Source organism: Zalophus californianus, chromosome 10 (genome assembly GCF_009762305.2).
Source record: "Zalophus californianus isolate mZalCal1 chromosome 10, mZalCal1.pri.v2, whole genome shotgun sequence".
Taxonomy (NCBI): Eukaryota; Metazoa; Chordata; class Mammalia; order Carnivora; family Otariidae; genus Zalophus; species Zalophus californianus.
Window position 1 is genome coordinate 37558788 of NC_045604.1, and position 288358 is coordinate 37847145.

At 41.1% G+C, this 288358-nt stretch overlaps 2 protein-coding genes and 1 pseudogene across 4 annotated transcripts; 2 read left to right on the forward strand and 1 right to left on the reverse strand.

Moving 5' to 3' along the window:
* Positions 1 to 29078: 29078 nt before the first annotated feature.
* Positions 29079 to 132097, reverse strand: INTS7 (integrator complex subunit 7). Of its 2 annotated transcripts, XM_027613387.1 has the most exons (20): positions 131894 to 132097; positions 124276 to 124405; positions 121632 to 121778; positions 114469 to 114606; positions 107973 to 108019; positions 104285 to 104484; positions 103685 to 103807; positions 80080 to 80197; positions 74753 to 74887; positions 71813 to 71910; positions 68767 to 69006; positions 66710 to 66847; positions 65414 to 65620; positions 55259 to 55453; positions 54641 to 54744; positions 53528 to 53596; positions 48521 to 48653; positions 38645 to 38743; positions 36943 to 37128; positions 29079 to 33777 (listed from the first exon to the last, which is right to left on the reverse strand). In XM_027613387.1, the coding sequence occupies exons 1-20, from the start codon at positions 131985 to 131987 to the stop codon at positions 33490 to 33492; spliced, it is 2889 nt and encodes a 962-aa protein (XP_027469188.1). In that variant the 5' UTR covers positions 131988 to 132097; the 3' UTR covers positions 29079 to 33489. The 2 variants fall into 2 exon arrangements, with proteins under 2 accessions (XP_027469188.1, XP_027469189.1); XM_027613388.1 differs by lacking the exon at positions 121632 to 121778.
* A 191-nt stretch (positions 132098 to 132288) lies between these two features.
* On the forward strand, positions 132289 to 173684 carry DTL (denticleless E3 ubiquitin protein ligase homolog). 2 transcript variants are annotated; one of them, XR_003523430.1, is made up of 17 exons: positions 132289 to 132494; positions 137333 to 137458; positions 138237 to 138335; positions 139352 to 139413; positions 139499 to 139619; positions 142298 to 142363; positions 143599 to 143711; positions 144953 to 145026; positions 146608 to 146711; positions 147000 to 147104; positions 149851 to 149963; positions 156030 to 156119; positions 159224 to 159359; positions 168560 to 169392; positions 171529 to 171639; positions 171743 to 171840; positions 173372 to 173666. XR_003523430.1 is itself a non-coding variant. In XM_027614202.2 (16 exons), exons 1-15 carry the CDS (start codon positions 132443 to 132445, stop codon positions 171625 to 171627), a joined length of 2193 nt encoding a protein of 730 aa, XP_027470003.1. In that variant the 5' UTR covers positions 132289 to 132442; the 3' UTR covers positions 171628 to 171639; positions 171743 to 173684. The 2 variants fall into 2 exon arrangements, 1 of the variants encoding a protein (XP_027470003.1); XM_027614202.2 differs by having other exon boundaries at positions 171743 to 173684.
* A 43448-nt stretch (positions 173685 to 217132) lies between these two features.
* On the forward strand, positions 217133 to 223786 carry LOC113932616 (annotated as a pseudogene).
* The last annotated feature ends 64572 nt before the right edge of the window (positions 223787 to 288358 follow it).

Sequence of the window (288358 nt, forward strand, 5' to 3'; positions counted from 1 at the left end):
GCGAGGGGGAGGGAAGAATCTTTGCTTTTAAAAGTGAACCTCCGTAAAAGCTTTTCTCTCTTTGGGGAGCTCTGATGTCTAGAAGAGCTGTGCCACAATGCGGAAAGCCACCCTGAAGATGAAGTCAGGACATAGAGAGTAGGTAACCCAGGAGCCACTGAATTAATCTAACCCTGAAGACTGCCCTACCTCTGAACTTCTGTATACATGAGTCAAAAAAAGTTTGCTTATTACATTCGAGTCCAGTTCTCTGGAACTTGCAGCCTAACCAGGCCTATCTAGTACAGGAACTTTATTTTCTTATCAGCATATCTTTGTATCCACCACAGTACCTCTCATCTGGCAGACAATAAATGCTTGTTGGGTTGGCTAAACCCATGATTCTAGTATGGTTCCCTTCTAGCTCTCTAGATCTTGTCTGCAGAGCAGTATTCCTCATACGAGTCCCCGTCAGCTCCCCTCCTCATCTGAGCTTCTGGTTTGAATAGTTGATGTTTTATTTTTATTTTTTAGAGGGCTAAGGGAAGGGGAAGGGAGAGGAAGAGAAAGAATCTCAAGCAGATTCCACGCTGAGCATGGAGCCACAGGCGGGGCTATCTCAGGACCCACCCTGAGATCATGACCTGAGCCAAAACCAAGAGTTCCATGTTTATTTGACAGAACTACCCAGGTGTCCCAAATAGCTTATTTCCTAAAGCTGAAACAGCTTCCTGAAGTGACAAGAATGTTCTTGTGTATCCAGTCCTGCTCTCTCTTGGAAATTCCTTGATGAACACTGGCAAATCTGAACTCATTGACTCTCCTTTTCTAGCCTTGGGTCTGGCACATTTTAGATTGCAATTTTAGTTATTTCAACATACTTTCATGAAGTTTTAAGCTTATTACTTCCTGGTGCTAACTTTGGAATCACCATAATCTAATTAATAAGCCATCTTCAAATCACATTTTAGGGTAGGTTGTTGTTAAGTATTCAATCACCAAATATTTGTTGCAAAATCCACATACGGAATGACATAATTTCTAAGAAGTTTTCTGTTTATTTTCTTCAACTCTGGATATGGATTATTAAAAGCTGTATTGTCAGTAAGTAATATTTCTTGACTTAAATATCTTAACCTTTGTCTAATTTCTACCTGCCCCCATCATTTATTGTTTTATTTTTTTAAGTTTATTTAAGTAATGTCTACACCCAACCAACGTGGGGCTCGAACTCACAACCCGAGGTCAAGAGTCACATGCTCTTCCAACTGATCCAGCCAGGCACCCCCCCATTCATTGTTTTATATGGTACTCCCCTACCTTAGGGATAGTGAATAGGGCCAGAGATTAGCACTGATCTAACACAGACATCTATAGGCTGCCTAGAACCGGAAATGGAAATGTTTTAGAGTATCATCCAGTCACATTATGGTATACTGTGCTTGGGCAACTAATTATATCATCTTTCAGAGCTTCTGAATATGAACCATAGTTGGGGAGATACAGACTGAGGAATAAAAAAAAGTTAAGCTCTCATTAAAATTCAGTACTTCTGATTATCAAGAGACCAGATAGTGGGTGAAAGATGAGCCCCATAGTGGGAGAAAATATTTGCAACATTATGTAATGATTAATTGTTACCTAAAAGAATTCCTAAAAATTAATATGAAAGAGATAGACAACCCAATAGCTCTATCCAAAAGTTTTGAAGAGGCACAAAAGGGAAAATCCAAATGGCCAGTAAATAATATGAAAAGATATTCAGCCTCATTAGTAATCAGGAAATGTGAATTAAACCCCAACGACAACATTATACCTCCACCAGTTAGGCAAAATTAGAATATCCAAAAAATAACACAAAAATAACATGTAGGGCACCTGGGTGGCTCAGATGGTTAAGTGTCTGCCTTCGGCTCAGGTCATGATCCCGGGGTCCTGGGATGGAGTCCCGCATCGGGCTCCTTGCTCAGCAGGGAGTCTGTGTCTCCTTCTCCCTCTGCCTCTCCCCCTGCGTGTTCTCTCTCTGTCTCTCTCGCAAAGGAATAAATAGAATCTTTAAAAAAAAAACAAAACATGTAGACAAGGGTATGAAACAAAGGGAACACAAATACACTGCAGAAGGGACTATAATTGGCATAATTACTATGAAGGAGTTTGACCTTATTGAGTACCTAATGACCCATTAATTGCACGCCTAAGAATATTCCCTAGAGAAATCTGTCCACATCGTGTACCAAGAAATATGTAAAAGAAGGTTCATAACATGATAGCAACCTAAATATCTAGAAATGATAGAATGGCTAAATTATGGTGTCTTCTTACAATGGAATACTATTTGGCAATGAAAATGATGGTTAATCCTAAACTGGCAGGAAGTGGTAAAGAGTATAGAAGAGCGACGTCCGTTGTCCTTCATGGCTGATGGCTTTGCCTTCTTACAACATTGGAAGTGAGCTCTGGATTAAGCCCTCTTTGGAGCCATGCAAATTTCACAGCTGGCTTCCTGCTGGTGCAGATGTTAGGGCCCAAAGCCAAGGGTTCCTTATGCCTTAAAGACTTAGAGAATTTTTTTTTTTTTGGATGAGACTTGTCATTTCTTCAGCAATGTAAATGCCTAAGAATTGAAAAAGCTTCAGTCAGTTCCACGAATTAGTCACCACTCCCAAAGTTCTTTTCTGAACATAGTTCTTAAAGCTGCTTTATTTCTTTGTTTCCTTGATCAATCAATAACTCTCTCTCTCTCTCTCTCTCTCATTTTAATGGTGTCTATCTTAAGTCCATCTGAAATGATAGGCTTCAGGGCAAATCCTTAGACCCTCATCCTTCTACAGGCCTGCCTCTTCGTTCGGCTGAGTTTTACCTGACCTTTGGAAAAATGCTCTGGACAACTGTAGTTTTTAATCTCTTCTTATTTTGGGTAGAGAAGCAATTGACCTTTCTAACTCTGTAAAGATCCACATTTCTAGGTACTTGGCAATCTGACCAATACTTCCCAGCACTTTGTTGTAATGTTTTACTAAAAAGCAGGAAGGAGCCGCAAGCATACACTAACAATATGATTTTATGCAGCTACTTCCCCTCGGGTTAGGGGCTTCGGCAATTGGTCTGTCTTCAAATAATCTCAGGTGACAATCTTGCCAAGTGTTTTTGCCTCAGCACAAGGACACTGGCTTTCTTGTAAACAATACCAATTTTCTTACCTCCCACCTGCTAAGCCAATGCCACATAGTTTTACAACAGTGATACCATACTTTTGGTACCAATTTCTGTTTTAGTTAGGGTCAGGTTAGGTTGCTCTGACAAAGTGACCCATCGATAATCCCACACCTTAAAGAAGACAGAAGTTGAATTCTTTCTCAGTTAATAGTCCAGGGTGAGTTTCCAGGCAGTGGGGGGCTCTGCTACGCCTGACATTTAGGGATCCACGTTTCTTCCATCTTCTTGCGCCTCCATCTCCTAGGCCTTGATGTTGTCTACATGGTCAAGGTGAAGTCATGACCTTATTTGGATCCCAGTGTGTGGGAAGAGGGGAAAGAATGAGGAAGCAAACGCTGGTCTTAAGGTATAGACCTGGAAATGGCACACAGCACTTCTGCTCACATTTCTTCGGAAGACATTTAGCCACTTGGCCATAACATCCAGGAAGGCCAGGAGAAGTGACAAGGATAAAGGAAAGAGCAGATTTCAGTGGTCAGTTGGAGCTATATTATCCCACAAATTTCCATCTCGAGTCCTCAAGTTACTTTTCCGCTCTGAGAATAGAATGAGACCACAGATATTGATCATAAAATCAGAGCCACATAGATGATCAGAAATACAAAAGGGAATTCTCCTCTCATGTAAATTATTAGCTGAAAAGCTGAACAATGTCACAAGCATCTTTTTTTAAGATTTTATTTATTTATTCATGAGAGACAGAGAGAGAGAGGCAGAGGGAGAAGCAGGCTCCCAAGGAGCAAGGAGCCCGATGCGGGACCCAATCCCAGGACCCTGAGATCATGACCTGAGCCGAAGGCAGACGCTTAACGACTGAGCCACCCAGGCACCCAATGTCACAAGCATCTTGCTGAAACAGCGGGGCATTGAGATTTTAAGTAATTTCCAGCCAGCCAGACGTAGTAAAAGGAAATTAACTGTGCAGGGCTCAATATTACTTGTTGAAGATATCTAAAATTTCATAGGTAGGCTCTTAGATGTGTTCTAAAAAAGAAAGACGGGGGAAAGGAAGGGAGAAAGGAAGATAGAAAGAAAGAGCCTACAGTAGTACCTGGCATAAAGGAGGCACTTTCCCTACTTAAATATCAGTTGCGCTCACTTCTATTGTATTTATTCCTCTCCAGGGGCTGTCCTGGCTCACTTGAAAGAAAGTGATGTGATCCCGAATGGCAGAGGGGGCTGTTGCCTCCCAGAGAGCCCAAAGACTCAGAGGGCAAGGCAGTGGCCCCAAAGTAGTGTTCAGGGTTGCCCACTGGGGAGCACGACCCTGAACACCACGGTAGCCAGTATAACCCCAAAGAGCTTCTTCCTACTCACTAAGGCCTACTCACTGGGGATAGTCACCCACTTCCCTGGTCCTGTTCCTTCTTCCTGCCCCACTCTCCTGTCTAGCCTCATAAACTGTCTGCTCCAGTTCCAGCTTCTGAAGTCACTGTCTCTGCTTTGTCCTGGAAGGGGACCCAGCCTGTCAGAGCAGCGGCAGCTGGGGGTGAAGGCAGGTGCGCACAGCCCTCCGGGCGAGGTCACCCACCGCACTGTGTGCGGCCGTGCCTCGCTGTGGGGGGACAGACGTGATCTCCCAGTGGCCACTCGGGTTCGTGTTTGTTCTGCTCAGGCCCGTTGGGAGGTTCAGGAATGTGATGTGATGGATTTTTCCACATTCAATCAGGACAATTAAATAGATGTCTCTATTTCTGGATGTTTGAGTAAATTCCTGTCTGGGTTGCCTAAGCCAAAGGTCATTCGTGTTGAATCCAAAGCCACGTATTGAACTTTGTCCACTGTCAGGAGAGGGCCAGCCACAAGCAGAGGAAACAGACAGGACAGTAAAGAAATCACCATTTGAGAAACGGCCCGCGGATCATTATTTTGAGCTCAGTAAAACAAACACAAAACATACACCCCAACCTCCCATGAACCGACACCCATTGTTTGTAAGGCCTTGTGCAGGGGATGAGAAGGAGAGCAGGAGGAAGGCCGTTGCTTCACAGCCCTTCTGGTGGACAAGGACCAAACAGGGAAGAAAAAATTGTCCTAAAAGAAACAATACTCATGAAGTAAAACATAGCGCAGTCAGTAGGTCAGCATGAAGAGACCATGAATGAAGTGAGTCTAGGAAAGAAATGAGTTTGTTTCATTTTTGGTTTATTCATTCAGTTGTTTGCCCTGCAAACACTTACGGAGCACCCACCATGTGCCATCCATGGGGACAGGGACTGGAGACACAGAGACAGAGGACGCAGACCCTGCCCCCTGCAGCTAGACACAGGAGAGCGGCCACCTGGCGAATGGAGCAGGAAGGTGTCATCAGAGCTAATCACCGACATCAGTCCAAGGTTCAGGTGTTTCCAAAGAGGTGGGGAGCCTGTGGGCAGAACCAAGAAGAGTCTTTGCAGAAGGGGTAGCAAGGGTGAAAGCAGCAGCGTGCAGGGAGCAAGCACGGGGTCCGAGGGGCTGGGGTAGCCCCTGGGGCCTCAGAAACCCAAGTTCCCAAAGCATCTGTTTCCCCAAGCATGCCTTTAAAACCCGGAAAGCAACAGCTTTATAAAAGGTGCATGTTCTGGGGACAACGTGATGATGGGAACTCCTAACCTGCATGAGCCAGTCGGACTGCTGCTGGGCAGCCCCCTGCCCTCATCAGGGCAGCTGGTTATCAGACAGGCGACACCTAATCGGCACAGAAACCACTTTGAAGCAGAGAGCAATCTGTCCCACCCAACCTCCTTTGAGGAGGTGTGACCCTAACACTGCCACTCTGGGGCAGACAGAAAGGAGCTGGGAGATCCCTGTGGATGAACCTAACTAAGTTGGAAGCCTGGCTCCTTAGTTAACAGATGGACAAAACTCTTGTATCAGTTAATGACTTACTGGTGGCAAGTAATAGACATTCAAGCTAGCATAAGTGAAAAGGGCCAATCTGACATAAAGATACAGGGCTGTTTCTTAATCTTGGAGGGCAGGAAGGCATCCAGGTCCCAGGAAGGAACAGGACCAGGGACGTGGGTGACTATCCCCAGGAACCATGTGGCACACTCTCCCTGTCTCTTTCTCTCTGGGCATCTGATTTCTCTGTCTGTCTGTCTCTCTGTCTCTCCTGTTCTCTGTCTCAGCATCACAAAATATGACCACCCATGGTGTCCTTGTTTCTGTTTTACAGCTCCCAGTTCATGGAAAGCCCGCATCTCTCTTTGAACACAGTTCCAGATGCCTGGGGGAGGGCTCAGACTCAGCAGAGGACAGGAGAGCAGGGTTCATGCTGAACACACGGGTGCCGAGGCAAGGAATACTTACAAGTTTCATGGGAGTTAGGCAGGTACCACAAGGAGGCCAGTCACTGCTCCTCATACCCTTGGGCCCCGATCCATGAAAATTATAGTCATTGCTTTACCTGGTTACGGAATAGATCTGACGAGTTAATATAATGTGAAGCAACTACCATATAGTAGGTCCTTAGTGAATGGAGGTGGTTAAAATTATATTAGTCAATAAAGATAGAATGTGATCTATTTTTAGGGAAACCTGATCCAGGAGCCGGCCATGCAGCCTTCTTTCCTCCACCAGAGCGGATCACATTAACGTAAAGATGCGGGGCGAGGCCTTGCTTCCTTGGCCTCCCCACTACCCATCCTCTCATTTCTCACCTCTTAGTGACAACCTAAAGCTCCCTCTGCCCCAAGCTCTCTTTGCTGTTACAAATCAGTCATTTACATTTGGGGCGCTTGCCACCCCCACAGGTACTCATCTGTAATGACTCTATTTAGGAATGTTAAGTCCATACGTGTTTATGTCTTTCCTCTTTATTAAACTTCAAACCTGTGGTCTGAGAGACCATGTCTTCATACCCTGGACATGGCCATGCATTCAGTGCTCACTTGATGATTGTTGACTTACCGTGTTTGTTTGTTTTTTTTAAGATTTTATTTATTTCTTTGACAGAAAGAGACACAGCGAGAGAGGGAACACAAGCAGGGGGAGTGGGAGAGGGAGAAGCAGGCTTCCCGCTGAGCAGGGAGCCCGATGCCAGACTCATCCCAGAACCCTGGGATCATGACCTGAGCTGAAGGCAGATGCTTAACGACTGAGCCACCCAGGCACCCCGGCTTACCGTGTTTTCACAGCAAGGGCAATGTCCGTTTATAGACTCATTAGAGGAATCTCAAGAACTCCTTTATTTTTGGCCACTGCCTTTAGCCAGTTATAAGGCTAAAGCTTCCTAGATAAATGGTCATGTGTTTTATTTCCACTCCCATGTAAGCCTACATGTCATCTGGGATTTGGAAGGGATTTGGTAGGGATCCTAGGTCAGACAGCTCCCCAAGGCAGGAGGAGCCCTGAGACAGGGCATCTGGTCTCTACTTGAACAGGGAGCTTGTTGCCTTCCTAGGACGCTCACTCCGGCTTTATTCTTTTACAACCTAGAAAGTTCTTCTTTGCATGAAGAATCTCACATCTGCCTTTGTGTCACTTCCACTAAATGTTCCTACTTCTGCAGGACCAGAACTAATGCTTCTTCGCCGTGGCAGCTCTTCTTGCATTTGCAATGAGGGCCCAGTTCACTGTATCATGACCCCGTTAAGCCTCTTCTTTTCAACCCAAGTATCCTCAAATCCTTCTCCACAAGAAACAGTTTATAGACCCTTTGTCTTCCCTTTCACAACTTGATGTGTTGTGTTTCCCCTTGTGAATCTTTCTTAGAGTTCAGAATCCAGCACTGCATGTAACATTCCGGTGTGGTCTGATTGCTGAGGGGAGTGGGATTAGGACCTTTGTTCTAGGGTCCAGCTGCTGTGATTTTACTAATGCTGTGTATCTTTAATCTAGTGTCTTCCTTTTCTTTTCTTTTCTTTTCTTTCTTTCTCTCTTTTTCTTCCTTCTTTTCTTTTCTTTTCTCTTTCTTCCTCCTCCTCCTTCTTCTTCTCTTGATTGAACTACCACAATTTTGGCTCATATTAGTTTTTAAATCTCCATATATTTTTTCAAAATATGGAAATTACTCTTTTTAACAAATGTAACATACATTATTATGGAAATCCAGGGAGAAAAAAGCAAAACATGAAAGGGTAAATTAGAAAATAACAATCATATTGTAACCCTTCCTCTTAAAGATAACTATTGCTTACATATTGGTATGTACTCTTCCAGCCATCATTTTCTGTGCATAAACACACAAGCATGTGCACACAGGCACACACACGCACGCGCACGCATGCACACACACACATACACACACACACTTTGACAAACATGGGGTTAAACCTCTATGGTAGATTAAAGATGGCTGTCAATTCCTTGTGGCTCCTCTCATTGATAGGTGGTATCTATTTCCTCTCTGGGTCTGGGTCTGGGCTGGGCCTGAGTCTGGTTTCAACCAATAGAATGTAGATGGGGTAATGCTGGGTGACTGCCAAGGTGGGCCTTAGGAGATCTCAGCTTCTGCCTTCATCTCTTGGAAGACTCTTCTTGGAGCCCAACCACCGTGTGCGGAAGCCTAACCAGCCACATGGAGAGGCCCCACTGTGGCCTGTGACTGAAAACACCACAGAGCTCCCAGATGGCAACCAGTATCAGCTATCAACTCTATGAGCGCAGTCCTTTTGGACCTTCTAATTATCCCAGAGCCTCAGTCAGTACCAAGTGATGCAGAACAATCCACCAAGTAAGGAGTAATAAATTGTCATTTGAAACCACTAAGTTTTGGGGTAGTTTTTTCCAACAGTAATAGATAAACAATTACACATAATGACAACAGATGTTTCTACAGTATTTTCTATGTGCTGGGCAGGGTTATTAATCCTTTATACATGTTTACCCACATAATCCTTACAATAACCCTATGAGGCAAGTACTGTAATTATATGCTCCCATTTTACAGATGAGGAAACTGACACAGGGAAATAAAAAGTTTGCTCAGGGCCACAGGGTGAGTAAGCGATAAGGCTGGGATTGGAGCCCATGCAGTCCATTAGGTTCCAGAGTCTGTGTTCTAATCCACCATACCCAACTGCCTCTCTGCTGCTTTCTCTCATTTTTAGATATTATGAGCGACTTTCAGTGTCAATAAATATCAATCTACAAAATCATACTTAAGTGCCACATGTTGGAATCTGTTGAAATCTCAATTCTATCATCCAAAGTATTAATAAACTCTCGCAGTTGTGGGATTCTCTTCATTGGATATATATACTGCTAAAGTCTTTAAGTTGATAGAACTTGTTGAATAGATCAGAGTTCAGGAGTGAGCCCACTTGAACCCAGATGAGATCTCCTTCCAGAATAACATCATTTAACAATATTCTTTAAGTACGGATTATTCACCAATGTTTCATTTTCTCAGCCACTGTTTTGCAAGTGCAGGCTGGGAGATGTGCCACATAAAATGGTGTGGGCACTTGTTAAAATACAGAATCTCAGGCTTTGCCCCAGACCCTCCAATAACAGACTCTCTGAAAATGGGGCCCAGGAATCTGCATTCTAATAGCCCTTCACACATGATTTTTATGGCAGCTAGATTTGGGAGCCATTGATCCTAACCTCCCTTCCTCCTTCTTATCCATATCAAATCTCATCCCAAATCCCATGTACACTGTGGGAATACTCTGATTATCACTGTGAGAGATATCCTGGCTCTGCTCTTAGCCAGCTATACGATTTCATCTCTAGACTTTTTTCACCTGTAAAACGAGGAGGTTGGATTAATTATTTACGCGGTGCCCACACATCCCTTCTTCAAGACTGAGTCACTCATTCCCTCTGCACTTGGGAGTGTTGGCTGCTGACAGTTCACAGGTGATCCAAGGTCACATCTCCAGGAGTGTAGCCTGGATCTGATGACTGGTTGATGAGGAAATATGAAGACCCAGCCCCCTAGCCTCTAGCCTCCAGGGTGAGCCAGCCTCTGGGATGGACCTGAGATTTGTGTTGTGTCTGCATCGTAGTTCAATTCACCCCTCTGCCTGTTTCTACTCCCTTTACTTGCCCAATCTCCACCTCAGTCTGTTTCCTCGGCTTCTTAGGAAATCTCACCTTTTGCTTCTGATTTGGATTGAACTGATAGCAGAGACTCTTTCCTCACTACCTTCTCAAACATCCTGGGCTCTCTGTTCAAGAGCTTTCTCCTCTTCATCCTCCTCCCATTCATTCTCCATTCATTGAACAAACTTTTATTGTACTCCTACTGTGTGCCAGACCCTGAGCTCAGCCTGGGTACTCAGAGACTTGGCCATGTCTCCAATGCTGGCAAGAGAGCAAGCACTTAGGACCTGAATGGCTCTTTGGTCTCTTTGTCATCTGTGAACACTGTGCTGTTTCCCAGACTGTGGGTCTAGCCCATCTTCTTGCTCTGAACATGACCCAGTGGGCCTTTTTATTGCCCTGGTCATGGTTGGCAACCGCCCTCCCGCCCACCCCACTATGCAGGGGCTTTAACCTTCCTGACACCATTCTTAGGGGTTTGTGTCTCTCTTTGTATTCCCTTCTTAGCTTTTGGGGTCCTCCTTCCAGTTCTGGCAAGGGCCAACATAAATGTTTCATTCATTTAAGACACTAGTGTATTTCATGGTTCCTGGGCTTGCAGTAGTGGAAAATCTGAGGGGGAAGGATCTTGAGATCTTCCAGAAGGGCGGGGGCAAAAGTAAGGGACCAGAGTTTAAACTGTCATCATAATCCATTTAGGACCTACCTATGTCAGGCAAAACTGGAATAAATCAGCCACATTTGTTGCTGCCAACCCTCTCTTTTATCACCTCCAGCCCTATCTTCCCGCGCCTCTTCATGGATTTACAGCTTCCCTGCTTTCTGTTCTGCGCACTTCCCCCTCCCTATGCTGTCAATCATTTTCATTTTTCACTTGAATGAGACTGAGTCATAGTGCCTCTTTTCCAGCGTTCATCACATTTTAAGCTTGTTTTTATACCGTATTGCAACATAAAAGGCTTTGTCCAATGGACAAGGACAAGATATCAACAGACATTAAGAAAATAGAGAGCTCTTTTCAGCCCTTTGCAATCACAGCATGTCCACGGGCTCTTCATTGAAAAGATGTAACAATCTAGGATGCCTCGGTTAAGCGTCTGTCTTCGGCTCAGGTCATGATCTCAGGGTCCTGGGATCAAGTCCCGCATTGGGCTCCCTGCTTAGTGGGGAACCTGCTTCTCCCTCTCTCTCTACGCCTCCACCCTGCTCATCCTCTCTCTCCTGCTCTCTCTCTCTAATAAATAAAATCTAAAAAGAAAAAAGATATAACAGTCTAGTATAAGAGCAGAAGGAACTCAAATCCAACACTCTCATTGTCGTATAGATGAGAAAACCAAGAAACAGTGAGGTCAAGCAGGTTTCCAAAGGTGACGCAGCAATAATTGCCAGAGCAGGAAAAGAAAAGAGTCCAGGGATGGTACAGTTTCGGAAGGCTTTGCCTGTGGGAGATACTCATTTCTGGATACTACCTAGGAGTATTACTTTGATTGATTGCATACAGAAATGGACCTATGTTTATTAGTCTCTTTATATGCTGCTCCTCCATAGTTAGTGGGTCAAGACCAACCCTAGGTACCCTTTTTGACTGGGCTTAGAAACAAAAGAATCTAGGTTCCAGCCCACCTGGTTCCAGCCCTTACAAGCTGTCTGACCTTAAAAATGCCATTTAACTACCATATCCTCTCCCAGCCTGGCCTTGCCCGGGTTATCAGGCAAGGCAAAGCATGCAAAATCTCTCTGAAAGATGGAGAGCATTTTGTAGCAGTGGGAGCCGTTTTTCATCCTGCCCGTGCCCTGGAATCCTCGATGGAACTTGAAAAGGGGAGCGGGGGGCCCTGGCGCTGGGACCCGGTGTCTGGGAACTTTTTTAAAAGCTCTGCAATGGGGCGCCTGGGTGGCTCAGTCGTTAAGCGTCTGCCTTCGGCTCAGGTCATGATCCCAGGGTCCTGGGATGAGTCTGGCATCGGGCTCCCTGCTCCGCGGGATGCTTGCTTCTCCCTCTCCCACTCCCCCTGCTTGTGCTCACTCTCTTGCTGTCTCTCTCTCTGTCAAATAAATAAATAAAATCTTTAAAAATAAATAAATAAAAGCTCCATGATTTTGATGCACAGCCAAGTGTGGAAACCACTGACAAAGTATTAAAGACAAATAGGACAGTAGAAATAAATGACATTAGTAGCCAAAAAGAAGTCTTAGATTATCTGATTAAGATGGATAACTAAAGGACAACCTAAAGAACAATGAAATTGCCTACCTTTGGGCGCCTGGGTGGCTCAGTCGGTTAAGCATCTGCCTCCCGCTCAGGGCATGATCCCAGGGTCCTGGGATGTAGTTCTACATCTGGCTCTCTGCTCAGCAGGGGTCCGCTTTTCCCCCTGCCTCTCCCCCACCTCTCGTGCTCGAGATCTCGCTCTCTCTCACAAAAATAAATAAAACCTTAAAAAAAAAAAAAAAAGAAATTGCCTATCTTTTTCAGAGCACCCAAAACCCTGATCTCAGATCCCTTTCCTCCTCCTAGAAAAGATGTCTATTGCTACAATGATGTTTCTTTTACTTCGAAGTACACATACCCCACCTCCTCTATGCTCCACACACACACCATGAATCATCTCAACCCAGCTCCATGCTGAAGTCAGATTCCAAGTAATGTCTGGTTCTGGTCTGTTCTTTCAGTCCAGGAACACCATCTTATTAGGCCCTGGGAAATGGATTCATGGTAGCCCAAGTCTCCACAGGGCCATCTATAAACCAGACTGCTGATGTGTTCCCTGGGGATGTTCTGTCAGCGTCCTAGTTCTGCTTTGTAAGTAATCGAATGACTCTGAGCAAACTGTTCAATCCCTAGGTCTCTGAGATGGTTGTTATCACCTGATCATCACCCTCACAAAGTACGTCCTTCCTTGTAGCAGGTTCTCCTTGGAATACCAGTGGAGTGTGGTCAGAAATTTGCTGCAGTGGCTATCATGTTAAAGAACATGACTCTGAGAAGAATGAATCTGGGGCAACATTTCATTCGGTCCCTGAGACACCAAGGTAGACAGGTATTACTTTTGTCCGCCCGGCACCTCTTTCTCCTTTTCTGCAGAGGGAGCTTCCTTCCTTGGCAGAACTCCTTTCTTCCTCCGTGTGGTTCTGGGCTGCTGATCAAAGTAGCCTGGCTTGTTTCTCTGGGGCCACAGGTGTAAACCTGTGACCTGGCTTAACCATAATAACATCCCACTCACCTGCCCAGAGCAATTGGATAATTGGGGATTATCCAAGGACCAATCAAAAAATAATAATAACCAGGGATTTAAAAAAAAAATGAAGCTGGTAGGGAAACTATCTTTTCTTTCTGGGCAAATTGCTATATAACTGTGACACCAGAGCTGCCACGGAAGAAGATGGGAAGGACAAGGCCGCCATCCCGCGACGAGGCCGCCATCCCGCGACGAGGTCGTCATCCCGCTACGAGGCTGCCATCCCGCGACGAGGCTGGCAGAGAGAGAGAAAACAAAACAAGGCAAGAGAGGATATTTCTATGGGGTCAGGTTTTGTCTGACTGTCCTGGCATTATCTGGCAGCTGTTCTTTTGATTCTTGGAGCTGCCCCAAGATTTTTTCCCCAAAGCCTCTTTTTTTCCTTACCTAAGCCAGTTTGTTTTAGAATTTCTGTCACTTGCAACCCAGAGTCCTGATGGACAGAAACACTTGGAGAGCATTCCTCTCTACCATACACTTTTCGAAACTTCAAAATGTGAGGGTCTGAGAGTCTCAGAACTGAGCGTGTTCTGGTCTCTTTGATTAGAGTGTGGGATTGCCGGGTGGTCACCTTGGTTATGCCAGGAATTATGTTTCCCAGCACCCCCTGCCCTGAATGACTCTGGTCCTCCTGAGATGTGGAAGACAGTAGTGAGGCATCCGCCTTCATGCCCGGATGGCTGCTGTTGGCTGGAGCTGGTGAGGCACGCAGAGAGGCAGCTGGGCTCCCGTGTGTCCCCACTCTTCCCTGCTCTCGGGGACTGCCAGCCCACTCTCAGATGCTTTGCAGCAAACTCACAGAGGCAGTGGCTGCAAAGAACCAGCCAACATCCTCCCAAAGATTCTGTTCTAGGAGCCCTGTGTGGCCCCATTTCACAGCTAGACCGGCCTTGCTTTCTGTAAGCTCCAACTTTGCTCAGCCCCACCGGTGCCGGTTAGTGACTTCTGTGATCTTTCAACAACTCCTTCCAGATATTCACTTCCCCAGCTCCTGCCCCAGTTGTGAAAGAGCTAATCTTATAATAAATTCTGTATTCTGTAATACTCATAGTAGTTCTGCTTCCAGAGTTTAATTCTGACTCATACAAGTGGTATTGGGTGGATGCAGACACAGAAGCTTCCTGCTTCCTTTCTTTGCTTCATGCCCACACTCAGTCCTTCTATCTCTGTAATTCTCCTCCTCTCTCGTCACTATACCCCCTTCATCTTTTCATGTCTTCTCCATGGGTGGGTGGGAAGATCCGACCCTGTTCCTGCTCACCTTACCATTGGGCTAGCTGCTGTCTCAAGCCACTTTTCCCTCTGACCTCTGACTCACCTTCACACTATTTCCTGCTCTCCTGGCCAGTCACAAGACAGCAGGCTGCCTGGAGGTTTGACACACACTGGCATCCAGCTAAGGCAAATGCCAGATGTTCCTGCCCATTGTCTCCCACTCCCGATTTCCATGTAGGAGATGTCATTAGAGGAGGAAATAGAGGCCTTAATGGACACTGGGTGGCATGTACAGTAGATGCCAAATACATATTTATAAACTGAATTAACATAGTAAAAACTGTTTGAGTTGAAAATCACCAAGGAATATTTTGGTAACATGGCATGTTGTTGGCCCATTGAACACTGCATGCATGGGTCTGTAATTTCCACTGGAATGGGCTCAAGGTCTCTTCCAGCTTTGTGATAATGGCTCAAAGGCCAGGACTTCTAATCCCTGCCCAGCCACTGCTCAATATACAGTCTCTGTTGAGTCAGCTGGCCTCTCTAGGCCTTGGCGAGTCTACCTGGATCGATGAAGTCAACAGAGGAAAATTTTAAGATCATGGTATCTTAGGCCTGGAAGCAACCTTAGGGGTTATCCCTAAGTTGGGCAGCTCCCTCTGGCTTTGTCAACCCTTCCAGCTGGGGCCCTGTGGCCGTGTACCACTGTGCCTTTGGGATGGTGGTTCATGCCTCTCTTGAGACTCTGTCCAAGAGCTGGAACAAGTGTCCAACAGCAAAAATTTCTTCATATAGAGTTAGGCATCCTAAATTTTAAAAAGGATATTGTTGCCCAGTTGACATGAGGCATGAACAGCAAGTGAGTACTGGGAGAACTTAGAAAATGGGAGAGCAAGAATAATTTATTATAAGCAAGAATAAAGTGAGCAGCTACCAGCACTGGGCATCCAGTATGTGCTGTGCTAACATGTAATCTTCACAACAACTCTGTGAGCTAGGCTGTGCTACCTCTAATTTACAGAGGAGGGAATTAAGATCCTGTAATTTCAGGTCATGTGTCTCAAGTGGCACAGCTGGTTAGTGGCAGATTTGGGATGCCAGGCACTTTGGAGTGACCTCAACCTCTGTTCTCTTGCCACGTATAACCCTAGACCTCTATACCTGTCTCTCCACAGTCATACTTGATTAAGGGTGTTTTCTAGTTTTCTGGTAAGAAGGGAATTGGAAGCCAGTGCATTATATCATTCTAGCACATATATCATATCATATCATATATCATCTATCAGTGGTTGGCTAGGTAAATTTATGATTAAACAATGCAATGCTCTTCCAGTCATGGAGATATGGTTATTTTCCCCTCTTCCTTTTGTTGTCTACATACATTCCCCATTGTATAACTCCTCTGGGTATTTGGGCTACTAGGCGGATTGTGCCAGGCCATTGAAATCAAGGTTGGATTTCTTAACCAGGTGAGTAGTGGCCTTTAACTGAGGTTTAACAAGGGTTGTTTGGCTCTGGGCACCTGGGTGGCTCAGTTGGTTAAGCGTCTGCCTTCAGCTCAGGTCATGATCCCAGGATCCCAGGATTGAGTCTGCTTCTCCCTCTCCCTCTGCACCTCCCCTCTGCTCATGTACATGCGCGCTGTCTCTCAAATACATAAATAAATAAATCTTTAAAAAAAAGAGTTGTTTGGTTCTGCTACATATCACACCTGTCCTCACCTGTCCTCACCTGTCCATGGAGTACCATGGACAAGCCCACAGAGCCCCAACTGCAGCCCAGAGAGGAAATGACTTGCCCTAGTCAGTAGGTGGTAAAGCTGGTACCAGAGGCCTAGATCCCTGACTCTTGTTTGCATATTTCAATGCTCCTTTCATATAGGTAGGATGCATTTTTACCTATACCTAGTGCTGATTTCAAGAGCAGGGTTGGGAGGCTTTAGCCACCCCCTCTTCCTCCCTATCAGTACCCCAGCCCACCCCCATACTCACCTCTTATTTTGTCAGGAACAGCTGATGTTTCTGGTAAATTCTGTGCAAACACAGCAAGCTGGGTCCCCAAGCCCACCCCTTTCCAACCAACAAGGGGCCTAAGTCCTTCCTGTATAGAAATTCTGGAGCCATTAGTCCATGCACCTGCCTCTTCTAGGAGACTTTCAGCTTTTCCCCAAGGGCAAGAAATAGACCCCCCTTTTCTCTGATGCCCCCCAAAAGTATAATGCAGGCTCTGCATAGTATAGACTTGCAATGAATATTTGTTCCTGGGCCTGCTGCTGGAGTGGCCAACTATGCTCAGTCCCAATTAAGGAAGTTTGTTTATTTGGAAATCAGTATTCCTTGCATCACCTCCCTAGGACAGGCAAGGAGTTAAAAGATAAGATGAATTTTAATTTTTTTTTTATGGCTCCTATCACTTCGATGCTATGTATCATGGGTTCCTACCCTAGACTGTGGATTCCTCAAGCAAAGCCCCCATGTAATAGCATGTGGTTGCTACTCGGTGTTTCCTAAGTGAATGACTTAGAATCTGGATATGTGATCCTTATAGTACCTAATATAGTACCTAAGGGCAGCACACCTTATGTGGAAAAGTGCCTAGACATTTGAATGAATGTACAATCACATAGCAGTGAGCTTACATGATGCTTTTTACCATCGGAAAGGGAAACATGGGATTTACAACCCAATGTAAAATATGAAGGCAATCATCGGTCACCTCCATGCCTTTTGCTTTTCACATTTTAGTGACTTGAAGACACTCTTCTAAGACAGGTTAGTACACATTTCAGAATTGCTGTAGACATACGCTGAGTTGGTTATCTGCTTAGTTGCTCTTCTATGGGTACAGCTCAACCTCCCCCGACCCCCTTCAAACATACACGCTCACCAGACCCCTTAGAGGGTCCAGGTCGCCATGTTTATGCTGTGACCTGCTCAGGTTCTCTCTTCCAGGAATTTGGAATTTGAAATATAGAGACACAAAGGAAAGAGCTTGTCTGGGGAGGCAGGCCCATTAATGGCGGCCCCCCGGGAGGGGAAGTCCACACACACACACACACACACACACACACACACACACACACACACACACACCCCGAGTGAGAGAGAGAACCAGGAAACTTGGTAGTTCTCAGGAATAAACATATAGAATCTGGAAGCAAATTAATGTTTTCTCCCTGTTGCTTTCTGCACCTCCATGGTATTACAATAAAATACAATAATAGCTTGTATTTTAGGTCATATTTTGAGCAATTCTAGAAGCCCATGGAAGGCAACAATGGACTTACCTTTGTATTTCCCACAGGCCTAACCAATCCCTGGCCCTCCTCAGGCACTCAATGAACATTGCTGTAGTTGAATTAATTTGATTGGCTGTATTGACAAAAACAACAAATTTGCACATTTTGGGGCAAACAATATTAAAACTCTACTCAAGTTTAATCACCTATCTGTCTTTGTGTTGAGACATTATGTTATGATTTAGGAAGCGTGTAGCCCTTAGAGGAGTACGTGTGCTTTAACAACAATGACAACAAGATGTAGTGCCCTTCTCTGCCCTCAGGCCTCCCCCACGGCCCGTGTCCCCAGCTCCAGAACCCCACAGCGGATACACAGTTAGGAAAGGGTGCAGAGAGCAACAGGGTCTTGCCATTCGCAGATACACCCCAAGCAGACCCTCTCCAGAGTCCAGGCTGACATTTGGAGCTTTCGAACCAGCTCTTTGGACACAGAGCGTGGAAATGCTCTGGAAAGAGCTAAGAATGAGCTGGCGGTTAGAAACCGGAACAGAATGAACCGAAGGTGGTAGGTGTGGAGGGTGATGGCTTGTCCCTGAGGAAAGGATTGCTGGAGTCCTTCGGTGAGTGCTTCCAGGTGAGTAGCCTCCTGTCTGAAGAGTCTGTTGGTTCAGCGCACTGGCCACCTAAAGTCATTCCTGAAGGACTGGGGGATGGTATTGGTGAGGTGGGGAAGGGCGCGGAGTCAAGGCCGGAGTCCCAGAGACTCAGAGCATTCAGGGTGTGGAAACCCACTCCCCTGCACCCCACATCAGGTGACCCTCAGCCAGTGCCCTCGTTCCTGCCCTCTGGGTGGCCTTGCTCTGGTAAACAGCTGTGGAATGTTGACACACATGTGAATGTGGTTGTAGCTGAAGATCGAACATTCAAAGTCCTTCCCTGCTGGAAAATCTCAGAAAGACGTTGGACAGAGGAGAGCTTTCAAGAAAGCTTGAAAACTGTTTTTGTAAACCCGTATGTGCTACACTAAATATGTCCGTGATGTAAGTAGGCCTTGCACTTTGGGTGGGGGGGTTCCATTCATGTTTTAGGATTCAGTGATAATTAAATATATTAAGTTTTTTTCCATGCCTCTTATGTATCTTGGAAAGTTAGCAGCTGAGGTGAATTTGTTTTCGTACTGCAGCCTATTTAAAAAAAAACACACACCTTTTTTTTTTAAGTAATTACATGTACCATTTAGAAAAAGCCACCTTACTAATATTTTTTAAAGATTTATTTATTTATTTGAGGGAGGGAGGGGCAGAAGGAGAGAGAGAATCCTCAGCAGACTCCACACTGAACATGGAGACTGATGCAGAGCCAGATCCCAGGACACAGAGATCATGACCTGAGCCGAAATCAAGAGTCGGCTGCCTAACCAACTGAGCCACCCAGGCACCCCCACCTTATTAATATTTTGATAGACTTCCCAGACTCTTACTTATGCACCTATACATGAAAATATGTAGTTTTAAGAATATGAGATCAGAGACGCCTGGGTGGTTCAGTCGGTGAAGCAGCCAGCTCGAGGTTTCAGCTCAGGTCATGATCTTAGGGTGGTGGGATCGAACCCCAAGTTGGGCTCTGCATTCAGCGTGGAATCTGCTTGGGACTCTCTCTCCCTCTCTGCCCCTCCCACTGCTCACTCTCTCTCTCTCTTCAAAATAAATAAAATGAATCTTAAAAAAAAAAAAAAAAGAGGGACACCTGGGTGGCTCAGTCAGTTAAGTGTCCGCCTTCAGCTCAGGTCATGATCTCAGCGTCCTGGGATGGAGCCCCATGTCAGGTTCCCTGCTCAGTGGGGAGTCTGCCCCTCCCCCTGCTCATGCTCACACACATTCTCTCTCTCAAATGAATAAATAAAATATTTTTTTAAAAAAGAATATGCGATCGTAACATACTGTTTCATAACCTCACTTTTTTTTACTCAAGAATTTATAGTGAACATATGTCCATGGCCATCAAAAGATGTACATCATCCTCATCAATCTTAATAGCTACATAGTATTCTATTTTATGGAGTTAGTGTAATTTGATCAATTCCTATTGAGAAAATATTATATTGTTTCCAATTTTTGTCATACTAAACCACATTTGATAAATATTCTTTTATAATTTCTCTGCTCTCTATCACTGTCTTAGGACAAATTCTTAAAAGTGTAATTTTTACATGGTGTTTGACACAGAGACAGTCATCTATCTAGAAGAGTTGTACCAATGTATGCCCTGCCTCCCAACAGCAGTGGTGTCAAAGTCTTTTAAAAACAATTTTAAAATTGTTTCTATTAAATATTAAATACATGAAAATGATATTTCTAACACGTGAAGGACATAAAGACTAATAAAACATCTGCATTTACCAGCCAGCTTAAGAGGTAAAACATCACAACCACCTAAAGCCCCCACCCTGCTCCTCAGAAGAATCTTCCTGAATGAAATCTGTATCAGTCCCTTGCTTTTCTCTAGTTCTACCACACATGCTTGCATCCCTTAACTAGATATGAATTAGTTTTGCATGCTTTTTCTTTATATAAATGAACTTGTACTTTGTGTATGTATTCTTTTATGACTTGCTTTAAAAAAACATTTGTAAGGGAAGCATAGCATGCATACAAAAAAGTACATGTATCATGAATGTTTAACCTGATGAATTTTCTCAGAATGAACACACAACATTGTTAGCACCACAGAAAGGCACCTCAGCCCCCATCCAGTTACTACGTCCTTCCAAAAGGAACCCATATTCTGCTTGGAACACCGCAAAATTTATATAAATGAAATCAAAGTGACTAACTTTATTTATTATTATTATTATTTTTGGGGGGGCGGGAGAGAGAGAGAGGGTGGAAGATAGGCAGAGGGAGAGGGAGAGAGAGAATCTTAAGCAGGCTCCATGCCGGGCGCAGAGCCTGATGCGGGGCTCCATCTCACAACGCTGAGATCATGACCTGAGCCCAAATTAAGGGTGGGATGCTTAACTGACTGAGTCATCCAGGTGCCCCTATTTTTTTTTTAAGATTTTATTTTTAAGTAATCTCTATACCCAACGTGGGGCTCGAACTTACAATCCCGAGATCAAGAGTCACATGCCGTACTGACTGACCCACCCAGGCACCCCCAGAGTGACTAACTTTATACACTCAACTTCATGCGTGTTGCTGCATGCAGCTGTAATCATTTGTTGTTAGCATTGTATAGTGTTCTATTGTGAATATATCATAACTTACATATCCATCTATTGATGGATATTTGGGTTCCCTTCCAGTGTTTGATATTACAAATAAGGATGTTATAAACATTCTCATGTGTGTCTTCTTATGCCCAGATGCAAAAGCTGTGGAGGAGAGATTAGGAATGGAATTTCAGGATCATAGAATATAATTATAGTTAGCTTTACCAGGTAATGTTAAATGTGAATTCACAATTGCAATTTTTGCCAATCTAATAGGTAAAAAATTAAATATTATTGTTTAAAATTGCATTTCTTGGGTCACCTGGGTGGCTCAGTCGGCTAAGCATCCAGCTCTTGCTTTTGGCTTAGGTCGCAAGCTCATGGGTTGTGAGATCAAGCCTCAAGCAGGGAGTCTGCTTGAAGATTCTTTCCCTCTGCCCCTTCCCCCACTCGTGCTCGCACATGCGTGCTCTCTCTCTCTCTCTAAAATAAATAAATAAATCTTTAGAAAGAAAATAAAAGTTCATTTCTTTCATTACATTTATTTCATTATTACATTTTTACAAGCTGTTCATTAGCCATATGTAATTTTTATTTTGTCAAGTCTCTGTATCCTCAACCCATTTTTCTATTGGGTTGCTGTTATTTTTCTTAATGATTTTCAAAAGTCTTTATATATTCAGGATAGTACTCATTGGTGTATTATGAATGCTGCAAATATATTCCCTACAGTTTGTTCTTTTTATCTTATAGTTTGAGTTTTGGTGCTTTTTGTCATTCAGAAGTTTAACATTTTTCTGCCGTCAGAGCCGTCATTCTTTGTAGATTCTGCCCATTCTGCTGTCAAAGCTATGCTTGAATACACTTTTGCACGTCGGATGACTTGTTTCTTAAGGGAGCTTTATTTTTCACGGATACACTGCATCTGGGTGCTCGTCCAAAGTTGCCAACCAGAGGTAGCAATGGCTGGGTCAAGGTGTGACCAGATGATATTGCTGCTATGCAGATTTTGGAAGCAGAAGTGGTGATGAGGTTTCCATTATCTGGAGCCCCATGTTCATCATACATAGAAGGAAAAGTCAGCTGAACTGTGCTAAGGCCAGTTCTTTGCATCCTTATGCAAGAGTTGTGGAAGTAATGGTTGTTTCTCTCCAGAACCCAGCAAACAGGCTGGGCTCACTACAGCAGGGAAATGTCACCGAAGTGAGAACACCTGAGGGACAAAACTGGCCTGCCTACAACAGCCAAATGAACTCTCCAGCAACTGCCTGGCATGGGCTTCGCTCCCACAGGGGTTGTTGATTGCTCAGGCTTTTACAATTCTCAAGCCGTGTTCCAAGGAGCTTTTGTGGTTTAAATCAATGTGCTTCTGGGAATAAGTGCCCTTATTATTCCTGGTTTCCATTATTTGCCATGCTCTTGTACCTCTGTGACATAATATCCTTTGTGTAGCTGTACAGTAACAGTCCTTTCAGGAATCTCTAAGAGCTTTCTAATCAAGACCCACAGCCACATTGACAGATGGGGACACGGAAGCCCAGCGACAGGGATGACAGAGCCTCACCTCGGTCATAAAGGCACCGAGCCCAGGTCCGGCTCCCACCGGAGACTGCAGGTCACTGCTTAGGGTCCCCTGGGCCGCTGATCTATTGAGTTGAGGACTGACAACAGGAAGTGCCCACTGGCTGGGCACTAGCTCTTGAGTTCACAATCTGTTCTCCGTGGCTAAGCTCCCAGGGCCAGAAACTGTACCATGGCTAGCTCATTTGAATTCTTGAAGTCAGTAACCTGATTGACTGCCTTCTATGTGCCAGGCACCAGAAATGCAAAGATGAACTTCCAATCCCCCCTTCGGATGTTCACAGCCTAGACAGAATAGGAGACAGATATGTAAGTGGGGAGTTACAAGAAGCCTAGTGCTTTAATAGAGAGGAGACCAGAAGGCTAGGGTGGTACCCGGCTCTGTGGAGGCTTTCAGAGAAAGCTTTTTGGAAAGGAGGACTTTCCACCTGGGTAAATCTTTTTTTTTTTTTTCCACCTGGGTAAATCTTTACAGACAGACTGAGCTTGCTAGTCAGAGGTATAGGGAGGAGAACATTGCATGCTGGAGGCCAAGTGTGTACAGAGCCTGGGTGTGTGAAATGCACTGGGGTTCAGGGGAGGATGAGAATATCAACATGTCTAAAGTGGTCAAGGTTCTCCTATTATTCTTTCTCTCTTCTATTTTTATAGCCCAAACTCCATCTCTTTTTAGTCTTGATAGCTTCCTTCAGATGTTAAAAAGACTGAATGTGGGGGGGGGGGGGTTCTTGTCTTTGCATTATTGCTGTAACACCTCCACTCCTCAGGGCGTTGTGGACTAGGGAAAGATCATGTGTTGGGGAGTGCCCAAAAGAAAAGCACAGCGATAAACATTTTGCTGCATTATAAGGACACAAGGGCAGCTCAGGGCACCTTGGACAGGAGCTCAGCTGGGCCGTCTTCTTTTATATAGCAAAAAACATGGCCTTGGATGGCTCCAGATATTACGTGTTCAGGTCCAGCCACCCAGAGCAAGGTCCTGTTGTCTACAGTGGGTGAAATAGATGCTGAGAAAGCACATGGAGATGTGAGGGGGAAACATGAGCTGCCCAGCAATCTAATAGATGACCCATAGAGGAAGGAGTGAAAGCATCTGATTTGAACTGTGTGAGTCTGATGTGCAGGGGTCCTAGAGTCAGGCTGGGTTGGAGTGGTAGGAAACCAAAGGCCACCTCTGGCTTCCTCTCCTGGCCTTTTCTTCCTGGGTACCTTCCATTGCCCCCTTCACCTCCCACAGGGTCTTCCCGACAGCACTTTAGATACTTCCACAGTCAATGAGAAAAATAACGCAGTATGCGGCTCGGTCTTCCCTCCGTGCCGTGTCGGCCCCTCAGCTAGCCGTCGGCACTATGGACAAACACTTATCACCCTGACACATACGATGACCAGTCACCGAAGCTTCCTGGGAGCACGGACCCTACCTGCTGCAGGGCCCTGACTGTAACAAGCACTCAATCAGTCCATGGAAAAGGCAGGGAGAGAGAAAGGGAAGGAGGAAGGAGGGATGGACAGGGAAGTACCTGGCCGGAAACAGGGGAACCCAAAACTTTCTAAACAATGCATTCTAAATTCTGACCAATTCCAGCTGGTGCTGGAGGACAGTGAACAGGACTCCAAGGAAAGAGTCGGATAAATGATCTGAACATTTTTTTTCAGGGCACCTGGGTGGCTCAGTTGGTTAAATGTCTGACTCTTGATTTTGGCTCAGGTCCTGATCTCAGGGTTGGGGGATGAAGCCCCGTGTCGGGATCCATGCTGGGGGCAAGGCGACTGCTTGGGATTCTCTCCCTCTGCCCCTCCCGGCTGCTTCCCCCATCCCCCCGTCCAGTCCAGCCACTGGCTTGAACTCGCTCTCTCAAAAAAAAATTTTTTTTTTTTCCTTGCGAGCTCTAGGTACTGGTCCACTCCCTCCTGCCTCAGGCCTCAGATGAGAGCCTGAGCTGTACTCCGGGCCTCCACTGGCCAGTAGGCTGTGCTCCCGCCATTACACTGCTCAAGGCTCAGAAATAGTAGAAAGCTTGCTCTACACCTCTTGTCTCCAAGGTGAACATGGGGTTAGCAGGCAGGTCAGACAGGCCTGCTCCATGCAGGGACGTGAGCCAGCACCGGAGGCCTGAGAAGAGCCAGAGGCCGATGGGGGGTGGGGCGGTGGAGGGAGTCATTGGATCTCATCAGCAGGACAGGGCCCCATTAGCCACCATGTGTCCACCTTTATGCTGACCCCAGGGGCCAGGCAGCCTGATCGCTTCACACCAGACTGAATACGATACAGGCCAGGCAGGAACCCTGACTCCTGCTTCTGGCTGGAGAATCTGAGCGTGGAGGGATGGACAGACGTTTCAGTGATGGAGAGAGGATTCAAGCAGGGGGAAAATATGAACAAAGCCGTGACGGTGAGACTGTGCAGACTGAGCTCCGGGGATGTCCAGGATGCTAGCTTTTTCCACAGACTGAGATATACGTGTTAGTGTGGCGAGAGGTGAGGCCCGCGGGGCTGCTAGGCTGGCGTCTCACTGTGGAGGGTCTTCGGTGATACCCTGAAGAATTCGCGCTGTTTCGGGAACCCAGCGGGAATAAAAGTTTTGGACCAGACGAGAGTGAATTGGGAAGCAATGGGAAGTAAGGATTACTCAAGAGGACACAGAAACGGGCAACAAGGAAAACAGAAAGTGAAGGTGTTACCCAGGAAGACATAATAAGGCTGTGAACGAGAATGAGGGTAGTGGGAAGAGAAGGAGGGAGCTGTGAAGGACAGTCCCCCTCCCTCAAAAGTAGGACAGCTCCTCTCCCTGCCTAGACACATATCTCAGACACACTTAGGAGGTGAGAGGAAACATAACCTCTTCACCGGCCCTCTCTTCTCAGCCGTCAAGCCCGACCCCTGCACCCCTGCCCCCCTGCCCCCACTTCTTTGTTCCCCTGATGTCATTCTGGGATATGGCCAGAGGCATTTGCCCTAAGGCCAGAAAGAGGCAGGCAGGGGTGACTTCTACCTGCAGCCGCACTGCCTGAGCGCTGTCTGGAGGGCATGTGTTTGGTGGGGGAGAAGGGCCGCACCCCCTCTCCCAGGCAGAGCCCTCCGCTGGGGAGCCTGCCGCCCTCAGGAGTGCCTGCTGATGGAATGGGGCCAAGAGGTCAAACAGTCCACCCCTCTGCCTCCAGAGAGGCTGTTGGCAAATGCATCCCTGTGGTTGGACAGCAGAGCTCACACAGTCCTAATGCCTCTTCCTTAATTATTTTCACAGGTCACTAAGTTCTTCCTTCTCCCCAACTTAAACTTCTCAATTTCAAGTCCCCTTGCCTCATGTTCTGCATTTGGGGAAAATGGCGAAGTCTCAATAGGAAAATAGTTATGTTCAGTCAGGTAGCAAGTGTCCATTGAGTCATGGGGCTTATACAATAGATCTGATGGCAAGAAAGGAGTTTGGCTATAAGCCCACTTATTGTGCAGCTGCTAAATAACTCAGAAAGAATGACAGAGAAGCCTGGGTTGGCTCACTGCGCTCATGACACTTCTTGTTTTGTCTCCTCCCCCCACCCCGGGGGGGGGCTCAAAGTCTGTGCTGACAGGGATGCTGGTAAACGTAAATGCCCTCCTCCCGAGAGAGAATAATACATTTCTTGTGAGTCTAAGACATTTTAGTACCTTTAGGGTCTTCAAACGCCCTGAGACATCATCTTCCTTTAAGGTAGAGATGATCTGAAACATCACTTTTTCATGAGGCTGGGGTTTCTTTCCCCACCATCCCCTGGGCCACCAGCCCGCACCACCCGCGCCACCCACTCCCCCACAGAAGCACTTGGTGGGTCCTTGCATTGGATGCACACAGCTCTTCAACAGGGCAGTCATTAGCCCCATTTCACAGAAGCATCAGCCAAGGCTCAGAGATGTTAGGAAACATTGACTCAGAATGGGCAGGGGGTTGGTGTGGGGCATGGGACATGGAGGGAGTGGTCTCTTCCCAGGAACAGCACATGGCAACTTTCACCACCATTTGTCCACATCTGTGCCAACACAGCAGGTAGCGGACCACTGCACACAAGACTAAACTTGCTACTGGTCACAGAGGGATACCAACTGTCACGTCTGCTTGGAGGAGACAGGGAGGATGCTTCTGCCCGGTCTGGAGGGACAGAAGGGCTGTTCAGTGTGGCACAGCTGGGGTCAGGGGAGACTGTGTTGTGATTAGAGCTAATTCCCTATGACCATGGTTTTGGGGAGTTTTCCATTTCCCTCAAACATGGGGAATTGAAGCAGGAGGTCGACTGCTGAGAGGGGTTGGATATAAGGAAGAACTCAGCCTGAGTGCTTTCCTGAAGGGCCACACTGGAAACAGCAGTGACTCTAGCCCAGACAGTCCTGTCCAAACCCATTCTTCTCCCCTTTCACTGGAGCAAATGATCAACTACCCAGGAAGCTCAGGCCCACCAGCATAATCAAGAGCATGGTGGGTTTCCCATGGCCTTCCCTCCCATGGTCTGTGCACAAACAAATGGCATGGCTATAAACCCAGGGAGCTTGTCTATCACTGCAATCCCAGCTCCTGGTACCCTATACGTGTTCAATAAACATTTGGTGAATGAATAAAAAGGGTCACCTGTTTTAAAATTGTGTCCTTGTTGGTTGTGCCTTTGGCATAAGTCTGGGGAATCTGTCCAAATTCACAAACTTCAGCTTAGACGAATGTTGCTGAGCCACAGAGCCCTGTGATGTCAGCTGAGGTACCTCTAGTGCTCAGGATGAAGGAAAAGTGCTTTCCATCAGCTACTTCTGGTCAGCCACTTGGGTGAGGAAGGAGGGAGAGGTAGCGCTTAGGACCGACTCATGGGCCCTCTCCTGTGTCAAGGGCCCTCAAGGAGAGATTCCTAATGAGCTCACTCCCTGAGAGACAATTCTAGCCAGGGCCAATAAGCTTTTGAGCATCCCAGGGGACACTGTAACCACTAAGTAGGATAGATCTGATGTTGCTTAAGTGATTCTGTGATTACAGTCATTTCTCCCCAAGGCCCTGATACCTTGAAATGTGACATTGGAGGTTTGTGTCGTCCAACGGCCTGGCTAGAATCAGCAGTAGTTTCTTTCTGCAACATGAGACAATATTTAGTTCTTTTGGAGTGTAAGCTCCTGTCTCCTCAAGGCCAAATGTTGACGTCACACTTTAGGGGTGTATCTTTTTTCCAAATGCTCTTATGTTCTTCTCTGGCTTCCAAGGAATAGGTGCCCAATTGTCCCTGATTATGTCAAGAGGCTCTCTGAGAAGGAAGGAACACTTGCACTTCCAAGAGCTGCGAAAGGAAAAAATGCCAAATGATGGCAATTTTCTAATTACCTAAGAGCCTGGCCTGTTACATACAAGGGGAGACGCTATTAGAATTTCAGAAATGGCAACTTTTGGGCTCTGTCAATGGCTTTTATAAAAATACAAGTTTTTTTTTTCCTTTTTCTTTTTCTGTCTATAGACTATAAGTTGCCTGAGGCTCTCCCTGTCAGATTCCTTTTGCATTTCCCACCCCCAGGTCAGAGCCTGGCGCAGTGCGGGGCTCAGCGCTGGGAAGCCCTTCTCCCCCACTTGCATTTCCACAATAGGCTTTTCATCTACTCTTGTCGTGTGTGTGTGTGTGTGTGTGTGTGTGTGTGTGTGTGTGTGTGTGTGTGTGTGTGTGTGTGTGTGTGTGTGTGTGTGTGTGTGTGTGTGTGTGTGTGTGTGTGTGTGTGTGTGTGTGTGTGTGTGTGTGTGTGTGTGTGTGTGTGTGTGTGTGTGTGGTGGGCTTCAGAACTGACCCTCCTGGTATCTGCCTTTGCCCGGTGCGTGGGGGTGGGGAAGGGAAAGCAAGATGGGGGCCACAGGTGTTAACAATTTGTCATCACTTTGCTCATCTCAGAGATGACACATAGGCAAAAAGCATCATTATCTTCACTGCCTCCATTGGGGGGGGGAGAGGGATGGGGTGCAACTCGGGGCAGCACGGCCTATTCTCACCTTCTACGGCCTTGGAAACACAACTCGACATTGATATCGTCTCATAATTCTTCAGTCTAATTTAGCTCTATGTTGTCTTTTCTATCTGAAATATTTTTGCTTCATAGCCACAAATAAGTTTCATCAAAATCCACAAATGAAATCTCCCAAGAAAACCAAAAGGTAAAGTAGAGAACACTTTTTCTCTGTAAAACAATCTGATTTTCTTTAACTCATCCTGTCTTGTGAGGGTAGAGATGTTCACTTTGCTGATTGATTCATTTCCTAATACCAAATGAATGCGTATTATTTCACCTTTATAATTTGCTAAAAATAATTCTCTGTAAACAATAAAAATTTTTTATTTTTTATTTTTATTTATTTGAGAGAGAGAGAATGAGGGATAGAGAGCACGAGAGGGAAGAGGGTCAGAGGGAGAAGCAGACTCCCTGCTGAGCAGGGAGCCCGATGTGGGACTCGATCCCGGGACTCCAGGATCATGACCTGAGCCGAAGGCAGTCGCTTAACCAACTGAGCCACCCAGGCGCCCACAATAAAAGTATTTTTAATGTCAGTTTGTCAGCTAAGTATCACAAGACAAAAGCTAGACCTTGTAGACATGATCTGAGAGGAAGATAATCCCCAAACTCATTTCACAAGGTTTCCAATCTTTAACCAGATCTAAACAGAGGACAATTATTGCACAACAAACTTGACTGCGCAGGACAGAATTGCTTCAGGAGAGATTAGCAAGTAAGAAGGAAGATAAGGGAAAAGATAAAGACTGAAAAATGCTTTGTACCTGTGGGAGATTTGAAAAAAGCAAATTTACAACACTTAGCATTCTTCATTAGAAAGTGGGTATCAATGGCTCCGGGTCTTGGTTTACTAGTTAAGGAGAAAACTATGACTCACTCTGTTTAAATCCCAATTGCAATTACAAATTAAACTACTCATAGAATGAATACTTTAGACTGGGAGATAATACAGAATAATAATGGCCTCGCTCCAGTCAAGCCAATAAAATACTCAGCCCGTGGTGTTACAGGTCTTTGTGTTCTTGGGCAAGCAATGGAAAGAAAGACTGTAACCTCCGGCTATTGGGAGATCTAAGCCCATTCACCAGACTTGTGGACCTTGTCCTTTTAATGTTGGTGACTGACGAAGGCTAAATCCAAGAGCAAATTATAGAAAGAACAGGGCCAGCTGTTTGGTTGAGCAACACAGTACTACTAGAAGCAAAGCAAACCCACAAACCCCAAATGCCTTCCCTTGTCATCTACAATCTTCCATGTGAACGCTTTGGTTAGCCAAAGAATTCCAATATAGACCTCTTATCTAAAATCTATTTAAGAATTACCTAGGTCCTAAGGGAATAGTGAATCTCATTTCTTTTCACTCTTGCACTGTCCCAATTCTGCAAGCGGTAGGCACGCGAGGCTATTTAAATTTAACCGAACTACAAGTAAATAAAAGATTCAGTCACATTAGCCATATTTTAGACACTCAAGAGCTACATAGGGCTAGTGGCTATTTTGGACAGCCAGACTTAGGACATTTCCATCACCACAGAAAATTCTATTGGATGAATGCTGCATATATGCTACATAACAAGTGGCAGGATCCTCTTATTCTCAATGCTGGCAGGTATTGGCACAGAAGGACCAAGGGACCGATCTAAGGATCCATGGCAAGTGAGTCTTATAAATAGAACTTAAACTGACATCTCTGGGACCCTAGTCTGAGGATCTTTGTTTGGTTGGTTTGTTCTTCTGGGAACCATACCTTAATGTGAAAAGTGACGCACATTATCTGCCACCTTGGTTAGTTTGAGCTACAAAGGTTGTATCACAAGATCTCATAGGCTAAGCTGGAATATAACAGTACTTTAATTTCTAAATAGTCAATATACTATTACTGTCACTATTGAAGACAATCAGCAGCTTTAGAAAGTACTTTCATAATTTTCTTTGTACATATGTCTTTAAATATTTTAATAGGATTTATAATACTGGTTGTAGACAGAAATTCCATTTTGTTTGGGTCAACATTATTTTGTTATTATTCGATATACCCAAATTGAAAATGAGGGGAAGATAGCTTAAATGTGTGTTTAGTAGCAAAATAGCAGTAACTTTTATTGTGAATAAATAAAATGCTAAGATTAAGAATTGATCTAACACCGTGAAAAATAGTATTAGGGAGGATATAATAGTAACAATGCTAGCAAACTCATATATCTGCTTACTCTGTGCAAGGAGCATGCTAAATGCTTTACATATATTAATTCTGTATTAACTCACTTAATCCTCACACCTCTCCCATGAAGCACGATTATATTTCCTGATTTTAGGAGTAAGAAAACTGAGGCATAGAGATATCAAATCGCTTGCCCAAGGTCATAAAATTAGAGTTAGGACTGGGACCCAGACAGTGTGGCTCCAGACACTGTGCTCTGAGCCACCAGGTTATATTGCAAAGTGGCTAAACAGAGAAAAATTAGCTGTCTTCCTAGAATCAATCAGCCAGCACCCTTTATTAACCATATTTCTAAGTTCAGGGGACATGCTCACTTCACAATCAGCCTGTGTATCTTTCCTGCCTTCATCTTTCCCTGAGTATTTCTTTTTCTTTTCATTTATTACCGTGGTGTTCAAATTATAAATGCAATTTCCCCTTACCTCAAATAATTGCTTAGCAGTTGATGCCAAGAACATTAGACATTATACCAAACATAAAATCAGAGTTCCAATCCTGGATCTAATGGACACACTCAATTAAAATAGCCTTTTTTGCTTCATAGAGTTGTTTTCCTAGTCTGAACTATTTGGATTTGTTTTTATTAATAATTCCTTTCCAAGTTTGTGCCAGGAGCCATCCAGTCAAAGAGTTTATAACTGTAGCTATCAAAAAAGCCTTTTAAGAACATACAATCTGGGAAGGTCTCAAAGGGAACTGGGGGGAATTTGTGGCTTACAAGATTTGCTTCTTTTCTTGAGAATTCTGCCTTGAAATAGTAGCAGAAACCTGAAATTGACATTATAAAATTTCATTCTGAAAATAGACAATGAATTTAAAAAAATTTTTTTGTTTCCCCCATAAAAGAGCTCTTTTTTTGGTCTTTTAGTCTTTTAGTCACCTGATAAAACTCTAGATTGGAGTTAAGAGATCTAATCTAATTCAGTCATTTTACAAAGAAACCACTCTAGAGAGATAAAGTAACTTGCCCCGGGTCACAGAGCTAATTCATCAGAAACAAAAGTGCAACCTGTGCTTTCTGGTCCAGTTTTTTCCACGCCTGATGAGAAAGAAAGGGGTCCTGCATACCTCCTCTGCACCGCTCTGGCAATTCTTTCTCGGGCCTGTGTTCCCAGGTGCTGTCACAGCTGTCCACATCGTGCACAGTCCACAACCAGGCCGCATTTAAAGGGATGGCATCCTCAGTGGACACTGGGGACTTACATGTTTTATGACAACGTTCTGGCCAATGGCAGGAGAGGGTGCTTTGCTGGGACAATAGCTCACGGAGCTAGGCAATCTCAGAGGAATCTGAGTTGCCAATCACTTCTCACCACTGGAGGTGACATGACAAGGAAAAAAGAAAAACCAACTCATTTTTTTTTCCCCTTTGAGCTAATGTTGTCTTTAAAGAAAAAAAAAAGCAAAACACAAGCAAAGAAAATGAGAGATTTATTTAAAAAGGAAGCCTCCAGGGAATGTGCCCTGCTTCATCATAGGAGCTGCTTACAGCCCAACTGTCCAATCATCAACAACATCTGCAACCCTAGGATCCCTGATGTTTAGAAAACCATGATCCCGAGCACTGAATGATCCCAAATGAAGAATGAACAGGTAAATTACAACTAGTATACCGTGTTAAGACAAGAAAGTTTATTATTATAAGTTTTCAATCAGTATTGAAATAGAAAAAAAGGGGTTTTCTGGCTAACCAGAAAACTTCTATTCCCTGAGCATCCCAAATAATTGAGGTTGTGTTATAAAGAGGCTGTTCTTTCTAGACAATCAAGTCTGGTATTACATAACCTGCCAAGAAGAAACCAAACCAATCAAAAGATCTGCCTTCCTAATTTAAAAAATTAAGATGGTACATGTGAGTGAGTTTTTTCACTCTTAGAAATAATGTAAAAAGTCTATACTATAAACAAAACAATACACATACTAGAAAACACAAATGATTAATCTCCAATTTTTGTATGTAATTGTTAGCTGTTTTTTTAGGTCAATTAAATACTAAAACAATAAATTAAGACTGTGTTAGCATAGAAAAGATAGGTGAAGTAGTTGAAATAATATAGCAGGATGTTTCAATTCGGCTAGACTGCATGTTCTCAAAATCCAGAAAACTGGATTTCAGGGGACACACTGAAGTCAATCCAGGGAAGGACTTGGTTTCTGCTACCACAGGTCAACTTTGTACTAACCAGTCAGAATTTCCCAATGCCTGGCTCAGAATGAGAGGTCTGTGCCAGGTAGCGAGTGATGTATTTTGGTGGACAGGGAGTCAAATCTATAAATGCAGTGATCCCAATACATGACTTTTCTTGAAAGCGAAAGGAAAGGCTCAGCAACATAAAAACAATAATAGAACAATGAAAATGTCAGGCAGATGATAAAGGACTTGGTTTAAGAAGGAACAAGGACAAAAAATCTTGTTGGCTAGGAACCTAGTTATTTCTCAAATTAAATTTCTAAAGAAAAACAAACCCTTTTTCCCCCCCGAGTATTACATTATAGAAACCAATGAATAAATGGACTCCACATTCTAACTTTCGTATCTGAATCCATATGAAAAATCAAATTATTTTTGCCCATTTGATCAATTCCTATAAAGCCAGGAGTGCATTCCTCATGTGGCTAAAACCGTGAGTAGGCATTTCGTTGTTGCTGCTGTTGTAATGGTTGCTGGGCTTGCTGTTGTTGTAGGCGAATTTGCTGGGAATAAGGGTCTTCCAGGGATTTTACAAATATGGTAGTTCTGGGACCTGTCTTCCATACAATACCATTGGCATCTTTCACTGAAGATTCTACTGTAATGTTGTGTGTTCCAAGGATAGCAAAGTTCAACAGAAATTGAGTACTGAAGTAATCATTATGAGGTTCAACCCTCTGCTCCATCTCATTGGTCATATTGTCAATGGGTATCTGGAATGAAAAAATTGTTAAATAACAATAATAGCTAACATTTACTGAGTGCTTACTGGGAGCCAGGCCCCATATGAAGTGCTTACTTAATCCCCACAAACAACCCAGAGGTTTAGGTACCATTTTTACCTTTGACTTCTAGATAAGGAAACTGAGGCAGAGAGGTTAAGTAATTTCTCCAAGGTCACATAGCTAAGGAGTGGCAGGCTAGGCAACCTAGGCAGGCTAACTCCAGAGCCTACACTCTCCACCATTAAGCGATCCTGCCTCCTCACTATCCTTGAGTAGAACGAGTTCCCGGAGACCTTCTCAACCCCTTCCTTTGTTGGCCTTTCTTCCTTGTGAAGGAGCTCAGGACGTGCCACCTCAAAATATGCTGCTTTGGCACATTATTTTGAGCTTAAAGGCACCTGAGAAACAGCAGATGGAGGAAGGGCTCTCTGACCTCCTCATTTTTACCTAAAACAGGCCATAAAACCTCCCATGAGAAAAGTGCCCTTTCTCTATACCAAGAAGAGGAGAACATCCTTATCACTAGAGACTGGAAGTCAATGCTGAAATGTACCTCCACAAATAAACTAGAATAACCCCTATCTCCCACAGGTGCCCCCCCACTCCCTCTCTCCCAATCACTTCCCTAGTTTACTGCCCCTCGCCCTTGTCTTCTGTCTTCACAAATTTACCGTTTGTCTAAAAGTTATGTAAGCTTTCTGCTCTGGTCACTTCTTTGGGTTTCCATTGTCTTGTGAAGACTCCCATGTATAGGTACAATTCTAACAAACATGTATGCCTTTCTCATGTTAATCTGCCTCAATATCAGTTTAATCTTAGGCCCAGCAGGAGACCCTAAGACAATGGAAGAGAAAATTTTCTTCTACTACACTTGCTTACCCAACCCCAACTCCAATTCCCATCTTTCTTTACTTTTCTTTACTCTGTGAGGAGATATTCTGAAGAAACAGGGAGCAATCAACTGTTGCAGGAAGTTTAAAATCTAAGAGACTGAAAAAGAACCTAACACTAAGTAAATACAAGTTAGGGTTCTTCCTCCTAACTAGTCTGGTTTTATATTGCTTCAGTAATGCAACTGTTCCTCCCTCCTTTAACAAATTAACTTTAGAACTTGTACAGTGTTTACCTAATACTCAGTATCTTGTTCAGACTGGCAGCACAATATATTATAAAACACAGGTTTATGGGCTTGTTCACTTATTTAGCTAGACACCCATGTCTTTGTCCTTTGAAAAACAGAATAACACCTCTGGTACACCCTTACCTGTACCCAAGATGAAGTATGCCAAGAGAGACACTTACTCTGGAACACACATAAAGGTAAACTTAACGACTATTTGGCCAGATTGCTCTAGGTTTATGTGTGTGTTTCTGTTGCCTAATCAAAATGACATAAATATGCCCTGAAACTCTGTGACTAAATGAGCATATCTTGACGTCAGTTTTCCAGAGACATTTACCTGTAATGTCGATGAAACGAAGTCACTGACCAATTCGAGATCTTAGGATTATTTATAGGCCCTGTTCTGTTTGTTTGCACAACTTCTGTAGGGTTTTTATGTCCCTAAAGAATATGCCTACCAAACATGAACTTCCTTAAAAGGACTAGAGCTAGGCCTAAGCAACCTGATCACTCTGAACGGATGATGCATTTCAAGTTGAAAACTCACCGCAAGTAACATTACAAATCTTATACTACATGACTTATTATATCAGCTTCCTGACTTTAAGCAATGCCTCAAGAGGTAAGTTAATAAGCAGAAGCCTGGTTTGAATATTTTTTTCTTAACAGTAGAAATCATTATATACAAGGAACAAAGAGAATTACTATTCTTTCAAACTCTAAGCGGGGACACAGCTGCAGACAGAGGTAGGTTAACTATGTAAATTCTCACTACGACCTAAGGATTGTCCAAACATAACAGTTGTACTCTAAATACAGTAAATGGTTTTGTCATCATTCATCAAATATTTGCTACATAGGGCTACATAAGGCACCACAGTCTGTGTTGTAGGAATCAAAGAGAGCAAGAGAATGAAGCCTGAGCCTTATCAGGGTGGGAAAAGAAGGGATAGAAGGTTACCAAAGAAAAGAAATAAAAATGGCTTAAACCACACCTTCTCCCTAAAAACCACCAAAGAGAATAAAATGTTCTCTTTTTATATCTTTACAGAATATTAATTCCTTTCCTTACTATGGAGCTCAGTTCAAGTATGCCCACAATAAACCTGGACATAACCAATCTTGCGCATTTGAACAACTCTGTTCACACAACTGTGTACTTGCTCCCTTGTTCTATTTTCTGTGAATAAGCCACCAAGGAACTGGAAAGAGATGTCTCAAGAAAGGAACGTTCTGCATTTGGAATATTGGTATTCCATGGTATTTAGCACCTTGGCCCCGGCTAACAAAGCAAGCATGATTTTTGGTTACCTACCTCATAATTTCTCAAAGCAGGAAATTCCTAGGGTTACACCCGTAAGGGAAGATTTTACTTTATCTGACCATTGTCTGTCAATGTTGTCTACCTTTTTCTTTAGAAAATGCTAATATCTACTTAAAATAGAGAAAAATAATTAGATGTGTGCTTTTGGGGGGTAAGAGGGATAGGGAGGCTGATGTTTCCCTCCAGGTAGAGGGACTTTTCATGAGATGAACAACACTGGTCTCCAGGGGAGGAGGTGAATTCTACTGACTGCTAAGTTTTTGGGTAAGAACTGAGCACAGGGAGCTAAGACCTTCTCTTTCCCTTCTCTGGACATCAGGATGCTCCTTCCTGCCATCGATTTTATAGGGGCAGGCTCTTGTGTGCACAGGCTGAGGCTGGGTGGGAAAATTCAATTCAGAAGTACAAGGCTAGGAAGTCCTTGTTGGCAGGCACCTGAGCTAGGTTTCCCCATCGCTAAACAGTGAGGCTCATATTTTGATCTCTGTCTGCCTGGATGCTTTCTCTATCAACTGGTTCAGGCAGAGAAAAGAGAGGTTATTATTTATCAGCCCCCTCAAACTCCAATAGGTGCTTTTAACTTATGTCCGTATCTCTTCCCCTGGGAGGTGTAACTGCAATCTGCTTAACCATGAAAATCACTGGAAAACTTCCATGAATGAGCTAACAAAACGCGTATCACAACTCTGCCTCTTTTTTAAATTACCTTGTAGTCTTGTCCAGATTTACTCTGTAGCGTGGAAGAAACATTCAGACAGACGGACTGAATTTTGCGAAAGAGTCCTGGCTTAGATCCGTGTTGAACCACTCCCTCTACTTTGAGCGCCAGCTGCTGGTTATTCTGAACAGCGATGGGCTCGGCAGGGTTCCGGGGCGACGGTGACAGAGCAAGCTGGAATAGCAACATTAAGACAAATGCTCACAAGCAAGAACAAGCTTTCATCCAACAAACATGTTTGTGCTAATTGTTGTCTATAGGTTACAACGTTACACAGCTAATGACCTGACTGCTGGGAAACCCAGACAAATGCACCTTTAAAGTCAAGGGGTCCTTCTCCCTAACGCCTCTTTTCAATACCAAATCCCAGTTCTGTGTGAGGGTAACTGAGGATCAGAAAACAGTGAAGGCCCTAGTCTTCCTTATTTGTATTTGCATTTCTTTGACAATGAACCAATTCCAGCAGGGAAATGCACTATGTAAACTTTCATGTCCAGCTGCTGTCTCTTTGGTCTTATGTAATTTTAAATAGACTAAATTCAAGGACAAGTGAACTTAAAATTCTAGAATTACATATATGATCAAGTCACAGTGGTATAAAAGTCAATTTCCACAAATGAACCAAATAACATTTTTTTTTTAAAGATTTTATTTATTTATTTGAGAGAGAGAATGAGAGATAGCACGAGAGGGAAGAGGGTCAGAAGGAGAAGCAGACTCCCCATTGAGCAGGGAGCCCGATGCGGGACTCGATCCCCGGGCTCCAGGATCATGACCTGAGCCGAAGGCAGTCGCCCAACCAACCGAGCCACCCAGGAACGCAACCAAATAACATTTTTAACCTCTCATTAGAGTTTTTATTTAAGAACATATTAAAAATCCCAAATACCCTTAAATTACAGAAAGCCCAAATTCTGCTAAATGAAAAGATGGAAGACATGGGTCTTTTTGATGATGCTAAGCATTGCATCAGTCAACCCTGCACACATCCTACCTCAAGATATCTTATCTGAGATAATCAATTTTTCTCGTGATTCAGGTCATTTTGAAATGGAATGCCCTGTTATTTACAATCAAAAGCATTCAAATGGATATGCAAAAGTGCACTGAAGACATTTATTGACAGAGGGATCATCTAGGAAATCTCTTGGAGTTGAGTTTTCCACCTTTTCCAACAATTTTATTCTTTGAATCAAAAATAGCTTTTGAATTTGGAGAGCTCAAATATTTTAAAAATATTAGCTCTTCTCACTGGCCAACTCCTCAAAACTTGATATTCACAGACAAAAGCGCTCTGGAGGTAGGACTGGTAATGTCTTACCAGACCTGATTTACTCTAAATGGGGTCTGAAAAGCCCAATCAGATGCGAACTCAGCTCAAGATCCTCGTAGAGGACTTACGATGAAAACCTCTCAAATTATTCTTGGAGACAAGAGACAGAGCTCCAGGTACCCAAGTGCCTGTCGCACTGCACCTGGTACTGACAGGTAAGAAGGGAATGGGCTTAACTCCCAAATCCCATTACCTTTACCAAACCACTTAATAAAGGGAGAAAAAACTTACAACTAAAGGGTCTAAGTTTTATCAAAACCAAAGGTAAGACGCCGAAGCAGAGCTATAGCCCATGTATTCCAGAAGATAACTGGGTTTTTAACCTGTATTAACCTCCATATTTTGGTAGAGTATTACCTTGATGCTGGTAGATTGCAGTTTCTGGAAAAAATATCTCTGAAACGAAAGAGGAACTTTCAGCAAGGAAATGATGGCATTGCAGAGGCATGCTGTATGCTGGGAGGGGAAAAAAAAACTCAGTCAAATAAAAATAAATTTCCAAATTTCATCAACAAATGGTACTTTCAGGAAGAAGTTTAAAAAGTACAAATGGTCATAAGATTACTGCAAAGGTATATACCAATCAGTAAACAGGCATAACACCCAAATGTTTGCCAAATCATTCATGTCAAGGATTACAACTGCAGATTTTTATTTTAAAGTACATTTACTAAAATAAGGAGTAAATGTAGAAGAAAATCCTCCAGGCCAAATAATGCACAAATTTTGCATTTCTGTAGCATTAGAGCTCTTAGATATGTTATTATATAATTAGTTTAGATACTACAATATAGAGTCACTCTCATATGGTAAAGTAGGATCAAGACTATATGATAAAGAGGGGGAGGAGCAAGAGGGCGGAGGAGTAGGAGACCTAAATTTCCTCTGGTCCCGGGAATTCAGCTGAATAGGGATCAAACCATTCTGAACACGAACTCAACAGGAGATCAAAGAAAAGAATAGCAACAACTCTCTGAACAGAAAAGCGACCACTTTCTGGAAGGTAGGGTGTGCGGAGAAGTGAATCCGAGGCGATATTCGGGAGGATAGACGGCGGGGGAGGGGGCCTCCACTGGTCACTTCTGGCAAGTGCTAGAGCCACGGAGCACAAAATCGGAACTTTTGTAAGTCGGCTCCGCTGAGGGACGTCGCTCCAGTGGCTAAGTGGGGGGTGAAACCCTCACGGGACAGTGTGGTCTCAGGACCCTCGGGGTCACAGAGAGACCGGGGATGCCTGAGTGCAGCAGAGCTCCCAGGTATCGGAGCAGGGAAGCCGGCTGCAGAGACAGAGCCCAGGCGCGGGCTCTCAGCTCGGGGTTGCCATAAACTGTGATCCGCGGCACAGCTGGGCCACTGCTCCTCCAGCAGGGACCCAACGAGTGGCAGATCCGGGGAGATGCCCCTTCCTTCCCCGGGAGGAGCAGCGGGGGAGCACACCGCAGGGATCTGCTGGGTTTGGAGATTCCACATGGGATCGGGTGCCAGAGACAGAAAGGAACGCTCGGTCACAGGCCGGGTGAGCACGAAGTGCAGCCGGAGACCAGGGAGATGGGAGTGATTGACTGCTTTTCTCCGGGGGCGCACTGAGGAGCGGGGGGCCTGAGTTCTCAGCTCCTCCAGGGCAGAGACTGGGAGACCGTCCTTTTCACTCTCGTCCTCCAAAGTTGCAGGGAACAAAAGCTCCAGAGAGGAAACCTGAGCCGATTACTTAGCCAGGACCCAGCAAGGGTGGGGCAATTCCGCCTCCGGCAAAGACATTTGGGAACCACGCAAAAGGCCCCTCCCCCAGAAGATCAGCAAGAACAGCCAGCCAAGACCAAGTTTACCGATCAATGAGAATGGCGGAACTCCAGCACTAGGGGAATACTGCACATAGAATTCATGGCTTTTCCCCCATGATTCTTTAGTCTTTCAACGTTAATTTTTTAACTTTATTTTTTATTTTTCTCTGTTTTTTAGTTGAATTTTTCTTCTTCCCTTTTTCAACCAATGTCTTATCAATTCCTTTTTAAAAATCTTTTTTGATTTTCATGTTTACACTCATATTTTATCCCTTCATTGTATTTAGCCTTATTTTTTGTATATGTATATATATAAGTTGTTCATTCTTTAAAGTTCTGGGAGGCAATTTCTTCTAACAGACCAAAATACATCCAAAATCTAGAGTTTGGCTCTGTTCTATTCACCAGCCTGATCATATTATTATTATTTTTATTTCCCTTTCTTTTCCCCCAGTTTCGGGTTTCTTCTGATTTGTTTGGTGTTTTTCTGGGGTCGTTGTCACCCAGTTAGCATTTTGTTCTCTCATTCATCTATTCTCCTCTGGACAAAATGACAAGATGGAAAAAATCACCTCAACAAAAAGAACAAGAGGCAGTACCAACTGCCCGGGACCTAATCAATACAGACATTAGTAAGATGTCAGAACTAGAGTTCAGAATGATGATTATAAAGGTACTAGCTGGGCTTGAAAAAAGCACGGAAGTTATTGGAGAAACCCTTTCTAAAATCTAACCACGTCGAAATCAAAAAGGCTATTAATGAGGTGCAATCAAAAATGGAGGCTCTAACTGCTAGGATAAATGAGGCAGAAGAGAGAATAGGAGATATAGAAGACCAAATGATGGAAAATAAAGAAGCTGAGAAAAAGAGATAAACAATACTGGATCACAAGGGCAGAATTCGAGAGATAAGTGATACCATAAAGTGAAACAACATTAGAATAAGTGGGATCCCAGAGGAAGGAGAGAGAGGGGCAGAAGGTATACTGGAGCAAATTAGAGCAGACAACTAACCTAATTTGGGGAAGGAAACAGGCATCAAAATCCAGGAGGCACAGAGAAGCCCCTCAAAATCAATAAAAATAGGTCAACACCCCAACATCTACCAGTAAAAGTGACAAATCGCAGAGACAAAGGGAAAATCCTGAAAGCAGCTCGGGACAAGAGGTCCGTAACCTACAATGGTAGAAACATTAGATTGGCAACGGACCTGTCCACAGAGACCTGGCAGGCCAGAAAGGACTGGCATGATATATTTAGAGCGGTAAACGAGAGAGATACCATATCCAGCTAGGCTGTCACTGAAAATAGAAGGAGAGAGAAAAAGCTTCCAGGACAAACAAAAACTAAAAGAATTTGCAAACACCAAACCAGCCCTACAAGAAATATTGAAAGGGGTCCTCTAAGCAAAGAAAGAGCCTAAAAGTAACACAGACCAGAAAGGAACACAGACAATATACAATAACAGTCGCCTTACAGGCAATCCCATGGCACTAAATTCATATCTTTCGATAGTTACCCTGAATGTAAATGGACTAAATGCCCCAATCAAAAGACACAGGGCATCAGACTGGATAAAAAGAACAAGACCCATCGATACGCTGTCTGCAAGAGACTCATTTCAGACGCAAAGACACCTCCAGATTTAAATGAGGGGGTGGAAAACCATTTACCATGCTAATGGACATCAAAAGAAAGCTGGGGTGGCAATCCTTGTATCAGACAAATTAGATTTTAAACCAAAGACTATAATAAGAGATGAGGAAGGGCACTCCATCATACTTAAAGGGTCTATCCAACAGGAATATCTAACAATTGTAAATATCTATGCCCCTAACGTGGGAGCAGCCAACTGTACAAGCATTAATAACAAAATCAAAGAAACACAGCGACAATACAATAATAGTGGGAGACTTTAACACCCCCCTCATTGAAATGGAGAGATCATCTAAGCAAAAGATCAATAAGGAAACAAAGGCTTTAAAGGACACACTGGATGAGATGGACTTCACAGATATATTCAGAACATCCCATCCCAAAGCAACAGAACACACATTCTTCTCTAGTGCCCATGGAACATTCTCCAGAATTGATCACATCCTGGGTCACAAATCAGAACCCAACAGGTACCAAAAGATTGGGATCATTCCCTGCATATTTTTGGACCACAATGCTTGGAAACTAGAACTCAATCACAAGAGGAAAGTCGGAAAGAACTCAAATACATGGAGGCTAAAGAGCATCCTGCTAAAGAACGAATGGGTCAACCAGGAAATTAAAGAAGAATTTAAGAAATTCATGGAAACATATGAAAATGAAAAGACAATTGCTCAAAATCTTTGGGATACAGCAAAGGCAGTCCTAAGAGGAAAGTATGTAGCATTACAAGCCTTTCTCAAGAAACAACAAAGGTCTCACATACACAACCTAACCCTACACCTAAAGGAGCTGGAGAAAGAACAGCAAATAAAGCCTAAACCCAGCAGGAGAAGAGAAATAATAAAGATCAGAGCAGAAACCAATGAAATAGAAACCAAAAGAACAGTAGAACAGATCGACGAAACCAGGAGCTGGTTCTTTGAAAGAATTAACAAGATTGATAAACCCCTGGCCAGACTTATCAAAAAGAAAAGAGAAAGGACCCAAGTCAACAAAATCATGAATGAAAGAGGAGAGATCACAACCAACACCAAAGACGTACAAACAATTGTAAGAACATATTATGAGCAACTCTATGCCAGCAAATTAGATAATCTGGAAGAAATGGATGCATTCCTAGAGAGGTATAAACTACCAAAACTGAACCAGGAAGAAAGAGAAAACCTGAACAGACCCATAACCACTAAGGAAATTGAAGCAGGAATCAAAAATCTCCCAACAAACAAGAGCCCAGAGCCAGATGGCTTCCCAGGGGAATTCTACCAAACATTTATTTTTTTAAAGAAGAATTAATACCTATTCTTCTGCAACTGTTCCAAAAAATAGAAATGGAAGGGAAACTTCCAAACTCATTTGATGAGGCCAGCATTACCTTGATCCCAAAACCAAAGACCTCATCAAAAAGGAGAACTACAGACCAATATCCTTGATGAACATGGATGCAAAAATTCTCATCAAAATACTAGCCAACAGGATCCAACGGTACATTAAAAGGATTATTCACCACGACCAAGTGGGGTTTATTCCTGGGCTGCAAGGCTGGTTCAACATCCACAAATCAATGTGATACAGTACATTAATAAAAGAAAGAACAAGAACCATATGATCCTCTCAAGAGATGCAGAAAAAGCATTTGACAAAGTACAGCATCCTTTCTTGATTAAAACTCTTCAGAGTGTAGGGACACAGGGTATATACCTCAATATCGTAAAAGCCATCTATGAAAAACCCACAGTGAATATCATACTCAATGGGGAAAAACTGAGAGCTTTGCCCCTAAGGTCAGGAACACGGCAGGGATGTCCACTATCACCACTGCTATTCAACATAGTACTAGAAGTCCTAGCCACAGCAATCAGACAACAAAAAGAAATCAAAGGCATCCAAATCGGCAAAGAAGAAGTCAAACTCTCACTCTCTGCAGATGATATGATACTTTATGTGGAAAACCCAAAAGACTCCACCCCAAAACTGCTAGAACTCGTACAGGGATTCAGTATAGTGGCAGGATATAAAATCAATGCACAGAAATCACTTGCATTTCTATACACCAACAACAAGACAGAAGAAAGAGAAATTAAGGAGTCGATCCCATTTACAATTGCACCCATAACCGTAAGATACCTAGGAATAAATCTAACCAAAGAGGCAAAGAATCTGCACTCAGAAAACTCGAGAATACTCATGAAAGAAATTGAGGAAGACACAAAGAAATGGAAAAACGTTCCATGCTCATGGATTGGAAGAACAAATATTGTGAAAATGTCTGTGCTGCCTAGAGCAATCTACACATTTAATGCATTCCTATCAAAATACCATCCACTTTTTTCAAAGAAATGGAATAAATAATCCTCAAATTTGTATGGAACCAGAAAAGACCCCGAACAGTCAGAGGAATGTGAAAAAGAAAAGCAAAGCTGGTGGCATCATAATTCCGGACTTCAAGCTCTATTACAAAGCTGTAACCATCAAGACGGTACAGGACTGGCACAAAAATAGACACAAAGATCAACGGAACAGAACAGAGAGCCCAGAAACGGACCCTTAACTCTATGGTCAACTAATCTTCGACAAAGCAGGAAAGAATGTCCAATGGAAAAAAGACAGTCTCTTCAACAAATGGTGTTGGGAAAATTGGACAGCCACATGCAGAAGAATGAAACTGGACCATTTCCTTACACCACACAGAAAAATACACGCCAAATGGATGAAAGACCTAAGTGTGAGACAGGAATCCATCAAAATCCTTGAGGAGAACACAGGCAGCAATCTCTTCGACCTCAGCCACAGCAACTTCTTCCTAGAAACATCGCCAAAGGCAAGGGAAGCAAGGGCAAAAATGAACTATTCAGACTTCATCAAGATAAAGTTTTTGCACAGCAAAGGAAACAGTCAAAAAAACCAAAAGACAACCGACAGAATGGGAGGAGATATATGCAAATGACATATCAGATAAAGGGCTAGTATCCAAAATCTATAAAGTACTTCTTAAACTCAACACCCAAAGAACGAATGATCCAATCAGGAAATGGGCAGAAGACATGAACAGACATTTTTCCAAAGAAGACATCCAAATGGCCAACAGACACATGAAAAAGTGCTCAACATCCCTCGGCATCAGGGAAATACAAATCAAAACCTCAATGAGATATCACCTCACACCAGTCAGAATGGCTAAAATTAACAAGTCAGGAAATGACAAATGTTGGCGAGGATGCAGAGAAAGGGGAACCCTCCTACACTGTTAGTTGGGAATGCAAGCTGGTGCAGCCACTCTGGAAAACAGTATAGAGGTTCCTCAAAAAGTTGAAAATAGAGCTACCCTACGACCCAGCAATTGCACTACTGGGTATTTTCCCCAAAGATACAAATGTAGTGATCCGAAGGGCACATGCACCCCAGTGCTTTATAGCAGCAATGTCCACAATAGCTAAACTGTATTGAAAGAGCCTAGACGTCCATCAACAGATGAATGGATAAAGAAGATGTGGTATATATATATACAATGGGATATTATGCAGCCATCAAGAAAATGAAATCTTGCCATTTGCAACGACATTGATGAAATTAGATGGTATTATGCTAAGTGAAATAAATCAATCAGAGAAAGATAAGTATCATATGACCTCACTGATATGAGGATTTTGTGAAACAAGACAGAGGATCATAGGGGAAGGGAGGGAAAAATGAAACAAGACAAACCAGAGAGGGAGACAAACCATAAGAGACTCTTAATCTCAGGAAACAAACTGAGGATTGCTGGAGGGGAGGCTGGTAGAAGGGATGGGGTGGCTGGATGATGGACACTGGGGAGGGTATGTGCTATGGGGAGCGCTATGAATTGTGTAAGACTGATGAATCACAGACCTGTACCCCTGAAACAAATGTTAATAAAAAAATAAACAAGAAACATACAAGCATATTTGACTTAAAAAAAAAAAAGAATATATGATAAAGAAGTCAGCACAGTATACTGATGTCCAAGGCTTAACACCAAATCCCATGGGGAGCCTCACTGCCTTGTTCTTCCATCCCATGTCCATAGGGTGGCTTCCCTGTTCTTGTGGCCGTGGGTCCCTAGAGAGTGAGCAATGGTGGAAACTTACTGGAATTAAGATTAAGAATGACTATATAGTTCAACTCTACAGAATTCTGAAATTTTAGTAAGAGTACCTTACGTCAAAAATCCGTTTCACAAATTAAACTGAGTTTTGAAACTCCCAGCATAGCTGCAGATGAGAGTCACTTCAGTGAATCTTTGAGGGTTAGTAAAAGGAGTCATATGACTAGAATTTAGGAGTTCTAAGAATTATACGTATTTATTTATTTGAAACCACTTTATTGAGGTATGACTGACATACAAAAAACTGTATATATTTAATGTATCCAACTTGATGAGTTTGGAGATGAGTATACAACCTGTGACACCGTCAAAGATATTATAAAGGTCACCCAGGCTAATCCTCAATTTTGCTGATGATGCTCGTCACCCAGAGAGGTAACAAAACAAGCTAGAACTAGAACCTAGGTTTCCTGACTCTTAGTTCAATGATTTGTTCTATTTCACAACGATTCACCAACTTAATTGAAAAAAAGCTACAGCACCATCAGAACACTTCTAACTTTGGGTGACCGAGAAATATTCCTGTTAGTCTACCCTCCCCTCCTCAGTCTACTTTCCCATCAGTGGCCCCAAAGCACCTCAGGGTGAAAACTACTCTACTCTGCTGGCTGCCCTTCTAAGCTCCTGATTCCAAGCAGGGTGCCACCTAGTTGCCTATGCTGTAAACAGTTTTAAACAGTTGCGCATGAAGGCTACACACCAGAAGAATCCACTCCTCACTGGTTTCAGGGTGTTGAACATTTTGTGCCCATAGACCCATAATACAAATGGCAGGTCTATTACTTGAGAAGACCACAATGTAGATTCCAACACGTTGGGTCTCTTTCTTCAGGTTTAACTGCAAACTCAACATTATTCATCTTCCTGCAACAAGGAACCTGGGAAGCATTTGCAGGGACGTCCTACTGGTAATGGAAGTCTGATGCCAAGAGTATTTGGGAGAGACATCTCTTTAAAGGATGGACTAAAGCGGACCCCAAGTGACCTCAAGCTGTTCCCCAGCAAAAAGGCACCAATCTCTGTTTTAAAATTGCAGATTTTACAATTCCCTCCAGGGACAGTGTGGACCGCCTCTGAGGCCACCGGCACCTGGGGCACACCTCCACAGGTACGTTAGTAGCAGATTACCATCAGAGGAAGAGTCTAGAGACATGAAGTCACATATGGTTAATGAAACAGCAGGAGGACTAGCAGAGCACCAGCACTCTTCTTTGTTGAATCTGGTACTAACATTTGTATTTAATTTAATCAATGTCTTGCAGAGATGTGTATATTTCCTTCAAAGATAATCTTTACACTGTCCCTTAGCAACCAAATCTCAATGTCAAACCACTACCCTCATTAATTCAGTTCAGCAAATAAATATTGACAATCATATGTGGAAAGCAGTATGTCCAGGAAAGTTCCTGTCCTGAAATCTAATCTAACTCTTCCACAACACATCTTGCCAATTTCTTCTTAAACACTTGATAAAAGGTGAGAGTACAGAGTGAGAAGAGCGGGAGCCACAAGAGAGCTGCAGGGGATATCAGCATCTAATGGGCAGGCAGGGCAAGGGCAAATCTCCAAGGTGTAAGTTCACAGACAGGGTCTTATGGACTGAATGTCTTTATTCTCCAAACTCCTATTTTGAAGCCTTAGCCCCATTGTGTTGGTAACTGGAGGCGGGGCCTTTGGGACGTTATTAGGTTTGGATGAAAAAATGAGGATGGGGCCCTATGACGGGATTAGTGTCCTTATTAGAAAAAAAGTGACCAGAGCTCCCTTTCTCTCCCCGGTGTGAGGACACTGTGAGAAGGGGGCCGTCTGGAAGCCAGCCAGAGGGTCCTCACCAGGGACCAACTGGCTGCCACCTTGATTCTGGCCTTTCCAGCCCCCACAACTAGGAGAAAGAAGTGTCTGTTGTTTAAGCCACCCAATCTAGAGGTATTTTGGTATAGGAGCCCGAGCTAAGACACTGGGGAATGGCCAGACAGGGAGGAGAAACTCTGGGTGAGTGTGTGTCAGTCTGTCCTGGGGGGGGAAAGACTGAAGAGCGAGCGAGAGCTCAACACTCCCAAAGGTCGCAGAGATTCAGCAGGCTAAGGGGAAACAGTGCACTAAGGACGTCAGTGGCAACCCCTGGCAGAAGTGATTCATTGCCAGGTAGACGATGAGCCCAGTTCTTTCTGTTTCCACTGGCCAGTGGTTCTCAAGCCCAGTGGGAGGACAGAATCACCTAGGAGCCTGGAAAAATACTAATGCTTGGCCCTCAACTCCAGAGATTCCAAGTTAACTGGTCTAGAGTGTGGCCTGGGTATTGATGCATTTTTTAAAAAGCTCCCAAAGTGATTCTAATGTGTAGTCAGGGTTGAGAACTATTGCCAACTTCAGTTGAATTGTTAAAAAGGAAAAAAAAAAAAAGAAGTATTATTTGCGTTCTGGGGGAGCAGATTCGAAATATTAACTATGCAGCAGCCACAGAGGTGCCAAGCGCTGCCATGGATTAGCTCATTTCATCCTCACGGCAAACGCTGCGAGGCAGGTACGACAGTAACCCTGTTATAAAACAGGTGTGGAGAAAACTGGCAGAGAGGTGAATTTACTGAAGTCATAGGGTTAGGAAGTGCCTGAGTTGGATAAAAACCCACTTCCGTGTAATAAAAACTCAACGAACCAAACAACACTTGCCATGTAAGAAACAGGGGTATATTTCCGATTGAGTGAGTCCACTTCCTCCAAGACGCGATTGTATACAGACATCATTCTCCGCTCATATTCACTGTCTGCGTGGGCAGCTCCAGTAGATCCAGATTCCTGGAAACTGAGGTCAAATCAGTATCAATTAATCACCCAAAATAGTCACCATCTTAATGTCTAAATGTGTCAGGCACTTTCTACATGTTCTCATTTATTTTGTAAAATAACAAAGTAAGCACTGCTGTTTCCATTTTACAGATGAGCCAACTGAGGCTTGGAGAGGTTAAGTGACTTGCCTTCAGTCACATAACTAATAAGTAACAAGCCCTAAATTTAAACCCAGACCTGACTTCAAATTATGTAAGGCTAATCACTTTGGTTGTTAGGTAGTAGAAAAATGTTTAACTGTTGCCTCTGCCATGAGGTGAAGGAGACCCAAGACATTTGAAAAGGTAACCAGCAGTATAAAGCCAGCAGGTTAAGTGCCACATAACCAGTGAAGATATATAAATAAAAGATCAGAATGTGGAGGGAGTGGGGAATGCCACAGGAGATAGGTCCTGAACAAACCACTGGGCAAGCAGGATGGACAAGATGTGGAGAGATGGAAGTGTGGTGGGCATTCAGGGCTGCAGAAATGGCATGAATCTAAAGCATGGACAGGGAAGGTGTGGGAATGTTCAGGGGAGAGCTAGCACACAGAGCATGCTGGGAAAGTTTTACTTAGATTTCCTCTTTCTTCCTCTACTGCCTCACACCCAAAAAGTATTTCTTCAAAGTATCTCTAAGTGAGAAAAGAAAGCAAATCTTTTGTATTCTAACTAACCTTCAACGGGATTACCTGAAAATGCAATATAGGTAATTTAGCCACACTGGGCATAAGACTGTTCTTCTTCTTCCCTTATTACCCTTTTAATACCTACTGTGTGTGTTAAAAGGCACCACTAAGGCACTTCACTTAGGTACTTTATATGGGTTATTCCCTTTAACCATTACAGCCACTCTAGGAGACAGGCATCATTATTTACCTGTAGTTCATGCATATGTGGCTCAGGGAGATGAAATTCCATGCACATATTTCTACAGCTAGGAGTGAATGATAAAGGATTCATCATGTTCATATCTGCCTGGCTCCAAAGCTTTGTTCCCTGCTCTGTACTATATTCCCTGCTCTGTACTGTACCTTAAGTTCCAATAAGACACGAACTGAACCTCATTTGTATGACTCTTAAGAAAAACTCTACACGCAAATAAAGCATAAAGAAATTAATTTTACATTTTGGTCTATGATATATTCGGAATTAATTTTTCTGTATGGTGTGAAGCAAGGTCAAAATTCTTTTTTTTTCCCCTCCCTATATAGATAACTAGCTATCCTAGCACCACTCATTGAAAAAACTATCCTTTCCCTATTGAATTATCTTGGCACCTTTGTCAAAAATCAAATGATCACATATGTGAGTGGTCTCTCCATATTCTGGGCTCTCCATTCTACCATCAAGCCAATGCTGCATTGTCTTAATCACTATAGCTTTATAGTAAGACTTGAAATGTTTGTTAAGTCCTCTACTTTAGCTTTTCTCCTTTATTCTGCAATATGGCAAATTACACCATTTGATCTTCTATTGTTAACCTGGTATTTCTGGGATAAAACCTACTTGGTCTTGATGTATTATCTTTTGTATATTGCTGGATTCCATTTCTACATGTTTTGTTAAAATGATTCTTATACCTGTGTTCATGAAGATCTGTTGTTATTCCCTTATTATGGCTTTTAATAGCTATAGGATTTGGATTGGTACTCTTACTTGATTTCTGATATTGGTAATCTGTGTTCCTTTACTGCTCAGACTAGCTAATATTAACAGTTTTATTGATCTTTTCAAAGAACCAGCTTTGGGTTTCACTGATTTTCTCAACTATTTATTTCTAATTCACTGATTAGTGCTTATATTTTTGTTATTTCTTTCCTTTAAATTATTTTGAGTTTAATTTGCTTTCTTTTTCTAGCTTCAGATAAGGCAGAAATTTAGATTACTGATTTTAAACTTTCTTTTTTATATTATATAAAAACATCTAAAGCTATCAATTTCCCTCTAAGCTCTGTTTTAGCTGCATCCCACAAGTTTTGATAGGTGGTTTTCTCATTTTCATTGTTTAACATATTTTCTAATTTCCCTTCTGATTTCTTGACCAACTGGGTTATTCAGAAGTCTTATTTAATTTCTAAATATGTGGGGATTTTCTAGAGATCATTTTTGTTAGTGCATTCTAATTTGTCAGATAACATATTCTATATGATTTCAATGCTTTAAAATTTGAGATTTGCTTTCTAGCCTAGCATATGGTTTATCTCATTAAATGTTCCAAATGCACTTGAAAAGAACATGTATGCTGCTGTTGGTATATACAGGTCAATTAGATCAAAATGATTGGTGGTGTTGTTAAAGTCTTCTATATCCTAAGAAATTTTCCAACAAGTTGTTCCATCAATTACTCAGAGGGAAGTGTTGAGAACTTTGTAACTGTGGATTTATTTCTCTTTCAGTTCTGCTTTTTTTTCCTTCGGTTTTTGCTTGATATATTTGGAAGATCTGTTACTTTGTACATAAATATTTAGAATTATGTCTTCTTGACCCTTCTGGTGTTTCTTCTGAATGCTCTCAGTGTTCAATAAGGTCTCTCCATTTGGCTAGTTGGTACTCAAACATTTCTCAGACATGTGTGAGCTCTGGGAATTGTTCAGCTTATAGCTTCCTGGTAATTACTCTTTCCCTTGTAGTTTTTTGCCTGGCCGTGTGGAGTTTCCCTTTAGGTATGTGTAGCTCAGCATTCAGCCAAAGATTCACAGCCGGTGAAATTTCTGGAGCTCTTTCCCTGGAAAGCTTCTTCCTCTCTCTTGTATTCTGTCCTGCAAATTCTAGCTTCTTCTGGTTCCCTGAACTCTGATCCCTATCTCTTCACCATGTTCTGCTTTGGTTACTCCTCCCTGAGAGGCAGTCTAAAAAGTCCCTTCAGGGAGAGGAAAGTAAAGACTATTGTAGTGTTTACCTTATTTATGTCCCTCCTCTGAGGGATTACATTCCTGAGTTTCCTACTGCCCAGCATGTGAAAACAGTTAACTTACATGTTTTAGCTGTTTGTAATAAAAGGAAAAGTCCAGTCTTAGTTACTCTGTCACCATCGGAAACTATTCCCTTATCATTTAGGCAGTAAAATAAAGATTAAGTGCAAAGGAATCATGACAGAGCAAATAAAAAGCTAGAGTAGAAAAATGCAATGGACAACCATCTCAAAATATTTCTTCTTGATAATTCTAAAAAGTCGGGATGAGGCAGACAATCACATTCATAATTAGAGACGTTTACCCTGTCCTAATCCATATTTATTGTTACTGGCTCAGGCACTATGTTAGGTGCCAGAGATAATAAGACAAGGTCTCTTCTCCCCAAAAAGCTCCTAGGCTACGAAAAAGATAGACACATTAGTGAAATACTAACATTACACCTCACTCGTGAGGTTTTTTAGCTGGTCTTTCTTTATTTGGAAGATGCAGAATATAAAATCAAGAACAGAAGTTTTAGAAGGAATCCACTCCTTGCAGCTGTATATTATTGAGAATGAAACCCAAAGAACCCTCCTTCAAGGTGCAAACTTTCTTTTCCAATTTTTCCCTGCTATGAAGGGCAGAGGCTAGAGGAATAGGTTTGGAGGATAAGAGGGGAAGGAGAGGAGTGAAAAAAAGTGGTAGGAAGGACAGAGAGTAGAGAGTAGCATGTGTGAGCTGGCTGGATAACTCCCTTCACCCCCTCCCTGCTGACAATGCACCCAATCTGTTAAAAAGTCAATCAAGAAAAACACTTATACTTATTGTGCCAATCAACAGTACAGTGATATCTGGGTGCTAAGAAGTAAAATGAGTATGGCACAATAAGAAATGGTGTGATCCTCGAAGCATCAATTAATTGGCAAAGACTCTATAAAGTACATGGAGGTTTAAGAACATTTTGAAACTTAAAATGAAGGATTTTTTTTTTTTAAATAAGCCCTGCAAGTCGGAAGAGAAAATGAACACTGATGAAAACAGGATAAAAGGAAAAATAAGTGAATATTATATTAAAATGGATCGGATGAGTGGGGACAAAGATAGCCAAGTGGCCTAGTCTGAAAGCAGGCAGAACTTTAAAACATTAGCAAGGATCTTGCTATTGTCCTGAAAAGCAATGGTGAGTCACTATTTTAGGGTAGAGAAATTTCACTCTGTCTGTTAATACTCTCTTTGAGAAAGCTGACCCTGGAATCACAGGCCTTATTAATTGGAAATTATAGACAGTTGAAAATGCACATTCCAAAACAGAATACCGTAATGGGAAAAAAAACAGTGGATCATTCTTTAATAGAATATTTTGAATAGTTAATGGGAGAGGAGAAAAGAATATTAATAAAGCAAAAATAGGAATATCTTTTTGTTTAAGAAATCAAAGAATAAAAAATTCAAGCTTAATTATTAACCCAATTTTTCATACCAAATTTTAGGTATAGTATACAAGAAGAAAATATTCAAATTCAAAGAATTTCTTCCCAGTTATTTTTCCAAGTCAATGTTTTAAAAATAGGAGGCAGTGGGGCACCTGGGAGGCTCAGTCAGTTAAGCGTCCTACTCTTGATTTCAGCTCAGGTCATGATCTCAGGGTCCTGAGAGCAAGCCCCGCCTCGGCTCTGCACTTGGGGCGGGGAGTCTGCTGGAGATTCTCTCTCTCCCTCTCCCCTCTAAAACAAATAAATAAGGCTTTTTAAAAAAAATAGGCAGAAGTAAATAAACAATGGGAGTCAGAAAAAGCAAGTTTTGTCACTAGGAGTGTGACCTCGGGCAAATACTAACAAAGTCCTTCTTCTCTGTTTGTTCTTCCATAATACCTCTTCCAAAACACATGTTGTGATGACTAGGTAAGATAACACTGGAAAATGTACCTTAATGTAAACTATTATTAGAAATACCTTGCTGATTCTGGATCCAAAATCAGGGCTTCTATTGCATGAGATATCAGTAAACAGCTCTGCTGCTGTCTGGATTAATGTTAAGGTTTTACATGAAAATAGAGAAATCCATGTAGACTTTATATTACCTGAATATCAAGTCAAGATGAGGATTATATTTTTAGTTAAGGTAACCATATGTTATCAAATTAAGTGGTTTGAGACTTCATTTTTTTTTTTTTTTCCCTTTTAAGGGATATATGTTGTTTATAATAGTGATTCTTAAATTCTCCTCCGGGAAGAGTACTTCTGAGGCTGCCTAATGTGGGAAGGGGGAACCAAGCAGCAGGCTCTGTGATTCAATCACAGAAACTGTTCTCTTCCGCTTAGAAGTAGGAGTTTCGGTGATAAAAGTTAAAAGCAACAACACCAAAAATGGTCTGTAGTTGCTCCAGAGGTTCTGAAGCTGGGGCTCAAGGGATCTGGTAACCCTCCTGGGACTACAAAAATCTGCCAGGATGTGTGCATAAATGCATTTTGTAGAGGAAAGGGTTCATAGCATTCATAGGTTTTTACTTAGAAAACCAAAATGCCAAGCACTACTGATTTATAGGTCCCACAACTTAAAAACAATATATCTCTTCCTTTCAAAAAGCATTTGAGGCTGCTAATTAAATATGGAGAACTCAAAGAGGACTTAGGGAACCAAAGTGATGACTAAAACTACAGATCACTAATAAAGGTGATGGGAATCCGGGTTTTCACCATGAAGAAGACAGAGGTAACAAAAGAGAAAATGGTTTTCTGATGGGAAAATGTGTTGCCTTCTCCACTGTAGCTCAGGTGCGCACAAAGTATGCAGCACTGGTGGGACATGCGTTTTGGAGGCTCTTCCTAGTGGTGGAGAAAGACCACCACTGAGTCACTACTTTTTTTTTTTTTAAAGCCTCGTTGAAGTTAAAAAGTAAAATTATACTGCTCACACTAGATTTCAAAAGAGAAGTTATTAATTATAATAAATTTGTAGGCCAATCTAAATATACGTATTTTTAGTTAAGCATATCTAAAGCATTTGCTCTACGTTTAAAAGAATACTTCCAAAAAACAAGAAATATTGAAGCAGCTTTAGGATACAGTTCCACATTCCTCAACGTTGCGGAGTCAGCATCAAAAGATGCCTGATAAAGATCCCCGTATCGGGAAGCAAGGCTTCGGAATTCTTCCATGGACTGTTTCATCTAAAAAGAAGGAGAAGTATCAATTACAAGGAACATGCTATCATTATTGTATAATGATATACCACAAAAACCAAAACATAAAAAAAAAAATCTATCCTCAAACAATCAAATCCAAAAAGTAGTTCAACCCTTTTCATTTCCATTCCATTCATGCTTATAAACCTTGTTAAATAAAATGAACAAAGATGGTAAACGAAATTCTAAATGTTTACACAATTACAATAATAATGCATATGACGCACAGAAACAAAAACATTGCTTTGTTAGCTTCAAGTTCCACTAAAACAATACAGTTATGAATATGTAGAATCTAGTGAGACATCATCAGTCACTTTGTCATTCTAATAAAACATCAGCCTATTTTTGGCAAGACAGATGAGTTAAGCATTTGATGGTTAATGTCCATTAGTCAAAGAGCTGATTTTTAAATTCCAGAAAATTTCATCTCACAACTAACCTCAAAAACCTCTAAAGTGTAAATAAAAACTGCACTGAAAACCAAGTGAAGACACACCTGATTGGAGATGCGACCACACCTCTGAAGGTCATTCCCTAAGGTCATGGCAATTGTCGTGGCAATTGCAGGTGGGGGGCTTGTCTTGAGGCTATTACAAGTACAGATAAGTTGAGAGAAGGCTTGTAGAAGGTCAATCCTGAGTTTTACAAATTCACACTGAAAACTTAAAGGATTCAGTGGTGTACTGGCAGCCTGGGGGGAAAAAAAAGATGCATGTAAGATAAAAGTAAATGTAGTAGCCAGATGGTGCCACACAAAGTATTTGTCACCGTCTGTGCAAAAGAGCAGTAGTTCTAACATTGATGGATAAACACCTACGTTACAAGAGGAACGATGTGGTATTAGAAAGAAAAACTGACTAGCGTCAGCTGTGAAAAACTGTATGTTCCATCAACATTCAGGTTCCTCACTCCCTACAATCATGAAGACCCCGGCGCATGGGGGTTGGCTAGATTATCACCAGTAAGATATCATTTGAGGGACACTTCAAGGACATGATCATTCTTCCAAAACCCCCCTCATCATCACCTTCCCGCCTTTCTAACATGAAATTGTCATCACTGGAACCACTGGCAGGATTTTCCAAAGTTGGGAGGGGGGAGGAAAGAAAGATAAGGGCAGGAGAACCACGGTGCTCGACGGTCACTGTTAAAAAAGCATATTGCCTCATGGCTGTATTTTTCCACTGTGAGCCCAGATTAATTTACTTCTGAGCAGACACGTTAGAACGCACGGAGAGGCTACCAAGGAAGAACAGGTCAGAACGCACAAATAAGTTTCAATGGGGAAGAGAGGCATCAGGGCTGAGTCTTGGATGGCGACGAGTAGCAGTAGCTAGGTAGATGGGGCAAGGAACGTAAGTCAAGCCAGTGTGGGCAGAAACTAGGACCCCCGTTAACCATTCAGTAACTACTCTGGCAGAGGGCCTAGCATGGTGCTTTCAACAAAAGGCATACCAAAAATTTGCTAAACTAACAATAAATGGAAGCACAGTGAAAGTAATTTCCTCTGACGTGACTAGCTTAAACCATGCTGATGCCCTTTGCTCCTTAGATACTACTTCCATTCTAACCAGAGAGCAAGGCATTTGACTTTGCGTTTCTAGAAGTCAGTTACCATAGTACCATTTGGCCAAGTATCACATATTGACCTTAGCGTACTTCTCTCTACTTTTAAGTGTCAAATGGTTAAGTTCTGTTATTTGGTAGCATTCATATTTTACTCTATGAAACAATTAGCCACTCCCTATATCCTTTATAAAGAACATACATCTGCTCTTGTATCCTTCTCAAATGGCAAGACCCTTGATATATATAAGCTACGTATAAAGAGCTATATAAGTTAGAGGTAGTAACTGCACTCAATATATTGAATTCTGTGGTTTTCACACTTTTAGGATGCCTGTTCTAATCATGAAACAGCACAGACTAGGAGATTAGAGAGAACATTTTAATTGCTTTTAATTCCTTAGAGATTTAATTTGCTCTTGTAAGAAGGGAGATTCCCCCCTCCTCTGCCCTGTAAGCTGCTACCTGCTATTCTTAATTTACTGCTTGTCAGTAACTCTTGTCAGGGATACAAGTAGCTGTATATGATACTGTTCTGTAAATACAGTACAGATCATCTGACCAGACAAAAACCCTGGCCATCTTGTCCTAACATGCATTACAAAACTGAAAGAGAAGTAAGATGTAGTTATAATGAGGAAGATGTACTGCAACTCTGGATTTATTTTTGAGTATTTTATTGATGATAGAAGATGGAAACTCTGAAAGTGACTATGCATCTTGGACTGTGTTAATGCTGAAGGAAAGCAATGCTAGATATAGTACACATGTTCAAAAGAACATGGAAAAGATAGATTTGTTATAGAGGCCAAAGACTTTAAAAGGTAGTATCATCTGTAAAAAAAATGTAAAAGAAATAAAATTTAGATTATAACAGTATGAATAATGCCAATGAGAAATAAAAAGGATATTATTTTCTTTTCTTTGTATTGAAGCTAAGGCTTAAACACAGGTTGGGATTCTAAGGTTAGTATGTAAAGTAAAAATTGTATGCAATCAATATTACCCTTGAAACTTCCTCAGGAAGGAATTATTTTCAATGAATTCAACACAGGCAGGTGAAGGAACAACAAACTCGGAGCTTTCCCTAATGCTCACTCTGGGGTATCAGCTAATTGAGAAGAACTATTCCCACTAGTTGGACTGCTATTTTGCTTCCCCATTATTTAAATGACTATTTTTCTCCTTCCTTCCATTTTTTCTCGTTCCTTCTATCTTTTCCCCTAAACATATAAAGTTAAATCTTTTTTTCTAAAGATTTATTTATTTATTATTTGAGAGAGAGAGAGAGAGAGCACACATGTGTGTGCAAGCGGCGGGGGGGGGGGGCGCGGATAGACAGAGGGAGGGAGAGAATCTCAAGTAGACTCTCACCAAGTACAGAGCCTGATGCAGGGCTTGATATGGGGCTCGATCTCATGACCTTGAGATCACGACCTGAGCTGAAATCAAGAGTTGGATGCTTAACCAACTGAGCTACCCAGGTGCCCCAAGGTTAAATCTTTATTAGACATGCATATAATGCTACTTCACTGAACTTCTGACTTGTAGTACATATCCAATTTTCTAAATGGAGCTACCTAAAGAAACCAATATGGCTAAAAAAAAAATTTACCTGATGAGCTCAGTTAAAAAAAAAAAAAATTTACCTGATGAGCTCACACAATGGTAAAGAACATACAACCAAGAGTAAACCTAAACCATGGACCAGAAGTCCCTGGTAACCATCATTCTACTTTTGTCTCCATAAATTTGACTTCTTTAGATATCTCATATAAGTGGAATCATATAGTACTTGTCTTCTTGCAACTGGCTTATTTTACTTAGTATAATCTCAGATTTTGAAAGAATAAGCCAAGCATAAAGCAATCGTGGACTAGACTGTTTTAAACCAGCCCTCCTACTAACAACAGCTGTGAAAACTGAATACAATATTACGAACATAATATATTTGAAAGCACTGAAGAGCTTACTAAGGCAAAAAGGATTTCAAAGCCAAAAATCATGGAGAAATGGGAAATGCAAGGACGTAGGACTGACATTTGGTGACATTTTCTCCCTTGAGATGTTTGCTAACTTGAAAGCTGCTCCTGAGAGTCTGAGCAGAATTTTCAGCAGTCTCATAAGACCAGGAGGGGACTGAGGAAAACACTTTAGGCTTTTGGCTGTAACCTCAAAGGGCTATGCCCTACGAGTTAGGAGAGCCCAAAACTATACTAGCCCTCCTAAGGACTGAAGCCTAGCTTTTAATCAGTTCAGTCCTTGGTTGGATTAAGGCACTCTTAGCCTAACTGCCTGCCAAAGGCAAAAAAAGATATATAAGGCTCTGGATGATGTAATCACTGTAACTTTTCATCTACATTGTCCAAAACCAAATAAAAAATAAAGCATACAAAAAAGACAAAATCCTCCAAAGCAAGAGGGGGAAAAAAGTCAAAGATACAAACCACAATAGATCCAGAAAACAGAAAATCAGATACAAATTTTTTAAAGTAACTATGATTAATATGTTAAAAGAAATTAAAAGACAAGACAGAGAATCCTGGCAGAGAACTGGAAAATATAAAATAACCAAATGGAAATTCTAGAACTGAAAAAAAAAAAAAACAAACCCACAATAAATGAAATTAAGAACTTAATGAATGGGTTTGACAGCAGATTAGACACAATGTAAGTTACTGAAGTGGGGGGTGGGTGCCTGGGTGGCTAGTCGGTTAAGTGTTTGACTCTTGGTTTTGGCTCAGGTCATGACCTCAGGGTCGTGAGATCGAGCCCCACATCGGGCTCTGCGTTCAGTGTAGAGTTTGCTTGAGATTCTCTCTCTCCCTCTGCCCCAACCCCCTTTCTCTCTAAAATAAATAAACAAATCTTAAAAAAAAATTACTGAAGTGGAAGATAGGTCAGAAGAAAACATTTAGAGCTAAGAACAGATAAAAAGATGGAAGAGGAAGAAGAGAATGTAAGAGATAAAGGGACATGATAAAGAGTTATCATCGTTCTCTCTGGAGTCCCAAATGAGCCAGAAAGGGACAGGAAGCAAGAGCTAAAGAGACAATAACCCAGTGTTCCAAAACTGATCAAAGTCATCAAGACATAGATTCAAGAAGCACTATGAACCCCAAAAGGCATTCATAATGGTAAGAGTATAAGCTGGAAACCATCACAGGCAACTTTTGGCAGTATTTATTAAAGCTGAACCTAAGTTATCTCGTGACACAGCACTACCATCCAGAAGAAATGCACACCTCTACCAAAAGATGTGCATTAGAGTGTTCAGAAATTACTCTTAATAGTCCCAACCTGGAAATAACCCAAATGTTCCCCAATGATAAAAATGGATAAACAGATTGCTTTAACAGTCATCAAAAGAATATCACAGAGCAATGAAAATGAATGAACTACGGCAATATGCCAACAACGACAAAATGAATGACTCACACAAACATAAAGCTGAGCAAAACAAGCTAGAATCACAAGAATACTGCATAGGTCCCCAACTAATGCTAAAAAACAAGCCAAGACTAACCTATAGTTTTAGAAATCGAAATAGTGCTTACTTCTGGGGAAAAGGGTGAAGGGAGCATGAACTGGGGAAAATTTTTTTAAAAAACAGAAACCATAAAGGAAGAAAGACCAATAATTTAGACCACTAAGTCTTAGACTACTAAGAATGGCTGTTCATCGAAAGATAGAAAATGGGGGGAAAAAAGCTACAAAATTAGATGATATTTGCAACTCATATAACCTACAAAAAATTAGTATCCAGAACACATAAGGAACTCTTATAAATCAATAAGACAAACAACCTGCTAGGAAAATGAAAAAACTTCAACTGGAAGTCAACAGAAAAAAAAAAACAAAACACAAATGGCCAAAAATGAAACAAATAATTAATTGTTTCAAGAAAATGAAAAAGCAACTACTGAATGGGAGAAAATATTTGCAAGTCCTATATCTGATAAGGAGTTAATATCCAAAAAATATAAAGAACTCTTATTAACAGCAAAACAAAACAAACAACAATCTGATTATAAAATTAGCAGATTTGACTAGATTATTTTTCCAAAGAAGATATAAAGACGGCCAACAGGTATATGAAAAGATGCTCAACATCACTAATCAGGGAAATGCAAATCAAAACCACAAGATATCACTTCACACATGTTAGAAAGGCCATCAGCGGGGAGCCTGCTTCTCCCTCTCCCCCCTGCCCTATTTGTGCTCTCTCTCTGCCAAAGAAATAAATAAATAAATGACCAAAAAAAAGACAAAAACAAGTAAGTGTTGTCAAGGATGTGAAGAAAAGGGAACTCTGGTGCACTGTTGGCGGAAATGTAAACTGGAGCAGCCACTGTGGAGTATGGAGGTTCCTCAAAAAACTAAAAATAGAACTACCATATGATCCAGCAATTCCAATTCTGGGTATTTATATGAAGAAAACACAAACACTGTCTCAAAAAGACATATGCATCCCCATGTTCACTGCAGCATTATTCACAATAGATATGGAAACAACCTAAGTGTCCATCAACATATGAATGGATAAAGAAAATGTGGTATGTATATATAATGAAGTATTATTCAGCCATAAAAAAGTGAAAATTTGCCTTCTGCAACAACACAGATGGACTTGAGGATATTATGCTAAGTGAAGTAAGTCAGAAAAAGACAAATTACGTATGATCTCACTTATATGTGGAATAAAAAAACCAAAACCCCCCCCAAAAAAAACCACAAAAAACTTCAAGCTCACAGATAGAGAATAGATTTGTGGTTGCCAGAGGTGGTGGGTGGGTGAAATGGGTAAAGGGGGTCAAAAGTATAAACTTCCAGTTATAAAATAAATAAATCACAGGGATGTAATGTATAGTATCTGAGTATAGTTAATATTGTATTGAATGTCTGAAAGGTGCTAAGAGAGTGGATCTTAAAAGTCCTCAGGATAAAAAAGAAAACCTCAGCACAAAAAAGAAAACCTTTTCTAACTATGTATGGTGATGGATATTAACTAGACTTATTGTAGTGATCATCTCACAATATATACAAATATTGAATCATTGTGCTGTATACCTGAAACCAATATGTTGTATGTCAATTACATCTAATAAATAAAATGTTTAATTGAATTAATAATTTGAGAAATGTCAATCAGAACGTCTAGAACATACCAAGTGAGGGGGAAAATGTAGAGCGACAGGAACTCTTATACACTGCTGGGAGGATTATAAATTTGTAAACCACAACAGAAAGCCTCCTGGTATTAGCTAGTCAACTGAAGGTGTACACAACCTTGTGATTCTACTCCCAGGTAGTATATTAGAGCAGTATCTCTTAACAGAGGCAGGAGCGTCCTGGGCATTTCAGGAGATTAAGCATCTTTAGCCACTGACCATTAAAGCCAGTAGTAGTCCCCCTGATCCTGTGACAAAAAGAGACATCCCCCCACACTTCCAAACTGGAACAAGGGACAGATATGTAGCTTTGATTGAGGTCTACTGCCCTGGAGAAGGGTTTTCATTCTCAGTATACTAGTTACAGTTTGAACTGAGTAATTCTTTGTTGAGGGGGGTGGTCCTGTGCATTGCTGGATGTTTAGCAGCATCTCTGGCCTGTACCCACTAAACACCATGACAAATCATGATCACGAAAAATGTCTCTAGACATTGCCAAATGTCCTCTGGAAGGGCAAAATCATCCCTGATTGAGGACTGCTGTCCTAGAAAAAGCTTTACATATGTGTATCAAAAGATATGTACAAGAATGTTCATAGCAGTACTGTTTTTAACAGCAAAAAACTGGGAAGGTTAAAATTTCCATCAACACTAAAATGGGCAAATAAATTGACATATATTCATATGATGGAAGAATATACAGCAGTAAAACTGACCTACAGCTTCATGCAAGATGAATGAATCTGAAGAACATAATTTAAATAATCAGAGCAAGTTGAAGAAAAATATGATTCCTTTTTATATAAAATTCAAAAACAATATAAAATAGTACCTTGTTTAGAGTTCAAAAATGCATGTTAAAATTATAAAGAAAGGCAAGGGAATGGTATACAGAAGATTCAGGATAGTGATTACCTTTGTGGGGTAGGAAATGGTATACAAACATGGAGGAATATGCATGAATTTTAGAGGCAATGGTAATGCCCCATTTCCTAAATATACTAGGTATATTTGGATATTTGTTGTATTTTTTAAATATACCCTCTATACTATATATGAAGATATTCTACATATTTACTATTTTAAAATAAATAAAATGGGGCACCTGGGTGGCTCAGTCAGTTAATCTCAGGGTCCTGAGACTGAGCTCTGTGACGGATGCTGCGCTCAGTGGGGTCTGCTTGCCCCTCTCCGTCTGCGCCTGCCCCCGCCCCCAGCTCAGGCATGCTTTCTTCTTTCTCTCAAATAAATAAAATCCTTAAATAAATAAATACATACTTACATACATACATACATACAATTAACAACCCACCACTGGAGGCAGAATGCTAAGATTGTTCCTCTGCTTCACACTCCGCGGTGTCCACATCTTCCAGATTACAACAGTAATCTGAGTGTGGAAGAGATCTGTAACTTATTTCTAACCAATGGAATACAGCAAAGGTGAGGAATGCTGGGGGATATAATTTAGATCCTTAATGAAGTGACTGTTTATCAGTCAAAAGGGAGATTCTTCTGGGTGGATCTCTCCTAATCAGTCTCCTAATCAGTCTTAAAAGACAGTCTTGAAGGTGAGAGATTTTCCTGCAGGCCTTGAAGCTTCCACAAATTCGAAGGCTGTGAGGAAATGAGTTCTGTCAACATGAGTTCAGAAGAGGACGCTGTGCCTCCTTGGGCCTCAGACCAGACTGGCCCTGGCTGACACTGTGACCGTGACTATGACAGCACGATCAGAGGAGCCAGCTGAGCCTTGCCTGGACCTCTGGCTCATGGGCACATGGGTATTGTCCGGGCTGCCCGAGTGGCTCGGTCAGTTAAGCAGCGGATTCCTGATCTCAGGGTTATGGGGTGGAGCCTCATGACAGGCTCCGTGCTCAGCACAGAGTCTGCTTGTCCGTCTCCCTCTGCTCCTCCAGCTGCTCCTGCACTCGCTCACTCGCATTCTCTCTTTTAAATAAAATCTTAAAAAGGGGGGGGGGGTTGTCTCAAGTCACTAAATTTGTGGTAATTTGTTACACAGCACAGAAAACTAAAATACTTTTTATAATTTTTATTCTTAAGTAGCAAGATAACTCAATCATTAATTAGTGTTGGGAAATTTAGATACTCAACGTTGCCATTCAGTCCCCGTAAGCACAGAATTTGAACTTCTGTTTAGTTTGGCTGAAGCAGGTAAAAAGCAGAATTCTCACAACTGTACAATCTCATGTTGGGTCATTCATGTGGCTGGAGTAGGTCAGTCCATGCTCATATCTTCTCAAAGACACAAAGCTACTGTCAAATCTACACTTGCCAAATGAATGATTAAAATAAATCTTTAAAAGACCCTTTATGGTATAGTACAATCAGAAATGTGGTAAGTTCCAAATGACTGTAAGAATCATACTGCCTTCCTCTCTACCCTACTCTCAAGTAGAGGATCATTTCCTGATTTTTTTTTCAATCCTCAAAGTAGTATCTGGCACTAGTAAGTGCTTATAGTCTGCTAAATAAAAGAATTCCATTTCCAACAGAGGTGATGTAAGGCCCAATAACCTGCCTTAGGTCATAATATGTTAACGGCAGAAAGAGATCAAGACAAGAGGTTTCTGTCTGTCAACTGAATACTTTCCTTCTATGTTAGAATCAGTCCTTAATTACTGCCAAGCCTCATTAAATACACATACCACACAAATCATTAAAAGACTATTAAATATTCAACAGGATTTTCACAATATTAATTTTACCTGCTTTGCTGCTCTGTGAGTTTGTTTCACAGTTCCAACCATTTACTGTACTGAATGATAAACAATTTTCTGCTCCACGTGAACTAGAAAATGAAATAATTCTACTGACTGCAACCAATAATTGTACCTTTTGATTTTCTGAGGCATTTATTAGTCTGATACAGGCAACAACACTCTTCTCAGAATAATCAAGAGGAAAGAATCACAGCAGTCAATGCTACCCTTTAAGATGGAGAGAAGCCATTCCTATATTCCTGTTTTAAAACAGCAATCAATCCTAGCCAAAAAAAATTATACTTCAAAAGATATGTACCCACAGTATTCTGAATATTGTCTCTTTTGTGACATCTGTTTATTCTTTATTCTACTTTAGAGCACTTCTTTGGGGATGGCCTACCATTAAAAATATTTTAGATTATGGGATAAATGTATATAAGCAGGTACCAAAAGTTTTATGGTTCCATCTAAATATATACAATTTTAAAAGCTGTGTGATAATACTTACAAAATGTTTAATGTTAACTATATAAACTCTTTAGCCTTAAGGGGAAAATAAATCTTTGCATTAATACAGAAAATGCTCATCTTGGGTACAGGTTCTTACTTCGGAATATAACCAATTTCAAGGAAACATAAGAAATGTTAACGGTCTACCCTTCTTGCAACCCCTTTATAAGCTCTCCTGGCAGAGAAAACAAGAATAGGAGCTGGCTGACTCTTAATTTAGAATAGGAGGGGTAAAAAGTGGGACACTAGCATCCTTGACAATTTCTTCTTTATCTACAAAGCAAGAAACTTTGGCTTCTTAGGGAGTAGCTGCCAGGCATGAAATGGGTTGTGGCAGGGTTTACATTTGATGGTTGGTTCTGACCCAATACCTCTTATGAACAGGAGTCTGGAAAGGGAATATCCTATCTCCTGCTTATCCTTTCTGCATGGATTCAGTAATCCACCTCGTATGTGGTACCTGGTACTTGATAAAAACAACATGATAAACTTCCATCAATTTATGAATATGAAAAAGTGGGGGAAGGGTTAAGGATTTACTACCATGTCCTATTATTTAATATTGTTAAATGTATTTATCACCAGATTTTTCAGGGTAGTTCAAACAGAATAACCCACAAAGAAAATTGAGACAATTCTCACACAAGTCATCATCACCAAAGGAGAGTCAAGAGGACTTACTGTTAAGGAAGCAATCCCTTTGTGGTAGAATTTTAAAGACTCAGCAATGCAAGAAAGTGCTGAACTATAGTTCTCCTCCTGCAACCCGGTGAGGCACTGTTCTGCATGTGAGAACTCCTTCAGACTATTTAGCCAGAAGTAGAAATGTTCTGAAGCAACCTGAGTCAGCAAACTCTGATAAAGCTCTCTGGCCATGTCATGGTTACCCTGAAAAAAGGGGGGAGGGTGGGCACATTATGAGGTTCTCACACTTGAATTAGCTGAAAGGCAGCTGAAAGACAAACTCAAAACCCTTGGATAAGTTTTTAACAACCATTCCTCACATTATATAATTCTCTAAGACTCGGTCTAAGTATTTCTTCAGAGAAAATATGCTGAGCTGCTTTTATGTAACAGAACACCTTTAGTTCTTTTCTAAAACAGTTCCAAAGAGAAAATAAATGGAATTAACTATAACTTAAGTCTAGAACTTTAGTTCAAATTAGAGAAAGTGTAAACACTGAGTGTATGTCATTCTGTATGAGCTATTTAGTGAGGCGGGTACGGGCTGGGGACTCCAGCAAGTTCCCTGAAGTGATTATCAGAAGCATTGCACCTGCCTCTGGAAATGACTGGGGGAGGGGAGCTGTTGGGGGGAATGTGAGTGCCACTGAAGGCCTGGGGGCCAGGGATGCTCAATATCCTGCAGCACCTGGATGCTTGGGGGTGTTAGGTATAACAAAGAATTGTCCTGCCAATAGAGCTCTCCCCTATTTGAGAAACGCGGTAAAATGAGAACATGCATTACAATACCTAGAATAATGCTTCTCAAACTTTGCTCTCTGGACTTGTATCCAAAGGATTTCTATACTACCCAAGCTCTATATTTCCTCTCAAACAAAATAAAAATTGGTAGGCTTTCCATATGACTGAGAAGGGAACAGCATACCAAAACTTGCCCCCCACTCCATGTAAGAATGACAAGGTTGGGGGGAGGGAGGGAAGAAAGATGTGGGGTACTGATAATGGAGGACAGAAGTGGTGGGTGGGAGGCGACTGTGGATATGAGAGTATAGGGAAAAATGAAGTGCCACTAATAACCTTCAGCCAGAAAGAGCTCATATTTTTTGAATTCCTGTAGAATTTACCCTGTAACAACATACATACCATTCTGAAATGAGAAAAGTTAAAAACTTTCAAGCCCATGATTAAAACGTACTTCCATATTTATTTTCAGTTTTGACTAGGAGTCAGAATCACACAATCTAAGCTTTGCTATTTTTGCCAACCTGGGTCCTAGAGAAGGATAATACATACCATTCTGGATGCCTGTCTGGCAATTCGGTACACAGTCCATCCATTGGAGACACTTTCAAGCTGCTGTTTAATTACTGCCTTTACTTCAGCAGAGAGTGCTTTCTGACTGGCCACAAAAATCACAGTGGCCAAACTCACCTAACATTGAGCGAGAAGTAAGAGAAATAAGGAAAACATGTAATTTTATCCAATGTCACAGATGACTTTACCCAAAAGGGACAAAAACTAGAGCCCATCAAATTTGTTTTCCTTTGACATTTATTAATTTTCCACTTTGAAGTCATTAAGCAATTTATTCCATTGCTCAGAGCATTGTTTACAATAGCAAATAATTAGAAACAATGCCCATAAATATGGGTAGGTAAATTATGATATAATCACACAATAAAATATTATATAGTAGAGAAATGGGTAAACTAGAGATACACTTATCTCTATAGATGATTCACACAAAATAGGCAAAGATGGACAACATGCAAATGATTTCATGGAACAAGATAACATTTATATAAAGTTAAAGATATGCAAAATAATACTGCTTATTAATTAGGATATATTCTAAGGTAGTAAATGTATGACATGCATGGGGATGATGAACATGAAATTCCGGACAGTGGTAACCTCTGGGAGAAGGAAGAAGATATTGTAAGGGAGGTACAATTCAACTAGACTGGGAATAATTTTCCCTAAGCTAGGTGATGGATGCAAATGTTTTCATATTATTCCTTATATTTTTTGAATACTATGTTTCATAATTTAAAACTGCCTCATAACAGTACTAACAAAAATGGGATAAAGAACATTAGTTGGAAATGCCGTTTCAATAAAAAATAAACTTCACTAAAATGCCATTTCAATAAAAATAAACAAAAAAATTTGCTTATTAGTATTCTGAGGCTGATACATACAAAGGTCCGTATATATTGTGAAAACTGTATGATGTTATTCCCATGACCACTGCCACTTGGTCACCAGGGTAATCTTTCCTGATAGGAATGAGACGGGGGCAATCTTTTACCCAACGCCCCCTGGAGGATAAAATATAAAATGGGCTTGAGTAAGAAATCTCATTTCCTTTTTCCACAACCCCTAACTTCGGATGACCACAATAAGGATTACATCTCATTTATGCTTATTTAGAATGAAGCCTACTCTCAGCCCTGGAGAACTTTCAACTAAACATTACTATATAGGTTCTGTGCCTTCTGTTTCTAATCACACACCTTTCTCAACCCCAGGACTATACTGAAATCTAAACTGGATTCTAAACAGGTAAAGAGGTCCTGAATTGGAAAAAAGCAACTTGGGTTAATTTATGGTCACTGTTAATCATTAGGTCTTTAACTTACACTTTTGAAAGTATATAACAGGGTTTAGTTCATTATTTGCTTTGTATAAGAAGGAAAAAATTTTATTTTCACTTTGTAATAAAATAAAAATATCAGACTGAAGGCTTTGCTACACTAAACTGATCTGACAGGGCTAAGGAAGAAGGCAGTTTTAGATCCGAACTAAACAGAGCTTTGTAAATCAAAAGTTGGAAATAGTCAAAAGCTCATCGTTCCACTTCTATTCTGACTTCAGCATACTCTTGATCTTACATAATTACTTTAATCTTTTTTTAAAAAAAAAGGTTTATTTTTTTTTTCTTAAGGAAGAAAATTTTATTTTACTAAGAACATGTCATTTTAGACAAAATCAACATTTTTTTCATGGTTGTTAATACTTCAATGAATACTCAATTTGAGCTCTATTCTTCATTAAGATTTGTTTATTTGAGAGAGAGAGTGAGCAGGGGGAGGGGCAGAGGGAGAAGCAGAGAATCTCAAGCAGACTGGGCAATGAGCATGGCACCTGACACAGGGCGTGATCTCATGACCCTGAATCATCACCTGAGCCAAAATCAAGAGTCAGATGCTTAACCGACTGCGCCACCCAGGTGCCCCAATTACTTTAACCTTTTTAAGTAAAGTCAAACAGTAACATTGATTTCCTAAAGTAATTCCCACTAGACCAGATCTATTCATCCCCAGTAGGTTCAAAAGGCAGCTCTTTACCAGAAGTTCTTGTTGTTTGTCTGTGGCTGATCGTCCAATCACCTTGTAGAGCTCCATGAGGTCCCCAAGCATGCCATCACCCAGCACCGGCAGCTGCATGGCAATGGCCGCCAGGCAATGGCACATCAGGATCCGCGCAGCATCCTGAGCACTGTGCAGCTGGGTCAACAAGGTCTCAACCACTGACTGGCTAAGGTGAGGCCTGCCCTTGGCCAACTTCACCATACAGTTTAGAGCAATCTGCATATTGAATAGAAAATGGACCAGTTATACTTTGAAGGTATTAACAGACGCTTTAAAGAAAGAACTCTGTATAGTTATTAAGAAAAATCAAGGAACAGGAAAAATCAAGGAAAAGGTCTTTTTGTAGGCATAACATTTTCCTTCATTAAGAAACACACAGCGTACTAAATCTTATGAAAATCTACAAATGTGCCATGTTTTAAAATGAAAATAAGTCAGGACTGTATATTAACCACTCATTTCAATCTAAGATTATTAAAAAAAAAAAGACTTGAAGAGAAAATCACAATGCTGAAGAGGCAAAATACACGCCAAATGGGATCTCACCATACTGCACTTTCACTGCTTTTCAAAAATTGCTTCCAAAGTATGGTTTGTAAACTTAGCTATGCCAGCATCACCCAGCATGCTAATAAAAATATAGATTCCCAGACCCTACCTATTCCAAACTTAATGGATTAACTTTTTTTTTTAGTATTTGGGTTACTGATAGTTTGAAGTTCAAAAAAGGTGTCCTAGGTGACTCTTAAGCACACAGAAGTGGGGAAGAAACTCCTAATTTTCTCTCTCACTTCTCACCTGAATTCCAAAAAACCAATTGGCTTTAGAACTTCTATTCAGGCCAGTTAATGGCATCAACTAATATCCCAGCCACTAGAACCAGAAAGCAGAAGTCCTCTCATTTCTAAATAGCCAACTGATTGCTACATCTCGTCATTTCCACTTTTGTCCAGTTTTCAATATCTACCTGCTTTCCATTCTCTCTACCGCAACATAAATCTCTCTCCCTAATTCCAGTCTCTTAAAAAGATGGGCCCATTAACCCATCCTTCACACTACAGCCATGTAGCTTTCAGTATGAGTTAGGAAGACACAATGATGTCTTCAGAATCTGACGATCCAGATTTGAAGATCAGCTTGCCCTTGATTAGCTAGGTATCTTTCAACAAGTTATTTTATCTTTCTGAATCTTAATTTCCTCATGAGTATTAAAGGGGGAAAATTTCACTCAATGGGTTTTTGTAAAGAAGGAAAGAAATGTATATACAAGTTGTCAACAAAGTTGGGCACATAATAGATCCATTTAAATAACAATAATTACAAAGAAGGTCACAGCATGTCCATTACTTTAAAATTTTAGTATCTCGGGTCACCTGGGTGGCTCAGTCATTAAGCATCTGCCTTCAGCTCAGGTCATGATCCCAGGGTCCTGGGATTGAGCCCCGCATTGGGCTCCCTGCTCGGCAGAAGCCTGCTTCTCCCTCTCCCACTCCCCCTGCTTGTGCTCCCTCTCTCGCTGTGTCTTTCTCTGTCAAATAAATAAAATCTTAAAAAAAAAAATTTAATATCTCACTACCTATAGAAACAAGAAAAAGTTCCTTGGCATGATATTTGATTATACTCCATGACAGAGCTGCAAACAATTTTTCCAATCTTATATATTATATCATCTAGCCATAGTGGGTTATTCACCATTCTTCCAACATAACAAGTACATTTCTGTTTTCATGCCTTTAGTAGCAGCGGTCCCTTGGGTTCAAATGATCTTTCCTCAATGTTGAAATTCTACGCCATCTTTCAAGGCTTAACTCACATGACATCTCCTTGTGCAAGTCTTTGCTAACATCCTTAGTTGAAAGGCATCACTCCCAACTCTGTCCTCTCATTAGAATTGCACTTCTGTTTGTACTACACCAAGGAACTTAGTGCATTCTGCTTGCTATTCTAGTCCCTTAGATAAATGTCAGTATCCTCTAGCTGGGGAACTCCTCTAACACAGGGACCTTTGTGATCATCTATATATGTCCCACTGTGTTGAGTCCAGTGTTTTATTGACACCTACAATTGGTGGGAAAAGGATCTGGTTTGTTTCTTTCTCTCTTTCTCTTTTTTAAACTTTTAAATAAATTTATTGTGGTTCCAAAGGGATTCCGGGGATGAATCACTTGCCAAACACATGTTGCCTACTTCCCTTTCCACCTCTTACCAGCTTTTATTTAATGGTATTAATATCTTTACTGTTCATCACTATGACATCAAACCTTTCCTTAACATGCTAAACTAAGTTATGACTTCCTTCAAATCACACCTTAGACAAGCTATCGTTCTTATAATCTCCAATGTCTACCTAGTAGCTTTTTACTTCTATTAATCCCACTTCTCTTAATTTTGTACCATCACAAATTATATTTCATATTTCACTCCAGTAAGAGTAGTCTCATTTCACATTTTGAAAGTCTTAAATATCTCTAGTATCTTAAATATAGTAAAAATATAATAAGAAATCTTAAATATCTCTTACCAGTGTCACCTCAGATTATAAACTTCCTAAAGTGCAGGAGCTCTGCCTATTTCCCTTTGCTTTATATCATCTAGGACCTTCATATGTATTTACTACAACTTAATAAACACTGTCAACTGATGGCAAAATAAGCCAAAGCTCAGATTTTTACTTTGTCTATCCTTTGGAATAACAATGGTCAACGTGATAGTTTTGAAAGTGAAGATCAAGGGCAAATGTTTGTTTGAACCAGAGTTGACAAACCACTGCCCTTTGGCCAACTCCAGCCAGGCTTTATAAATAAAGCTTTACTACCACACCACCACGCTGCCTATCCGTTCCCTTTCACACACGGCCGATGGCTGCTTCATCCCACCACTGCAGAACTGAGTAGTTGTGACAAAGAGTAGATAGCCTACAAAACTTAAAATATTTTACTATCTGGTCCTTTATAGAGAGATTGCCAATCCCTAGTTTAGGCAATAAAAACAGGCATTATATTAAGATAAGTGATATTTTCACCTTTAAAGTGGCTTGAGCACCTGGACTATCATCTTGACTACAAAGTACCAGAAGGGATTCCAGGCCAAAGACAGCATCCTGTTCCAGTGCCAAAAGGTCTAGAGGAAAAACACTAAGTTTTACAGTGGTCAAGTAGAGAAGATTAAATACACACATACACACACACACACACACATGCACGCGCGCACTTAGAAGAAAAAACCGTTAAGAAGTCGAAGATATAAGAAACACTGTTATGTGTAAAGCTAACCTTCCTGAAAAAGTACACGTGCCATTACTTCTGAAATGTAAAGCCTATCTTCGGACTTCTATTTTTCCATTATACTGACAATTCTAAAAATATATACATTACAACAAACTAAAAGGCTTCTGCACAGCAAAGGAAACCATCAACAAAATGAAAATAGGAGAAAATATTTGCAAATCATGTTTCTGGTAAGGGGATAATACCCAAAATATATAAAGAACTCATATGACTTAATAGCAAAAAACAAACCATCCAATTAAAAACTGAGCAGAGGACCTGAAGAGAAATTTTTCTGAGTAAGATATCCAGATGGCTAACAGGTACATGAAAAGATGCTCACATCACCAATCATCTGGGAAATGCAAATCAAAAACAACCATGAGATATCATCTCATACCTGTTAGAATGGCTATTATCAAAAAGACAAGAAGTAACAAGCTGGCAAGGATGTGGAGAAAAGGGAACCCTGTGCATTGTTGGTGGGGATGCAAATTGATGCAGCTGCTATGGAAGACAGTGTGGAGGTTCCTCAGAAACCTAAAAATAGAACTACCATATGATCCAGCAATTCCACTTCTGGGTATTTACCCAAAGAAAATGAAAATACTAACTCAAAAAGACATATGCACCCCCATGTTCATCACAGCATTATTTACAATAGCCAAGATATGGAAACAACCTGAGTCCACTAGTGGGTGGATGGATAAAGAATGGTACTGATACACAATGGATTATTATTCAGCCATAAAAAGAAGGAAAACCTGACATTTGAGACAACATGGATCGATCTTGAAGGCATTATGTTGATCTTGAAGGCATTATGTTGATCTTGAAGTCAGATAGAAAAGGACAAATACCATATGATTTCACACTTACATGTGAAATCTAAAACAAACAAGCAAAGAAAAACTGAGCTCACAGGTACAGAGAACAGATTGGTGATTGCCAGAGGCAGATGGTGGACAAAATGGGAGAAGGGGGTTGAAAGGTGCAAACTTCTAGTTATAAAATGAGTATAGTATGGCGAGTATAGTTAATAATACTGTATATTTCATATTTGAAAGTTAAGAGAGTAGATCTTAAAAATTTTCATCACAAGAAAAAAAATTTATAACTATGTATGGTGACTGATGTTAACTAGACTGTGGTGACCATTTCACAATATACACAAATATCAAATCATTATGTTGTACACCTGAAACTAATATTTAAAAAAAAGGTATGTATACCCATGTTAAATCAAGAGCTAAAGCCACAAAAGTATAAATAAAGCGTAACTGAAAACAATCTCACCAGCTCAGCTGAGGAAAATACTAGGAACAGCAAACCATGTATTACCTTCCTAACCAGACATGAATCATTCCTAACTAGATATAAATTTTTAATCTTCCTAACTAGGCACAAATTATGCTTGTCCATTTTCACCTACAATGTAACTTTCTAATGAAAATTGAAACCCTTTTAGGAAGTAATGAAAACCCCACATAACCTTATTAATATTTTAAGTCAGACCACAAAGAACAAACCCCTTAAGGTGTCTCATGTAATAGCAGTACTATAGCATCTTTCTACTACCTTAGGGCTCGAATTTCTCTAGCAGTTCTAGAAAATTCTGAATATATTAATTAACCATATTAAGGTTAATATATATGAACTTTGAGAACACAGTTTTCTGTTACATGGTAGAAAATACTCATTACTATACCAAAAATAAAACAGGTTTAATTATTCAAATAAGAATCAGCATTTAAAGAACAATTTTAAAGAAATGTCACCTGAGTTAGTGTAGGGCTTGACAGTGTTAAGTCTAGTGAAGGTCAGGGTGCTAGAAAAAAACAGGTACTAGGAATGAGCAGTGCTGACGTCTAGTGTGGGTAAGATCCCCGCTTACGATCCTTAATGAAGATCAAAATAAACACCGAAACAGAAGAAACATTCAAAGTACAATCTGTTTTTGAACACCAGCTTTAACTTATTCAAGCATTTAGGTCAAAAATATCAGGAATACAAGAAAATATAAGCATTGTTTTCTATTCACATCCTATAAAACAAAAAAACAAAATACACTGCTGTTTTTGAACGCCAGCTTGAACTTATTCAGGTCTTTAGGTCAAAAATATTAGAAATAAAATAAAATATAAACATTTTCTATTCACATCATAAATTATGCAAATGAGCTTAATGCTTTAAATACCTAGAGACAAATTCTAGGCAAATTTAATTCATATTACTCTCTTAATTCATTTGCTCCTAGGTGAAACTATTTGTTACTTAAGCCCCTTGATAACTTAAGGTATTTTTTCCTCAATTTTCCAGGTTTTTGCACATGTGAACAAATTGTCATACCACAGCACAGGCAGTCAAAAGTGATCCCTATCCACAGCACCATGCATGCAAAGTGAAGCACTGGGAGGAAATGGGCAATGCTCTATGAAACCTTTCAATTTCATAATCCCAATCCCAAGGTCCTCATATATATATATTTTTATTTTTCATAGGATTAAGTAGTTTTGAGAAAACCTGCTCTAAGTAGACTTTAGGAGGCAACCAGTAGATAAAAGCATATATGCTAAAAAGAAGAGATTAAAAACACACACACACACACACACACACACACACACACACACACACAGAATTCCACCCAAACTTCAACCTAAAAGTTGATACATAGTATCAGTGTTGATCAAACTCACCTTTTTCTTGACAAGAGACCGTTATATTAGTTAGGACTCGTACTCCATGAGCTGCAATGCCCCTGTTATTATGGTAACAGCACTCTTGGGCTAATCTGACCAAGTCAGAGGATCTGGGAGAAGAACCCACATTTCCTAAACAAGAAGAGAAAAGTAGCACAGACTTAATCCACTTATAAAGTTCAAAAGCAGTTCAACATATAGGTTCATTGTTCCATCTACTTGTACTCCATCATCAACATAAACCATCATTCCTGTTTCTCCTGTCAAGGAACTTAGAATAGGTATGTCCTAGTAGTTTATAATGACTGGGATCTAAAATAATACAGAACTTTCCCACAAAAATATTAACAAAAATGGACTAAGGAACACAGCAAAGCCAAAACAACTAAAGACTGTATCTTGGGAGTGCAAATGGATTCTCATTAAAACGGATGTCAATTTTAGGCCTCTTATCAGATAAACCTTACCTTCATGAGAGGAAAGAAAAAGAGAAACAAAAATTTTAAGTTTGCTTTTCCCACCTCAATGGATGGCAGATAGTTATACTGCAAAAGGTTTACACAGAATTCATGGTTTTATTTATTTTTACTTTTTTAAAAGATTTTATTATTTGAGAGAGAGAGCGAGAGCGAGAGCGAAAGAGAGAGCATGAACAGGTAAGGGGCAGAGGGAGAAGCAGGGTCTCCACTGAGCAGGGAGCCTGATGCAGGGCTTGATCCCAGGATTCCGGGATCATGACCTGAGTTGAAGGCAGATGCTTAACTGCCTAAGCCACTCAGGCGCCCCCAGAATTCATGATTTTAGAACTGGAAAGGATTCTGAAATCACATGATTCAATGCCCTATTTTTACAAAAGAAACTGAAGCCCAGAGGCAGGGGTAGGGCATAACTAAGATTTTAAATGAGGGACTTGATCTCAGGATCCTGGGATCATGACCTGAGCAGAAGGCAGCCGCTTAACCGACTGAGCCCCCCAGATGTCCCTGCAGCAACTTTTAAAATTCACACTTGAAATTCTGTAATGTAAGGTTTATGTTGTGAATATATTTATTTATAGTAGAGAAACTCTCAGGTATAAGTGAATGAACTTTAAGAAGAATCAGGAGATTAAAGCTTTTCAGCTTTTTAGCAGAGTCTCTTGTTCCTGCCTTCCTTTTTCCATTCTTGCTTATTTTTCCATGATTTCCATCAACTTCAACCTTGCTTCTCACACCAAAGGTGATCATATTTTTTGATCATATTCCTAATTACAACAGGCATAAACCAAGACCCCATCCCAGGCAGTGGGGGACATGTGTTTTCCAGTTTAACATAAAAGTACTAGTTCAGGTAAACCCTCAGTGTTTTTAAAATTTAAGGCAAAATAGGGGCGCCTGGGTGGCTGAGTCGTTAAGCGTCTGCCTTCTGCTCAGGTCATGATCCCAGGGTCCTGGGATCGAGCCCCGCATCGGGCTCCCTGCTCAGCCAGGAGCCTGCCTCTCCCTCTCCGCTCCTCCTGCTTGTTCCCTCTCTAGCTGTCTCTCTCTCTGTGTCAAGTAAATAAATAAAAAATCTTAAAAAAAAAAAAGGCAAAATATTAGAAAAGTTTTTTCAAGACTATGGAACTTGCATTTCCTCCATTCTTTGTCTTGCCCGTATGATTTGGACAATACAGACTCATTAATAGATTTACAAACATGTTTTGCAACTTGCATTTTTCCTTTTTTCTATGAAGACTCATCATAGAAAACTTGGAAAAAAATCAGAAAAATTCAAAATTTAAAAATTCACACATAATCACAGTAAGTAGGTAATAGCCAATATTCTGCCTTTAAAATATATTTTGCAGCATTTTTCTTTTTTTTTAAAGATTTTATTTATTTGACAGAGAGACACAGCGAGAGCAGGAACACAAGCAGGGGGAGTGGGAGAGGGAGAAGCAGGCTTCCCGCTGAGCAGGGAGCCCGATGCGGGGCTCGATCCCAGGACCCTGGGATCATGACCTGAGCCGAAGGCAGACGCTTAACAACTGAGCCACCCAGGCGCCCAGCATTTTTCTATGTTTACAGTTTTAAGGACAAAACTATTTTTAATTTAATTTTTTATTTATTAAAAAATTATTTACTCAGATAAATTCACCTGGTTCAAAAGGTTCAACAAATAGTAGAAAAAGCTAGAAAGTCAGTGAATGAAGAGTCTTCCTCATGCACCCAATATTATCAGTTCCTTATGTATCATTCCAGAGGCTATACATTTGCAGGCACATACATTTCTCGATTTTTTTCCTTTTTCCAGTTTTACATCCTTCTTTATTGCCCTTTAAACATATCATGTAGATTATTCCATGCCATATATTCTCTTTAATAAATTATATTGACTTCTATTGCAGTTGTGTATCATAATTTCTTTAATGAGATCGTTATTGATGGATTTTTTTTATACTACATCCCTGCTGATGGACAATGTTTTGCTATTACATACTCTGATGCTATGAATAATCTTATACATCGTCATTTCTCAAATGTGTCAATATATTAGTAGGTTCAATTCCCAGAAGTGGAATTTCTGGGTCATTTGTAATTTTGATGAATATTTCCAAATCACCTATGCAGACATTTAATAATTCACAACCCCACCAGCAATGAATGAGTGGCTGTTCACCCATATCATTGTCAACACAGCATGTTATCAAACTTCTGAATCTTTGCCAATCTGATGGATTGGTAAAGTATTTCAGTATTGTTTTATTTGGCATTTTCTTAGGTATGTGTGATACTGAACATCTTATATGCTTACGAGCCATTTGTTAGTGATCATTTAGACACTAAATTTAAGTTTGTTTTACAAACGATCCTGCTTATATTGAAAAAATCTAATCAATGAAAACATACTTAAACATTTACTATTGCCTATGGAAATAACCTAATTTTGGAAAATCCTTGACTTTTATTTCTTGTGAACATTACCTAGTCTGGTTATTTAAGCCTTTTGCTTAATTCCATATACAAACTGCAATTTAATAAAATTTAAAATTCAATAAAAGGGCAAAGCTTGAGAATTGCTTGAATATTATAACTTGACAGAGGCTTACAAATGACTTTGGAATTATAAAATAAAGAAAAACAAAGTCATTCTGCTTCTAGGCCCGTTTAGTATAAAAATGAACACTGGATCAGAACTTTTGGGTTCAGGCCTAGACTAAGGCATGTCATCAAGTATGTGATTTTGGACATATTGTTGAAACTTTGTAAGCCTCAATTTTAATACTTATAAACTCCTTTCTATGCGCCTTGCTTGAAAGGCTACTTGTACAGAAGCAATGAGACCTTCTATGGGAAGACACTTATAAATTATAAGATACAATTAATACTCTTGCAGCTCTTTTAAAGTAGGATGTCAGTCAAAGATATTAACTATAAGCTGAGAAACTGAGACTGGCTGATTTATGCAGGAAAAGAATTTCTCAAAAGTACAATGGGTATATGATAGATTATTGATAAAAAGGGCTGTGATAATATATCCCGTCCCTTGTTGGCATGCCCCTTTGTGATGCAATTTTCTAATTCCTTGCCTCAAGAGGTGTTTATTTCCCCACTTATCTCGGCTTGGCTGTGTCGCTTGCTCTGGCTATTCAGACATTAAAAAATACGCAAGGAAAAGACTAAGAAGTGCTCATGTGCTGGTGGCTTCCTTCTTTGGTTCCCGCTAGAACCCTGAGATCATAATGTAAACAAGGCTAAGCTAGCCTGCTGAGGCACATGGAGGAGAACCAAGCTGCTCTGCTGAAAGCCTTTCAACCTCCAGTTGGGTGAATGAGGCCTCTTTAGACCATCCAGAATGGTCAAGGTTCGAGATGACTGCAATCTTAAGAGTAAAAGCCCACGTGAGACTGGGAGAAGCACCCAGCTGAAGTCAGTCAAAATTGCTGATATGCAGAATCAGAGCAAATACGATGGTGATGGTTTTAAGCCACTAAGTTTTTTTTTTTTTTTTTAAGTATTTTATTTATTTATTTGTCAGAGAGAGAGAGCACAAGCAGGGGGAGTGGCAGGCAGAGGGAGAAGTAGGCTCCCTGCTGAGCAAGGAGCCCGAGGCAGGACTTGATCCCAGGACCCTGGGACCACGACCTGAGCTGAAGGCAGATGCTTAACCGACTGAGCCACCTACAGGTAGGTCCCTTACGCCACTAAGTTTTGAGGTGACTTACTGCAAAGCAGTAGAAAACTGACATAGAAATACCTCACAGAATTACTGGAAAGCCTAGAAAACTAAGTTAGAAAATGCACAGGAAAAAGGCCAGGCTAGCGACCAAGCAAGATCACAGCCCAAACCGTGCACAGAATTAGTTCAGTGAAGAATTAGTTAAGCTCGATGTCACGGCTTACACTGCTGCCAGAGGTACCATGACAGAGCAAATGCCCACTGTTACGGGAGACCCCACAAACGGTGTGGCCGCGGTCACTGCTGTAGCGCTAGACCGGATTCTCCCACTTCCCTACTTCTTATCGTGACTGGCTCCCAATTCAGCCCATGGTATGACATGAGCCCTGAGTCCAGGCCACATGTGTGCACCCTAGCTGGCAAGGAGGCCTGGCAAACAGGGTCCCAGGTATTTTTATCTTCCTATCAAGCCTTATATATATGGTAGGGAATTCCCTTTACCCAGTTAAGTTCAAAGGCTGTGAAACCATAAAAAGGACAAAGGGTCATTGTAATTCTTAGCTACCTCAATTCAAATTAATGGACTAAAACAGGAAGCAATACAGATCCACCACAAAACCTGCATTAAACAAAACAAAACACTTTAGCCATGTCTGTTAGGTAAGCAAGCTCCTCGCTGGGCATTAATTAAGGCATTTTTGAAGTTAAACCATCTGCAATAGGCAACTAGGAAAGTGTTATTGAACTGGGGTAAAGTTTTCTTTTAATCATTTTCCAGAGGGATAATATATACCTAAAAGAAGGCATATGACATTTGCTTTTAAAATTCACCACCATCTGGCCTTTGAAATGTACTTAAATCCAAAGGGCACTTTAACTCAGAGACATAACAAAAGCAAACTAGCTATGTTAAGTATCCTCAAAAATATTCTTTCACATACATATAATTCAAAACAGGGCAAATCTAGACAAAACAATACCCTTGAATTATGATCAAGGATGCAAAATATTATGACCACAGGCATTAGTAGAAGAAATCATTCTCAGATAAGTCACTGGCATACAACAGAGTACAAGACTGAAACTGTTCTGGATTCTAAGGCTTTACAGAAGAAACAACCTGAACCATCAACATGAGAAAAGGGACTAGCACATTCTCCATATGTCCTCTCCCTTCTCCTTACCTGAAGCTATGCTGAAGTAATGTTTGATGGCAATGGTCCCTGACAGTGTGGAAAGGACAGACAGCATCCCGAGTTTCAGGCTGTCATAAGGAGTCTGGAGGGCACATTCACAGAGTGCCTGGAATACAGAAGAAAAGGGAACACAGAAGGTGAAATACCTTAAAACTGTCCACTTGTTTTAAATGTTCTAGCTTTTAGAAAAATTCTATCTACAATAAAAAACTTCAAACTGCCAGAGCCATGAGGAATATCAGGAGACACATGGGCGAAATCTAATGCAGTTTCCTAGATGGGACTCTGGAACCGAAAAAGGACCCTAAGCAAAAACTAAAGCAACCAGAACAAAGAATGAACTTTGGTTAATAATAATGATGTACCAACACTGGTTTATTAATTTTAACAAATGTGCTGCACTAATGGCAAACAATGACAGGGGAAACTGGGTGTGGGGTGTGTGGCAACCCTCTGTACCATCTTTTCCATTTTTCTGTAAATCTACACCTGTTCTGAAGAATAAAGTCCATTTAAAAAAAAAAAAAGGTCATCATGACTGATTTTTTATTAAGCTCACTGGAAATTAAGTATTATTCAGTCCACAAAAGCAGAACCTCCACTGTACTTTACTTCATGGAGAGATACGAATATTAGTTCATATATCTATATTTTTAAAAAATAACGGAGCATGACAGTCTATCTTGTATGCAAGTGAATGCACTGTCTGTCCTCCTCCATTTTGGATCATCCACTCTACTCCGGACTACCGTGGTCTGAAGAATTACCAGAAACAAGATGCTCGTGTTTCTTTAAGTAACGTCAACTATGGGTAAGTGCTCGTACTACAGTGACTCTTGCCTTATCCTGCACCTCTACTCTTAGGACATGTCATATAAGTGGTCAAATAACGCCCTGCTAAATTAAACTAATTCCCATTCTCCCACAAAGACAAAAGTTCAGAAAATAGCAAAACTTAAAGACTAGGGAAAAAATCAAAAATAAAATTTCAAAAGAGTTAAACAATAGATTTATTATGTCCCAGATAAAAATGTCAACACAATCTTGGGAGTGGAAAGATTTACATAATCTGTTTCTAAAGATCATATGGAAAAATCAAAATCAAAATATATCCAGAAAAATTCTGATGAAGTATGAGGGACAAAACAAACCCCACCAAATATAAAATGTATAATAAACCTGTAGAAGTCAAAGAAGTTTTTCCTACTCATGGACAGAGAAATCAATGAGAGCAAACTTGTTCCAGAAATGGATTCAAATACACAGAATTTAATATACACTAATGGCATTTCAAATGAGAGGGACTTTTCGATAAACAGCTCAAGGACAACTGGCCAGCCATCTGGGTAAAATAAATCTAGACCTTTGTTTCTTTTTAATGGCAAATAAAAACCAAAACTGTAAGAAATACTAAGGGCTAACATAGGAAAAGAAAAAGTAAAAAGATATTTGACAAATCTGGGAAAAATGTTCATATCATGTAAGGTCAATAAAGGCCCAATCACCTTCGTATATAAAACGTTCTTACTAGCAGATAGGCAAACACCACAATAGAAAAATGAGTTCACAGATAAAATTTATACAAATGCCTTTTAAAAAGAAGATGCTAAATCTCACTCCTAATTTGAAACATTTAAAATAAGAGATTTTTTTCACCAGACTGTACAGGAGTAAAGTTTAATAAGACATAGTTCTGAAAGCTGTGTGGGGCAACAGTCGCTGTCACACTACCGACAGAAAGGTAAAATAGAAACCTCATTAGTGGGTAACTGGCATTACATATAAAAACTTTAATTGTATGTATCATTGGACCCAAGAAATCCTCTTTTAGAAATGTATCATCATTGTGAGCAATGATGATTTTCTTTTTTTAACAAACTAGTCAATGTAGCAGTGTAAACAGTAAGAGTAAAAGTACTGGAAACAACTCTTAATGTTCATCGGTGGAACTGGAAATATAAAGGCAGTACCACACAACTGCTGAAAGAATGTAGCAGATCTAAGTACTAATACCACATGTTCCCCAAGATGTACTGTGAAGAGATAAAAGGTTCAGAACGTGCATAAACTATTTTCATTTTCATACAGAAAATAGAAAGGACATACACATGCTTTTTTATGGACGACAAAATTCAGAAGGATACATAAGAAACTAGTTAACACTGACCACCTCTGCAGGGGAGAGCTGAGAGAAGAGATGACTTACAAGACAGACGTGTTTTCGCTCACTATTCACCTTAAACTCTGAATTTTTTATCATGTGCATGTGTACTTTTTCAACTGAAAGAAAACCCTAGCTAATAACAAAAACAGCAGCAGGAACAAATAATCATGGCAGGAATGGAAATGGACTTGAAAGACAAAGTAGGTTTCTGGTAATGAAAGGGAAGACAGTGATGGAGATGAAGCAAACAAGCAGTGTGGCAGTTAGGCCAGATTATGGAATATTTATTTGTGGCCTAACAGGAGATATGTCCAAAACGGATGAAGGCCAAGACAGAGAAACACTGAACAGGGAATATTAGGCCAGATTAAAGTTGGCCTTGAAGTTAGAGTAATTTAAGTTTAATGGTTAAAGGAAAAAGGAAACCACTGGAGAGAATTATGTTATTGAAAGCATTAAGGAAGATTATTATGGCAATGATAAACAGGTTAGGGCCACAGAGCCAACCTATAGCCTAGGGCATTAATCCAGGCAGGTGGTGATGGACTATGGCCTTAACTACAGCTTGAGGGCTCAAATGGAGAGTAGAGAGTGAATATGAGAGGCGTTTTGAAACTGATGATGTAAAAGGGAATCAACAAGAAGGATTCAATAATTAATACAAAATTTCAAACCTCATGACTAGAGAATGTTGATTCCATTTATGAAGACTGAGAATTTATGGAGATAAGCTAATCCCAGAGAAAGGACAGAAATAGGAAGAGATATGAAATCCAAGAAGAAATATCTACCAGGCATTTGGAATCTGACATGTAACAGATTTTTAGCTGGAAGACTTGCATGAGAATTCTGGCTCTACCACTTACCATCTCTGTGATCTGAGCCAATTACTGAAATCTCTGAGTCTCAACTTCTTTGTCTCTAAAATGGGGGTAAAGATTTATACAGAATTTTTTTTTTAAGATTTATTTATTTATTTGAGAGAGAGAGAATGTATGTGAGTAGGGGGAGGGGCAGAGGGAAGAGAACCTTAAGCAGACTCCCTGCTGAGTGCAAAACCTGACCTGGTTCAAGCACATGACCCAGGAGATCATGACCTCAGCCGAAATCACAAGCTGTACGCTTAACTGACTAAGCCACCCAGGCGCCCTGCAGAATTGTTGCTTTAATATAAAACACCTCTGGAAAAACATATAAGAAATTAGACACGGGCTGCCACTGGGCAAAGGAGTGAGTGGATGGCAGGAGAGTAAGTGGGAAATACTTTATGATATATATCCTTTTGCAGCTTTTGAATTCTGCACATGAACATACTGGCATAAAAAATTTTAAAATAAAATATAAGTGGGGGTGATGACATTTATTGTCTGCAATAATAAAAAGCTCCTGAGAGTCAAAGAGCTTTGCAAGCCCTACAAGCTACTACGCTGAAGAGCAGTTCAGGGGAGGAGCAAGATGGTGGAGGAGTAGGAGACCTGGATTTCCTCTGGTCTCAGGAATTCAGCTGGATAGGGATCAAACCATTCTGAACACCTACAAACTCAAAAGGAGATCGAAGAAAAGAATAGCAACAACTCTCTGAACAGAAAAGCGACCACTTACTGGAAGATAGGACGCGCGGAGAAGTGAATCCGAGGCGATATTCGGGAGGACAGACAGCGAGGGAGGGGGCCACCGTAGGCCGCTACCAGCAAGTGATAGATCAGCGGAGCACAAAATCGGAACTTTCAGAAGTTGGCTCCACTGAGGGATGTTGCTCCAGTGGCTAAGTGAGGGGTGAGGAGGGGTGAACCCTCGCGGGACAGTGTGGTCTCAGGACCTTCAGGGTCACAGAGAGACCGGGGGTGCCTGAGTGCAGCAGAGCTCCCAGGTATGGAGCGGGGAAGCCGGCTGCAGAGACGAGCAGAGGCACGGGCTCTCAGCTTGGGGTTGCCATAAACCGTGATCCGCGGCACAGTTGGGCCACTGCTCCTCCAGCAGGGACCCAACAAGCGGCAGATCCGTGGAGACTCCCCTTCCTCCCACGGGAGGAGTGGCGCAGGAGCGCACCGCAGGGATCTGGAAGGTTTGGAACTCCACACGGAGTCAGGTGCCAGAGACAGAAACAAACGCTCGGTCACAGGCTGGGTGAGCAAGGAGTGCGGCCGGAGACCAGGAAGAGGGGAGTGACTGACTGCTTTTCTCTGGGGGCGCACTGAGGAGCAGGGCCCGAGTTCTCAGCTCCTCCAGGGCAGAGACAGGGAGGCCGCCATTTTCACTCTTGTCCTCCAAAGCTGTATGGAAAGCTGCAGGGAACAAAAGCTCTGGAGAGCGAACCCAAGCCGATTACTTAGCAGGACCCAGCAAGGGCAGGGCAATTCTGACTCGGGCAAAGACATTTGGAAACCATGGCAAAAGGACCCTCCCCCAGAAGATCAGCAAGAACAGCCAGCCAAGACCAAGTTTACCGATCAATGAGAATGGCAGAACTCCAGCGCTAGGGGAATACTGCACATAGAATTCATGGCTTTTTCCCCATGATTCTTTAGTCTTTCAACGTTAATTTTTTAAATTTTATTTTTTATTTTTCTCTGTTTTTTAGTTGAATTTTTCTTCTTCCCTTTTTCAACCAACGTCTTATCAATTCCTTTTTAAAAATCTTTTTTGATTTTCATGTTTACACTCATATTTTATCCCTTCATTGTATTTAGCCTTATTTTTTGTATATGTATATATATAAGTTGTTCATTCTTTAAAGTTCTGGGAGGCAATTTCTTCTAACAGACCAAAATACATCCAAAATCTAGAGTTTGGCTCTGTTCTATTCACCAGCCTGATCATATTATTATTATTTTTATTTCCCTTTCTTTTCCCCCAGTTTCGGGTTTCTTCTGATTTGTTTGGTGTTTTTCTGGGGTCGTTGTCACCCAGTTAGCATTTTGTTCTCTCATTCATCTATTCTCCTCTGGACAAAATGACAAGATGGAAAAAATCACCTCAACAAAAAGAACAAGAGGCAGTACCAACTGCCCGGGACCTAATCAATACAGACATTAGTAAGATGTCAGAACTAGAGTTCAGAATGATGATTATAAAGGTACTAGCTGGGCTTGAAAAAAGCACGGAAGTTATTGGAGAAACCCTTTCTAAAATCTAACCACGTCGAAATCAAAAAGGCTATTAATGAGGTGCAATCAAAAATGGAGGCTCTAACTGCTAGGATAAATGAGGCAGAAGAGAGAATAGGAGATATAGAAGACCAAATGATGGAAAATAAAGAAGCTGAGAAAAAGAGATAAACAATACTGGATCACAAGGGCAGAATTCGAGAAATAAGTGATACCATAAAGTGAAACAACATTAGAATAAGTGGGATCCCAGAGGAAGGAGAGAGAGGGGCAGAAGGTATACTGGAGCAAATTAGAGCAGACAACTAACCTAATTTGGGGAAGGAAACAGGCATCAAAATCCAGGAGGCACAGAGAAGCCCCTCAAAATCAATAAAAATAGGTCAATACCCCAACATCTACCAGTAAAAGTGACAAGTCACAGAGACAAAGGGAAAATCCTGAAAGCAGCTCGGGACAAGAGGTCCGTAACCTACAACGGTAGAAACATTAGATTGGCAACGGACCTGTCCACAGAGACCTCTCAGGCCAGAAAGGACTGGCATGATATATTTAGAGCGGTAAACGAGAGAGATACCATATCCAGCTAGGCTGTCACTGAAAATAGAAGGAGAGAGAAAAAGCTTCCAGGACAAACAAAAACTAAAAGAATTTGCAAACACCAAACCAGCCCTACAAGAAATATTGAAAGGGGTCCTCTAAGCAAAGAAAGAGCCTAAAAGTAACACAGACCAGAAAGGAACACAGACAATATACAATAACAGTCGCCTTATAGGCAATCCCATGGCACTAAATTCATATCTTTCGATAGTTACCCTGAATGTAAATGGACTAAATGCCCCAATCAAAAGACACAGGGCATCAGACTGGATAAAAAGAACAAGACCCATCGATACGCTGTCTGCAAGAGACTCATTTCAGACGCAAAGACACCTCCAGATTTAAATGAGGGGGTGGAAAACCATTTACCATGCTAATGGACATCAAAAGAAAGCTGGGGTGGCAATCCTTGTATCAGACAAATTAGATTTTAAACCAAAGACTATAATAAGAGATGAGGAAGGGCACTCCATCATACTTAAAGGGTCTATCCAACAGGAATATCTAACAATTGTAAATATCTATGCCCCTAACGTGGGAGCAGCCAACTGTACAAGCATTAATAACAAAATCAAAGAAACACAGCGACAATACAATAATAGTGGGAGACTTTAACACCCCCCTCATTGAAATGGAGAGATCATCTAAGCAAAAGATCAATAAGGAAACAAAGGCTTTAAAGGACACACTGGACGAGATGGACTTCACAGATATATTCAGAACATCCCATCCCAAAGCAACAGAACACACATTCTTCTCTAGTGCCCATGGAACATTCTCCAGAATTGATCACATCCTGGGTCACAAATCAGAACCCAACAGGTACCAAAAGATTGGGATCATTCCCTGCATATTTTTGGACCACAATGCTTGGAAACTAGAACTCAATCACAAGAGGAAAGTCGGAAAGAACTCAAATACATGGAGGCTAAAGAGCATCCTGCTAAAGAACGAATGGGTCAACCAGGAAATTAAAGAAGAATTTAAGAAATTCATGGAAACATATGAAAATGAAAAGACAATTGCTCAAAATCTTTGGGATACAGCAAAGGCAGTCCTAAGAGGAAAGTATGTAGCATTACAAGCCTTTCTCAAGAAACAACAAAGGTCTCACATACACAACCTAACCCTACACCTAAAGGAGCTGGAGAAAGAACAGCAAATAAAGCCTAAACCCAGCAGGAGAAGAGAAATAATAAAGATCAGAGCAGAAACCAATGAAATAGAAACCAAAAGAACAGTAGAACAGATCGACGAAACCAGGAGCTGGTTCTTTGAAAGAATTAACAAGATTGATAAACCCCTGGCCAGACTTATCAAAAAGAAAAGAGAAAGGACCCAAGTCAACAAAATCATGAATGAAAGAGGAGAGATCACAACCAACACCAAAGACGTACAAACAATTGTAAGAACATATTATGAGCAACTCTATGCCAGCAAATTAGATAATCTGGAAGAAATGGATGCATTCCTAGAGAGGTATAAACTACCAAAACTGAACCAGGAAGAGAGAGAAAACCTGAACAGACCCATAACCACTAAGGAAATTGAAGCAGGAATCAAAAATCTCCCAACAAACAAGAGCCCAGAGCCAGATGGCTTCCCAGGGGAATTCTACCAAACATTTATTTTTTAAAGAAGCATTAATACCTATTCTTCTGCAAGTGTTCCAAAAAATAGAAATGGAAGGGAAACTTCCAAACTCATTTGATGAGGCCAGCATTACCTTGATCCCAAAACCAGACAAAGACCTCATCAAAAAGGAGAACTACAGACCAATATCCTTGATGAACATGGATGCAAAAATTCTCATCAAAATACTAGCCAACAGGATCCAACGGTACATTAAAAGGATTATTCACCACGACCAAGTGGGGTTTATTCCTGGGCTGCAAGGCTGGTTCAACATCCACAAATCAATGTGATACAGTACATTAGTAAAAGAAAGAACAAGAACCATATGATCCTCTCAAGAGATGCAGAAAAAGCATTTGACAAAGTACAGCATCCTTTCTTGATTAAAACTCTTCAGAGTGTAGGGACACAGGGTATATACCTCAATATCGTAAAAGCCATCTATGAAAAACCCACAGTGAATATCATACTCAATGGGGAAAAACTGAGAGCTTTGCCCCTAAGGTCAGGAACACGGCAGGGATGTCCACTATCACCACTGCTATTCAACATAGTACTAGAAGTCCTAGCCACAGCAATCAGACAACAAAAAGAAATCAAAGGCATCCAAATCGGCAAAGAAGAAGTCAAACTCTCACTCTCTGCAGATGATATGATACTTTATGTGGAAAACCCAAAAGACTCCACCCCAAAACTGCTAGAACTCGTACAGGGATTCAGTATAGTGGCAGGATATAAAATCAATGCACAGAAATCACTTGCATTTCTATACACCAACAACAAGACAGAAGAAAGAGAAATTAAGGAGTCGATCCCATTTACAATTGCACCCATAACCGTAAGATACCTAGGAATAAATCTAACCAAAGAGGCAAAGAATCTGCACTCAGAAAACTCGAGAATACTCATGAAAGAAATTGAGGAAGACACAAAGAAATGGAAAAACGTTCCATGCTCATGGATTGGAAGAACAAATATTGTGAAAATGTCTGTGCTGCCTAGAGCAATCTACACATTTAATGCATTCCTATCAAAATACCATCCACTTTTTTCAAAGAAATGGAATAAATAATCCTCAAATTTGTATGGAACCAGAAAAGACCCCGAACAGTCAGAGGAATGTGAAAAAGAAAAGCAAAGCTGGTGGCATCATAATTCCGGACTTCAAGCTCTATTACAAAGCTGTAACCATCAAGACGGTACAGGACTGGCACAAAAATAGACACAAAGATCAACGGAACAGAACAGAGAGCCCAGAAACGGACCCTTAACTCTATGGTCAACTAATCTTCGACAAAGCAGGAAAGAATGTCCAATGGAAAAAAGACAGTCTCTTCAACAAATGGTGTTGGGAAAATTGGACAGCCACATGCAGAAGAATGAAACTGGACCATTTCCTTACACCACACAGAAAAATACACTCCAAATGGATGAAAGACCTAAGTGTGAGACAGGAATCCATCAAAATCCTTGAGGAGAACACAGGCAGCAATCTCTTCGACCTCAGCCGCAGCAACTTCTTCCTAGAAACATCGCCAAAGGCAAGGGAAGCAAGGGCAAAAATGAACTATTCAGACTTCATCAAGATAAAAAGTTTTTGCACAGCAAAGGAAACAGTCAAAAAAACCAAAAGACAACGCAGAATGGGATAAGATATTTGCAAATGACATATCAGATAAAGGGCTAGTATCCAAAATCTATAAAGTACTTCTTAAACTCAACACCCAAAGAACGAATGATCCAATCAGGAAATGGGCAGAAGACATGAACAGACATTTTTCCAAAGACATCCAAATGGCCAACAGACACATGAAAAAGTGCTCAACATCCCTCGGCATCAGGGAAATACAAATCAAAACCTCAATGAGATATCACCTCACACCAGTCAGAATGACTAAAATTAACAAGTCAGGAAATGACAAATGTTGGCAAGGATGCAGAGAAAGGGGAACCCTCCTACACTGTTAGTTGGGAATGCAAGCTGGTGCAGCCACTCTGGAAAACAGTATGGAGGTTCCTCAAAAAGTTGAAAATAGAGCTACCATATAACCCAGCAACTGCACTACTGGGTCTTTACCCCAAAGATACAAATATAGGGATCCGAAGGGGTACGTGCATCGCGATGTTTATAGCAGCAATGTCCACAATAGCCAAACTGTGGAAAGAGCCAAGATGTCCATTGACAGATGAATGGATAATGAAGAGGTGGTATATATACACAATGGAATATGATGCAGCCATCAAAAGGAATGAGATCTTGCCATTTGCAACGACGTGGATGGAACTGGAGGGTGTTATGCTGAGCGAAATAAGTCAATCAGAGAAAGACATGTATCATATGACCTCACTGATATGAGGAATTCTTAATCTCAGGAAAGAAACTGAGGGTTGCTGGAGTGGTGGGGTGTGGGAGGAGTGGGGTGGCTGGATGATAGACCCTGGGGAGGGTATTTGCTATGGTGAGTGCTGTGAATTGTGTAAGACTGTTGAATCACAGATCTGTACCTCTGAAACAAATAATACATTATATGTTAAAAAAAAAAAAAGGAAGAAGATAGCAGGAGGGGAAGAATGAAGGGGGGGAATCGGAGGGAGAGATGAACCATGAGAGACGATGGACTCTGAAAAACAAACTGAGGGTTCTAGAGGGGAGGGGCATGGGGGGATGGGTTAGCCTGGTGATGGGTATTAAAGAGGGCACGTTCTGCATGGAGCACTGGGTGTTATACGCAAACAATGAATCATGGAACACTACATCAAAAACCAATGATGTAATTAATCATAATTAATGTGATTAACATAACATAATAATTAAGAGATAAAATAAAATAAAATACTAAAAAAAAAAAAAGAGTAGTTCAGAAGCTCAGGGAGAAGGACTAGATTGCTGGAGAATGCCCACCCTGATATGAGGGGATGCCATCAGAATGGCAGAGAATAAACGGGAGGAAGCACCTAGACTCAACTCAAAGACGCAATTCTGAAGAAAAGGGGCAGTGAAGAATCCAGAGAGGATACAGTTTCGACAGTGAGAAAAATGAGTGAGGACAGTTCAGTGCAAAGAAGCCAAGGGAACGGGAAAGGCTGACAGGGCCAAATACACTAAAAGGAAAGAAGACAAATGCAGACAAGCCTCCAATCTAGCATTAAGAACCCTGGTGACATTTGACGTGCCTAAGCAAAAGTGATAGGGAAACAGATCTAAATGCAAGTGTATTAAAGAGTGAAGGACAAAGAAATAGAAGCAGACACAGATGCTGTTTTTGAAGTGCAAAAGAAAGCAGTTTTTAAAAAAGTGATTGTGTTTAAGTAATACCAAAGTCTTTTCTATTTATTCAAATTCTTAAACCATTGCCATTTACCCGTCTTCTTACTGCCTAAGTTATCCTGCCTTACGCTGTTAATTAGCTTATGTTTGGGAATAAATTCCGCAGCCAAATAGCCCCAGAAGTTAAGGACTATGTCTTGTGTTTATACATATTCAAAATTATGTCTTACAGAGTGCTCTGTGTATTAAGACACATTTAACCTTTTGGGATAATCGAGAAGGCATGTGCAAGACATTTATGATAACAGTATTAGTATTTTTTAAAAAGCAAAAAGAATTTTACCATTTAAAAAACTGAGAAAAAGTGTTCAAAAAATTTTTGATAAAATTATTGACCATGTTATCTTCTAATTTCTGTCACTCAGCACAGTATTGGGTACCTACAATGCTCTCAGTAAATAAACACTGATTTCAAGGTTCGTTAATTCAAATCAGTTAGCTTAACAGAGCACATCACAAAGTTCCCCAGAGATGGCAGGTCAATCCTGTTTCAATGAGGAAATGTGGCTCCCTTCTGTTCCAAGGACATGACCTATTACAAAACTGTCTTACCAGGTCCATTTTTCTTATTGACAGAAAGGAAATCTTCAAACACAAGCCCCTTTCTCAGTCACTACCACGGTCTTCTTCACTGACTATTTGGTCTGAATTTCTCTCTCTCTAGGCTGGCTTACCTCACTGCTCAACTGAAGCTCTGTCCTGAATTACTGTTTTCTGGGTCAGTTCCTAAATAGGGGCTTCTCCTCTACCCTAGAATGGGACTGGCCACCAGGGATGTGTTCCAGAAAAGCACAGCAAAAAGCTTATAGTCTTTAAGGTACAGAAAAATGTTATGTTTAAAAGTACTCTGTCAGAGACATAACCCCTCTAATTTTTCTATGTTTCCATTGTACCAACCTACAAAGAAAAAGATGATTAAAAGAACTAATTCTCAGGCTTAACTTATCATTCCTCCTAGTATTAGGTAAGGAACAAAACAGAACTCTCAGGAGATATAAAGCCAAAAATAAAATTGTATCTTTGAAAATATCCAGAACAGATAATCTTTCACTTTGTAACAGGTTGTATAAATCAACTTCTTCAGATAAAACTATAACATCAGAATATTGTAAACTATTAATACAAATTAACACCAACTAAAATGGATATTTATGTTAGTAAGGCATAAAAAAAATCCAAACAAAACTATAAACATGAGAAAATATTTTTGTTCCTATGAAGTTACTATTTTCGACTTCTTTAATAATAATATACTATATTGGGCCTTCATTTTGGGCTTTTAACATTCAGAATGGAAGTATTTCCTTTAAACCTGGAATATATGATTCCATGTGGAAATTATAACACCTACCAACACACCAGTAAAAGTAGCAATGAAAAAGACACAATTGGCTCTTAAAATTCCAAAACTCAAAAATCAATCAGTGGTGGATAAGACTGGTTGAGAGGAAGGAAGGAAGGAAAGATAAAAGGAGGAAACCTTAGAAGAAAAAGAATTACTCTTGGTAACTGGGAGTTAAATTCAAATTTGAAATCAAAACTATTATCTTGTAAAGGTTTTATCATTAGCACTGTTTTCTTCTGCTCTATTTCAATATTTTCAAAAATACATCTAGGCTCTAGTAATGATTATTTGACCACATCTATTTAAATAAAATCAATACGCTCAGGTTTCAGGCACATGAAAAAATTCTTTGTGAGATAGACAAATATTAAAAAATATTTTTTTTCAATTAGAATTAACCAAAGAAAAAAGTTACAGGAAAGATAAATCAGAATAAAAAACTCAAGAGAAGATGGGGTTTAATGAAGAAATTAGTAAGCTGTGAAATCAACAAAACATTTAACATTTAAGTCACCGTTAATGTGGTTGTGAAGTTCAGTACATATATTATGAAAAAATTTATTACAAAAAAAGAAACCACTGCATAGCATAAAAAAAAAGACAACTGATCATCAAACTGCAGATTATTTTAGTAAGACATAGGGGGAAAGTGGAGTGACAGGCAGAAGAGGAGAATTCAGACCTACTAACACTTGTGACATTTCAAAGACCACACTTTTCATTTTTAATAGAGATACACAAGCTCTTAGATTAATATATATTGAGTATAGAGAAGTAAAAAAAAAAGTAAAAAAAAGTTTAATTAGCATATAAAAATCTTTTTAATTTACTAGAGAATAAAAGAAGAAAACAAGGTAACAAAGGGAAGTAATGAAAGAAAGGAAACAAAAAGAATGTATAAAAACAGCATAAAGATGGAAGAAGTTAAGTAAAAACCCTCAGGTATATCAGTAAATGCAAATAAGCTATGTACACTATTTAAAAAGACTCAGATTAAGTCTAAGGACGTAAATCTAACTGGATGCTATTTTATAAGGATGAAACCTAAATGACAGATAAAGGTTAAGGATAATAAAACTGGCAGACCTAGTAAATAATGCAAACAAAAATAAACAAGTAGCAATGTCAATGATACATAAAGAATCTGAGGCAAAGAGCTTAAAATAGAAGACAGGATTCCTTCATATTAGTTAGAGTTCTATTGTGCAACCAGAGAGCATTAGGATTTGACACAAACTGGTGCGAGATGCTAATAAATAACAAAACTTCATAGATCAAAAAGAGAAAAAAACTAATTTAAGATGGTATACTTGAGTACTATCATCAGTACAGTAGATTCAATATAGCTTTCAATACATACACATACTATGTAACATATTATATACTATATATTTATCTACATATTACATTACATAAAACATACTTGATATAATCATATAGAAAATATACCTTCTTTTCAAATCCTTCAAACTATAGCTGACCTTTGAACTATAGTTGACCTGTGAACTACACAGGGGTTGGGGTGCCAACTCCCTGCACAGTCAAAAGTCTGTATATAAACTTCCCCCAAAACTTAATTACTAATAGCTTACTGCTGACTGGACGCCTTACCGGTTAAAAATAAACAGTTGGTTAACACATATTTTGTAGGTTATATGTATAACATACTTAAAATAGATGAAGCCAGAGAAAGGAAAGTGTTACTAAGAAAATCATAAGGAAAATACATTTGCAGCATTGTACTGTATTTATTAGAAAAAAAAACTCCATGTAGAAGTGGATCCATGCAGTTCAAACACATGTTGTTCAAAGGTCAACTGTATTTATAAGAAGTGATCCTATACTGGGCCACAAAGAAACTTTAAAATTAGAAATTAGTAACAAAAGGCTGGCAACAACAAAAATTCCATGAATTAAAAAAACTAATCACTTCAAAAATAGAAATTTCCAGTTACAAGATAAATAAGTACTAGGGATGTAATGTACAACATGGTGACTACAGTTAACGCTATGTGATGTATAGGAAAGTTAAGAGAGTGAATCATAGGAGTTCCCACCGTACGAAAAATTTTTCTCTTTTTATTGTACCTATATGATGACAGATGCTAACTAAGCTTACTGCAGCAGTCATTTCACAATAAATATAAATCAAACCATTATGCTGTATTCCTTAAACTTATACACTGATGTATATCAATTACATCTCAATAAAACTGGAAAAGTATATGAATAAAGAAGAAAAAATTAATTTCAGGGTCAAAGAAGAAATCAAAATTGCTCTTCTGGAAATTAAAAAAACAATCATTTGTAATACTGCTAACAACCTTGAAATACTTAGGAATAAATCTAACAGAATGTGTACAAGAGTTGTATGCTGAACAGTAAAAACTGCTGATGAGAAACTGAGGAAGACCTAAATACATGGAGATATATACAATGTTCATGGATCAGAAAACTCAATACTATTAGGATGTCAGTTTTTTCCAAATTGATCTATAGATACAAATACCAAACAAAATTCTAGAAAGCTTTTTTGCAGAAGCTAACAAACTAATTCTAAACTTTGTAGAAAAGGCAAAAAACCTAGAACATGCAAAATAATTTTGATAAATACAAAGGTAGAGGACTCACACTATCTGATTCCAACACTTACTATAAACCTACAGTCATCAAGACAGTGTGCTACTGGGGCACACCTGGCTGGCTCAGTCAGAGGAGCGTGCTGACTCTTGTTCTCGGCGTTGTGAGTTAGAGCCCTACGTTGGGTGTAGAGATTACTTAAAAAAAAAAAAAGTGTGCTATTCATTTGAGGATAGACACACAGACGAAAGAAACAACAGAAATCAGAAACAGACTTACATAGATATGGTCAAATGATTGTCAACAAGGATGCTAAGGTATTTCAATGAAGGAAGGACAGTCTTTTCAACAAACGGTGCTGGAACAACTGGCTATCTAAATACACCTCAATCCCTACCTTGTACTATATACAAGAGTCAACTCAAAATGGATCACAAAGAGTTGAATATAAAACCACAACTATAAAACTTCTAGAAGAAAACACATGGCAAAATCTTGTGACCTGGGGTTCAGTAAAGATTTCCTAGATAAAACACAAAAAATACACCCTAAAAGAGGAAAAAATAAATAAACTAAATTTCATCAAAGTATAAAAATAGGAAATGCTTGCAAAATACACAGCTGATAAAGTATTTGTATCCAGAATATATAAAGAACACAGTAACAAGAAGACAACCCCCCCAAAAAAATGCATAAAATATTAGAATAAGCACTTCACCGATGAGACACAGATGATCACATATAGATGAGATATAAATGACAATTAGGGAAATGCAAATTAAAACCATGATGAGATATCACAATACACCTATTAAACTGGCTAAAATTACAAAGTCATATAACAGAAAGTGCTAGTAAACCAGAGAACTAGAACTCTTATACACGGCTGGTAAGTGTGTAAAATGGTACAGTCATTATGGAAAACAGTTTGGCAGTTTCTTACAAAGTTAATAATACATTTACCATACAACACAGCAATTCAACTCCTACATATTGACCTAAGAAATGTCTCCAAGAGACCTGTACAATAGTAGCTTGATTTATAATATCAAAAACTGGAAACAATCCAAGTGTCCACCAACTTATGAATGAATAAATAAAACTGTGGCATGTCCATACACTGGGATACTACTTCTCAATAAAAAGGAATGAATTACTGCTTAATGCACCACGGATGAATATCAAAGAATTATGCAAAGTAAAAGAAGTCAGACTCAAAAGGCGACATACTGTATGATTTCATTTATATTCTAGAAAGGCAAAATTATAGGGACAGAAATCAGACTGGTGATTGTGAGACTGACTACAGAGGAGCCTGAAGGAATACAGACATTTTCCTCACTCCAAAAGTGAGGAAAGTGTCCCACATCTCATTTGTGGTGGTGGTTACACAAGTATAGACATTTATTAGAACTCACTGACCAGTATACCTAGAAAGGTTTCTGTAAACAAATTATACTACAATAAATCTGACTTTTAAAAATGCATTTCAGGGGCGCCTGGGTGGCTCAGTTGGTTAAGCGTCTGCCTTCGGCTCAGGTCATGATCCCAGGGTCCTGGGATTGAGCCCTGCATCGGGCTCCCTGCTCAGTGGGCAGTCTGCTTCTCCCCCTCCTTTCTGCTTGTGCTCTCTCTACCTCTGTCTCTCTCAAATAAATATTTTTTTAAAATGCATTTCAAATTAAGGGCAATGAGAGCACTAGAAGACATAATTTATGGAAAGTGGGCATCTGCACTGAGGGGAAAATTAATAGCCTTAAGTGTTTTCATTATTAAACAAGAATAAAAATAAATGTTCCAAGTACTTAAAAAAGACAAGAAAGCCATGCTTCTGCAAAGTCTAATTGAGAAAAGGGGGATATAAACACTAACAGTAAGAAAAAAATAAAAATAAAGATAAAATTTCAAACACAAAAATACCAAAAATTATAAAGTTTCTCGATACTGATACTAATGAATCTGAGAAGTGAATTAAATGGAAAATATTATCAAAACTGGTTCAAGAAGAGGTAGAAAACTTTAATAGGGCAACATCCATGTAAGTAATTGGAAATATTCTCAAAATACTATCCCTGGAGAAAGTTCCAGGTTCAGATGGACTTATAACACCTTTTAAGCAATATCTTTAGGAGACAGAAAATTTCGATGTCATAGCTATTCACCATTCCAGAGCATAGAAAGAGAAAGCTCCCAATTCATTTTATTAAGACGGCACAACCCCAACCCTACAATCTGCCAATGTATACAAGAAGGAAAACTGTAGAATAATGTTACCTTTAATTAGAGCTACTCTTAAAAAAGCATTTTTATGTATATGCCAGACACCATATGTATATACACGGCTTCACCCAAAAATCTTAACTATCTGGCAGTCCTCTATTTCCCTAGTCTAATGGTATTTCTATGTTTCTTTAAATTCTTCCCATGAAAAAACAAAAAGCAAACAGACAACATATACTTTAGCAGTATAATTTCAATTCTTTGCTCTTTTAAAGTAGAATTCCTTTATTTTTTATTTATTAGTTTTTATTTAAATTCCAGTTAGTTAACATACAGTGTAATATTAGTTTCAGGTGTACAATTTAGTGATTCAAGACTTCCATACATGACCCAGTGCTCATCACAGCAAGTACACTCCTTAATCCCTATCACCTATTCAACCCAACCCTACCCACCCCCACCTACTCCCTGGTAACCATCAGTTTTGTTTTGGTTTTTTTTTTTTTCAAAGATTTTATTTATTTATTTCTGAGAGACAGAGACGAGAGAGCGAACACAAGTCACGGGGTATGGGGGGGGGGGAGAGGCAGAGGAAGAGAGAGAAGCAGAATCCCTGCTTATTAACAGGAAGCCTGACACAGGCCCCATCCCAGGACCCTGAGATCATGACCTGAGCTGAAGGCAGATGCTTAACTGGCTGAGCCACCCAGGCGCCCCCATCAGTTTGTTCTTTATAGTTAAGAGTGTTTCTTGGTTTGCCTCTCCCCTTTTCCCCCCCGCATGATCATTTGTTTTGTTTCTTAAATTCCACATGAGTGAAATCATATATTTGTCTTTCTCTGACTGACTTATGTTGTAAAGCAGAACTCCTTTGAAAACACTTTCTATATTTACTGTCTCTGATATTTCTCCTGTTTTTCCAATCACTCTTGTACTCACAATATTCCAATAAAATTGTTTTCATGCAGGTCATCAACGACTTCACTTTGCTAAATGCAAAGGCGAATTATCAGTCCTCATCTCTTGGAGAATACAAATACAGGTCAGTATCTCACACAGTGGACTACAGCCAACTTCCTATAAACTATCTGGGCTTATCTCCTACTTCACTGGCTGCTTCTTATCACGCTGTTTTGCTGGTTATTTCTCATTTCATCATTGCCTGAATCTTCTCATTTATTCTCTCTCCTTAGGTAACTCATCCAGTCTCATGATTTTAAATACCATCTATAAACTGATGACTCTCATATTTACAACTTCATCTAGATCTGTTCATTAAACTCCAACTCCTTGACACCTCCACTTGGATGTCTGACACCGTAAACTTTATTTGGTCAGAACTGTACTCCTGATCCTCAAAAAATAAGCCTCCCAGAGTCTTACCCATTCCAAGTAAATTTGTTGAAGCCAAAACCCTTGAATCATCCTTTCTTTCTCTTATACTCTATAAATAATTTGCCAGTAAATCTGTCAGCTTTGCCTTTAAAATATATCCAGAATATTACCACTTCTCCCTGCTGTCTTCACTGCTCCCCCAGGTTCAGAGAGCCATAGTATTTTCTAATTGGAATGTTTATATAGTCACCTCCTAAATGTTTTTCCCTGCTTCTGCCCTTATGTCCCTAAAATCTAGTCTCAGTACACCTAAGTCAGAGAGAATCTTTTAGAATAAGTATGCTAATGTCCCCTGCCCCTCAGACCCCCAATCCCTAGTAAGCACTATTTTACTCTGTTTTTATAAGTTCGGCCTTTTCAGATTCCACAAGTAAGTGATATCATACAGTATTTGTCTTTCTCTGTCTGACTTGGGATGGGGGGGTAGGACAGATGTTTAAGGGTACAAACTTACAAGTAGTAAGTCCTGGAGATCTAATGTATAGTATAGTGAATATGGACAACAATATTGTATGATAACCATCAAACTTGCTAAGACTCTAGAACTTAATTATTCCAACCATTAAAATTAAGAAATGATAATTACACAATGTGATGGGGTACTAATTATCACTACAATGGCAATCATATTATAATATATGTCTCATATCAACATGCTGTACACAGTATTATATGTCAAATATATTTCAATTAAGAAAGAATAATGGCCTGTGCTAATGTCCTTACAAAGGACTCACAGGCCCTAAATGATCTGCAACACGCTCTATCCATCCTACAGCATCTCTGACTCAGCCCCCCATACTTATAGTCACAGTGACCTCACACTCATGAATGCTCTCACCTCAGGACATTTCTTGCTGTTCTCTCTGCTGGTAATGCTCTTCTTTCAGAGGCTCATGAAGTTGGTGGTCCCTCCTTTAGGTCCTTGATCAAGTGCCAACTTCTTTTTTTTTTTTTTAAAGATTTATTTATTTATTTATTTGAGAGGGAGAATGAGATAGAGAGAGAGAGCATGAGAGGGGGCAGGGTCAGAGGGAGAAGCAGACTCCCTGCTGAGCAGGGAGCCCGATGCGGGACTCGATCCCGGGACTCCAGGATCATGACCTGAGCCGAAAGCAGTCGCTTAGCCAACTGAGCCACCCAGGCGCCCTCAAGTGCCAACTTCTTAGTGAGAGCTTCCCTGGCCACCCTACGCAACACTGCAACCTATACTGCACACTCACTAATCCTCTTCCTTGACTTTTGCTCCACAGCATGTATCACTACCCGGCCTCTCCACCCGGCAGAAGCAAATCCAAACCTTCTATAGAGAAATTCTTCAGAGAATTCCCACATACACTTTTCCAAGGAAAATGAGGAGCTCAAGGTAAAAAACAGCCAAGTATATAAGGAAAAAGAGTACTACAAAAGAGGGCCAATAGAAATCGAGAGCAGAGACATATCTGGAGAGACTTTAGATAAGCTGGAGAAATAATTATTGAACTGAAACAGGAGAAATTATTCACAACACAGCACAAAGAGATAAAGAGATGGAAAAAAGAATATAAGGTACATGGGGGACTGATAGAAGGGCTAATATATATTTAAGTGGAGATCCAGAAGGAAAGGCAGTATCTGAAAAAATTATGGCTGACAATTCCCAGAACTGCTGAAAAGCACCAATCTTACGATTCAAGAAAATCAATAGTCTACACAGTTTAAATAGAAATCTATAATCAGATGGTTCATAGGACAGAACGTCAAATTAAAGAGACATTTTAAAGCAGGAAAAAAAATTCTTTCAAAAGAGTACTGCTATTCTCAGCAGTAATAATGGAAATCAGTAGACAGTAGAATGGTAGCCTCGATGTCCTGGGCATTCCACTCCCAGAGAAAGTGTCTTTCAAGGTTGAGGGCAAAATGAAGACATTTTAAGACAAGTAAATACTGGGAGAGCCTACCACCATAGACCCTCACTAAAGGACTTTCCAAAGACAGAAGAAAAAGTATCCCAGAGAGAAAGCCTGAGATGCAAGAAGAGCAAAAAGAGTGGAAGGTCCCAACGATCATGAATTTATAAAACAACAAAATTGTTTGATAAGATAGAATTAAGACACATGATAACAATGCATTAAGTTTAGAGGAATATAAATGAGTAGTGTATTGTAAGGTCTTTGCAGCAGAACTGACATAGGACAAAACTGAAACATAGATGCATTAAAGAGGGGCACCTGGGTGGCTCAGTCACTAAGTGTCTGCCTTCAGCTCAGGTCATGATCCCAGGGTCCTGGGATCGAGCCCCACATCGGGCTCCCTGCTCGGCAGGAAGCCTGCTTCTCCCTCTCCACTTCCCCTACTTGTGTTCCCTCTCTTGCTGTCTCTAAAAAAAATCTTTAAGATTTAAAAAAAAAAAAAATTTAAGAAAATAAAAGATGCATTAAAGAAAGACAAAGTAAAACGATGATAATCTTTTTCTCTTTTTCAAGATTTTATTTATTTGAGAGAAAGAGAGAGAGCATGAGCGGGGGGAGACGCAGAGGGAGCAGACTCCCTGCCGAGCAGGAAGTCTGATGTGGGGCTTGATCCCAGGACACCAAGACCATGACCTGAGCCGAAGGCAGATGTTTAACCGACTGAGCCACCCAGGTGCCCCTAAAACGATAATAATCTATCACATAGACACATCCAGGAGAAAACTGAAGTAGCTACATTAACATCAGACAAAAGAGAGATGCAGTACAGAGATCTAAAGAAATGAAAAGATATAGCATGTTCATGCATTAGAAGACTTAACAGTGTTGGGGCGCCTGGGTGGCTCAGTTGTTAAGCGTCTGCCTTCAGCTCAGGTCATGATCCCAGTGTCCTGGGATCGAGCCCCTGCTCCACGGGAAGACTGCTTCTCTCTCTCCCTCTCCCACTCCCCCTGCTTGTGTTCCCTCTCTCACTGTGTCTCTGTCAAAAAAATAAATAAAATCTTAAAAAAAAAAAAAGACTTAACAGTGTAAAAATATCAACTTGTTACAAACTGATTCTTCCATTCAATGGAATCCCAATGAAATTATCAACTTTTTTTAAAAGTGAAACTTGATCAGCTCCTTCTGAAATTTATATAGAATGTCAATGGTCAATAAAGTACAAGTATCCAGAATATACAAAGAATGACTACAAATCAATAGAAAAATAAGACTTGAATAGCCATGTCACAAAAAAAGAAATCCAAACGGTCAATAAACACATTAAAAGGATGTTCAAAAAAAAGGATGTTCAACTTCTTTAGTAATCAAGGAAATAGAAATTAAAACTACAACTTCTAAACCGGTAAAAATGTAATCTAAGGATGTAGAGATCAACAGGCATTCTCTATTTAGAATGTAAACTGGTTCAATCACTTTGGAACACAGTTTGACATTACCTGGTAAAGCTGAAAATATACATATTCTGTACGTCAGCAATTTCACTCTTAAGTATATAAAGAAACTCCTGCACATAGCACCTAACTGCCAGGAGATAAACTGAAGAATGCTCATAGCAGCGTTGTTTGCAAGAGATGCAAGTTGGAAAAAACCTATCGGTAGCAAGTAAACTGTGGTCCATTCCATATAATAATGGAATACTACACAGCAATTAAAGGAAAAAACATGCAACCACATGTATGAGTCTCATCATTATAACGTTAAGCACAAGAATAAAAACAAAAAGTAAACATTAATTTTTAGGGAAACATATATAGGTAGTAAAACAGTAAAGAGTGAAAAAGCGATCATCACAGAAGTCAAAATAGTAGTTTCCTTTGGGTTGGCTTTACGATTCTGATCAGGGAGGACCGTGCCAAGGAAGGTGGCAGGCTTCTGTGAACCTGCGGTGTTGTTCTGCTTCTAGCTGGATGGTGGCTACTTTGTTTTCATTTACAATTATTTAAACTATTAAATATTTATTTTACATACTTTCATGTGTATGTGATCTCTCATACAGAAAGGAGAAAATGAGAAGGGAGTGCCTTCACCAGGTCTGGTTCCCTTTGGTGGCTAACTGACTACATTCTCTTCTCGGAAAGACAGTATTATTTAGTAGAAAAAGCATTAGAGGACAGAGCTCTCTTAATTAAAATCTTAATTAAGTCCTCTTAGGAAGCTCTCTTAAGCACAGTAAGTCTCTCTGAACCCTAATTTGTTCATCTACTATAAATGCAAATACTAACAACTGCCCTTATCTCTTGGGATATTTGTGACTATCAATCACAATATACTGAAGAGTGTTGTTTAGAAAATTGCAAACAAAAAACCAATTAACACAGCAGCTTAATTTCATAATCTGAAATTCAAAGGTTTTTGTTGCACGGTAGCTACGATGACACTAAGAGGTAATAAAATCCATGAAAATAAAGGTCAAATTCTAACAATCTTCCATTTCACTTTAAACAGCATTTTTTAGAAAACGGTACATCTGTTAACAGTAATGAATAAACAAATAGGTTCCGTTTTGAGAAAGAACAAATATAAAACATTAACTTAACCTAAAAAAATGCTGTAAAAGATGCCACATTAAAAGTCTAGAGATTGAGGGGCGCCTGGGTGGCTCAGCCGTTAAGCGTCTGCCTTCGGCTCAGGTCATGTTCCCAGGGTCCTGGGACCGAGCCCCGCATCGGGCTCCCTGCTCCGCAGGAAGCCTGCTTCTCCCTCTCCCACTCCCTCTGCTTGTGTTCCCTCTCTTGCTGTGTCTCTCTCTGTCAAATAAATAAATAAAACCTTTAAAAAAAAAAAAGTCTAGAGATTGAGACCTGCTCTTGTATTTACAAAAGAAAACTTAAGAATGTCTTTCCTCTCCATGAAAAGGAAAAATATACTTTGCTGAGTTACGCTTGTAGCACTTTCTCCCTAATAAATCACAGTCAACACCAACTGTTCTCCCTGAAGTGAGTAAAGGAGACTGAAATTAAATAAATGATTTCATTGGGCTTCTCAATCAGCCTTAGTGCTGCTACGGGAAAATTCACAAGAAATTGAGAGGCAAGTCTAACTCACTAAAAGAACCTGAAACATGAAAGGATAAAGGTTTTATGTATTTACTTTGCCACTTGAAAAAACAACATCTGCCACAAATATCAACAATACCCTTAAATTTTTTTCATATTCAAACATTTAAAAGATGACAAAGATGATACAAAAATGTGAAGTAAAATGATTTTTTACAATGTTGCATTATTTTTCTCTATAAAATATTAATGTTCAAAGTTTACATACCTGAATGTTTTCCCTACTCCAAGTGTGTGGTGTTTTATTGGCAAGTAATTTCAGATCTTGAATAGTAAGTCTCTTTACTGCTTTCCTAGGGTCATTCTTCAAATACTGCAATAGAAGCTGAATCTATGAAAGAAATAAGTCATTCGTGAACAATACTGTCACTGAAATTACCACGTATAGTATAATTTAGTCAAATTTTTAGAGTTGAGACAGAACTCACTTCCAATTGCAGCCCAGTCACTTATTAGCTATGTGTTCATGTTTGGGCCACTTTCTTGTCATTCACAAAAATATACTTATCCCTCAACTTGTAAGGTTCTAGCGTGGGACCCGGCTCTGAATATTCAACTCTTTCTTCTCTCTCCTGCCAACCCCATACTGCCATGTACCCCCACCTCCACGCCATGTTCCTAAAAGGCTCCCAAGAATTAGGACTGTGAATACAGAAAAGAAAAAAGCAGGCAAAAGGAAATGAAAGTGATCTTTATCCGAGAAGGGACCTTAATATCATCAAAACTTATGATTATTATTTTTTTTTTAGTTTATACTTAATATGCAAGTTTACTGAAAAAAAGGCAGTTTAAAGAAAATTGAAATTACCTGCTTAGGTGTATCAACCAAAGATGAAGCTGCAAGCAAAGTAAAGGTGTGCAAAGAAACAATCACCATTTTGGTGGAGGGGTAGGATGTGACCAGCTGCTGTAAAAGCTGCCGTGCGCTGGACGCCAGGATCGCATCATGGTGCATGTGCTGGAGGATGGGGATCAACTTCAGTTTCAAGTCCACTGGTGTGGCTAAACCTGAACACAAAAGGAATCGTTAGGGACAGATTTCTGATGGTCATCCTTGATAATATTTCACATTTAAAAGTGATTCAATTAGGGCGCCTGGGTGGCTCAGTTGGTTAAGCATCTGCCTTCAGCTTAGGTCGTGATCCTAGGGGCCTGGGATCCAGCCCCGCATCAGGCTCCCTCCTCGGCAGGAAGTCTACCTCTCCCCCCTGCTCATGATCTCTCTCTCTCACTTTCTTTCAAATAAATAAACAAAATATTTTTTAAAAAAGTGATTCAATTAGCAAAATGACCATTTAAAAACAAATACTATGCTAATGTTATATTTATGACATTAAAGATAATTATACTGGAGCTAACCCAATTAAATTCTTTTTTTTTTCCAAAAGCATTTATTGTAACAGTTTTTCGGTGAGTATAAAGCTACATGCTGACAATAGAAAATGCCTTTAAAAGGCACAGTAGAAAGCAAAGTCGTATTTGCTGTCTATTCTTTCTCACAACATGCTAAAAAGATATATAAATTACAGGTACACATACACCTATGTACGCACATACTCAATGGCTACAATTTAATTATATTTACAATTTTAATTCCTTCAACATTAAGTCAAGATCTGGATGTGAATAGACTGTATGTGGAGGGGTTCTGAAGTTTTCTGAACTTTGGGTAGCAGTGCCTTTTTTTTTTTACTGCCTACACAGCCGGAACTCCATGAGGATTAACTCCAATGCATCTTCTGCTGTCAACACTGGAGCTACACAAACAAAATCTTTTCTTCTACAGCATGGCTTTGTGATGATAGAGAACAAAAAAACTGTCAATCATAATTTACTGCATATATGCCAAAAGCTAATTTATACTCTACAGAGCACTGTTTCGCCATTGTGAAGTAACTGTTAGTGTTAAAATATGAGAAGATTTCAGCATCCTGGGGTGGCTTACATCAACAAACTGCCTTGCTATTGGGCCTCTATTTAAGTCTGGCCAAAGCAGAGAGCCCCAGGAGATGAGAGGGAGAAAAATGACGTCAGAGTATTGACTCTCTCGTTTTCTCTCTGCAGTCATACATACCATGCTTATGTTATTAACATTTTGATCCTTAAGGTCCCAAATGCATCTGACACTGCTAACCATTCTGTCTTTGAAACTCTCTCCCAAAGGCATACTCCTCCTGGTTTTTGTCCTTCCTCTGGTTGGTCCTTCTCAATCTCTTCATATTCATCTGTTTTATCCACGCTTTAATTTCTGGTATTCCTTGGAGTTGGTAATAAATGGTAATAAATTTTCTTCTCACCCTCAATACCTTCCCTGAGTGAGGTGACATAATCCCATGGCTTCCATTATCAGCTATATGCTCAAGACCACCTCCTACCCCTCCACCCTGCCCCTGAACTTCGGATAACATAAATCCCATTACCTCCTGGTCACCTCCACTGGGATGTACAGTTAGAAGAGTCTGTACTTAGGGCCAAAGAGAGCTTCTGATCTTCACCACAAACCTGCCCCTCTAAAAATTTTTCCCATTTCAGTACATCACAGCCTCATCATTATAACTCCTCAGACCTTGGAGTCTTTCTTGACTCCCTTACTTCTCTCATACCCCACATCCAAATGTATTAGCAAATCCTTCAGGTTCTATCTTTAAAATATAACCCAAATCTGACTATGCCATTCTGCTTCCATTGCTATCACACTGGTCCACTTCCACCACCATCTCTAGACTGGATTATTACAAAAGTCTCCTAAGTATTCTCCCTAATAGGCTTTTCCCCATGGGAGACTCCTGTCTCCTATCCCTCCCCTCTTCCTCTGTAAATCTGGGCTCCACCCAGCAGTCCATGGAACTCCTTGTGTTTACAGACATTTTTACTGGTCTAGAGACACTCAAGAGGTTTTACTTTGCAGAAACACAAGCATCCTACTTTATTCCTCAAACTCCCCTGCCATTTCCGTATCTTGGGCTCCAGCCTTCCTCCACTTGCCCTCACTGCCACTCTTGTGCTTTATTCCCCCTCTTTCTCTTTCAACCCCCTAGTTCCTGTTCTTTTGCTTTAAATCTTTTTATAGATAAAACTTAAGAAACAATAATGAATCTTAGGTGTATAAATTAATAGGTTTCTACATATCGGTATACTCAAATAACCATCACCCAATATACACAATACTCCAGCACCTTAGGAGACTTACCTATATAGCTTCCATCAATTCCCTTGCTATCTGCCCACCGTTTGGGGTTAGCCAGTGAAGAGCCCCAGCAGGGGATGGGAGGGAGAAGAAAGAGGTCAGAGTATTTATTCCCTGATCCCTCTCTACAGGGTCACATCAGGTCATATCACACTGAAGGTCAGTTTTTCAAACTGGCCCTCTTGACATGACTCCAGGTTTCTGGTAACCACTGCCTCTCCGCACCTTTGGGTATAGGACTACGTTATCCCCTACTGTTCACCCTGCCTACACCTTTGTAACTGTTCCTTCCTTCAACCCTCCTTGGATTATTTTAATTCGAGCATGACATCTATTTCCTGATGCAGTCTTGTCTGACAGAGCCAGGGTTCAATAAAAACTGCTCAGTGAATGAGGGCTGATGCTTCCTTTTAAGGACAGCTTTCTGCAGGAGAGCCCTTTGCTGGCAGTGGGGAAAAAAAAGGACAAAGGAAAGGAGGACAGGAGAAAGCTCAACCGCTGTATCGTGGTCTTCAAGTCATTTTAATGTGGCTCCATTTCCTCTTCTGTAAAACAGACATAATAGTGTTGCCTAGCCGAGTCTGCCAAGTTGCACAATTCACAGCAATGCCACGTGGAAAAATACAAAGAAGGTGGTGCTCTCCGAGCCGCGTAGTGCTGGAGCCGCAGGCCCCCTTCAGTGACTGGGACGGGAGTAGGTGAGGCCAGCACACATGAAGCAGGGCATGGAAGATGAGTTTCGAAAAGCTGGGCCTTGAAGGCTATGGTAAGGAATTTGGATCTGAGTTTAGCTGCAACTGGAAGACACTGGAGGAAAATTAAAAGAACATGGAGAGCGCCTCAGAGTTTCTGACAGCCCTCTGCTCTCCCAGATCAGAGTGCTCTTCCCCTAAATAACTGCAGTTCTCACACAAATATCACTTCGTTAGAGGCCGTCCTTCAACATATACAAAATATAAAGCGCCCCCTTCCCCCGTGGGGAGCAAACTACTCCGGGAATTCTTATCCTTCTTACCTTTTTCTCCATAGCAACTGTTATATCATATTTGTATTTGTCTATGGCCACCTCTCCCCCATTTCTGTCACTAGGATGTCGGCCGCACGAGGGCAAGGACCCCGTTTTGTTCACTACTGAATCCTAAGCACCCAGAACAGTGTGGGACATTTAGAAGATGCTTAACAAACATTATTTGAATGAATTAGTGAATGAATGGTGACAAGCACATAGTAAGTACTTAATGTTAAGAGCTATTAATATTAATATAAATCCCAGTAAGTCACTTCATAATACTGAATGAAGCATACATACCTTGAATCATTTCACTGATTTTGTTACAGATTCCTACAGCAAAATCCCTTTGGAAAGAGAGAACAGCAAAAACTTTAAAACCAAAAAAATTACATCTGCTTAAGTTTCCTAAGGACATAAACAGAGCACAATCAACACAGGAGAAACATTATACTTCAAATCGTAACTAATACTCCAAACGTCAGGTAGTGGGGGTGGGGTAAGAAATGCAACTGAAACCGAAATTCCCACCAGCAAATGGGCTTATGCCAAGACTGTTTCCAAGCGGTATTCAAGGCAAGATGTTCTGATTTATGGGTGCTGTTGCAGTTTGCGTCACTGAGTGCCACTGTCTAAAAGATTCAAGGTCATTATCTCAGTCTACAATATTTTAGGATGTGCTTTTAAGAAAAGCTTTTAACACCTTAAGCTGATTATATAAGCAATAAAATACATTTCGAATATTCTAAATTTAAGAAAAATAGACTAAGTATGAAGTAGAAAAGCCAAGTAGGAGATATGGGCAGAATATTACCAAAAGCCAAACTATTTAAAGTTGGCCATTGTTTTTTTATATTATATACATTTAAAGTGTTTTCCCAAGGTGCTGCTTTTGATTCGGTCCCAATAAATATATCACTGAGTGCTGCAAAAGTTATTAATAACATGAACATTTGGGATAAGACATTACATCATATGTAAGGAAATATAATACAGATAATATGATCAAGCTTGGCTCACTTAGCCACAATGAATGATATGTAAGATAGGAGATACTTCCCCTCTGTAGTTCAATGGATGTCTACATAAAATATTTCCTGCCATTAAGGTATTATTTGCCATTTTCAATTCCATTCTCATAAGCGAATAGCATAGTTTTCCAGAGGCTATATGATGTATAATAACATCACCTCTTGACAGCTGTGCATTCTTGTGTTTCCTAGAATTTTCTAAGGTAGTAGGTTCAGGTTTAGTGTACAAATATGTTTTCTGAGATTAACTCAGTTCTCAATTCTTCTCCTGTGCTTTTACTATATTTGACTATATCTATTACTAACCCTGTAACATCATTATCATCCAACACATTGTTTTGGAATCCTGAAGTTTTCCTTATGCTTATAGAGAAACATATCAGGAAGTACACACTGCCATACTTTGCAATAAGATTTTGAAAGATTTTTCTAAAATTTTATCTAAAATTGCTTTTTTAGAATTGAACAATATTTTATTCCAAAATACAATAAAGTTTATTTGCAAAACATTTTTTTATACTTAAAAATGAATCACTGGCTTGACAAAGAGATTAGAAGACTCATTTTCTCAACCCACAGCTGTACTGTCTAGGTCTAAAGATGCTGAGAAAGGTAAAACTGACATATCAGAGAGTTTTCTAATTCATGGAAGAATCTATTCTAAAGAAAAGCAAAACCATAAATAAAAAAAATATGACTAAAGCTATCCTTCAATTTTTCAGATGTTAATAATTTAACTTATTGTGCCTTATGAAATAAGACATTTCAGAAAGTATTATGGTACCAGTTAACTTGAGGTTTCGTTTCAAGACTAATTATTGAGAATTAAAAAAAAAAGACTGAGTATTTTAAATGTGCTCTTTAAAAGCAAACTATTGATTTTTAAACTAGAAATCATAACAGGGTAAGTTATCGTAACGCACTGGCTGGAGAAAGGCACATAAGCTAAGAAACGGCTGCAGCTGACAATGCTGAATACCTGGATGAAAAGTCAGTGCAAGACATCAAGCACTGCCACTTTTCAACACTGGAGTAACTTACCACATAAAAGATTTAGCTGCAAACATGAAGACTGAGTTAATAGTTCAACTGCAGAATTTTACCTCTACCTCACAAATGGAAAATCTACAGACATGGCTAGATGTGCTCTTTTGCTTGTATCAGCAACACCTAATCAGAAAACATCATCTTTTATGTGAATTCTCGGCAATAAACCGTATTTGTGCTGAAAATTTCAAAGCAAGTACCTTTTTTTTTTTTTTAAATCTCATGATTTTCCTGGAACACCAATGTTGCTATCTTTACCACTGGTACCAAAGCAATGAGCAAAACTGCTGGTACCTTAGCAAGAACCAAGGCAGTGTCATCAACTGTCCCAGCAGCGACTGTATTCTCCACCCCTGTGCGCTCACATTAAACGGAAAGAAAGGAAGGAAGGAAGCCAGATGCACTTACAAATGTCCTTGATAAAACAGTGAAAATTACTAATTCTATTGAATTTCAACCCATGAGCAAGTATCTTTTTCATATTCTCTGACAAAACAGAAGCCACACATATGTACACAGCAGTTGTCTCCAGGAATAGTACCACTTAATTATTTGAGTTATGAGATGAACTAGACATTTTTTCATGAAACTTCATGGTTACTCAGACTTGGCTATTTGGCAGACATTTTCTCAAAAGATGAATAAATTGTCAATTCATGGAAAATAACTGGGCAAATATTTTTACCAATTTGAGTTTCTAAGCAAAAATTAGAATTTCAGAAAACTTGTATCTATCGCCATGAACTTGACAACTTAATATTTAAAGAATTTCTGGATGAGATCAGTGGCCAGTAACAAATGTGATCCTTTGATATGATACAATGAAATGGGTCAACATTTGGAAGACCTGCATAATGCAGTGAACCAATGTTTTCAAAAACGCCAACGCATTAATCATAAAACCATACATGGGTAAGAGATTCCAACAGATTTCAATGTAATATAGTACAAGTTCACTGATATGATTTTAGAGTCCACATTGCAATTAACCTTTAAGAAACCACCACTTGTCTAGTTTTGTATAACATCAAAGAAAAATACTCATAACTACCTATAAAGACTTTAAAAATATTCTTCTCTTTTCCAACTGTATATCTGTGTGAGGCTGGATTTGTTTCATATACTTTATGGTAACATACTGCAACAAAAATTTTGAATACAGAAACAGATATAAGAATCCAGCCAGACATGAAAGAGATTTGCGAAAATGTAAAAAAAAACCAATGCTACTCATCTCACAAAATTGTTTTGTTTTGGAAAACAACTATTCACAGAAGTATTTTTACATTAACATAGTTAGAGAATTGTTATTTTAAAAATGAACACGTATTTTTAAAATTTAGCCATTCAAATTTCTAATATTGTAAATATCAATTGATATAGTCCATGTAAACAAAAAAAGCTCTTTGAGGACCTCAATAATACTTGAAAAGTGTAAAGATACCAAATAGTCTGAAAACCACTTTTCTAAGATACCAGCTCCACATTTGATAAGAAAAAGTTAAGTTACAAATGTCTTTTAGGTGTAAGATAAGAGGTGTATCGGGCATGTATAGACAACTCATTCACATATCAGAGTGCTCTTATAGTTGTTATTCTTTCTTCTTATTCTTCCTCTAACTTGCTGCCTCTTCATCACTTGGTTTCAGCTCAAATGTCACCTCGTTAGAAAGGCCTTCCCTGATCACTCTACTTAAAGCAGCTCACTCAGGTCATTATCACAATGATGAAACTATATTATTTTTATCACAAAATTGTTTTATTTTTCCATAACATTAACACACATCTGAAACTATCTTGTGTTTACACAACAATAGGGCTTTTATCTTCTCTACCCCTGTATTCCTGGGTGCTGAGAATACTATCTGGACATGGTGGATATTCAATAAGTATTTCTTCAGTAACTATATAACTTTATACAACTCAAAATTTAAAAATCTGTTATGGGCCTTTAGGGCCAATAAACTGCAAATTAGAAGCCTGCAGTTTTCTTTCTTTCTTTCTTTTTTGCTAATAATATTTTTTTAAATTCTTAATGTCAATATTAAGAATGTATGTTAATATAGAGTCTCATATGGTAATAAGACTATAAACAGAATAATCAGATTTTCCAGCTTCCATCCATTCCACCCCTGCCCCCTCCAAAAGAGTCAGATCTGACAGCATTGGGCATACATTCCTGCACTGTCACAATCATCTGGGGCCAAGGAGTAAGCAGCCACCACTTTTAGGCTGCGAGTGTGCTGTTCAGTTCGGCACAGTGGCCGCTAGAGGGCACCTCTCTCACTAACAATGCTTCCCCAGTTTCTGAAGGTATTTGGGTTTCCAACTCCTGCTTTGTGACCCAGGGACTAGCTCTTTAAACATATAAAATCTTAACCTTTTTAAGAACAAGTTAGATGTGATTATTATAGTAGACAAAAGGAGAACAGTATTAAATTCTTAAGGTCTTATTTGGCCAGTTGCTCTAATTTAAGATTCCCAAAACTGACAGAGATACTAAGACAAAAACCCATCAGTATTGGTTGAGATACTTGATTTCAAGCCCGCTCACCACTTCAGAAGAAGAGGTAAGTGCTAATCTCAAAAAGATACAGTTCATTATACAATTAGTTAATTTTACACTCTGATACATTTTGATAGGCCCTTGAGCCTTTCCTATTGCACAAATTTGGTATTTTTAAATATCACAAATTATATCATACTGAAGCCTGGTATGTTAAAAACTGCTTCTATGTAAACCATTAATTTAAATGTTTATTAGTCAATAAATTCTATAAACAAAGAATCATGTTTCTATGGTACTTAGTTAACCTTTTCCAAAACAGATCAGAAATTCCACAGCTAATAAAATTAGCTTCTGATAATAACATAAGAGAAAACCTGAACCAAAAATGATTCTCATTAAAATAAATTATAATCACGAAATTACAAATTTATGATCTGAATTTAGAAACTAAATTTAGAAAACTATTTTTGGAGCTACAGGAAATGCAAGCTTACTCAGATAGATTATAAAGTACTGACACCTTGACAGTGGTAATCAGATAACTATTCACCAGATACAATTCCTACCCAATAAAAACAATTTTTAAAAAGTTCTCTCACCAGTAATGACTCTCAATAAGGAAAAAAATGCCAGTTCTCAAAAGCACAAATAGGACTGTATTTACTCAGATATTTCTCTTCCTCCATTACTGCCACACCTACTAATTTTGAGCAGTACATTAAAGACTACATGCTTTCTATTCTCCATTCTCCTTTTCCAATGAGTAATCCTGGGATTCTGAAGGTTTGATAGGAGCAGCTGAAGAGATGAATACGCATATAATTAAAATCCGAAGAGAGAAAGTTGGTGATAAACTGTTCCAAGTTTTATCCAAATTTAGCAGATTCTTAATGTAAATGCTATCTTTTTTAATTTTAAAAATAACATTCATCTGATTATAAAGCCCAAACTTGCTCCTGACAGTATAAACAGAAATTTATAAAAAGGAGAATAAAATACCATCTTATCACCCAGAGACAGTATTTTGATATATATCCTTTGTCTTTTTTGTTTTTCATCAATACAAATACCTGTTTCTTAAAAAATATATTCTGTAAAAGCTTATAAGCTATGACATAACCTGTTTCCAAATATACTTCTAAAATATATGTTAAAGAGCTGACATAATATTTCACTGTATGATCATATTTATCTAAGCACATTGGTTGGAAGTTAGGTTGCTACTAATTTGTTTTGTTTTGTTTTGTTTTTATAACACTACAACTAGCATCCTTGCAAATAAGTATCAGTACACGTTGCTGATTCCTCAGGATAAGTTCTCAGAAGTGGATTTTCTAGGTCCACTTGAGGGGGTAAAAGGATGAACATGTTTAAGGCAAATGCATACTACCAAAATGCCCTCCAGAAGGCAATGCTACTTTTGATTAAAGTCAATAAAAGGGATAATTTATATTTTTAGAGAGGGTAACCAAACAAGTCAAAGATAGTAACATAACCATCCATGGTCAGCACTGCATCCAAAGAAAAAAAAAATTGTTCTACAATATAGCAGTGTAGGATATGACATCACAAATAGGCTAGGGGCACCTGGGTGGCTCAGGCGTTAAGCGTCTGCCTTCCACTCAGGTCATGATCGCAGAGTCCTGGGATCGAGTCCCACATCAGGCTCCCTGATCAGCGGGAAGCCTGCTTCTTCCTCTCCCACTCCCCCTGCTCATGTTCCCTCTCTTGCTGTGTCTCTTTCTGTCAAATGAATAAATAAAATCTCAAAAAAGAAACAAAACAAATAGGCTAAAACTGGTTTCAGCTCAAATTACTACCTTTGCCAAACGTACACAGCTCTAATGCCAAAAAGCTAACCTTGACAAGACAGTAAGAAAGCAGCAATTTAGCATTAGAACCATGTATGTTTGGGGAGGGTGCCTCAGTGGACAAAAATTCTGCTCCCCAATGAAGCCCTCCCTAACTATCGTAATCCATGCTGATCTGTGCTTCTGGAAATTCTTATTCCATGTGCAGTTAACGCCAACATACGTACTTAAGCATTCTGTTTTATGTAATGAAGTTCTGTTTCCCCAACATGATGTAAACCCTCTTAGAAAATACACCTTGCCATTTACATTGCTCTCTTAGTGTTTATGTATATTGATGAGTTATTCCTTCAAAACCTCTTCTTGGGAAGACAAATTATTAAAAGGCAGATGCTTACTTTGACTGTGCGGAGAAGTTTGCAGCAGCAAAAACAGCAGCTTCGACTTCTACGTTATCATGTGAGTCCAGACTCTGACGAATACTATGATGAGCATTCTTCCTCTCAGGAATTATTGATGCCAGGCTTCCCAACATCCTATAGAAACAGAGAGATCCAAAAAGAATAGAAATACAGTAAGCTAAAAATCAAGAGAGGAAGAAGAGAGGCAAAGCCAGATTGCCAAAATTAAAATTTGCAGATAATTCCTTAAATCTTGGGTTAGTAAAACATCAACTTTAGGAATCAAGCAGTGATTCAAATTCCAAACATTTTTCTACACTCTGATATGTCAGAAAAATTAACATGGCTTATCTAACATAAGCAAAATTGAAAATTATCATCCTGAAGTACCTCCCAGGTACCAAATAGAGCCCAGAAACTTCTGAATTATTAAAGCATCAAAATATCAATTTTCCAATGTTCTAGCAGTCCATTTTAGCAAAACATTTTTGCTACTAAGCAGATCCAGAAAGTAAAAAAGGTAAGACTCCCAGTCTTTTTTTCTACATCAGTAAATACTGATACCATGATTTTCAAATCTGTCTTCAGCATCAAGAGAACAGAGGTAGGGGCTCATTTCAGAATCTGCAAGGATGAGGAAGGTAGCAACTCGAGAAATGCAATCTACTTTATAATAAATTATAAATTTGGAAAAGGAAAGAAATCCATTGTTTGTAACATAAACTACATAAGATAAAGCTTGAAAGATTTTTTCACCAGAAAGGCATGGATTTTTTTTTTAAAGATTTATTTTATTTTATTTATTTAAGAGAGAGAAAATGAGAGATAGCACGAGAGGGAAGAGGCTCAGAGGGAGAAGCAGACTCCCCGCCGAGCAGGGAGCCCGATGCGGGACTCAATCCCGGGACTCCAGGATCATGACCTGAGCCGAAGGCAATCGCTTAACCAACTGAGCCACCCAGGCGCCCAAGCTTAGAAAGGCATGGATTTTTGAAGGCTGTAAAACGCTGCAATAAACAAAACAGAGTTCCTACAGGACAACATTTCCCAAAGTCAGTGTTCTAAGTAACCTTCCAACTTGACATGTCACCACCTAAGTATCTTATGGAGATTTGATTGGACATAAGTATTAGAGTTTATACCAAACAAAATACTAAAATGGACTACCATATGTCAATTGTATTCAATTTGAAAATAAGGTTTTGAAATTAGAGGAGTTATTTTTCAAAAGAAATAAACAGCTTGTAATATATTTTATATAAAAAAAGATTGGGCTAATATCAACACATTTTGATTAAGTTTGTTACTATTTAAATATAAAAGGGCAAAAAAAGGCATAATGACCCATTGGTCATTACTTTCTGAAAATATTTCTGGTAATATTATAAATAATTTGTAGCACTACATTTCAAACACTATAAATACCTCCCAGCTTCTTCTTCCATTTGTTTCCATTAAGAAGTCTAAAGTAATGGGTAAAAAAAGAAAACATCTTTAAAATGTCATCTCTTCCGTGTCCTTTCTCCTCTTTAAGTTTGAATCATTCTGACTCTAAGAACTCGTGTTTGAGAGACATCACTTTTTGCTTTCCTTCATTAACCTTATTAATACATTCTTCCAGAAAACAAGCTCCTTGAGATCAGAGTTCCCACTTTAATCTATCTTCCTAAAAACACACAACAAACTTTCTATTCAATGGGTACTCAGAGTACTTAATGTTGATCTATCACTTATTAGCCACATCTTTTCTTTGTAGACTTTTTCTCCTTAACAGATTCGTTTTTCATCATGCTATTATAATGTTCCTCAATGAAAAATCATGTTCCTATTAAACACTAAGATCTTTCTGTAACACATCTTTTTCTTTACAAAAAAAAAAGTATTGTAGTCAAGTATTGCATGATAGAAGGAATGAATACATAATCACTTATATGCTTCATACCTTTTCAAAGACAGATTTTAATAGTCAGGTTCTTTACATTTCTATGGTAACCAAAAACTCTTTTTTTTTGCACATGTTGCATTTTACCATATAGGAAATAAGCGAATCCATTAGGGCAGGTATTACTTTTCTCGCTTTACATCAAGGAAAGTGATTTATGAAATGTCAACTCATCAGAATGTGAGTTGGGACCAGAATAGTTCTCCCTATACATCCAGCCAAACTTCTCTTCAGTTGAGCAGGCTACTGCTTCCCAAATGGGATTTCAAAAAGCTGACATCTTTTTTCTTCTTAATTACAAAAGCACTTATGTTATTTCTCCCTTTTAAAAGCAGAATATTTTGAAAACCTCGTAGTTTATATAAACTAAAAGCAATGTACAGTGGTTGGTGACTATCTCAGAAGCACACTCACTTGGTTTCACACCGCCGGCATCTCGGCTGGTCTTGACGCTTACCCAGTTTGGAACTCTCTTTATTCTGAGGCATCTATTAACTTAGTTACAGACAGAAAATATAAGAAACGATAATGTTGAGATGTAACGTAAGGAAGAGCATAAAAATGGTAGTCATTCTGTTCATGGCTTTCAGGCCCTGAAAGAAGTTTCTATTTTTAAATATGATTTGTAAAGCGTATGTCTGATAAAGGACTGGTATTCCGAATATATAAAGAAATCCTACAATTCGGGCACCTAGGTGGCTCAGTTGGTTAAGCGACTGCCTTTGGCTCCGGTCATGATCCTGGAGTTCCGGGATTGAGTCCCACATCGGGCTCCCTGCTCAGCAAGGAGTCTGCTTCTCCCTCTGACCCTCTCCCTTCTCATGCTCTATCTCATTCTCTCTCTCAAATAAATAAAATCTTAAAAAAAAAAAAAGAAATCCTACAATTCTGTAATAAAGAGACAAGTAACGTAAAATCTAAACAATCTAATGAAAGAAAAGGGGCAAACAATTTGAACAGATCTTTCCAAAAAGAGAAGAACTGTCATCAAAAGGTATATGAGAAAGTGATCATTACCATCAGGGAAATGCAAATCAAAACCACTATACACCCCATCAGAATGGCTAAAATGAAGACTGATAACACCAAAGGTTGGCAAAAGGGTGAAGCAACCAGAGCTCACACACTGTTGGTCAGAATATAAAATGGTTAAGGGGCGCCTGGGTGGCTCAGTCGTTAAGCGTCTGCCTTTGGCTTAGGTCATGATCCCAGGGTCCTGGGATCGAGCCCCACATCAGGTTCCCTGCTCAGCGAGAAGCCTGCTTCTCCCTCTCCCATTCCCCCTGCTTGTGTTCCCTCTCTGTTTTTGTCAAATAAATAAATAAAATCTTTAAAAAAATAATAAAATAAAATGGTTAAAACCACTTTGGAAAAAAGGTCTGGCAGTTTCTTGTAAAATTAAATATATTCCTACCCCATGATTCAGCAATTTCACTCCTATGTATCTATTTGGCAGAAAGGGAAGCATGTTCACAAGTCTTGTATAAGAAGGTTCACAGCAACTTTATTTACAATAGCCCCAAAGTGGAAACAGCCTAGGTAGTCATCAGTAAGAAAATAAATAAGCTCACACACAATGGAAAACTACTCAGCAATAAAAAGAACGAAATTACTGACATACAAAATGGATTAACCTAAAAAACACTGAGTGAAAGAAGCCTTATGCAAAAGGATACCCACTGTATGAGCCCACTTATATGGAGTTTGAAAAAAGACACAAAATTTATCTATATAATGGGAAAAAGTCAGAAGAGTAGTAGCCTCTGGGGAGGTGGATGAAGGAACTGAGTAGAAAGTGCATAAGGGAATATTCTGGAGTAAGTTCTATATCCTGATAGTGGCTGGAATAAGTTGAAGCATCTATCAGTACTCAGTAAATTAACTAACATTTAAAGAACCAGATAACCCTGTGGGGCGCCTGAGTGGCTCAGTCGATTGAACACCTGACTCTTGATTTAGGCTTAGGTCATGATGTCATGGGTGGTGGGATCCAGCCCTACATGGAGCTCCACCTGGGCGGGGAGTCTGCTTGAGATTCTCTCCCTCTGCCCTTCCCTCTGCTTGTGTGCGTATGTGTGTGCACTCTTTCTCTCAAATAAATAAATAAATCTTAAACAAAGAAACAGATAACCCTATAAACAAACTGAACTCTACCTAATGATACACATGCCAAAGTATGCAGAGGGAAGTGTACTATCTGTAATTTATTATGAAATGCATTAGAAAAAAATTTTTGCTCTACTGTTAAAATTTATAATAAAATATTATTGGGGAAAAAAGGAACCTACTTTTTACTACATTTAGCCCCAAGTCAAATTTGTGATTTAAAAATTTTTATTGACAAATCATGCTTTTCTTACATAATTAAGGTAGTAAATGACATGGTGCCTATTACTTTTTTAATGGCAAAATTAGTTTTCTTTATACTTCTTAAAGATTGTGTTTTTAAAACTTTATAATATAATGTTAAATAATACACTAAACTAAAAATACTTTTTTACTTTAAGTCATTTTTTTGTATCATAAAAAAAATTTTAAGGCTATTCAAAAATGTTCTATTTTTGTGAGAAGGGTTTGATACTCTCATATTGTGTTGATACTAGAATTTTAGATTTGAGTTGTTATAAATATACTTTTTGGGTATTTAATATTTACTTTATAATTCTGCAAACTTCACACAATGATCTGATCACCCCTTATTCCTGATCTCCAAGCTTTTTCCTCTTCCTAAAGTAACTATTCCAAGAAACATGTTCCTATTTGGCAAAACCATCTAAGGTCTTGTATATCTAAGGATCTTATTAACTGTACTATTTATTTATTTATTAAATTTTATTTTTAAGTAATCTCTACACCAATGCGGGGCTTGAATTTATAACCCCAAGATCAAGAGTCACATGCTCCACCGACGGAGCAGGTCAGGCACCACGTACTATGTTTTAAATGGTAATTGGACTCCTTAACGTTCTTAGCTCACATTTCTTTTTTTTGTTTTTAAGATTTTATTTATTTGTCAGAGAAAGAAAGAGAGCAAGAGCACAAGCAGAGAGAGCAGCAGACAGAGGGAGAAGCAGACTCCCTGCTGAGCAAGGAGCCCGATGTGGACCGGATCCCAGACCCTGGGATGACCTGAGCTGAAGGCAGATGCCTAATCAAATGGGCCACCCAGGCTCCCCAACTCAAGTTTCTTTTAATATTTTTTTGCATCGTATTAATGTTGGAAAAATATAATTTCAATCTGATTTTTTTCCTTTAAAGTGCTCTTTCTAAATAAATAAATAAATAAATAAATAAAATTCTGGAAGCTTTCTACAAATCTCTGGTTTTACTGACAGTAACAGTTCTTCAGTGAAAAATTGTGGCAAAGCCCAGTTGTCATGACTTGGAAAGAGCAAGCATGCAAAATGAATGGTATATTCAAATATTAATCGATATTCTTCTCAAAACATTCAAACTAGCTCTAAATTATTTATAAAATCATTCCACTAGTTAAATTCTATTATTTCTTTTTTTAATTGTCTTCTGATAAAAAAGATAACCTACGCCTGTAGCAAATGATTCAAACATTGCAAAAATCACTCAGAAAACTCTTGTAATCCATAGCTCAATAACCCCTGCCAAAAATAATCAGTTAACAGTATATATTCCTTCAGATTCTTTTCTGAGCCTAAATAAACACATATATTAATATTACAGGTAAAAATGAGTTAAAAATGGACATTACTTGACTACTTGTTTTTTTTAACTTAATATCTTCACTTTTTTAAAAAGATTTATTTATTTATGTCAGAGAGATAGAGCATGGGCAGGAGGGGCAGAGGGAAAGAATCTGAAGTAGAATCTGCACTGAGCACAGAGCCTTAAGCGGGGAGCCTGAGCGGGGCTCGATCTCATCACAACCTGAGCTGAAACCAAGAGTCAGATGCTCAACTGACTGTGCCACCCAGGTGCCCCTTAATATCTCTATGTTAAACACACACTTCATTCTTTAAAAGTTATATAGTGGTCCATAAATTATTCCCACATTGACACGTAATTTCCCCCAATTTTTCACTTTTTACAAAGATAATACTATGATCATCTGTATACATATATTCACCAACTTTTAAAAATGATTTACAGAAAAAAATTCCTATAAGTGAATTTGCTAAATCAAAAGGTAAGATTATCTTAAATTTAATTCTCTTATAGTTTTTAAAAGATAAAACCAATTAACTGATTTTAAAATACCACACTCTGCTCATAATTTAATCACTCAAAAGGCAGAGGAATGACAAAAACACTTAATTCTGAACAAGAGGAAAGAACTGGCTCCTGATGGAAAAATGAGAGAAGTGACATCCTAGACTTCATAGTTAAAAAGAGGGCTCACTTCTGAACAAGGCAAGTCAGAAGTGAGCCCTATTATTTAGGAAAGTGAATTTCAAAAGTCTAAAAATTACACATTCATTCCATAGACAGCAGACCTAAAAAGAGAATATGATTCAAGCTGGATATAAGGCTTACAATATGAAATTCTGACAAAATTAAAAAAAAATTGGGGGGGCAGGTGCTTGGATGGCTCAGTTGGTCAAGCATCCCACTCTTCCTTTCGGCTCAGGGCATGATCTCAGGGTCGTGGGATCAAGCCCCAAACTGGGCTCCCGCTCAGCAAGGAGTCCGCTTGAGATTCTCTCTCTACCTCCTCTTCTGCCCCTCCCCCACTTGTTCTCTCACTCTCTCGCAAATAAATAAAATCTTAAAAAAAATTTTTTTTTAGATGCCAAGAAAGAAAAGGAAAGGATGGAGAAACTACAGTGGTTCCCTCTGGCATTCTCCAAGGAATTCAAATACAAATTACTGCATATAAAAATGAGCACATAACCAAAGGTGAATAGAAAAACTGACATGAAACAGAACAAGTTCAGGAAGGTAAGAGTCCAAAATGAGCTGGGGCTAAGCTAGATTCAGACCCCAGTTGGCTGATCAGAACACCAACCTACAAAAAGGAATGTTTCAAACACAAGTTAGGCAATAATTCACAACCAAAGCAGCATCATAGGTGGTAACAGAAAAGCATATACAGATTGGGATGGTTACCATATTTCTGCCCCGAGTATTGGTTGAAAAAAACAAATCCTTAACATTCAAAATGAAAAAAGGAAACATATTGCCCTATTCAGTACATAATTGCAACTCAAACAATCTTGTGGTGATTCATTATAGCAACAGAGTATACCGGAGTGTGATGGCTCTTGCTACAGGATCGTTACTGTGAATCACAGAGAAAATTCTCTTCACAAATTCATCCACATTCAGAATCTTCTCCAAATGCTTCTCACTTTGTTGAGTAACTTTAAGAACACACAACCTCAGGAAATTGTTTCTATGAAGAACCAGAGATAAAGTAAATTAGCCCACTTTAGGAAAGTAATATTTAATTAGGAATCAAAGCAACACTAACGGTACTAAATTTTAGCAATGGGCCAATGTTTTTCAATCTATTATTATTTCTCGTCATTAAAAGAGCTGAAGCCTACACTTTGGTTTTTGTTGTTGTTGTTGTTTTTAACTACCAGGCTGGTTTAATATTCAAAAATGAAGCAATGTAATTCATAATATTAACAGGCTAAGGAAGTTACATGATCATATAGATCAATGCAGAAAAAGCAATGAACAAAATTCAATAACACAACCATGATGAAACTAACCAAACTAGGAACAGAAGAAAACATCTTGATAAAGGATATAAACCAAAAGCCCATAGCTAACATTATATTTAGGTGGTGAAAGAATGAATGCTTTCCTCAGAATTCTGGGGAAAAGGCAAATGTGCCAGCTCTCATTACTCTTATACAACATAGGGCTGGAACTTCAAGCTAGTGCAGTAAGAAAAGGAAATAAAAGGCACACAGATCAAAAAGGAAGAGAATCTGCCCTGATTTGCAGATGACATGATTGTGGGAGTGGATGGCATATTTGATTACTTCACCATGTTAGAAGAGGGATTCTCAAGTTTTTGCTTTTGCATTTGTTAGTGTACCTGAAATGCCCAAACAGAACAAAACAAAACATAAGGAATCCTTTTCAAATGTCTGACACTCTTCCTAAAGATAATAATTTGCTCATGTTGTGCATACTGCTCATCCAGGTATGTCTTAAATTTATTACGTACAATAAACACAAATGTTCAAACTGTCAGAAAGGTAATATTTCATAGATTCTGAAGACCAAACGCCAAGACTGCTATCTTGGCTCTGTCTCTCACTAACTGTATTATCATTGTGGACAAATTTAACTTCTCTGCTCAGTTCCATTTCTTCAATTATATAAAGCTGAGCAACAGTACTTACCTCACATATGTGCAAATGAGAAAAGCATCTGATATATAGAAAGAGCTCAGTAAACAGTGAAATAAATGTTCCCGTTACTCCTTCACGTCTTCTTCTAATCAAAGAATACTGACAACATTACCCACAAAAATTTAATATGTTTGAGGATTTTCATCAAAGAAGATTATATATAAGACAAAAATTGAGGCAAACAAATAGAAAATTTGTAGTAAAGAAAATGAGATCATATGGCAAAATATTCAACCTTACAAGTTATTTATAAAATGCTAGTTAAAACAGCAATGAAATACCATTTCATAACTAGCAAATCAGAAGTAATAAAACTAATAGCCAGGGCTGACTAGGTTGTGGTCAACAGGTATGTGACCTTGGCGAAAGTATGAACTGATAGAACTGCCTTGGCAAACAATGTGCAATACATTTGAAAGGAAATAAAAAACTCAGGTCTGTTATATGGGATATTAGACGTCCTATAACTCAGCATTTACAGCTCTGTCTCTCTCTCCTCCCACAGTGGACAGAACTAATTCCAGACTCAATCCTCTCCGATGTGTCCTATTGTATCAGTTACCTGGATGTTATCTGACATCCTCAGACATGTATGAGAAGGAAGGACGAGAAATGTTAAAGCCAAGGTCAAGAACTCTAAGCATATATTAGGGAAAGGAGAACATAAAGGAATGAAGACTTAAGTATCAAGAAGGGTTGTGGAACTGAAATAACATACTCAAGATCAGAGGAGATCATTTGAGAGCTTTCAAGATTCAAAGTCTGGAGACACTGCTCTGCTGATGTACCTACAGAAAACGGGAGCTACATGTAGGAATCGTATGGTATTTGGTGGCGTGAAGCCTACACTTAGAATACGAAGCATAGGCAGTTGGCAAGGCCTGCAATCCTGCTGCAAGACACCCAGATGGCAGTGACAGAGAGAAAAGCCCTGGGGATGAATTAAATCTCCTCCATCACCGTATGCCGAAGGCCAGGAGGTCAGATGGTCTCCTCTTCTCTCAAGCTAATTCTACACATCTCTTCTCCTTCAAGTCTGACTCGGTGTGTGTATAAACACACAAGTGCATGGAAAATGGCAGAAAGAAGCAGGAGAGGGACTGGTGGGGAGGGGAAAAAAAAACCCAAAAGGTATTTATCCAGTCCATCCATGTTTCAGGCACTTCACAGTAACATGTAATCTTGTGTTATAAAACAAGTTATTAAATCAGGAACTTCTCAAAACAATTTGTGCAAACCACAGATACTTCCAAAAGTTGCAATAATATATATATTAAGATTATCTTAACTGGATTTATTCTGTTCCCCAAAGAAATAAGTCCTCTCTGACTTGTAACTTCATTTCTGCTTAAAACGCCATTATATTTCATGCCAAAAAGTATAAACTGCCATGTACATCCACTAAAATGTTCACTAACCATGCGGAAGTCCCAAAGGGCAAAAACAATAAAGACCACAACATTATAAACAAAGAAATCTGAACAAAGTACTTTAGGACACTGAGGCTTTAAAAAGACTTACCCAACTCTGAAAACATCTGCTAACTTTAGGAACGCAGAATTGATGAGAATAGGAAATGGATACTTCTGAAAGAGTCTGGGGAAGCGAACAACTGCTTCACACTGTTCACCAAGTTTGCCAGATCTCAGACCTATGAAAAGCATGAAAAAGGGAGAACAGCTTACAAACCTGTAGCTACAACAAAACAAAAATAGCAAATACCCACACAGCATCATACAGCCGTAAAATAACAGTCATTCACAATTAGGTAAGGTACCACTGTAACTCATGAGCTTTTTAAAAAATAAAAATGGCCTATAAAATAGTAATTTGGTAAATTGCCACTTTAGATATAAAATAATGAAAAAGAAAATTTTTTTTCAAAAAAGTTTGAGTATTTTAAGACTACCTGGGGCCATAAAATAAATCTCAGCAAATTTAAAATGACCGAAACCATACTTTGTTATGTTCTTTGACCACAGTGGAATTAAATTAGAAATTGCCAGGAGAAAAATATCTAGAAAATTCCCAAATATTTGGAAATCAAACAACTTCTAAATAAGCCATAGGTGAAAGGGAAAATTAGAAAAATCTCCTGAACTGAATGAAAATGAAAGCACAATCTGTGTGATGCACCTAATGCAGTTCTTGAAGAAACATTTATAACATCTAACGCTTTATATTAGGAAAGAAGAAAGGTCTCAAATCAATGGCCTAACAAGGGGCCAAGATAATTCAATGGGGAAAAGATACTCCTTTTAACAAACTGTTCTGGAACAAGTGGCTATCCATAAGCAAAATAAATAAAATCTCAATCCTTAATTTGTACCATATACAAAAATTAACTCAGAATGAACCACAGACCTAAATGAAAGAGCTAAAATTATAAACCATATAAAGAAAATACAGAGGAAATCTTTGTGAGCTTGGGTTAAGCAAAGAATTCTTGGGTTAAACAAAGAAATCAAAAGATACTTGTTAAGAGAATGAAAAGACAAGCGACACACGAGAAGAAAATATTTACAGAACACATACCTCATAAAGGACAATGTGGAGGCCGCTTTTAGGCCACAGGCTTGAGCAATGGAAACTGAATAAGGTAAAGGGGCCCACAGCAGCCACTGAGCTGAATGCAGACAGGCCCATTAGGTGACCCACCTCAAAATATTCATAAGCCCTAGCTGACCATGGGCTACTTACAACGAGGCACAGGTACCAAAACAGGAAAACTCCATAGTTCCCAGGCCTCTTCACTTCCCCCACTATTATACTCCACCCGCCTCCACCACTGCCTCCTCACAGTCTCCTTTGCTGTCCTGCCATGCTGCTCCCTTGCAGTGTATTCAATAAACTATCTCCTTTGTTCTGTCTTGGGTAAATTCACAACCCACACTTCCAGTCTCCACCCAATAGGGTCGCTCCACAGGCAGAATCCATACTTCCAACACCTCAATAAGACGACAATCTGATTTTTGAAATGGGTGAGATTTTAAGAGAAATTTCATTAAAGAAGAAATATGAATGGCAAATACATGCAAGTTAACAGATGTTCAACACTGCTGATCATCAGGGAAATGTAAATTAAAAACCACATTAAGATACCACTACATACCCACTAGAATGGCAAAAAATTTTAAGAATGACATATCAAGTGCTAATGAGGATATGGAGCAACTATAACTCATATATTGTTGGTGGGAATGCGAAACTATACGTTTCTTTGGAAAACAGTTCGGCTATATTTTTATAAATATAATCATATACTTACTATATAATCAACAATCCTACTTCTAAATATTTATCCAAGTACATTGAGAACATATGTCCATACAAAGATTGTATCTGTATCACAGCAATTTTATTTGTAATAGCCCCAAACTGGAAAAAACCCAAATGTCCATCAACTGGTGAATGAATAAACAAACTGTGGTCTATCCATACAATGGGCTACCACTCAATGATAAAAAGGAAACAATTGCTGATTCATGCAACAAGGGTAGATCTCAAAATCACTGTGCTAAATAAAAGAAGTCAGACCCCAAAACGACTACGATACTGTATGACTATTTTATAGGACATTCAAGAAAAAGCAAAACTTTGGGACAGAGAACAGATCAGTGATTGTCAGGGGCTAGAGAAAAAACTGACTGCAAAGGGATACAGGGAAAGTTTTTGGGGTGAAGGAAATGTTCTATGTCTTGACTGTGGTAGTGGTTTCAGGACTGCATCCATTTGGTGAATTTTATTACCTATAAATTATACCTCAAAAATCTGATTTTAAAAATGTAAAAAAAAACAAACCAACAAACAAAACGTTAATGTTCAATCCCTAAAAATATTCATTTAGAATGGATATCTTGATATGGTATTAATAGCATCCGCTTCAAATATTTCTTTTGGTATTTTAGCATTTATAAAACGCTAATTATATCTATATTCGTACAAGAGTAAGTGCTCTAGAATATCTCTTCAATAAACTCTGCTCACTGTTAAAAAATGCCAAGGAAATACTCCTCTGAGGACTCTTTATTGTCACTATGTTTCAATACAAAAGACAACCACAGAGTAAATCTGCATAGGCAATTTCTACAACTTATTAATGGTTTGAGTTCTGTAAATGCACTCATGTTGGTTATTTGGTACTTGGAATATATTTCCTCGTAGGAAAAAAAAAAAAAGCACTATGAGCACTCATCATATTCCAGAATCCAATAACCACTTATAATAAAAGTTCTTATGGGAAAATTAATTCAAGTTTCTCATGGAGATATTTAGAACATATTCCTTCTTTGCTTGCTCCCTTCTTCCCCTACCCCCACCTCCATACACAAAAGAACTGACACTAGAGTTCCTGGAGTCAGCTTCCAGGCAAATACAGTGCCAATGGAAATGTTCTAGGTAACTGGCAGTGCCTCATGTAGCCTTAAAAGCTTTTCTAAAGGCCTGACTTGGCAAAGGGGTCAAGAGACACACACATAGGGCAGTAAGGACAGAGGAGAAGGAGAGAGGAGGAAGGCCCAAGTCTGAGGATGGAGGTGAGAGAACAAAGGAACAGATGTGTTTGTGTGTGTGTGTGTGTGTGTGTGTGTGTGTGTGTGTGTGTGTGTGTGTGTGTGTGTGTGTGTGTGTGTGTGTGCGCGCGCTGTGGGAATCTGCTGGGATAATCCACAGTAATCGGGACTTTTTTCCTCCTCTTCTTTCTGCCAGTAGTTGAGTGATGGAAAAGGGAGTAAAGTGCTGCTTGTAATAAGTTAACCTTGGTTGGGATGAAAAAGGTAAAGTAGGAGGCAGCCCATGGAGAGGGAGTTTGCTGACAGAATATGATCTGTTTCACTTTCCCTTAAAAAACACAACCACAGACTACATTCATTGGTTTAAATATGATGATTTAAAATATACCAAAGATAATTTTGAATCTGGCCAAAGAAATGTTCTGATTTCTCTAATACTGTCAAACTTTACTTCCTTAAGATAAAATAGACTCTCATTCCTGTAGCAGGGCTGATCAGAATAAATAAGTTAAAGAATAGTAAATTTCTTGCTTAATAACTGATGTAAGAGCTTTAGGAAAAAGGAAACAAGCAAGGCTGGTTCTGAGGGACAGAAGCTAAGGTGCAAGAGAAGAGAGAAATGTATCAAGACCTAGGATTTAGCAATAATCTCAGGCTGAGGCAGTATGGTACCCATCTTGCTTGCTCTGGGCCAATTCCAATTCCAGAATAAGCCAAGCAGCTGAAAACAGGCACTCAGCACGGTCAGATCTTGTTCTAGGAGGAACTGTTCACTTTATTTCTGTTGCTAGCTACAACCAACCTAAGGAAGAATGCCCTGATCATAAGACCAGTGATCGTGAGAATGTCACTCTAAAACCAGAGATTAAGGTGGAGGGATGCAATTCCTGTTTCTACATCTTTCTTTGTATTCTCCCGAAGAAATAGAGCTCTCTTTCTTTTCAGTGCCTGCAATTAAACAGTGCTTAAATCAGTTGCAACATTCAGGTAGACTACGGAGAACTAAAATAGGTTGTCTGTAAATTGCTTATTCATTCAAACTTCATTTGACAGCAGTGAAATTCATTATTCTAGACTTACTTAGCACTTAACACGTGCAGAACATTTTGCTAGGCTAGTGGTTTTCAGCTGTGGTTCTGCATCAGAAACATTTGTAAAACTTTTCAAAAATACCTGTGCCAGAGTTTTACTCCAAACCTACCAAATCTGAGGCTGGGGCCCAGGCATCTGTTTAGCTACTTTGAGAAGGCAGGAACTTAGATCCTCAAGCTATCCTCCACCACTTCTCACCCTATTTAACTGCCCTGTCTATACTGGAGTTAGAAAACTAATAGTTTGCTGAATTTGGCACTCAAATTTCATCTGATAGACAACAATGTTTTTTAAAGGTTTTGAATTCATTGTCAAATTTTAAAAATGAAATGAGATTTCAATAAAACCCAGAATTTCTGGTTTTGAAATTTTTTATCGTTATGTTAATCACATTAGTTTTGAAATTCTTAAAGATCTGCAATGTCACTAAAGAAGGTGGGAGTCTTGACCAAAGAAACACTGTAGTATTGCAGGTCTGTGCTGAAAGCCCATTTGGGCTTGATAATCATTTCTGATAATAGCCATGTACCCTACAATCTTTCTCTAGCAATTTTTGGCTGCCTTTGGGCACACATAACTAGAAGAGAATCTTGGATGAGAATTTAAAGTGCTGGTAAGGGGGCACCTGGGTAGCTCAGTCGGTTAAGTGTCTACTTTTGGCTCAGGTCATGATCCCAAGGTCCTGGGATGGGGCCCAGAGTTGGGCTCTCTGCTCAGCGGGGAGTCTGTTTCTCCCTCTGTCCCTCCCCCTGCTCATGCTCTCTCTCTCTCTCTCAAATAAGTAAATAAATAAAATCATTTAAAAAACAAATAAAATAAAGTGCTGGTAAGAAAGTTAATAAAGTTAATAAAACGTGGCACCATGAAATCCAAGCTCGATAAAGAAGAAACAACAGGAAGAGTCTTTTGGGTAGGGGAAAGTAGACGGGTGAATATACTAAGGTCTGAATGAAAATAAAGAATGATCAATATAGCAGTTAGTCATGATGATGGTGATGGTGCATAGTAAGTGCTTATTCTGTGCCACTCTACTAAGCAATTTACACGAATTAAACTCTCACTGCAATCATAGAAGTTAGGTACTATTATTATCCCCATTTTAAAGATGACACAGGCAGACTGGTTACGCAATATGCTTAAGAAACAGCTAATAAATGGCAGACCTGGGATTCACATCCTGGCAATCTGGCTCCAGAGCCTATGGTCCTAAACTATTATGCTAAAATACATCTTGATCAAGTAACTAACTAGAGGACAGAGGTTAAGATTTTAAAAGGGATATTTAAATTATGATTTTAGAGTGGTGTAATTCTGACGACAGACAAATTCCAGGGAACTGGGAAGAATAACATAAATGATGGTAAACTTGGGGATCGTTATGTACAGTAATCAAGTTTTCAAAACAACACACATTTCCAGGTAGCATGTATCAGCCAGAGTTCTTAGCTTCAAGCAACACAAGCTAACTGGCTGATTAGGCAGAACATGCGTTTATTAAAAACCTAACAAACAGTTTCAAGGCTAAACATCTATGAACACCTACTACCACACTGCCAGACTGATTAGATGAAGAGAAGTCTTGTTGCTAGGAAACACCAGATGCTACAATCAGCTCTGCTGACATCCAGGAACCCTGTAGCCATTGCCGCTGTTACTGTCCCCCAGGAACACCGCAACCGCCGTGGCTGCCAGGGCACAGAACTGTGAGCCTGCTCTCCAACTATGCCTTCTTGCGCTGCTGAACTCCTAAATCACAGAGGCCAGAGGAGGTCTGTCTGACCAGCAGGGCCAAGTTCACATCCTGCGCTCTTGCAAGGGAAGCCAGGAAGGTGAACTTTGGCTTCCACCCTGGTGAGGCAGGGAATATAGTGTGGGTCATTCCTTAAGCACAGGAGGAGTGACTACAAGATGCTAAGCGACCACCAACAGGAGGAATACCCATTACAAAGAACACTGCTAATACACATTACCTCACAAGCACATTTTAGAAGAGTTTGTTATACACATTCGCTTTAGCTAAGGTGTGAGGATAACTCAAAAAGGAAACATAATACATATATACCTTAAAGTGTATTCATTAAAAATGGGGGTAAGAGCAGGAAAAAATACAAACACAAGTACACACCACACATTAGAAGGTAACCTAACAACCCATAGCTTAATAAATCGATAATGTCTTTAGATTTGGTGGGGTTATTAGATATCTGGACCTGCAACTCTCAATGGGGAATAAGGAAGAAATTTCCAGGATGGAAAGGAAAGGGTTATGTAGTGTTTAAAAAACACATCTAATATTATAATTTTATCTTTCATGGGGAAAAGCCCTATAGCTTTGGTAAGAGCAAAAAGTTCAACACCATTTTCTTGACTGATGGGGATGCACTAAAGATACTGTGACTCAACCAAAGAATATCTCACTGGAGTGCTGTGACATTTTTATGTTGATCAAAAAGAGTTAAAAGCTTTTTAAAAAGTCTAAGAAACTCTTATCTAGACCTACCTATTAGAAAGGTTTACAGGTTAAAAAACAAAACAAAAAAACCGAAATCCCCAAAAAGTTAACAGAGTGTCCAAGTCAGAGCAGGGAACTGGCTCAAAGTGGACTTAAAGAAGATCCTTCTAACCTGTAGTCCCAATTTTCAATATATTATATAGTGGCTATGGTTAATGAAGAATTAACTGTATACCAGGTGACAAAATGTTCCCCCCATTCAATAAAAATCACTGAAACAAAGAATATTCGAGTTCTTTACTGTCAAACATTTGCCTCTGCCTCCCACAGCCTTATTTAAGAAGGCATATCTCTTTAGCATTTAGTAAAGGCTTCTTTTACATACAATTATATATCACTTAATATTTGCAAATCCTGCAACCTCAATGGTACTGCAATTTGTAAACAAAAAAAACGAGGTTAGGTGAAGTTAGGTGACCTGTCCATGATCATAAAAATGGTGGCACTGTAATTCGACTCAGTCTAACTCCAAAGCTCCTTCCACTACACCAAGCAGCCCTCTCACCTCCCACCCCTCCCTTCCCACAGGAAAACAGAACTCGTGGAATTTACAGAAAGAGGAGCTATGATTTTCGGATTTTCTTGGCCGTGTTTAATGTCTAGTAAACCGTAGGTAAGAATTACAGAAATAAAATACGTCGTTATAAAGTGGGTGCAAGATTATTATTCAGCACTCTTGATGAAGACCTTGTCTCACCTGAACGTACTGACAATTTCAATTTAAATGTAGCATTTTTACAAACTGCTTGGAAAATCGGGGTACTGTGCCCTCAAGCGGTCAAACAGGGCCCATCACTGGAGCTCACTACTTGTTCAGCTGGTGCAAAGCCAAACCTGCAACGCTGCAATTTTCCTGCAATCTCCCAAAGCTGCAAAGGCTCTGGACTCACCAAAACCATAGATACCCGCCCCCGCCCCCGCCCAGGGAAGCTAGGCGCATGCGCCTGGCCAGCGGCTACCACCGCCTGGTGGCGCCACAAACCCCCACGCCCGTTTCACCCGCTCAGCCCGCTCTTTCGAATACCTTTGTCTAATTCCATAAGGGCAGAGTTAGCATCCAGCTCCTGTTCGCCATAGCCAGCATCTGCCAGGAAAGACTTAGTTGAGTTTGACGCCATGACCCGAATAGTCACTCGACTAGCCTATTTAAAAAGATTGCAAACTCTGCCCCAGCACCGCCATCTTCTTCCACCACCTTCTCGCGGATTTTTCCTCCGCGCTCTGTCAAGCCCTGTTACGCATGCGCCCTGGTCACCCCGCCGTTCGCCAGCGCCTCTGCTGCCCCCCGCGCAGGCGCTCAGGGAGCTCCTGCACTCTGGGTTCCCGCGGCTCGGAGAAAAGGAGGCGGGGATTGGAAGGGGGAAGTGACTCGGAGGCGCCCGGACGCCGCGGTGGGAGCCAATCAGAGGGCGTGACGTCAGTTTGGCGGGGAGTTTGGTGGCCGGGGCTTACAGTGGCGGGAGTTGGAGGCAATAACTAGTCGTGTTCTGAGGGGCGCAAGATACGATTTCTGCTGAACCTGGGGGGCATTTCCACGGCTTTTCTGTCAGTTGAACCTTTTCCTCTGGCCCAGATGCTTTTCAATTCGGTGCTTCGCCAGCCCCAGTTCGGCGTCCCGAGAAATGGTGAGTAACGGCCCTAACCGCTTCTTCTTGCTGGCGGGCTTCACCTCCCCCGAACAACACGGCGGACCAAGGCCGACTCCAACTCTGTTTCCCAGCCCCCGACTTCTCCCACGGCCAGAGTGAGTTCGTGTTAGCGAGGACTACGGAAGAAAGCTGCACTTTCTTGCCCTTGGGACACTTTTAATCGTAATCGGGATTTTTTAAATCGTTATGTGGGCTGACGGAGGGAAGAAAGTCGAATCTACTGGCCTTCTTTACGGCTTCTGTCTAAGTTGCACAGTAACTGGAAAATGCGTGCATTTGTGTGTGTGTGCGCGATTCCACAGCTATGGGAGATCGTCAGGACTCGTGTTCACTGATTGATTTGTTGATTCATTGATTCATTTGTTGTAGAACTTTAGTGAGTCCTACTATTCGCTTATATATACTTGTGAGTGTGACCCGCTATTAAGGAACTCATTCTAGCCGAGAAGACAACATCTGCTTCTAGCATGGTCAAAAAAATGTTCCTCCCGATTATTACATGTGCGTAAAAATACGAAATTACAGAAAAATGCCCATAACCACATCCCCCAGAGATAACCACTCGTGATAGATTAAAGTAGATTATTCCAAATGTTTTTCAATGCCAAAGTAATACGTATTGTTATTTACAGAAATGGGGTCAAAATGTTTTGTTCGTTTTGTTTTTAACCGTAACGGTATAACTTGGGGGATATTTCCATAGTATGTAGAAATCCAGCTTCCTCGCTACAGTTCTTGAGGTTCCTTAGGTTAAAACATCGGCAGTGGGAGTTTTGAGCTTAGGTTTGGGTGTCATCGACCTGAAACTTTCTGGTAAGTTTCTGAGGCGGGAGTTACTACGCCGACTTAGGATGGATACAAATGAAATCTCATTCATTTAAAAATGGACTAGGTCTTCTTTCCCCTTGAAACCATGTGGAAAACAAAAAAGAATCTGAGAAGGAAACTTTTTATATCAAGGCAAAGATCTAGGAAGAGGATATTGAGAAGTAGACTGAGGAGTAGTCCCACAACTTCCTGCCCCCAATCTGAACTTTATACCTTTCACACATACTTCTCCCAGCCCCCCCACCCCACCCCCCCGATAATCTTTCTGACTATACTCTAAATGGACCTCTCTCTGACTCTCCTGGAACCTTGTTTGGATAACTTCTCTATGCTCTGTGTCATGAGTGGCAGTACTGCCCAGTGATTAAGGTTAAGGTCTCTGTCTTTGGAATTGAGCTGCCAGAGTTTTAATTCCAACTCCAATCCTTCCCACCTGTGAGACCTGGGGCAAGCTATTTATTATACTTAGCCTCTATTTTGTAACAGATATTCTCCTAATTCCCCAATCTTTCTGTCTGCTTCCCCCCTCTCTCTCATTTACAAATACTCATTGTTATGTGTCAGACAATGAAATTCATTCATTGGTATAGATTAATGCACTGAACTTTATAGGACCATCTTCTTTCCCCTTCTGAGTGTTCCACTCTAGGCCCCTTTTCTCCTTCTGCCTACTCCCATGGATGAGCCACAACCAGGGCTTATTCCACTACTACTTGCAACCTTCCATCCCCTATACTTTGCATCCATTCCTATAAAAGCTGCGTGAGTATCTTCATCCAGCAGGTCGGTCCCACAAACATCTCAAACTCAAGTACTCAAAACAGCTCACTTTTCCCCAAACCTGCTATATTGCTACTTTAGGGAGGGGTCCCAATTATTTTAAACTAGTCTTCCCTGACAGAAACCTGAGTCAATCAAACTTCCTCTGTTTTCCTCAAGATACAGGAAGTTCCCTTAAAGGTCCCTTAAAATCTCTTGAATCTGTCCTCTCTCTATTCCCACTGATTTTGCCTCATCACTATAACTTGGATCTGTTCTGTGCTTACCATTCCATTTCCCTAGGTTGGGCCCTAATAACTACTTGTCTGTATTATAAGAAGGTTCCCAAATGGCCTCTTAGTTTCCCTCTCTCCAGTTTATTCTCCACATTGCTGCCAACAATTTAAAGTGGAAATCTCATTACTTTTCTATGTATTTTTAGGTTGTTATCTAAAAGTTTTTATCATAGGTTTAAACTTACTGAAATTTTAAAATAAAAATGCTATGTCATTTAAAATGTATCTAATAGACTATGAATACTATAGTGATTTGATGATCATATCAATCATTTTTTAAAAATATGAACAAACTCTTTAACTGCCAAATTTTCTATGTACATTTCAACCTTGAACAGCATAAGGATTAGAGTCACCAAACCCCACACAGTCAAAAGTCACCTATAACTTTGACTCTCCCAAAACTTTACCAATAGCCTCCTGTTGACTGGAAGGAAGCCTTACCAGTAACATAAATGGCCAATTAACACATACTTTTTATGTTATACATATTGTATACTGTATTCTTACAATAAAGCTAGAGAAAAGAAAATGTTACTAAGAAAATCATAAAGAAGAGAAAATACATTTATAGTACTATGTTTGTGGAAAAAAAATCCATAGATAAGTGGACTCACACAGTTCAGACCTGTGTTTGAGGGTCAATTACAGTTTTTTCCCCCTTGATTTTATTTCCACTTTATTTTTCTCACAGAATTTATCCTAAGGTAATTTGATTCTAAGTTTGAAAAGTTATTTTATTGATCACGCTGTCATACTCCTCTGTGAAAAAAAAATAAACTCGGTATTTTCTGTAATCATAAGGCTCTAAATGTCAAGTTTCCTCTGAATTGAAATGTTACAATTACTAGTATGCAAATGATCAAAACAGTATAGATTTAATTTTGATAAATAAATGAAGCAAAAAGTAAAATTTTATTGGAAGTGTATCTTTTAAAGAGAAAGATTTGGCTGTTTATGATACCTTTATTAAAGGAATTACCCTATTGTCTCTTAGTTGGAGTCCCAGAAGTTTTTGTACCTTGGATCAATGCAAGGTATAAGATTGGGGCATGGAAATGCCTTTCTTTTGAAAAGTGGAAGAAAAGCAGTGATGAAGGGAGAAGAGGAAAAAGCTTCAGCCTTCTCAGATCAGTTATAGAAATGCACCTATATCAACTGATTCTCTGAAAACTCATGTCCTTGGATACTCCTTGAAAAATTGGCCTGTAATTCCAGGGGCTTAAATTGTACATTGAGGAAAGAATAGGCTTTTCCAAATGAGTGTCTTGGGGGAAAGCATTATATGTTCGTGTTGGAAGCAGCATAGCACAATAAGGATCCAAAAGTTGCTTAAGAGACCAGTCCACAACTGTGTGTTGTAGAAAGTGCAGAAATGGAGGGGTAGATAGGAACAAGTTACTAAACCATGTTAGGCCATTTGTTGGTGTTTGGATATTAGTCTGTAGGCAGTGAGGTAGAGTTGAAGGAATCACTGTTTAATTGCAAAGAATTAGGTATCCAGAGCTTATCATGTTCGGTTCCAGCTGAATTGTTCAAGATTTGATCCTTTTGAATTTGTATATTGCAATCATTAGATTATTATTATTTTTAATCCCAAACCACAAGTGTATATATACAGAGGTTTTTCTTTTAAAATTCATTCTGTAGATGGATATTTGTGAACTCTACAATATAACTATTGTATTCTTTCTTTAGTGGTCTTTTAATAGCTTGTTTACACTAATACCTGACCTTGAGGTAATAACACCAGGAATAATTACTAAATCTGGATTGTATTCTTTGCCTCTCTTGTACTGATTCCTTCAGGTAATCTCTAGGAACATGAAAGTTAGATTTGTCTGAGGTTATGTCAGACTGAGATGTCTTCTCCAAAGGGTATTTTTGATGAAAAGTGATAATTGAAAGTACCCTAAAATGTGAGTTTATTAAACAGCTCTCAATAGATTGTAACTTCATTGTTTCCTCTGATGCTTAATAAACATTTAGTTCTCAGTAACCATTTATTTAATGTTTCTTTTATATATTTAAAATATGTTGACCTACATATCTAAATAATAAAACAAATCTTTGAAGATTGCTTATTATTTATTTAGGACCATAGTGCCCATTAGATCTCTGACCCAAGCAGAATAAATGCTCCCTCTACCCTGAATTTCTTACTCTGTCTTGTATATTCAGTGAAAACTTACTCATCTCTCTACACGTTTGATTTCACCTACTCTATAAGACTTCCCTGACTCTATTACTAGCCAGAGTTTAACTGATTGTACTCTAGGGGTGGGTACATAATGCCTCACTTTAAAATTGCTCTAATGTAATTTAAGATACTGTGACTTGTTAACATTTTAGAATCCTAGAATTTCAGTATTGGAAAGAGGAAGTGAAATTAGAATTTACTTGTAAATATGTTAGTAGCTAGGTAGGCAAATTTACATAAGTTATTTCCTTTAACTCTTTGACCATTGGATTATCTATGATGTTGCAGGTAATTAAAGAGTTTGCAGTAATGTTGATTTAGAAACTCTGGAAACAAAATGTTAATTGAAGAGAATGGCAGTTTTAATGGTTGTGGTAGTCTTTGTGGTTGTGTTTTATAGTTGTCACCAAAGGGTGCAGGAGGGGTAAGATCTTTTTTAATGTGCAAAGGCCATTTGTTTCTTAAAATCTTCAGTGTACCAGCAAGAGTCTCCATTTTAGATGGTAAACCCAAAGCTGTACCTCACCAGAAGTTGAGAGTGCCCTTTATTTCTACCTTAGGACCCCTTAGGAAAATACCAGAAACTGTATTATAGAGGACCCTGAATAGTGAGTGGATTTATATAAAGTATATAAAGCTTTTAAAAACAAATATTTACCTCTGCACTTGTTAAAAGTATTGAAACGTGATAATATATTGAAATTCTATAAAGAATTTGTGTCTTACTTTAGGATGGTCTTCCCAGTATCCTCTTCAGTCCCTTCTAACTGGTTATCAATGCAACTGTAATGATGAGCACACTTCTTATGGAGAAACAGGAGTCCCAGTTCCTCCTTTTGGATGTACCTTCTCTTCTGGTAAGAGAATTACTATCTAAGCTAGGCTTGCTCAGAAATGATCTATAAAATTATACTGGGGTGTCCCTCTTTCAAGAAAAAGTAGGTTAGATAGATGGTAGAGTTTTTCTAATACCTGTTCTCCTCTGATTTATGAAATAGACTTTTTAAAATCTCTATGCATAATTATGTATTTCCTCTAAAGCATAGGACTATTATAGCATTGGTTTTTTTGTTTATTTTTTTAACTGGTACCGGGAAAGGATTGCAAAGGTTTAGCCATCTTGAAAACTGTTTTGCCCAATGGATACACCTTTTGGTCTGATGGAATATCTCTGTAATGCATTGGGGAACATATAAGCAGAAATAGAGTACTTGTCCCCACTCTTAATAGTTTAAGAGGGAAAAAAGTAAAAGGGTGTGAAAAGGAAATTTAACTAATAGACTCAACCTGCTGGTGACCTATATCATATACTTTTCTTTGCCATTGGTCAGTATCACTCTTGTTTTATTTAAGTACTACCCTTCTCTAAATAAGAGATTATCTGAAGGTAATTTTGGTGGTTTTGAGTCATTTACTGAATTAGATATTATGGCAAACTTTAAGCGATCTTTAATTCAAATTACCTCTCTACCATATCAAATGCTATTAGGGTAGAATCATCTTCCCTCTTCAGATTCTTTGTATTTAACTTGTAGCTTTCAGTTAATATGTATTGTATTGTTTTTACAGCTTTATACTCAGCTTTAAAATTTTTGTGTTACTCTTTATGTATGGTATTCTTTATTTCTTATTCAGCTCCCAATATGGAGCATATACTAGCAGTTGCCAATGAAGAAGGCTTCGTTAGATTGTATAACACAGAATCACAAGCCAATAGAAAGAAGTGTGTCAAAGGTAAGTCTAGGCCTAAAATTTTTGTTTTAACATTAAATTCATAAAGCCTCAAGTAAATTGTTATTTGAATGTATTCCCAATTATATTCACTTCTAATGAAGTCTATTTAGGGACCAGGCTAAAAGAAAATGGTAGATGGCCCTTCTGTCAATAATATTATAAGTACAGCAATACCTTTACTGAAAGTTGAAAAAAAAATACAATTTAGGATAAAGAACAGTTCTTCTTTTAAAAAGTTAAATCTTTTACACTTGATGTGGTTGGGAGAAACTTTACTTTAAAATATCTATGTTGACCGAGCATCTCCCTTATATAAGGCAAAGTTCTACTGATCTTAAGCTAATAATTTGGAACTAGTTAAGTCAAGTGTGGAAATAAATAAAACAGGCTGCAAATGATATAGACATACAAAAAAAAAATGCCACGGTTGTCAAAAGGAAAGCTGTCATGTAGTAAAGATGGCAAGGACAATTTTTCATGAAGAGTAGAACATTTGAGTTGGACTGTGGTATTTAAACCTAAGGAGGTGGGATAGGACATGCCAGGTGGAGGGGAAAGCATTAGCAAAGGCCTAGAGATAAGAAAGCATAGGCTATAATTAGGGAATGGGGAGGCATCCAGTTTGGTTGGAATAAGGTATGTGGAGACAGTGAGAGATAAACCTTGCAACAGAGATAAAGGCCAAAGCATGCAGAACCTTAAATGTCAAACTACTTTAGATTCCATTCAGAGAGCATGATGAAGATTTTTGAACTGGAGACTATTTCAGAAAGATTCCATTTTGGAGAATATATTACTAGTCACCTCATGGAAAGGAATTTGGTATCAAATGGTAGTTCTCTGTAGTAGTGAAGGAAATATGTAAGTTCTGTGAATATACAAGTTCTCTTTGGCCAATGGGTTATAGGGCGCTGATGACTTATTTTTTCACTCTGGCTTTCAAGAAATTCAAACTTCTATTGATATGGCCCAGAATGTAGTCTAGACATTTCACATTCACCATTTTCTTTGTTTAGAGTGGATGGCTCACTGGAATGCTGTCTTTGACCTGGCCTGGGTTCCTGGTGAACTTAAACTTGTAAGTGACTTTCATTTTATTGGAATCTGGGTAAATATTGGTAAAGCGTTGCTTTATTAAATTATGATACCTTATTTTTTGAAAGGTTACAGCAGCAGGTGACCAAACAGCCAAATTTTGGGATGTAAAAGCTGGTGAACTGATTGGAACGTGCAAAGGTCATCAGTGCAGCCTTAAGTCAGTTGCCTTTTCTAAGTTTGAGAAAGGTAGGTCTGTGCCTATCCTCTTTCATGTCCTTAACCTCCTTCATGGTGAGTTAATAAGAAGCTGATTGTTTCCACCCTTTCCCCTGTCAGAGTTGCTACTTTTCCTACATTGAGATTGAGAATCTCATGACTGAAATCCTCCATGAAATTAAGTTGACTTTTAGTCCCATTCTTATGGATATTATCTCTAGCCTGTCCCTGTAAGTTAAGAATCTTCAGATAATTTTTTTCTATAATCCTGAAGATAAGGTAAATACTTATAAACAGCTACAATACCTCTGTTCAACTTTGAGTGTCCTTTAAAGTCAAAACCCTGTACTGGACACTGATTAACTCTATTTGTAAATTATTTACTTTAAGTCTACTAGTAAAATTTTAATTAAATGGAGTGTGAGGCTAGAGTGGAAAACCTGGTAAAATGGACATGATTCTCTACCTAAAAATTTACCGTTTAATTACTTTAAATGGCCCAATTCCTTAGTATGTTTACAACTATTATTTACTATATTTATTTTACTATTAAAGTGGAAAAGGAAGACTTAAAGAGTGATATAGTACAGAACAGTACTATAGCAGCTAGGGAAAAACTTAGAAGTGTCTGAATTAGCTCTTCATTTCTGTTCATTTCTTTTCTCCTTCCTCCATTAGTTTCTCACGGATTTTTTTTTTTTTTTTTAACAAATAGACCAACAAATACTCATCTCAAAGAAGTGGCTGAATTAATCTGACCTTAATCTCAATAATAGAGACAAACATTACAGTCTTCTTTATCATTAAGAAATACTCTATTTTTAAATTTATTCATGTGAGCACTCAGAAATATTAAACTGAGTTGTTGAGCTGATTTGGACTCAAAAAAAGGTCAAATTTAATTGACTGCAGTTGCTTTTGAGAGTGGAACCTTGAAGAATATATAGCATAGTTTTTATCTCTGCATAAGTTTTCATTAACACATCTATTTATATAAAGTTAGGTATGGTTGTGTTCTAGTTTACTACTGTGTCAGAGTTGACTAAGTTTATAAAAATAATGTAAGATCATGAAAATTAACCTTACTAAAGGTAAATTTATTTAAAGGATAACAGAAAAGGAAAACACTATATCTTTTGGTCCCTTTGCTTAATTTTTAAAATTCTGTTCAGTAAATCTATGCCAATATGGTCTAGTAGAAAAAGTATTGAATTAGAAATTGGGGCTGGTAGGTTTTACAGTGGCTCCTAGTAGTCTATAGGTGCTCTAGCACGAATTACCTGGTTGGACACTGCCCCCATAGCCACATAGTTTGGTTGGTAAACACAGATTAGATTTTAGATCTTCAGCCAAATGCCTTTGTACGGGGCACACTTTTACAATCATACATAGAATCCCTGTGTTTTATTCCTGTTTCTACCTCTAAACTTGGGCAAAGTCATTTTTATCTCCCTGGACTTTTCATCTGTTGATTTTTTTTTTTTTTAAGATTTAATTTATCTATCTGTCAAGAGAGAAAAAGAGCACAAGCAGGGGGAACGGCAGGCAGAGGGAGGAGCCCTATGCGGGACTCGATCCCAGGACCCTGGGATCATGACCTGAGCCGAAGGCAGTGCTTAACCGACTGAGCCACCCCGGTGCCCCGATTTTGGTGTTTTAACAGGCAATTAACTCAGTAAGAGTCAAATTGCAGACTGTCAGACATATGGCGGGGCGGGGTCAGATCTCAATTCAGTTCTTTAATTTAAGCCTTAGTTACAAGCCTCTTTTGGTTTTCCCTTGCATATATGGTTCAGGGGTCAACCAGAGACATGTGCTAAGTTTAAACACAGAGTTAAGAGTTAGCCCTTTCTCTGGCTCTCTCCAGGATTCCCCTCTCACTCTGGCTCTGGCAGCTCTTGTTGCCTCAGTCTGCTTTTCCTTGTTCCTCTGGCTTGAAAGATGGCAGATTCTGTATTGGCATCTTAGCTGCTTGGTACTGATGCAACTGTGGCTGCCTTCAAGGTAAAACTACAAAAGCCAGTAACTTAGCCCAGGCCAATCACTTGATTCAGGTGTATACTTCCCTCCAAAAATTGCATGTTTTTGTTCAGTTTCTAAAGAGCCCTCAGGTAACTGGTTTTTATATTTTGTCCAGAGTTTATAGCTAATGCAGTTGGATTGGTTTGGTAAGTGCTCACTCTTCCACTCAGGAAGCAGAGTTTTTTTGGTTTCATTTTAAAGAATAAAACATTACAGATAAATTGAAGTTCCCCTATGTTCCCTTCTCCAATCCTGTTGCCCTCTTTCCATCCCTAGAGGCATCCTCTTTCACCGTTTTGTATGGATCTGGTCCATATTTTTATACTGAAGACAGTACAGCTTGGAGAATTTGGAGAGTGGGCTCTGGATTTATTCTGCTAGGAATACCTTTATAAGTTACTTATTCTCTCTATGCCTTAGTTTTCTTATCTGTAAAATGAGGATAATAATATTCACCTAATAGGGTTGATAACAAGAATTGAGATAATGTATATAAAGCACATGGGATAGTGTGTAGCACTTAGTAAACTCTCAGTATATTTTGGTTATTGCTTTTTCATTATTCTTTCTATAGGTGTACTACATACAGTATTTTATGTGCTTTTAGGAATATTTACACAGAGGGATTATTCTCTAAAGCATAAGCATTTTGAGTTCTTCATAATCCTTTATTTATTTCCCCATAGCTGTCTTCTGTACAGGTGGAAGAGATGGAAACATTATGGTCTGGGACACCAGGTGCAACAAAAAAGGTAGCCTAGTTCCATCTTGATTTTAGTAAGTGTGGGATCACCTCATACTTATTTTGAATGAGTTAATGATTTCATCTGGTTACCACCAGGGGGCACATGTTCATAATCCCCCCTGTCTTCGGCTTGCCGTTCCAATTCTCAGGATTGTTGTGATTATTGCAAGTATTACCCTCTGTATTTACCTCATATTGTCTTCTGAACTATGCCACTTACCTAAATTATTGATAGAATTGGAATTATTAATACATGGGCTCAGTGGTTAACGATCTTTTAAAAGTTATTTGGCTTTAAAGAATTGGATTAAATTAAACATAATTATGCTCACATTATACCCATGATGCCATTAAGCAGAATGCAGGGATCATCTCACTGCTTACTTCCTTTTTTAAAAATAATATATTTTTAATAGACTATTTTTTCAGAGCAGTTTTAGATGCACAGCAAAATTGAGCAGAAAATACAGAGAGTTCTCTAAGTACTGATATACTCCCTATCCCCACAGCCTTTCCCACTATCAGCATCCCATGGCAGAGTTTGGCATTCGTTAAAACTGATGCGCTTACACGGATATACCATTAGCACCCAGTGTCCCTCAGTACTTTACAGGAGGGTTAACTCTTGGTATTGCACATTCTATTGGTTTTGACAAATGTATAATGACATGTGTCTAGCATTATAGTATACAGAATGGTTTCACAACACTAAAAATCCCCTGTGCTCATCCTGCTCTCCCCCGCCAACTCCTGACAACCACTGATTTTTTTTTTTTTTTACTGTTTTACTGTTTGTTACCGTTTCCAACGTTTTACCTTTCCAGAATGTCATATAGTTGAAATCATACAGTATGTAGCCTTTTGAGATTGGCTTCTCTCATTTAATATGTATTTAAGGTTCCTCCTTGTCTTTTAATGGCTTGGTAGCTCATTTCTTACCATTGAATAATGTGCCATTACCTGGATATACCACAGTTTATTCATATACTCATCATCAAGAGGACATCTTGATTGCCTCCCAAGTTTTGGCATTTAGGAATAAAGCTGCTATAAATATCCATATGCTTATTTCTCTTCTATACATCATAATGGCACCAAAAGAAATGTAATGCAGTAGTTCTGCTGGCTTTCAATTTCACTATTAAGAATATAATTAATTTTGAGATTTTATGTGTAAATGTGACATTCAGCATGGGAATAAAGTTCTGAAACCTAAATCAGTTTGCTTGGAATATCTTTCAGATGGATTTTATAGGCAGGTGAATCAAATCAGTGGAGCTCATAATACCCTAGACAAGCAAACCCCTTCAAAACCTAAGAAGAAACAGAATTCAAAAGGACTTGCTCCTTCTGTGGTAAGGTTTTATAGCTATGTACATGTGTGCAGATCTTAACATGTAGTAAGATAGATCTCATTTTAGGTAACTTGTTGGGCATAAAATAGGAGCTACAGATTAAGTGAACGAGAATCTTCATTCAGTGGTTTATTACTTACTGCTCAATACCTACAGTAGTGGTTCTCAAACTTTAGTGTGTAACAGTAACCTGGAAGCATACTAAAAATTCATCTTCCTGAGCCTCATCCCTAGATATCTCCATGCATACACTATCTACAATATAATGTAATTTATTAGAAAAGGGGGGATAGTTTGAAGAAGCATATTAAGTACTATGATACAGTTTTCTATAGGGGGAAGTAATCCCTGTTTTTTACATAACAAACTACAGGAAATATGTGAGTTTTTAATATTTTTTTAAACATTTGGCAAAATATTTAAATTATTGAAACATTTAGGTAAAATATATTTCTCTAGCATCTTCTACTCAAAGCTTAAACATTGCCCATAATACATCTTTTTTCTTTAAAAAAAAAATCACCATGGCTTTTACTTTAATTTGTTTATTTTTCTGATATTCCTGGTCTGTAAGATCCAAATTAATATGTTGGAGAAGTGTGTTTACTAAAACGTTAGGACTTAAAATTGCATACCAAGAATAGGACACAAGCGTAAGTGGAAACTGACAAGATTAACTGTGGTTTTTGGAGGCCAGATGGAGTTAAAATGAATATCATTTCAGACAATCAGAATCTGAGCCAGGAAAACTTGTTAACAGCAATTAGGAGGTGGAATTCCATTGAGATCCTTTAAATTTTTCAGAGCACATAATCATCTTTCATCAATAATTCTTTAGACATTCCTATGTGACAGTTTAGGTGGATGGTGACATTTTGTAGATGAAACAGGCACAAGAAAGTTAAATGAGTTTCCTACAGAGACATAGCTTATTAGTACGACTAATTTTAAGTAGAACCAGTAGGTTTAGACAAATCTTTTATTCACCTGTTTGTTTCTTGAGTACAAGTCAAAGTCAACACTATGTACTATAACTTCATAATGTTTAGGTCATTTTCATGCTAAAATTACTTCTTGGTCAGTATACATACCTGACTTAAGAGTATTGGAGAGGGAAGATTTAGTATAACTGAGAATTTGGGTGGGGGGGAAGCCATCATTTTAACACCTTGGTCTCTTGATGAAGATTATGGTACCGAAAATAGGACTTTCTTCTATCTTTTTCTGCCTTGTGCTGTCAGGATTTCCAGCAGAGTGTTACTGTGGTCCTCTTTCAAGATGAGAATACGTTAGTCTCAGCGGGAGCCGTGGATGGGTAAGAGCCTTTATTTCTTGGTTCTTTTGATGAGATCTCTTTCATAAACTGTGATAGGGAAGTCACCTAGTCCCATTGTAATCGAATTTATATGCTTTTAACTTTCGACATAGTGAATATCCAGCTGAGAAGAGGAACTGCAGATGACACTGAAAAATATCTAGTTAGGACTCTTGCTCAAATAATTAAATGAGGGAATCCATATGTCACACTTAGCACATTATATAGCACATAGGAGCAGTGTTGGCTGCTGCTGTTGTTGCAGAGAAACTGGGTGGGTAGCTTGCTTATCCATGCAGTATAATTTAGGCAGTGAGTCTTATTTTGAGGAATAAAATTTCTATTATTTTGGATTTTTATCTTCTCAGGTTTAGTAATACCTTAAAAGAAGGAATCTGATTCTGGGTGTATAATGGACATTTTGGGGAGAAATCTAACAATATTGATAGTAAGGCCTAATGGCTTTCATATACCTGCCATCCGTGATTGGTCTGAATGTTTGGCTTCCAGATAAGTTTGTGGTACTTCTTAGTTGGTTGCTTTGTTACAATAAAAATTCTGAGGTGTTTTTTAAGCACCCTTCTTTGCCCCTTTATTTACTTATCATATCTCTTAAGACATCCCTCCCTTTGAAACAAATTTAAAAAGGTGATGGCCTAATGAACTAGGATTTCCATTGTGTCTTCTGGACACTAAAACTCGTCTGTGGACCAAATTCTCAGGCACAAATGAAGGATTATCTCAAGGTTACTAGTTATGCTTGTGAATGGCTGTGAAACCTTGCTGTTTGTTTCCAAGGATATTGCCCTTTTAGACCAAGCTTTTGTTTTCATGTTGCCGATAAACTAGATGTTGAGGGGGTGCCTGGGTGGCTCAGTAGGTTAGGCGACCTACTCTTGCCTTCTGCTCAGGTCATGATCTCGGGGTTGTGAAATCAAGCCCCGAGTTAGGGCTCCATGCTCAGCAGGGAGTCTGCTTGGGATTCTCTCTCTCCTCCTTCCCCTCCCCCTGCTTTCACTCGCTCTTTCTCTCTAGAAATAAATAAATAACATATTTTTTAAAAAAACTACATGTTGAGGATTAAGACAATTATACCAATAGACGAAATGAAAAAATACTTTATTTCACAGGAAAAGCTGTTTAGACCAGATTACTTAAGGAGCTACATATGGAGATAAAACCATAGGGACAGAGCTTGTTACTTAACAATGTTAGAGGTTACATGCAGAGTGTTAAAGTCTTAGGAAGCATTTGTTTTGCTTTGTTTTTTTTCTCTGAAAACAATGAAACAATGACCATCAGAACCCAACCTTCATCTTCCTTTTCCGCTCCCTTGAAGTAAACTCAAGGTAACCCATCGCTGGGTCAGATCACATCTGTTTCCGTTCTGCCTGAGTTGTTAGCCTGACATTGGAAACAACAGTATGAGATAGTTCAATCTGTTTCCCAGTGAGATATCCTCATTATACCTGGTTGATGTGCCAGAGGAGTTAGATTAAAAGTCATTTCACGTTCAATGTACTTGAAACTGGTTGGAGTTGGGGGGGGCTACAAAATAACTTTCTTTACCTTGGTTTTTAGGGTAATCAAAATATGGGATTTACGTAAGAATTATACTGCTTATCGACAGGAACCCATAGCATCCAAGTCTTTCCTGTACCCAGGTAGCAGCACTCGAAAACTAGGTAAGCCTTTTTATACCCTATAGGACTTTTTTGGAGACGTGAGTTTTTGTTAAAATTTTAAAAATAAACATCAAGCTAGTTTTCAGCAACATAGACTTGAGATTAACATGTGGTTGTATCTTTTAGAAATTCAAAAGTTAAAAACTCAGAAGAATATTTTTGGTTTGTATATATTTGAGGGAAGAAGAATTCTGATAAACTTGTGGAATGATCTTCTTGCCACAACGTTGTCACCTCAGTTCTACTTGTTGTCATCAGGACGTGCTAACTAAAGTTTCCTTTTTCTAGGATACTCAAGTCTGATTTTGGATTCCACGGGCTCTACTTTATTTGCTAACTGCACAGATGACAATATCTACATGTTCAATATGACCGGATTAAAGACTTCTCCAGGTAAGATCTTAGCCATTTAAAATCTCTACCTGGAAAAATAAAATGAAATAAAATCTCTTACCCAGAAACGAATGCAGAGGTTTTTGTTAATGATAATTTAATATTGATCTTTTTTTCTAAACCAAATTTTTTAAGACATCGGAGGGCTTTGGGGTCTTTGATTAGTTCCAGTGATATTTTCATAGGTGTATTTTCCTTGTGATATTTCACAAGTAAACAGAATCCTGCTGTATATGGTGACTTTATTTTAACAGTGAGTCTTTCCTGAAATTATGTCCCTTTGACTATATTTAGAATTGTCTCAAATTTTATAGGATATAGAAGGCTGTTCTCAGCTTTTGTCTTGTTTGGGGGTTGTTTGTTAAAATAAGGGGGCTGAATTTTTTAAGTCCCTAAATAGTTTTTATTTACCTCAGCCTTCTTAATGTTGAGCAGTGTCTATTTTATTTCTAGTTTTCCCCAACCTCACCTTTTTTCCCTTTTCCTCCAATTACAATTGGAATCTGGTGTTTAAAGTTGATACATGGCACTTTAAAAAAAGAAATGAAAGTTTCTCAGCATACTCTGAAGGTTTTTAGGGTTACATAATTTTAAGAACATTATCAATTATTTAGGCAAGCCACATATTAGTAACCTAGTTCTAGCTCTGTCGGAAACAGACAGATCCTATAATCCCTAAAGCTACCTACTTCCCACTAAAGTAAGATGTGCCGATAAATAAATCTTAAAATAGTATAGACCTTAGCTAGGCTCTTACAGAAGTTTCCAAAGACTGCCCCAAGCCAGTATTAGGAGTTTTAGTTCTGTGACAGCTTCACAGTTGGTATTTCTAATGTCCTGGATTAGGTCTGTTGTTGTCTAAATGAGAGCAAGAGTATTTGGAAAAGGGAAGCAGTTTATAACTTCTCCTGCTGTTTTCCTGAATGGAATCAGAACTTGGACAGCTTCTAATTTAGATAGTCATATAAAATAGACTTTTCAAAATCTTTCTCCAAAAGATAAAAGCATAATCCTAATTGTATTATCAAATGTACAAGAGCTCTGTCTGTCATTTTTTTGTAGTGTGGCCTTAAAGGGGGCCTTAAGTTTAGTCAAACAAATATGCCCAAGGCTACTTTACTAAAAATTTAGTAACCTTTTTCTGTGCTCCTAAAATTATTTTATTGGCTCCTACAGATAGATAGGTAGGTAGATACGTTCTTTAGATATTGAGTAACAGACAGACATGTGTATGACATTGGGTAATTGCTTATCTTTTTCAAAACTTCAGAAAGCATCCTGGACTTAATACTTCATCTCCTGTACTTTTAATTTAACAGTGTTTTATTATACTAAGTGATGTTCATAAGGATGACTCTGAAGCACTTCACTGAAGCATTTTCGGAGCCCATATTATCAAAGAAAGATTAAGTTGAGCCAGTCAAAGCCAATACAGGTTTTAGGATTTTTTGAATGGTTTGAAGCATTTACAGTGTACTTGATTAATCCAGCAGAGGGCAATAAATACTTACAGGTCTAGTGGGAAATTTGGTCTGTATTTTTCCATTCATAGTTAGAGTTAAGATAAACAATTATAGTTTTAGAGTTGTATTCAGAGCAAAGGACCCTGTTTATTTTGTGGGGATTTACCTATCACAGTAGATAAAAATAAAATGTATATCTGAATTGATTCCTATTCTGCTTAACGTCCACAATGGAAGTGTTGATGTGGAGAGTATTTGATATGTAGGCTTTTTCTTGAAAAGCTAGAAATGCAAAGTCTTTTTCCAGTTTTGTTCTGGCAAAAGGAAGAGATTTCTGTGAGCACTAAGGGAAAGCTATTAAGTCCCTTGATAATTCTTCCTTTCTGTTAAAAGATTGGAGTGAACTCTTTTTCCTGCTTAAATGTATCCTTAAATTTTCCAGTAACTAAGATTTTTTTCTTGTATTTCCTATTAGTGTTCTGATACCAGAAGCCTCAGGTTTTGGTCTTCTTAGGAAAGAAGAACCCATCAAGCACACTGTGCTAGATTGGATTACTTGCCCTTTTACCACAGATAGTAGGAAGTCTAAAACTGAAGGCTAACCCTAACCTAATTGGAGTATCTTACCTACAAACATATAGCTTACCCCACTAGCTACTTCTTTTAAGCCTGCTTAAAGTTTTGGATTAAAAAGATTCCCACAATAAATAAATAGATTGATTGATTCCCACATCCCAAATGAGCTATCCATAAATCTTAACTCTTTCCACTGATTCTTACCTATTAATGCAACAGATGTTTGAAGATCTCTGTTCAAAGCACTGTGAGGTATAGTGAGTAAAGGATAAAATACAAAATTTACCCTCAAGATTTGAAGTCTAAGAGGAAGAAGGACCAATGTATTATAATAGGGAAAGCCCTATCCTAGTGTGGGGAAAGAGGGTCTAATAAAGGCATTTTACTAAAAGAGTGGACACTGGTTGTATTCTTCTTAAGAATGTTTTCCATCACTTTCTCTTCCATAGCCAGCTCCATACCAAGTATCTGGGCTTAGATCATGAGATTGGGTCTAATATAAAACCTCTTTCTGAGTCTTCCTTTACTTTTCTGCCAATGTCCAGTTCCCTTTAATTTAGTGAATATAGCTTGACTATCTGTTTCAATATTCAATAGTTAATACACTAATAAAACTTATTAGAACATGTATACCTGTCTGCATTTATGTGAACACTAGAAATAACAAGAACCAAGTAATTTGTTGGTTTTTTTCCCCCCTCTGGCAGTGGCTATCTTCAGTGGACATCAAAACTCTACCTTTTATGTTAAATCAAGTCTTAGTCCAGATGACCAGTTTTTAGTCAGTGGCTCAAGTGATGAAGCTGCCTACATCTGGAAGGTAAGTTACCAAACTTCCCTCACAAATGTGAGGCTAAAGTATTCTTACAAATATTTCTTCTCAGATGAGTAAGTTTAATGTAAACACATACTATTAACTTTTTCTACATTAGATGTTCAGTAAAAGTTGCTTCTTCTTAACAGCCAAAACTTACTCTGATTGTCAGAATATATCATACTTTCATGGCTAGAGATTCTCAGAAATTGATAATCCATGTACTCCAGCAGTTTCACAGATTATCAGGAAATTAAGAATTCAGAAGAATAGAGAGAACCTTAACTACCTTGTCCTGCTTCCTGGAAAAATATGTTGGATTGCCTTTCTGCTCTGTGTTTTCAAACTCTTCATTCAAAATACAGTATTTTAATTCCCAGGATCCTATGCCCAAATCAACCATAGAGCCTTGCACAAAACACTAAAAGATATTTGTATGGTAATTGTGTTGTTTACTCTCTATTAAGTGGCTAGTCTTAAGGTTACTAGAAGAGATGTGACTACTTTATCAGTTTTGTATATATTTAATAGCATTACTTATTTTACAGATTCTATTTCTGTTCACAAGTTTATTTTCTCTTTTTTCTTTTTAAATAACAGTGATTCCTAAAGTGACTACTGTAAGCTAAGAAATTTAAATTTGTCCATATAAGGTTCAGTGGAGAAAACTGAAATATCACACGAGTAGCCCTTGCTGACTACTCAAAAATAGCTCTTGTGGGACTAATTAATTATAGAAATGTCTGGGAGTTCAGAGACATAAGAGCATCATGGCATTGTTTTCCAAGGGCTAGAAATTAATTATCTTCTAAATTGCCATGTAATATCATAAATGTCCTTGGCATTGGTGAATTGAATGATCAGAGTTAACACATTTTGGGTTTTTATTTTTTATTGTTATTTTTTTAAATTTATTTATTTAAGAGAGAGCAAGTGAGCAGGGGAAGGAGCAGAGGGAGAGGGACAAGCAGGCTCTGCACTGAGTGCAGTGCCCCACATGGGGTCCAATCCCACGACCCCAAGATCATGACTTGAGCTGAAATCGAGAGTTGGATGCCTAATCAACCAAGCCACCCAGGCGCCCCACATTTTGGATTCTAGAGTCATAATGTCTAAAACTTTATAGATTCATGGGTTCAATGTTATCAAATCCCTTCTCAAGAGGAAATTATATCATTATTAGTCCTGCCAACCTCTAGGAAGTCGTATCTTTAATGTTGGCTTAGGATGGGGTAGAACCTGTCAAGTATGAAGCATAATTCTGCTTAATTTCATCTGGTCCCGGAGGACATACTAAAAATGACTTCTCTGTATACCTAGAGGTGCAAAAATACAACACAAACTTAAGAGTGTTTAGTGATTATATCCTAGATGGTCACATGGTGGAGATGTTGTTCTATCCAAGATGCTTTTTTGTGTTGTACTTGCCTCTTTGTACAAGCACATTTCTTTCATGTATTGTATTTTAAAATGAAAATTTGCTTATAAAATATATACCTGAGACTCTCATCCATAAGAATTTGTACCTAGTTTCTTGTCTATAAAATTTTCTGACTTGAGTTTTAAACTTTAACGATATGTTACTAACACTAATGCTTTCTTCTTATATTTAACATTTTGAGTTTTAAATTTGGTCTTAATGCTGCTTATTTTACTATCTTTTTGTTTTTCCTTTCTCCTTCTCTCACTGTTTTATCTTCATTCCTTTTTTTATTATGGCTCCCAACTTAGCAGGAAGATTTTATTCCTAATTCTTTTTAAAAAATTACATGAGAAACATAATAAAAGATTATGCAAAAAATACTTCTGCAGTGATCATTTTTTAAAAATCATTTAAAATCAGTTTTTAATTATGCATACATAATTATGCATATGATTATATATTCTACATATATGTTTGCAAGTGGATATGGACAGTTTTATTGTTGATTATGAAAGTTCCTCTCTAGCTATCTTCTCTAGTACAAAGGCTTTTTGTTTGTTTGTTTCAGGGAATGAGGGTTGAGGTACAGTTTTCTCTCTCTAAAGACATGCAGTAAAGAAACTTGGCTGTTAGTAACCCATTTTCAGATATCCAGTCAGGGGCTATCACATACATGGGTGACCCTTTCTAAATTCCTAGGCTGGGTCACATGTCAGTGCTGAATGATGTGGTTCAGACATGATGTTCTCCTGCCTGTCCACACATAACTCAGTGTGCAGGCTCTGATATTTGAGATCCTGGCAAGCTTACTGCTCCTAAAATTGAATTTGCCTAGTGAGGTGGCTCAGTTTCTCTTTTCCATGATTAAAAAAAAGGGTGGGGGTGTAATTTAAAAACCATTCCATGCAAGCTGAGTATCATGCTGTTAGGTTATCTTGTAGCTCTGCTATGTTTCCAAAAGGTCAGAATTCTCTCAGGTGTTGCGATTTTTCCTACCTTAAAAAGCCCATGGGCACAAGAAAACAGAGTGAAAGAAAAGAGATACAGATCTTAAGACAGAAGGGAATGGCCTTTTAATCTTTACCACTGCTCAGCAAAAGGGAGGTGTAATATAGTTAGACTTTCTGATACTAAGGACCAAGACTTAAAAATAGAAAGTTAATATATTTTTTTATTTTTAATTTCTTACCCTTTGTCCCACCCCTCCCTCTCCCCTCCCTTCCCTGGTTCATTTCTGTTATAGCCACTGAATAGTATTGAAGTGGTTATAAATAAACTCATTTGGCACAGTCATTCTACCGCTGACTGGTGAAACATTGAGCCTGACACTTTAGGAAGTGTAGATGATCTCATGGCAGAAATAAAGATGAGATTTGGTTTCTGACTGGGCAGAGTAAGGAGATTTTTTGAGGAAAGGTGCCGGTCTTTTTTGCATGTTTAAGGATACAGAATGTTTTATTAGATGTGTAGCTTAGAGCCAGTTATTTCTAGTGGTAACCTTCATAGTTCTAGGAGTTTTAACTTGGGGATTCTTCATGTCTTGAATTAAAGTCTATATAACAACTAGAATATGTAAGAAAGGACAGTTTTCTGTGTTTTGACCATCTCCAGAATGCATAGGTGTAAATGTCTCTTGGACCTAATAGTTTCCTCTAATTACTTAAAAGTAGAGGGAGGTTTTTAAAAAATGAAATCCTGTAATTACGGTAATGTTTTATCATAACAAAGTGACAATAAAAACTTATTTGAATAAAAATGAAGGATTTAAAAACAAGTTGAGTTTCACTAGGGGAAATTCATCTTCTTTGAAGTAGTCAACAAGTATACTATACCATGTAGGGTAGTCCTAAACTGTGAAAGCTCCTGTAATTACCATTCATACAAACTTGCTAGACATTAGTACTCATTTCAGCCCACAACGTGCCCTTCTCTCCACCCTTTTTTTTTTATTGAGATAGAATTCACATAGTAAAAAATTCATCATTTTAGTCATATTTAAATGTACACTTGATTTTGAGTAGCCATCGCCACTGTCTCATTCCCAGACATTTTCATTACTCCAAAAAGAAACAACTGTACCCTTGAAGAGTCACTCTTCATTCTCTTCTGCCCTCAGCCCTTGGCAACCACTAACCTATGTTCTGTCTGTGGATTTGCCTATTCTGGACATATCCTATAAATGGAATCATACAATATGTGATTTTTTATGTCTGGTTTGTTTCACTGAGCATAATGTTTTCCAGATTTGTTTGTTGCACATATCAGTACTTCATTCGTTTTTATGACTGAATATCCATTGTATGGATAGACCACATTTTATTTATCCATTTATTAGTTGGTGGACATGTGAATTATTCCACTTTTTGGCTTTATAAATAAAGCTACTATGAACATTCATGTACAAGTTCCTGTTTGAACATATATTTTCAGTTTTTCTGTGTGTATACCTAAGAATAGAATTGCTGCGTCCTGGGGCGCCTGGGTGGCTAGTCGGGGTTGAGCGTCCATCTCCTGATTTCAGCTCAGGTCATGATCTCCAGGTCGTGGAACTGAGCCCCACATTGGGCTCCTGGCTGGGCAGGGAGTCTGCTTGAGATTCTCTCTCTCCATCTCCCCCTTCCCCCCTACCCCCGTTCACGTGCGCACGTGCTGTCTCATTCTCTCTCTCAAATGGATGAATAGAGCTTTAAAAAAAATTGCTGGGTCATATAGTAATTAATTCTGTGTTTAACTTTTTGAGGAACCTTCCCCCTACTTTAAGGTTATACGAAGTGCCTGCCTCAACAAATGCTGACTTTTATTGTCATTATTATTATGTTATTTTTGTTATGTTATATTTATAAATTATATTTATATTTAAATATAATTGACAATATTGTCAATTATTATTATTATTATACCTTATTACCAGTTTGTAAAAAGTTTTTCCAAGGGATCTTTTGTTTTTTCTTTTAGATCCTATAGATAAGTGCAAAAAATGTGCATATATTCTGTTGGCAGATGTTTGGTTTTCTTGAGATTTATTTTAATCCTTTGTGTACATGTTTAGGTTCCCTTAGGTATTGTAATTCCCAGAAAACTGAAGAAGAGGTAGTATCTTGAAATGACAAGCTAGAGGCCACAAGCAGAGTAAACAAGTGGAGTAGGATAATGTGTTCCTACCAGGGAGGGTCAGTCAAGAGGACATTAGGATTTTCTCTCCTTTTTAATTTGCTGCTACCTGGCCTGCTTGGGCCTTGGGTGAAGAGAAATTTAATGGGCTGGGGCCATCCCAAACGCAGGAGGAAGGAAAATTTCTGTGGTTCCTGAGATAGTTAGAGACTATCTTGAAAGTCTTTCCTAAAATATGCTACCTTGTGAGAGAATGAGTTATTGTTCTCTGTGCCATTGTAGGAGGCAAAAAGTGAGATCCTTTTAGATAATACTCAGGAAAAAGCTTTTTCTGTTAAACTCTAATTAACCCAGCAAGGCAAATTAGATTCTACTCTTTCTCTTCTTTTGCTTTTTGAATCATTACATGTGCCATTTAACCCAAGAGAGGAGTAGTAATAATTGAGTTGGATGACCTTATGAATCAGTGTGTTGACTCTCTTCACTACAATTGAAGGAATCTATTAAGTTTTCTTAGTCATTCTCTGCAAATATTCTTTCCAGAGTCTCCTCCACTTTCTTCATACAGACGAGCAATGATTCATAGCCTCAGGAAAATGAAAAGAATAATTTTTTTTTCCAAACACATGCTAATAATAGTTATGTGAGTTTATATGCCATAATGTGCTGATTAATTCCCATGGCCTCTGAAAGGGATTGACAACTCTTGAATGAGTCAACTGTCAAATGCATATCACTAGTAGCATCCAGTGAGGGAGGAAATCTGATCCTTTGTCACGTGTATAGTACTGCACAATCTGACCCTTCTTGATTCATTAAGATGTGGCAGTACTTAACTGAAAATTCAAGATTTCTTTAAGCAAATTTACCAAAATGAAATTTTAGGGGATTTTTTTTTTCCCCAAAAAAAAGTGCCATGTGGAAGTGCCATATAAAAGTATATAGTTTATATTCCTTCAAAATGAAGGGGTATAATTTTAGGGACTTTGGTAAAAATCAGTGAGTCTTTTGGGTGAAAGACTGTCCTCTTGTCAGAGGAGAACTGGTAGTATGTCTGAGATGCCTTCAGCACTTATATAATGTAGTGTTCCTGAAGATAGCTGATTAGAGAAGATCTGAAAATGTCTAGGCTATGTAAAAACAGGACTCCACTTGAAGTTCATACTACCTAGCAGCTGAACCCTATCCTTATAGAAAGTTTACCAGCTAAGAGGTGAGGAACAATGTCATTCTTGAATTTTAGTCAAAATATATATAGCTAGGTAGTCTTGAATTGAAATAAGACCTGTCCTGGTATTTAAGTTCATATTATTTACTTATTTTGGTTCTTTTCATTATGTTTTCTCAGATCAATGACAGAAATACTTTTATTGCCCATTGGGACTCTTTTCTGAGCTATAACTAGGCATACCTAGAGAGAACTCTGGTAACAACCCTGAAACTCTGTAAGACACAAATATGGAGAGGTTCAAAGGCTCTATCTGGAAGACCTAATACTGCTCTGCTGACTTGTTTTTTCTTTTTTGATGGTGTGATAGGTCTCCACACCCTGGCATCCTCCTACTGTGCTCCAGGGTCACTCTCAAGAGGTCACATCTGTGTGCTGGTGTCCGTCAGACTTCACAAAGGTTTGTAAATAAATCTCTGTCATTGGTTTAAAAAGTAGATCACAGATTTGTAGATTTTCCCAAGGTTAGTTTGAGAGTTACACACTTTTATGCTTAGAGATTGAAAGATCTAGAGGCCATCCAGGATCTATGTCAGCATAAACCATACATATTCTACTTTTCTCTACCAATAGGAATAAAAATGGATTTTTTTAAATTTAAACTCAGTTAATTAACATATATTATTGGTTTCAGAGGTAGAGATCAATGACTCATCAGTCTCATATAATACCCAGTGCTCATTACATCACCTGCCCTCCTTAATGTCCATCACCTAGTTACCCCATCTCCCATCCCTTCTCCTCCAGCAACCCTCAGTTTGTTTCCTGTGATTAAGAGTCCCTTATGGTTTGTCTCCCTCTCTGATTTCATCTTGTTTTATTTTTTCCTCTCTTCCCCTATGATCCTCTGTTTTGTTTCCTAAATTCCATGTATAAGTAAGATCATATGATAATTGTCTTTCTCTGATTGACTTATTTCACTTAGCATAATACCCTCTAGTTCCATCCACGTCATTGCAAATGGCAAGATAAGAATGGATTTCTTGATTCCCTAGAGTAATTTCTTTCCTAAACATAGAATTAAGTTGTTTTTTTTTTTAAAGATTTTATTTATTTATTTGAGAGAGAGCATGAGACGGGGGAGGGTCAGAGGGAGAAGCAGACTCCCTGCCAAGCAGGGAGCCCGATGCAGGACTCGATCCCGGGACTCCAGGATCATGACCTGAGCCGAAGGCAGTCACTGAACCAACTGAGCCACCCATGCGCCCTAGAATTAAGTTTTTAATGTAATTAAATTTCATCTGAAAATCTAAGGTAAAAAGAAAATCTAAGGTGGAAAACTAGTTTTTATTAACTTTCTACGTATTATCAATGTGGTATTTTAAATGTAACATCTTGACTGTCCTTCACAGTCCAATTTAGTTTTCACATGCCTAAACTGTGCTTACTGTGAAGTCGTAATGTGTTAGGTTATCTATGGCTACACTATGTAAGTGGCTCCAAAATGTTTTAGACATTTCTCACTTAAAAAAAATTTTTTTACAATAATACTTAAAGACAAACAAACAAAATACCTGAAATGTAAAAAGGCCAGAAACATAAACTTTGTGAATATGTAGGGATTTCATACAATAGTGGCCCAAGTTCCACTAATTCTCCCAGTCCCTACTGCCTCTAGTCTTTGGGTTATTTGGGGTTTACAAGAAATATCACTTCTGTGGTTATCTCCCCTTTCATTTATGACATTTTGAGGTTTTGTTCCCATCTGTTTTTTATCTTCCAGAAACTTCTTATGGTCTGGTCTACTCATGGCATCCCTGCTAGCTTTCCAGTACTGCTGTGGATTTCTTTTTATTTCTATATCTGTATAACCATTTCTGTGGTCAGCCTTATGATAGACTCTTTTTTTTTTAACTCATTGCTTTAATCACCAATAATTAAATCCTAATGACATTTTTCTTCTGAGATTCCATGTAACTTCCAGTGAAATATCTGCTTTTAACATGGAGTTTTGTATCTTTGGAGAACTAAGAGAGTTTTTTAATTACTCAGTTATTTGTGTTCTCTTTTTTCAACTATCATATATTGCCCTTAACTATAAGCACAGAAAAGACTCAGAGGTAATGACAGGGCTGTTTACCTATACTAATCTAATGACCACTACTTTAAAAGTTTTTGTTTGTTTGTTTTAATAACTTTGTTCCCAGCCTAGAGTTAAGAAGGTAAAATATGGTTTTATTTTTTAATTTTTTTTAAAGATTTTTTTATTTATTCATTCAAGACACAGATACAGAGAGAGAGAGAGAGAGAACATGAGCAGGGGGAGAACCAGAGGGAGGGGGAGAAGCAGGCTCCCTGCTTAGCAGGGAGCCTGATGCAGGGCTCGATCCCAGGACCCTGGGATCATGACCTGAGCCAAAGGCTTAACCATCTGAGCCACCCAGGCACCCCTAAAATATGCTTTTAAAATCTAGCCTTTGAAATTGGAAAAATTTAGATTTCAGTTCTAGCTCTACCACTTAATTGTGGTGACCTTGGGCAAATAACTTTATTCTTATTTTGTAGATGAGGTTATTTGAGTTCAAGGCTTTTTACATTGTAAGAATTAAACAACATAAAATATGTAAATTGTCAGACTCACAGTAGGTGCTCTGGAAATAATTCTTGTTAATAGACCATAGAGTAACTGGGGATTCCAGGCATTTCTTGTAGAGCAGTTAAATATGTGTGTCTTCTTTTGGCCTCCCAGTAAGGAAAGGAAAAAGCTGCCAGTCTCTGGGGGCCAAGATTTAAGAAGAACGTGTGTTCTTTTTTTTCTCTCTCTTCATGACTGAAATAGAGAAATTATATAAACAAATGTTGGGGAACAGCTCTGGTACCAGTGGCCATTTGCCACAAGCTCTTCAAGCTGGACTTTCTCTGCCATAAAAGGCTTGGGACCAAGATCGGGAATGGTCAGATATTTTTAAAGGGGCAAAGGTTATTTTTAACTTCTTTCAGCCTAGTGAACTTGTTGTTTTCCCAGATTACTCCTTTACCTATCTGAAAAAGAATCTCAAAGGAATGGTTTCATTCTACTTGTCACAGCCTACTAGAGTCACCGACTAAGCCTGATCTTGGAAATGATCCCATTATTTCAGCAGTAAGCCAGAACATGTAGAATTCAGAAGAAAGTGGTAGAAATTGAATGTTGGTGGCATACACTGGTTTATCATTTAAGAGAGGAAATAAAAAAGGTGTCATAATTATTTATTTCATAGTTATATAGAAGGTGATGAAGATGATGACTTGCCCAGGTTTTTGAACCTGAATTTATAGTAGGGCTTTAGGTCAGGTAAGACATGACTGGTAACGAAAGACATACCATCAGAATTATAAAGAAGCAAGAGTTCTTTGGAAATTTGGAGTGATTCCTGAAAGCAGGGGATGAAGTATATGATCATTTTCTACATCCTGGTATATTAGATGGATTAATTCTCTAGTCATAAGTCCTTAAGATCTACTTTTTACTTTGTTGTAAATCTTTGACTGAAACTTCTTAACTCCCTTCCTGATTCTCATTAGATTGCTACCTGCTCTGATGACAATACACTGAAAATCTGGCGGTTGAATAGAGGCTTAGAGGAGAAATCAGGAGGAGATAAACTCTCCATAGTGGGTTGGGCTTCTCAGAAGAAAAAAGAAGCGAGAGCTGACCTAGGTAAGGATCCCGTGCATTTTTCTACATTGTTTATGGTTTGATTGGTTTCATTCTACAATACAGAGTGATAAGCTAAATTTGATCTTGTTTGGTATATTTTTAAAGGAAAGCACCATCTTTTTGACATTCATTCTTTTCAATAAATATTTTCTGAGCACTACTAGGTTTATCATCTACACGAGGCACTGGAATACAGTGGTGGATTTACTTTCAAAGTATCAAACACCTGCGATGTGCTAGGCATTGTTCTGAGTTGCTGGACTTTTAGCAGTGAACAAAAGAATCAAAAATCCCAAGGATGTAAATGAAGCTTACAGATTAGTATGAGAGGCAAAGAAACAAGTTAAAGTAAAATATGTACTATGTCAGCTAATAATAAATACTTCAGAAAAAAAGGAATACTGGAAAATTAGGTGCCCAGGGAGGCCTCAATGTTTAGATGACATTTGAGTAAGAGAAGTGAAATAGTGAGCCATGTGCACATTTTGAAGAACATTCCAGGCAGATAAAACAGCAAGCACAGAAGCCCTGAAGCAGGAGTAGGCCTGACATTTTTTGTTCCTCGAGGAGGCTAATGTGGCTATAGCCCCTGTGACTGGAGCAAGCTAAGGAGAGGGAGGGGAATAGTAATGGAAAATGAGGTTCTTATATGATTTGGGCTTTTATTCTGACAGATAAAAGCTATTGCAGGGTTTTAAATACAGGAGTATCATGAGCTGACTTTTCCTAGCTTGATCATTTTTACTCCCGTGTTGAAAACAAATTATAAAGGTACCAGTGTAAAAGCTGGAAACTAATTGTGAAGTCCTTTGAAATAATGCAGGAAGCAATGATGGTGACTTGGACAGAGGGGTAGCAAAAGATATGGTAAGAAGTCTTCAAGTTCTGGATATATTGTAAATATAGTGTGGAATCAGATATGGGATGTAAGGGAGAGTTATCAAGGATCACTTCAGAGTTTAGGACTTGAGAAGCTAGGAGAATGGAATTGCTATTAACCTAGATAGGAATCATTGCAGACGAAACAGGTTTGGGAGGGAATAGCCAAAGTTCCATTTGGATATGTTGTTTGATACAATTATTAGACATTCAAATGAAGAGGTCAGAGAGGGGGTTAGATGTTTAATTCTGCAGTTCGAGGCTAGAGCTGTAAATTTGGGATTCATCATATAGGTGAAGGAAGCTATCGTTAAGAAAAGAGGATAGGTCTAGGCTCTGACCCTTGGAACACCCCAGTGTTTAGAGATTGGAGGGGTGAAGGAACAGACACAACCAGAGATAGAGAAAAATCAGGAGAGTATTGTATCCTGGAAGCCAAGTAAATAAATGGAGAGGGGGATGAATTTGGTCAATGTTTTTAGCATTCCATGTAAAAATTGGCCTTTGGATTTGGCAATATGGGGATTATTTGGTGACTTTAATGAGAGCAGTTGGCAGAGTGTCAGTGTCTGATGGGTGTTAAGGAGGATCAGAGAAGAGAACTCGGAGCCTATAAGTATAGAGGGTTCCTTCAAGGAGTTTTTGCTAGAAAGAAAAGGAGAGAAATGAAGTGGTAGCTGAAGGAAGAAGCAGTGTCAAAATTTGTTTTTGTTTTGTTTTAATAGGAATATAGCATTTTGTATGTGACTGGAAGGATCCTATGGAGAGGGGGAAACTTGATGCAGGGAAATTTGCTAGAGGAATGTTCTCAAGTGTGAGGGGGTGATATCAAATTTACAAGTAAAAGGGTAGGCCTTTGCCAGGGGTGTGGAAAGTCCATCCGTAGTAATTAGAGAAAACATAGAATATATAAGCACAGTGAAGGTAGGTGGATAGATGGGATGGTCAGAACCTGTGGAAGTTGATAACTTCTCTTTTCTTAGCTGAGATAGGAATCGAGATCATCAAGTGAAAATAAGGATAAGGGAGGAGGTGGGTGAGATCCGAGGAGAGATAAGAAAGTGTGACATGAATCATGCAGAGAAAAGAAGAGTAAATGGACTGAGGAAATATGGTTGTTGGGCTGTGGGTCAACTTGAGGCTAGTAGCCATGAATTAAAAGTGAGCAGTCAGCATGGTTGTGTGTCTGCTGCCTAGGTACAGTTACACTGTAGGTGGGGAGTTGCATTTAACCAGGGATGTGGTTTAAATCCACAAGTGTGAAGTGAGGGGGGGGGCAAGGAAGTTGAGGGTAGATATGAGAGGATGACTATAATGACTGACTACGGGATTGAAACTGGGTGAAGAGAGAAGTGAGGATATAGTGGCACTCGGGGGATAGTATCGAAGTGGGAAGATGATGAATTGAGATCCCCTGAGGATGAAGGGTTTTTGGAATTGGAATTTGGAATTGCTCACAAAAGTGAGCTGGAAAACAGGTGGTGAGTGAAATTGGGAAAATGGAGGATTTGCAGGTTGGTAGTAATAAAGTCAAGGAATAAGGGGCTTGAGTGAGTGAAAGGACAAGGCTATTAGAAGGAGGCCAAGAGACAGAGCAAGCAAGGTATTGGAAAGATCATGAATGTGGATTTTGTAATAACCGTGAATTGAGAGACAGTGTTGAAGAGTGGGACAATGCACCAAGAGCAAAAGTCTTCCAAGCACTGAGCCAGCCAGAGGGGATTCTGATGTTATCAACAGAAAAATAGTACTAAGCTTGAAATTCAAACTTAAAGATTCATTTTACATTAACCATCAAGGCCTAAGGTAATGGGGAGTTGAAGGTGAGACCAATTATATGCTCATTTTTCTAGTGACTTATTTATTAATCTCTTACAAGTTGTTATAAGCAGAACTGGACTCCAGAGGGGTCTTTTGTTCTAAGTCTACTTCAGTAAAACCTTTGATGCCTTTATTTTTGGTTTTTGGTTTTTCCTCTCTTTAAAAAAAATTTTTTTATTAGTATCATAGTTTAACAAGTCAAATAGTTCTACAGCAGTGAATAAGATAAAAAGCAGTCCCCAGACACCCTGCCCCACAGTTCCCCTTTTTCAGGGGTAGCCACTGTCAAATCTTTTAGCTGATTCTTTGATGTGTATGTCTATATCTCTAAATAATATTTGTGCATTTCTATTTCTTTAGGGTTTTGTTTTATTTTGTTGCAGTTTTCAACATTATCTGTTGACTTCTTATTATGTGAGATGAGGATTTAGCTCTCTGTGCCTCCACCACTACCAAACCTCTGCATGCTCCGCATTCCCCTATCTTCCCAATATAGGATCATAATTTTGGTTTGATCAAGAGTATTATTATTTTTTTCTATTCAGAAAGGAGTTACATACTTTTTATTTCCTCTACTTTTTTTCCCCTTGAGGCTTTTTTTTAGAGCCTTGTCAAGGTATATTCACATATCACAAGTCCACCCATTTAAAGTATACAGTGCAGGGTCTTTAGGATGGTCAGAGTTAGGCAGTCATCAACACAATCTAATTCTAGAATTTTTTCAGCATCCAAAATTAGGGTTCCAATTTCTCTGTATCCTTATTAGCACTTCTTATTGTTTGTCTTCTTAATATAGCCCTTCTAGTGAATGCAAAGGGGTATCCCATTGTGGTTTAAATTTGAATTTCCCTAATGGCTAATGATGTAAAGTATTTTTTCATGTGCTTATTTGCCATTTGTATATTTTCTTTGGAGTAATGTTGAGTTATAAGTGTTCTTTATATACTCTGGATATAAGCCCCTTGTCATACAATGATTTGAAAATATCTTCTCTTATTCTATAGGTTGTCTTTTTACTTGCTTAATGGTGTTGTTTGATATAAAATTTTCTAATTTAGTTGAAATCCAATTTATCTGTTTTTTCCTTTGTCATTTGTGCTTTTGATGTTGTATCTAATGAAACCATTGCTTACCTCAAGGTCACAAAGATTTACTCCTATGTTTTATTCTAGGAGTTTTAGTTTTAAGGCTCTCTGGTCCATTGTGTGTTTATTTTTGTGTATGATGTGAGGTAAGGATCCAAATTCAGTCTTTTATACATGGATATCCAGCTTTCTCGGTATCATTTTTATTTTTTATTTTTTTAAATATTTTATTTATTTGACAGAGAGAGAGAGAGTGAGAGCAGGAACACAAGCAGGGGGAGTGGGAGAGGGAGAAGCAGGCTTCCCGCTGAGCAGGGAGCCAGATGTGGGACTCGATCCCAGGACTCAGGGATCATGACCTGAGCCGAAGGCAGATGCTTAACTGACTGAGCCACCCAGGTGCCCCTCTCGGTATCATTTTTAAAAGAGACTATTCTTTACTCCATTAAATTGTTTTCACACCCTTGCCAAAACTTAATTGACCATAAATGTAAGGGTTTATTTTTAGATTCTCATTTCTGTTCCATTGATGTATATGTCTATCCTTATGCTGATAGCACATTGCCTTGATTATTGTAGCTTTGTAGCAGGTTTGGAAATCGGAAAGTCTGAGTCCCCCAATTTTCTTCTTTTTCAAAGTTATTATGACTATGCTTGTCCTCTTATATTTCTATACGAATTTTAGAACCAACTTGTCAATTTCTGCAAAATAGTCCTCCAGGATTTTGATATGGACTGCATCAAATCTATAGCTCAGTTTGGGGAATATTGCCATCTTAATGATATGTTAAGTCTTGTGATCCATGAACATGGATGTCTATTTGCTGCCTTGTCTTTATATTTACTTATCTCTCCCTAATTTTGGAAAATGAAAAAGCGAAGAATCATATGAGGAAAAAGCCATCAGTGTTTCCACCACTCACAATTTTAATTAACATTTTAACTTATTTTTTGAGATTTTCCTCCTTTTCCACAAAGAGATTCTTATCAACAGAATCATGTTTACACTGTAAATACATTTGGATTTCTTGGGGATGTTTTCACTGAACATGATGTCCTAAGCACTTTCTGTTATCTTTTTAGCAAAATATTTAAAATAGTCCACTGAGTAAATGTTCCATAGTTTATCTAGCTATTCTATCATAGTTGGACATTTTGTTTCCAATATTTTGTGAAAATTTTTTTCTGAATTAAGGGTTCCTTCATCCCATTAAAATAGATTCCCAGAGGTGGCATTTCTGTGTTAATTGCAGTAACCATTTTAAGAGTATTAATGAAAAGTGAGTTGTTTAAGTATTTTTAGTGTGTCATTAATTATTCTTAGTTTTGGAAACCAAGTCACAAAAAAAGTTACATATGTTGACTAAGTTTGGACCAGAATAATAACAACAACAACGTTTAGCCATTATTGAGTATTAGCACAATCATTCTAGGGACCCACATGGATTATCTTATTTAGTTCCCCAAACAACCAAAACTGAAGCTCAAGGAAAGACTTGCCTCAGATCACACAGCCTTGAAGTTGTAGTAGAACCAGAGTTTAAACACTTGCAGCCTGGGTTCAGAGCACATGCTTGCAAGCACTCTGCAGTACTGCCTCCTTTAGAACTCAACACAGGAAAGCAAAATTGGAGTTAAGACCTGACCAAGAGGGGCACCTGGGTGGCTCAGTTGGTTGTCTGCCTTCGGCTCAGGTCATGATCCCAGGGTACTGGGCTCCAGCCTGCTTCTCCCTCTCCCTCTCCCACTTCCCCTGTTTGTGCTTTCTCTCTCTCTAATAAGTAAATAAAATATTTAAAAAAAAGAGAAAAAACCTGACCAAGAGTTATGCCTAGATTTCTCCATTTCTGGATGCTGCTAGAGTTCCTCTGAAGAGCACTACAGAGCAGCAACCCCACATGAATGCCAAGGGCTGGCACATTGGCTATTCAACCCTATAGCCCAGCTTTCAGCAACAGATCGGCTGCTGCTAATGACACTTCCGTTTTGAAAATTACGGTCCTCTGCTTTCCCAACTTCTAATTGTCACCCCAAGCTTCACTGCTATCCTGGGCTTCATATATTCTCTTCTGGCCCTTTTAACACAGCAGCCAGAAGGCTTTAAACTCAAGGCACGGCCACTTTTCCCTCTGCCCTACTTTTCCCAGCCAGCACCTGCTCTGTCACTTCCTGGTGTTTCACTGTTTCGGCCAACAATCTTCAGCACTGTCGAGGTGAATGGTTCTTAACCCCAGCTGTGCATCATAACCAGTGGTGGAGCTTTTTAAAAGTTTGTGTATCCCCAGATAGGTCTGGGGTGGGGACCAAGTACCTGTATGTTTATAAAGTTCCAAGTAATTCTGTTATGTAGCCAGGATTGAGAACATCTGGTTTAGGCATTATTGAATGACAAAGATGATTGTCTTTATATTAAAGGAAAGAAACCTTACCTGTTTTATCTCATGTGCTTGCTATAGTCTCACCAGTCAGCAGAATACTTAGAGTCTGTTTTTTGATGCCTGGAACCTCCCCGTCCTCTCTCAGCAGTAATGACATTTAACAAAAATTGCTTAATAATTCCTTGCTGAGTTGCTATAGGGGCACTAGACTTAAAAATGAGTAAATCATCATCACCTTCCCCTAGGTGCTCACAGTCTAGTCCAGGAGGCAGATACAAAAGCTGTGGTACATTATTAACATTGCTCCTAGCTATATAAACAAAAGAACCTACTTACTCTGGGAGAGGAGGAAAGAAGTTTGTGAATTCTTCACAATGAAAAGAAGTTTGTGAATTGTGTAACAATGAAGTTAACGATGTCATCAGAGCCTGAAACATGAGAATTTTTGCCTGGCCAAGAAGGGACAGACTTGGCAAGAAAGCCACATGAACAAAGACAGAGATGTGACATTGTGCAGCTTGTTCAGGAAGCAATGAGTAGTCTCCTGTAACAGGATCCTAAAGTAGCAGAGTACATGATATGACTGAAAAGGTGGGGTGAGGCCAGATGGCAAACCCTATACAGAAAGGAGCTGCAAAGTGACCAGTTATTAGTAAGCTCTCTATAATTCCTCAAAGGAACTGACTTTCAGGAAGCTTTTAGGATAGTAAAGCAGTCTATGCTACCGTGTCATCAGATCTCGTGCAGTGCTTAGGGTCAGTGGAAATTCAGTAGATGATGTGCTAAATGGGCATGTCATATTAAATCGATAGATCAGTATAATGGCATACTGTATAGCTGTTAAAAAGAATGCAGTACATCTAACGTACTTGTAGAGATATAGAGAAAAAGATAACACTTTTAAGAGAAAAGAGCAAACTGCAGAATGTATGTGGGGGAGTATGTGGTGTATGTGTGTTTTTAAAGTATGATATGCCTTGTGTGTACTAACAGGCATATAGAAAATTGTGAGTTGCACAAGAACATGAGTAAAATGAGAAGATTAAAAAGAGGACTTTTTACTTTTCACCTTATTCCCCTCTTTAACTGTTTGGTTCTTCTTTTTATCATGAACTTTATTATCTTAATAATCTAATTACTATTTTTAAAAAAAGATTTAAATTTGGCCTAGAGTTTTGTTAGCCTTCCAAGTTAAAATCTACTCTTTGAACCCCCATGGTCCCCTCCTTCTTTCATTTTAACATCCTAAAGGAAGAGAAATGCCCTAGCTTTCTACCACATCAGATCCCCCGCTGACCTTTAGTAAACACTCCAGAAACTTAGATATCTGTGTGGCCCAAGCCCAGCTGCCCCTGGCCCAGTTTTTCCTTCTCCCCTAATCCTGTCTTCGAATCTGCATGTTGTAAGACCCATACTATTTTAGGACTTTCTGCCTTAACCATACCCTTCAGCCCACTTTAATGGAACTAAAGACTACAGGGGTTATGTAGTGACTGTTGACCTGCACTGAGCAGTGAAACAAATGAAAAGTTTCTGTCCTCCTGAAATAATAACAAATCAAGCTCTGGAACATGAGTATGAGAACTATGACCAGATGCTTCAGGGACAGGTCCCTGTCACTAATTTCCCTTGTATAGCGTGTTATGACAAAAATGGGGGTTTCCAGTAATGATGCATTGAAGGAGCAGTATCACTTTGGCCATTTCTAAACATATGGTTGATGGGAAAAGTTTAGGCAAAAGTCAGTTTGTAGAATTTCTTTGTTGCAAGGCAAAACTGCTTGATTAGTAAAAAGCACAGGGTAGAACATAAAGGGTAACTAAATGCCTGAAATTAATGCTTGTAAATCTGTATTCTAGTTAAAAGAGAGAGATTGTATTTTTATGTCAGCTCATTTTAAATTCAAATGCATATAAATGCAATTCAGTAATTAAACTGAATTAAATATCAGAGTGATAATTCAAAGAGTTTGTGACTTAGAAAATAAACTGATGGCCTTTACTTGTTATTGGAGATAGGAACACTGTTTCAGAAATCTACAAAGCTCAGAAGGAAAGTAAGAAAATACAGAGCTGTCTGTGGTGGGGCCCAAGGGGGAAGAAGCATAAAGTTTATAAGAATTTGCCTAAAGTACTTGCCATTGCTTGTAAACAAGAGACAGGACACATAGAGAAGAGTTCTATCCACTGTTTGATTTGTTTTACTAAGAGCAAGCAAGCATTTCGTTTCTAAAATGTTCTTTGGCATTCTTTGGCTTGTAGCCATTTGTAAATTAAGGTGGAAAACCAAGTGAGGCCTAATAACCTTAACAAGTAATTGATGGGGTTATTTCTTGTGGAGATTAAAAGCTCTCCATTTAACAGATAGGGAAACTGAAGTAGAGGAGGTAAAGGGTTGTGTTCAAGTCAATAGTAAATGAATGTGCCAAATTTTAGACCAGGATACTTCTGTTTGGGAGCCATTGTGCAGTGCCTCTCTGCCCTAGCATTGCTGAAAAGTATATATGGCAATCCTAATGGCAACTTTACTTATGAAAACAAAATATTAACAACCTGATGTCTAACTGTTACCTTAGAATACTTGGTAGCTATTAAAAATGATAATATAAATCTATATTAATGTGAGAAATAGTCATGATATGCTAAGAAGCAGGTTACTAAATAGTATATACATTATGGTCTTGTTTTTGTATAGAAAAATTTGAAGTGTATAATGTATATATTACAGGCACAAGTATAGAAAAAATGCTAAAAGTTGTTTACCTGAATACTTTGAATTTTTTTTTAAATTTTTCTGTATTTTCTAGATTTAAAAGTATATGTTTTACAACAGTGGTTGGGAGGCTGGCAGTTAGGAAAGGGGAAGGAAAATGTTCCAAGGGTGTGTTAACAATCCAATGATCTGTGTAACCTACTCACTGGGAAACCCATTTCTATATGAGTAAGTTAGCTATAATTTTCCTTGATGAGAATTCAGGAATTTTCTATGACCTTCTCTTCTGATTTTTGTGACCCTCTTTTTTTTTTTTTTTTCCCAGTGACAGTAACAAGTAGCCAGAGTACTCCTGCCAAAGCGCCCAGAGTAAAGAGCAGTCCATCCATTTCCTCCCCATCATCAGCAGCTTGTGCTCCAAGCTGTGCAGGAGACCTCCCTCTTCCTTCAAATACTCCCACATTCTCTATTAAAACCCCTCCTGCCAAAGCCCGGTCTCCCATCAGCAGAAGAGGCTCTGTCTCCTCTGGCTCTCCCAAGCCACCCTCATCTTTCAAGATGTCCATTAGAAACTGGATGACCCGAACACCATCCTCATCACCACCTATCACTCCACCTGCTTCTGAGACCAAGATCACATCTCCAAGAAAAGCCCTCATTCCTGTGAGTTTGAAATCATCCCAAGCAGTGGCTTGCTCAGAGTCTAGAAATCGAGTAAAGAGGAGGCTAGACTCAAGTTGTCTGGAGAGTGTGAAACAGAAGTGTGTGAAGAGTTGCAACTGTGTGACTGAGCTTGATGACCCAGTTGAAAAGCTTCATTTGGATCTGTGCTGCCTTGCTGGTAACCAGGAGGACCTTGGTAAGGACTCTCTAGGCCCTACCAAACCAAGCAAGATAGAAGGAGCTAGTATGAGTATCTCAGAGCCTCCTTCTCCTGCCAGTCCTTATGCTTCAGAAAGCTGTGGGACACTACCTCTTCCTTTGGGATCTTGTGGAGAAGGATCTGAGGTTGTAGGCAAAGAGAATAGCTCCCCAGAGAATAAAAACTGGTTATTGGCCATGGCAGCCAAACGGAAGGCTGAGAATTCATCTCCGCGAAGTCCATCCTCCCAGACCCCCAATTCCAGGAGACAGAGCGGAAAGACTTCTCCAGGCCCGGTAAGTTGGCAGTGGTGGGAAGATGCATTTCCTAACTCAAATGGGGCCAGTGAGAGGATACGTTCCCTAATTTGAAGAGGTCAGACACAAATCCCTTCTCAGGAGTCAGGATGCTTTCTTTTTTTTTAGTAAATCTATTTATACCTAGAGTTGCCAAATTTAGCACATAAAAATTCAGGACAAATATTGCATGGGACATATTTATACTAAAAATTCCTTATACCAAAAAGTTATTTGTTTGAAATTCAAATGTAACTGGATATTGCTGTATTTTATTATCTAGCAGCCCTATTTATTCCCATTAAATGCCTTCTGTCAAGGTCCAGGGGTGCCTGAGTGGCTCAGTCCATTAAGCTTCTGACTCTTGATTGCGGCTCACGTCTTGATCCCAGGGTTGTGAAATCCAACCCTCCTGGCTCCCAGCTGAGCAGGGAGTCTACTTCTCTCCCTCTGCCCCTACCCTCCCTCCCCCACTCGCCTGGAGGGTGGGCGCTCTCACTCTCTCCCTCTCTTTCAAATAAATTACTTAATTAAAAAAAAAAACAAACCTCCTATCAAGTTCCATAGCCCTCAGCCCTCTTGCTTGATTCCTCAAAGCCTTCATCATCCTCTAGTATATCAATTCAAAGGTATCTTCCCTCTACTTTGTTTGATATTATTCCCTCCCCACCCCACCCCCACCTTTTCTTTTTATTTTCTCCACCGCCACCCCCAGGCCCCCTTTTTATTTTCTCCACCACCCCCCCAGCCACCACTTTTTATAGATTCCCTCCCCTTCTTATGGATAAAGCTGACATTCGTGGGCAAGTTGCCAACGTCCATAAATAGATTTCCAGTTTGTAATTACAGTTTGATTATTTAAAATACAGTGAAACTTAGATACTTACAAAGCAATTTAAATGAAGAATCCTTCCAGATTTTTATGATTTTCTCCAATCTTTTTTACAGTCATCTTGCTCACACCAGTATTTTTGGCAATTCACCTATTACCTATACTTTTAAAACATTCAGCTTAGTTTCACTTACCTTTTTAGGACTCATTTCATTGACTAGCATAAATTTAAGTTAAATAATTTCAAAAACAAGTACTGCTGGCAGAAAATAGGTTTGTGAAATTGGGAAAGGAAGTGACTCATTACTAATGGTGGAGGAAGTAGCTATAAGCGTTGGGTGAGTATGGGCACCAGTCAGAACTAAAAAGCTTCAGGTAATCAGTTTGCAAGTTAAGGTGGGATGGGTTAAGGAAGGTTCTGCTGTGCTTCATAGTAGCTCTTGCTCTGTGTTAAGGAGAAGGTGGTAGAATGATTAAAATCCACTCCAAGAATCTAAAAGGCAGAAACTGGATAACCTCAGGCCAGTTCTAGTTTAATAAGTGTTCATATCCCCCTCCTACTATCATGAAGCCTATCCCATAATCAGAGGGAAAATAAACTAGAAATATTTTAAAGATTATTTCAAACACAAGCTCCAACCAAGACCTTGCTACAGAACATGGAAAAAAAATCAGCTATAATATAGGAATTATATTTTCACTGTATCTGTTTTTTGCCCCTAACCAAAAATTTTTTTTTCACCAGAGGAACTGGTCTCAGCTGTGTGTTAGCAGAAAAATAATTTCAATGAAAAATTGTTTTCACTAATGTGTGAATTTTAAAGGCTTTTAAAAAGAGTGTCCTGGTCCCATATATTTCTGGTTTTATAATTTCAGTCTTTGAAGCTAAAGTTTCTTTAAAAGAATTTTCTGCTTTATGTGCATGATGATAATGTAGATTCTTTCAGAAGAGGGTACCGGCTGCCATTTGAATCGCTATCCCATTTGTAAATTTGGGAGGGTGATTTACTCATTTGTTTCAAGAAGAAGGGTTATTTTAACCTTTCGTTCCTACTAGGAGGTTTAACTGGTAAATATTTTCTGTTCACGTGAAAAATCTATCCCTTCCATCCTTGCATACTGTCTGTTCAATTTTTATTAAATTCAGTACAAATCAGCCAAAAGACACATTGCCATCAAAATGTTTGGGACTGAAAGCTGACTGACTAAATGTCTAGGCATCGCAATTTAAAATACCTTTTAGTGCTAACTTGCTGAAGTTAACAGCTGAACTTTATCTTGAAATCTAAACTTTCTTTTTCTAGGTCACTATTACTCCCAGCTCCATGAGGAAAATCTGTACATACTTCCATAGAAAATCCCAAGATGACTACTGCAGTCCTGAACAATCAACAGAATTATAGATTCTAATCTGAGTGAGTTAACTGAACTTTGGCCCATTAAAACAAGACAAAAAATACAACAGAGTGATTCTATAACTCTAATCTTTAAGAAAGCTACCGTTTTTTTCATTTTCAGAGAAAATCCTTTCAACTCTGAAGTTTACCTGCTCTGGTTCTACTACCATAGCTTATATGCAGCTTCCTTGGGATGAATGCTGTGTTTAATTCCATAAAGTAAGTTTATCACTCTGTAACTTTCTGAATGAGTAGTCTTTACTTTTTAAATTATGCCTCTTCTCTACAATAATGACATCCCACCTCATAGAGGCAAAAAGCAAGACTTGTCTCTTGTTACTCTGAGACTGGTGCACAGTGGAAAATATCTGCTGGTCTTGGCAGGAGGCCTGTCTGTGAAGGCTGGTTGCTGAAGAAGTCTTCTGCTGGAGACCTCTGGATCTGTGCTGCCTCAAACAAATATAATTTCATTTAAAATTTATATAATCTTTTCACTACACTTTTGGGAGTTTTTTTGTTTTTTTTAGTATGTGTAAAAATGTGATGTTCAGATAAGTACATTTATCTTGATTCAGTGTTCAGTGTTAAAATACAGTCTCTTAAGTTAAAATCATCTTTTTTTTAAGAGCAGTGATAAATGTCAGCTCTTTGGAGAAACTAGGAGAACAACACTAGAAACCTTTACTTGTCTTTTTTCCCCCAAATATATCTCCCATATGAGACTTAAGGTCCTTCTATTTTTACTAAGCGATTTACTATGGTACCAATCCAACATCATGGTCTCTAAGAGGTTATAATTTTTGCCATTTACTAGACAAAGATATTTATAAAATCAATAGTCATACATTAAAGTTGGGGTTTGAATTCAACTTGAATTCAGTTCTCTAGGGGCTGTAATTTTTTAAAAATACAAGTCATCAATTTAAGAAAAAGTAATGATTTCTTACTGGTACTTTTATTAAAAGAACATAGCTCTGAACTAAAAATCCAGAACCTAAAAAACAATTTTTGGCTTTAACTTGAATTTTTGGATTCTCTTCATATACATAAAAAACATATACATAAAAAACCTCTAGTATAGCCCTGAGCTGAAAAGTCATGGAAATATCTCTAAATATTTAATATAGAAGGTGTTTAGATTGATTCTAAGTTAATAATATGCAAAATATTTTGAACATCTTCCCTTTAATCAGCAATTACATATCAATCATCTTGAACTGTTGTTTTCTGTTTTTCGCCTTTATAACCTCGGAGACACAAGCTCTTTGTACCTTCTATGTACTGTGTCCTTGGAAGGGGATCCCCTAACAATCATGACACTTGGTTCATTTTATCCATATCCTTAAGAAATATGTAGATTTTATTCATATTTTTGTCAAAATTTAAAAATCTGTTCTTAATGACAAATTTTAATTCCTTTGATTCCTGTAAGTTAAGCTTGTACCAACCAGAACTACGTATGTGAATTAAACATGGCTTCTCCGTGGTTTTATGCAAGGAGAAAAATAAAGAGAAGCCTCAGAATTGCTGTTTTTGAAACAAAGCACTCCATAGAATTAACTGAATATTTAGAAACTCTACTTATAATTAGTGTTTGATTTTTTAATGTTAGGTTATGGAAAGGTGTTATTTATGACCATATCTGCTAATAATGCTACCTATCTCTTGCTTTGAAAGCCAGTGGGGGTGGGGGGTAGGATAACTAAAGTAGATGATTATATTCTTTGTATCCTTGAACATCTCCTAACAGCTCTACCGAGTAAAATTGGGGTAAATGTGGCTGACAGAAACTGTGCTGAGAGTCTCCTGGCTGTAACACGTCCCACTTGGAAAACTAGTACTTCAAATGGGTACCAAAGGTCAAATGTAATGAGATAATAATTATTCCTGCCTCTGTCAGCGTCAGACTTTGAGCTGGTCCTGAATAATAAAGCCTTTTACCTTATCTGATATCCTTTTCTGAGCTTTTTGCATTAACCTAGAAGCAGTCTACACAAAAGAGCTCTAGTAGTAATCAAGAATCCCTTCTACTTGTTCATTGAATAAAATTTGTTTATTCCCAAGGATATGATCTAGTTCAAGCTGAAAGAGGTTTTAATAAAATACGTCTTGCTTGGTCAGACCTTGAGTGTGTAAGATGGCTTGGATTACTTGAAGTAGGGTGGAGTGTTGTACTTCTTTTTCTAAACAAGTATTTCCAGCCCAAGCTTTTCCATTTGAATACACTCCCAGCATTATTGCTACAGTGCTGTATTAGAGTTTCCTTTGGCTGTTTCAACACAGGCCCTTAATTTACTTTTGTGAGGGTTGACTAATTAGTCCTTTAAAATGTTTCCTTTAATCTGGGCTGCACATTTAACTGATGATAAATCAAGACCATCTGTAGCGTGTGTGTGTGTGTGTGTGTGTGTGTGTGTGTGTGTTGCCTTAGCGTGTGTGTGTGTTGCCTTAACCCCCAGCCTATGGTCATGATCTTGTATAGGTCACATATCAGGGCAAATATGCCTTTTGAGAGCCTATCATAGCAGATAAACTGCTGCTCTCTGGTCTGTTTTTCTGCTTTTCCTAGTCCCAAGAGGGTCTGGACTTTCTTTCACACTGCTCTTAAAGCAAAGGCCAAGTAGTCTCATAGAATCAGTTCCACAACTAGGTAGCATGCACAACATTTTACAGATGTGCATCAGAAGAGAGCCTAAGTGAGAATGTCATGCTGGGGAAACTGAGTTGTCCTCCTTATGGCAATTAAAGGGATGAATGTAGGCCCAGTGAGCTCTTGCTCATCAAGTCTCACTACTTCTCAACAGGTCTTCATAGGAGATTCTTTGGCTGCCCCAGGTTTGGATCAAGCCACATCATGAAATAACCAGTCATTAAATTCTTGGGAATTATGGAAAACCCTGCTTTATGCATTAGCTCTTTAGATACTGGTTGAAAGTTATAGGGAGGCCAAACACTACATTGGACATGAGGTGAGTCTAATGCTTCATTAGATTTGATGCTAGGAATACAAGCCCAGCTTGTTATAAGGGATCCATTTTGTTGTCTAAAGTGGTAGAAAAACCTGTTTTATTTCTGAGCTATGTTTGAGTGCCTGCTAAAAAACACGAGGGTCGTTAGGGAATGATGTAGGGTAAAGTCAGCCTTTTCAAAAAATCACCTGAGCATATTAAGCAGCTTGTTCAGATCTGTAGGCTTACAGCAAGTACATAGTATACAAATAAGTATTATATTATTAAAGAATAGGCTTGTTCGATCCCCAGCACTTATCCCTCCCATTTCCCGGCTAAGCCAAGAAAGAGGATTTCAAGGATATATAACCAGGTTCTTTATTTTAAATTTCAAAGGTTTAGTATTCCATTTATACTTCATTTCTCTTTAATTTCCTTAACTTGCCACATGCCCCTTCCTGTTTTGACATTCTAAATAATTTGTATTCAAGCCATTTTGTGGACTGTGAATAGCACATTTCAAAATGTCTTTGATTGGAAGGTTTTCAATTCAGTCAGCATTTTATTCATCACCTGGGTGCCAAGCCCTGTGTGAGGCACCTGGACTGGAGAGTTCTCTTTATTTTTTTGTTGTCAGAGGAGTCACTTTATCTATGGCATGTCAATGGGTAAAGTCGGCATTTGAGAGAAACAGGCAAAGATCAGATTTTCAAGTCCTTTGAGTAAAGTTGTTTGTGAGCAGCTATTAAGGTAGCAAGTGCTGTCTAGATGCAATGCAGACTCTTCCCTCCAGGAACTTCTTTCAGCAGCTGCTTAGAGCACCTGAACTTTTCAAAGTAAAATGCTTTTCTCATGCATGTGTTTATGATGTTCTTTACAATATTATGAATAATAGTTAAAAGCATGATCTCTGTAGCCAAACTGCCTAGCTTTGAATCCAAGCCCTAGCTGTGTGACCTTGGGCAAGTTCCTTAACCTCTCTGTGAATCAGTTTTCTCGTTTATAAAATGGGATTGTGTGGTTATCACACAAATATAGCTCTTAGGACAGTGCCTGGCACACAATAGCTAACGTTTATTGAACAATTACTGTTAGCTATTAGTCTCAAGATTGGGAGAGAAGGGATTCTATCCTTATTTGATAAACGGGCATAAAGGTTTAACTTTTCAGTTCTAACTCATTCCTGTTCATTCCCATTCCACTAGAACCATGGTCCTCAAAGGTATGGGAACTAAATAAAAATCACCTGAGAAGCTTTTTTTTTTTTTACCAATGTTGCCTGAGTCTCCCATTCCTAGCGCTTTTCAAAAGGAGCAAGTAGACCGCTAGAAAAACAAGACGAAAACAAAAGCAACTCCAGTTCTGCAGGTGTTTGAGATTCATGATTCCTACCTACCAAGTACACATTAAAATTACAGAGGTTATTTCATATGTGGTCTCAGCCAGTGTTCAAAGAGGTTATAATTTGCAAATCTGTACCCTGGACTCCTAAGCAAGCCGAAGCATTTGCTCTCACAGAGCTCACCCTCCCATTTCCTGACCTCTGCCCCCAGCTCTGCTACATTGTTTAGCATGTGTTCACCTTTGGGGAGGAAGCTGCAGCTGGCTGGCCGTTAGTGCCAATTCTTGATCACTTGTTAGACTATTGTGTTCCATGGCCAGTGAGTAGGCACATAAGAGATGAAGCTCAAAGCAGGCCATGTTGCTCTCTTAGTAGCTCTGATTTTGTAGGATGCAAGATTCAAACATTTGGTTGAGGAGTAATGTGTAGACTCTAGATTCTTTTTTCTCACTTAATGAGATTCTTCCCTGGGCTTCTTTTTGATGCCAGTAATACCTGTTGCCAGTGTCACATCAGTGCCAAAATACCAGCCATGGAGGTTTCTTTGACATTATGGTGGAGAAACCCAACACTGGAGTTTCACTTAGCATCTGAGCACCAAATTATGCCGCCACTGCTACTGTTCAAGACCCTGGTTTCCAAATTTCCAGGAACTTACAAAATGTGGCGTTCTCGATTAGGAGCTGGCATCTGCACCTCTGCAAACAGATAGTCGTCCCCCCATGCTCAGCGCCCTTCGTGGGTTGGTGCCAAAACTATCAATTCTAATGAAGATGTTAAGGGCTGCTTTTTGTTTTCCTGTTATCAGCCTACTCACTTTCCAAGTCATAGTGTAAAAGTACAAAAATTATACAAATCAGCCCTTCCCCCAGCAATATACTACCAGATAATATATGTTAACTGAAACAGTAAGCTATAAATAAATCATCTGGCCTTGCTATGTTGACATGAAGTTAACAAATATTGTCACACCACATCATTCAATAATCGTTCAGAACCATTCTTCCCCTTTTTAATTTCTCTTCCACCTTTTTTCCATAACCTACCATGCACTCACAATTTTCCACAAATTATTTAATAAGAAGCATAGTAGAGTTTATTAAGTGTAACTGTGAAATAACAGGAACTGAAATTAAAATCCAGTAGGCATTATTGTCTCTGTAATGGGTCATTATTTGGCCCACCAGTTAATAAGTTGGAAACGCTGCTTCCTCAAAAGCCTTATTGAATTTAGATAGCTTTATGTAGGAGTAAGAGACTCAGAGTCCAAAAATCAGTATCTTCACAAGGGTTGACTAGCAAACAATCTGAAGTGAACATTAATAACTTCAGGGTAGGGGTAGGAAGGTAGTTATGCTAAACATTTCTCAGCTCCCTAATTAGGCAATTAGGTATTGGCCTTGAAGTGTTGAATCTGTAATTAAGTTTCTAGCTTTGGAAGACTATATCCTAAAACCAAAAGATGTAAGCAACGAAGTCTAGAATTATACGTGGAGAGTCGGGAGGATAAGGAAAATTAGAATGTGGTTTTTTGATGATTAAGACTGGTTTCTATTACAGCCAACTCTCCTGTAAAATAAATTTCACAAAGAGAGGATGTCGTTTAGAGCAGCTTGTTAATTTGAGTTATCCTATAGTGTCCTCTTGCCCTCCTGTTTACTTTGTCAGTATTTCTAGTCCCATTCATTTTTCTCCTTTTTCAGGTTATGTTGCCCACTGAACTCAGTTGAATAGTAATTAAAGCCAGTTGGGGATTTGATTCCCAAATGGGCCAATTCACTTCACTCTGCTCCATGGCCCTTGGCACCCTCTCACTTACCTATCCTAGCCATCTGCTCCAGAAAGAGGAGTGGAGGGGCGCCTGGGGAGGGCTCAGTCATTGGGCGTCTGCCTCCAGCTCAGGTCATGGTCCCAGGGTCCTGGGATTGAGTCCCGCGTTGGGCTTCCTGCTCAGCGGGAAGCCTGCTTCTCCCACTCCCACTCCCACTCCCCCTGCTTGTGTTCCCTCTCTCGGCTGTGCCTCTCACTGTCAAATAAATAAAATCTTTAAAAAAAGAAAGAGGAGTGGAAAAAGTGTTTAGGCTCAGTATAAACCCCAGAGACAAACTCGTAATAGGTATCCTCACTACATAACTTGTAGGCATTTTGAAAGCCTGTCTTTCCTTGTCTTTCTCCCTAAAGACCAAGTTAATAAACCTCTTTTGATAAACTTGTAGATTGTTTCATGTAATGCACACAATAACCCTGTGGGTGGATATAGTTTGTTATCTACGTTTTGACAGATGAGGAAACTAAAGCACAGAGAAGTTAGGTAATTAGCCCAAGGACACATGGCCAGCAGCTTGTGGATTTGGTCTGACTCAAAGCCCACAGTCTTAATTCCCGTACTATAATGCCTCAGAGAAAGAGACTTGTCCCTGGCCCTCTATTAATCAAATACAGGATTTCTATTTTGCACACATTCAAATAAGAAGAACTCTCAAAATGTTCCAAATACATATGTTCTTTGAGTAATAAATGAAATAATGTTACGTCTTGGAGAGGACACCATTCTCAACTACCAGAGGAAGGTAATATACAGGGCTAGAAGCTAGAATCAGTACTGATAACGTGTGTTATAGGAACATAAGATTAACAAAGATGATTGAAAGTTAGAAAAACAGGAACAAAGGCACAGAAGGTAAAATTCTTCAGAAAAGGCTTGCTCACTAATGTAGGGGAAAGAATGAAGAATGGAGATGAGGATATACATACCTTGTGACCTAATGATTCTACCCCTGTACCTTTGGGAAGCTCAGATGCACTGGGCACAGTGAAGATGTTCAGAGCAGCATTGTTTATACTGGCCAAAGGCTGGAAACAACCCAAATATCCATTCACAGTAGAATTGGTAGACTGGAATACTCATGGTCGAATACTATGTAACCATGAAACAAAAAAGAATAAACTAGCTACACACAAAATGAATGAATGTTAGAATGGTGAACAAAAGAAGCAAGAAACAAGGGAATGCATGCAGTATGATTCTCTTCATATCAGGTGTTAACAAAAAATGCAATAGTGAAGTAGGATTGAAGGATACATACATGGATGGTAAAAGGCAAAACAAAGATCATTATCACAATAAATCGAGATAGTGGATCCTTCTGGAAGGTTGTACTTGGGGAATAACACAGGGAGGACTTGCTAGGTTATGGCAAGGTTCTCTCTTCCCCCGCTTGGTGGTTACGTGGGTGTTTGCTTTATAATTATGCCTTACATTTATGTTTTATGCATATTTCTATCTGTTTTATGATTCATGATGTTTTTAAAGGTTTTTGAAAAGGAATGAAGTTCAGATAGTTCTTGAGAAGATCAGGCAAGAAGCAGATTCTAGATAGATTTGATAATAACAATTATTCAAATGGAATAAGCTACTACTCTTTTTAATACTTTCTAAGGAAAAGGGAAAATCCTCTGTTCCCTCAACACAGAAGAATGAACTGACTTGGATCCACATATACTGTCAGGATTCACTATATTCATTCAGGTGAAAAAACAAGAACTGAGCTTTCAGCCTACTGCGCAATCACTCAGACATGGGATTGGGATTTTCAAAATTGGGGACTGAGCCAGAAGTTAGCAGGGAGGACTAGTTAGAAGAGAGATTCCTGCACCATTTGGTCTCCTAAAAGCTTCACACTAAGTATATTTCTTCCCTTTTCCTTCTTCCTCCACTTATATTTTTCTCTTCCCAAGGACCATCATCAAATCCAGGCAGAATGGGCCATGGAAATCAAATTCTTATTTTCAAGGTGCAGAAACTGGCCTGGGGAAGTTAACCAATTTGACCAAGGTCACAAAACTAGTGGCAGAATCCATTCTGGTACCCCGCATTCTTTGCACCCCAGTCTTCCTGGTCTACTAGCCATTCCTCTACATACCATTTTTAAGGTTCGGTTCAAAGCCTCCTACCTTCCCATAGGAAGTATTAACAGATTTTCCTAATTAAGCCTTCCATTCAGCCCCATGCATGGTGCCTGGTTTAAATGTCCTCAATCATGCTTATCACATTTGCCTCATAATTTTTTCCATATTCCCTCCACCAGATTGTATCCTCCTAGATGTCAAACTGGTCTTACTCATTTCTGCATAGCCAGTGGTATGCTTGTGAGAGCCAATTATTAAATACTCGGGAATTTTGTGAGCTGGTCATTAAAATGTTCGTAGCTTGAAATCAGTCCTGATGAGAGTCTTTACACCATGGAATAGACAAAAACCACAAATCAGGGCCTTTTTCTCCCAGGGAGCCAGCTACCAGCATGTCACTGTACGAATACCACCACCACCACCAGCCACCCCTGTACTTGCTGTAGGGCAGAGCGGTTGCAACAAGTGTGGAGAAGGAAGGGAACCAGTGCGAATGCAGAGAGTTCAAAAAGTATCAGTTGAGGAACACGGGGAAGAGAACTTTTTGAGAAATAGGTGGTTCACTGCTGCAGAGAAGTTAGGAAGATGAGAAGTAAAGCCAGCACATCTTTGTCCTCAAGAGCTTTTTCAGTAGCATAATAAGGCTGAACTGTGGGAACGAAAGGGTAGGGGCGGTTAGGAAACAGCAGTAAATGTAGATGCCTTTCAAAAAAAAAAAAAAAAGCAATCTTTCTTACTAAGCAACTATTTGCTGAATACCTACTGTGTGTCAAGCATTGCACTAAATAAAGGTAACATACAGGCCTGTCCTTAAGCTGCTCCCTGGTGCCTACGGCAACAAGGGCACCAAGCACAGTGTGATAAGGTTGTGATGAAGACATGACATGGGGGCTGGGGGAGCACATCAGACTGAGCCTGCACATCCAGGGGAGATTCCATACCAAAGCCGACTGAGCCGAGTGCTAGAGAAGAACGTTTTCCACGTGGTAAGTGAAGGAAGGACATTCCTCACAAAGGAAATAGCAAAATAGCATGAACAACGGTGTGAGGGTGAGAAAGAGTGGCTGTCTGGAGAACTCGTGTAGTTCCAGTTTCCTGTTAGAGCTAGAACAGAGAGAACAGCATAAAGCACCAGCAGGAGATGAGGCTGCAGAGGCAAGCAGGGGTCGGGCATAAGCACCCCTACGGTGCCCCCGTACTGAGTTTGAACTTTATCTCGAAGGCCTTGGACAGCCACTGAATGACTGAGCAGGGGATAAACCCCATCCGATTTTTATTTTAGATGATTCTGGTAGCAATGTGGAGGGTACATTGGAAAGGGATCAGACTTCAGTGACCCAATTAGAAGGAGACTAGCCATCCAGTCAGTGAGAAGGATGGGCCTGAAGTAAAGTAACAATGGTGCCAGTTAAGAGGACACTGCCGATTTGAGAGATACTCCTGAAATGGCAAACTAGTGTTTTCTTAGGTGGGTAAACGAGGAATCATGAATCCCAGGATCCTGGCACTGACAACTGGGTAACGGTGGTATCATTTGGAGAAAGGGGACACAGAAATGATAGGATCATGAGAGGTTATTGTCCATGGAGACACCTAATAGCCAGACTGGAGATACCCCTTAGGTGGGCGTATGTATACAATTGCCGCTCTGGAGAGTGGTCTGGAGTAGAGAGAATTTTTGGAGTATTAGGTGGGAAAAGAATAGTTAAAAGGGGAGCTCATAGACATTAGCCAGAGAAAATGTGTGGCACAATGGTTCTCAAACTTGAGCGAGTATCCCCACTAGTTTTTGATTCAGGGGATCTGAGGTGGAACCTGGAAATCTACATTTCTAACAAGTTCCCAAGCCATGCCGATGCTGCTGGGAGAACATCCATGTGGAGAAAAGCCAGCATTTGGGGGTGATTAAAGAAAGAAGAGGTGACAGAAGTGAGTGAGAAGGAGTTATTACAGGAAAAGATGGTCAGGATAGATTTCAAGAAATAAAATTGAATAAAGTCAGGCAAGATGAAAAACAAATAATGTCAATTGCATTTCATCATTTAGAGGGGTCATATTGGAACCGGGGTAAGTGTCAGGGAGAAAATGGGAGATAGCCAATATAGTTTACTCTCCATGGAGTCTGCTGGGAAGAGAAGTGAGAAAGGGTAGATACTGGGGAGCAGGCTATGGTCAGGAAAATATCTGTGGGTCGGAAAGACGGATTAAATGTATAGGTGAGGTGAAAGGAGAGTATGGGGAAGAGAAGGAAAGGAACAAATACTTCGAGTGCCTGATCTGAGCCAGGCTCCACGCTAGGCTCCTTAATCAATACAACCCTTTAGGGAGATTATTATTATCCCCCACTTTACAGAAAAAGAAACTAAACCTCTGAGTTTAATTTGCCTATGGAATCTAGTAAGTAGTGGGGATTTAGGTCCCAGCCTCCAAAGCCAGTTCACAAGGAAATGGCTTGAAATAACCATTATGAGAATTACAGTGTCTTCTCCCCTTCCTAGTGAATGGAGACCAGGACACTGCTGGTTATGGTATATGTTGTCAGAGGGATGCTGTATGGGAGCTGATCCAATCAGAAATCAGTCAGAAGAAAATTAGAGAATACCCTGAGATTCTAGATGCCCACTGGGACTTCTGAGGCATTGCCTTTGGTCTCTAACGAAATTGTCCAAAAATAATAAGAGTCAGAGTTAAAATAAAAACACGTCCAATTAGGAGTGAACAAGGGTTGATTTAAAAGATTGCTGGACTGCAACGGGAGCTCTGATAAAAGTCAACAGACTTTGTGCAAAGTTTATGATCATCTCATGATGAGACACAATATAATGTCTCACCCGGACTCCCTAATCTTGGTTCTGCCACTTGCTAATTCTGTGGTCTTCTGCAATTTATTGACTCTTTCTGAGCCCCAGCTTCCTCACCAAGTAAGGGAAGCATTCAGAGTATTTTCCTCATTGTCATTGGGTAGGGGTCAAATGAGCTGGTATGTATAAAGTGCCTAGACAAGTACCAGGCATGTGCTAAGTTTTAACTTTCTATAGCTGTTCTGGGGTGCCAAAATTCCTATCTTGAAGAACAAATGGTGGGGAAGAGAGACACACGTGATCTTAACAGTATGGTTTGTCGAGGGCTCAGGCAGCACAGAAATTATAAATTTCCAGCAGAGCTCAGCAATCTAGGAACAGAGGCAAAGAAAGCTGAGTTAGAGATTAACCAGGATAGGAAGCAAGAAAAGACCCAGGGAAGAAGAAAGAAAGGGATCCACGAGCACCCTAGAGTGGTGGACCAGTAGGTCCAGGCTGGACATGGAGGAAGTGGGAGATTCTGGGGAGGGTGAACAGATGAGGAAGAAATACTTTGACAGGTAGAAAGAAGTTAAGTGGTCCAAGTAGGGCTGTGAGGATTTGAACCATTCTGATGCCCATGGCCAAATTATGTTCATCACAGTGAGTAATGTTGTTGGGCAGAATTTAGTCATTTGTAGTTTTCAAAATGATGGTGAATCCAGGATATCTGGAGGGTCCCTTTACCTCTCAGGGATGAAGTGACCAGGAAAACTGTGAGGCAGGCTTTAAGCCACTGAGGAGGATAAGAGAATGCCAAAAATCAGTAAACAGTTGAATGGACAAGGTGGCCAGTAAGATGGGGTGGTGTGCCCAAGAGGGATGGAGAAGCATGGTCTGGGGAAACAAAGAGAACTCAAAGAATGCCAGGTTGTTCTCCTGACCTTGAAAACCAGGGGAGGTAGAGAAGTGGCCTCCTCTGGAGAGGGCAGGGAGACAAGGCAGGTCAGGTTTTCATTTAGGATAAGAAGGTGGAAAGAGTGTGTGTTAAAAATGTGGGGAAGGTAAGGAAGTGTGTTCAGTTAATGTACTGTATAGTCCAGAGGTGAGGAGATACATGTTCAGTGGCCTAGAAACAGTTAAGTAAAGCCCAGTCCTGTGGTAGGATTACTGCCTGACAGGAAGTGAGAGTGGGAGGCCAGCTCTCCCTGGGCCTACCACCTCAGGACAGGTCCCTGCCAGAGGAAAGAACCGTGGCCTGCTGGGTCAGTGCACTAGGCCTATTTCTGAACATTCAGGCTGCTGAGTAATGGCTCCGAAGGCAGTGCCAGCATCTAACAGGGCACAGGGGGAAAGTGAGAAGGAGGGCTTGGCACCTTATTTTGGGACCTGCCGTCAGAGGCCCAGCCCTCCAGTTCTGCGTGCCAGACCCTCAGCTACAGCTCTTACTGTGAGCCTGGATGACCAGCCCCGCAGGTCTGGCTGAAATGCCCAGGAAGCCCTCAAGAAAGAAGAGCTCTGTGGTTTCCTCAAAGATGGAGAATTCTGAGTACTTACTTCCTGAAGGAGAATTGCCAGTCAGGCCAATTGGTCAACCCACTAGGCTAGTGCCTCAGAGGCTCAATGGCCCTCAGAAGTGAGTCCTGTCTTCTCTCGCTGCTCGAATGTTCTTTTAAAATTACTATGAAATGACAATGACGTGCAGGATACATACGAACACTGCTCCAAACCTGAGGTATCAAGGTGTGTAGTTTGAGCTAGAGTGTACTTTTAGCTAGATTCCAAAGGTGGGGATTCACTTGTACTCCCCTAGCCAGAACCCCGTGTGTCCCTGAGGAGTACATGTGTGACTACTGACTGGGGCAAGGGCTCAGTCTAATATGGGAATGGTCACGTATACACAAAGGTCAAACCTGTGATCCCATGAGCACAGGGCTCTAGCAACTTGCACTAATGGGCCCTGAAAGTCCTTAGGACAAGTCTTTGGGTTAGTTGCTACTGAACAGATAGGTCCAAAGACTCTGCTCTGGAGATGCTAGTGGCTCTTTAAATCTAGTTGCCTTAAACCCTCCAACTTCCCTTAGATCATTTAAGGCCTCCCAAGTCTGGACTCTAGATGAATCCCCATTAATACCTTGATTTCCTTTATACTTCCCCCTTTTCTTAAAAAGTAAACCCTGTTAATTTCCTGGGATTTCTTCTTAGGAATTCAGGTTTTCTCTTCTATAGTAAATACCTCTAAGACATAAAGGAATTGGGATCCGACAGGTTTGAGTGGTTTGCAGTAAACTCAAGAACTCTACAGCACAGCAGTGATTAGAGCCCAATGGGAGCTCTGCCTCTCTCACTTGACCCACCCCCTGCCTGCTTGGCTCTGGTTCCTGCCAGTCTAAGAACCAAACCGGTGATGGCTACACTTATGGGCTCCTTCTCCATCACTGCCCTATCTCTCTGTGACAGTCTTGGACATCAGTGCATCAGGGAGACATTATCATCACACTAGGGGAATTTTTCGGACACAGACCTCTGGCAACCACTTTTCTGTTTCTACGAGTTTGCCTTTTTTTCTCTTTTTAAAAAAGTTTTTAGATTCCACACATAGTGTTTGTCTTTCTCTATCTCACTTTTTTCCCTTAGCAAAATGACCTCGAGGTCCATCCCTGTTGCAGGATTTCCTTTTTCCTTATGGCCAAATAGTATTCCATTGTGTGTGTGTGTGTGTGTGTGTGTGTGTGTGTGTATCTCACATCTTTATCCATTCATCTGTTGATGGACACTTTTATCATTTCCATACCTTGACTATTTATTGTGAATAGTGCTGCAATGAACATGGGCGTGCAGATACTGCTTCGAGATCCTCTTTTCATTTCTTTTGGATAAATACCCAGCAGTGGGATTGCTGGATAAAATGTGAGTTCTATTTTTAAATTTTTTGAAGAACCTCCATATTGTTTTCCATAGTGGCTACAACAATTTACCTTCCCATCAACATTGTACAAGGGTTCCCTTTTCTCTACCTCCTCACCACCACCTGTATCTCTTGTCTTTTTGATGATAGCCATTCTAACAGTAACAGGTGTGAGGTGATAGCTCATTGTGGTCTTGATTTGCATTTCTCTGGTAATTAGTGATGGTAGTACTTTCTCATGTACCTATTGGCCATCTATATGTCTTCTTTGGGAAAAATGTCTGTTCAGTTCCTCTGACCATTTTTTAATTGAATCGTTTGGGTTTTTTGTTTTTTGCTATTGAGTTGTATGAGTTCTTTGTATATTTGGGATATTAACTCCTTATATATGATTTGCAAATATTTTCTACAGTTCAGGAGGTTGCCTTTTCATTTGGTTGATAGTTTCCTTTGCTAGACAGAGCTTTTAGTTTGATGTAGTCCCACTTACTTATTTTTTTCTTTTGTTGTCTTTGCTTTTGGTGTCAAATCCAAAGAAAGTATTTCCAAGACTGATATAAAGGAGCTTAGCCCCTAAATTTTCTTCTAGCACTTTTATGGTTTCAGGTTTTATGTTTAAGTCTCTAATCTGTGTGAGTTGATGTTTGTGTATGGTGTAAAACAGGAGTCTAGTTTCATTCTTTTGCATGAGGCTGCCTAATTTTCCTAGCACTATTTATTGAGAAGACTGTTCTTTCCCCCCTTATATATTCTTGGGTCTTTTGTTGAAAAGTAATTGACCATATATGCATGGGTTTATCTTTGGGCTCTCTATTCTGTTCCCATTGAACTACGTGTCTGTTTTTATGCCAATTCCATACTGTTTCTGATTACTATAGCTTTGTAATTTTATTTGAAATCAGGAAGTGTGATGCTTCCAGCTTTGTTCTTTTATAACATTTCTTTGGCTATTTGGAGTCTTCTTTAGTTCCATACAAATTTTCGGATTGTTTGTTCTATTTTTGTGAAATATTCCACTGGAATTTTGATAGGGATTGCATTGAATCTGTAGTTGCCTTGGGTAGTATGGACCTTTTAATAATATTAATTCTTCTAATCCATGAACATGGAATATCTTTCCATTTATTTATGTCTTTGATTTCTTTCACTGGTGTTTTATAGTTTACAGCGTACAGATCATTCACCTCCTTGGTTAAATTTATTCCTGGGTATTTTATTCTTTCAATGCAACTGTAAGTGGGGTTGTTTTCTTAATTTCCCTCTGATCATTGTTAGTGTATAGAAACACAACTGATTTTTGTATATTGCTTTTGTTTCCTACATCTTTATTGAATTTGTGTATTCTTACAGTTTTTTTTGGTAGAGTCTTTGGAGTTTCTATATATAACATCATGTCATCTGCAAATAGAGACAGTTTTACCTCTTTCTTTCTGATTCAGATGTCTTTTTATTTCTTTTTCTCGCCTGATTGCTCTGGCTGGGACTTCTAACATGATGTTAAATTCAAGCAGTAAAAGTGGGCATCCTTGTCTTACTCCCAATCTTAAAGAAAAAGCTTTCAGCTTTTCACTGTTGAGTATATTAGCTGTGTACTTATCATATATGGCCTTTATTATGTTGAAGTACATTCTCTCTATACCCAGTTATTGAGAAGTCCTATAATCTTTACAACAACATGGCAAGGGAGTCCTTTTATTAACCCCATCTTGAAGATCAGGAAACTGACCTTACAGCTTACAACAGTTGAGTAACTTCCCCAAGTTTACAAGTAGCGAAGCCAGAACTGACCCCAGCAGTCTGACCCCCACAAAGCCCCTTTTGAGAGCTGAAGTAGAAGAAGGCCGAGGGGGAAGCAAGCTATAATTGTGGCTCCTCCAGCCTGCAGCATGCCAAGAGAGCCAGCCTGTGGTGTCTGTGTAATACATTTAGCCATGGATGACATTGCATGTTATACCACACTTTCCTATGTGTGTGGCTTAGTATTTTTAAAAATCCATTGTGAGCTCTTTGAGACAGGAGTCATGTTTCACTACAGCACTGCACACAGGCCAAGCAAATAGTTCAGGAAGTACACTGTCTTTGTCCACTGGGGCTCAGGATTACCTGAGGACAGAGACATGCAACACAGAACATCAGAACTACATCTTAAAGGTCTTCTAGGCTTAGAGTCTCATTTTACAGTTGAAGAAACTGAGGCCTAAAAAGTAGAGTCAGAGCCATGGGGTTCAACACATTCTTCAGGGTGAAGCCATCCTAAATTATTCTCTCTCCCCTGACCCCTTCCTCTGGGATCAGTGCTGAGACTAGTGCTGGGACTCTGTGTATATCATCCAATATGTGTTAAGACCTCGGGATCCAGTGCTCATAAAACAGTTAAAATCTGTCATTCCAGTTCAATCAGACTTATACCCAGAATATATCAGATTTATAGTCAGAAAGAGCCTTAGAAATCATCCCATTCAACTCCCAGGTTGTGGATGAAGTCACAGGCCCAGAAATGGCTAGTGACCTCCCAGTTCGTCAGCTGGCCAGGAGCTTATCATTTAAACAAGGTTCCTCTGCTCCCAGGGAGCAAAGACACATAGGAAACACAGGTTGGCCTTTTTCTGGTTGGAGCATGTATATCGGGTGGGGTGGGGGTGTGACTTTCTTCCGGAGGCCAGCCTGTCCCCAAAGCCCGTCTGCTTGGGGAACATAGTCTGCTCTTCAGCAGAGCCACCAGTCGCCCACCCTGTGTTCACCCTCTCCCCTCTGTTCTCTGAGCAGAAGTCACAGCTGAGGCCTGTCGGGAGCTGGAACCTGATTCCCTCACTCCTTCCATTCCACCAGCCGTTCCCTTCCCAGTGCCAACTCTGGCCCAGCAGCCAGGTTAGGAATGTCACACATGCACAAATTATAACTTGGCTGCCCTGTTTCTTCTCCTTGGGTAAAAAGCCGAGACCTGAGGAAAGTAAGTGTCTCCATTCTACTTTGCTTTCCGCAGAAGCGAAGGGCCAGAGGAAAGAGAAGCCCCGTTGCTTCTTATAGGAAGTGTTGGCACCAGAGTATAAAGTGAGTAGAGCATTAAAGAAGGCTGTTTTGTCCTCACTAGAGCTGAACAGTGACCTTCCTCAGGGAGCCAAGCCCTATCCCTCCCATGCACTCACAAGCACAGTATGGATCAAGAAGCAGCACATATAAAAAGACCTCTCTGAAAACTGAAAGGGATTGCTCCTGACAAGCCTACAGAAACAGCAAAGAGCACATGGGAGGCTGAGCTCTACGTGGAGGAATCTGTCAGGCTAACAAAGGACAGGCTTTCCCAGGGACAGGAAGTTTGGAAGGTGGACTTCAGAGAAACTCATTTAATGGGGACAGAGGAACCACCGTCTTCCCATTTCCCTCTCGCTGTGCTTCCACAGAAGAACTGGGCGGCCGGCTCATCCCCATCCACCCAGGCCCACAAGCAGGTGGGAGACATTTTCATCTCCTGCATGGCGAAATCCCAACCACAGATGAACCATTCTATCTGCTTCCTTTTTGCCTGCCCCCAAGCCACTAAATACTACTGAAGAAAGTCTCACTGTCAGGCAGATGGGTTCCACTACAATTCAGGATCACTAGCACCACATGGGACAAAAGGGTGGTTGAAAGTTTACTACTTGACTCTGGTCAACTCACACTCCTATCAACTGTTTCAAACCTTCCCCACTCCCCTGACCCCTCTGATGCCCTCCACACAAGTCATCATTGAGTCCTTCCTTTGTGTTACCAAATGTTTAAAACCTACCCACACATTCACCCTTACTTGTTGCTTCCTGTTACAATTGAAGAGTCCTTCTTCCTACTAACTAACCAAGAGCAATTCCCCCACTTGTGTTTTATAGCCCATCCTCACCCTCCTTTTCATGAACCTCATCTGTAATTTATCCCGTCTTGCTTTTGTGTATCCAGTCTTTCCCTCTCTGTTGGGTCCATCTTATGGTTATTTAAACATACTCCTATCTCTCTCAATAAAAAGAGAATCTGTGAACATACATCCTCTATCTGTGGCCTTCTGTCTCTCTTCCCCTACACAATCTAATTCCTCAAAATAGTTCCACTTTTTCACCTCCCGTCTATCCTTCAACCCACTTCCAGTCTGGCTTTTACTCTCATTATTCTGCTAAAACAGCTCTGGCAATGGTCATCAGTGATACCCACAGTCAATACAGTGGTCATCTTTCAATCTTTCAATCCTCATCTTGCCTCTTCAGCATTTGACTCTATTGAATGGTTGAATGACCATTCCTTTTTTCTTAACCAAAACCAAAACCAAAACAAAAAACTTCCCCTGCCTTCTGTGACACAATGCTTTTCTTGTATCTTTGACCTGATCTTGCTAAGTCCCCTTTGCATCCTTCTCTACCTAGCCATTAATTATTAGAGTTCAAGTATGGAGTTCTCTTTAAATCTGTTTATTCGAAAGTGCTTTTAAACACCACACTGTACTGCCTTGTTAAAGTGTTTAAATCAGGGCACCTGGGGGACTCAGTCGGTTAAGCATCCGGCTCTTGATTTCAGCTCTGGTCGTGATCGCAGGGTTGTGGGATGGAGCCCTGCATCAAGCTTGGGGCTGGAGCCTGCTTAGGATTCTCTTACTTCCTCTGCCCCTCCTCTCCTCTCCCTCTCTGGAAAAAAAAAAAAAGTTTAAATCAGCAATATATTATAAGCATCTTCCCATATCATACTTATATTGATTCCTGTTGTTAGTCATTTTAGGTTATTTCTAATATTTTTATTTTTATAAATAGTACTATGATAAAATTCCTTATCTAATCCTTTTCACATGTGGCTAGATGAATGATGCTAATATTGATGACTACCATCCAGTCACTAATAAATTGCTTTGGGGAAATTGGAGATATTTGGAAAATATACACTTAGTGTTTTGAGGCCAATGGCATAGAGTACAACTACCAAGTTTACCCACACAGCAATACTGTGCATGACAGAATCTTTGGCAGAAGAAACTGGCTTGGTCTAGGATGATATATCTGCTATTTCCCTGTTCTTCTGAGCTTTCAACAAGGAAGGTACTATCACAGATGATAGTTCTAGCCAAGGAACTGCTCACTCTGGAAGTCATGAGCCATTCGCCTTATTCTCACCCTATACTTTGGCAGGAGTCAGTCCTGATGGAGCCAGATGGATCTCAAATGACGCCAGAGTACTCTGAGGACATGGATTGGCTAGAGCAGTTTCTGAGGCTCAATGTCAATCCTGGAACTGATCTGTCAGGCCCAGACTGGGATGGCCACAGGACAAAACAAGTCAGCAGAAGTCAGAGCCAGCAAAACAGCAAGACAGAATGGGGCGCAGTCATGGGAGTGAGAGAGAATGGGGACGGAGGAGAGGGAGAGTTAGCACAAACAACTCCAGGGTTCCTCTTCATCTCCCCAAATGTTTAATATTGGAGAGTCCCAGGTCTTAGTCCTCGGACTTCACTTTTCTATCCATACTTTCTTCCTTGGGGATCTCATTCAGATTCATGGCTTTTAATACCATCTATACAGAGACAATTCCTAGTGTGTATTTCTAGCCTGATCTCCAACCTGAGCACCTGACTCCTATATCCAACTGAAGAGTTGACAGCCCAACTTGAATTTTTTTTTAAAGATTTTATTTATTTATTTGACAGAGAGAGAGAGAGCACAAGTAGGCAGAGAGGCAGGCAGAGGGAGAGGGAGAAGCAGGCTCTCTGCTGAGCAGGGAGCCTGATGCGGGGCTTGATCCCAGGACCCTGGGATCATGACCTGAGCCGAAGGCAGCTGCTCAACCAACTGAGCTGCCCAGGTGCCCCCCAACTTGGATGTTTAATAGGTATTTAGGTTTAACATTTTTAAAACTAAACTCCTGATTTACTCCCCGCCACCACCCCAATTCTGATCTAACCTCAGGTAATAGCAATGCTATCCTTCTAGTTTCAGGCCTAAAAACTTGAAGTCATCCTTGACTGACATCTCTCTTTTTCTCACAACCTATATCCAACTCATAATCAAATCCCATTGGCTTTGTCTTCAAAATATATTCAGGTTCTGCTTCCATCCATGAAAAAATGGGAAGTACTATGTCACCATAACCAACCGAAAAAGTGGATCAAAGGTATGAAACAACTATTTTTAGACCTTGGACAAGAGGCACACCAGGACTGTGATCCCTGAGGGAAGGGAAACAAATGAGATGAGCCCTCCGCTGTGGAGGAAATTGTCAGGTTACTCAGCCTCCATTACGGAATCATTGCAATTTTTATAGTTTGGGAAAAACGTAACAGAGCCCAGGGGTCTTGCTGAACTGAGGAGGCAAATTAGAGTTTGGGGAAGCCGAGTCAGCTAAAATTTGCTAGGTAAATGCCAAAAAGGAAGGAGCTATGTGGAAAAAGAACTATGGATGAGGAGTTAACTCTTTGGACGAACACCAGTCTGTACATGCACAGGGTGATACTTCACAGGACCAGGCCAAAGACAAACCACTGGAGAAAGACTAATTTCTGGGAGCTATAAGCTGAACAATTCCTAGGGCTCCTGCAGGGCTGTGAATCATTCAAGTTCTTAGCAGCCAGAGTAGAGAGACCTTGTTGTGGCAGGTTGTATTTTCCAAAGATAACCCAAGATCTCCCATACCACATACTGTTCTACGATGTGAGTTGCTATACCCACATCAAGAAGTAGAGTCTGATTTTTTTTTCGTCCTTTAATCTGGGAAGGTTTGTAACTGTTTCTACCAATTGAACAAGGTGGTGATGATGTATTGATTTTGAGGCTAGATTAGAAAGGCGATGTAGCCTCCAGACACTGGTGTCAACTACCACATTTCCCTCGGCTCCTACTTGGAGACATGAGGTAGGGCTCTTATGATCGGCTGATAGAGGAGGAAGAAGCCAAGCTTGGGTCACAGATGGGTCACGCCACAAGTGGACTGGTGCTGCATTACAGCCCATCCAGGGGCAGCCCTGAAAAACAGTGGTGAGGGGAAACCTTCATAATAGATAGAGCTTCCATGCACCTGTCATTCTCTTGTAAGAAAAGATAAATAGATTGAGGTCAAGAATATCTAGGTAGTGATGAATAGTTTGGCAGTATTTGTCAGGGTCCTGGGAAGGACAAAGCTTAGAAGATAAGGGACAGGGAGGTCTGAGGGAGAGTCATGTGGATAGACCTATGGAAGTAGGCATGAAGTATGAAGTATTTTGCCACATATTAATGGCCACCAGAAAACAACTGCCACTAAACCCAAGTAGACGGAATGACTCAGCCAGTGGATCTCAGATACCTTCTGTCACTGGCTACCTCTGTGCAAACTCCCAGTCACAAAGGCTAGTCTACTGCCTCCACAAATGACCAACCTGCCAGGAACAGAAGCTGATGCTCAGCACCCAATCCAGCACCATCCTTCAACGACACAAGCCAGCCACTTGTGGCAAGTTGATTACACTGGGACTTTTTCATTTTGGAAGAGGAAACACCAGTTTGACTGGCATTCAGACATATTTCATTAACTCAAATGCATATGCATTACCTCATGCATTAACTCAAAATGGATCACAAGCTTACATATAAAATGTAAAGCTATAAAACTAACAACAATTGGGCGCCTGGGTGGCTCAGTTGGTTGAGCGACTGCCTTTGCTCGGGTCATGATCCTGGAGTCCCGGGATCGAGTCCCGCATCGGGCTCCCTGCTTGGCGGGGAGTCTGCTTCTCCCTCTGACCCTCTCCCCTCTCATGTGCTCTCTCTCTCTCTCTCAAATAAATAAATAAATAAAATCTTAAAAAAAACTAACAACAATAAAAAAAACAGGAGAAAATATTTGGGATCTAGAGCTAGGCAGAGTTTTTTGACTTGATACCAAAAGCATGACCCACAAGGAAAAATTGATAAATTTGACCTCATCAAAATGTAAAACTTTTGTTCTGTGAAAGACCCTATAAAGAGGATTTAAAAACAAACAGTAATTGGGAGAAAATATTTGCAAAACGTATGTCTAACAGAGAACTGGTATCTAAAAATACACGTATATAAAAATCTTAAAACTCAACAGTTAAGACGAACCATTAGAGATGATGGACTCTGAAAAACAAACTGAGGGTTCTAGAGGGGAGGGGGGTGGGGGGATGGGTTAGCCTGGTGATGGGTATTAAAGAGGGCACATTCTGCGTGGAGCACTGGGTGTTATGCACAAACAATGAATCGTGGAACACTACATCAAAAACTAATGATGTAGTGTATGGTGATTAACATAACAATAAAAAATTATTTAAAAAATAAAAAAATAAAAATAATTGATCATCTGTGGTATCAGTACAAGAGAGTTTCATGACTGGGGAAAAAAAACTCAACAGTTAAAAAATCCAATTATAAAATGGGCAAAAATATGAATGGATATTTCACTGAAGAAGGTATACAGATAGCAAATAAGCGCATGGAAAGATGTTCAATATCATTAGCCATTAGAGAAATACAAATTAAAGCCACAGTGAGATATCACTACATACTTACTAAAATAAAAAAATCGTGTCATCAAATGCTGGTGAGGATGTAGAAAAACTGAATCACTCACACATTGCTGGTGGGAGGGTAAAATGATCCAGGTGCACTGGAAAACAGTTTGGTAGTTTTTTAATAAAACTAAGCATATAATTACCATATGACCCAGCAATTACACTCTTGGCCATTTATCCCATAGAAATGAAGTCTTATGTTCACATAAACACCTGTACACAAATATTCAAAGAAGCTTTATTCATTACAGCTAAAAAAAATGAAAACAACCCAGATGTTCTCCAGTGAATAAATAGTTAAACTGTGGTATATTCATATCATGGAATACTTGGCAACAAAAAGAATGAACTAGTGATGAACAGGACTTGGATGAGTCTTCAAGGAATTATGCTGAGTAATAAAAAAGCCAATTCCTAAAACTTAGATACTGTTTTATAATTCTGTTTATAAAACATTTTTGAAATGACAAAATTTTAGAACCGGAGAACAGATCCATGGTTGTCCGGCATTAGGTGTGGGAGAAGGAAGGGAGAGGCAGCTGTGGTTATAGAGGACCAATACAGGGATCCTTATGGGGATGGAACTGTTCTGTATCTTGATAGTGGTGGTGGGTATACACACCCACATGGGTGACAAAACTGTATAGAACTAAGTGCATGTGCACAACCACACACACACAGAAATGAGTACAAGTAAAATCAGGGCAATCTGATTTGTATCAGTGTGGATATCCCAGTTGTGACATTGCGCTAGTTTGGCAAGATGTACTGTTGAGGGAAACTGGGTAAAAGAATCCATAGGATCTCTGTTTTAATTTTTACAACTGCATGGGCATTTCCAGTTATCAAATAAAGATTTAATTTAAAAACAACTGGTTGATGTTCCATAGTTGGATTTGCCTTTCTTGCATGTGGAGCCTTGGCCAACACCACAATCCAAAGGCTTACTGAACACTAGATCCACTGCCATGGGATCAAGCATGATCTTGCCTCAGGCCATGGGCTTCACTTTTCAGCAAAGGAGATGTGGGAGTGGGCACATGACCATGGTATCCCCTCGTCCTATCTCATACCCAGACGCTGCTGGCCTGGTAGAGGGCCGACGTGGCTGCTTAAAGATGCAGCTGAGGCACCAATTTGGAATTGATATACTGCGAAGTTGTGCTGTTGTCCCCAGGATGTGATCTCATCCTGATCAACGAGCATTATACAGTACCGTGTCTCCAATAGGCAGAATACATAGGTCCAGGAACCAAGAGGAAGACCCATTCACCATCACTCCAGTGACCTCCTTGGGGAGTTGGTGCTTCCAGCCCCAACAACTTGCGGCTTTGTGGATCTAGAGGCCCTGGTTCCCGAATGGAGAATGCTTCTACCAGGAGGAGGTACAGTAGAAGTTCCAGTATGCTTCAAGCCATGGATGCTGCCTGGTCATCTCAGTCTCCTCATGCCAAGAGACTAGCAGACAGAAAAAGATCGCCACATTGGCCAAGGTGATCGACCCTAATCATCAGGATGCCGTGCTACACCCTGGGAGCAATGAAGAATATCTTTGGCACTCACATGATCTACTGGGGTGTCTCCTGATACCCCCTCTCCCAATCACAAAGGTAAATGGAAAAGTGCAGCAGCGTTAGGTCATGGTGACCCACTGCTCAGATCCCTTAGGGATGAGGGTCACAACACCAGGTGAGCCACTTGGAACAGTGGAGGGGCCAGCCAGGGATGAAGGGACTCTAGAATGGGTAGTACAGGAGGGAGATGATGAGTATTGGTTGTGGCCAGGAGTGGAGACAGGGAGAGGTATGGCTGGTTAACCCCATGAACCTTCCATAAGTTTCCCAAGGAAACAGACCAACTATGGTTCTATAGAAACTGTTCCCAGATGGAGTAGATTTGAACAGCACAAGAGGTGGCTTCTAGTGGATACTATGAGGTGGCATCCAGATCCCCCCTCTTTAGGACTAAGACATGCATTCCCTCAGCATCAATGAGTGTTGCCTGTTGATGACTCACAGCTCTGCCCCTCTCTGGACAATGTTGTCAGCTAAAGGGAGCTTCCTCGGTTCATTTCTGCACCCCCTTGCTGGGGGCAGCCCACATCCAAAGACTGGTCAGGGCTACAAACCCCTGGCCAATGCTTCAATTTGAGAATCTTTATCCAAGAAAATCATCTCAAAATTAACTCATTCAAAACGAAACTCTTAAGAGTCCTCTCTAAACCTGTTCCCTTGCCCCATTTCAGGAAATGCCAATTCCATGCTTCCCGTTTGGAAGTTTTCCTTGACTCCTCTTTTTCAGGTTCCTCAGACATCTTAATATATCAGCCAATCTTGTTGGCTTTACCTTCATATCCCCACTTTGACCACTTCTCAGCATCACTCATTGCTAATCCTCTGGTCCACATCCGTATAAATTGTCTCCTAACTGGCCTCCCGCTCTGTGCTTGCCTCTTCCGATCTATTCCATGCAAGCAGCCAAAGTGATACTATTAAGAGCTAGGTCAGATCATGACACTCCTCTAACAAATTCTTTTAGAGGCTTCTCATCACACTTGGACTACACGCTAGAGTCTTTACAACAACCTACAAAGCTCTACATGATCTGGCCCTGTGCCGCCTGTCTAAATTCATCTCCTGCCACACTGCTCCAGACTCTGGCTTCCATTCTGTTCCTCAAGCTCACTGAGAAGCCTCCTGCTACAGGGTCTTTTTTTTTTTTTTAAGATTTATTTATTTATTTGAGAGAGAGAGAGTGAGCACGAGCGGGAGGGGCAGAGGGAGAAGGAGAGAGAATCCCAAGCAGGTTCCGCGCCAAGCGCAAAGCCGATGTGGGATGACACTGAGACCACAACCTGAGCAAAACCAAGAGTCATTCACTTAACCAACTGTACCACCCAGGCGCCCTGTACCTGCCTTTCATTCTGCCTGGAATGCTATTCCCCCAGGTAGCCACGTGGCTCCATCCCTCACTTCCTTTGGGTCTCTGCTCCAATATCATCTTATCAAAGACGTGTTTCCTGATCATCTTCTATGTAATAGACACTCCACTCTCACCTTATCACTTATACCGGCTCTCTCTACCCACCTTGCTTAACACTTATCACCTCACATAATCTTTTCGTTTCTTGTCTATTTTCCTCCACAGAAGGTAAGCGGAATGAGGACAGGGACTTCGTCTTTTTGTTTGTTGTACTGTATCTCCAGTTCCTATAACAGGGCTTGGCATGTGGTAAATACTCAAAAAAATATTTGTTGGATGAACCAATAAAGTTTCAGGCACTTTATAATATAGACTTTCACACTACCCTGCCTCCACTCCAAAACAGCTACACCCTGAGGCGCAGATACACTGAGACCACCACAGAAATACCCATAGTCATGTGCAACACACACCCTCACTGACCCCGTGAATATCTCAGGGGGAAAATGTCTCTTCAATTGTGAATTTACTGCCCTGACCATTTCAATTGCAATGGGACTCAAAGATTCAGGAAAAAGGAAGAGACCCACCCCTGTAGGAATAGCTTATAGCCTGACACCAGAGCCAACATACCCATTAGGCACAGTGCTGAGGGCCCATGATACTTTTAGGCCCCCCCCAGAATATTATAATGTTAATTTCTGTTAGAGGAAAAATGAGTATAATAATAATGAATATATGATAATAAGCCCAGTTTGGATTATATCCCTCTTTATACCAATGTAGTCATAAAATAGAATTTTTAACATTTTTTATGGAAGAAGCAACTGAGGAAGGCAAAAGGGACACATGAGAATCATAATGTGGCCCTGCCTGACACAGCTCACCTTTAAGGCTCTGGGGACTATCAAGGGCCAGCAGCACAGGGAGAAGGAGGGGAACAGATGTTCAGCATGCTTTCCCATTTATTTGTCACCCCAACCTAGCATTTTAGTCCCATGGTATAAAGGGAAACTAAAGCCCTGAAAATTTAAATGATTTTGCCGGGGCCATCAGGAGAGTAAATGGCCATGCTAGGATTTGAGCCTAGGCTGTTGAGACCAAGCCACAGGTTAACTTACAGCACTGCAGCTGACAAATAGTGCCCGCAAAGCCGTGCGTACAGGGATGCAGTTAGACACTTTCCTCCAATCTGTCCCTGCCTGCCAAAGGCTGCCCCACACTGGGTGCTGCCCCCTGAGTCACCCCAGCTCCACCCTGCTCTTTGTGAGTCTGAATTTCGCTCATCGACTTCATCCCCAATGCCAAGCCCCTGCCCCATCCCGAGCTCCCAATCTTAATCTCGAAACTTGGGAGAAATAGAGTCAAATTGTAATGACCCACCCTATGAATAGGCAGGTCGGGCTGACCTCTCCTGCATGTCAGTCCTTCCAGAGAACAGTAACTTGGTCCTGAAGGAGATGAGAACAGCCTGAGAGGGACTCATCCTTATCCCAGCACAGGCTGGGTGCCAAGTCCTGCCTCCTTGTGCCCATGAAAAGGTCTTCAAAGACTCTGAGGGTGTCTTCTGTCTGCATCTAATCCTCCTCAGCACACACTTGGGAATAAGTGAGCTCATTCCTGAGGGCCAAGCAAAAGTTCTCTAAGGGATCCCCCCTGTCAATCTCTCCTCCATCTCTAACCCTATTTGGTGAACTCTCAAAGAAGAGTGACTGGGTAGTATTCAACATCCAGGAGGAGAGCTAGAAAGTGTAGCATTGACTTGGGAACAGAGGGGCCCAGTTGAATTCCAGCTATGGATAAATAATTTAACCTCTCCAGATGTAACTAAAACTTGCTAAACACTAAGAGTGAACAAAATATTCATCACATGCTTAATACAGAAGCTGGAATAGAGTTGTGCCAATAAATGATAGTAATCTTTTATGCCTGCTATGTCTTCCACTCTAATGTGCCTGGTTTTGTGTTTGTCATATTCCTGGGTTTCTCATTAATTCATTACACATTTATTGGACACTTGCTATATGTCAATCAATATGTAGGCATTGGAGACAAAACATTGAACAGAAGAAATCTTTGCCTTTGAGAATCTCTTGTTCTAGTGGGGACTGCGGAGAAGAGAACAGTCAACTCCAATACAGTGTGACCATTGCCCAGCTTTGAATCTCAGTCAATGGTGTTGCCATCAGGAACCAAAAACTCAGCTGGCAGGGAAGCAATTAGCCTTCAAAACTTAAGTAGTACAGGGGCACCTGGGTGGCTCAGTCGTTAAGCGTCTGCCTTCGGCTCTGGTCATGATCCCAGGGTCCTGGGATCGAGTCCCACGTCGGGCTCCCTGCTCAGCGGGGAGCCTGCTTCTCCCTCTCCCTCCCACTCACCCTGCTTGTGTTCCTGCTCTCACTATCTCTATGTCTGTCAAATAAATAAATAAAATCTTTAAAAAAAATCTAAGTAGTACATAGATAAGAAACCAAATCATTAGTAATCCAGATGGACCAGGATGGATAACAACAAGACCCTGAAACTTGCATTTGGCCATTTTATAAAATAGGCAGTGTAAACCTAGCTGTTCCTGACTGTTCCTCCTAAGAGAGAACCTCCTATTAGGGTTCTGGGGATTTTGCCCTAGGAGTTTTCTACATTGATAATAGATTATTTTTATCAGGGCTGACTTTAGGAGGAAGTGGAGTAGGTTGCCATCCACGTGCATGTTCTGAGAGAAACGAGGGGGTGCCTCAGCCACATACCAAAATGCCTCCTTACATCACCATTCCTGGAAGTCCATCATTAGAGTCCATCCTTAGGGATGATTTTAGCGCTCAGAGTCTTCTTTTAAAGGCATGTGGTCCAGAGAGAGATGAGCCTTTGCTCTCGTTGCTTCTTTGCATAGGTTGCTCTTTTCCACATATTCAAATCCTATCTGTCATTCAGTCCCAGAACAATTCCTCAGTGGTTTTTTTTTTTTTTTAAGATTTTATTTATTTATTTGAGAGAGAGAATGAGGGAGAGAGAGAGAGTACATGAGAGGGGGTAAGGTCAGAGGGAGAAGCAGACTCCCTGCTGAGCAGGGAGCCCGATGCGGGACTCGATCCCGGGACTCCAGGATCATGACCTGAGCTGAAGGCAGTCGCTTAACCAACTGAGCCACCCAGGCGCCCCTCCTCAGTGGTTTTGTTCCAGCCTTGCCTGCCCTTGTCTTTGGGCTTGAGTTTCTGGTACAAGTCTTTGATCTAGCAGGTATGGCCTGGTGCATCTTCTTGGTTGGATTCTGTGTGTGTGTGTGTGTGTGTACACTCTTCCTAATTAGTGTCTATCAATTGTCAATTAATGTATCTACTGCTGCATTACAAACCACACCAAAACTTAGTGACTTAAATGATTATTACTCACAACTCTACAATATGGGCTGGGATCAGTTGAGTGGTTCTTTTGCCAGTTGGCTCAATGTCTCTCATGCTGCTGCAATCATCTGGAGGCTCAGTTGTGATGGGAGATCCAAGAAGTCTTCATCCGCATGTCTGATACCTCAGCGGAGGAGATTGGAACCACTGGGGGCTGGCTGGCCCTTCTCTCCATATGGTGCCTCATCCTCTGAGGCCTCTCCACATGGTCTCCTCTCTAGCAGGTTATCCTGGGCTTCCTTACAGCATGGCAGCTAAATTCTAAAAGGGAGCATTTCAAGAAGTAGAGCTCCAATATGCAAGTATTTATCTACTTGCTTCATGTGTGTTAGTATCTCATTGGCTGAGGAAGCCACCCACCCAACCCAAGAGTCAATGTGGGAAAGGACTTCAAAAGGGTAATACTAGTGGGACATGTCGTTTTTTGGTGTGCTACCGATGTCCACAGTTTATAAATACTTAGAGTAGAGATCGCATCTTTTTTTTTTTGTAAATAATAATCTAAGCATATTGGTAGGTGCTAAATGGATATTTGTTGACTGGCAAGAGTCGAATATAGTGACAGCCAGCAAAGCTCTAAAGGATGGGCCTTGCAGACAAGAGCTGGAGGTTGCTCCCTGAGGAAAGCAGAAGTCTGAAAGGAAGGTAATTGAACACCAAATACAAATTGGTGGATTTTAGTGAATTTAACTAATGTCTTCTCCATTGATTTCAAGACCAGAAAAATGTAAGCAATAATTATCATAAGAAGCCAAAGGATACTCAGTTCAGCACTACATTAAGCCTCGTGGAGGATACAGAAGAAAACAGGGCCTTTGATGCCACTGAAGAAACAAGAAGCAAAAACAGGAAAACTTAAATATTATAAGACCTAATAATGTCCCTAAGAGTGTATAACATAAGAGGCACTCAAGAAATGTTCTGGAAAGAAAGAACAGGATGTGTCAGGAGAGAAAGCTAGGGTAGTCCAGGGTTTGGCAAAACTACAACCCACAGGCCAAATCTGGCCCTCCATCTGTTTTTGTAAATAAAATTTTATTGGAACACATCTGTGGCCTTTTTTTTTTTTCTTTTTTTACATATTATCCATGACTGCCTTTGCATTATAACAGCAGAATTAAGTACTTCCAACAAAGACTGTAAGGCCTGGAAAGCCTAAAATATGTACTAGCTGGCCCTTTACAGAAGTTTGCCAATGCACAGATGAGTCTAATGACTCAGTGAATGCTTCCTAGACTCAGTAAAACTGGTACAGCTTTCCTCGATGGAGGGAAGGTAGGTAAGCGCTAGGTTAGATGGAAGATGAAATACTTTGTGCTCAAAATAGCTCTGGTCCCAGTGAAAAATGTTTTTTGGGACCCTCCGCGAGGCAGGATTTGTGTTGATATGCAATAATCTTGGGCCCTAGGCCCCTAATTTCACTAGTGGTCCAGGTAATCCCTTCTGGCTTTCTCCCCTTCTCATCACCCTCTTTTGCACATCCACCTCTACATTTTTGACCTGCGATGAGGCAAGTTATCCACATATTGAACTTGGAAGTGAGGGAACCACTGACAAGGTAGATGCACTTTCCATTTGGATATATATCTGGGTTCACAGGAAGAAAGAGAGCACCAAACTCTAAAGAGAAAGGGCTTGGTAACTTACTCCTTATTCCTTCAGCTTACATGGGCCTCAAGAAGTCACCTTGGTCATTCTTCTGTGTCCAGACTGGATTGATGTTAAATCATCTCCTAGATTTAAATCACACTCACACCCAGAGATACAGACATACCCCCACTCACTGTACCCATGCCCACATGCTTAAAAATAGCATAACCTCTCTCCAAGAGCTGACTTATCCATAGGCACAGTAGGCACAGTGCCGAGGGCCCATGATATGTTAGGGACCAACAAAAATGTTTCCATTTTAATTTCTTTTAAAACCAAAAGGAAATATATATACAATATCAATAGATATATAATAAGAATCCCAGGCTCCATGCTGGGCATGGATCCTACTTAAGAAAAATAAATAAATAAAATCTATAATAAGAATCCAGGGGCGCCTGGGTGGCTCAGTCGTTAAGCGTCTGCCTTTGGCTCAGGTCATGATCCCGGGGTCCTGGGACCGAGCCCCACATCAGGCTCCCTGCTCACCAGGAAGACTGCTTCTCCCTCTCTCACTCCCCCTGCTTGTGTTCCCTCTCTCCCTGTCTCTCTCTGTCAAATAAATAAATAAAATCTTTTAAAAAATCTATAAGAATCCAGATTGAATTATGCTAAGCTTTATACCATAAAACATAATTTTAAATATTTTTTGTATGAAGTGAGGAACCCACAAAGGCAAAAGTGCCAAGGGCCAGCAAAACCCAGAATGCAGCCCTGTCTTCCTCAAGGAACATGTCTCAGGGTCCACAAACTTCATGGAGAGAGAATGCTTTGCAAGATCTGAGCAGAGTTCCTTGTGACCATGTCCTTCTTTGGCCCAGTCCTTGGGAGAATTGAACACAGCTGCCTTTGACCTTTGAGTCAGAACGAAAAACAAAACAAAAAAAAAAAACAACTCTCTGGGAAGGAAGCGGAGGCTTGCCGCTAGATGAGAAGAGTGCTGGTGTTGATTCAACTGGCCCCAGGGCCTGGCGAGGCCGGCCTGGCCAGCAATGCCCCCACCACCAGTGCGTCTGCTCCTGGCAGAGCGGGACCCAGCTCAGACCCTTCATCAGCAAATATTGCTTCAGGCCCAAGTGTGTTGACTTAAGAAAGCTTCCCCTTTCCCTGGCAATGAGGATTGTTCTAGGGGAGCAGCACTCTGGCTAAGAGTTCTCTGAGGAGTGAGCACAGCCTGGAATTTGCTTTCAAGCTTGGTCAAGCTTTTGGAGCTCTTAAGTGCTCCATCCCTCAGGAGCCAAGAATTCTGTTTGTTGATTAACCAGCTACTTTAATTTTCCTCCACTCCCCCTCCCCACACACCGACCTCCCCACTTCCCTTTGTTTTTGCCTCATAGCGGTCCTTTTTGGAAAAGTGGGGTAACTGAAATTTGCTTTCCTTAGAGTCAGGGCAGCTGATGCTACTCAAAATGCAACTTAAGATTTACCTGGATGGTCTTTGTGACCGGTTGAATTGTGTCCCTCCTGCAAAGACGACGTGTTGAAGCCCTAACTCCTCGTAGCTCAGAACATGACCTTGTTTGGAAACAGGTTCATTGCCGATGAAATCGCGTTAGGATGGGGTCGTACTCATCTGACATGACTGGTTTCCTTATGAAAAGAACACTACTGTGTGAAGAGACAGAGTCACAGAGACAGGAGACAGTCATGGAATACCAAAAGCAGAGAAAGGAGTTATGCTGGAAGAAGCCAAAGAACAGCTGGGGTCACCAGCAGTGGACAAGGCAAGGAAGGACAGTCCCCTAGGGGCTTCAGAGGGAGTATGACCCTGCCAATACCACAATATCAGATGTCTAGCCTCCAGAACTGTGACAGAATAAATTTCTGTTTACCACCAGTTTGTGGTACTTTGTTCTGGCAGCCCTGGGAAACTAATAGAGGCTTCAAAGCAAAAAATCTACACAGCTAGAGCCTCAAGAATCAATGGACTGACCAAGCCCTTGGTCAGTGTAAAAACCTTACTCCGCAAAGTTCTTCTTTCTCCATTGTCTCATTTTTGCCTCATGAATGCTTGGTGACCCAGAGCAGATTTTATTATCCCTCATTTTACAGATGGCAAAATCTGGAGCTCTGGATGTAAATCATTTACCCCAGGTCATACATTAAGTGTCTCTGTGGCTTTAGAAGAAAACAGTGAGTAATAGAAATTCAAAGTCAGCTCTGCCCTTGACTAGACGCATAGGGCCTTTGGTGAGTTACCTAACCCCGGGGGATCTGAACTTCAGAATTTCAAGTATAGTCATTATATTTGTTTAAAGAGTATTCAAAATTACCTTAAATCCTAAAAAACAGAGAAGACCATACTACCAGAATGAAAGACACATCTTTTAAATTGAATAAATTTAGATGATTTTTTTAAACTCACTACTTTATCCTTTTTTTACCACCGCCCCCCCAGAAGACAGATAGAAGGATTGGCGTTGGAAACCAGTTCTGAAATCTCTCTAGGCCTCATTTACCTTATCAGAGAGTGTTGGATTTCTCCTTGATTCCCTTCTACCACTTAACATTTTATGATTCTCTGACTCAAGCCCAGATTCTCTTTCTACTAACAAATCTGGAAACAGGAACCCCTAGGTCTGGATGGCGACAGTCAGAATGCCCTGGTCGAATGAATGTCCAGGTTCTGTCCTGAGACCACACTGTATCCTGCTGTTTTCTGAGAGAGAGAGCAACCAAGAGTTGTTTTGGTGGCATCAGGGAAGCTGTGGGAAGAACTGACTTCCTCTTAGTCAGTGACCTTAGTGACCCCTTCATGGGGCGCCTGGGTGGCTCAGATGGTTAAGCGTCTGCCTTCAGCTCAGGTCATGATCCCAGGGTCCTGAGATCAAGCCCCACATCGGGCTCCTGACTCAGCGGGGAGCCTGCTTCTCCCTCTCCTTCTCCCCCTGCTCATGCTCTCTCTCTCTCTGTATCGCTGAGTCTCAAATGAATAAATAAAATTTTAAAAAAGAAAGAAAGAAGAAAGAAAGAAAGAAAGAAAGAAAGAAAGAAAGAAAGAAAGAAAGAAAGAAAGAAAGAAAGAAAGAAAGAAAGAAAGAAAGAAAGAAAAAGAAAGAAAGAAAGAAAGAAAGAAAGAAAGAAAGAAAGAAAGAAAGAAAAAGAAAGAAAGAAATATTTGAGGCAAAACAGTTGGGGATTTGACGTGCAAACTGTAGGCTGCTTTCTCCCTGCACCTCTGGCCAGCAAGCTGGTTCAGGCTGGCTTCTCTCTCACCCTGAGCTAGAGAGCTCCTTGGCCCACCAGGCTATCAGTCCCCCTTGCTGCCCTAGGTCACCTGTGTGGAAAAGCCAACCTGGAGAATCCCAGGCTTCCACCACAGGCTGCCACGGGGCTAAGCCTGTAGCTTGAATGTGCCCCACAGCTAAGGTCATCAGTGATAATAATAATCTTTTGCACACTTGTTTTTTATTTGCTTTTTTTTTTAATTTTTTATTGTTATGTTAATCACCATATATTACATAATTTGTTTTGGTGTAGTGTTCCATGATTCATTGTTTGTTCATAACACCCAGTGCTCCATGCAGAATGTGCCCTCTTTAATACCCATCACCAGGCTAACCCATCCCCCCTACCCTCCTCCCCTCTAGAAACCTCAGTTTGTTTTTCAGAGTCCATCATCTCTCCTGGTTCATCTCCCCCTCTGACTTACTCCCCTTCATTCTTCCTCTCCTGCTATCTTCTTCTTTTTCTTTTTTCTTAAAATATGTTGCGTTATTTGTTTCAGATCTGTGATTTAACAGTCTTACACAATTCACAGCGCTCACAGTAGGGAGGGAGGGGGTGGCTGGGTGATAGACATTGGGGAAGATATGTGCACACTTGTTTTTGAAGTATTTTTAAAATCCAGTATCTTCTTAGCATGTATCAGTGCTCATGGAGATCTTCATGAAAGGACCAAAAGGGTAACCTGAAAAGGCGGGTGGTATTTGAGCAGAGAGTAGGGGTGAGACGGATGGGAGTGGGATGTGGAGCCACTCAAGGACAGTCTGGAGGGCAGAAGGAGACGTGCTTACAGCTGAGAACAGCCCTGCCTGAAGGGGGCACTGAATTCCCACAGGGAGAAGAGGGGATGAGCCTGGAGATTCTGCAGGATTTTGAGGCAGAGAGACTGGGTTAGTCCCTAGTTCAGCCACTTACTAGCCTTTTCCCCCATCTCCTGCCCCCTCACTGTGAGGGAAAGCTTTCCAAGGCCAGAAAGGTTAAGTAATCCTGAAAGGTAGGAAAAGGGCGGGAACAGAAGCAGTCTGACAGAGATTCTCTACTAAAAAGTTGTTCAGGGAAACAGTCAAACTAACTCCACCCTCTCAAATCTTTTGACTTGGTTGTTTTGGTCCCTCCTTTTCCCTGAGGGAGAAGCTCCAGCGTAACAAAAATCCAAGGAAATCAACAGGTCTTCAGACAAACTTGACCCCTCGAAGGCCATTTGACCAAACCACCAAGCCAAAGAATAGTCCTTCCCCCACGCTCTCAGGCAGGGTCCACAATAAGGACTGAGGAAATGACCTGTTCTCAGGAAGTGGGTGGACACGTGACCTAAAATTCAGCCCTTCCCTTCTTGGAAGAAATTTATCATCCAAAGAAGGAAAGCAGAAGGCAAAACGAGTGGGAGAAAGAATTTACTGTCCTGCAATATTTTAGAATATAGAGGACAAATTTTTTCTACAAATGGGCACCTGCTCCCTCCAATCTGAGTGGAGAGTCTGAAGCTTTAAAGAGACCTTTCTCTAGGGGTGCCTGGGTGGCTCAGTTGGTTGAGCATCCAACTCTTGGTTTTGGCTCAGGTCATGATCTCAGAGTGATGATCTCAGGGTCTTGAGATCAAGTCCCACATCAAGCCCTGTGTCAGGCTCCACGCCTGCTGGAAATTCTCTCTCTCCCTCTCCCTCTGTCCCTCCACCCCCCTCAAAATAAATAAATAATTTTTTTTTTTTAAGAGAGACCTTTCTCTAGAAAATATAGCCTCTACTTTTATAATTGTCCCATTTGGAAACCTATAGGAATTTTTGATCATATATGATGTTGATGTGTGTGTGTGTGTTTTTTTTTAAGATTTTATTTATTTGTTTGACAGAGAGATAGTGAGAGCAGGAACGCAAGCAGGGGGAGTGGGAGAGGGAGAAGCAGGCTCCCCGCTGAGCAGGGAGCCCGATGCGGGGCTTGATCCCAGGACCCTGGGATCATGACCTGAGCCGAAGGCAGACACTTAACCGACTGAGCCACCTAGGTGTCCCCTGTTTATTTCTTTATACCTTTTGTTTGCCCATCATCTCCTGTTGGCAGCTGTTGAGATTCAGACTTGGCAGTGTGTGAGGAGATGAGGCGCACCAATCTAGTCACCAGAGGGAGATTGGGAGCAAACTCCTAATTAAAAGGTTTGCCATGACTTTATTTGAATTTGCATTTTTATTATGAAGTAATATATGTACCCTGTCAACTTTGTATTTTTATTATGAAAGTAACTTAAGTACCCATTGTAGAGTTTAAAATGAATATGGGTTCCAAATAAAATAAAATAAAATAAAATAAAATAAAATAAAATAAAATAAAATAAAATAAAATGAATATAGCTTCCTAGTATGGTCTTGTTCTCCTCCCCAGATAGGTCCATAATAATTTGTTCCTTATGCATTCTTATATAAAAAAGCATTTATGTAACAATGAGAGTACATCCTTTCTTAAAAACACACACACGGAATGCCTGGGTGGCTCAGTCGGTTAAGCGTCTGCCTTCGGCTCAGGTCATGATCCCGGGGTCCTGGGATCGAGCCCCACATCAGGCTCTCTGCTCAGCAGGGAGTCTTCTCCCTCCCCCTTTGACCCTCCCTCTGCTCATGCTCTCACTTGCTCTCTCTCCCAAATGAATAAATAAAAAAATCTTTAAAAAGAGGGCTGGCTCTAGGGCCCCACCAGAAGGCACCTTGATGTCTTCTACTCATCAGAGTGGGCAAGAAAACCTCATTGTGGAGGCTGGACAACCCTTTTCCAAAAGACAGGGGCTGTCATAGATGTCATTCAAGGCAGGACTGTGTCTTTCACCTGTGGGTTCTCTGGCAGAGAACCTGGCACACTTTAAGAACTCAATGTGTGTTTGTTGAATGGGTCAGGGTGGGACAGAAGTCCAACTGGGGCAGAAAAGCCAGTAGCAGGTTGTCCACAAGGGCATCGAGTCAAGGTGAAAGAGTTAGAAGTCAGTTGGGGATGGCTCCTATGTGACCATGGGTTTCTGAGGCACTGATGCAGACAGTGCTGTATCAGTGAGGCCCAAAGAGCCAGTGTGGATAGTCAGGTGGGGCAGGAAATCAGCAGACAACAGACAAGGCAGTGCAACGTGGACAGCAAGAGAAGGGGCAGGGGCTGTGTTCAAGCCTGGGCGTGGGTGGAGGTTAAAACAGAGGGACCACATCAGGCACCTGCAGGAGAGGAGCAAGCTCAGCCCCGCCAGCTTCCTGCTCCATGCCCCCAGGTGTTTAGATTGTTCTTCCGTGCTGACAACCAACGCCACCTAGCCACAAGGCCCTGGACCGTGGCCGGTGCCCATGGCCTGGGTGCAGGAGCAGCAGCTGTGAGGGACTCCAACCGAGACGTGAGCTGGGGGCAACACAACACGCAGGGGCCACCGTAGATACAAAGCTAAATATGACACAGTTACCGTCCTTGGGAAGTCACAGTCTAGGGCAACAGTTAGGCACTAATCTAGCATTATGCAAGGAAGTAGATTAGAATAAAAGGGGACTAAATTGAAAGCTCTTTAAAACAAAACAAAAAGGTCTCATTTACTCTTCCCAGTAATCCATGTGGTAGACGGTATTTTCTCCATCTTATAGATGAGAAATGTGAGGCTCAGAGAGGGAGGGTAATTTGCCCAAGGTTACACAGCTGCTAAGTAAGTAGTAGAGCCAAGGTACAACCTCCAATTCTCATAAGCCTACACTTTCAAACTCTGTCCCATAAAAGCAGAAGCTCTTCTGCTGTATGGCAGAGCACAGCACCAAACATATAATTCTTATGCTCCGGTACTTTGCACACATTTCTTTTCTAGCTCTATTTCAGTACTAAGCTCCGGGTAGAATAAGCATATTTCACTCATGCTAAACAGGACTTGAAACAGGATAGTTACATGCTTCTGCGCTTCCTTTCCTACCACACTGTGAGTTCCTGGAAGACCGGAAGTACAGTAGTTCTACAGTACTGGTCCCCCCCGCCCCCATCTGCCTTTTTGCTTTTCCTCAGTTTCACTTACCCGCAGGCAACTGTGGTCTGGAAGCAGATGATCCTCCCTCTGACATCTCGTCAGAAGGTCAGTGGTGTCCTAACGCTACCTCGCAATGCCTACGTCATTCACCTCATGTCATCTCATCACGTAGGCATTTTATTTCTCATGTCATCACAGGAAGGGTGAGTATGTTACAATAACATAGTTAGAAAGATAGAGGCCACATTCACATAACTTTTAGATACATTGTTATAATTGTTTTATTTTATTATTGGGTAGGTTGTTCATCTCTTATTGTGCCTAATTTATAAACTAAACTTTATCATGGGTGTGTATGTATAGGAAAAAACAGTATATACAGGGTTTGGTACTATCCACAGTTTCAGGCATTCACTGGGGGTCTTGGAACAAATCCTCCATGGATAAAAGCAAGCTATGGTATATCCTCTTAACCTCTGAGCTAGCACACAGTAGGTGATTAGTTACTGTGAGCATGAATGAGTGAAGTTTAACCTGATGGTGTTGTAATCTATGGACAGGAGGGGGTACAAAAAGGATCTGGGCCCTCTTTTTCTTCTGTTAGTATAGTGCCTGGCACATTAAAAGTACTCATAAAACATTAGCTACAGAAATGAACAAATGAGTGAATCCTGTATTTACCCTAGTTCTAGTTGTAACAGTAGAATCCTATCTACTCTGCCAAGTTCTAGAGATATTGTGTTACATTCTGGGGACCCTCCCAGCCCAAGGAATTTCACACTGTGTCTACAAAATACCCCAGTCTCCAAAGAAACTACATTTCAGTTCCAAGTAGTTGTACCACAATCATAAACACAACCACAAAGAATGGAAACAAATCACCGAAACACTATGAGTGGGAGGCCCAACTCCTCCCACCAGTCAAGAACATTTCCAAACAAACACAAAGGGGCTTACACCTGCTCCAGATCTTGCCAAAAGAATAGAAAGAAAGGAAACCGGAGAAAGTCAGACTGGCACCAAGTAAGAACCCAGTGGGGCCAAACAGGAAGTTTCCTAGAGGAGGAGAGATTCCAGGGATTAATGGTGGTAGGAGTTTGACCTAGTTCTACTATCTTTAAGGGATATAATCACATGGTCCAATGAGTCATACAATTGAGGCACATCATTTACTTTTAAGCAGAGAAGGTAATAAGAATAACAACTGACTTTTATTGAGTAATTATTGAGTATGAGGTTCAATGCTAAGCATTCTTTAGCATTAGCTCACTTCCTCCTCATGGCAGCCCTGAGACCTGCTAAGACTGGGTAGGCAGGTAATCAGGTCATGGGAATCAGCAAGGTAGGTGAGAGAAAGGTTATGGTGAGCACAGTACCAAAGCTGAGGGCAGGAAGTTCAGATGTCCACAGGCAAAAGACCCAGCACAGGTGTCTGCCGGACCTCCAACTCCTTAAGCTGATAACTCCCAGACACCAGAGTCATCTGGGGAAGTTTTCAAAAGACAACTTTCTGGATCCCTCTCAGACTGACCAAATCTGCATTTCTAAGAGCAGGGCTTAGACATCTATATTTTAACCTATATTTTTAAAATCTATATTTAAAAATCTCTATTTTTGAAAAAGCCACCCTGAATTCACTCTCATTCGTGTGTAAGTATTCAATACACATGGGCCCTTAAGGAAAGTGCAAAATGTTAAAGTGACTCAGGAGCCTGTGTTGGCTTGTTCCCAAACTGCTTTCCTTTAATACCAGCTCTACCTGGTCCCATGGCTTCTGAAACCCCGGCATTTTGGGCCTGTGGAATTGGTGTTTCTCTGGGCGTTTCTCAGTTTGTGAATCTGAGTCAGTCCGCAACTCCCTGGAATTAACTTGGCTCTCTTTGACATTTAGTGCTACCCCCAGTGGCTCTGTCCTCCCACCCAGCCTTTGCATCCAGCCAAAACAGTGCTGAGCCCCATTAGTGAGGATGAGGGAGAGGACACTTTGGATTCACAGTACCAACAATCAGAGCATCATATAGTAAGATGAGGGCACTACAAGATCTGACCCAACCAAAGGCTTGAGATCTACTTTCTCTTAGGAGAGGAATGAGTCCCTTAGCAGTCCTGAGCCCACAGAGAAGAGGATGCAAGTGAGGAGGAGAATGAGAGGTCCGAGCTTGAAGGTGGAGCTGGGACCATCTCAACAATGCTCCCAGGTTCTGAGTCCTGTTCTTGAGCCTTCCTTCTGCATCAGTATCCATCTCCACCAACCCCTGTCTCTGGTTTTTACTACAGACAAACCCCTCTGCTGATTCTTGGCGACCATCCATGACCCACAGACAAAAATAGACCAGCTGGCCTCTGCAAGCACTTTGCCTTCACTGATGAGAAACAAACGCCCATTTGGTTTACTTTCCCTTCAAAAGTCCAGGAAGCCTCTTGACAGAAGGTACTGGGAAGGTTTAGTGAAGGCCAAGGATTTAAGTTTTGAAATCTAAACCATTTGACAGGTCCTGTGAAGGTGATGAAAACCAAGAAACTTATGGTCAAGTTGAAACCCTCCTACTTTATGTCTTGCTAGATATAGTAAGACATTCATCAGAATTGATTACATGCAGAAAAAATTCAAGTACAGTGAAGCAAGATTGTGCTCCACAGAAGAAAGAACTTTCTAATAGAGGCTTCCATCAGATGAAGAGTCCACCCTGGAAGGTGTGAAATCATTTTCATTGGTTATGACTCCAACTCATATCTGTCAGCCATGCCATAGGTGTGAGGTTGGAACAAGATGAGCTTTGAGATATCTTCCAATCCCTAAATCCATGACTCTGTGATCACTATCACCATAAACCTTGAAGGCTTAACTGAGTACCTTTTCCAAAGGGGGCTTGCACCAGAATACAGAGAATAAGTGGTTCAGAAAAGGCCTAGTTGAGAAGCAGAACTAGTAATATTTGAAGGGATATTTCTGTGAAGTGCTGAGCCCACCATAACTTACCAATATATAATCCTAGGAATATTTCTGGATGTTTCAGTTATTGAGAATCCAAGTAGCCTCAGCTCTGAGCAACGTCTGCTGATCAGCTCTCTTTTTTAAAACAGTATCTGTCTTGTATATGTTCTTTCCTCTGTCTGCAAACACTCTGACCCTAGTTATCTGCATGTTTTGCTCCCTCTTTTCCTTCACGTATTTGTTCAATTGTCCCCTTTGTAGTGAGGCCTTCCTAGACTATCTTATTTACACAGACTGCTTTTAATGGTGGTGTTTAGACCATTTATATTTAGTGTAATTATTGATATAACTGGGTTTAAGTCCACTCTGTTGCTATTTATTTTTAACTTATCCCATCTGTTCTCTGTTCCTTTTCACCTCCCTTCCTGCTTTCTTTTGTATATAGAAAAACATTTTTTGTGTTCCATTTTAGCTATTTCTCATGGGGTTTTGTTTATTTTAGTGGTTGCTCTAGAAATTACAATATGCATTCATGACTTATTACAGGCATATTGAAATAATATTATAATATTATATCACTTCATGTATGGGTAAGAAACATACAATAATACTTACTCCCTTTCTGGCTTTCATACTATTATTGTAATATGTTAATTATTTCTACATATGTTATAAGCCCCGCAAATTGTTAATTTTTGGTTAAAAGTCAATTGTATGGACTCATTGAAGTTCTATTCAATGACTTATAATCTATTACTATTATTTTTTTTTTTATCTTCTAATTGTTTCCCATTTGGTCAGTAGGAATCCCTTCAAGTTATCTCCTGTGTCCTTTTGGTATGTCAGTACTTTGTTACTTTTGGTAACAGGCCCTAGGATCATTTTATACTTCTCTGCCTAAAATCAGTCATTTCTTCAAGAAGCCTTGATTCATTTTAGTGCAAGGTGATATTCATAAACCAGGATCTGCGTACTCAGTGTGCTCCTTCCTACAGGAGTGTCATTCATTGCTTCTAGGCCCCTGTCCTCTCAGTGGACAGAGCAAGGAAATATGAATATGAATATGAATATGAATAAATATACACACACACATGCACATCTATATCTATTTCCATATCTTTCTATTAAAAACCATGAGATTTCACCAATACCTCCAATTCTAATCCAACATTTCAGGGTTGATCTTAGCTTTCCCTTTTCCATACTTATAACTCCCTTCACTAACAGTAAGAGAATTGGCTTTCATTATCCTCAATATATTACATATTTGCTCAATCCACCTATGTGTAACCAATGTCCTAACTACTTTGGGGCCAGTCCTTGGTCCTGTAGTCCCACTGATTCCCACCAGGGACATGAAGGCTAACTTGTTGTCCTTGTGCACCTCTAATTCTGGCTGGCCACATTGGGGAAAAAACCTAGGCTCTAATGAAGGGCTCAGTAGCCCTAACATAGAAGCAAAAGAGATGGTTGGATTGATTTGAGACTGGTGACCTGTAAAGAAGAAGAATTGGGAAAGTTAGGGACCTTGGATGTTAAGAACATCATATGCCATCATATGCCATCATATGCCATAGGTTTCACGTAGGATGTGGAAAAAAATGTGTTAGGAGGTGTGTTGCATTGGTAGAAAACTGGAGATCCTGATAACAATCAGAGAATAGGTATGGTGGAGATTAAGTTCTCTGGAGAACCCAGTCATTTCCAACTAGCTAGCCAAATGTCTGATTATATCTACACATGAACTGGGCTACAGTGATTCCACTGGAACTTTTACTGTCAAGTGGGTCCCATCCGGGAGAATTGCCATTAAACATTTTTCCAAACGGGTTACAGGTGCTTCCCCTCCAGTAAATTAAATCCCTAATAGCAGAACTAGAGGAAGCACGTGTATACTCATACACAGACTGAATATAATACTGGCCCCCAATCAAAAATCATCAGGAAGTCAGACTTCAAGGCAAGCTCCTGTCCTGAAATGACTCTTTCATGATCAGATAGCACAGGTATCAAAGAGAAAAGGCATAGATGGAGCTTTTGCAAGTTTCTGAACCCAGAAGGGATGAGGTTCTGAGAGATCAACTGGAAATTGGATCAGTCAAACCTGAATAAATGAGTAAGTGAGCTGGGCCTTGCAGACTGAGTAAGATGTCTGTAAATAAGAAGGAGAATGAATAGAATTCACATGGGAAGCAACTAAATCACAGATCCAGAGCAAGACACAAACACACCAGAACTGTGCGACAGAACACTGGATACACCTGCTCCCCTGGAGGTGACATACATCAGGGCCTTGGCAGAGTCACGTCTCCATCCAAAGGTGGGTGCTTGGTGCCACTTGCCAGTATCTGGGTTGTCAGTTTCCTTCTTCATTCCCTATGGGTGCTTGTCAAAATCTCCCCTCTCAGAAGACAGCCTAGCTGGCTTCAGTAATAGACATCGAGGTAATCAGTCATGAACTTCCTCGATCTACTGTCTCTGCACCTACAAACTGTTGCATTTTTTAAAAAATTTTATTTATTTATTTATTTATTTTAAGTGATCTCTACACCCAACATGGGGCTCGAACTCATGACCCTGAGATTAAGAGTTGCATGTTCTATGTGGCTCAGTCAGTTAAGCGTCTGACTCTTAGTTTTAGCTTGGGTTGTGATCTCATGGTCCTGGAATTAAGGACCCACGTTGGGCTCTGTGCTCGGCGCTGAGTCTGCTTGAGATTCTCTCTCTCCCTCCGCCCCTCCCCCTGCTCACTCTCTCACTATCTCTCTAAAATAAAAAATAAATAAATAAAGTCTTTAAAAAAAAAAGAGTTGCATGCTCTACCAGCTGAGCCAACCAGGCATCCCCAAATTACTGCATTTATACCTACTCACAACACCTTCCCTTCCTAATCACAGGAAGACATATCCTGTCCAAGGCTAATTCTTCAAACTACACTCAGGATCCCTTCCCGTCTCCCCACTGAAGAAACATTCTTGCCACAGTTATCACCTTCAACCCCTTCCATGCCTTTTCAAAAGTCATGAATAGGTAAATGTCCCATCAGGAGCACATGAAATATCAATATTATATACTTTAGCTATTGCCCTTTCTTTATCTTTTCTTGAACAGCAAAACTTGTTCTTGTTGTTAAACATCATCTTACATGTTTCTCTAATTATAAAGGTAGTACATGATCATTATAGAATATTTGCACAAACCATACTGAAATGAACCTTTGTAATCTTGCCACTTCTTTGTGGGTTTCCACGTGTATAGATCTATGTCTAACACTTAATAGATGATGTTTTAGCGAGTGCTTTCTGTGGGCCAGGCTCACCAGGATCCAGTGAGAGACTTACCCACAGTCGTGCATTGAGTCAGTGGCACATTCTAGACTCAATCCTAGGCAGTCTGGCTCCTTATGCTTCTACTTTTCACCCCAATCAGAATCATACTATACGTAGAGGGAGCATTTTTCAGTATCACAAAATGTTTTAGAAATGTGATTTCTAAAGCATAACCAAGATTGTTATATAATAGATGGTCAGTTTCCATTTGGTCATCAACCCACCACACTTTTGCTCCCAGTCCTCACCACTCAACAACACAAACCGACCCCACAAGTGTTAAAGGTAACCTCTTCAATGCCAAATCCAATGGACGCTTTAGAACCCTTCTCTTTCTTGACTCTCTGGCAATATTTGACACCATTATCCCTTCCTTCCTTCTGTCATTTAGTCAGTAAGTATTTACTGAGCACCAATTATGCTCTAAGCACAGTGCTCAGTGTCAGAAACCTTCTTTGTTGATTTCTGGGACATACTCTCCTTTGCTTTCCTCCTCCTTCTCTGACCATGTTTTCTTAGTCTCAAACTTCCTGGTCTTCTGGTCCTCAGCCCTGTGCTGGGGTCTTCACCATTGTCTCTCAGCCCTGGGGGTGCCTCAGAATCCCCTGTCACACGTGCCTGGAGATTCTGATTCAGGGGGGAGCCCAGGCATCAATATTTGAAGATGCTACATGTCCTTCATTCAATGGTTGCTTTTCCTCTTGTGTTCCTCATCCCAGGAAATGGCATACCTCTCCATCTACTTTGAAGCTAGAAAATCTTGCTTTCTCCTCCTCCTCCAATTAATCTCTGTGTCCTGTTGTTTCTACCCACCTTCCACGTCTCTCCATCTCCACTGCCATTACTTGTATTTGGCCCGTCATCATTTCTTACCTGGATTATTAAAATGCCCTCCCAGGTGACCTTGCCTGCAACCTTGCCTCACTCCAATCTCTTTGTTATTTTTGTTGTTTTTCAATAAAAACAGCTTTGCTGTTTTTTCCTGATTATATAAATACTACAACATTAATATAAAAATAAGACTATCTTACAAAGATAAGAAAGAAACAAATGATCACCTGAAATCCCACCACCCTGAGTCACTTCTATTCCTCTGTCAACCTTTGAATGTTGCCCAATCATATGAGAAAAGTCTGAACCTTGTCCCTTTCTGGGATTCAGATGCCACAGGATGGCCTTGAGGGAAGAATAATTTCAAGTAGAAACAAAGAAGACCCAGAAAGAGTGACCACCTAATTGTACAATAATATCATAGTGCTGTTTTGTTTTGAGTAGAGGGCACTTTAAAAAAAATACTTTTTTCCATACCTTCTCTGCTCTCTCTCCTCCTGCACCCCACACCCACCGCAGTGAATCAATGCTAAGAACTCAGCATGTATACTTTCCGACATTTTCTTCATGCTCACATCATCATATATTGTGTTTGGCTCCTCCTAACAGTGACTCAGCTCCCTTGACAGTTTATTCTCACAAGTACGAAGTCCAGGGCCCCATACAGTGGCCAGGGAGCCAGGTTCCTTCCAACTATCTGCCTTGCAATCTTTCATACTGTCATAACTTCAAGGCCATAAAACGGCTGTAAAAGCGCCAGCTATCATATCCTCATCTCAGATAAGGAAAGGGGAAGGCTGCTTTCCAGCCCTGGCCCTGGCCGCGGACATAGCAGCCGCTGGGATGTTGATGCCCGGCAAGAACCCTATTGCCATTTATGAACTCCTTTTCAAGGAGGAGGGACGGTGGCCAAGAAGGACGTCCACATGCCTGGCAGATGAGAGCAGGTAGAAAAGAACGTGCCCCATCTTCACATCGTGAAGGCCATGGAGCCCTTCAAATCATGAAGCTACATAAAGGGAAGGTCTGCCGGGGGACATTTTTACCAGCCCCTGACCAGCCAGGGTGGCCAGTGTCCCCACGCCTGCCTCCACCTGCGGGCTGAGAGCGTGCCTGCCGCTCTGCCCCACAGCATCCTGGGACAGGCCATGGCTCAAAGGTCTAGAGGGAGAGCCAGCTGCCAGACTCACCGCAGGGCGAGTGACAGGGACACGGACCGACCAAGCACTGGGCTCCCTGCTGCGACAAGCTCGCTGAGGCCAGGCCTGTGTCAGCAACTGAAGGCCAGTTTAGAGGCGGGTTTGGTTGTGGATGTGGTCAGCCACCTCCATCAAGCTGGAGGAGAGATTGTTGTGTGTTGAATAAATCTGTAGGCAGAAAAAGAAAAGAAGGAAGGAAGGAAGGAAGGAAGGAAGGAAGGAAGGAAGGAAGGAAGGAAGGAAGGAAGGAAGGAAGGAAGGAAGGAAGGAAGGAAGGAAGGAAGGAAGGAAGGAAGGAAGGAAGGAAGGAAGGAAGGAAGGAAGGAAGGAAGGAAGGAAGGAAGGAAGGAAGGAAGGAAGGAAGGAAGGAAGGAAGGAAGGAAGGAAGGAAGGAAGGAAGGAAGGAAGGAAGGAAGGAAGGAAGGAAGGAAGGAAGGAAGGAAGAAAGAAAAGGGGAAGACCAGGAGCAAAAAAGAACTTCACCAAACACTCGGTCCAAAGCTCCCATTATATCTCATTGGCCACTCCTCTCTGCAAGATGGGGCAGGAAAAAAAGGCACATACACACACACACACACACACACACACACACACACACACACACACACTAACACACAAAAGATTTTAGGGTTCTTGTTTTGCTATTAGCAGCCAAATTGGATCAGGGGACACATACACTGTTGCATAGAGCTCTTCCTACTTAATCACACTTCATGGAAATCCCTCCAAGTCATTTAGTATAGATCTAGCCTATACTTTTTATTTTTTTTATATTTTTAATTTTTTTAAGATTTTATTTATTTATTTGACAGAGAGAGAGAGAGAGAGAGAGCAGGAACACAAGCAGGGGGAGTGGGAGAGGGAGAAGCAGGCTTCCCACTGAGCAGGGAGCCCGATGTGGGACTCGATCCCAGGACCCTGGGATCATGACCTGAGCCGAAGGCAGACGCTTAACGACTGAGCCACCCAGGCACCCTAGCCTATACTTTTTTAAATGGCTACGTTACTCCTCATGGTAGGAGCACACTATAATTTATTCAATCATTCTCCTAAAGATGGGCATTCATTTTGTATTCAGTGTTTTGCCAACCATAAACAATACAGAAATAAACACCTTTGTACATGTATCCTTTCTACCATGAATTATTTCTACAAGCTGGGTTCCTAGCAATGGGACTGCTGGGTTGAAGGACATAATGTATTAAAATTTTATAGTCTTTCCCTGATTGCCAAAAAGTTTGTAGCAATTCACGTTTCATCCAACAATGTTATGAGTATCTGTTTCCTCTCCATTTTCACCTGTAGTAGGTGTCATCACTGTTCCTAATTTTTACCAATCCAAAGGGTATAAAGCGATATTACTTTACTACTTTAATTTTAATTAGCTTTTTTAGATGTACTTATTGGACATTGGGATCTTCTCTTCTATGAGTTGTATATTCACGTTATTTACCCATTTCTACCAGATTTGTCTTTTCTAATCCATTTCTGAGAGCTCTTTGTATATTATGGATATTAATCATTAATTAGTATAGTGCAATTTGTATACTAATACACCATATAAAAATTTTATTGGATCTTCTTTGTGTACAGAATAAAATCTAAGTGGCTTAATAAAGCCAGGTGTGCTGTCTGAGCAGGAGATGGTATTTAGATGCCTTTGATAAGAACAGTTAGGCACCTCCCTTCTCACCATGTATCTATTTGCATCCACTGATTCACACAGAGGTTGAACAGTCCAGCCTATGAGAAAGGGTCTGACGCTTGTCCTGGCTGGATTTCACTCATCCAATGGACTGGGGCGGGGAGGGGCTGGTGCCTGAGGGAGGCATGATTATAAGCAGCGAAGGTGGGGAGGTGGTGGCGGGGGTGGGGGCTGGTTGTCAAGAACTAAGTCATCAGAGAGAAGAAGGCTTCTGGCCCCTTGAATCAAATCCAGCACTGGGGCCAGAGTGCCCAAGCCAAATGGTATTCTGGGTTCATGGCAGAAGCTAACACTGGAACTTGTCTCTCTAGCCACTTTGGCAGCATGTGCGGCTCCTGGAAGGAAGGGGGCTTCTGGGGAAGTTTCAAAAGCTGTTACAGTACAGTCAAGAAGCCTCGCTGTGGAACCTTATTTGACCTGGACCCAATAAGAGCAATAAGAGCATTTCCCCAGAGCATTTTCTAGAGCAGTGGCAATAATCTCTGGTCTTTCCATGCAGCAGTGATGCTCCAATGTCAACACTATAAAGCTCAACAGACTGCCCGGTATTTGTGCCAATGATAGGCCGAATCTTCCAGCCTTTACGTTGGCACCCTCGTCACAGCATGAAGGCCTGGGACTGCAGAATTGCAGCTTGGCTAGCCATGGACAAGTGATAACCCAGACTATTTCATCAAAACATGGAAGTACTCCCTAGTGAGTCCCCTAAGTACTTGGTGGAAAAGACCCTGAAAATAACTTTGATTTTCTGTCAGAATCTTGACTTCCTTTAGACAAGCTGGTGGGATGCAGAGCTTGGGAGAGTGGGATATTGATGCTGGTGGGGTTGCCCCTCCACACACTGACTGGTGAAGCCTGAGACTGGTCACCTTCATTCTCACTGTACATGCTATGACCCCTGCCAACTCTCTGGCCTCACCTCCTGCATTTTCTCTGTCCCTCTCTAAGTTCTGAATATGCTAAACCAGTAGTAAACTCCTCCAAGCACCATACTTTCTTTGTCTACTATAACTTTGCAGATGGAGCTCTCTGCCCCTGAAACACCCAACCCCTCAGCCACGTTATTTATGGCTAACTCCTGTCAGCCACTACCTCCTTCAGGAAGCCCTCCTTGATTCCTCCCATCTGGGCTTCAGGTCTCTCCTTAATGTTCTCAGAACATCCTGTATGCTCCCATACCCCACTCCTTCTAGAGTGTGAGCTACTTTCTTCAGCGTTGAGTACAGTGCTTGATATATCATAGATGCCCAGTAATGCTTGTTACCTGAGTGAATTAATGAAAGAAAAATTAAATGTCCACATTTCACTTATTAAAAGAGCAAAGATAAGGGGCACCTGGGTGGCTCAGTCGGTTAAGCGTCTGCCTTTGGCTCAGGTCATGATCCTGGAGTCCTGGGATCGAGCCCCTCCTTGGCCCTGCTCAGTGGGGAGTCTGCTTCTCCCTCCACCTGCTCTTGCGCTCTAGCTCACACATTTTTCTCTCTCTCCCTCTCAAATAAATAAACAAAAATCTTAAAAACAGAGCAAAGATGAAAACAGAGATAATAAATAAATAAATAAATAAATAAATAAATAAATAAATAAAATCAAACAGAGATAATATGCAGCCTTGGCGGTGGTGTGGTGAAATAAGTGTTATTGCACACTATTCGTGGAAGGGCAAATCAGTACATATTTTTTGGAGGGCAATTTGGCACCATACATCAAGACTTTCAAAAATATTCCTCCTCTTTTGACCCACTGGTTCTATTTCTAGTAATTTATGTTAAGGAAATAATCAGAGGCATAGACACTTATGTACAAGGATATTAATAGCTGTGTTATTTTTAATGGAAAAAATAAAAACAGTCTAAATGTTGAACAATAGGGAATCCGTTAAGTAACTTATGATTCATCTGTACGTGTAGACGTTCTACAGCCATTAAAATCCATTTTTCTCAGAATTTCTGCATGACGGGAAATTTCTCATGGTCTAACATTAAGTGAAAAAACACACAAAACTATATACGTGTCATCACCCACATTTTGTGGTTACGAAAGGAGATATGCCCAAGATGTTAGCAGTGGTGGAATTATAGTCTTTTTTTCTTCTTTATGATTTCCTTTACATGTTTTCTGTACGTATTATTTTATAGTTAGAAAAATGGTTTTAATTTTTTAATGAAAGAAACCTGGTAGGACAAGGTAGTTTATGCTAAAAGCAAGATGAGCAAGGGACCATAAAGTCACATTCACACAGAATGGCCAGGAATTGCACCCACTCTTGGTTTTCATGACATGTAGCTATAGCCTCGTCCTCTATAACTTTGGTGATGTTTGAGAGGGGAGTGCAAGATGAACAAAGGAGAGAGAGGGGACTTGAGAGACTGCATGAAACACTTGTCATATTCAAAGGTTTCATGGACAGTTTGTGGGTGGGGCAACTCAGAGGCCATGACAGTTAGCATCCCATACCCTGTGCCCCCCGGGTCCCCCTTTCTTTTGTCTTCTCTTGTTTTCTTTTTCTTTTCTTTTCTTTTTTCTCTTGACCCCTGTTGAAGAAAAGGCCGGAACAACCTAAGTCTTGAGAGGGTTTGCAAGGCAAGGAGGAAAGACTGTCCCACTCACACCAGCAAGTTGGGATCATCACTTCTGTCCCCAGGAGTCCGTGATGACCATTCAGGAGTATCCGACCTGCCACAGGCACAATGGGGTCAAGAGTGTCTCAGTTCTTTTGACCTGATGGAGGAGGGAGACGGGTAGGGATTGAGGAGCAGAGAAGAAGGAATAGGCTCAGATGTTAGATAGTACAGGAAGTCAACCCAATAATTACAGACGCTTCAAGCAGATGATCAATGGACATTTGACGTGCAAAAGCTAGCTTCCATGTGTATCCCTTTGGCCCCCAGTTCATTAAGGGCCTTTACATTCCTTATTTTATTGGATCCTAACCACAACCCTGTGAGAGAGACACTAGCTTTCTTTTATCGCAGGTGAGATCATTGAGGCTCAACAAGATGAAAGGATTTGCCCAAGGTCTCTCAGTTAATAAACGCTGGAGCTGGAACCTGGGACTTCGGATTCCTCTTTCTTGTTTGACACACTAAGCTGTGAGGGACACATTCTCATACAAGAACCCACAAATAATATTGAAAAGTGAGAAGAAAAATAAAAGTGTGTTTACTAAAAGTTGGTGCATGTGATCTTAACTTTCAAAATTATTTTTCATTTCTCAGCTTCTATCTTCAATGCCACAGACAGGGTCAAGGCACCGCCTCTGGGCCTTGATTCCAGGTCTGTGTTGTGTGTGTTGTCCAGGCACACCTGCAGAGCTTGGGCTTAGGGGGAGCTCCTGGGGTGGTCCTGTTTACCAAAAGCAGTACTGAGGCATGGGCCATGTGGCTTGTGTGTCCTGGACCCACCACTGGTTCTATGCGGAGGAGTCTCTGGATGAGCTACCATCTTGGATAGGCACCCTGGGTTCAGGTTGATGCCCCTCCAGATGGCACTTCCTTAGAGGAAAGCACAGTGAAGGCCCACATCGGGCACACCTGTTCATCGAGCTCCATTTCAGGTCCTGCCCTCCCACTGTGCTTCAAACATGCACAGAAATGAAACGCCTGGAGCTACTTTTGGTCTAGTGCTGTATAATGTTCCATTTAATTCTCGGTCCCCCCCTCACCATGGAGTGACTGTCTCCATTTTATAATTAAGGATTTGTGGAATCAGGGAGGTCAAGCAACTTATTTAAGGAACCATGACTCATAAGTGGCCCAGGTAGGACTCGAGCCCAGCTCCTTCTGGCAATAGAAACCAGGCACATCTCAGCGTGCCACCCAGCCTCCTCGGGCAATGGGGGCTCTCTTAACACCTCTGCTCACTGTGATCTATCAAAGGACAACCAACTTCAATGTTTAAAAGCTGTACTACCACTGCCGATGAGGTAACTGTACACGAGGAAGCATTCGTAGATGATGCGTGAGACAGAAGATAGTTCCTTTTTTTTTTCAGTCAAGCAGATTTGAAATCCCCCTTTTTTAGAAAACCTTCCTGGCCCTGCCTGAATCCATTTAGCTTGAGAACACCTTACCTCCCTCCTTCCCTATCTTAACCTCCAAATGACTTTCCCCTGAGACATTAGCGGTGGGCAGAAGCGTGTCAGCCCAGTCACATGGCAACTGCCTGCGTGTTTGCCTGGGAGAAGCTGTCACAGGATTTGGGCCCACGGAAGGCAGGGGCCTGGGCTGCCTGCGTCACTGTAGATAAGGCCGTGAATCCCAAATCAGCCCTGAACCACCTGCACCTACCCCTCTCTCCCTACCAATCACCTCTCCAGGGAGAACACCTGAATCATCCGTCAGCCTTCGGGAAGTTCACTTCTTGACCAAAACAATAGCAGAGTCTCTCCTCAGGAGATTTTCAGCCTCGGGTCAGGAAAAAAGAGTTCTTTTCATAGAGTTTTCTCCTTCTGATCTGCTGTATAACCAGCTCTGGACTTTCAACTAGAATCGCCTGTCTTCTCCCACACATACGGCCTCTGTGCGCTGTGTCCAGTCTTCAGCCCTCCTGTCGGTGATTGGGGGCCCAGGTGAGGTCGACGAAGATCACGCCTAAGGCACAAAGTGGATGCCTGACTCCACCGCTATCTTTCCTGTTGCTTTGCTTTTGGACATTTTGGTGCATGTTTATCCAGTCTCCTCCAGTAAACTGGGATGGAGAATGGGACGGATGGGAGGAACGCTAGTTCACAAAGCACCTCCACAGCCCGCTCCTAGATGCCTCCTGGGTCTTGGGCGTTTGACCCAGAACCCTCCCCCATCGCCACAGCAGCTCCGAGGGGGAAATGCCTCTTCTTCTTTGTATCTTTGCCTCCAAACCCGAGGCAGGGCTCCAAATTCAGTGCTCGGTGCTGCTGACCAGAGAAGCAGAATCTTCTAGCTCTATTCACCCTCCAGGGACCTCCCAGGTTAGCCGACAGAACTGCAGGCACGGGCATGGCTGGTGACTCGCTTTTACGGTGCCAAGGAATGGCAGACATGACTCCTTTGAGGGGTTACAAGCCACTCATCCTCCTCCGGCCCCCACTCCTCTGCCACCATCACCACCCTCCCCCCGCCCTCCCCGGACTACGCTGCCTTTCTTCCTGGGAGCAGGGGAGTGGGCCTCCCATCTAGAGGCTCTACTATATCTTTTTCTGGGCAAGTCTTGCCCCCACACGTCCCAGCCTGGGAATCTCAGCAGTGCATTGGTGCTCACTGATGGCTTGGGTTGGCTATGGTACCGACGCCCGAAAGAGGATTAATGAGCTTCCCGGGCCTGTTGGTTGACTCTGCCTTGGGAAGCCGCCCAATCCAAAGCTGGGTCTATCCCTACCGCAGCATGCTTTGCTATGACTCAGAGCTGCATTGCAAACGCTGAAACTACTACCACCATATTCCTCGGGGTGACAAATTCTCCCAAATGCCATCACTTCCTTCCATGGCAGTGTCACAGCCAGTCTGCAAGTCAGCATGAGCCCTAAGGCTCTGGGCGTCAGGTGAGTCCATTTTTTTTTTTGTTACTTCTCAATTATTCCTGCTAGGGAAATCGATAGTGGTGTGGTTAATCCAAAGAGACAGATTATCTAGAAATTTAAATAATTTACATCTCTCTCTGGAGTGTGTTAGGTGATTTATTTGTTTTAGGCAGAGCATTTACCTTCCTAATGATACTTAATTTAGGCTAATGAGAGAAAAAAATGGCATTCCATCCTCCCAGATTAGTTAGATAGGCAGCTCTGGAGGTGCAAGAGAAGGGGGAACCAGTGGGGCAGGGTTATGAAACAATGTGCTCAATATTCACCATGGCCAGTGGAACCCCCCACTCACTTCCTACCGAGACTGTTATGTGGGCTCACTGTTTTTGCTCTCAGGGGTAGGTTTGCATGTCTTGCCTTGTTCCCATGTTCCCGTCAGAGTAGAGAGGCCTGCCATCTTGGGAGCCACAGAGGAGCAAATCAGGGAGGGAAAGAAGTGTTTCTTATGTACAGGAACTTGGGAGCTGTACCCCAAAATAAAAGGGTAGGCTAGAATGTTCCTTGTCCAGTAAGTATGGGAAGATACCCTTGAGAGAGAGAGTAGGCTCTGGAGCTCATGGATGGCCAACTCCCTGGTGCCTTTTCTAGGATATCAGAAGTCATAGCCCTGAACACCAGGACACAAAGACTCCAGTGAGCAGAGAGGGGGACAAGGCAGGCAGGTAGAGTGGGAACTATACAAGATTCAGACTCAGAAGAAAAGGGTTGCCTCTTGTCGGTAACAGGATCTTAGGCAAGTTATTAACTGCTCTGACCCTACATGTGCTCATGTAAAGAAATGAAAGCAACAACAATAATCAGAGTTAGAGCTTACAGATGAGAGGCAGCTAAATAATAATGGTTATGAAAGTATTCTGGAAGCTGTAAAGTCCTGTGCAAATTTCAGTTATTACCATACCTCTGACTTGCTCCACGGACCTGGGCAACTCAAGGGACGTGCCACGTTGGAGTTTGGACTGTGTGTTCTGCACATAAGGGGCATATTCAGGTATGTTCCACAGTCCTCCCTTATTCACAGGGATTTGTTCCAAGTCCCCCAGTGGATGCCTGCAACCACAGATAGTACCAAACCCTATACGTACTGTGTTTCTTCTCTACACATACCTACCTATAATGAATTTTATAAATTAGGCATGGAAAGAGATGAACAACAATAACTAGTAATAAAACAGAACAATTATAACAATACATCGTAATGAAAGTTATATGGATGTGATCTTCCTCTCAGAATCTCTCATTGTGTTGTGCTCACCCTTCTTGTGATGATGTGAAATGAAAAGATGCCTCTGTGATGAGATGAAGTGAGGGGAATGACACAGACGTTGCGATTAGGCTACTACCAACCTTCTGATGATAGATCAGAAGGAGGGTCATCTGCTCTGAGACCGCAGTTGGCAAGGGGTGACTGAAACTGCAGAGAGCAAAACCATGGATAAGGGGGGACTACTGTCCTTAATCACCGCTGTTCTCACTCTGACGTAGGTAGAGATAGCACAAGAATCCAGCCTTCCTGTGCGTAGTCTTTTCTCAGTTTCCTGACATTTGGATGAATTTGTTAATGATTCTAGATCTCGACCTCTTCAGAAATGCTTGGCAGTAGAATTACCATCTACTTTGGAAGCCAGGTTGGAATCTGCCCAGACTCTCAATAAGAGGGTACTTCTAAACACTCTGCGTGGGGTCCTTTGTCCAAGATCCTTTCTTCAAAGGATGGGGAGGTGGTAGGAACATGGGGGGGCAGGGGGGGAGGGGATTAGGGGAGTGATAGCCACTGCTGATCTTAAGCTTTCCCATGGACTGTTGTCTTTTCCCAAAGAGGAGAGAGAAAAAAGGATCGTGACCAAAGGGTCAGGATGCCCTGACTTTTCCTTCCCTAGTCTGAACTCTCATTCCCATCTCTCATCTTGGTCCCTATCTTTCTTCTGACCATGGCTCCCAGCCCTGGCTTTAGTGTTTCTGTTCTCTTGTCATCTTATCTTAAAGCCATAGGGCCTCTGGGATCAAATGACAGACTCCTTCAGAGGAAAAATAAAATATGTGCTCTGGGACCAGCGAGGTAATGGGCAGGCTCTCATTGTGGCTGAGAACAGGGGCAATAAGTTCACCTGGACATTGTCAAATAGGCTACTCTCATTTAGGTTGAGTCTGGCTATTCCTAAATCTTCACAGACTTGTGTTCCTTACCTGTCTGAAGCTGATGGAATCTTAATCCTCCTTCTACATGTGGTCGTCAGCAACAATTAGTCCTTCACCTCAGGACCTTTCGGTATCCTTCAATCACTTACCCCCCACCTCCTTCCTACCCTTCGTAGGGATGGCAAATGTCATATTGTCTCCAGTGAACATAGTGTTTCTACAAATAGAATTCTTTTTTTTTAAGTTTATTTATTTGTATTAGTAATCTCTACACCCATCGTGGGGCTTGAACCCATGATCCTGAGATCAAGAGTCACACGCTCTTCTGACTGAGCCAGCGAGGCGCCCCTCCACAAAAAGAATTCTTAATTAGGATTTAGTAAGTCAGAAATTTTCAGAACGTTCATATACTGTTGTACATTGAGTTCCCTAGGAGGAAAGCCTAATGTGCAGATTCTTGTGCAGGTGACTTTGGGAGAGAATGCTCTAGAAGAGTCATGAGAGGAGGGAGGGGAGCAGGATAGGGAAGGGGAAGAAGTTAAGCAGAAGTGTGGTTTTCAGGAGAAATGTAGCCTCAGACTGGTCCTTCTGGGAGCTCCAGAGTACAAATGGCACCACAGTTTGTCCTGTACTGAGGCAAGGAGGTGGGTGCTTTTGTTTTTCCATAGCAGTGGGTCACTGGCCCGTAGGCTGTGCAGGGGTGTCATTCCCAAACATGCGGGGAGGCGGCTCCAGCGGGTCAATGTGTGAGTTATTGGCAACACCTACAGGGGCTGGAGGAAGGACTCCTCTGACTGTAAAAGGGATCCCAGGGGTAACAACAGCCTCCGCTACGTACCCTCAGACTCTTTAATTCCAGTCCTGGAATTCTGCCATACTGAAAGAATTCTAAGTATAGAAAGAAAAAAGAGAAAACAAAGATGTTTGCTGCAGTGTCATTTATGATAAAACATTTCAAAATGCAAAAACAAAACAAAACAAAAACCCCAAAACCTGAGTTTCAACAGGACAGGAATAAGTAAATTCATTATATAATGGTATAATTAAGTAAATAAATTACACACTTGCATGGTATTCTTTGCTCCACAAAGCCTTGGCCCTTATCTCTCTCCCTGATTTTATCTGGTATAACTCTTCCCCCTTGATCCCTATACTCTCACCAAACTGGTCTCCTCTCTGTTCCTCCAGGATGCTGGGCTTGCTACTTTCCCAAGGCTCCTGCACCTACGTTCCCTCTGCCTGGCACACTCTGTGCATGACTGCTCCTAAATCAGTCAGGGCTTAGGTTCCATATCTCAGAGAGGACTTCCCTAAACACCCATCTTCAACAGCCATCCTTGTCACTCTCTAACACATCACCCTGTTTTATAGCTCTTATCGCTCCGTGGTTTGCTCATTTATTTCTTATCTTTTACCTGTCTTCCCTCCACAGAGCAAAACCTCTGTGAAAGTGGCAATCTTGCCTGTTTGGGTCACTGCTTTATTCAGAGCCTGGAGCATAGGAGTTACTCAACCGATAGCTGTTTGATAAGTAACTGAACATATACACAGTTTAAAGCAATGCTTACCAAAATTATACAATAAAATGGAAAAATGACCAACATCTACTGTTAAGTGAAAACATCATGATGTAAAATGTCATATGTTATATCATTATATCCACATGGAGAGAACTTCTGCTTCTGGCCATAATGGAGTAACAGGGACACCAAGAATTTACTTTCTTAACTTAAAGAGCTAAAAATCTGGACAAACTATGACACAATGGTTTCAGGCCTTGGATGATAGTCAGTACATGATTGTGGTCCCTTAGAGAAGGGAAAAACAAAAAAACAAGGTCAGTCCACGATTGCTTCAGCTGACTAGCTGGAGACAGTTTCCAGGCTGCAGAGTGTGGAGGCAGAACCCAAGCAGCCTGATGGTCTCACTAAATCGAGAGATTGGACTTCAGGGAAGCCAAGATGGCTAGAGTTTGAGAGGCAGCATATCAGAGAGGACAGACGTACCCAGAGAGAGAGCTCTGAAGGAATGTAGAGCAAGTGTTTGGCTGAGTACTGAATCATGCATGTGTGAGAGAATCCCACAGCAGGCGGATGGGAGGGGTGGCTAGAGAGTGGGGGCACAACAATGGAAAGCAAGAGCTCCCCAAATTCCTGGAGCCCACAGAATTCTGTTCCCCTTAGCCAGAGTGGAAAGACCTCATAATACACACAGCCTCAGGGAGAGTCCTCAGGAGGGCATTGTCATAGTGGTGGTGCTAAATTAGCTCTAAACTCACAGTTGCTCAGGATCCACCCTAACAAAGCTGAAAACAAGCCTTGCAGGAATCAAACTGACTCTAAGTTACTTAACTTCATGCCAGAACCAGTAGCACACCACTTCAAGGATTACAACCAAACCTAGTACCCAACAGTGTACAATTCACCAGGTCCCACAACCAAGCAAAACTTGCCACACATACATCAAAGTAGGAAAATACTATCCACAACAAGGAGAAAAATCAGTTAGTAGAAACAGACCCAGAAATGACAGAGATGAGGGAGTTAGCAAACAAGAACATTAACACGCTATTTTAAACCTGCTCCACGTGCTGAGGAAGATAGAGGGAAACATAAACACAATGAAGGGAAAAATGGAAGATGCAAAAAGGACTAAATAAAATTTCTAGAGATGGAAGATGCAATACCTAAATGAAAAATATACTGACTGAGATTAAAAACAAATCAGATAATATAAAAGATCAATGAATTAAGGACATAGCAATAAAACAGTCCAAAGGAAAAAAGACTGGGGGAAAAAAAAAGAGCTTCAGTTACCTATGAATCAGTAGCAAGTGGTATAACATACCTGTAATTTGAGTTCCAGGAGAGGAGGGGGAATGGGAAAATGTTTTGAAGAAATAATAGCTGAAATTTTCCCCAAGTTGTTGAAAACTATAAACTCATAGATACAAGCAGCTCAACAAATTCCAAGCAGAATAAACATAAAGAAAACTGTATGAAGACATACCATACAAATTGCTAAAAGGTAATGTTAAAAATTAAAATCTTAAAAGTAGCCAGAGGAAAAAAGAGTGTACAGAGGAGCAAAAGACAAGAATGATAGCACTCTTCTTGTCAGAAACTTTGCAAGTTAGAGACAGCAGAGCCTCTTTATGATGTTGAAAATAAAAACTATCAACCTAGAATTCTATACCTGATGAAAATACCTTTTCAGAAACAAAAGCAAAAATAAATGCTCTTTCAGACAAAGAAAAGCCAAAAGAATTTGTTGTCAAAAGATATGTTAAAGGGAGTTCTTCAGGTGGAAGGTGATGGAAATTTGGTCTACACAAAGGAATAAGGGCACCAGAAATGTCAAATAGTAGGACAACTATAAAAGAAAATTATCCTGCTTTTAAATTTCCTTAAAAGATAATTGATCCATGTAAAAATAATTACAATGTATCTTGGGGTTTATAGCCTATGTTGGAGTGAAATGTATAATGATAGCACAAAAGATGGAAGGGAAGAAATAGAAATAAACTGTTGTAAGTTGCTTTCACTATATGTGAAGTGATATAAAATTATAAAATTATTGGAAGTTTTGTGATAGACTGTGATAAGAAGTATGTTGTAAACCATAGAGAACAACCACCAGAAAAAAAATTTTAAGAGCTATAGTTAATAATCCAATAGTGGAAATAAAATGGAATCATAAGAGAAATAATCAATCCAAAAGAAGACAAAGAAACAAAGAACAAATGGGACATGTAGAAAACAATAGATTGAAATTTTTAACCAACACAGGTGACTAATACATCTCCCAACCTCCTGATTTGGGGGCAGGAAAGCCACTTGGTTCGGCGAGGGCCACACTTCAGGCTCTCAAGTGGAAAGGGAGTGATGGTGTGAATCATGGCTATACCAGACACCCCTCCAAGACAACCTTCCTGAACACTATCCTAAAAGACACCACTAAGAAAAACAACCTTGGACCTTCATTTGTCTTCCAGAAGTCTGTCAATCAGCCAGTCCATCAGGCCAATAACTGCAGTGAGCAGTGCTCATATAGAGAGAATAGCCAGTGTGCCAGGATAGACCAAGAAGGTCCCAAACCACACCTGTGAAGAAGGATCTGCCCCAACAAGTTTTCCTCATGTGTCAGTCTTCTACCTTCACAGGCGCTAGAGGGGTAGGGTCTTCTGAGACCACCATGAAAATGTATAGTGAATGGAGGGGAGGGCCCAAGTCATTTGCATGTTAGCATGGATTAGTTAATTAGATTGATTAGACTCTACCTTGGAACTACCAACCCTAGGAGAAAGAACTCTTTGACCAGTAACCTTTCTGTGTTGCCAGGAAGCCAGTAATTGTGGGCAAGAAGGTTGCAGCAGGAAGAGGAAATTATACCCTGAAGACCAACACTCCTGTTTCAATTTGCCTTTGGGGCTGGTCCTGTTGAGTCTTTATGGTAGTGGTGTGGTGGCTCTATTTCAGCTGTTAGCTGAAACAAATGCTAACTATTAGCATTTGGAGGGAAATATTTGGGAAAAAAATTATTAATATTAAGACTCAATATGACACTAAGGTCAGCAGTGATTTTACCTTCGGTCATTGCTAGAGTGTAACAAGCCCTCACAGCTTCTCCAACAATCATAGACAGAGCACTCATTCTTGGCCCTTTGGTCCCTTTACATCATCATGTCACTGTTTGAAAAGAGCCTGTTTATTGCCATCTCTTACATTATCCCCAAATGAAGTTCTCATATGTTCCGGTCAACACTGTAGATTATTTTGGTTTTTGGTTTTTCATGAGTTTTCTTGGAGAAGGGTGGGAGGGTAGTTTCTGGCTCCACATAACACATTGCTCTTTCTAAAAGAAAGTTCACACCCCTCTCTGTACCCTGTCCATGATCTACTTGACTCAGCATTCTGATGTATGCTGAATCCTCAGCTGTAGCAAAAAATTAATTTTAGGCATTAACCAACATTGGCAGCGCCCTGTGAAAAGATCAAGAGGGGCAGAGAGAGTAAAGAGGAAGCAGGGTTCCAGCCCCAGGAAGTTCAACTTGATTCAGGCAAGGCTACACACCTGCTACATCCAAGGCACCGAGGCTGAATGGGTCACACGGGGTGGGCTTCTGTCACCAGCAGGAGTGCTTCAGCCTTGAGCCATATCACTGGGCTGGGGCAGGGCCAGTTACAAGTAAGGAAACCATCTATGTACGTCAGAGATATGTTTTCTCTTTTTTCCCCTCTGGGAAGATGTTCTGGGGAATTCTTTGCCCGGAAGTTGGTCACTTCCTGCCCTGATGATGAGATTTCCAAAAGGCATAAATAGCTTCTCTTGCCGCATGGAACTGGCCGAAGATGCCGCCACATTACAGAAGGCAGGTCTCAGGGAGGGTGCTTTCCAGCATCAGGAAAGGTGAGAGCCTCGGGAGCATGTGAGCAGGAGGCAGCGACTGCAGGACCAGCAGCATGGACTAGGCCGCGTGGGCTTGAGGGCTGAGGGCAAGGGGCAAAAGGACCTGGAAAAGTGACTAGTCTGCTAGAGAAAGTGCCAGAAGAAATGCTCTGAGAGTGTGGGGAAGCAGATGAGAAGAAAGAATAAAGGATGAGGAAGAGTAAGAAAATGTGTTTGTAAGGAAGGGTCCCAGAAGACACAGCGGAAATCCTAACAGGCATGTCAGGAACTGGTCAGTGAGTGCCCCAGGGGGAGCCACAAGCAGGAAGGGCTCAAGTGTGCAAGCAGGTCAAGAAAACAGTAACTACTAGGACTGAAAGCTATGACACTCACCTGTCGTGACACCTGGTCATACTAAGACAGAAGATCTCCCCAAGTGTGGGCTTGATGCTACATTCAAATTTTTATTATGCATACATTATTTTTGTGTACCCTAAACACGTACTAAGTTCCATTGGTAGTTTATCCACGGCAATGATTAGATTATTATACAATACATCCTGTTTCCCCAGGCAAGAGGGACCCTTGCCTTGGGTCTATGCTTTAGAGCTTTCCTATTCAAAGTATGGTCCTGTACCGGGAGGATTGACATCCCCTAGGAGTTCTTAGAAATGCAGAATCTCAGGCCCTGCCCAGACCTACTAAATACGATCCCAGGTGATTCACATGCACACTGGTGTCTGAGAAACATGCTTCCTCCAGTTGCATCTCTCCTCGCTGGATGAAGAGTCCTCAGGGTCAAGGAGACAGGGCCACCCAGAGCCCACCTCCCCTTTCAGACCATGTTCCGGGTAGTTGGGATGCCAGAAGCCTTTGCACAAAGAGCCCTGCCTGATCCCGCCTCCAGGGTGTGTGTGTGTGTGTGTGTGTGTGTGACCCCAGGCCCATCCTCCTGGGATCAACAGCTCTGCCTGGGTGAGATCACCTGAAAGGTGGCCTTGGAGCAACTGATTGCAGGGATTGGGTTGCAGGCTGGAGTATGCACAGGCTTGTACATGAGGTACCTGAGAGAGAGCAGGAACAGGAAGATGAGCCGGGACAGATGGGATGGGGGAGGGGGGAGATGGCAGTCATCAATCCCTGGGTCACCCCCCTCCGGTGCAGAACTCCAAGGAGTTCAAGCATTCTGAATTTGAAATTGTCCTTCCACGTGATTATAAAGGTATCTTTGTCAAGGTAGGAGAATAAAACATATTTTACTTAACAGTTTATTCTCTCAATTCATAACTTAAATATTTAGATATATGTATTTGGGACTCCATGTGTGCTTTTGTCTGTGCTCCACAAATGTTTTTGTTGTATCTAAGATACACAAGCCTGGGTAAAACCAAATGACCAACCTCACATTAACTGGTCCCCAGGCAGGATAGGACTGTCCCTGAATGGATCTGTCTTAGCCCACCTACCTAGTTGGTGATAAAGGGAGGAAATATGCTTCAGAAATCGAAAAAGGCTGTTATAAAGCAAAATATGGATTCCTGAAGGTAGAACAAAAACAGAACAAGAATCAACCATCAACAGAAATATAAGTAGAGAACCCTTTTAGCTCAGAGGAAAAAGAGATTATTTCAGCCAGGGATGTTTCTAATGTGAAAACTGGAACTCCTGAGATGAAGGGGTTTTTAGAAGTAGTAGTTTTGGTGGAAACAAGGTGCAAAAGGGCAGCGTGTAGCTCAGTCTGGCTGGAGGACTGAATGTAGACAGCAAAGTTCCAAGGGCCAAGACTGCAGCAGTGGGAGGGACCAGGCTATGGAGGCTCTTTATTTAAAAGATCAATATCTCAAACTGCTCTGAAGCCGTCTTCATGCCTTGAGAAGTTACTAGGATGTGACCAGTATTTTTCTTACAAAATTTCTTTAAATATATATATTAAAAAGATATTATGTAGGACAACTGTGAATCTACATGTGAAAAAAGTTAATTTAGACACCGACATTATACTTTCCACAAAAATATTATAAAAATAAAAGTAAAACTCAAAACTGTAATACTCCTAGAGAATAACATAAGGGAAAACCTGGATGACCTTGGGTATTTCAATGGCTTTTTAAATACAACACCAAAGGCACGATTTATGAAAGAAATAACTGATGAGCTGGACTTCATCACAATTAAAAACTTCTGCAAAAAACAGTGTCAAGAGGATAAGACAAGCCACAGCCTGGGAGAAAATATTCACAAAAGACACATCTGATAAAAGACTGTTTTCCACAATATGCAAAGAACTCTTAAAGCTCAACAATAAGAAAACAAACAACCTAATTTTTAAAATGGGCAAAAAAAAATGTAAACAAACGCTTCACTAAAGATGATAGCAAGTAAGCATATGTAAAAATGTTCGGCACCATATGTCATTAGAGAATTATAAATTAAACAACAATGAGATACCACTATACCCCTATTAGAATGGCCAAAATCCAAAACACTGACAACACCAAGTGCTGACAAGGCTGTGGAGCAATAAGAATTCTCATTCACTGCTGGTGGGAATGCAAAAATTGTCTTGTCACTTTGGGAGACAGTTTGGCAGTTTCTTAAAAAAGTAAATATACTCTTACCATATGATCCAGCCATCGCACTCCTTGGCATTTATCCAAACGGATTGAAAACTTATGTCCACACAAAAACCTGCACACAGAAGTTCATAGCAACTTTATTCATAATTTCCAAAACTTGGAAATAACCAAGATGTCCTTCAGCAGGTGAATAGATAAATAAGCTGTGGTACATCAGACAATGGACTATTACTCAGCACTGAAAAGAAATGAACTATCAAGCCATAAAAAGACATGAAAAAATCTTAAATGCATATTACTAAGTGAAAGGAGCCAATTTGAAGAGGCTACATACTGTACGATTCCAGTTATATGACTTCTGGAAAAGGCAAAACTATGGAGACAGTAGAAAGATTAGTGGTTGCCAGGGTTTTGGGGGGAAAGGGATAAATAGGCAGAGCAAGAGGATATTTAGGGCCGTGAAAATATTATGTATAGGTCTGCAATGGTGGATACATGTCATTATACGTTTGTCAAAACCCATAGAGTGTACAACACCAAGAGTGAACCCCAGTATAAAGTAGGGACTTTGGGTGATAATGATGGGACAATGTACCACTCTACTGCAGGATGTTGATAGTGGGGAGACTGCATGTGTGGGCTAAGGGGTTTATGGGAACTCTCTGTAACTTTCCGCTCAATTTTGCTGTAAATCTGAAATCTGCTCTAAAAAAATAAAGTCAGAAGGAAGCAGATGAGAAGAAGGAGAAATAGGAGGAGGAAGGAAGAAAGGAGGAAGGAGAAAAAGAGGAAGAAGACAAGAGATGTGAATAAAGAAGTCAGGGGAAAGAAAAGACAAATCTCCCGTGCAGAAGAATTCCAAATAATTTATGTAGGCACCCCACTCTCAAGGAGGTCAAGCATAACTCCCTACTCCTTCAGTGTGGGCTGTGCATAGTGACTTCCTTCCAGTGAGTAGAGTGTGCAAAGGGGCAGAGGGAGTAACTTTACAGCGGAGAAATCGGACAAATATGACCTCATGCGATCAAGGTCAACATCAACAGAGATGAAGTCATTTTGTTAGTATGTACCCTTGATATAATGTGGTGAAAATGGTACTTTACCTCTGTGTCCTTCTCCTAAAAACCTGTAATCCTCCTAATCATGAGAAAAACATCTGACATATCTCAAAAGAGGAACATTCTATAAAATACCTGACCCTTATGCCTCAAAACTGTCAGGGTCATCAAAAACAAGGAAAGTCTAGAAAACTGTCATAACCAAGAGGAGCCTCAGGACGACAACTAAATGTAATGTGGCATCCTAGATGAGATCCTGGTATACAGAAAGGACATTTGGTAAAAACTAAGGAAATCTGAATGAAGAATGGACATGAGTTAATAATAATGTATCAATATAGTTTCATTAATTATAACAAATGTACCATACTTAGTGTAACATGTGAGCAATAGGGGAAATTGAGCATGGAGTACACAAGAACTCTCTGTACTATCTTTGCAATTTTTATGTCAATCTAAAAGTATTCTAAAATTAAGTGTTTATTTTTTAAAGATATTGAACATATTTGTATGGTTTTTCACCCTACAGTGTCCCCTTGCCTTTAGAAATGGTGTGTCCAAGCAAGCCCCATGGGCAGGCAAGGCACGCATGCCTGTGCTCAGTGGGAACTTAGGGGAGGTAGCAACGCTTACCAATCAACAGTCATCTTCAATGAGGCATCTTGTATATTATTTCAGTATTCATTGTAATGCTATTGTATTTATTGTGGCCTAAACATTTACACACCCATGCCCTACAATCCTGTGCTGAGCAGAAGGAGCATGTAGTCTAGCGGTTGTCTTAGTCTTCTTGGGTCACCATAACAAATACCATAAATTGGTGCTTTATACAACAGAGATTCATGTCTCATAGTTCTGGAGCTGCAAGTCCAAGATCAAGGTGTTGGCGAGGTAGGTGTCATTCTGAGGCCTCCCTTCTTGGTTTGTAGTCAGCCTCCATCTTATTGTGTGCTTACATAACCTCTTCTTTGTGCACACAAAAAAGAGACAGACAGACAAGACAGAGAAAAACAGAGACAGAGAGTTCTCTTATGTCTTCTTTAAATAAGGGTGCTAATCCCATCATGGGGGGCCCAGTCTCATGACTTCATCTAAACATTTGCCTCCCAAAGACCCCATCCCCAAATACCATCACATTGGGGTTAGAGCTTCAACATATAAATTTTGGGGATGGTGGGCATACTCATTTAGTCCTCAACAGTGGTGAAGGCCCATACAGGCTTTAGAGTCAAACTACCTGGATTCAAATCCTGACATGACCCCTTACTAGCTCTGCGACCTTGAACAATTTACTCCATGCAGTCTGTGCCTCTGTTTCCTCATTTGTAAAATGGGAGACATTAACAATATCTACCTTGCATGTTGCTTTGAGGATAAATGTCAGTATATATAAGATTTATTTACTTATTTTAGAGAGAGAGCATAAGCAGGGGGAAGGACAGAGGGTGAGAGAGACAAGCAGACTGCATTGAGCAGGGAGCCCATCGCAGGGTTCGATCCCAGGACCCTGAGATCACAACCGACTGTGCCACCCAGACACCCCAGTGTCAGTATATATAAAGTGCTTAGAACAGTGTTGGCAGGTAAGTATCAGCAAATGCTATTATCATCATTATTGTGATGTCATTCAGGGGCTCCTACTGGTATTTTTCTCCACATCTTATGTATAGAAAGTGTTCCAAAGTCAGATGTGTTTGAGAGATGCTGCAACAATGGGGGAGCTTTTTAAAGAGTGTCTTGAGCAGGGACGGTTGTTCAACTTTCTCTGCAGATGTGCCCATCAAAGACACCTGGCCCGAGTGACCATTTCCTTCCTTTGTTCCTTACCTCATTTGTCTGGCTGGAATTTTATGTTCTTGGCACGTTCGGACTTTTAACTTAGGGGGAAAAGAATGAAGTCACATATTCAACAGTGTAATATTATTATCATTCTCGGCTCCACCTCATTTTCTTTTTCAGAGGCAGAAAATGATAAATAAAAACAGACATCTCATGAACATAGCACTTAGTTATGCATTCAATCCCATTGGAATTCCAAGTAGAATTTTCATTTCCTGACAAATGCCTAACTTTATACCATAGTTAATTTTAATGGTTATTTTTCCTCCTTACCTAACTTGGGGTATTACAGAGTTACCAACTGCCCTAGCCCTTCAGTTAGGCTGAAAGAGCTTCACCATCTTCCACCCTCAATCTGTACTCTCATGTTGTCCATTTGCAACTTCCAACTCTTCTTTTTTTTTTTTTAAAGATTTATTTATTTGAGAGAGTGAGAATGAGAGAGAGTACATGAGAGGGGAGAGGGTCAGAGGGAGAAGCAGGCTCCCTGCCGAGCAGGGAGCCCGATGCGGGACTCGATCCAGGGACTCCGGGATCATGACCTGAGCCAAAGGCAGTCGCTTAACCAACTGAGCCACCCAGGCGCCCCCAACTCTTCTTTTAATGCTTGATATTGTATACAGACTGTATTTTTTTTAAGTTTTTAACTGTAAAAAGGTGCATAATGAAAAAATTACCATCTTAACCATTTAAGCATACAGTTCAGCCTGGACTGTATTTTTTTTTTTAAGATTTTATTTATTTATTTATTTATTTGACAGAGAGAGAGGGAGAGAGAGAGAAAGCAGGGGGAAAAGCAGAGGGGAGGGAGAGGGAAAGAACCTCAAGCAGACTCTACACTAAGCACAGAGCCCAACGTGGGCCTCATTTCCAGGACCTGAGATCATGACCTGAGCTGAAACCAAGAGTTGGACGCTTAACAAACGCAGCCACATAGGCGCCCAGCCCAGACTGTATTTTTATTGTTAATGCTTGTTTTATGAGCCTACCTGCACTTGTGGACCGTATAAACACAAGGTATACATAGTTTGTTGTTGTTGTTGTTTTAAAGTCCTCAGATGCCTGGTAACACCTCCAGAAGAAAGCTATGGAAGGTTTTTCTTTGTTTCCTGGTTTTTTGGTTTTTGTTTTCTTAATGGTCCAGCTCTGTTCAGCAGGAAAAGGTTTGGTTTTCTAAGAAAATCTTAGTAATCTGGATAATGGTAATTGCTATTATAAACTTCCCTAAACGGCTGATAATACTTTGTTTCCCTGATACTTTATCTCTTGAATAAAAAGATAAACATTTCTTTTTTTGGCCTTCTGGTGAGGGGAAAAAGCAGGACAGATGAATGTGGTTCCTGTCTGGCCACAAAGAAGGGAACCAGGTGTGGAGTCAGTGAAGTGCAGCGTCCTGGGGCATGCTGGGAAAGGGAAGCAAGGAGACCCCAGGCCATGGCTGGTAGAGGGCCTGTTGAGCTGGTCTCCTCTTGAGAGCTCTGTACTCAGCTCAGCTAGACCCAACACTTACATTTCACCCAGCCTGTGAAGGGTCTATAGTCAGATTAGGAAGATGAGGTGCACGTGTATAAATATAGTAAAAAGCAGCTCAAGACCATATTCAAGTGACAAATGAACAGCACAGATAGTAAAGGCAGAAACACTAGGGCCGGGTGTCTTTGATGGGCACATCAAAGGATGTGGAGGCTTAGAGAAAGCTTCTTAGAAGTGGGATTCCTGAGGCACCTTGAAAGACGGGTAAGTTGTTGGAGAAACAGGCGAACTAAGGGCCTGCTGCTAGAGAAAAGGATATAAACAAAGGAGAAAAGGACAGGGAGTGTTGAGAAGACCTTTATCTCCCCAAACCATTTTACTATTAATTTTTATCTTTTCCTGAACTTGGGTTGGTTGGATTGGCTTTTGCCATTTGCAAAAGCTGTTTTTTGCTTCCCCCTCTTCTCGAATCCCTAAGGTGACCTCTAGAACTTACTTGTTTATATTTTTGTGGACAAAAAACAGATCTGTCTTTTCCCTTTTTTGGACATTGGCTTCCTGAGGGTAGAGGTCATGGTCTTTGCCTAAATCCAGCCATGTACCCAAGATTAGACTTCTCTCCTGGCAAGGGATGCCTGGGAGTAGTATTGAGGGGTGATAGTAACTTCAGACACTTCTGGGGTACCTGTGACTAGCTAAGCTTGGGGAGGATCTCTTCCATCGCTGACTTTGATCTTCTCCATACAGAGATCACGTGTAGTTTCCATGAGTATGTTTATTCAACAGCAACACTGACTGGCTCAAGTCTGGACCCTGGAGGCATTGATCAACTTTGTGGTCTCTCCTGACCCTCTCGGGTCTCAGTCTGGTTACTCAACGTATCCTGGTCACGTGGGTCAGCCAAGAAGAAAGGACTTCTGGGCAGAATGCCATTAGGAAGATTGTCCCTCAGGAAACAACCCACCCTTTTATTTATGGTCTTTGCCTAATCCTCCATCAAATCAGATTTTGTTTTCTCACACTACTGAGGTGAAAGAGACAAAGACTTGCGTTTAATATGCAAAAGCAGTAGCTCACATCCAAATTGCTATTATTCCTGCAAAAAGGCTTCTTTCAGTGCTTTAAAATCCTTTAGCTATTTACTTGCATTGCATGGATTGCATTTACCTATTTTTTTTGTTGCAAGTTTTATATAGCATAATCACAAAGGAAGTAAAGTAATTCTAGACTACTATTTCTTTTCCTAGCCAGCCATCCCATTGAATTTTTATTTAAAAAAGAAGAAGGAGAAGGAGGAGAAAATTCTACCTGGATTTCATGTAAAGGAACTGCATAATATTTTAATTAAAAATAGTTATATTTTATCTTATTTTTTATCTTATTTGCAAAGACAGACGAGAAAGTCATTGACACATGCAAGTATAAAAGCACTATATGCCTTCAATTTCTTTTGGTTTCCTCCTCTATAAAATGAAAGGTTTGCCCCGAATGGATTATTTTTAAGTTTCCTTCTAGGTTAGTATTTATGATTCTACAGGAGGATATAATGCTGTTTTTGTTAGAAATTCAAGATGGTAACATCATTGAACAACAACAACAACAGCAACAACCTAGAAGGAGAGGTCAAAATTTGGCCTGGAGTAGACTGGTGACCACTACTTAAGGCCACCCAGTTCTAACAATGGTTGGCATTAGCATGGACAGAAGGAAGAGTCAGTAGTCTTTCCTTGGAGTCCTTCCACCCGGAGTTTAAAATTTGCAGCTAAGGGGTGCCTGGTTGGCTCAGTTGGTTAAGTGTCTGACTCTTGATTTCAGCTCGGGTCATGGTTCTGGGATAAAACCCCAGTTTGGGCTCCATGCTCAGTGCGGAGTCTGCTTGGGATTCTCTTGCTCCCTCTCCCTCTGCCCACTTCCACCCCGCCTCCCGCCCCCAGCTTGCACATGCCCGCACGTGTGCGCACGCATGCTCGCGCGCTCTCTCTCTCTAAATAAGTAAAATCTTTAAAAAAAAAAAAATTTTGCAGCCAAGGATTGCAAACTCAAATGCCTCCTGGGTTTTGAGGCAGGTAATGAATGTGTGTGAAGTGGTGGAGTGTGAGTCCAAGGGGAATGGTCAGAGCCCCCAACAGTAGGAGCACCTGATCCCTACCTAGGAGTATGTAAATACATAAATTCTATAACACTGTGTTGGCCAAAACACACAAACAAATCTGTGGCTATACCTGGCCCATAGGCTTCCAGTTTCCCACTCTTAAATTCTAATTTAGCCAATCTCTTTATTTTGTAAGTAAAACCTGAGGTCCAGAGAGGGGCAATAATTTGCTGGAAGTCACACAGCTATTTAATGCTGTAGTAAGGTTGAGAAGCCAAGTTTGATTCCCAAGTCAGTGTTCTTTCATCTGATTATCCTCCAGCTTAGATCTGCTTCGACCAAGCAAGTCTACTGATCATCCAAACACAGATGGATTGTGGTCTTGCTGCCCTTAATCTGAAAATTTGTTATGATAATATCTACTTCATAAAGGTAAAAGGAGATCTATGTTAAAGTCACTTTTTAAAAATGCTGGCATGTTATTAGTCATTATTAAGTCATGAACAGCACCATTCAGCAGCCACATAGGTAATTTTAAATTGTCTTGTAGCCGCATTAAAATAAGTAAAGCCAATATATCAAAAATATTATTTCAATTTGCAATAAATATAAAAAATTATTGAGAAATTTACATTCTTTTTTCATACAAATCTTTAAAATCTGGTATATATTTTGTACTTACAGCACATCTTAATTTGGACAATCACATTTCAAGTGCTCAATAGCTACTGTGGCTACCATATTGGACAGTGAAATTCTGGAAGTTTCCTTGTTGTTCCATTCTCACCCTGCTCACAGCCAACCAAAGAAGAGCAGAAGTCCCCAGAGGCTTGTCTGTTTCAAGCCTCTTATTGCTGGTTAATTAAATCTCTAAGCAACGACTGAGTCACTTGCAACTGCAGAAGACAATTTGAGAATCTGTCTCAAAGCCAAGAACATAGCTCCCCCCATACAAGGAAGGGAGGACAAGTCCTTTGGGCTAGATGCCTTGAAGGTGGAGGAGTCTGCATTGAATCAGGTGCTCCTGTGGGAGAGGAGGAGATAAGCCATTGACAAGGGGAGAGGAAAGCAGAGAAGAGGAACAGGTCTGATTAGGGTCACTGTTTCCCTTCAGGCTGCTGTAAAGGAGAGTCTTCTGTGCTCACTCAGTCCTCACAATGGCCCATGAGGCAAGTACTATATTATTCCCACTTTATAGAGGAGGAAACTGAATCATAGAAAAGGTCATGTAGCTCGTAATCAGCAGAGCTAGTGCTCAATCCCAAGTTCTTAACCATGAAGGCTATACTTACGGTCCCCTCACACCATCTCAAAATACACATGGGTCACATGAACATTGATTGACGTGTTTTTAAGATGCACCTGAGTGTTTGGTGTTTACATGTAATTGATTATTGTCTGCATGACTGAATGGTCTATTTTCAGACAAATTTCAATCTAAAGCAGTGCACTGCTTCCTAATAAAAGCGGTAGTTTCTTAATTTTTCTCTTTGCTATTCCTTTTCCCTCACCCACTGTTTCTGGTGGACTCCCGGGAGCAAAACTGTATGCAGGGACGACACACAGAGCAAAGAAGGAGGAGGTAAATGCCAAGAATCAGCAGGGCTGGCTACCAGCAGAGGAGCGTATCTGTAGCATCTGATTTGAAGTGGGAGAGGAGGGAAATATCAAAAATCTTGTTTGCCTATTAATTTTCCCTAATGTGATATTTACTGTTAGAATGAACACCGATACTTGAAATCACACAGTGTCTATGATCCATACGTGGCTTCAGCAGAGATAATACTTGGTGATTTTTCAGTACAGATGGTCCTCAATTTAAGATGGTTCAACTTAGGATTTTTTGACTTTACCATGATGAGAAAGTAATAAGCATTCAGTAGAAACCATACTTTGAATTTTGATCTTTTCCCTGGGCTAGCAATATTCGGTATGATACTCTCGTGATGTTAACATCAGCCACAATCACAAGAGTAAACAATCAGTACACTTAAAACCATTCCGTACCCACACAGCCACGCTGTTATTCACTTTCAGTACAGTATTTAATCAATTACATGAGCTATTCATCACTTTATTATAAAATAGGCTTTGTGTTAGATGATGTTGCTCAACTGTAGGCTAATGGAAGTATTCTGGGAATGTTTAAGGTAGGCTAGGCTAAGTGATGATGTCCAGTAGGTTAGGTATATATTAAATGCATTTTCGACTTACAATGTTTTCCACTTACTATGGGTTTATTGGGGTGTAACCCTATCATAAGTCAAGGAAGGTCTGTGTTCCCAGAGATGGTGGCCAGCCCTGGTGGAAAGAAAGGAGCCATTCACAGACTCAGCCTGGGGGTGTCCTGAAGCAAAATGAGAATGACTTGGGTGTTATTAACAGCTTCAGACTCCACAGGATGAAAGATTATGGGGTGCTTTAGCAACAGAAATATCCAGGACACCCCCAGACTGGGTGCGGTCTATGAGTGGCTCATTTCTTTGGGCGCCTTCATAGTGCTCTTTTCACCTGACATATAGTGGGCGTCTAATACCTTTGAACCATGACACTTGAAACCCACTAGTGAAATAACTTTATAAAAAATAACAGTTGTCATTCATATACTTCTTTTATATATATTTTTATATGCCTCTCTCTATATATATACATATGTATATAGTCTCCACACCCAGCGTGGGGCTCGAACTCATGACCCTGAGATCAAGACCTGAGCTGAGATCAAGACCTGAGCTGAGATCAAAAGTCACTCAACCAACTGAGCCACCCAGTTGCCCCAATATACTTCTTGATGAGAGCATTTTCATAAACCTTATTTGTGTGATTGTCACAACCTCTCTGATTATGAAGCAGGAAAGGAAAATCTTATATTTTTCTGGAAAAAAGTAAATAAACAAACTAAAGTTCAGAGGACTTAAGAAAATGGCCCAAGGTTCATGCAGTTAGTAAGTGGAAAGTCTGTCTCTTGAATTTAGATTTCATGTTCCAAATCCCAAGTGTTTCGCATTGCCTGGGGGAGAAGCTAGAGGTCATGGAAACCATGGTTTCAAGCTGGAAACCACCTCTTGTTTGTCACTTGCCCAGTTAAGCCAGAGATGGACAGAACCACCTTTTAGAGAAACCTTAACAGAGCTGCCCCTCCCTGAGTCACGCTTCCAGTGCAGTAACAGTCCACTGGTTCAGCACCCATGACTAAAGACCAACTTGGTGCCTAGTACTATGCTAAGTGCTAGGGATGTGAAGAGGAATAAGGCAGGTGAGAACCTCACATTCCAGTAGGGGCTCCTGGATGTTTCTGCTGCACATCTGACACAGAGATGGGGTGTGTGTGCTCTTAGAAACAGGGCAAGAGACATCAATGATCAGAATAAATGCAAAATATCAAGAGGAGCCCCAAAGCAAGAAAAGTCATAATGTGAATAACAAAGAAACAACAGGAAAAAAAACTGAAACTGACTTCTGAGCTCCCCCTGTCCCCATCCCCATTCCCAATATTCCCTGTTAGAATGTCATGTGGCAAGAAAGATGTTGGTAAAGACTGGCCAGATCTTGAGCTGGTTAACCCCAAGAGCAGCGGGGGAGATTTCCCCTTTGAGTGCTTCCTCCTTGCCTGGACAGATGAGGAATCACTGTGGAGGTGTTGGGGTGGGATCTGAGAAATAGGGGGAGGAAGATTGCTTGGACTTTCATCTACATGAGGCCAAAGAAGCCTCAAAACTTCTCTTCTGGCTGTGTGTTACTGGTTTTGTGTCATAATGTGTGTGAATCTGTCTGTGCATTCAATGTTGAGAAGGAGATCATCTCATGACAAGATTGTAACTCAAGGAGTGAATGGAGGGAGACATCACAGGGACTCTTCCCTGTTGGGTTGAAGGGAACACCAACCAACCACCACTAGCAACAACCACAGAGCTCTCCCCTTTCTTCGGTAGGGTTCAGCCCACATGGGATGTTCTATAGGGAGGGAATACCTAATATGAAGGCTCCTTGCTTCTGGAAATGGACAGGAGTTTATTTTTTAGTAAGGAAGAAGCCAATGAACCTCTCCCCACTGCCGACACTGCCTGTCACTGCCCCACCCAGCTCCCCTCCTACCAGCACCTGTGAGCTGGTACCAATGCTCCGTGACTCACCCACGAGGAACCCTGACCAACAACGTGGCAGCTCTTCCGCCTGCAGAAGATTCAGTTTCCTTCAATGTCTAAAGGTCAGCTCCAGGTCTGAACATCTCAATTGCTGCCAGGCATGCTCCCAGAAGCTCCATTTTCCATCTTCTCAGAGGGCATGGGTGTCGAATGAAGCCAGGGCTCCATCTTGAAGACAAGTGATGCTAACATTGGCCGACCACCAGGTACTACTGGGCCTAAATTAATCCTCACCAAAGGCTTAAAGAAAGCTCTAATGATTTCTACTACACAGACAGGGAAACTGAGGCTTAGAGAGATGAAGTGCCTTCCCCAAAGTCACATAACCAGTGAGTGACTGGACCTGAATTTCATCACAGACCTGGCTGGCTTCAAAGCCTGAACCTTTCCCACCATACCACCTGGCCCTATGGGATTTTTGCCACCCCACAGATGACAACTCAATATTCTGGTGCACCAGTGCCAGCTAAAGTGGGGGACAAGTGTGGCTTGTTACCCCTCCTGTCTTGGGAAAATAAGTCTGCCCAGCCTCTAGTGTTTTCCATTCAGTGCAAGGCCTGTGCCCTTGTATTTTAAGAAACTCTTGGGGGTTCCACTGTGAAAGCCTGGTCAAGAACCACTGAAAGAGGCATTCTCTAAACCCACACTATGTGCACCATTGGATTGTTAGAGTGCTTAGGGTCCGGACACTTTCTGTTTCTTATCTCATTTATTCCTCCTGAAATCTCTATCTGGTAAATGTTTCCTCTCTCAGATAAATTTCAGCAAACTGTACAGGGTGCCACAGCTGGAAAACAGTAGACTGAGGCCTCAAACACAGGTAATCTAGCACGAAAGTCTTCAGGCTTAGCTGCTACTCCGTGTGGTTTCCCCACTTGCCCTGCTACATCTTAATGGAGTCTTCTGGAGAAAATGCCTTGCCTCCGGTAAACTGAATTGACTAGCGGGAATAACTCACTAACCAAAGGGCTGAGGTTGATAGGACATTTTGAGACAAACTAAATTTTCAACCTTTCCTTTCTCTCCTACCCCAAGTCAGATCCCAAAAATATGCCAACTCCTCTGCTGATAGTCAAGCCTGCCAATTCCTAGCATTCACCTTCTCCTTCTTTGCTCTCTCTGCCTCCCCACCATATAGTTTTGCTTCTAGGGGTTCACCAGAAAGAGTGAGTGGGTTAAAAGGAATAGCAAAGGGAAAAATGAAGAAAATACCACTTTACTGGGGAGAAGTGATAGTGTTTTAGATTGAAATCTGCCTGGAAATTGGCCATTTGGTCATGCAGACAATAATAAATAGTGTTGGCTATGACTTGCTTTTGCCAATGGACCAGGCACAATTTCAAGTGATGTATAAACATAAACTCATTTAATCTTTACAAGAGCCCCACTAGATAGATTTTATTACTAGCCTCACTTTCCATAAGGGGACACTGGAGCACAGAAAGTTTGAGTAACTTGCCCCACGTCTCTCAGATTTGAGTGGTGGAGCCATGGCTTGAACCCAGAGAGTCCTGCACCAAAGAAAACTGAGCAAAACCAACTCTGGGAACAGCCTCTAGGACAGTGGTGGACTCTGTCCAGAAGGAGGGGCAGCCCTCTGAGTGACTGGTCACCACCTCGTCTCCAACTTGCTCTCCAGGATTACCAGGTTACTAGTGGTTTTCCAAGGCTTGAAGAAGAAGGAGACTTTCCATGTTTTATTCGATTTTGCTATACTTCTTGTTATAAGGATGACTTTTAAAAAAGGTGAAAATCATAACTCTCCAACAGATATCAAATGAACACATGTTAAAGATTGTTAAAACTCGTTACTCATGAGAGGACGAAGCAGATGTTACAATTGGTTCAAAGGAATCCAAAGGACAACACATTTATAGATCAGGAATATCGGAAAGAATTTGTAAATGGATGCAAAACTGGTTTTTCTAGGGTGGAGAGGGGCATGTTGTCCCTCCACTGGCCAGAATTCACTTAGGTGTCTATGGGCAAACATTATTTTGCCTTGCTATCAGCTCTCTACTCTTCACAGAGCTGTAAAGCAAATCAAAGGCAATGAAAGGCTAGAATCAGATCATCCTAAAGGGTATCCCCAAAACCGTGCATAGCTTTCTATTGGAGACAGTAAATTCTTTTTTGTATTTCAAATTTCCTTACATTCTGCATGGTTAGAATCTTTAAAACATGCATATGTCCTTGTATTATTTGAGTAATTAGTATCTTTTAGCTATGTTTTTTTAAAAAAGCATACAAGTGTAGGGTGCCTGGGTGGCTCAGTTGGTTAAGCGACTGCCTTCAGCTCAGGTCATGACCCTGGAGTCCCAGGATCGAGTCCCACATCAGGCTCCCTGCTCGGTAGGGAGTCTGCTTCTCCCTCTGACCTTCCTCCCTCTCATGCTCTCTCTACCATTCTCTCTCTCTTTCAATAAATAAATAAAATTCTTAAAAAAAAATAAAAATAAAAAAATAAAAAAGCATACAAGTGTAACATCCTCTTCATTCCCTCACCTTTTTTCTACCCCAAGACTTCTTTCTTTTCCTTATTCCACTGATACTAAATATATTTAATTTATATTCTGCTTTGACAATTCCGATATCTGAAGTCTTTGTAATCTTACTCTTCTGTTGACTCTCACTCATGGCATTTTATTTCCTTGTGTGTTTCATGATTTGTTTTTGAAAACTGCGAGTTTATATTTATTAGATCTTTCCCTGATGGAATACTTTGAGGCCTGGCTGAGGGTGGTGTCCTTCCTCCAGAGAGGACTTAACATTTGCTTCTTCTACACTCAGAATCACTATCGACCCAGGATCAATTTAAATGAAATTCTCAATTGGAGATTTTCAGAATATGCAAGTAGAGTGAATCTGGAACCCAAACTGAGTTGAGGGCTGGTTTATGGTGACTCCATCTCAAGGAGACATTTTTTTTTCCTCTCAAACTGAGAGCAAAATCCAACACAAGTGATTCTTTGTTAAGTCCCTTTGGAGGTACCCCACTCACACTATGGTTCAGCCCTTCAGAAACCCAGCTTTGAGATGGAGTCTCTGATTTGATTCTTCAGCTTCTGTGGGCTCTGTGGTTGTTAGAAATTGAGAGATTTTCCTCAGGGTGCTTCTGGCTCTAAATTTGCTATTGCTTTGATTTTTTTTGCCGTTCAGTTTTTCTTTTTCTTTGTGTGCATGTGTGTACGTGTGCACACACATACGCAAGCACATCAGTTCAGCAGTACATTTTAAAAGTTTAAAAATTTTTTTAGTATTTTTAGATAATTTATGTATTTGGTAGTGATGGGATATTTAAGAATATCTGGCCTACTATACTGCAAGAAATAGAAGTTACCTGTTACTTCTAATGTAGTAGCATAAGGTAATAAAATAAACCTGGGATCTGGGCTAATTTATTCAAAATGGCTACCATGTGCCAAGCGCTAGACTAGACACTGGTGAACAAAATTCTGCCCTTGCTGTCAGGGTGCTGCCTGCTTCCATCTTCATGAAGTTAGAGCTAGATTGAATTTGGGCTAAGCTGATTATCAGCTGTATTAACTTAAATGCGTTTCTTAACCTATAAAAAAGGACACAGATACCTTACGGGCAGTGCTGAAGACTAAGTGAATTAACCTATAAACATCAATTAGGATGATTTCTGACAGACTCGTATCACGTGACCTTTCCTAAGCCAGTCACTGTCAAGGGAAATGGAAATACCATAATTAGCTTAGACCCATTAATAGCTACCTTTGGAATTGGAGACAGGTCACCTTTCTCTGACCCTCAAAAGGAAAGAAGCGGTGAACAAAATCAGGGTTCAGTTAGCAAGGAAGAAAGGGAGAAATGGAAGTTGAGTAGGCCACCAACAGGTCCCACTACAGTCTACAAACGCCCAGGACAATGGCAGCCACCCAGCAGTTATAGGTCCGAAAATGTGAGTTACCAGTTCTCTCCACTACACCCAAAACTAATCTATACAAACTGGTTTGAGGTCAACACCTTAATACAACTCTTCACTCAGAAATCAAGTTACTTGACCGGTGCCGATAAAAATCTCTTCAGAAGCTTGAGACTGACCGCCTCCCATAGAGGATGCCAGCTCTTCACACCACGCTCCGTGCTGCATAGCACATTGCCAAGCAGGTGTTCTCGGGCTGACTGGTCACCTCTTCTGCTCTCCTCTGTGTTGGTGGATCCTCAGAACTTCTACACAGCCTTCATTCCACAACAGGCAAAGAAAGTCTCCTCTGGGATAGAGGCCCCGCCACACACACACACACACACACACACACACACACACACACCCATGCCTGGGAGGGATGACTTCCAGCCGTGTCCTTTCACTTCAAATAAAATAAAATAAATAAAGAAGTAAAACAACAGAGAGAGACACAAAGCAGACTTGGAAAGACAGAGTAAGGAAAACATATACTTTTATAAAAGCAAGAGAAGAAAAGGAGGCAGAGGGGGAAATATCTCTCTGTGTTCACTTGAGCTTTGGGGAAACCAGATTTTTTAAAACTGTATTTTAGATTTAAAGATTTATTACTAATTCCTTCCTAATAACCCTCTTTTCAGCAGTTTCTGTATTCTTCTGGAAGCAGGGAGGATGTACAAAGGATCTTTCCTCCTCAAGGAACACCCCCTCCTTCCTTGTCTCCACACCTCTGTCCTACGAATCCGTGATTCCAGGAAACGTGTTCAGATAAAACAATTCCAGTTACTGGAAAATCTTAAGGCTTTCCTCTGTGGGTTTATAACAGCCTGGTCTCTGACTCACAAATAAAAGAGATTTGCTGAGATAGTAACACCTTTTATGTAGTCTCAAGTCGCTTCATCTTTTCCAGATTCAGACTCCCCAATCACACAATGATGAAGGATGGAACGGTTAGTGGTTTTCAAGCTGCCTATGTGTGCAGGTGTGTAAGTGTGTATTCGTGCATGCATGTGTGTGTGCAAGTACGTATTTACTTAACAGAACATCTTTTTGGATGATGACATCTTGTGTAAAACGCCATCATAAAAATCAGATAAAACAGATGTGCCTTGGTTGAAGGGACGATGGGAGAGACAAGGGTGGCGTAGGAGAAGGAGGGGTCCTTTAAAGGGCCCAATCTTGGCCCCAGCAGCGCCTTGAAGTATTGCCCCAGGTGAGGCCTTCCCGGGGCTGTTAGACAACCACCGGCCTAGCTGTTCTCTCTGACCCCTTCTGTCTGATCTAAAAGCCTTCCTTCCTTCTTCCCTTCCTTCCTTCCTTCCTTCTTTCCTTCTTTTTTCCTTTTTCTTAGATTTCTTTCTTGATTCTTCCCTCATAGAGTCACACAGTAGCACAGCACTTTTCATAGCTATGAACTAGGAGAAAATACATTCCCTTCCTAACCCCCTTTCTCTTTTTTTTTGGTAATTTTGAAAAAAAAATTAATAGAAGGAATAGCATATACACAGGGGATAATGTAACTAACACTTACCACCCATAACCAGAAAATTACAATTTCATATATTTGTCTCAAAAGGCTTTTATTTTTAAGATTTTATTTATTTATTCATGAGAGACAGAGAGAGAGAGAGAGAAAGAGAGAGAGGCAGAGGGAGAAACAGGCTCCCCGCTGAGCAGGGAGCCCCATGCAGGACTCCATCCCAGGACCCTGGGATCATGACCTGAGCCGAAGGCAGACGCTTAGCCATCAGAGCCACCCAGGCACCCTCAAAAGGCTTTTTTAAAGCAAAGAAATAAAACCTGGCAGACAAAGTTGAAGTTCTCTTAGTTTTTCTCCCCAATCCTATTTTTCCTCTCTCCTCAGATAAACACTATCGTGACTGAAAAATGGCCCCCAAAGCTATCCATGTGCTAAACTGTGGCTATGTTACCTTAACGTGAGAAATGGGACTTTACAGATGTAACTAAATGAAGAATTTTGAGATGGAGAGATTATTCTGGATTATCCGTCTGAACCCAATGTAATCACAAGGTCTTTATTAGAGGGCATGTCAGAGTCAGCGAAGACCTGATGATGAAAGCAGAGGTTGGTGAGATGTGGCCAAGAGCCAAGGAATGTGGGCAGCCTCTAGGAGCTGGACTAGGCATGGATCCTCTCCCAGAGCCTCCAGAAGGAACACAGCCCTGCTGACCCATGAAGACTTCTGACCTTGGGACCTGTAACATAATAGAGTGATGTTCTTTCAAGTTACTAAGTTTGTGCCAATTAGTTAGAGCAGCAGTAGGAAATTATTACAGGGAATTAGACAGGTTTCCATCTGGTCCATGTTTTTATACTTGGACTGGATTGATAGATGAAAGATGGAGAGAGAAATAAAGTAATTTTGTGTAGTGTATTTTCTACACTCACCTGATGGTTTTGACTATCTGTCCATTTGATACATAAATATCTAGTTCATCCAGTTCAACTGCTATAGAGTATTTTGTCATGAATATATCACAGTTCTAAAATGGGAATTAGGATGTTTTTAATTTTTCACAGCCATAAACATCCTTTTGCATATTTCCTTACACACATACCTCTTTGTACATAGATGCAAAAGGTCTACTAGAATATGTACCTAGAACTTGTGATTCTGTCTTTACCCCAGCTTCCAGGTTATAAAGTTCAAAATCCTTAGCTTATGTGCCCAGACTGTTGACAGGGGCCACCTCGGGGGAAGGGAATAGGATTTGAGGAAAAGAGAGGGAGGAAAGCTTTCACATTCGCCTTAATGTTTTGTTGTTTGAATTTTTTACAGACATATACTACTGCAGTAAAAAAGAAAAAAAACGTAGGCATTTGAGACTTAAAATAGAGGTTGAAAACCACAGGTCCTCACACTAGATACAGCTGACAGACATGTTTTGCTTGGCCCACACGGATTTTTTTAAATATTGAAATATCCTTGCTTTTGTTTCACTAGCTTTTGGAGATGTATCTTGAAAGAAGTTGCTGTGGCCAATGTCATAGAGGTTACTGCCTATGTTCTCCTCTAGGATTTTGATGGATTCCTGTCTCACATTGAGGTCTTTCATCCATTTTGAGTTTATCTTTGTGTATGGTGTTAGAGAATGGTCGAGTTTCATTCTTCTGCATGTGGCTGTCCAATTTTTCCAGCGCCATTTATTGAAGAGACTGTCTTTTTGCCATTGCATATTTTTTCCTGCTTTGTCGAAGATTATTTGACCATAGAGTTGAGGGTCCATATCTGGGCTCTCTATTCTGTTCCATTGGTCTATATGTCTGTTTTTGTGCCAGTACCATGCTGTCTTGGTGATCACGGCTTTGTAATATAGCTTGAAATCGGGCAACATGATGCCCCCAGCTTTGTTTTTCTTTTTCAACATTTCCTTGGCGATTCAGGGTCTTTTCTGGTTCCATACAAATTTTAGGATTGTTTGTTCCAGCCCTTTGAAAAATGTCATTGGAATTTTGACCGGGATGGCATTGAAGGTATAGATTGCTCTGGGTAGCGCAGACATTTTAACAATGTTTATTCTTCCAATCCATGAACATGGAATGTTTTTCCATTTTTTTGTGTCTTCTTCAATTTCTTTCATGAGTGTTCTGTAGCTCCTAGAGTGTAGATCCTTTACCTCTTTGGTTAGGTTTATTCTGAGTTATCTTATGGTTTTTGGTGCTATTGTTAATGGAATCGTTTCTCTAATTTCTCTTTCTACAGTTGCATTGTTAGTGTGTAAGAAAGCAACTGATTTCTGTGCACTGATTTTGTATCTTGCCCCATTACTGAATTCTGTATGAGTTCTAGTAATTTTGGGGGTGAAGTCTTTTGGGTTTTCCACATAAAGTATCATGTCATCTGTGAAAAGAGAGAGTTTGACTTCTTCTTTGCCAATTTGAATACCTTTTATTTCTTTCTGTTGTCTGATTGCTGTTGCTAGGACTTCTAGTACTATGTTGAACAATAGTGGCAAGAGTGGGCATCCTTGACGTGTTCCTGATCTTAAGGGAAAGGCTCTCAGCTTTTCCCCATTGAGGATGATATTTGCTGTGGGTTTTTCATAGATGGATTTTATGAACTTGAGGAATGTTCCCTCTATCCCTATACTGTGAAGAGTTTTAGTCAGGAAAGGATGCTGTATTTTGTCAAATGCTTTTTCTGCATTAATTGAGAGAACCATATTGTTCTTCTCTCTCCTCTTATTAATGTGTTCTATCACATTGATTGATTTGTGAATGGTGAACCACCCTTGCATCCCGGGGATAAATCCCACTTGGTAGTGGTGGATGATCCTTTTAATGTATTGCTGGATCCTATTAGCTAGGATTTTGCTGAGGATTTTGGAATGAACTTATGGGACTTCGTCAAGCTAAAAAGCTTCTGCACAGCAAAGGAAACAGTCAATAAAACAAAGAGGCAAACCACAGAATGGGAGAAGATATTTGCAAATGACACTACAGATAAAGGGCTGGTATCCAAGATCTATAAAGAACTTCTCAAACTCAACACCCAAAAAACAAATAATCAGGTCAAAAAATGGGCAGAAGACATGAAAAGACACTTCTCTGAAGAAGACATACAAATGGCTAACAGACACATCAAAAAATGTTCATCATCATTAACCATCAGGGAAATTCAAATCAAAACCACATTGAGATATCACCTTACACCAGTCAGAATGGCAAAAATGGACAAGGAAAGAAATAACAAATGTTGGAGGGGTTGTGGAGAAAGGGGAACCCTCTTACACTGTTGGTGGAAATGCAAGTTGGTACAGCCACTTTGGAAAACAGTGTGGAGGTTCCTCAAAAAATTAAAAATAGAGCTACCCTATGACCCGGCAATTTCACTCCTGGGTATTTACCCCAAAGACACACATGTAGTGAAAAGAAGGGCCACATGCACCCCAATGTTCATAGCAGCAATGTCCACAATAGCCAAACTGTGGGAAGAGCCGAGATGCCCTTCAACAGACGAATGGATAAAGAAGATGTGGTCCATATATACAATGGAATATTACTCAGCCATCAGAAAGAATGAATACCCAGCTTTTACATCAACATGGATGGGACTGGAGGAGATGATGCTAAGTGCACTAAGTCAAGCGGAGAAAGTCAATTATCATATGGTTTCACTTATTTGTGGACCATAAGGAATAGCACGGAAGACATTAGGAGAAGGAAGGGAAAAATGAAGGGGGGGAATCGGAGGGGGAGATGAACCATGAGAGACTATGGACTCTGAGAAACAAACAGGGTTTTAGAGGGGCTGGGTGTGGGGGGATGGGTTAGCCTGGTGATGGGTATTAAGGAGGGCACGTACTGCATGGAGCACTGGGTGTTATACGAAAACAACGGATCATGGATCACCACATCAAAAACTAATGTTGTATTGTATGGTGACTAACATAATAAAATTAAATTAAATTAAAAAAAATAAAAGTGTTGGGGGAAAATTTTAAAAAATCGAAATATTCATTTATGTTAAAGAATTAGGAGATTTGACATAGAAATGCAAAGTTTCAACTTCTCTTGGGAAAACTGGAAGAATTGGAAATGTTGGACCTGTATGTTCACATGGCAACAATTGGCAACAGCAAAGTTGACCTGATCCCCTCAGTGGAGTAAGTGTGCTCTTACTGTTTTGCCATGGTCCCCACCCCACTCTATTGCCTTACACCCTGCCCATGTTATTCATTTTATCTCCTTCTCTAGGCAGCTGAGTTTGCCACTCCCGCTAGAGTGACCAGATAACCGGAACTTCCAGTTAAATTTGAACTTCAAATAAGCAACAAGTAATTTTTTAGTATAAGCATATCCCAAGTATTGCTGAGCACCCCTGTATTTTGATTTGCTAAATCTATCAACTCTAACCCCAGGTTTCCAGCTCCCAATAGCCTGGCCTCCCCCCATTCCAACTTTCTCTCTAACTGATTTCCTTTATGCTCTGGCCACCAGTTTCCTGAACATGTTGGTGGCATTCTTCTTCCGTCTTGGAGATCCCACCCCCCTGTCCCTCTCCAGTCACCTACGATTAAATCAGTACCTTTTAAGACCAAGTTGAAGTTCCAGCTCCTACAGAAATTTTCTCTGCCTTGGGGACCACTTCTTCCTCCTTATTCCCATAGCACTATTGATAGAACTCACTCTGCATTTCTCATTTTGAACTTCAGTGTTACTTAGCATTTTACAAGTAAGACATCTCCCCCACTAGATTATAACCTTTAAATTTGTATTATTATTGTGCCCCTAACAAACACTTTGACTGTAGGAGAGAGTTGGTTGCTAGGAGTATCTAAGATGTGACATGTAAAGATGCTGTAACAGTTCGCTTTTCACAGCAAACTACCTCAAAACTTAGTGACTTAAAATAACAAGTATTTATTATAGTTCATGATTCTGTGCGTTGGTTGGGTGGTGCTTCTGGTCTGGCTGGTTTGGTTGGGGCTAGATGGTCTAGAATGGCCTCACTTGTATATCTGGGGGCCTCAAGTGGAATGTTGGACCAAGGGTGTGGCCAGAGCCTCTTTCCCTATAGTGCCACTCATCCTCAATGAGGCAGGACCAGACTTGCTCACATGGTGATACAGAGTTCCCACCAGCAAGAGCCTCTTCCTTGTCAAATTTGCTAGTGTCCCACTTGTCAAATAAGGTCATACAGCCAAGGCCAGATTCAAAAGATAGGGAAACAGACTCTGCTGCTTGTGGGAAAAGGATAGAATCACATTGCAGAGGCACGTATGCAGGGAGACAAGAACAAATGGGAAGCTATTACCGCAATAATCTACTTCACATGATAATGAGAGCCCAGTTCCAATGTGCGTAAAAATTCATCTCAACTCAAGAAGTATGCTTATGTTCAATCTTGGTCTCTGCATATCAGTAAAACTGGACTTCTAGAATGCCAAACTCCTTCCTCCAGGAGCCTCTTCTGTGCTGTTTCCTCTGCCTGGAATGCTCCTCCCCACCTCCTTGCCAGGCTAATTACTACATTTCCTTCAAGTCCTTTCCTAAAGTCACTTCCTTATGGGGAGCCTCCCTGACTCTTCAGACCAGTCCAGGTCTCCTGTTCTACATACTCAGAGCACCATGGGTTCTGCCTTCACCGCACTTGCCGCCACTGTTAGGAATTACTTTGTTGTGTACTTATTTAATGTCATTTCTCCCTCTCAGCAGAAAGAGCTCCTGGGCAGAGGCCAGGTCTATCTTGTTCAATGTCAAATCCCCAGCATCTAGCACCATGCCTCGCACAGAGTAGCTGCTCAGTAGTGGAAGAATGAGTGAATGAACGTACACACAAATGGCCTCCAATTGGCTCAGTGTCGAATAGAGCTGTTCAGAGCACCCTGAACTCTGTCGGGGTAGAAGGCAGGGGAAACTGCAATCAGTCGGGGAGAGAAGAATAGGTTGTGCAAAATTATCCAAGAACAACTCAGGACCAAATAGAGGGTTAAGTGCCAGGTGCTGGACTGTAACTGCCGTGGGAGGTGAGGACGAAGAGGTGAGGCCAGGCCAGCTGGTTACGGAAGGCTTCACAGAGGAGGCAGCATGGGAACGAGGCCCGGGGAAGGAACAGGATTTGGATGTGATGAAATGAGGGAAGGAGGCTAATAAGTCAAGGTCATGAGTTTGAGCCTCTGTAGCTCCTGCTCTACTGGTATCCTCGTAAACTCTTACTCACAACAGGGAACAGGCAGGAGAAGGAATGAGGATGGTTGGGCGGAGCCATTTCCACCATCACCGAACCAGCTCTAGAAGACGACGTTTCAGAGGACATTGCCAAGTTGAGGGTCATCTACACACATTAAAAAAAAAAAGCTCATTCAGAGCTCAGACGCCCCTGAGCCAATACAAAAGAACAACAGTAAACATCTGCTTCTGCTCTTCTGGTGACATTGTGGTCTAAAGACTCTCTCTCACTCTTCCTCTCTTTCATGTTTAACTATTTATTATCACAACTTCCAAACATAAACAAAGAAAAGAGTACAAGAAATCCCATCCCCAACTTCAACAAGCTTCAGTACTTTGCCATAGTTCTTTCATCTCCCTCCCTCTCCAACCCTTTTTCCCCTGAAGCATTTTAAAGCAAATCCCACATACTGTGTCATAACCCTCCTAAATAATTCAGTATGCATCTCGAAAAGAAATTAGGGCATTTTCTTACATAACCACAACGCCTGTTACACACCCCGCAAAATAAAGCATGATTCCTCAATATCATTTAATACCCAGTCCATATTCAATGTTTCTTGATCATCAAAGACTTATCTTTTTACAGTTGGTTTAGTTGAATCAGGATCTAAACAAAGCCCACACATTAATTTGGTCAACATTTCTCTTAAATCTCTTTTAATCTAGACTACTGTTAAATTAATTAAACCGGGAGACCATTAGACTTATGTGGCTCTGATGTCCTGGCAGCCTACATAAGCAAACCCAAAATCTAAGCCTGTAAATGCCTCAAGGTTATGAAATCAAAACACTAAGGACAACCAATCACAAGCAGCCTACTCAGCTTTAAGCTACGGCCAATCGAATAATTTTCTCTTCGTTTTTGTACTTTTCTACACATAAATCTTTCCTCCTGTTGGTGGAGCACTCCTAACCACTTCTGGTTTGGTGCTGCCTAATCCAAATTGATCTTCGTTTAAAGAAACTCCTGAACAGTTTAACATGCCTCAGTTTATCTTGTAACGCTACGGACGTTCCCTTCTAATCAGGGAGTCTCTTTGCTGACAACCCACCTCTGCCTCACTGGCTTTATCTTGCTCCTGGATGGGCAGGGAGCTGAAAGATTAAGATCTCAGTTTGAGGAGAGGGTGGGAGGGATGGAGTGAGTATCAGCGTCAAAGATCTTATGAAAAAAAATCGAATTGGCTTCAGGGAAAGCAGATTAAGGTAAGAGACTCTTAAAAAACTGGATTTGTCCTGCGTGCTCTCTTAACACCTAAGCATGAGAGGAATTTACAGAAATATTTTTTTAAGATTTTATTTATTTATTTAGAGAGTGAGAGAGAGAGAGAGAGAGCGCGCGAGCAGGGGGAGGGGCAGCGGGAGAGAGAGAGAGAATATCAAGCATGTTCCACGCTCAGCACAGAGCCCAACACGGGGCTTGATCTCAGGTGCCCCGAACTTATGGAGATATAAGAGTCTGATTCCTGCAGGCAAGAAAGGGAGAGTGAGTGAAAGGAAATCATGGAAACACAGGCAGGATGGACAACAAAGGCAGGAGGACCTGCTACACCATTTGCAGGGCTCTGTGCAAAGTAACGATCCCAGGACCCATGTTCAAAAATTATTAGGAATTCCAAGATGGGGACAGAAGAGCGTTAATCCAAGCAGGTCCTTCTGAGCACAGAGAGCTGTGTGACTGCACAGCCATTAGCCCGATGAAGCTGGCCCCGACACAGCCCAGGCCCAGGGAGAAGTTCTATGAGGCAATGCTTTACCAAGTTGTGTCTCATTTGCATTTCGGAGACCTGCAAATGCAGTGGGAATCATTTCCACATCTGGTAGCCACTGCCAGCAGCTCAGACTTACCAGGATGCTTATGAGCAGTGAATGGCTTCAGGAAGGTCACAGAGATCTGCACTACATAGCTCTCAAATCATGGATAGTGATGGGTCTGGATCCCCTAAAGGCTAGTCTACATGAGCACAGGCTCCAGAGTCAGAATGCCTGGTTTCATAACCAGACTCCATCATTTATTGGTTATTGTGAAACCTTGGTCAAGTCACTTGACTTCTCTGGGCTTCTGTGTCCGCATCCCTAAAATGGGGCTGATAAAAGTACCTACCTCACAGAGTTGTTTGAGAATTAAGTTAGTTGACTTTGCTGGACTGTGGCAAGTATTAAACATGTTTGTTAAAAGAAATCCAGAGGCTAGAGTTGGAAGGGTCCAGACAGAGCTCTGGTAACAGTGCTCCCTGCAGGACAAAGACCGACTCTGCTCTTCTGATAGAAGGCTGTACCCGGCATCCTCATTGTTCTCCCCAACAATTTACACAAGGGTCATCAACTCAATGAGTATTTATTCGGCACCTGCTCTGTGTCAGGCACTTACTGAGTGGAGAGCAAGCCACACGTGGTCCTTGTCCTTCTGGTACTGGCCATCTAGAATAGGGAGGGTTCCACCTGCCGAGTCAAGTCCTGCCTGGGTCTGGCGCCGGGCCAGGCTCTAGGCTCTCCACTTGCAGCCCACCACCAAGGCAGTTCTGCGGCTGGTGAGCAAGATTTACCTTCAGTATCCTGATTCCTTGTTATCAATCTGCTTTGTAATATTCTGTTTTAACCAAGCCCCTGCTTGATAGTTCAGAATTCCCTTTATGAGATCCAATAGTTTATTTCCTGCCCTAGGACCTAGACCCCCAGCTTGAGGTCCCATACCTGTTGAAACCCCAAGATGCTGTTGGCCTCCTAGCTGACTGCCTAGGAAAAGCTCCTGGTTTCTTGGACTAGGGTGAGCCCACGTTTGGTTAACCATAATTACGTCACATTGGCCTTCCTAGGCTGGCCTGGACTCACGTGTGTCCATCTATCCAGCAAGTGGTCCCAGACCTTGCCCTCTCATTCTCAGCTCCTCACCACTGCTTGACTCTGAACGGCCATGTGGATTTGGATTCCCATCTCACCAACACTCAGTTCCAAGCATGTGAAGAATATGGGCAAGAGAGGCTGTGGGAGGGAGCCTTTACCAATGTCAGTCTGACATGGAAACCAGACTCCTTTCCATCAACTAACAAATACTTGGCCCTCTGCCAAAGCCTTTGAGGGGTAGTTTGTGTTAGGATGGCTGTGGAGGATAGACGGGGTCATAGTGGGGGAGGGAGAGTGATGGTAGAGACACCAGCTGCTTTCCCATTGGCTCGCTCCAACCCTGAGGCCACTCTGATGGCTGTTCGGCAGCCCAAGAACACCAGCTCGCACACCACCAGCCTGGCCAAAGGCCTCCAGGCAACTGGACTCTTCAGGTAGCTGGTGATACAGAGAAGTGGCAGGTGGAAGCTACGTGAGAATTTTTCTACATATCCTTCTCCATCCCCAGATCTGCACTTTAGAATTTCTGAAATGGTGAGACTAAAAAATAAATAAATAAGTAAATAAAAGGGAAAAAATAGTTTCTCCAAGGTCACTTTGAAAGAAGCAGTGTATATGAATTTCCCCACTTAGGGCCATAGGGCCGTGGTAAGGTAGAGAGCTACCAGCCTTGTTGACGAAGTATTATTGGGACAGCAGAGAACCAGACACTGAAAGGGCTATCCCCAGAAAAATCAAAGAGGACTTCAATGTACAAATCTGAATCCTTTGGCCCTGGGAAGGGAAACAGCCCAGCCTGGGAAGGGGCCCAGCAGACGGACAGACAATGGAGAAGGTGGCCAGGGCCCACGGCCAGGCCTTTTTAGTCTATTAGCCAGTGGCTTCCCTACAACCTCTGAATATAGAGCATTCATCTTGCAGAAACGCTGGGCTTCTTAACAGGGGATAAATGAAGTCAGTCTTTTGGTTACATTTTCTCTATAAATGAAGAGACTTTGAAATAATTGGTGTTGATGTCCTAAAAGGCCAGTTGACTAATTAATCAACAATATTTCCTAAACAAAACCAAAGGCTGGTCGGGGCAGAGAGGGGGTAAAAAGTGTTACTTCCTGAAAGCATATTATAGTTTCAAAGGACAAATTTTTTCAATCTTACCAAATATATATAATATATATATAGAGAGAGAGAGAGAGCGAGAGAGAAGTAACAATTTACAGACAATAGAGGATACACAGTTCTGAGGTGGCAGGAATGTTTCCTGTCGGGAGTCTGGGAAAACTTAGGAAAGGCATAATTTGAGCCTGGCTTTGCTGGCTGGGGAAGATCTAGATTCTAGATTCCACCCATATGATGAAGCACCTACTGGGTGCCAGGCACTGTGCTAAAACCGGGAACACAAAGATGAGCATGGTTCAGACTCCGTCCTCAAGGAAGGGCTCACAGTCTATGAGGGCAGCAGGTGTATGAACAGAGGACAGAGCTGAGCTCTGGAAAAACGTGTGATGTTTGGGTGGCTAGGGAAGGAAGCTGGGTGCATGGAGAGAAAGTGTGTAAGTGTGTGTGTGTGTGTGTGTGTGTGTGTGTGTGTGTGTGTGTGTGTGGCACCTGGGGTGTGGAGAGAGAGAAAGAAGGTAGTTCTTGGGGGGCTCCATTGAGGATGGAACATTTGAGCTGAGTCTTGGAACTTCAGTATAGTCTGTGGACTCAGAGGAATGACATTCTAGATAGGGGGACAGTGAGTGGGAAGCCATGGACAGAGACCACCAGGGTAATAATTTAGAGAAATTCGGTGTAATTCTGTTCTGTGTAACTGGAACAAAGGATGCATGTGGGGTGTGATAGCAGCTGAGTCTGGGAAAAGGGGGCAGGAGAAAGATCCTGAAGGCCATGCCAAATTGTATGTAATTTTATCATGTAGGGGATCTGGAGCCATCCACAAGTTTTAAGTAGGAAAGAAATAAGCTCATGCTTACGTTTGGAAAGATCTGAGAGAATGGAGTCTTGGAGCTCAGAGAAGCCAGGGGAAGTGGACCAGAGTCGGGGGTTGGTGGGTGGGGTGGGGGACACTGAGGTTTATAAGCATTCTCACAGCTGGGCAGGGTGCAAGATGGGTTCAAGGCGAGAGAACTATTTGGGTTGAGGGAGACCTTTAGGGGGCAATGCCCCATGAAAACCATTTATTTTAACAGATACTTTTCCATTGTTCCGCTTCTTCCCCCAGGAACACCTTTCATTTTGGAATTGTTAAAATAGCTGTCATTTCTGTAGCCTGCTGGAGTTTGGGGAATGATTTCCTTTTTGTCTCAGTTGAAATGGATTCTGCTTCACAGGAATCATCAGAGTTGACCTCAACTTTTTGTCTACCAAGGGCTGCTTCAGTGTGGGCTGCCCTTGTTCCAGGGCTGAGGGAAGCTCTCTGATTGTCACAATGCTGTGAGGTTTGTAGAAACACGCGCTGAAATCGGTTGGCACAATTGTGTGTGTTTAAAAAACATAAATTTCCCAGAGGCAGTCCCCAAATTCTGTACAAGGAGACCCTTTGCTCCCCTGCATGAACAGTTGGTCCTGAGTTACTTGGAACACCCCCCAGAGAGAGGTTTTCTGTCTCTGTAGCTCTGTCCTCACAGGAAAAGCCGGGCTGTACAAAAAGTGACTTTTGTTCTAATGCCAAATCCCTGGGAGACTGGTGTTTGCAAAGTTGACATCCTTTTGACTTTTTACATGATTTCTCTAACTCTTAACATTTCATACACGAAGAGCAAAATAGAACTTGACCCCGGTTTCCTCCAAGGTGGGTCCGCCAGGCTGGCCTTGGAACGGCGGCTTTGCCATGCGCACAAACTAGTCAGGAGACTAGAGCAGAGGGCCAGTAAGGTTGAGGTCATGGTTGAAATTCCTGTAGAGGCCAATAGGCTGAGCACAGCCTGCCCTCCACTCTCTCTGGCTCTGGTGGCAAGCGGGTAAGAAGGTCAGGATGACTCAACACAGCCCAGACTCACTCTCTGAAATCACATTTCGTGTCCTGGATGGTGGGTCAGCAATAGGAACTTCAGACATAATGACGCCTTGATTAAGAAACTGTTAGCGGGGCACCTGGGTGGCTCAGTGGGTTAGGCACATGCCCTGGGCTCAGGTCATGATCCCGGCATCCTGGGATCGAGCCTCGCATCGGGCTCCCTGCTCAGTCGGGAGTCCGCTTCTTTTCTGCCTCTGCCCCTCCCTCAGTTCATGCTCTCTGTTGCTCTCTCTCAAATAAAATCTTAAAAAAAAAAAAAAAGAAAGAAACCATTAGGGAAGAAAACACCGTTTTATGTCTCAGCTCTGATTTTTTTCCAGCCTTCAGTAGTAAGGTGGAGCAGCGGTAATTGTAGCAACTTTTCGACTACACAGAAAAGACTTTGTTGCTCCAGACAGAAATACCTGCCTAACAGCTTTAATCTGCCCCCAAACAGTTGTGGGTCCATAGGGTTAGGCCATGCTTCTGTTCCCCACTTCCTGTTTCTCTGCCCTTTGCTCCCTCAGCAATGGCCTCTCCTCCCCTGGCAACCCCTGGAGGCCCTTCTTCTCTCTCTCAAAGCAGGAAAGGCTCTTACAATGGTTGTTTGTACTCAAAGGTTGACACATCACACTTTATGGCAATAATTTCTGTCACCGTTACTTCTACCAGACGTTGCATGTCAAGGTGTTTCCCAGGAGGCCGTCGTGGGTGGAGAGTAGCAGTTAAGAGTGGGTAGTCTGGAACCAGATCAAAGCCAGGTTGGGATCTGGCACAGACAGTTACCAGCTGTGGGACGTGGGATAAGCACTTCACCTTGCCAAGCCTCGGTTGCCCTCTCTGTAAAGAAAAAACCCATCATGCAGTGTTGCTGTGTGGACTCAAGGAGAAAACCCGTGTTAAACTCAGAATTTCCTGGCGCATGGTAAATTCGAGCTATGGTTATTTATTGTCTAATTGACACACAAATGACTTTATTCCACTGAAATCCTTAGTAGAACAGCCGGCCAGTGGTGAGAATCATTTCATTGTTTTTGCCATGGAAAGCTTCAAATGTGTAGACAAGTTGAAAGAACAGCACAGTTGACACTCACATCCGTCTCCTTAATTCTACAATTCTTTATTCTACAATTGTTTACATTTTGCCACACACATATATTTTTTTCTTAGCCATTTCAAAGTAAGATGTAGCCATGACTCCTAAATACTCCAACACCTATCTCTTGAAAAATAAGGACATTCTCCTACATATTCACAATCACCTTTACTATACTTAAGAAAATTAATGATAATCACCTAAATCACCTAATTCCCAGTCTATATAAAATTTTCCAAAATGTTATATGTCTTCTTTTTTTTTTAAAGATTTTTTTTTTTTTATTGAGAGAGAGAGAGAGAATGGTAGAGAGAGAGCATGAGAGGGAAGAAGGTCAGAGGGAGAGGCAGACTCCCCGCTGAGCAGGGAGCCCGATACAGGACTCGATCCTGGGACTCCAGGATCATGACCTGAGCCGAAGGCAGTTGCTTAACCAACTGAGCCACCCAGGCACCCTGTTATATGTCTTCTAATAGATTTTCTTTTTCAAACAAGATCCAATCAAAATGCTTACATTGAGTTTAGTCGAAATGTCTCCTTCTCTTTTAATCTAGAGCGGTAGGTGTGCAGAAATTTGAGAACCACATTGTTGCTGAATCCAGCTACAAGGAGGGCTGGCTGCAGGGCGGAAAGGCCTCCAGCCTCCAGCGAGGCCCACTGGCGCTGGCGCGCGTGCTGACACAGGCCCTGGGATGCCACTGCACTGTTGGTTTGTCGAATGAGTTGGTTACTAGTTTACCACTCAATAACATGAGGTTGGGAACTTTTGTTTTCTTCATATTCCCATCACCTGCCCTGTACCTGACGCACGGATGGTCAATAAAAGTGGATGGAAGGAAAAGAGTCAGGGAGGGAAGGGGGGAAAAAAGAGGAGAGTGGGAAGGAGCCCCAGGTAGCCATCGGCATCCATGCCTGGTAGGTGCCTTAGGGAGGACCATCTGATCCCCTGGAAGCCCCCGTTCTCCTGTGATTTGGGGAGGACGATTCCCTGCTGTGACATGAGCCCTCTTCCTCCTCATGCTCCTTTCCCCCATTTCCTGCCTTCCTCACCTGAGCGCTCGGTGGGCTCAGGTCAGACTCCCTGCTAACTCTAGTTTAATCTCTTCCTCTCTCTCCAGGGACTAGATTAACATGTGACAGTATTTAAAAAGTAATCTATGGTCATTTATCTTTTCCTACAACCACACTCATTTTTCCAATACTTCCAATCCCACATGATTTCCACCCTGAGTAATGAAATTCCTGACCACAAAGTAAATCACGAACAATACACACTCTTTGTGCAGAGAGATTTCATGAAGTGAATAAGGAGGCATGCTCTGATGAAAGGAGAGGACACATGGATTAGCTCCCAAAGCCAAGAGGAGTTGTCCTCCAAACACAACCAGCAAAGTTTAGCTTAGGCTTCTGGGTCAAACTATTACTTCTATTCAGTGGAAAGAAAACAATGACCCAACTGACTGGAATAAGCCAAAGTTTGTAGAGCAAACTTTCTCCAGGTCTCATATCTAATCCATCTCTAAAATTCTAAGTTAGACAAAGGCAGACAAGATATAGGACATTAATGCAAGAAACTCAATATTATCTGCATGGTGGACTGACTAATCTTCGTTCCAGGTTGATCTTGTTGATATGTTTCTCTGTCACCTCCCTTTGCTGAGCAGTTGGCTTCTATTCAAGGTACACAGGGCCATTTAATTATTAATCTGAGCAAAACAGTATTAGGAAAGTTAAACTCCCTCGAGTGTGTCTCTGTGTGTACACATGTGGATACTTTCATGATTATCTAGCTCTTATTTTTGTTTTTGTTTTTGTTTGCTGTTTACCTCTCTGGGCCCCTGCTTCTCTCCATCTGTGGAGATATCTACAAGGTTATTATGACCAACAGGGAATTCCTAAGAGCTTGTTGATCCTTCTCCTCCCTCTTTGGATGTGTGTGGAAATGTTTGTCAGCTGTAGAGCACTCACGTACACAAGAAGTGACTGACCTTGACCTCTGAATGGACTGTGTGTCTGCAACAAGGAAAAAGGGCAGTGTTTGTGTTTGATGAGGGATTTATGCTCTGCAGTCAGTAGAGAGTCCTTTATAGGGCTTGCTGATGGCTAAGGGCTCCAGGAACCATCATGATTACTTAGGCAACTATTTTAATGAATGTATATAAACTCATTCTATTTTTATATTAACAGGGAGGGAAAAGTTGGAAGATTTAATATGGAGGAGGAGGGGCTTTGGCTTCACTGCTCAGGGCCACTGGGAATTCCACAGATTTCAATCCAGCCTCTTACTCTTTTCTCCTTCCTAGGCCTCTCATCCTTTTTTATTCTTCCTTTTTTTTTTTTCCTTTCTTGCTTCCTATCTTTTCCTTCCCTCCTTCTCCTTTCTTTCTTCAGCATTTATTGCAAGCTTACTACGAATTAAACACAGTGCTAAATGCTGGGGGTACAGAGATGAATAACACATGAATAACCCAGCCCTCCGGGAACTTGGGGCTTCATGGGGGAGGCAGACAGGGACACAAATCATTCCAGTGCAATGTCTAATGATAGAGGTAAATGCAGGGGCCCTTGGCTTAGGGAAGAAGGCAGAAAGCTTCCTGAAAGAGATAACTGGCTGATCAGTTGGGGGAGGAGCAGGGCCCAGGGCCAAGCCATACAACAGATTTTGATATCACTGCATACTGTTAGGATCACGTGGGCGGGGGAGAAATGATACCTGCTTCTACTCTGGTAATATACAGGTGACCATCCATGAAGTCCTGGGTACGTTCCAAGGTGCTTGCTCAGATGGCTGACCAGGGAATCCTGGCAGAAATGAAAGCTAAATTGAAGCAAAGCTCACCCTTGAAGGCCAGTGCATTGGTGTGTGCTCAGCGGTGAAGTGTCCTGTGAGGGGAATTGGGCAGGTAGGGGTAAAGAGGTATGGATGAAGATCTGTGCTCACCAGGGTGGAACAGTGGAGGTTGGAGAGGTGAAGATCTCCTGGCCTCCTAGCAAACAAGGCCTACGTTGTGCTGCAAGTTTTGCCAGGAGCTCAGGATTCGGGAGGACTCCTTCCAGCCAGTAGTCAGACAAGTGGCCACATTTGTTCTCAGGCTCTCCAAGGACAGAGACCTACCTTGGCTGCTTCATGAGCTACAGGAAGCAGGAGACCTTTTATAAAGTCAGGAGGGGTAAGAAGGAGTCTACTGAGGGAAACTTAATTCCTGCTTCTTGGATGTCTCAACCTAATGGTAGAGAGAGCACACATGAGCCAGAAAGACCTAAGTATTGTGTCCAATAATATCAACTGCAGCAAAATAGTCACAGCCACTGTATGTTTAGCATCTACTCTGCAGTGGGGCATTTCGTGTATTATTAAACTTAACCCTTACATGCCTGTAAAATGATACAAAATGATAGAAGTTATTATCATTCCCTCCATTTTATAGATGAGGAAATCAAAGCTTGGCGAGATCATAGGTAGGAAGCCCTAGAATCACATTTGAACCCAGATCATCCTAACTCTAGAGCCCCAGATCTCAACTGCCTTCCCTACCATGAATAAATAGAGCAGCTCCTCTTTGACTGACAACGGTGGAGTGGAGAGACCCTAGGCACTGATGAACTGCATTTCTACAGCTCTGCTAGTTGTTATGAAGATGCATAATTTTTAATTTTTTATTTCTCTAATGAGTGTAGTCTTAGTATACTTAAAAAATATTAGTATTAGCCAAGAGCATATCATTCAAGGGAAAAAAATACAAATTTGTATTTTTCAGGCTCTCTGAAGTCTATTACATTGTTAGTTGTTATGGACTGAATGTCTGTGTCCCCCACGAAATTCATAGGTTGAAGTCCTAATCCCCAGTGTGATGCTATTTGGAGGTGGGGCCTTCAGGAGGTATTTAGGTTTAGAAGAGGACGTGATGGTAGGGCCCCATGATGTGATTGGTGCCTTTACAAGAAGAGGAAGGAGACACCAAAGCTCTTTCTTGACGTACACACTCTGAGGAATGGCCATGGGAGGACATAGTGAGAAAGTGCCTATCTATAAGTTAGGAAGAATGACCTCACCAAGAACTGAATAGGGCAGCACCTTGATCTTGGACTTCCCAGCCTCCAGAATTGTGAGAAGATAGATGTCTCTTATGTAAGCCCCCAGATGCAGGATTTTGTCATAGCAGCCCAAATGGATCAAATCAATAGTTCATATCAGCGCCTGGGGTAGACGTGCTCCCCATGTGTGTGTCCATGAACTAGATCTTCATAGTCAGGGAGTTGTTCACCATACCTTGAGACCTCACACTCCCCACCTGAGATTTGGGTGTTCTTTTTCTTATTGATATTTCTGAGTAATTTATGCAATAATGAACCCTTCTAGGGAAAATATATGAGTTGCCTTATAATTCTTCAACAGATGAGATGTTGGGTGGGTGCTACCTGCCATCTATAGCCCTGAGATGAATGAACAGGGAGGTATGTAGGTGGGTCTGTGTAGGGAGAAGAGCTAGGATCTATACAAACCACTGCCTGCCTCAATGCTTGCTCTGGGTGTCTTTGGTGGCCTAAGGGAGACACACCTCAAGAAGGGCATGGCAGCTGCAGTCCCTCTGAACACACACCGGACTCTCAAGCTGTGTGGTCTCCCAGGAATCGGCTGCAGGGAAACTGGTGTGTGTTCAGAAGGACTGCAGCTGCAGTGCACTTGAGGTGGTGGAGAAACATGTCCTGTAGAAACAGACGAGTGGAGAGCTGTGGCTTGGGAGGGGAACTCTGGCACACCTCAGACTTCCTCAGCAACCAGGTCCCCCTCTGCATGGGGGCCGCACTGCTTCCCAACTGGTGCTGGCCCCCATGAAATCCTCAAGTAGAAGGAATCTGCAAAGGTCATTTACTAGAGGGCTTCTCAGTCTGTTAGGTACCTGTGTTTCACCTGGGAGTTTTGTTAGAGCGGGGGATTCTTATTTAGCAGGTCGAGGGTGGGGTGTCCAAGTCTGCGTCTTCAACCAGCTCCCCAGCAAGGCCAGTGCTGCTGTCTGGGGACCACACGTTGAATAACAAGGATTTACTCTATCCCTCTGTGTCAAGGTAGGCTGAATTTCAGTGACCATCTCAGCCAAATAAGAATCCATGCTGTGGCAGAGAAGGAAATTCTCTTGTTTAGCAGCTCTCTTACCTTTTAGAAGTTCTTACTCAGGAAGGCCAAACCCTTTTACTCAAGTCAATGGAGTCCATATTGTCAAGTTCTGCTCTCGGTAGAAATGGAGATCCAAAGGAGCCCTCTCTCATATCATAGCCCTCGGTTATTTAAGGACTACAAAGTCAGAGCTATTTTTAAAAGCACTGTTTCTCCCTCCGTTCTTATACCTGCATTATCCAGCGTGGTTAGGAGTGAAATCGTTGGGACATGGTTGGCAGAGGAATTGGCGTTTGGGAGTGTCATGGGGCTGCTCATCCAGTCAGTGAGTCCTCACGCACCCAGATACTCTTGGCTCTCCATAATAAAGGGATGGCAGAATTTATGAAAATTAAAATCTGAAGAGAAAATGAAAATCTTTAACTTTCAGCCTCATCGCTTATCAGAATTTGATCATAGTATTGTTCACAGGTAACAGGTGATCTAGTTTAGCCAAAGACCTTTTCTCTTTTCTCCCTGGCTTTGTATTTCTCCCCCTGAAAGACTGGGAGGCAAGGATTCAGTCATCTACCCCAGCCACGCAAAGGAGCCCGAATAACCCACAATGTGAATGAGAGTCAGTAGATTTTTTTAAAATATTTAATTTATTTATTTAAGAGAGAGAGAGAAGCGGACTCCCCACTGAGCAGGAAGCCCGACATGGGGCTCAATCTCAGGACCCAGAGGTCATAACCTGAGCTGAAGGCAGACACTTAACAGACTGAGCCACCCAGGCGCCCCAGATTGTATTTTAAGTACCCAACAGTCTGTGATGCCAAACCTCTTCTGCCCCTGTTTTAATTCCCCTGAATTCTGTCTTCTTTCTGTCCCAAGAAAGGCCTGCCATCAGCTCTTTGCAACTTTGTATGACTTTAAATCAATGTGTTTCCTCCTTCAGGGGCACTTGTATTTTTAAACTCTTCTCTCTGAGTAAGGAATGAGAAAATATATCCTTTGTTACAGAGGCTAACGGTCTCCCGGTGACAGGTTGTTACGCACCTGCCTGAAATGGCAGAGTGGGGCTCCTGCAGACATTGCCTACAATAAAGATGCTACAGCCACTTACAGGTTCATGCTGATATCCTGGGGGAGGGACAGACTCTCCCAGGAGACTGTGAGGCTTCCAGCAGAGCCTGTGCAATTTCAGGTTTCCAGAGAGCAAGAGTATCCAGAAGTCTACTGTTACCCTGACCCCACCCTCTGCAGAACATCCTTTGTCATTTCAAGAAGGTAAAATGAAACAGGCAGAGCGGGAGACAAGATGGCAACATCTGGTTTATTCTGACAGCCAGTGTGTAGGGTGCTCTGTGTGGGGAATATGACTCACCAGCCTTGGTCATGACTCTGGGCCCAGGATTCACAAGCGTTCCAAAATTAGCAACCAACCTTGTACACCCACAGAGTAGCAAGACACTTCCCATTGAGAACAATCAATGGGTAAATACATGGAGCAAGAGAAGGTTGAAAGAGCTGTGGGTTATTATAGTTCTTTCAGTTAGCCTAGAAAATCTTTCTGGAAAATATAGTCTTCTCTGCTTCACCATTTATTACCTACTCATCCACCCATTCAAAAACTTTTTCCCGAACATCTCCCTGATGCCTAGCACTGTTCTGGGAGGAAGCAATAATAAAGCAGTCCATTCTCTCACGGAGATCACAAAACAGTGTGAAAACCCTGGGAGAATGACTTAATCTCTTATAGTTTCCTCATCTACAAAATGGGAATAACAATGTACTGATTCATTGGATGTGTGTATAGTGCTCATCAGAGTGCCTGACACTTAGCGGACATTTATCTAATGTTAGCTGTTAGCTTCCATGGAGAAACAAGTGACGTGTAATTAAGATCATTGGTGTCTTGGGGCGCCTGGGTGGCTCACTTGGTTAAGCGACTGCCTTGGGCTCAGGTCATAATCCTGGAGTCCCAGGATCGAGTCTCGTGCATCGGGCTCCCTGCTCAGCAGGGATTCTGCTTCTCCGTCTGACCCTCCCCCCACTTGTGCTCTCTCTCTTTCATTCTCTCTCTCAAATAAATAAATAAAATCTTAAAAAAAAATCACTGGTGTCCTGATGTGCCTATTGGCGCCATAGTCCAATCTCCCCACTGGGAGCCTCGGGCCTCAGCAATGCCATAGCTGGGAACCCAGCCCCCCTGTGGATGGGACCAGAGATGCTGAGCTCAACATAAGCCTCCACTCCATTGAACCAACCTCCCTCCTCCTCACTCTATCTGAAAGGAGCTGGGTCATCAGTTAATGCTTGGTGCTGATAATGGTGACAATGATGATAAGAATCTGTAAAGTATAGCTCAATTTTATAGTCACTATTCATTTCCTCTTCAGTGTGGGGAACCACCCAATCAGAGAGCAGCACAATGAGAACAAAGTCTGAGAATGCCAAGGTGTTTCCCTGGTTATGTTCCCCCAGTTAGAAAGGGGAAAGTCGGATTGCAAAACCAGCATTACAAACCTTCCTGCCTCCAGGCCTGCAATTTCTTTAGGCCTCACTTCTTTTCCTGGGTCCCTTCCTTGGTGAGGTCTCTGGATGGTTTGAGTGTTTGCATAAAACTGCATACAGGTATCCATGAATACAGTCTCATGGTATTACCATTATAGATCTGTGAATTTCTTAATAGATCCTATTATTTCTGTGTTCCTGGTGACCTTCCCAGACCTCCTTGTGATTTGGAGAAGGCGGGTTTGACCCTTTGGCCTTCCCTGGTGAAGACCTGGCTGCTGCTTGTCAGGGCGGTAGGGAGTTGGCGGCAAAGGCATCTCTCTAGAGGCAGCTTCAGCATCAGCCTCCATTGTCTGATTCCAGGCAGGTGCTTGAAATAGTCTGCCAGTAGCCAGTTTCTCAGTTCCATTAACAAGGGGCAAGTCTTCTTCCTCAGGGAGAAATGGTTTAAATGGACAATGAGAAGCAAAGGCTGCCTTAAGTAGCCTTGACAAGGGGCATTAAATCACCGCTAAGTTTCCCTACAGTTCTGAGCTTCTAGAATCTTAATGATCTTGAGCCAGAGATAGTTTCTCTCTCCCCACTGAGTTGAAAAAACTCAGTGGGGAGAGAAAAACAGAAAAAAAAAAAAAAAAATTAGATTCCTTAGAAAGTGAGCATGGAGGGTAAGAAAAGCTTTGAGATTTTTCCTGTTTGGAGATTTGGCTGCATTTAGAGCCAGTTTTCGGCTCCACTGGGTTCACCTTTTTAAAAGGCATGTGTGGGCGCCTGGGTGGCTCAGTTGGTTAAGCCACTGCCTTCGGCTCAGGTCATGATCCTGGAGTTCCTGGATCGAGTCCCGCATCGGGCTCCCTGCTCGGCAGGGAGTCTGCTTCTCCCTCTGACCCTTCTCCCCCACCCCCCACCATGTGCTTTCTCTCTCTCATTTTCATTCTCTCAAATAAATAAATAAAATCTTTTTAAAAAAAGGCATGCGCTGCGGGACTTCAAGCAGCTCACCCGGCTAGCTCATTGGTAGAGCTTGAAGCCAGCAAAGAACCTGGAAGGTCAGAGGTCTGGCTCCTTTGTTGTGCCTGATGCTACTTCCAGCACACCCGAACTCTTTGTGGTCTTCAGTGGCCTCCTTCTCAAAGGCCGCGAAGCATTCTCCTGTCCTTTTACATGGTCTTCTCTGTGTTGAGGTGTCATGCAGCCAAACAAGCCTGGTGTGAAATCCACCCCTTGTTACTTATGTGACCTCAACATGTTTCACCTCTCTGGGCTTTAATTTTCTTCTCCATAACATGGGCCCACATTAACCTATGAGCTATTACGAGTTCCTGTGAGAATTAAATGTGCACATGCATACATGATCATTCTTAACAGTTAATCAAAAAGCTTTGAGAGTAGGGATTAAGTACACGTCCAGGTATGCCACTGAGTAGCTGTGGGAACTTAAGGAAGTTACTTAACTTCTCTGTGCCTCAGTTTTCTCGCCTGTAAAATGGAGATAATAGTACTACCTACTCCAGTGACTTGGGGTAATGGTTAAATGAGCTAATATGTGTGAGATGCTTAGAATAGTAACTGGCAGATGGCATGTGTGTGTGTGTTAGCTGTTACTATTATTGTTATTAATAGTACACCACACACAGGGAAATGCCCACTAATCCCTGACACCTTTGTACTAAACTTGCTGCCTGTCCTCCGGAATTCCTGCCTTTCTAGTTGTCCTGCTCATCTAAGCCTCTCTCCGGCTCCAGGGCTCCAGGAGCTGCTCAGCAGCAGACATTAAAGGCCCACTGTGCCCAGTGGCCCTTAGGTGGCCCATGTCGGTGAGCTGGTGGGTCCAGAGGAGACCAAAGAGGCAGAAGGACCAGCAACCTTCATTGCCTTTAGTCCATTATTTGTTCGGGGCTCTAGCCTCAGACCCCCCCTCAAACTAGAGTGTGGGCCTCGGGGGCCATCTTAGGAAGCAGGCAGGTGTGCTGTGTGCCTGGAGGGAAGGGTCCCCCAAACAGACGGTAACCCTGTATTTTGTCAGCTCTGGCACATGTCAAGGAGGCTCTGGGTTCGCTTTGGCGGGGATGTTTTTCTAAGTCTGCAAACCGAAGGAGGATACAACTTCCGGTCTGGAGATTCGGGCTCCGCACCGAGCGCTCGGTTTCTGCTTGCCGCTGGGGCTGCTGGGGCTTTGCCATCCAGGGAGAGCAGCTCGGGGCAGACTGCCGTGGGGGAGAGGGGCTGGGCGGCTGGCCCAGCTGACCACTACTACGCTGGTCCAGGCTGGCTGTGCCGGGGCTCTGCTCTCGCCCCAAATGGCAGAATCAACCATGTACTGGGCGCTTACCCTGCGCCAGGCACTGTGGAGGGCACAGGGGACACTAAAGCAGAGCCCAAGGCCTTAAGGAGGTTAGCAATCTGGTGGAAGGAACAAAGTACTTCAAGAGTAAGCTGATAATAGCAGGACATATGAAGTCATCAGTGTGTCCTTGCAGGTATCAGTGACCTGTAAGACGCCCAAGATTCCTGGGGTTCTAGGTAGAGCACACCAAACTAGCAGAGCCATAATCATAACCATATCTGCTGTGTATGAGGCACTCTTTGAAAGACTTTTGCATATATTAACTCATTTCGCTTTCACAGGAACCTTTTGTAGTAGGCCTTGTTGTCGTTTTTACACGCAGAAACTCAGGAACAGGGAGGCTAAGCGACTAGCCTGAGATCACACAGCCAAGAAGTACCGAGCCAGGATCCAAACCCAGGCTCTCAGGCTCCAGAGACCATGTTTACCCCCCTTGGTTAGCTACCTGGAGCCGGAGAAGGTGAACCCTGGGACTCACACAGGAAGAGATTCCTTCTCCCGGGTGGTAGGAAACGCACTGGTTAGTTCAGGGCATGGGCTTTACCCCATGGATCCATCGCCGTGCCTGCCCCTCCTACGGAGATCACCCGGTCACCAGGCCATCAGGCCTTCGACACCCTGAGGGAGAATCTGCTCGGCTCAGTCAGCACCACCCAAGAAAGGAATCCCTCTCAGGGCGCAGGACACCTGCCAGGCCCCTCATAGGCTTTTGGCCAGCCTCCAGGTGGCTCCCTCTGCAGGGGACAGAGTGCCAGTCCAATCCGTTGTGACCAGGGTGGCAGGAGGTCATGTGGTACAGAGGAATCAAACGCTTCCCTGCCACCCGAAAGCGCTTGACTAACACATGAACCCACAAGGAAGGGTGTGGCTGCTTTGCCTCCCGAATCATATTCAGTTGCACCGTCTGTTCACTCAGAACTCTTAAAAATATATATATACACACACACGAAGTATATATATGCACAAAGTATATATATAAGATTGTTTATAATAATGAGAATATAAATAATGAAAAATAAAATTATCCAGTCATAGAGGATGGGTTGAAGAAATTGAGCTACACCCAAACAACAGGTTGCTATACAGCTATTAAAATCAATGCTATTTAAGTATATTTATTAACACAGAAAGATGTTTTCAGTGTGTCATCAAGACCAGCTTGAAAAACAAAATGGATATTCTGATCCTATTTTCATAAAAAATATGTATATGTGGACAGAAAATTTTTTCATCTATACACACAAAATATTAATTGAGGCTATCTTTGATAGGAAGGATTGCAGATTAAGTTCTTTCCTTTTACTTACTTAGGTCTACATTTTCTATAGTAAACGTGTATTTCTTGTGTAATAAACTTGATTGTTTAAAATGTAATAGTATGTTGAAATAACCTTAATTTTGTAAAAAGATTCATCTTGCCTTAAACATGAGAAAACAAAATGTCTGAATTTCTTGTTCTTGTTCCTCTTTGTCCCTCCTGATTTTGGTGGTAAACAAATAATATTCATTGTGGAGAATGATTCCAGGCCAGGAACGTATCTTTGAGTAATGGCTTATGAGAGCAAGAAAGGAGTTTAGAGATGATCTAACTTAATTTCTTACTTAGCAGTTGAGGAAACTGGACCCATGGACTTAGCTAGTCTTCTAAGAGCCTGGTGGCAAAAACTCAGCTGGAATGCAGGTCCTTGGATGCCTAGCCCAGGGCACATTCTACACCATCCTGCCAGGCCGTCACCTCGGCCCCTTGATGCAGAGAGGACTGCAGTCATCTATTGTGGAGGCGACGACTCTAAGCATAGGAAGGGCTATTATGCTGACCATGATCAGTCACTACTCTTCGGCTCTACTAAGAGGCAGACGTGGAAGCTGGGTTTAACTACTGTAGATCCTGGAGTGGGAGTTAAGACATCGTGGCGGGTGATAGGAAGATAATTCTGCTACTCTCTTCTGGAAACCTCCTATCTGGAAAGCTTATGTGTGATTCCACATGAAGGCAGAGGCCCCAACACAAGTCTGGTCCTCAGATTCCTTCCTCTTCTTCAGTAGCTGGGTCATAAATGCTGCTTGTGGTATTTTCTCTCCTCTTCCCAAGGCTCATCTTTCTGGAAAGTAGAGTAGTGACAATAAGTCAAAGTCAGCATGGTATAAATATTGTTCTCAGCCCTTCATGAAACCAGTTTTGAGAAGCCGCACTGATAATATTGGTTTGTCAACTTCCCTAGAGAATTCTTCGCATTAGTTCTATCATATTGGTCAAGATTTTTGGTTGCACACTTCAAAAACCCCACTTGAACTACTTGAGGCAAAAGAGGGAATCTATGAACTCATGGAATTCAAGGAAAGGTTGAGTAACTGAACCATGCAAAGATCAGGGATACACGGAGCCAGGCCTCACGAACCATGAGAACCAAAGACTTCGGTACAGGGGGGGCCTTTTTCTCTGCTTCTGGCCTCTGTTTCTTCATCGTCTTTTACCTCAACAGGATGTCTCCACTTTCGATGGCCATATTTCCACCTGACAGTCTCCACCACCAGGAATGAACTTTCCTGGTGATCTCTCACTTGTCCCAAGTTAAGAGATCCCTATGGGAGGGCCCGCGTGGGTAAGCTGTGACCAGGTTGCTGGGCCATATAAGAACATGATAATTCCAAGAGGAACACAGTGTTTGTCTAGGAGGAAAAGTCCAGAAGACTAGATGGTATTTGCTGAGACAAGGATATCCTCTTTCCCCTCCTTAGAGAAAATGAGTTGAGAAGAGCCTGAACAATCAGACGGTGAGTGAGAATCCTTAAGAAGTCGACCTAAATCTCCTCAGAGGGGAACGTGCCTGGCGAGCGACCTCCGCTCTTACAGTGATTGACATCTAGTGGAAAAAAACCTGTAGCAAATCTCTCCTCGACAGGGCCCCCCAAAGAGGTGCATCTGGGTAGCTTAGGACCTGAGACAAGTTTCAAGAACTGTGCCCCCCTTTCCCAACCCACTCCTGGAGAACTAGACTGCAGGGGTAACAATCCTATCATCTTAACTGTATTTATAAATTCCTGATCCCTTATGTAGGGCTTTTTTCTATTCTGCGCCTAGCCTGAGTGCTGCTATTTTCACAGAGGAAATCGGAGGAAAGAGGCTGTAATTACAGGTCAGACACCAGTTCCGGAAGCAGCGAAGGCAGCAGTGAGCCCATGGCTCCCTGTTCTCTTCCGGGCTGCACTCTGGACATCTCGCCCTCTTCCCTCGGACCTGGGTCAGCGCTCGTGTCTTTGTCCCCTTCTCGTTTCTCCCTTTGTTTGCCAGCTGCACATATCACGAGACAGAAAGGGAAAGTTAGAAATAAAAGCCAGCGAACTAAAGCGGGCGGTGCTTGGGCAGACCTGTCTTTTGGAGATAATTCAAATGGAAAAGAAAAGGAAAAACACACACACACACACACACATTTCAGGTCATTGGCCTTTTTAAACAGACCGCCGGCAATATTTACTCCTCCTGAAATAGCACAGTCACATGGAATAAAACCGTGTTCGGTGAAGCCCGCAAAACAAAAGGACAATTTACAGGCTGGCACACTCACTGAGGGCCCTCTGTTTGCCGGCCCGGATCAGGCCTTCGGCTTCCTGACTCTTCTGGCCACCTTCTTTCTGCCCAAAGCCTGCGGGACGTCTGTGTGTGTGGGGGGGCGGGGGGGGGGGTCAAGGTCACACTGCCTTAGAGACCCTCCTGGACTTTTTTCCCCTCAAATAATGTGGGAAGGTAGCCAGAGGGTGGAGAGCAGGGCTGTGACAAGGATGTGGCGCACGTGGCCTCCATCCTCCAACCGGTGCCCGGAAGTGCAGGCTGCAGACATCTCAGGAGGAGCCTTCGACAATGGTGCCCATCCCCCCTCCAGCATGGCCACCTCTGTCTCCTGTCTCTCCTTTACCCCTGACTTTGTTACCTACCTCCCCACCCTCTCTTGTAGACTTTCCTTCATTTTCCCCTCACCTTTTCTTAGATTCCCCCTTTGCCTTCTCTCCTTAGCTCTTCATGTGACTAGGGCCCCTGGTGAACCTTTCCTGAGCAGTCATGCTATAGCCTGACAGGTCAATGAGTGGACGGGCATAGGCCAGGTCTGGGCTTCTGGTGACCTCCTACTGAGGTTCAGACCTCACCAAGGTCTCAAGGGAAGCTTCTTGGCTTCACCCCTTGCAACTTTTCTCAGTTGCCCAAGATTCCTTTTACAAAGCCAAAAGCCATTCAAAGAAATAATTCATTACCTTGCTGTGGATGTTTCCCAAAAGCCCTTGCACATCTGCTGATGTAATCTTTACATCGACCTCAGGACGTGGGCAAAGTGGTGGAGAAAGCAGAAAGATCAAGAGGTTCAGTAGCACGCCCAAGTCAGTCAGAGAACCCTGGTCTCTGTTCTCTCACGCCTAGAAAAAGAGGAAAATGACACCCATTCCAGATGCCAGGGAGGGACTCTTCTAGCATCCAGGGTGAGAGCTGCCACATGAGCCTGAATCCCTGGCTTATCAAATGTGGGACACTTGGTTGACAGTGGCGTTCATCACTTGGAACCTCATGAGGCCGATTTCACGGAGTGTCCAAGTTTAGCTGACATCTAGTGGACTTATATCACAATCTAGCAGCTGTCGCCTTCATTTGTGTTCATTGTCAAAGTCCGTGCAGCAAGCGGCAAAGGGTTAGCCAGAGATGTGTGTAATATACTCTATTTTTTCAAGTGTTTTGTGGTTGTAAAGAAAATTACTTTGAGTGCTCTAATGAAGTTTGTCTGCCAACTGATTGATTGATCCATCAATCTAGCTATCATGCAGCTGTCAACAAATAGTTGCTGAGTCTCAGCATCATGCTCCGTGAGAGCATGTGCGAGGTTCTGATGTTTGTGGGGAAAGGAGTCCTCAAGAAAGAGAGGGTAGCTGAGCCTGTGTGCTTTCACTTCTAACAGCCAGCACCTGTGTCTCCATGTCAAAGGGCTGCCCCCAGGCTGTCAGGACGTCCTTGGCCGGGGGACCCTGCGAGCTGAGGGCCCAGACGGTACACACCCACGGAGCAGCCCTCGACCAGTGACTGCCAGGGGCAACATCTGACTCCAAGGTCTGACGCGCACCGTTGGTCCTCAGTGGGACTGAGCTCCAGTTACCCAGTGTGGGACCTCACTTGATTTCCCTCCCTTTCTGGCTCCCACATGTTCTCCCAGGCTCCTCTCCCATACCCCTGCTGGTTTTTCCGGGAAACACATCCATAAAAATCATTTCACCTCAATTCTTGTTTTAGGGTGTGCTTGTTTCATCTTGGGCTGCTTCCCGCCCTGGTCTTGAGGATCCAGGTGAACTAGAGAGAGAGAAGGGAGCAGACCAGGCCCTCCCCCAGTCGCCAGAGGAGCCTGTCATTATAAGCTGAAGGTGGGGGCTTCCTAAAGGCCCAGGGAACAGGGGCAGCACCCGGGCAGGGAGGGAGACCACATTCTCGAGTCCGCGCATGGTATAGCCCCGCTTCAGAGAGGGAAGGACTGATAGGAACTGAAGATCCTTTGACACCTAAGAGTTTCCAGTTTGAAGGATTCTAGAAGATGAAACCGAGACAAGAGAACAATGTCTCCAAAGTGGCCCGAGGTGGTACCTATGAGGCACTTCTCCCAAGTGGCTTCCGGGGAGAAGCCCCCGAGCAGACTTGGGCCTGAGCATGTGGGAACTACCATCTGGGATGCCCAGAAAGTGGTGAGAAAAGGAATGAAGTATGGGGACATTGATATAACATGATGAGCCCTGAAAACATAAATGAAAGAAGCCAGACCTAAAAGGCTACCTAGTGTGTGATTCCATTTACAGGAAAGGTGCAGAAGAGGCAAAGCCAGGAAGATGGAAAGTAGATTAGCGGTTGCCAGGCGCTGGGACAAGAGAGGAAGAAGAGTGACTGCTTAACAGGCAGAGTTTCTTTTTCAGCGATGTTGAAGTTCTGGAATTAGTGGTGATGATTGCAAAAACCTTGTGAATATACTAAAATCCACCAAACTTTTGAACTTTAAAATGGTAAATTTTGTGGTAAGAAACGAAAGGAGGGAGAGAAGGGGGGAGGGAAGGAAGGAAGGAAGGAAGGAAGGAAGGAAGGAAGGAAGGAAGGAAGGAAGGAAGGAGGAAGAGAACTGGAAACTTTGGGGCAGCAAAAGGAGGGGCTGGAGTCCTCATTTGCCAAGGCTTCAAGTTAATAAAATTTTGGATATTAATGTTATGCTCCTTCCTCTTTTGACTGGTGATGATTGGGATCATTAGTGTTGAAGGAGGTGGGACCTCTGTGGCTGTACGCGGTGGTGGCCCTGGTCAGTGATATATTTCTGTAAACTTCTTCAGTACCTAACGTCTGCACTGCCCAAGATAGAAGGTTGAAGGAGATGGGAGACTTTTTTTCTAATTATTTCATAAGTGCCCATCTCATTTCCCCAACTACAATGTGCACTTCTGAAGGTAGAGATCATATCTTTTTAGGGAATTGGGGATTCCTTCTTCTTTTCCTTGACCTGTGACCTCTCCATGCTGATTCTAAAGTGAATGCAGTCCTGGGGCCTGACACCAGGGCCCGCTCTGTTTGAGTCTTCAGTCCCAGACAAGGCTCTGTTCTACTGGCTGCTAATCTCTCTAGATCCTACTCCAAAGGTCAGGGATGGTTCACAGGTCCAGAAAATTCCCTCATTTCTGTCCTAATACTTGGCATCATTTGCTCCCTTCCATGGGGAAGTAAGTCTGATTTCTGGAGGCCATGGGACACCTGCTTTTTCTTGGTCACAATACAAGCCAACATGGAGCAGGCCGATGAGGGTAATATATTTGCTATTAAATTCCATCAAAATTGAGGCTTAAATATCAAAGCCAGTTCAAAAGTCACTACAGGTTTTCTCTTTCAGTGGAAAAATAAAGAACTTCCAATTTAACTGTGGAATGGAGCTCCTTCCATCCAGTTCCTTCTGTATTTCCTAAATTTTCAGGAATAAAAGTAAATCATTTTCTGACATCAGTTAGTTGGTTCCTTTCTACTTTAGAAATTTCCCAACTGTCCTTTGTGCGCTGTGCTGTGGGCTTGAGGCCTCTACTCCTCACCCCACTCCTCCACCCTGAGAAACAGACTCATACGGCCAGGCTGTGCCTCCAAGGGCCCACATTTCATAAGGGGGTCTGTCTCCAGACGCCCAGGTTGTGTGTTTACTTGAAGGCTTGGATGAATAGGAATGTCACTTCCTGGTTCCAGAGTTGGCAGAGTGCCTGCCCCTCCCTACTGGCCAAGAGCCAGAGACAGCCCGAGGTCTACATGTTCTCTCTATAGGCACATTCTCAATGTGCCTGAGGCCCGGTCACATCTGGGCTCAGAGTTTCTGCCTCCTGAGGAAGTATGTGTGTTTGTGTGTTTTATGAGTGTGTGGGGTTTGTATATGCATATTATAGGTTAGAGTGTTTGTGTGTACGTGTGGGTGTCTGTATTTGGGGAGTTGAAAGTGGCTAAGTGTATAAATCGATATTTATTGTAAAACAGTCTAACAATAAATAAAAATATAAGTGGAAAAAAACCACTCAATATCACCTTAGCGAACATTCTTCCATGTCTCTCTCTTTATATATAGATACAGATATGTATATTTTCTCTCTCTCTCTCTCTCTATATATATATATATATACACACACATATATATTTACATACACACATGCACACATATAGATGTAATTTTTCATAAGTGGTATCAAACGATATACTGGAAAGCTGTTTTCTAAGCAAACAATAATAATGGACATTACTGAGTGCTATGGACTAATATCATTGAACCCTTATAGCCATTCTGTGGGGTAGGTACCCTCAATATCCCCATTTCACAGATGAAGAGATTAAACCATAAACAGGGCAAATAAAGTTAGCCTCTGGGCTGTGGCCACGCAGCTAGTAAGGGGGCAAAACCTGGATTTGGACTCCTCTGACTCAAAGACTCTGCTCTTGACCATACAGCCCAACAACAGTAGGCACAAACTGGCAAGAGTCTTGAAGTTTGCTCATTCATTCATTCATTTAACATTTACTGAGTGCCTAACATGGGCTAGATCATGCGGGTAAAAATACGAACAAGACACAGCTCTTCTTGAGACTCAAAGTCTTTTGAAGGAGACAAGGGTGTAAATAAATCATTGCAGCTCAGAGTAATGAGGCAAATTACAAAGAGAACAAAGGATAAGCCATTAATACTACCCAGGGAAATTATAGAGGTGACATTTTAACTGTGTCTCAAAGAAAAAAAGAAAAGCTATTTGCTAGAGAGTTAAGCTGGGGTAGAGAAAGGCAGGAAAGGCCACTTCAGGCTGAGCAAATAGCATGTGCAAAGTACCAGAAGTCTCAAGTGTGTGGGGTGGCTGCAGGTAGAGAGTAAGGGAAGGGAGCTCACCCATAAGAATTCAGACCATGGAGGTCTGGATGTTCTGCTGAGAAGCGTCTGCTTCACTCTATCCGCACAGGGGAGCCACTGGGGTGGTGTTTTGAAAGGGTAGCTAGACAGCATTCTGGAGGAAGGTTTGAAGTGGGGCAGGATGGGGAGCAGGGTAAGTAGTTATGCACAGAGGCAGTAAGGCAGTGATTCTCAACCCTGACTGCCCAGGAGCATCACTCAAGAAACAAGTCTGGGCTGCAGGTATTTTGGGGAGAGCCATGAACATCTGGGTAGAAAGCCATGGAAGTAGCTAGTATTTTGATTCAATTGGTCTGGGGTACGGATGGGATAAATGGTAGGCTTTAAAATCTCCCCAGTTGTTTCTAATATGCACCCGACATTGTCCAATATCAGTACAGGGCAACTACCAGCGAGCAGGGGACCTGGGGCAAGTTTCTTAGTATCTTTAAGCCTTTTGATTTTCTTGTCTGTAAAATGGAGATGGCACTTGTACTTAAATCAGAGAAAGTATCTAAGTGTCTGAGCACTGCTCCTGGCACATAGTGAGCATGCAGTGCCTCATTAACAATGATTCAGGAAAGAGATGATGAGGATTGAAACTAAGTCAAAGGCAGGGGAGATTGCAAGGAGCATATGAAATAAGAAAGACATATCAGGAGTGAAAATATGGGTCTTGATGAATGATTAGATAGAGGCAGGTGAGGAAAAGAGAAGATGTGAAGAGAACTCCCTGATTTCAAGCTTGAACAACTCAAGAGATGGTGACCCCATCTTGGACGATGGGGTTCCAAGGCCAGAGGAAGGGCTAAATGGTGAGATGGAGAAAACAAATTAGATTGGCTGTATTGAGCATGCCACCTGGAGGCATCTAGCAGGAAGCTGGAGTTACAGTCTGGAGCTCAAGAGAAAAGTCTAGGCTGCAGATATATTGGGGAGAGCCATGAACATATAGGTGGAAAGGTGAAGCCAAAGAAGTAGTAATGTTTCTCTGGGAGAGTGGGAATAGTGGGAAGAGATGAGGGCCACGTCTAGAACAGGGTGAAGGGCCACATTTAAGAGGTGGATAAGGTAGTCTGTCCCCCAAGAATGAGGTAAGGGATACAAAGATGAGGTAACAGGAATTACCATAAAACACTACTATCTTCAGGGAAAGACATAAGCCTGGGACAGGGAAAAGTCTAGATGAGAGAGTTGAGCAGAGTAACAAGGTTTTTGTATTTAGTCACTGATTCTCGGATGCTATTAAAAGACTTTGAAGTTTGGGGCGCCTGGGTGGCTCAGTCAGTTAAGCATCCGACTCCTGATTTTGACTCAGGTCATGACCTCAGGACTGTGAGATTGAGCCCTGCATGGGGCTCCGTGCTCAGTGGGGAATCTGCTTGGGATTCTCTCTCTCCCTCTGCCTCTCTGCTCACTCTCTCTTGCTCTCTCTTTAAAATAAATAAATCTTAAAAAAAAAAAAAAGACTTTCAAGTTTTCTCATTTTCCCCACTCCTTCCAAAGGGTACCTTTCCATCCATATCTGGATGCAAAACTGGAACAAGAGCAGGAGCAAAAAGCCTCAGCCACATCCAGCCTATGACAGTCCCATATTGGGGTTGCTATGAACCCCCATACAGGACAAAGTTGCATGCATACACTTTATACGCAGAGCCCCTGGCTTGAAGCTTTTAGGATCCAGGCCCCTGCTGCCTGTTCCTCTCAAACTTCCTGTGACTCACAGGACTTGGCTGACCCTCCCTCCGTGTGAAGAAGCCCCTCCTCTATCCACAGGCCTGCTCCCTTGTCTCACCCCTCTCCACCAGAAAACATGTCTTCAAAGTAGCTCCTCCACATTGAAAGGTTTAGAGAACCCAGGTCACCCACCGAGTCTCAGAAGTAGGCAGCCTTGGGAATCAAAACTGCATCATGGCCTGGGCCCCAGGGACTAGTAGAAGATTTTTCTGAAGCTCACATCTGATATTAGTGGTTCTCAAAGTTCCCTGGACCAGCTGGTTCCCTGGACCAGCAGCATCACCTGGTAGCCTGTTAGAAATGCAGATTCTCAGGGCCCATCCCAGACTTACTGAATCAGGAACCCTGGGAATGGAGCCCAGAAATCTAGGTTTTTTGTTTTTTGTTTTTTTAAGGTTTTATTTATTTATTTGACACACAGAGAGAGACAGCGAGAGAGGGAACACAAGCAGGGGGAGTGCGAGAGGGAGAAGCAGGCTTCCTGCCCAGCAGGGAGCCCGATGCGGGGCTCGATCCCAGGACCCTGGGAGCTTTAGGTTTTTTAACAAGCCCTCCAGTTGATTCTGATGCATGTTCAAGTTGGGGAACCACTGTCCTACATAATTAACAGCACTGGAAACACAAGGTTAAGACTGTGTCTCTTTCTATATATCTCCAGTACACAATTCTACAGACAGTAGAGGTCAATAAAAGCTATTTAGCAAGTATTCATTGAGGATCTGGTATGTGAACTACTCTTCATAACACTGAAACCAAACGTACACACACACACACACACACACACACACACACACACACACACACTTTTTCTTTGGGAGTTTGTACTGGAGGTAGCAGTACATACTCCCACAAAAGTTAGGTCAAAGACGGTGTAAGGCAATGTAGAAGGGTTGAAATGAGTGGTCTGTAAAGGATACCACAAGGAAGTAATCAGCCAGATCTAGAATGTCAGGCATTGTACAGCGCAGTGAACCTGGTCTGTTTATTTATTTAGTCAATGGCATGGAGGAAAAAGTTCAAAAGGTGTTGAAAGAGAACTCACAGACATAAGCCAATGCAGTGAGAAAGTAGGATGTTGTTTGAATCTTGATTAAAATACACTCAGCTCTAAAAATGACTTTTTTAGACAATCTGGGGAAACTTGAATATAGACTGAGAGATAGATGATAGGAAAGAATTAGCAATTTTATCAGGTGTGGGAATGGCATTGTGGCTGTGTAAAAAAAAAAAAAAAGGTCCTTTTTTTGAGGGTCATGCAGAGGTATTTGGGAATAAACTGACATAATGTCTGGAATTTACTTTAAAATGGTTCCCTCCCGTCCCCGCACCCCCCCAATATGGAGGGAGGATAGATGAAATAAAATATGGCAAAACTTGAGGGTTTTTTATGTAAGTTTGGAAATTTCCATGATAAAAGCTTTTGGGTTTGCTTGTTTGTTTTTTAATGAGTGGTGCAGACACAGATGGAACAGTTCCCAGGAGGGTGCTCATGGTAAGGACTAGAATGGTGGGTGGAGGAGATTGAGCTAAGGACTTCCACTCTCTTTGCCTCCCTCCTTCTCTCCCTTCCCATGAGTTAGCATCTGCCCCCCGACCCAACAGAGTGCAGTATGAATAAGCAGCCCGGTGGGAGCAGTGCGTGTCTTTTGGGGAGTGGGGAGATGGCCTGGGGAAGTTGGCAGCCGGACCGCAGAGGAATGTGGGGAATGCCAGGCTGGGTGTCTGGCTGGACTTCGCACCACAGGCCGCGATGCGGCTTCCGTGCAGCAAAGGGAGTGATGAAATCTGTGCTCCGGGTGAATTAGTTTTGACATACTGGGCAGCATGGAGTGAGTTGAGAAGTCTGGTAGGGGGTTGTTATTGAGTCCAGGCATGAGGAAGTGATAAAGGCTGCGACTGCATGGGGGTGACTGTGACGAGGGGCCCATAGAGTGACATTTCAGACAAACCAAGAATCAGCCGACTCTGTTGGTGCCTATTTATGAACCTGGCAGGTGTGAGTCAAAGCTTAACTTGAATGGCTGGGTAGATGGTGGTACCGTTTAAGAGAGATGAGGAAACCGGGCTGATTTTGAAGATGAAGATGAACGGTTGCTTCTGAACGTACAAAATCTGAGATGAGCACAGAACAGCTGAGCTCCGACATTTCAAAGAATAAACTTCCAAACAACAGGCCATGTCATGGATTGGTGAGGGAGACTGAGAGTCAAATACATTGCCTGGTGAAATCTTTCACTTCTGCATCCCCTCCCCAAAATTAAGCCTGATTTAAGTTTCGAAACTGAAGTCCAAAAAAGATCTGGAACAGTGAGTGATTGAGCAGAGATAAGAGGTGAAACTGAGGGGAGGCTGGGCAGGCAAGTGGGTGTTTCTAAGGTGCTGAAGAAATCTTGCTTTTGAAATCCTGCTCTCCCATGACTTTTGCTTCCTGTTGTGATAAGAGAACCTTCTCGGTGTTCCATGGGGCACGGCTCCAGCGGGTCATTCAGTCTTCACTGAGCTGCATCTCGGTTGGATTAGTGATGGCTGGGGAAGGACATTAGACCAGGCGCTCCCTAAAGGTGGGGACTAGCTCTAGGACTCCAGCCCCAAGTACCGGGACGCCAGACTTCTTTCTGGAAACGCGTGGTAGCTGCTGATGACTGCCCAGGTCTGTCCCCCAGACTGTTCTGCCATGATTATTTAATCACTGAGCTAACAAACAAGGAAAAAAAAAAGTCACACAGGGCAGGATTTCAAGAGCAGAATTACTTCAGCTGCCTGTGGAAATAACGCTGGGTTGTGCAATCAGAGTTTTGGGGCTAAAAAGGCACATTAGATCTTGGTCTGAAAGTCTGACCACTTTTTAAAACACAGCCCATTTTCTCCTCGTTTGGAACTGCAGATAGGACAGCAGTAAGACACCTCCTGCTATTTTGTGACATGCCAGAAGCCTTGTATTGGTTTCTTTCTGATTCTTCATTTTCAGAAAATGATGACAAGAAGCCAATAAGACCCAAGGTAGATTATTTTTTTTCTCAGCTGTCTTCCTTCCTGCTGAACCTTCTCAGGCTTTGCCCTTCCCCTCTTCCTTACCCCGCCCTCACCCCACCACAAACCCACTTCCTCGCCACAGTCCTAGCCAGCCCACTGACACCCCATTTCTCCCCTGCCCCTTGTGCTCCTCCTCCCACAGCTGCCGCTCGGGGGTCATGCCCAGACAGCCTGATCCTGGCCGAATTTCTTACCTCACTCAGCAGCCCTGCACAGAGCTGGCGGTGCCAAGCTGGGTCACCTTGCAAGAAGGCAGGCGGGAGCGACGGGGGCGGCAGTGGCGGGGGGGGGGGTCACCTGATAGTACAGCTGACCGGGGCCCTGCCTTGCCTTCATCATTTTAAATATGACTTCTTATCATTCCTGTTCTTAATGTCACTAATGTAGGAAGAAGAGCTATCATTGGGTACCCAACTGTATGCCAAGAACAGTGCTCAGCACCCACAGTCCTTTTCTCATTTAATTCCATGGCAGACACATGAAGTAGGTGCCGTCACTATCCCCTTTGTAGACATGAAGAAATAAGGTTTAGAGAGGCTAAGCCACCGGCCCAAGACCAGATAGCAACCAGGTGGCTGTGCTGGGATGTAGGCTCAATCCCCTGCTCTTAACCATCATGACACACTGCTGGAAAGGCATTTAGCTCAACTTATCCCCACCTGCTGAAGAGGGGAAGATCATTTCAAGCAGAAACTATTTTGGGAAGGAAGCCGGTCACCAGGGACCTGGGGTCAGACTACCCCAGAAGCCATAGGGACTTGTAACTGGTCATTTGCAGGGTAGCCTGCTATTTCACAAATCTGTGGTCACGCAGCACTGCAGAGGGCTTGGTGGAGAGCCATGGCCATCTGTCAAACTTTGACCTGAGTGGAGGAGAGAGGGAACACAGTCATGCAAGCAAAAGTAGACTCAGAAACGTTCACCCAGAATACAGCACACATAATGATGAGGGGAGCAAAGAGATGAGGGGAAAGAACCAAGTGGGTTTAGGCAGGAAACAGATTTCCAAAAGAGGGAGAGCATGGCACTCAGAGTTGATTGGTCCAAGTCTACCTGGAGAGAATAGTGTGAGTCTCTGTGGACATAGGGCCCAGGTCAGAGAGTGCCCGAGGAGCTTAAGGTTGTGCCAAGGAGAAAACTAGAGACAAAGCCAACTAAATTCTATGGCACTGTGCCAATGCCAGTTGGTTGGGATAGTTCTGTCCCCA

Excerpts from the sequence above, each read along its gene's own strand:
- INTS7 (XM_027613387.1), bottom strand. The coding sequence starts at position 131,987 with ATGGCGTCAAACTCAACTAAGTCTTTCCTGGCAGATGCTGGCTATGGC. Across the intron at positions 103,808-104,284 it reads TGGTTGATACACCTAAGCAG|ATTCAGCTTCTATTGCAGTA; the intron begins GTAATTTCAATT and ends TTTCTTTCATAG. Across the intron at positions 33,778-36,942 it reads AATCTGGACAAGACTACAAG|ATACCCATTGACAATATGAC; the intron begins GTAATTTAAAAA and ends TTTTCATTCCAG.
- DTL (XM_027614202.2), top strand. The coding sequence starts at position 132,443 with ATGCTTTTCAATTCGGTGCTTCGCCAGCCCCAGTTCGGCGTCCCGAGA. Across the intron at positions 143,712-144,952 it reads AAGGACTTGCTCCTTCTGTG|GATTTCCAGCAGAGTGTTAC; the intron begins GTAAGGTTTTAT and ends TTGTGCTGTCAG. Across the intron at positions 156,120-159,223 it reads GTCCGTCAGACTTCACAAAG|ATTGCTACCTGCTCTGATGA; the intron begins GTTTGTAAATAA and ends GATTCTCATTAG.